This window comes from Hermetia illucens, chromosome 2, assembly GCF_905115235.1.
Source record: "Hermetia illucens chromosome 2, iHerIll2.2.curated.20191125, whole genome shotgun sequence".
NCBI classification, from domain to species: Eukaryota; Metazoa; Arthropoda; class Insecta; order Diptera; family Stratiomyidae; genus Hermetia; species Hermetia illucens.
This window is the reverse complement of record NC_051850.1, coordinates 133,008,106-133,296,463: the sequence shown is the minus strand read 5'-3', so window position 1 is coordinate 133,296,463 and position 288,358 is coordinate 133,008,106. Positions and strand designations below refer to the sequence as shown.

Here is a 288,358-nt window from a genome sequence, read left to right as displayed (position 1 = left end):
TTTTATAAGCTCGGGTGGCGACCACGCCGTCCGGGCGGTTAGATGTTGTACCTGCCTCCGCCGTTATTTCGTAGTAGGAGGGGATGATGAAGAGGTTCATTTCTTCAGTCCATTTCATCCGCTTCCTACGCGAACCTGCTGAAGTGGTCGCCACAGATTGTGCCGAAACAGCTGCAGCAGGCGGAGCTGTGCTCCTGGTCGTCGTGGCGCCTAGACGTCGAACCGCTCCACGACTAGCGGTTTCGACGCCATCCTGTCCATTACGAGAGCTCGACCCAGTCACCAAGTCAGACGACTCCCGCCGGTTATCCGTACCGGAGCTCAAATTTCTCCTTCTTCTCATTTTTGGTGGTGCATTTTATCCCTAGCTGCCAGGTATTGGGATAGCTTCCTTAGTGAGTAATCTGCAAAACTGCAAAGTTCCTGCACTTTCCTCACCTACCCCCTGAGACGCTGCGGTGGCGTACAGCCATTCAGACTGAAGCTATCCATCCCTCCTCCTTTCACAACCGGGCTTGGGACCGGCTTGGGACCGGCTTCGGCGGAGTTGTTATTATTATGAAAAACGAAATGGACAGAAAGAATTATTTTGCCATAAATAACTACGGGAAATATTAAATGACGGGGTGTAGTTGGTACTTTCCGAAACTAATCGTATTCAGATCTGATCTCTTTCCAGTCTTAGGGTTGATCAAACACTGCTTTTGCAGTGCTTTACCTACACTGGCAATTTTTGACCATTAATAGAAGATCCCTTGGAGTATTGTACTATTGTCTAATCTTCGTTGCTTTTTTATTTTCTTGATGAAAAGATTCATTTGATTGTATGCGGCATTCCTCTCAACCTGCTACATGGCATTTTTATCGGTTTAGTGCATCTCACCCCGACCGCACTATATTAAAACTTGACGTTCCATAAATATTTATTTTATTAAATGATCATATTAATTTTCATCTGACAACAACAAAACAAAAACAAACAAATCAAACCCCAAATCAACGCGTTTGCTAGCGGGCAGTTATATTCCTTTTGACTAACGAATCAGTGCGGGCAATAGTGAAATTTACATGCAAGGCTGTAAAGCTGCGAATGTTTGTTATTTTGCGCAGGTGATGCAGTTCCGGATGATTGATCGAGTCAGCGAATAATCGGATTTTGGCTCTTTTGTTTCCAATGACCAGTTCCTCGCCTGATCAGTGAAAGGGAAATTTTTCGAACTTTGTAGTGAGATTTAAAAGAAAACAGGGAATTTATATGTTAGCGAATAATTTAAGGGAGATTGATGACTGACCGAAAATTAAATGTATTGGAAAGCCTCATAATTTATGGAATACCTGGGAAAAAGAGTGGCTCAGTGGGTAGAGCGCTAGACTATCTTAGCAGAAGGTAGCGGTTTAAATCTTACTGGTGACAGGGAACCTGTATTGTGACTGCATGTCGGATCCGATACCATTCGACCCAGCTATGAAGGAGTACCGAAGTCAAATTAGGCTAGTATTCACTGGCGAGCGCAATTCTCACCACATTGCCTTCTATAATGCCCTGCAGTACGACGATCTTGAATGGAGTGCTTAAAATACTCCAAGGCCTTGATGCAGTTGAATTTTCGCGCCCGTGATTATTATTATTGCCTTCTCCAGGTAATTCAACAACCTTTGAAACGCGGGCACGCGAATACTTATCGCGAACTCTGTCGCACCAACCAACAAGATGAAGCATATGTAGTACATATAAAAACGATGCTCATCTTGCCGAGATAAGAAGGGAAATCTGTTTTCCGTTCCGATCATATAGGCATACTGGAATCATTTTGTTTAAGAATCGAGGGATTCCTAAATCCGCCATCCACTTCATGGCAACATGCTTTCACTGTTGTGGTCCACGGAACCCTCATTCTTGGGCAAACACCCAAGTTGCAAAATTTATGACTTGCGCTTTCGTCCAGGGCAGAGGCAACTCATCAGACGCTGCCTCACCTCTGCATATCGCTTTCCAACTGGTCTGTTCCCATTTATGGTTGCATTTGATTCCACAACTTCCGGAAGAGCCGCATCAGTATCCACTGGCGATCGGCCTCTAGGTTTCCAAGAATTAAAGATTTATTTAAAATAATTGATAATGTGTTAAATAGATTGACAGAAGGCTTTGATCATCAAGTTTGAGAAAACAGTAACATATTACAAGCTTTCGAAAGTAAACATTGAACAGCAAAAACGAGTTAAAAATGTTCGGAATTGTGATGTGTGGAAGTGTGATCTTGTAGTGTTTACGGGATTAAATTATTTTTCAGATGTCTATGACGTATAGCACTGATAAAGGGAACAAGTGGTTATCGGAATATCGTTATACGCGAATAAAACAAATTACGCTAGCAGAAAAGCAAAAGCTGTCTAATTATTTCAAATTTTTGATTTGATTACTTGAAAAAATAACAAAAAGCTTCAAAAAACGTCTCCATTCTGTAATCAGCACAACTCATGATTGCTTTTTCCGAAATTGGAAAACCAAAAAGATTTCTCTAGTACATAAATTTATCTTAGATTTGAAGGATGGAATTAAAAAAATATTCTTTTTTGGATTTCTGATAAAACAAAAAACAATTTTTGCCAAAAAAGTTCTTTTTAAGAAACCTTATTAAAATCGGTTTACGGTCTGTCTGTCTGTCATATGAATTTTTCTCGGAAACAATTGTAGCGATTGACACCAAATTTAGCGGAACTGTGAACGCTCACGGGTACAGTGAGTTAGACCATTATACGTGGAATTTAAGGAGAGTCCCCATGCATGCAAAAGTGGGGTGTATATTTTTGTTTACCAAACACAGACATGCGCAGTATCAAATGAAATGTCTCGGTTAGTCCTTTTCGAAGTCGGACTTAATTTCGACACACGGTTGTGTGATCTTTCACGGACCCATTTTCAGAAATTACCGAACCAAACATCTAAAAACATCTAAAAATCAAGAGGGTGCCACTATATGATACCTGGCTCCGAAATAACCTCCATACCGATATCTATTCAAGTAGTGGGAAACAAAACTCCTTAAGTTCATTCTAGGATCAAGAAATTTTGCAACAATATAGGCTAACATATGATACATGATCGTAACAAGGTTGGTGGAAATCGCACTATTGCTAACAAAGTTGTAATAGTTCGAATTTGCCACCTCTGTGAAAATTCCAGACTTTGAATGTCAGTATCACGCACATAATATATGCTTATATTACGTGCTAGGTACTAATGGGACAAATGCCCACTCAAATGTTTTTATTAAAGAAATACACTAAGCGTCCAGCTTCCGATTTCCGGACTTGTTTTCATGGAAAAATAATTATAATTGGAAATTTATTATACAAAATAAGTGTGCGAAGCGAAATTGGTTTAAAAGTTTTGGGGAAGTCTCGATTACAAAGTAAAACAGTTTATAGAAAAACGCGATTAAGATTTGATAAATGAATAAAATGGAAAACCTTTTTTTAAATTTACATAAAATTGTCGATTCCTGCACCATAAAGCAACTGTATAATTCAAAGCATCCTTTTACTTCTCTCATTCTCTCCTTTTTGAGTGCAAACTGGGTTTTGCATGCTCCAAGTGCGATTCTCGTCTTCTTAATAACGGGCACCCGGAAATTTAATTGTCTGTTTCCCCCTTAAATAACTCATATATTGAATTACTCCGCAGAGAATTAATATTCGAAATATAAAGAAGAAATGCTCCTCAATCTTTATGAAGGTGGATCTGATTCCAAGGCGAGCGCAATTTCAGGGTTGAATTCGGAAACCGCCTTGATTTTCAAGAAACTCGGCGCTTCATATGTAAAGGTTTTGTGTTCATGTTATGTAAGCAATTCTCTATGAACTTTTTTCCATTCATACATACATACAAGAGAGTTGCCAAACAAAATACGCATATGTACACACATATTAAAGGCATAAATATTGTGCAGAAAGCTGATCTAAACCATCTTCACGCAGTTCCACTTCAGTTCCTCTTCCTCTTTTTCTTCAGCCTTTGTCCCGTTCACAAGCGGGGTCGGTTCGTCGTGGTCGGCTTCGCCATTTGGCTCTATCGAATGCCTGATCTGGGTGCAATCTCGAGGCTTTCAAATCCCCATCCAGCGTATCAAGCCACCGTTGCTTAGATCTGCCTTTTGGTCGTTTACCATCGACTTCGATGTTCAGACCAATCTTGGCAAGTGAATTCTCGTTTGCACGAATTGCGTGACCATACCATCGAAGACGCCTCTCTCGCAACTTTTCCACGATCGGTGTGACCCCATAACGATCGAGGATATCCTCATTTCGGATGTGATCTAAACGTGTGACGCCACTAGTCCAACGTAACATCTTCGTCTCCATTACCGCAAGACGCCGTTCATTGTCTTTTATGGTCAGCCAACACTCAGAACCATAGAGAGCGACTGGACGGACGATATTGCGGTAAATTTTAGATTTGAAACGTTCGTTGATACGTCGATCACAAAGGACACCAGTTGTGGAACGTCACTCCATCCAGGTTGCGTTAATGCGTGAAGCAATTTCATAACGCAGTTCTCCATTGGCTGATAGCGTTGACCCGAGGTATTTAAATCGCTCAGTTCTGGGCAGATCACTGCCGCTCACAGTGATTGTGCCTGTTTCATGGGGATCGGTCGTCAAAAATTCAGTTTTGTTTAAATTTAATCTGAAACCGTGTTGCATGAAGCGATCATTCCATTTTTGAACAAGTTGCTCGAGATAATTTTTGCTATCAGATGCTAGGAAAACATCATCTGCATAAAGCAGTGTGTAGGGCGCTGGACGTTGGATATCCCGTGTGACGGTGTCCATAAGAAGGACAAAGAGGAGTGGTGAGAGGGCACTTCCTTGATGAACTCCAACAGAGACACGAAGCGGTTTTGATACACCCGCCATACTTCGAACTTTACTTTTCGGATCGTGGTAGAGCAATTGAACCCAGCGCACGAGTTCTTCTAGCACGAAGTGTTGTCGTAAAGCATACCAGATGAGTTCGTGTGGTACACGGTCAAACGCTTTCTCTAGATCCAGAAAGGCAATGTAAAGAGGGCGATGCTTCTCACGTGTTTCTCCATGAGTAACCGCGCAGCGTGTATTGCGTCAGTAGTTCCGCAGTTCTTGGCAAATCACGGTTATTTCAACGATTTCGCGAATACGGTTGTGAAGAATGCGTTCAAAAATCTTCATGGTATGGGAAAGTAACCGGATCGGACGGTAATTTGAACATTCTGCTGGGCTACCTTTCTTTTTCCATATTGGAACAGTGGTACTTTCTTGCCAGTCAGATGGTGTTCTTCCTTCCTGAATAACCCGGTTAAAGAATTCACTGAGCCTCTGTGTTGGGTCCCAGCTCTTCGCTTTCCAGAGCTCAGATGCGATGTCGTCAGGTCCTGTTGCTTTCCCCGATTTCATTTGTTTTATTGCCTCCTCGACTCCTGACTCCTGACTGGTGGAACTGCTCCAAATGTCGGCAATGATTGTGGAAGTGGAGGATGAGCAAATTCTTCAGTTGAAATCTGCTCGAAGTATTCTCGCCATCTATCCGTTGCAAAGTACCGTTCTTGTCATTAGTACAACAGAAGTGTTCGATATCCTGTGTGCGTTCATCACGGCTTTTAGCAAGTCGATACAGATCTCTCTCGCCATCCCGAGTCTCCAGTTTATCGTAAAGATTTTTGGAATGGTTCGCTCGGGTGACAGCGACCGCTTTCTTTGCTTCCTGGTTGGCATTCTTATAAATTTGCCAATTAGCAGGCGTTTTATCGCCGAGAAATTTTGGGAGAAGCGTTTCTTCTCACGGACCTTCATTTCAACATCATCATTCCAAAGCCAAGTATCTCGGTTGATGTACCGCTTACCAGGCTTGGTGACCCCGAGGGTTGCAGAGGCCGCTTTGTGGATCGTGTCTTTCATTTGGTTCCATGATTCTTCCACATTCGTAATGGTTGGCAATCGTATGAGTGAGACCGTTTCTTCTTTCTTCTCACCAAATCGCCACCATTTAATGCGCGGCGGGCCAGTGCGTTCCTCACGCTGTTTTATCGGTGGCTTAATTCGCAGGACAGCAATCAACGGCCGATGTTGAGGTGCGATGGTCTCATAGGGAACGACTTTGCAATCAGTGACAGTGGTAAAATGTTGGCGTCTTATGAGAATATAGTCGATTTGCGTTTTACTGTTCCCACTATAAAATGTGGGAAGATGAGACAATCGTTTGATGAACCATGTATTCATAAGTACAAGGTCATGGGTGTCCGCAAAATCGATTATACGCTCGCCACCTTCATTGCGCGCTCCGAACCTCTTTCCCCCATGGCACCTGTTACCGTCTGCCTTTTCCCCCACATGACTATTAAGGTCGTCGGCAATGATTATGTAATCGTCAGCAAGCACGTGACAAGTCTTTTCATCGAGAAGTTACCAGAAGGCATCTTTCTCGGCATAAGGTCGACCTGTCTGTGGGGCATACGCGGTGAAGAAGTGAATAGTGCGATCAGCTGATATAATGGTGAGCTTCATCAGCCGATCATCAAATCGTTCGACTTCTTTAATGGCATCACGGAAACCCTCTGAGATGGCAATGCTAACACCATATTGAGTGTGTGGGTTACCAAAATGGAGAAGTTTGTAGCCATTTTTACCGCGTTCGCGTTCAATGTCGCAGCTTTTGGCACCAGACCATCGCGTTTCTTGCAGAGCGCAGATGTCAATGCACCTTTTCCGAAGGGCTCTTGCGAGTTCCTCCGTCTTTCCAGTTAGGGTACCAACATTTAGCGTGCAGACACGTATTTGTTTTGTTCGTTATGTGCGGACTAACTTGCTTACGTCCTGACGCCGTCCATGCGTCAAGAACCCTTGCCCATTTCTCGACAGGACCGGTGCCCGTCCTGGCGCGTCGACTGAGGTGGACGCCCTAGCATTTTGTAACGACATTCTATGCATTTTCTTGGTCGACCTATCGCGGGGCCTGTCACCAAGAGAGATCAGGTAGGATTTAGCATAGTAGGATAACTCCAACTATACTCTATTTATCTCTTTCCCTGATCTCAGCATTTTATTTTTGTTTCACTGAGGATAGTACAGAGTACGTTGCCTCAAATCCTCCTCCTTTACCTGGGCTTGGGACCAGCATACTATGTTAATAGCATGGCGGAGTTCGGCGCAGTTCCACTTTACTCTGTGCATGAAAGTATACATACGTACACACACGTCCATCTGATTGAACATTACCCGCAAAGTTCATTAGCATATACGTATACACACACATGTCTGTCTCCAGTAATTGATACTGATATTCAAATAATTAAAAAAACCTAAAAAAGTGCTTCCATGGACCCCGCCTTTCATATAAGTTCACTTTACCATATATATATGACGATGATGTCATACACGTCATAGAATACAATGAATTTACATGAAATGCAATACTTTGACTTCCCATAACTTTGTTAGTAATAGTTGGATTGCGTTCAAACTTTCCAGAATTATATCCTATATCATCAGCTATACTGTTGCCATTTGTACTTCTGCGATAAACTTAAGAGGGGTTTTCCGGTAAATTACTAAAACATGACAATATACTATTATCAACTGTATGATGATGCAACACTGTGATTTCTTTTCAGATTTTTTGGTTGAATAGGTTCTGAGAACGAGACCTGTTTCACTTTTTGGGGTATACATTTTGAACCCTCACTCCCCTATGGTTCATCTGTTCAAACTATGTTTGCTTCAAACTCAACACAAAATGGCGCCACTGCATTTAAAGGGACACACGGGGCACACGTTCTCATCAAATTTTGTTATAATCGGTTCAGCCCTCTCCGAGTATATCGGGTGCGACATACAGACAGAGGGACAGACGGACAAACGGAACCAATTTTAATAAGGTTTTATTTCACACAAACGCATCTAGACAGAAGAGTTAGAAAATACCTCCCATAATCCAGGCTGTTATGCAAACTATGTCCATTGAATGGTTTGCAGCCGGAGGTAACTGATTGTATTCGAATGGAGCCTCACTGATACCTGGTCATCTCAGTGAAAAAGCTTGATTTTACCATGCTGCGAGCAGCTATCGCACGCAGATTTTCTAACCCCCATGCTCATGAGAATCACATGAGTACCCGTACAGAAATATCTAAAAAACCAACTAACAAGCAGGACTCGTGCCGCAAACAAACTGACTCATCAGGCGGAGGAACATTTGCACAACATTGACAACCAGGTAACTACAATTTAGAAGCAAGAAGTTGGAAAGTCAAACAATGGAGCCAAGGTTAACATTGGCCAACATCAGTAAGGAGGCACGCTTCAGTGGCTCTCTCTACTTGAAGGAAGGCCCTTAAGAAAGCTCAGAACAAACCTAAGCCTTCAGCATCGGAGCCAAGAAAGCGGGGCGCAGCGGAGATAAGCCCACAAGAGGATAATGCTCATAAACCTAAACCCGGGCCTAAGAGAAAAGAAGTCCCGGGCGATCAGGGGTGATGCCATTAGCCAAAAGGCTCGCCGTTAGCTATGTTAATGTGGAAAAAGCATTCGACTGGCCAGACTACCGAAAATATTTCCGGAGCAAAAACTCACTCGTGAGAAACAGGAAATAATTGAAAACTTCATCGTCATTGAGATGCGTGAGGGACGAAATAACGTCTCCACCGGCATAGGCTTATTTATACTGATAGGCTGTGCAACAATGAACATGTGTTGGGGATGATATACCAGGTGTACACATGGCAACGGTCTTCCTTCTCGAAGCTGCACCGATTGAAATGCCTCCTCACCACTCATTTGCCAGCATACCTGTACAGGTGCACTGGGGAGAAACCAAGGGAAGATATTTTGGAGGACGCACTGATGGAAAGCCTAGGCCGAGACTTGAGCCCCTAAGTCGAACAGCGAAAAGCAAGGTGATGGTCCAAGAACCCTGGAACTGGTGGAGATTCTCGGTTTACAAGGCGGAAGTATCCAGGTAATTTGGGTCCTTATGTGAAAAAACAAAAACTTGCATCATTCTCAAACGAAAGTTATAATATACATATATCTCTTTCAGAATTTCTAACTGGACATCTCGTGAGTAACCAAGTCTCACTGAAAGCCGGGGGAAAAACTCGAGAGGCAGTCGTGGCATCAGGATACTTCCCAGAAGGCAACGCCCGGATCCCACCGGAATTGATCGTTAGACTGGCAGAGCTCTGGAAGTGGAAGGCGCTACCATTCGTCTTCAGCCGTGATGCCAGCGCCCACCATGGGATCCGGAGAAACAGCGGCATTAAATACAGGTGTGAGTACCTTCTTGAATTCATCCACAGTAATTAGTTAGAAATATATAACCTAGGGGAGACGCCAACATTTGTTATCAGCACCAGACAAGATGTATTAACTACAACTGATGAACTCTTGGTTAAGAATTGGAGGCATTGGATGAGTCCTCTATGTCGGATCACAGAGAAATCAGATTCGAGATTGAGGACAACTGGAAAGTAGAATTATAAGGAATCCCTGGAGAACTATCCAAGAGACTTGAGTGACAACGTGGCTCATCTGTAGGTCTGATATAGAGCTGAAAATATTAGTATAAGGCCTGAACAGAGTTATGATTAATACGTATAAGGATAGCTTTCCGGGTAAGGTAATCAAACCATGAAGGGACGTATTCTGTTAGAACAACGGGGACTGGCAGGGGTATAAAAGTGCACTGACGAGGTGTAGCAAAACGAAATAGCTTCAGGGAATTCTGCGAAAGGATAGATAGAGCAAACCACAAAAGCATACAGGCTATACAAAGCTATAACCAAAGCCAATATATTTTGCCTCCTCATTCTCGGTAAATGTCCCATATATTTAGGCTCTGGTTAGAGCCTTTCAGAAAAATGATCAGTCAGTTTTTAAACACGCCGTAAAAAAAAGTGGATCAGATACATCTGATTAGATATGAATAAAAATAAGCACATTTCAATGTACTGATGTTTCCAACCAAGAAGAACTCACTTACCGGGGTCCTACCCCACGGCGGAAGGGAACAGCATTCTTCTCGACACGCCTAACGAGAAACAGTAGATGAATTGGATAGCGAAAGGGGTACGCACAGAAGCTAGAGTAAGATCGTCTGAAGATCTCTCCCAACAGTGATAAGGGCAACATAGCCTCGGGATATATACCAATAGCATGGAGGTGGGTAAGAGAATCCTTTTTTCCGAAAGCTTGTCCCTTTCATCTTTAACCTTTCAGATAAATCTGCCTGATATCATTCCTACAATTATCTCGGTTTATATGAAAAATATAAACAAGACAAGTCGGGAAACCGGAAGCTGGCCGCTTCAGGTATCAAAGGTTTTCTTTGCTTCTTCTGTGAGTATATTTGAGTGTAGAACTATCCCATTTGTATGTAGCCCGTTATGTTTATACATTTAGCATGTCTGACTACCAGTACCAGACTGCAGTAAATTTTCAGGGTAAAGTCAAGTTGTAACTTTGTTAGTAATAGTATGATTTTGATCAAACTAGGGGATAATGTGCTTCATGCTATATCTTATACTACTACCAACTTTTATAAATCTGGGATAAACTTAAGGGGGGTTCTACTCAATTTCCCCAAAAATATGGTAATATAATATTAGTAACCAAATTTGAACAGATACCGATATGCATTTTGAGGCCTGGGCACCATATAAAGGCAACTTCATGAATTTTTTCAGATTTTTCGGTTGGGTAGTTTCTGAGAGTGGATCCGTTTAAGAAATCTACCCTTCCCACTGGCCGCCTTTTGAACAAATCTCAAAACTAAGACCAGCTTCGAAAAGTACTAATTAAGACCTTTCATTTGATACCCCACATATTCGGTGAAAAAAATGTTTACACCCCGCTTTTACATGTATGGTGACCCCTCCTAAATCACAACGTAGGAGGATATTACTCACTGCATGTCTGGGTGTTCACAGTTCCCACCTTCTCAGCAAATTTCGTGTCAATCGGTATAGCCGTTTCTGAGAAAAGTGCTTGTGACTGACAGACAGACATACAGGAGAAAAGCGCGGTCACGTACGCCGCGTATAAAAGAAAGGTGATTAAGCTAGAATTAGCTGACTCCGCCCCGTGATGTAATACCTTAAGGTGGTTCCGCAGGGGGTGGTTTTAGTGGAAAAAAAACCCACACACTGCCCAGATCAGTGTTTTCTAAAAAGTTTCCACCTGGATGGTGCTTACCTGTATTGAGATGCAACTCCTTCCCCATCTTTCACTTTACCCTAAAGTGAACATCACTAAGCTGCTATCAGTTCCCATTACCAGTGATGTAACTTTAACTGAAGTAACTAAAAGTATTGTGGCTTGCGAAGGTAATTTTTCATAAGTCATACTGTACAAGTACTTTGATGCGATTTGCTCCTCACCTTCGAGTACAGCCTCGGCAGTATGTTTGCGTCAAATGAAACGCGCAATGCTAAGAACAATAGCAAAATAAATTTACTGCCTTTTAACACAGCAAGATAGCTTGTAGTTGTTGTCCATTCAGGTATTTGCCGCACTAAATTTCACTATAAAAGTTGTTGGCGGCGATGGTGGCTGTCCGCGGCGGCTGCGGCGGCATTTATGTTTGGTGTATCTACATTTTAACTAGACATAAATATTATGAAAACTGCAACAAGTGTATCATAATTTTAAAACCTGTTGAAAGATGGGCTTGTGCGCACGAATGTAGCAGAAAAAAGTCAGCTAGCAACAAATCACATGGTACCTGCAGGTTGGAGTGCTCAGCGCAAGGAATGCCTCAAGACGGATAGGGTTCTTTACGACTAGGCGAAATGACTCTTGGTTTTTCTCAAAATATACGAGTATGAAAACTGAGAAGCATTTCTAGTCAGAAGCAAAGTGTCACAATCTAAAAGTTAAGATGCGACGGAAAATTGGACATGGTTGCCTTTTCCCCATTAGCTCTCTAAGTCCTTGCTACCCGGGATTGCACCGTGGTAGTATTTGATGGCTCAATACGTTTCATAATTGACCGTCATTACAATAAAGTATGAATAGGGCTTGCGAAAAGAGCTAGCGTCATACCATTAGAATTTGCTATCGGACACCTTATTACCCACACTCGCCGGCTTGGCTGGCAGGAACAAAGTGTAGAACCATGTTCTCCTCACTACATTAATTCACCCCAGTAATTGTAATGGAAGTTGGAGTACACGTTGGAGTAATTTCATCGTCGATAATATTAACACCTGAACAGATTAAATTCCTTCGTTTTGATAGTGCTGGGCGTTAAAGCTAATTGCACTTGCTTCGAAGCGGCCTAATGGCATATTAACAATAAATCTAAGATACTCCACCGCCACCATTCTTCTCTCCTTTAAGAACGATACTGATGAAAAATGCTGCCTCGTGTTTAGGGAGAGTGGTGTTGTTGGTACTATCGAGATTTCTTGGAAGTTCGAAGTCGTCCACACCACGGGCAAATGAAAGGTTTACTTACCTTGAGCATCTGTTATGAAAGCAAGGAAAGCTCTCCTCCATTATACTCGAAGGTAACATTTACCGCCAATGATCCGATACGTTCGTTTCGATTATGCTCGTCCCTATCCCGATTTTCAGTTCACTCTCTACTGTCCTTCGGCGGGAGCAGCATTCAGTACGTGTGAAGGTTGGCCACGTGAAAGTTCAATTTTATGATGGTCTCTTGTGTTTGCAGGCATGCAATCCACTGGGCTCCCTGAAATTTCTTGGTTAATGATATTCGCGCAATTTGCCGAGCATCGTATTGCATCGCAATACACCAACACTAGATAGTAGTGCATAAGGTGCAAATGCCAAAGTCAGCGATGTGCATCGTAAATTAGTTCCGAATAAGGTAAGACCGAGAAATTACTTGAAACGCGGCAATGAGCTGTTAAGACCTTAATTCCAGAGATATATCACGAGGGCAAGGTTGCTCCACAATAAGTGTTCGGCTAGACAACACCTGCTTAAGTCGATCTGCTTCTGCTCCGGCTTCCTTGCTGGTAAACGAAATATACATGAGCAATACGATGAGGGAATAGCGAAAAATGATGCGACTCATTAGCAAATAGAGCTAGAAAATTATGATGTCACCTGGAACGTTTTTGAAATAAATGTGTAAAATATACAGCATAATTGCTGCATCATATTGAAATTGCGTTAGTTAAAATGGACTCGTTTATGCACGGAAAAGAAATTAATGATTGGGGTGACTGTATTTCCAATTAGCATCCTATAAACTATTCAAGCGGACAGGGCTACTGTTCTGCGCTAAGTGCCCTTGGAGCGACCCATTCGTCGGCCATTTTGAAAGAGCGGATTCCACTGCACGGCATACCCAGCAATGAAATTGTCGCCCCACATTAAGGGGGAGAGTCTGATTTAGAAGCCCGATTTTTCTGAAGTGGAAGTTAATGAGAATTGAGAGTAATTTTGTGAACATATTGTACTGTATTTTAGTTTTTAACAAACATTTTTTGTTAAATTCCTTAGTTTATGATAATTTTGCGGAAGCGCCTGATCATGCAATGCGCCTGAAATTGTAGAGACAATCTTTTTTTTTAATTTTTATAAGTTTTTCTCTATATAAGCTAAGAAAATACCGAAAAAGTTGTCAAATTCCAAAGTTTTTCAAAGTTTGAAAAAAAAATTAACTTTTTAGGGTATTGTGTAAAACAAAACCTTATTAAAACCGGTTTACTGTCTGTCTGTCTGTCCGTTAACAGAAAAATCCCAAAAAAGTCAGTAGGTTTGCCACTATATGGTACCTAGACTCCGAAATACCTTCCATACCTATATCCTTGAAAGGAAAGTAAGTAATTATAGTATATTACTATAATTATATATTACTATAATTTTTTGTAATTGGCTGCAAATCTCCCCTTAAGCTCATCCTATTATCGCGAAATGCAGTAATGCAAGCTATAACATAGAGCATGATTCTACTAAGTTTAGTGGAAATCGCACTATTACTAACAAAGTTATAATAGATCAAAGTTGTCATTTCCTTGCAAATTCAAGACTATAAAATCAATATCAGCCGAAAGTGGATACTCTCACATAATATATGCATATATTACGTTCTACGTACCAATGGGGCAAATGTACGCTCAAATGTCTTTATATAAGAGATACTAGATTGTTCAATAAGTTTTGCGGTTCCATAAGAGAGAATTTTGATTTTTGGGAGATGTAAAAGCAAAGAAAATTTAGTGTAGCGTAGGACTCTTCGCCTTCGATTAGTGAAATAGAAAATTGGGTAGCTGAATGAAAACTTGAAAACGACCCCCGTCAAGGACGTCCAAAAATAGCAACAACACCAGAAATCGTAGAAAAAATCCAGGATATCGTATTGGAAAATCGTCGAGTGACTGAAAGAAATTTAGTAGAAGCCCTAGGCACCTCATTAGGCAGTGTAAGCAATATTTTGATTGAAGTATTGGGTTTCAGAAAGCTGTGTGCACAATGGGTGCCGCATTCGTTAGCAATGGAACAAAAACACATTCGAATGCGATTTTCTCAGCAACATTTGGAGCGTTTTCGAAAGGATAAAGTGGATTATGTGGGCCAATTCATCACTATGAATGAGGCTTGGGTCTATCACCATGATCCTGAATCAAAACAAGAGGCTAAAGAGAATATCCAGCTTATATTTAAGTGTAATCTTGCGATGTTTCTAGCGATTAAACTATTTAAAATAATTAGACGTTTTTTGCTTTTTCGCTTTTGGTATATACTTGATTTGCATATACCAATATTTTGCGAACCAATTGTTCCCTTCATCAGCGCTACCATTATCGAAATCATAGTCCACTTTCGACAGCCAAAGTTCGTAGCCGTAAGGTCAGCCCGAGGCGTTGTTGACGTTTCTTTAGCAATAAAGTTTCAAAATTTGCTAGTTATAGCAAATTAGCCCATAGTCCATATATTTCTATTTCTTTTTGGGCGCCCCTTATGACAAGCAGAGAAGACTTTGAGTGTATTCTTAAGCCCCAACTCACAGAACATCATTTAATATAAATAGTAACCAGTGCTAAGTGGTGAAATCCAATATGTAAAAAGCTAAAACTGAGACAAAATATGAACTCTATGAACTCTATATCTCTCACTTATTTCGTATTCGGAATGTGGAATGAGAGTTAAGTGTCACCGACTCATTGATTATCAATGCGCAATCGGATGAAAACTGCGTAATTACATGAAAGTCGTGGAAGACGTTTAGTTAAACGTGTAGGACGAACATGGTAACACGCAATTAGTAGATGTACTAACTCGTTGCCATAGCTTGCAATCCTACACAAATGAGAAAATTGAGAATGGATCTTGACGGAGATCTTCCAGTAATACATGTGTCTGGTGAATATCTGTGTGTGAAAACAGGTTTAGCTTGAAACCCTTCCACTTGTCCAGTTTTACGCTTTAAAGTAGGTAAGATAACAAAGGATCTCGATCAGAGATACGTCGAGAAAAGGTTAAATAGAAGATGATAGAAGAGAAAAGATCTCGGTCGAATAGAAACGACGCGTGCACGAAACATTTGAATTAAAGAAAAACTGACGGACTTCTTTTGTGTTTTCATATTAGTGAATTTAAGTACTTTACAACCAGTATTGATGCTTCAATTGGCCACAACCATTTGGTGCCTTGATTTTATTAGAACGGCACTAAATGACTACCATATATCTAATTATACTGTTTTAACAGGCTTGTATTTAGTAAGAAAAACCAAAATAAAAACGCAAAATTTTCCTGAAATGCCAAATAAGAATTTGTATTTCTCATATGCCGATATTTTTAGGACAACCTCAAAAAACAAAAAACTGGTAAAACTGGAGTCCTGCCCGCCAATGTGTGTGAAATTGGTGCCTGAGAAAAAAATCGGAATACGAGTAGAAAATATTGCGGGCGCGCTTAGTGTTGCTTACTGTCTCTGCTCCAAACTGCGAGAAAATGCTGAGCCCAGGATATTATCCCCCTTCACTTTGCCTAAGAACAAACCTGCTTCTTCATGAAAGTGAAGTCGACAAAAAATTTAGAAAAAAAGCCCACAGCGAATTGAGTTGAGAAGAAGTATTTACCTCCGGGTCAGGGGTTTTCCTGGGGTGGGAGCGGTAGGTGGCGTAGGGACTCAAGTCAATGGAAGCCCACATAATTCTCACTAAGAAGCTGGATCCTCCGCGAACCAGCTTGCCCGAAGAACACAGGCATTTGACGAAATATCTGCAACGGGATGGAGACTTTGAATTCTTGATGATGAAGTTTAGAATGCGGAAAGATGGGTCTCTGTTAGAAGACTCTTCAAGATATGGGCCCTCAAACATGGCATGTCTCAGTCTGGTTCAGGTGAACGAAAAGTCTGTACGCAAATTGAGTTGGAGGAAACTTTGCAACTGAGTTGATAGTGGCCATTAGATGGGAAGGAAAAGTCCTAGCAGGATAGCCAGTAACTATCATTACCTCCCCCTTTACCTACGTTATCTTGGTGAGGGAACTTAGTGACGAAGATCTTCTAGGGAACCAGAGGTGACAGCTGAGACTACACGGCAATCAAACTCCCAAACCAAAGTGTGCCTACCATATCGCGCATCGTATTATCACCGGTAAAACAAACGCTATGACAACCAACTATGACAAACCTAAAAACTCAAAACTCAAAATTAAAGCATAAATTAAATTTCGGTCATGACAATCCTTGTAAGTAATTGTGATCAATTTTTGCTTACTGGTAAGCACCTGGAATTGAAGGTCACAACTAACACAAGAGAAACTTTCAAAAAGAGCTGTAAACTCAAGACGCCATAGAAGGGTAGAACACCATGATGGAACTTAGATTTGGTGAAACAGAGGAGAATGGCAAGGGTGCTTCTCAACCGATTTGCTCGGACTAGCTTATTTACATCCTGACGTCATCCATGCCCACTTTCCGACTGAGGTGATCGTCCTAGCATTTGTTCGGGGATTATGATTCTACGCGATCACTTTGTTTTTAAAGACATTGGATGCATTTTCTTGGTCGGGCTGTCGCGGGACGAACAAGCATCAGCTAGGGTTTAGCATAGTGGAATAACTCCAAATATACTTTATTTATCTTTTTCCCTGATCTCAGTATTTCATTTTTGCTATACTAAGGATAGTACAAAGTACGTTGCCTCACACCTCTCTCCTGTACCTGTTCTTGGAACCAGTATGCTATGTAAATAACATGGCGGACGGTTATCTCTGAGTGCTTCGCAGGTTTCCGCCTTATTGGTGATCTCGTCAAGATCTTAGCACTGTATTACAACAAATGGCCAATTTGCGGACGGTAGCTTGCTCGCGAGTGTAACCTCGATGTTCTTTTGTAAAGTCGTCGTTCTTCTTCCTTCCACATTGTTGCCTAGCTCCTTAAGTGCAGAATCTGCTTTTACCCCGCCCTCTTTGGGTGTTACCATCAGCCCTTCTGAGGGGTTTCGTTTCCTAATTATCCTATCGGCTTCGCCTGCCTCCTTTTTAGATTTCCCTAATCAGTGTCTAGTTTCGGGTCGAACCCCTTTGGTTATTAGCTCTGGCACTGGCTAGTGCGTTGGCGGGGGATCTTTTTTTTTCTTTTGAGAATGTTGATGTAAAATTGGATCGTCAAACGCTTCTCTCACGTGCTTTTGTGTTTCCTGTCTTGGCTGTGGCGAGACCTTTTGAAGGCAGCTCTCGACTGTTTAGGTTGCTTTTTCCATCGTCATTTCCTTGGGCAGTGTTGCAACCCTTGCTAAATTCTTCGTGGGCTTTATTATAAAAACCTCTGATGGTGGGCACCGAGTTTCTTAAGGCGTGGTACACATTGTTTCTAGCATAATCCATCAACTGCTAATTATAGCAAGCCCAGCCTGGTAAACTCCTCGATTTTATTCATACGTCTGTCTGTCTGTCTGTTACATCGCTATAATTTTGCTGCCCGCTTTCGAGTTTTGGATATTCCAATTTGAAATTTCAAATTTGCACCGTCAAGCTTAGGCCATGGGAAGGAAAATTTATCGTTGTGTTTGTCCTCCTTCTCTTTGCCGCGCAATATGGCGTGGGAATAGTTACTGGCGGGGGAACGGGAACGAGGAAAAGTGTTCGTGGTTTGTGGCAAGCGTTGAAAGGACATTTTCTCAGGCCGGTTTTCGTCAAAGTGAAAAGTGCAACCTTTTTTCTGAAAGTGACAACGTCGACGGCTTCATTGTGGATGCTGCGGCCCTGCTTGTAATTTGCCGTAGGCTCAGTCATGCGACGTGGGCCAGAAAAGTGTTGAAGAGATTTTTACCTATGCCTGTTTCGCGGAACAGCTAGCGATTTCCACATGAGAAATTCGTTCTTTTGGGACAATGACAGTTTTGTGAGCGACTGAGTGTTTTGCGATGACAAGTACCAAGCAAACACGATTTCAGATCGCCAGATTTCTCGCTGCCCTACGAATCAAATTGGTCCTGAAAAAAAAAACATTGAAAATTGAAGCAACGACACTATTTGAAATTATTTCATCCAGTGTTTCATCAAGCAAAAATTGGTATGATAATCAAGGATAGGAATTCAGGATTCTTTCATCGCACATTCTGTGGGATAGCATCGTCGGATACTAATTTTCGTTGGCATTCGTGGTTTTTATAACAAGGCACCGACCCTTCTACTAACTTCTTCTTTGTAATAGTTATATGCTTTCTATTTTATTTTTGACGAGATCAAACAAATGGTATTATGACTGTTAAAAAGCGAAGTTTAATTGATTCGCAATTCCAATTTTATTTACGCTTACTTGTCCGAAACCTTCAGAAATGCACTTTTGTTCGCCACACCGACTATCATAAAACCCGAAAAAAATCTGCACACAATCTGGTGATTGTTTCCTTTGTAAATGATCAGTGAAGTAATTTCAAATGACACAATGGTGCCAATTTTCGCATTATGATGAGATAAGTAATCTGCCTGCAATCAGATTGCACTTTGCATAATATTCTACCTTTGCAGAACACCTTTCTTCAACCTTTTCTGGTTGGAATCGTATCCAAAACTAACGGTCCATTCTATTCACTCACCATTCATCATATCGATGCCACAGATTACCCTGATAACTTTTCTCCTGCAAACGAAACCCTTTGCTCCGACTGATACCTTTAGTGAACTTATACTCGTATATCTTCATATGGAACTTATATGTATATGCAGTTGCTAACTTACCTGCAGAGTATCCTGTCGAATTTTCCTTTTTTCCGGCAGTGGACCAAGTGCACAAGTCATCTTCATCTACATATCATAAATATTGGCGATGAAGAAGTTTGACTACACTATCGGAAAAAGACGCAGATACACTTCTTGTCTTGTGAAATTGAAGAGATTGTTGAAAAACAATAGGAGAATGGTCCTTTCTCCAAAGCTCCCTAACCCAATCTCATCACAATCTGAAGGTACAGGTTAAATCTACACAATTTGTCAAAGATAGCGAGCCTGTTGCAAAGCAGTTGTTTTCCAAAAAAAACCAATAAATGCTTCAAATTTCTATCGAGTCCCCTTGGAATCGAATATTTCAGCTTATCTTTTATCGTATGTTACTAGATTATCAGATAAATATCATGGCCTTTCTTTCCAAATATTGAAATTTAGATATAGCTGTTGGTTAGTTTATTTGTTTTGTTTTAAATTGCCTGAATCTATAGCAAATAGATAAAGTCAATTATTAAAACGCGACAGTTGATTCCAATCAGTTAACATTTAGCAGTTTTAACGAGCGAATAATTAATAGGTGGGCAAAGCAACCAACAAGACCATAAAATGAAGTATGTTAATTTTTAAAGGAGGTGTAAGTTTATTTTATGGATTTTGGGCCTTGGCCCATCCCGTTACTTTATGGCGGAGAAAGTGTAATAACAAATGCAAAAAGATGCATAGTCAAAACCGCTGGAGTTCGATTTTTGTTAGTCATGTTCATTCAGGCTGTCAATAATTAGTTGTTGATATTTCAAATGGATTAACGTAGGAGCTCTCTCTAAAACTCTCAATCTTGCTAAATTCATTCGAAATGCAAATATATTTTTTCATGGGTACAAAATGACGCACAAACACAGATTAAAGCTGCAAAAAGAGTTTGTGATGGTCCTGGATGCATGGCAGAAACTTGACCTTTGTCAACCACGGGAATGGAACTATCCCTTAAGTCGGAATAGGGATGACGAATAATCAGGTTACAGGTCTGCCCGCATCTAAGTTCAGCTCCACAGAAGGGTCTGTCAAATGTTCCATTGTGCTAGTTGTGAGGAATGTGGAAAAGCTGGAATGGAAGTCGCGGTAGTGTTACGCTACTTACGCCTACAATTGTTGAGCTTCCGGGATCTATTGGGATCAAGGCGAACATGCACCAAGCATGGTTCTGGAAAACTGATCGCGGGAGCATGACAAAGAATTCAAAGAGAGCCCTAAAATAATCCTTAAGCGATAACACAATCAACACAGGTATACTAACAGCTGCTAACCCCCGATCTTGAATACTACACGTCAGCAGTATCCAGAGGAACCAAAAAGGGAGATCTGATGCTGAATCAAAGCGGGAGTTTTCCGCAACCAAGTCATAAATTTAGTTGGCTAGAAGGCTGCAGTGCCTGATAAAATCTTTCTAGTACAAGGATTTAGACAAGGTCACTTCTAAGGCAGAAATCTGGACTGTCTTAGCAGAGCACTTTAAGCTGCATAAATCATGCATTTATCTACTGGAAACTTCAGAACATTGTATGTTTGGAGCCACACAAACGGCGAACATTGGGAAGGTTTATATTGAATGAGTTGTATGTCGCCAGACCTCTCTGAAGGGATGCTTCACCTTAGAGCTTGCAAACTTTCTGGTCAACAATTCTCGCGCAGACCTACATATGTTTCCATTAAACGCTTTGCGGAAAATAACAGATTACTCCCTATTGTACAGAGTCTAAGAGGTTTATTCGACCCTCAATTCCAGTTCTGTAAAGGGAAGTCTTAGTAAGTATTGCGCATTGATTACCCTTGATATGTACTGATACTTCCTGCAAAACACCACACGGATGTGAAGTTGTATTCATTTGAGGCAACCACTGTTATAAAGGAGGGAATACATATTTCGAACTCGTGGTAAACGTAGGCAGTATTTATCACGAAGAATCGTGCGAAAACTACTGCTCCCATCAAAATGGGGAACCACACCATTACTACAATACTGGCAATCAAATGCCTTGGACTGATGATAGGTCGAAAGCTAAACTTTGTTTTCAACATGCTTGCATTAAGACGTGCTGTGGCTTCAAAATCCCTTCAGACTAGGTAGTTTACGCGTCGATGAGCGAGGGGATAAGCAAGAGATATGCCCTCCTAACGATGTACTGCTTTGCGGTGATTCCGCGAGCAAGAAGGCAAGAGTCAAGTGGTGGTTTTAACGGCTAAAAATCTGACCAGTTTCTTTTGAACATTTTCACTTCTAAAAAAACAGACAAACAGATCGATTTTAGTAAGATTTTGTTTCAGGAACTCAGGCTTATGCACTGGCGCTTATATCTAAGGTTGCCATCCACCCCTTGGTGGCGTTAATGACGATGAAAGAAGAATCAAAAATATCACTGTGTGTGTGTGTGTGTGTGTATGGTGGGGAGAAGCTACAGCTTCTGAGCACTCAGGCCGTGTTGGCCCATTGTACTCGCGTCCCCCGTCTAACGGAATATTCCGGATTCGTTAACGTATCGTAGGATTTCCGTTAGTGGATGTGATGCTACCCGTCGTAATTGGAGAACATCGGCACCAAAGATTTGATGCCTGATGCGTCCATAGGCGAGGCATTCACATAGCAAATACTCCGTGGATTCCGCTTCCTCATTAGAGGAGGGACACGTATCATCTTGAGTAATTCCTATTCTGAGCATATGCCCAGCTAGCGAATTATGGCCTGTCAGAATGTCCCGACGAAATTAATAAGACTGACTAGGCTGACCCTGACCAATGTGCGAGGCCAGATAAAAGCAGCAGGATCACTCTCAAGACCATTCGACATCAACAACGGTCTACGACAAGGGGATGCGCTATCATGCGTCCTCTTTAACCTGGCCCTCGAGAAGGTGATCCGTGATGCTGAGGTGAATGCAAGAGGTACGATCCTCTTCAAGTCCACCCAACTACTGGCCTATGCTGACGATATCGACATCATGGGAAGAACCACCCGAGACGTTCAAACTGCCTTCATCCAGATCGAGCAGGCGGCGCGAGATCTTGGGCTGCACATCAATGAAGGCAAGACAAAATACATGGTGGCAACGTCAGCACCGAAGACGAATCAACCAACAACATCAAACCGCACTGGTCAAACACGAACAAGAATAAGGATAGGGGAATACAACTTTGAGACCGTTGACAATTTCTCCTATCTAGGGTCGAAAATCACAACCGATAACAACTACGATGATGAAATCCGCGCACGGTTGTTGTCAGCCAACAGAGCCTACTTCAGCTTACAAAGACTGTTCTGCTCGAAACGTCTCACCATAGGGTCAAAGCTCTTACTGTACAAGACTATGATCTTGCCAGTCCTCATGTATTCCTCGGAAACTTGGGTTCTTAGCAAGAAAAATTGCGAACTCTTGGCCGCGTTCGAGAGAAGAATCCTCCGAAGAATTTTTGGCCCCCTACATGAGGATGGACGATTCCGTAGCCTACACAATGACGAAATCTATGAGCGATACCATGACCGTCCGGTTGTGGATAAAATCCGGCTCAATAGGTTACGGTGGGCGGGTCACTTAATCCGTATGGATGAGGATGATCCCACCCGGAAAGTCTATAAGGGCAATATCTATGGTAGGAAAAGAAGACGAGGCAGACCCTGCCTAAGATGGAGCGATGGCGTGGGCCAGGACGCCAGACAGCTTTTAGGGATATCGAATTGGTGGACCTCGGCGCAAAACCGGGATGTCTGGAGTTCCTTATTAAGGCAGGCCTAGACCGGATACCGGTTGTTGCGCCGTTGATGATGATGAGAATGTCCACAATACACCTGCAAGTCCTCCTGCTTTTCGACAGGGAAAACTTTGCGGTACGTATGTTGGGTTCTGGCAGGAAAAGTTTGGTGTGTCGAGCAGCATTTAGGCTCTGCCACCTGTCATTATGGGAAACTTGTTCCCAGTTTTTGAAAACAGATTTAGCCAATGCTACTGATACCCCAATTGCTGGCTCCGGTCCCGGCATAGGGGAGATTGACCCCTCTTTCGCTAAAGCGTCCGAGATTTCATTTCCCTCTATGCCACAGTGACCAGGTACCCAGAGTAGTTCCACCGTATTGAATCTAGACATAGAGTTCAAACGGTTTCTGCATTCCTGAACGATTTTCGAGGTGATCAAAGGACTGCTCAATGCCCTCAGTGCAGCTTGACTGTCACTGCAGATTACGATGCGCCTGCCCTTCAACCGCTCGTCAATCTCCCAGTTTGCCACCCTTAGGATCGCATAAACTTCGGCTTGAAAAACCGTTGCATATTGTCCCAAAGGAAAAGCCCACTTCTCGTTTTTATTCGAGAGGTAGACTCCGGCTCCAGAACCCTCCTCTGTTTTTGAACCATCGGTGTAAAAGACTTCCGTATATCCCTCCACGCATTCTTCTGGGTCTTCCCAGTCCTCTCTACGCTTCAAGGTAACTACATATCTTCTACCAAACAGATGTATGGGGACACGAGAATCGGAAGGCATTGTAAGAACTTGATTCAGTCCTCCCAGTAACTCTTCCAATGCTCTGTGCCCCCCACATCCGTTGTTTTCCCATAGATCTAATCGAATTAGCCTATGAGCTGCTCTCATTGCAGTGCTTTGAATAAATATATCCAGGGGCTGCAAATTGAGTAGTGCATTCAGAGCTGCGCCGGATGTCGTGCTCATGGCACCAGTGATACCCAGACAAACAGTTCTTTGCAGTGCAGCTAGTTTACGGTGAAAACCTTTTTGTCTCACCTTAACCCACCACACTACGGATGCATATACGAACATCGGCCTAATGATGGCAACGTATATCCACATTACCACATGAGGCCTGAGTCCCCATGTCGAGGCAAAGGTTCGTCTGCACAGCCCATAAGCTGTGAGAGCTCGTTTCATCTAATCATATCACTGATAACAAAAAGAAATAATATCGGCAACAAAATGCAATCCTGGCGAACTCCGCCTTGGAATTCAAAATCCTCCAAGATTTTACCTCGGTGCAGCAGCATTGTATCCTTGATAGTGGCTATCAGTTTCCCTAGAATGCCCTCCTGCGGAAAGCACTCCAGACTCACTCTCTGTTCACTCTATCGAAAGAACCTCCCCGGATGCGACACGGTTAAGAACTATCGTCAAATGTTCTTTCCATCCCTTCAGTTGCTAATCATTCTCGATGAGAAATCTACCGTTAACGTCTTTCGCGGGGCCATCAAAAGATCTGCAGATAAATACAAGTTCTTCCGTGATGCGGTATACACTTCTGAAATCATTGTACTCTACAGCATCTTCTAGTTCCCTGACTAGTGCAATAGCAAATTCTCTCTTGTCCTGACGCACAATATGCCGAATTGCTCGGGTATTTCACTCTGTATTTGAGTTTGGGCGCGTCACGAAACCCCATAACTCGCAGCTATCAAGAGGATATTCTACCACTTGATTCTGCAGTTAGCCAGATCTTATGACGACACTTCGGCGCGTGGCCGACCACTTGTGTAGCACCCGAGAAAAAATCATTTTTGATTTTTGTTGATTTTACTCATCGATACTCTCAGGTGGGTTACTCGGTAGATCTGCATGCAATCGGCAAGATAGCTCTTCCACTGTCGATTGACCGCTGGATCATACAAGCGGCCGGTGTTGAACTTGATGCTCCCAGGTTCCCAACCCTGCGAGAAGTGGTGGACGCAACACGCAAGCGAACGTAAGTGACCATCATATGGTAATCCCTTTCCAGGCCGATGTCAGCGCCTCTCTTGTTATGCGCATCCAGGAGACAGCTCCTAAATCTACTGCTGATCGCAAATGCGGTCGATGTGATTGCTATTACGATGTTGGCCAGTTGAAACCCTTATGGGAAGCTCTGTGCTCGAACAAAGTACCACACAAAATCCACAAACCTCCCATCATGGTCGTTGCAGTCGCGAGGATCGCGTTTCCCCATCACGTGTCCGAGCAAGGTATTGCCAGAGCCAATCTTGTCATTCAGATCACCCATCACGACCACAATGTCACCATTAGAAAGCGTCCCCTGAACTGCGTGTAGCTGCTCGTAGAAAGTATCCTTTGGTGCATAGCATTGTACGATTTTGATACTCCTTAACCTGGGCCGGAATCTTCCAGTTAGAAGTACGCCAGAAACCGGCTCTCAGGTCAAGAGAGCGCACTTTGCGGTAGCCATCAGAGACATCTGACACCGGTTCGCGTCTGCTACCACCTGGCTTTCCAGATTCCAAAAGCACATTCCCTTTCGTGTGGCAAAAGGGAGAGGAGTACTCTTCAGAGTCCCACCATCTTAGTTCGATTAGGCCCAGCATGTTCACCTTATATCGGTGGAATTCCTTCTCGAGTTGGAATATTCTGATAAACCTCACAACCGTGGTCGAGGAGTGTGGCCACATTCCGGAAACCAAATTTTGCACACATATTTCTATCCCTTTTAGTCGCCTCTTACGGCAAGCAGGGTAGGCTTTGAGTTATTCTCAAGGCGGAACTGACAAAGCACAGGCTGATGCTTAGCCACCCAGAATGGAAGTTTAAAAATTGGTTTGTTAATTTCGCTTTTCAATATACAATATATCTAAAAGCGATTTATAAAAGACTTCAACAATACTAAAAACGAAACAAGTCGGAATACCGGAAGCTCGTGCTTCGGGTATAAAGGTTTTGTGTTCATCTTATCAACGCACATTTTTCTACCCGTATACAGCGACAAAATTACGAGACATACGTACTTATTACAGCCGTAAATGTTACGCTCACCCTAAACAAACAAACTGCCTATTTTCGAATACTGTACATACGTGCATGTGTATATAAATTGATCGTACCCATATTTCCGATTTACTTCTTATATCTATCTGAATTAGGCTCTACCCGCAAAGTTCATTAGCACGCATATACTATATACCTACATACAAACATGTCTGTTTGGAGTAATTGATATATGCAAATGACTAAAAAACTAAAACAAAATAATTCTTTGCGACCCCATTCTTAAGAACTCATTTCGTTGTGGTATTGACGAATTGATATGTAATGATGACGTCATTCAGGTTAGGTGTAGAGTGCATGAAATTCACGAAACATGGTAAAGTTTTACCCCCTATAACTTTGTTAATAATAGTTTGATTTTCTTCAAACTTGACCAAATTGTGCACTATATTCTTCATTATACCCATGCCAAATTTTGTGCTTCTGGGATGAACATAAAGGGGGTGTCGGGTAAATTTCTAAAATGTGGAAATATACTATTATTAACTTTATTTGTACAGATATCGGCACCGGATATATTTTGAGGCCTAGATTTCGTAGAGATGCACTATTGAGATTTTTTTCAGATTTTTCGGTTGGATAGGTTCTGAGAACGAGACCTGTTACACTTTTTGGGGGTCATATTTTGAGCCCTCACTCTCCTATGTTTCACCCCATATCAAATATTGAGCCAGTTTCGAAAAGTACTAATTGAGACCTTTCATTTGATACCCCACATGGCCACATTTTATAAAAAAAAATTTTGAACCCTCCTTTCACATGTATGGGGAGCCCCCCTTAAACTTAACACAAAATGGCGTCAGTCGCTGCATGTAAAGGGTACGGCAGATTACATACTCCTACCAATTTTCGTGACAATCGGTTCAGCCGTTTCCGAATAAATCGGCTGTGACAGACAGACAGACAGACAGACAGACAGACGGACAGACAGACAGACAGACAGACAGACAGACAGACAGACAGACAGACAGACAGACGGACAGACAGACATCGAATCGATTCTAATAAGGTTTTGTTTCACACAAAACCTTAAAAATGGTTGGTGAATCATCAGCGAGATCATCAACTACCCAGTGTGTTGGTCCCACGTGCTACAACTGAAAGCACTTCCCTTTCCAACTGAACTTTCCATATAAGAACCGCTTTCACATTACTTCGGCGTAGCTCTACTTTTTGGCCTACCATACTTTTGCTTATTAATTGGATTAATTGGGTTGGGGTTGGACCCCTGTGTAGGCTGTCGCCTGCTGTCAAAATTTTTAAGACTTGGGTGAAATTCTCGGTTTCAATTTCCTTGTGCGAAGCCCTGGCTTAGTTGATTTGGTATTCGTGAGGTTTCATCAAGGCATTATTTGTTCTTCTGATCTTCAATCAATCTTGGTATGATTTTGTAGTGCTTTTCAGTTTGGTTCATCTTTCCAACAACGTTATTAAAATCATAGGCCTAATTCCCCACCCGAGAATCGTTTTAGTATCTTTCGCAGTCGAAGTTCATGCTGAACACTCATGATCTACTCCCGCTTTAGCAAAAACACTACTCGGATGCTTTGCATTGAAAATATTTGAGAAAATACCTATGTCCGCACAAAAATTGCATCAGGTAGAAACTTTGCGTATTTTCTTCCAGTGGAGATGGGTTGGGCAATTTACCTGCTTTTGCTATTTCTCCAGTATTTCTCCTGTCATTTCTCTCCTCTCGTGTAGGCAATTGCCTAACTTCAACCCAGAAATTTAGCCTATGGTCAGGCATTATGCCTAGATGTTTGGCAAGGTTCAAACCACCCATGATTGAGTCTTTTGAATTACCTGGTTCAATTATCACTTAGCATCTTCCATATTTGCCTAGTCAGTAACGGAAGAAGAACACATCACATACTGTTACAAGTTCTTCCCTTAGCGGTTCATGAACTCTTTTCACAGCCCGACAACTTGAGAAATTTTCTTTTCAGCTGTGTAATTACGCTCTTGTATCCTAATCCCCGAAGCAGTAGCGTTCAAATCTTTGCGGAGTTTGCCTTTTCACTTTTGAATATAGTCAACTTCAAGTCCTTGTTTCAACCCTTCTCCGTTGCTATCTTTTATGTCTTCCTGATAACGTTGACCTTTACAGATTCGTATCATTGAATTTTAATTTTCGGATTGTTTAAGGTATCGACGTAGTTGTGTATTTTCGATAGTTGAATAAGCACGGTTTTTGTCTACTATCTCTCCTACCCCTTGTTTGCCTTCTCCTCTTTTGTTCCCTACATCACCTCTGAGGTTTTTAATGATTTTCCATTGCTTCCCTCTCCTTCTTCAAAGGGTTTGTCTTTTCGGATGCGCAATAGTTTTTTCTCTATGATCTCCGCATTGAGTATTGGAGCAACCGTAACAGCTAGCCTGTTACTTTGAATTGCCGCCTTTCTATTTTGCATCACAATTTTCAGCAAGAGTAAACGACTTAAACAACTTTTCAAGATTGAGGGTACCTCCTTTGTCGCCATTACCAGCTGGAGTCTCGGCCTTGAGTAGACTAATGGCGAATGTTCGGGGCACTCTATCTACCAGGAGATGTCTTATGCGAGCAACGCGGTCCGTTCTGCTAATGCCATTGATATGGAGATCCATCATAAGCGCCTTGTTTAAGTGCAGAGGCGGGGAGCTTTGCGAGTGGCGTTTGCTTATCGCACTGTCTCAGAACCGGCCGTGATAGTGATCATGGGAGTGATCCTCGTTCCCCTCCTTGCCAAGAAAAGAGGTAGTTGCACGTGAAGAACGTCAACGCACTCTTATCGAGTGGCAACTCTTTGGCAAAATGAGCCAAGAGCAGATGGACTGCGCGACTTATCGACAATTTAGATCCGTGGCCGAAGCGAATGCATGGTGTGATTAGTTACTTCCTTACCCAAATTCACTTAGGGCACAAGGTTAGGAAGGTGCAATCTTCTGATTGTAAGTTCTGCAATAGAGTTGTGGACGACGCTGAACACACCTTTTTCTCTGATAAAAGGTGGGATAGTTCTCGTCAGCAGCTTTATGTAGATACAGGGGAGATTTCTTCAGACAACATTGTCAGAGAGATGCTGAAATGCATTGGCAGCAGGAGTCGTCTTGCGCGTTCGGGCTTTTGTTATTGCGAAGAAGATTCAACTCGACCGGAGAAGGGAGCGGATGGCAAAGGGTTCTCTGAACTAATAACTCCCTTCCTCCCTTCCCCTCCCCTCCTGTTGGTGAAGAGCACTCCTTGACTTGAAGGCTCGCAAAGCCAGGAGAGGGGGTGGGCTAGTCCAAAGTAATATGTCAAAACGGTTTGAAGCTAGTTATCTGATGACTAGGAGGGGTTTAGTTGTATCCAACGCTCTGTGCGTAAACGCATTCGTCTACCCTACTAAAAAATTGCCTTTATTTTATGTAAGATTTGTCGGTATTTAAGCAACGGGTTGTCTTCCTTAGTCCGTAATTCAATCTATACTTGTCGTGGAAAACGTCTCACTTCTGGCATTTCTTGCCTTTGTTGTGGGTGGCTTGGCGTCACCAAGCCATCGGTCGTGACTATTTGCAATGTATGCAATGTTACTTCTACTGGTAATCTTTGTCTCTTGTTGAACGCACTGACACCATATTCTGCCTCCATAGCATTGTTCAAATCAGCAGCTTCTTTATTTACATTTTCATATAAACACGGCGTCCTTACTGAGATAAACCAAGAAAAAGGAATGAACACCACAAGCTTAAACTTTTGTATTCTTACTTTATACTTTAAACTTACTTAAAAACTATTTATTTTTAAAGATTTTAGGGAAAGAAGACATCGTTAAAAGTCAGTTCACTGCCTGTCTGTATGAGAAACGATCAATAGTTATTGACACGAAATTCTGTGACGAATTTCGGACTTAAAGCCCCTCGCATGCGCCTTGTAGTAGATTTTAACTTTGTCATTAGTTGCGAAGAGGACAGAATTAGGGGGTTAGAAAGTGACCACTTAGGTCGCAAGCCTGTTCCCAGAAACCACCTAACGAAGGTTGAAAAGTACTTTCCATACCGATTTTAGCTCAAATAAAGTTAAGAATAGTATTTTACTGTATTTCGTAAGTTTACCATGAACCCCTCTTAACTATATCCAATAATACAGGCCATATTGGAAAGATGGGTGGAAATCCTACACTTTGTTCCTGCTAAAAGCTAATAATACACAATACATGTATTTTCTATATATATAATTTGTTTCTACATTTCTTTTATTATATTTCTTTTATATAGTCCAGTAAGCCCCGCCAGCTTTGAAAGTAAGAAAGTAATAATTGGGTATATTGAAACTAAACTCATCCCCTCGACCAAAACTATTACCAAAACAAATCGAGGAACCGGAAGCTGGCCGCTTCAGGTATGAAAGGTTTTGTTTCTGAAATAATAAAAAGTTGTTGTTTCTTTTCCGTTAATGTGAATATTTGCAAACTTGTTAGCATTGATGAAGGGAACAAGTGGTTCCCGAAATATCGGTATTTGCAAGAATAAATATCCACACCAACGAAAAAGAAACAATAAATTTTTATTATTTCAGATAATTAATTTTTCACCGCATAATTTCACTCAGGTTTTGTGTATTTCTTTTATATTTTATTGAACGTTTGTGACATCTGTATCTAGATTGCAATGTTTATCAATTCATGGTTGCTTCCTGAATTTTCGGTTGAGTATTTTCTGAGAATGGTGCCTTAAAAAAATGCTCACTTTCCAGGTGAAGCCTATTTCTTCCAAAATGTTGGCCAATTTTTGACAATACAATGTAGTGTCCCTTCTCATTTCGTTGCAATCATACACCCCTTATCAACTGTCCTACACGATGTAGATTAGGTGGATTAGCTCATCGGACATCGCAGAATAGCGCATTTAACAACTTCGCATGCCAGTAATGAAACCCTGTGTCTGCATGTGTGAAATAGGATATAGGCATAGCCTCTGAGCACTCAGACCGTGGTGGTCCATTTCATCCGACTCCCCCGTCAAACGATCCCTGATACGTTTATGTCTTCCAGGATTTCCGTTAGTGGATGTGGTACTACCCACCCCAGCTGTCCCACATCAGTACCAAAAACTTGAAGTCCGATGCGTCCATAGGTGGGACACTCTCATAGAAAATGTTCCTCGGATTCCGTTTCCTCATTACAGGATGAACTCGTATCATCTTGGACATATGTTCAGAATAGGAATTGTACACCCCTCAGTATGTGAAGCTGATTCATAGTTTTTGATTAAGGTTTTGTGTAAAACAAAACCTTACTAAAATCGATTCAATGTCTGTCTGTCTGTCTGTCTGTCACTCGCACTTTCCTCCAAAACGGCTAAATCGATCTGAACGAAATTTGGTCGGATATGGTCGTGTAGGGAAATAAAAAGGAAAGGTCTCGATTAGTACTTTCCGCAACTGATATTAGTTTAGTCGTGAATTGCAAAGTGCGCGAGTGAGAAGCCAAAATGTAGTCACCTAAAGTGAGAGAGGACTCATTTTCGGAAACTACCCAGCCTAAAAATCCGAAAAAAATCAGGGTGTTGCGCTTAGATGAAATCTATGCCTCAAAATATGTCCCATTTCATGGAAATCTGGCCATTAACGCCAAACTTATAGTAGTTCAAACTTAGCAATTTCACGCGATTTAACTGCTTGCAAAGCCATGCAAATAAGATGCTGACGTCATAATCAACGGGAATAATTGACATTCGCCTGAAACATTAAAGTCGCATTTATGAAGAATCTACTTCTCTGCAGCCCTTTTTAAGGTTTGTGTAAAACACTTATGTGAAATCTAATCCTCGATCATCTTTCGGTTTCCCGACTTGTTTCATATTTGATGTAGGTTAAATTCTTGGCATTTGCTAATAATATTAAACTCAGAGTGTGAAGCGTATTCGGTTGACTATTATCAATACAGTAGTTTCCATTAAATGATTTATTTAAATCGCTTTCTAAAAAATGGGGGGCAATGGAATTTTTAGCTGTGTGACACGGAGCTGTCGTGCACTCGTCGCTCCTGACATTTTGACTTCGATGTTCAAACCAATATTGATAATTAAATTCCCGTTAGCGTGAATTACATGACCACACCATCGAAAAAGCCTCTCTCGCAGTTTTCCCGCGATCGGTGTAATTCCATATCGATCGAGGATATTCTCATTTCGGACGTGGTCAAAACGTGTCACGCCACCGGTGCAATGCAACATCTTCCTCTCCATTACCGCAACACGCCGATCATTGTCTTTTATAATCGGACAACACTCAGAACCATTGAGAGCAGCAGACGAACGACATTGCAGTAAATTTTAGATTTAAGGCGTGCGCTGATACGTCGATCACAAAGAGCACCAGTTGTGAAATGCCACTTCATCCAGGTTGCGTTAATGTGTGAAGTAATTTCATTACGCAGTTCTCCTTTGGCTGATAACATTGACTTGAAATATTTAAATTGCTCAATTATGGCAATGGCAGTAACCTGCCCAGAACTGAGCGGTTTGAATATCTCGGGTCAATAATTTCAGCCAATGGATAACTGCGTTATGGTCCTCACATAGGGAAACACAACACCGTTTATACCTGTCCAGTTTCCTGACTTGTTGTAACGTCAGCTGATGCTACTTATACTCCAGTTGCTAGTTTCGATCCTGGCATTTGTAAATTGAACCCTATTCTGCTAAGGCAACGCATTGACCAGGTACCCAGAGTAGTTCCACCATATTGAATCTAGAAATAGATTTCAGTCGGCTCCCATATTCCTGGATGATTTCCGAGGTGACCGAAGGATTACTCAACACCCTCAGTGCAGCTTGACTATGGCTACAAATGCTCCGTTTCGACCGCCCGTCAATCAATCAGGATTGCTGCCTTTAGGATCGCATACGCTTCAGTCTGAAAGACCGTTGTATATTTGTACTTGAAAGACAGACTTCTGCCCCAGAATCCTGTTCTGTTTCTGAACCTTCGATCTAGTAGACCGCAATGTATTCCGCTACGCATTCTTCTGGGTCATCCCAATTTTCTCCATGTTTGAGGATAACTTCACATCTTCTACCAAGATCCCCATGCGCAAATCAGAAGACATTAGAAAAACTGGATTCAGTTCTTCCAATAATTCTTCGATGTTCAATGTTCTGTACTCAAAGTCTACGAATTTCCACGTGATAGAAGATGACAACGCTTTCCAGAGGTTTGTAAAAATTGGAACCCAGCTCAATTTTTGCAAGTACTAAATACACGATGATGGGTCGAACATGGTCAATCATGGAGTCTGGTAACGTTTCTTTTTTTGATGAACATAATAAATAGAGACATTGCAGAAAATTATTTTGAGTTAATACTTCTAATATGAAGCCATCAACTACCGCAGAAAACAACCACAAATATTAGATGGCAGACTACCTAAAAACTTTCGCTCATAGTAGAAGACTTAGAATACTGCATATTGAATCTGTGTCACTTATTGCCGGGATGATATCAAACCAGATAGTTAGTACCTATAACATGGCATAATATCTCATTATTGATGGAATTTCCCTGCCATCATAAATTGTTTTTATCTGCATTCCCCCGACTGTAAATCGCTTGCAGGCCGACTAAACCATTTGGTCTCCGTTTGATTCACGTAGCTCCGCCAGTGCCTAGTGTGGACATTGGACACTGGACGTGTTACGCTCGAGGGTGTTTTGAACACCGTGTGCCGAAAAAAAGGAATCCAAAACGGGTCATGCACAAGCCAAACATCTTTTGAAATTCTTTTTCTTGCTATCGTCAGAAGCCAAAGTTGCATTGAACTGGCGCTTTTTATGCCACTTGTTGCGTGCAAAAACAAGTGTCCAGGGAAAATATTCATCACTATCGAAAGTTATGGAAGAACGACTCGAGCAAATGGATCGTGCACCGGAGCAAGCAAGACTAAAACAAATTTTTATGGCAAAGTTGCTTGGATGTTTGTGTGTGAAGCGGAGTTACCGTCAGCATACATATTCTGAAAGTGATACCTTCTAAAAAAGGGAGCCGACATACTTCTGTAACAAGTAAATATGTTCCATTTAATAATATCTTCTTATTATGACTCTAGCGCCAAGTGGATAGGAATTCATCTTAGAAAAATTGATTATAACTACGTCCATCTTGAAGTAACTAGATATTACAGTCAGTCGGTCACAGAATGGGTGCTTGTGTGGCGCTCTTGGACGGTTAAACGATTGACTATTCACTAAGTAAGTCACTAATGCGAGCTAAACCACCCGAGAACCATGTCCCAACTTATTCAGGATTCGCCCTGTTTATTACATATGATTGCATTCCTGATAAGATTATGACACAATGGCATCCACATATTGGTTTTTTCACATGAATACAGTGGAAGCGCAAATTGAGCTCTACACTTCAAATGCCTCAATCTCGGGAGCACGTCCTTTATTTGATTCACTTTGGCAGTGTAGTGATTTGTTATCAAGGCTCGTTTTCATTGAAAGAAAGCTTTTAACTACGGATGGCAATACAGACTTAAGCGTAAACTAACTAACAACCTTAACTAACACCCTTGGGTCTACAGAACCAATCTTTAACTTCCAGGATGATCAGCAATCCTCTATACCATAAATGTTAACAATAACTTTCTTCTCCATATACTAACTCAGCTGACTGTACTACTCACATAGGATGTCGCTAAATTAATCGACAGATCCAATCCAAGGAAAGTCCTGCAATATACACCTTTATCATTTATACCTACCCGAAAGAAAATGTTTGCCGTCAAGCCCGCTTGAATTTAAATTCGGACGAGCTTTATTGGTATTTGACCCAGTTTGAACTTACCTTCAATCCCTAGAGCTCCCCGAATTCAAAAAATTCGGTGTCTTCCAATGTTAAAAAGCTATTCCTGGAATCAATGTACATATGCCATCTACACAGACGTCACTGTTACCTCTAACTTATCGAACTATTCTCACATCAATAACGTTTTAAACCGTGCAAATAAGGTCTTCAGATCTTTGTACTTTACACAGAAGACAGAAAGACTCCACTCCACTGAAGGTTTTCCACAAACTTTTAATTAGACCACTCATCACTTTGGCTTTCATCTGGGAAACAGATAATTCCCTACTACAAAAGGAGAAACCTCACTGCTGCCCATTCTAATTAGATATACGGTGAAATTCTGTTGCGTTGTAGGCCACCTGAAAGCATTTCTGGAAATGATGAGGAAAGGAAAATCTCTCAAGCGATCATCCTTTGCAGTAATGATAGTCGGCTGTTCTACAGTGACAGTATGTAGAGTAGTACTCTACATCGGTTATAATTTCCAGGCCCAATATGTCAAATCATCCAAGCATGCCATGCCATATCATCATAATCCACCTTATCAACCCCAATCTCTGCTCTATCTTTCGCCCTTCAACTCCTTTCTAAACTACTTTTTCGCTTAGTTAACATGAGAAAACTATTGGTTTATCACTGTTTTATGGCAGGCGAAACCTTAGTCATTATGTCTGTCTATCTGTCTTTCGCACACAACCTTTTCCAGAAACGGTTGTACCTGTTAACAAGACATCCGATGCAAAGGTTGAAACTATGAATTTCACGTATGCAAGCGTGTAAAGTGTCATATGAATGTATGTTAGATCCCTTCGAAGGAAATATCAGTTTAACATGAGTACCGACTTTGGAAATTAGTCACTTATTTTAAGAGCCTCCCCAAATAAAAAATCTGAAAAAAAACAGTGGTGCCGCTATAAGACACAATTCCCCTTTAAATTCATCGGAGAAATAACATAGGCCATGATAATGAGAAGTTTCGTGGACACCCTACTATTATCAACAAAGTTATAATACTCTTAAGGGGGTCATGCCGTGTGAAGGCCGTCTTTTGGGCTTTTTTTAGAAAGTTTTTGTGTAGAACAGGATAAAGATACAAATTTTTCACCATAGATATAATGACATCTTGAGCGTGCCTAGTAATTTTTCGAACCCGATCGCATAGTTCGTTATTGAAATATAGAGCAATTTATACACCCATCTCCAAATAAGGTGTTTTTCTGCTGCTACGCTAGAGGGCGCTGCGATTATCTTAAAGAAGACAAGTAAGCGGCATTTTAACGTACAGACTTAACTACAGTCCGCAAACTAGGATTATTAAAAAATATTCAAAACTAAATTTTTGGTGCCTTGTTAAAATTTTTTTTATGAATTTTCGTGTTTTCTCACGGCTTCTTCAATGAATAAAAAAACTATTGAATGAATCCCAATTATCCTAGTTTGCGGACCGTAGAAATATGTTCTGAATAAGTCGTGAAAATTTCAAAGAATTTTGTTGGATAGATTTTGGGCTATGGTGGCAGCCAATTTTCAACATGAAGTTTCAATAAAAACGCATTTAAAAAGTAGAATCCGATTTTTAGCCATAAAACATTGACTGACCATTAATCTGCTATCCATATCCATAAACCTTAGGGGTCTTCAAGAAACATCTGTGCAGCCTTGACTTCAATTCTTGTCCTTTTAGCGAAGTCATTCGAACATAATTCGGACCGATAAATATGAGCTTTATTACGGCGGTCGGCATAAATCTGGCATGAGACTTATCACGTGTTTAACACTATAATTTCGGAACGACTCCGAATATCGAAAAATCACTTTGCCCATATATTCTACACTATATCTAGATACAAGCGATACCAAAAAAAGTCGATTCCGCGGATCCAACACTCGGGATGACCCCCTTAAGTCAAAATTGGTTGTCACGAGTGAAATTGCAGCGCCTTGGGAAATAAAATGTCAGTAAACTGAATAATTGAACATACTCAGCGCATTCACATTACCACCTGTGAAAAATGGAATCATCGAGCACCCAAATATTATCACATAAGAAATACACAAAAATCATACTTGAAACGTCTAGCTTTTGCTTTGCGTCATAACTTTAACTTTAATTGAAATCAGCTGTTAACCTTGATTTAACGACGAAATCTATGAGAAATACTGTGATTGTCTACTTGTGGATAAGATCTGGCTCAATAGGTTGCGATGAGCAGGTCATTTAATCCATGTCGGTGAGAATGATCCCTTCCGAAAAATGTACAAGGGCAATCGAAGTAGACCTGCCTCAGATGGAGCGACGGCGTAAGTCAGGATGGCGGGCAGATTATAGGAAAATTGAATTCGTGGATCTTGGTGCAAAACCGGGATGTCTGGAGTTTCTTATTAAGGCAGACCTATACCAGATACAGATTGTTAATATTTTTAGGTCACCATTTATTAATAAAAATGTTTGACCAGAATCTGTTTTCAGGTTTCCCACTTACAAGTTATTCCGTAATTCTATGATTGAAAAATAGACGACTTGCGGTTTCATCCAAGTCTGAGACAACTCATAAGACATTGCCTCTCCTCTGCCCTGGGAGGAGTGTGACCAAAGTGGTTGCAATTTTTCATAACACAACAGAAGTTTGTTAAAGTACGGAGGGTGTAATACTTACCCTGTAAGTTGGGACTTGGGAAAATACACTCAAAGTCTTCCCTACTTGTCGTAAAAGGCGACTAAAAGAGATAGAAATTTGTAGTCCAACAACCTACAAATTCCGAAACTTCACTACTACCGAAGCATTAGCAACGCCTCCTATAGAAACAGACCACACGGCTACAACCTTTAGACCTGAACAGTCGAGGGCCTCCACAATGTTCCCTTTCTCCAACTCTAACGAGAACTCCAACGATATAAACCAGTTATTCTGGGTTCAAGAGAAGTGAGATGATGGAACTCAGCAAACTACTTCTCTGCTCTTTGCGGTGATGTGTTTGTCCACTGTGCAAAATCAAGTGGTCGCAGAAGTGAATCAGATGTCGGACTGTTGCTGACGGCTACTGCAAGGCGCACTCTCTTGACCTGGGAGCCAATTCATGACAGGATCCTGACTGCAAAATTCCGGTCCAAGTCAAGGAGCGTTACAGTTGTGATTTCCAACATGGCGGGGAAGGATAGTTTCAATGGGCAATTATATGCAGTTTGGAAGACGTGACATAGTGATTGTAACGGGTGGTCTGGATGTCAAGGTGAGTTCTAGCAATACCTTGCTCAAACATCAGTCGGTCAGTTAGGTTTACACTTGCTTGCTGATGCGAAGGCAGGTACCCTGAGTAATCGGCTTGAAAATATCAAAGAATATTTTGCCGCCATCAAAACTTCTCTTTGCACAGTATCTACGTAGTTCGTCGACCACCTTCGAAAGGGCCTTACAATGTCTGGCTTATTGCAGAATCGTGGAAGCGGATCAGTGAACGGAAGGGGTTGAGGATTCCATTGACCGCTGCGAGTAACGGCGAGCGTGATGCATTCAACCTGCGGTGCCATGCGAAATTTTGGGAACTTAAATTCAGCCTGTTGTAACAAAATTGATTTTGTTATTGAGCTGGCCAAGGAAGCAAAAGCTGCCGCGGATAGCAATGATTTCAAAGCTATATACCAAATTATGCATGTCGTCACAAACCTTTCGATTGACCTGTAAGGTATTTTAACGGTCAACTCCACACCCACGATGACCCGAATCTGAGGAGGCAGTAGGGACACTACCCCACGGTTTCAAGTGGCATTATATCTGGTGAATCTCTACCCCTCCAAGCAGAGAAGAAATCATCTCATCAACTTATACTCAAGCGGTCTCCCAGTATATTTACTAATCGCGCCACCTGCAGTTTCTACCCTTCATCAGTGCTAACAAGTTGTTGTTGTTGTTGTAACAACTTGTTAGCACTGATGAAGGGAACAAGTGGTGGTTGTTGTTGTTGTTGTAACAACTTGTTAGCACTGGTGAAGGGAACAAGTGGTTCCGAAATATCGGTATTTGCAAGAATAAATATTCACACCAACGAAAAAGAAATAACAAGTTTTTATTATTTCAAATAATTAATCGTTGGAAACACCGCATAATTTCACTCAGACCTTTCAGAAAGACCGGAGGAAAGGGATGAACGTTAAGATTGTAAATTAGAGCACCAGTCATGAGTGCAACAATGGGATAGGTATCCGTGTGCTCCCTGCCGTCGCAAAGATAATAGCTTAAATAATCCCGGAACGTATCAAGGAATATCTTCAAGAGATAATCAGCAGAGAAGAGGCTGGTTTCCGGTGCTCATCCTCCTGCACTGACCACGTCAACACTCTGCGGATCATTTTAGGACAGTGAATGGAGTTTAGATCTTTGCTTCACCTGCTCTTCATCGATTTCGAGAACGTTCCCGCCAGCGTAAACTGGGAGTGTATCTGGTGTATTCTATGCGAGGAGAGCAGTCCTGAGGAGTTAATAATTGTTATCAGAGCAACATATGATGCAGAATGCGCAACATATCACGTGCTGCATCGAGGTAAAATCTCAGAAAAATGGATGCCCAAAGCGGAGCCCATCACTGTTGAATCTTGTCATTGATATTATTCCTTCTTGCTATTCGTAAAATTCTTCATGCTGGACCTGGAAGAGCGCAATGGACGATGACATCTTAGATAAAACCCCCGTCTAAGCTGATGGCATCTATGATATTTGCTCTCTCAACGGTCTAGATTTGGGAAAAGAGACAGAGATAGAGTCGAAATAAACATAAACACTAACGAAACCAAGGTTCTCAGTTTGACGTGTCATCGCATTCTACCTATCTGTATTAAGGGCAAAGTATCGAAAATTTCGAACAGTGACACCGAACTAGTTGTAACCCAATAAAATAAAAGCACTATATCCGTTTTCGCTACTTTGTTTAAAATATGGGAATACATTTGTCCAAAACCAAGATCAAGTTGAGACTGTTCTCTGTTAATATTCTTTCTGTGCTGCTAGACCAAGGAAAACCACCACTATTACTCAAGAGCTCCAAGCCTTCGTCAACACCTCCGACGATAAGTCGGAATAAGCTAGTCTGATATTATTTCAAACGAAGAACTTTGTCGCACAGACCAGTTACCAAGGGAACACTCATTCAGAAAGCTGGGGGATTGGTGAAAGACGAGTGTTTAAGTGGATACGGAAATATTTGGTAGGATAGACAAACTGGATTGCAGTTTCCCCGACTTTGTGTGACTTTGATTTGCAACTTTTGTATATCAGCTAAGATGTTGAGAGTATATGTGGCTATACCTCGAAAGACGATAGCTTCATACTTATTGAGGTATAAAAGGAGTCTCCAAACATGTAGGAGTCTGTTAATCAGGTCCAGTGGAATAGGGAATGAGGTACAGCGGTGAGTTGTATTTATTATATGGGCAGATTATACCATTATACCATCATCAGAATTCCGAAACAGACAGGAGGACAACTCAAGATACACGCGGCTCGGTTTCCGAAATTAGAGAACGTGGTCGCTGGACCAACAACAATGGATACACCGACTTCGGGAAACCAAGGATCGACACCGGACTGTAGCGCCATCGAAGGACTAGGAAATTGTTGACGGGTTGGGGATAGTTTGGTTTAATCGAGCTCGTGTAGCTTGTGTATTCCGGGGTGTAGTGTGATAAATCAGACCGTCATCATCTTGAACGGTTTTAACGGCGCAGGGGATTTCGATTGGTTGCTGACAAGACTAAGACTGGATATATTGTATATTATCCCTTCGTGCCAAACAGAATCCTAGGCCTTCTAAATATCAAGGAGGCAGGCAGTGATTGGGATGGTGTTGTTAAGACGAATATGCTCCTTTTAAGTTTGAGGGAGGCGTGGAAGTGGGAGATGATTATTATTATTCTATTAAGGGAAATTCACACCGCGTCCTTGAAGAACTATTGTGCCCGTCCGCGTAGATGAAAGAGAGGATGATGTCGTGTTCGAAAACGTTGGTGATTATGTTGAAGAAAGAAATTGAGCAATAGCTACTCGAGAATGAGGAGGGTTGTCGTTACATTCAAATGGAAAATTGTTTTCAAGTTTTTAATCGGCTCCTTATACATAATCATAATCACTGCGCGAGTGTGAATTATATTTAGTATAAAAACAATCTAGTAAATTCAGGCCTAGGCGAGGCGAAGTAGAACTAAAATAGCCCGTTTGCAAATTCTTAACCCTGCAATGTAATCTTCGTCATACCTTTCTGGAAACCTTATTCGCGATTAAAACCCTCCTAAAAGTAGTAGAAGGCGCTGTTAATAGTCTTTCAAGTTCGTTGAAGAAAGGGTAGGGCAGAAATCTAAAGTCCATGTATCGCTCCACATTGATCCGAAATATGTTAATGTGGCCAATATAGGGAGATCCATAGCGGAAGCCATCGTACTCTTTATCGATTAGAGATTTTACGTGTTCCCTTATGCATTCCTAAATTATTATAAATATCATTTTTCCGACAGCAAGGACCACGCAAATGGTTATTCGAATTTCAAGTCGCCCAGTCAAGTTAGATGATACCAAGTGACACATTCCTCAATTGGTTTCCAAGCAAGGTGTGATCTGGTAACACCATAGACCTTAAAGACGGCCTAGGTATTAGATAGCCTTCACATCCATCATGAATATCTAGTATGCACTTAACACAAACCGATGGTTCCACCTTGAGATAAGGAAATTCCCATTCCAATATTTGGCTCTTTTGCGGCTAGTGAAGTGAAGCCACTTGAGTGAAGACTTACCAAATGACCTCTTCATTCTGCGCAGTGCCGTTGTTAAATGGCTTCATCTACCCGCCACTAGATCTTTCTTACTATGGGATTTTATTTTTAATGTATGAGAAAGGTTCTGTCGATTCTTCCTTTGATTTTCAGACAACACTTCCTTTGCTTTTATGTGGGAAATAACTTCCACATATTGAACTGGTATGATGTTAAGTTCAAGAAAAGCCTCAGATGCGATTGTTCCTGCGAGGACAACTTCTGCAAAGGAAACAACACTGCTTTTCGGATATTGGGACGCTCGGTCTTTTTGACGCTGCTGCAGGAAGTATCTTGTTGTTCAATGCTATTCAAGATTAAGCTTTTTCCTCGTCGATAATAGTAACTAAATAAAATTCTAGGAATTGAGCTGAACTCCAGCCCAGCTCAACAGCAAATTTTCTAAACTTGTCCTGAAAATTTGAAATATCCTAGAAATACTTTACAGCTGGCGGGAAAGCATCATACATATGTTAAATGTCCAAAAAAGATGACCACCCATGTTGGGAAAACCACCACTGTGGTGGGACAAACTTTTCCAATGGAACCAAGGTACAAACAGGAGGTGGACTTATTCCCAAAAATTGAAGAGCCCAGCGAGTAAAATACCAAGCAAGTCAAAAATTACTTTACATAAATGTCAAAAATCTCCCTGCATGAGTCTATACAAAAACAAGTCGGGAAACCGAAAGCTAGACACTTTAAGTATGAAAGCTTTTGTGTATTTCTTTTCTAAAGACATTTTAGTGTGTGAATTTGCCCCATTAGTACGTAACGCGTAATATACGCATATATTATGTAAGAATATCCACTTTCGGGTAATATTAACATTCAAAATCATTCATTTCAAAATTTCCAAAGAAGTGACAAATTTAACCTGTTATAACTTTGTTAGTAATAGTGCGATTTCCATCTAAATTGGTACGATCAAGTTCTATGTAAAATAAACTTAAGGGGGTTCAGCAGCCAATTATAGCAATATATTAGTATTAATTTAATTTGGAAGGATATCGATGTGGAGGGTATTTCGGATTGGGATTCGGGTTCAGATTTTTCGGCTGGGCAATTTCTGAGAATGGCCTGTTAAATAAATGATCACTTTTGGCCCCCGAACTTTGCGCCTTTCCAACAAATGTCCAGCTTCGGAAAGTACTAATCGAAACCTTTCATTTGATATACCACATGAATACATTTGGTGAAAAAAAAACATTAAACCCCTTTCCGCATGACACCTCCCCTTAAATTCGACGTAAAAGGAAGTAAATCATTGTATGCGTGAGCGTTCATAGTTCCCACCTTTTCACCAATCGCTGCTACAGTCTCCGAGAAAAATGAGTGTAACGGACAGACAGTAACTGTACTGTACTGGGTACCCATACTGGTGGATGCAAGACCTACTTAAATCTCTACCGAACAGTACGGGACCCGTGTTGAAACGCAACAGCACGCCGAGGCCCGAAAATCTCTGTTTGCTCGAACGTAACCATAGCTCCATCGAGCTCCCGCTAGGGTATCAAGCGACACCTGGACCATACAAGCGATCAATGCTGAACTTGGACCGTCGCAGCTCTCTAACTCTACGAGAAGTGGCGAAAGCAATGCACAAACGAAAGTATGCAATCATCAGATGGTAACCCGTTTCGAGACCGATATCAGTTCGCTAAATCCTTCATCTACTGATGATCGCGAAGTGGTCAATTTCAATGCTCCTATGGTGTCGGTCAGTTAAAACCCAACTGATATGGTAAACTCTGCCTTCGGGCAATGTATCACCAACGACGCGGAGGTGGAAGTTAAAGAATTTCACAAGCCTCCCACCATTATCATTACGGTCGCCGAAACCGAGCTCGTCCATCACATATCCGAGCGAAGTGTTATCAAAGACCACCTTTGCATTAAGACCACCTACAATGATCACAATGTCACCTTTAGGAAGTCACCTATGAACGGCGTGTAATTGTTCGTAGAAAGCATTCTTCTCCTCTACATCGGAAGTCTCAATTGCTGGAGAGCACTGTACAAACGTGATCCTTCTTAACCGGAATCTAGTGATCAGACTTCTGTCAGAAACCGGCTCGCAGGTCAAAGGAGCCCCGTTTAGGAAAGCTAATTGCCGAAAGAGGAAGTGGAATAGTCTCCAGAGTTCCACCATCTTACTTCACTTGGGTCCAGTTTGTATCTTTGGAATTCTCACTCTATTTTGTGAAGGTGAACATTCTGGGGAACCTCAACCCTGGATAGTGTTGTCAAAGAGTATGCGCACATTCCAGAAACCAGTCATAGTTTGATTTCGGTAGACAAAGACATTCGGCTTGAGGTCAATCCTCATTCTCATCCTTACCTTAGGAGTATAATTTCGAAATTTGTAGGTTGTTAACACACAACTTTTTAACCTTTTTAGTCGCCTTTTACGACAAGCAGGGAAGACTTTTAGTGTATTCTTAAGGCCCAATTCATAGGGTGGTATAATACCATGCTGTCTAACAATTTTGATTCCTGGTGTGCCGTGTTTGTAATTATTGACTTGCTCACTTACTGCTGTAAAAACACCTGACCTGAACAGGAGCGTACGTTCCAGGTTTCGAATCAATATTTCGCAGCGCGTTCGCTGCAGAAGTTGTCGTTGCAGTTTAGTCCATGGACAGTTTGTCCGCATATGTCATTGTACAATTAATAGCATCCCCATTATTCGTTTAGTACGTTGGAGTCTTTGATTTGAGGCAGTTGGTTTTGAATTACTCAGTGATATTCATTTATATTTCAACCAGAGAACACTCCAGTCTTGATTGTTGAAAGTCTTGGAAGGAGTCGACTCACAGAACTTGCTATCATACTTCTCTCGGTGAATGACGAGCTAAACTAAGAGGACGACTTTCCTAATTGCCCATTTGTCCTTGCGGATCCTTACATCAACACTATACTCACATAATTAGTCCACGTAGTAGAATATAAGCATAGTCAGTCGGCGGTTTACTAGCTCAAACACTAAACTGCAACAGAAAATCTCGAATGCTGAACTTAAGATGAGTCAACGAAATCGATGACTTCTTTAATTTTGCGAATAGATTGCATTTCAACCCTCCGATCCCATTCCGAAACACGATGGAAGTGATTGTTAATTTGAACTAAATCAACCAGGACTAATACCCCAGAAATACACATGTTCACCGTAAAAGTGCTGAGCGATGAGTTATTTAGTGCCACGATAACTTATCCGATGGAAACGCCTTACTACGCAACTGTCCTCATCGCGTGGCCAACTTAACAAACTGCCATATGAAAGTAACTACATACAATGAAGATTTTTCTTTCTCTTCTTTTCCCATTGCCAGATTAAAACTTCTGCTAAAAGCGAAGGATTCAAATATTGTGGCCACGACTTTTCTCAAAAATATCAGCATTATCACTGCAAAAACACTCAACATCTTAATCAGAATATAAAGTTCATAAATTATTTCCAAATACGTAAACCCTTTGCATAAGTTACGAAAGTGGTTAGCGATCAGGATGGAGAAGGGAAAAAGCAAAATAACGAGATCGAAGCAGATCAAGTCCCATTCATGGTTCAAACAATGGCTAAGGTGCCACGCTCAAAAGAAGCCGACCTCATGAGAATTGAACTTGCAACAGGCGGGGACCCGTTCTGGTCACTGAGCCCCTTGTGACTCGTCATTCGACCCAATTTCAAATTTCTTCCTCGGACCGTGCTGGAAGATTCTCTTCTATCCTCCTCAGGTCGTGCTGATGGGATCTCTTCCTCATTCATTTCACAAATTTACACACAAACACCGTGGACCAGGATGCTGTTGCTGACGATGTGAAACGGGCAAACTGAAAATAAATTCGATCGAATTCAGGTGATTGCATTGTAATTTCCACCGTGGGCATGGGCGGCCAGGTAAGTTGGACGTTGCGCGGCGATATCACGTTGTCTTTTCATTGGGTGGGCTGCCACTGCAATTGTTCTGCTAATCGATATCCGAATCCGAGATTAATTGCCTCAAACGAGCTGATGCCACAGCTACAAGATCGCGATGTTCGGCTTCCAACCGGGCTCTTGACCCAGAACCAATTTTCACGGTTATCTGGATTGCAATCGATGTAGTCGATCATTTTTTCATATGAAAGTATATTGTATAATATCCTGAACCTGCGTCGGGAACTCATCAGGCGGCCGCACCTTCGTTTTTTGGTGTATATTATGATATCCATATATGTGTGTCATAAGAACATTTTATATTAGCTTAATCAGTAGCAGCTCCTTATGCACAGTAAAACGGGGTTCTGACATGGGACAGGCAGCCAGAAAATGAGAAGTCAACACAAAACCTACCTATTATTAGTTGAGACTAGGTGGATGGCTAGAAAAAAGGCCCATTCAGGAAAGGGGGTTCGCATTTAATTGAGAGAGTTTTAATGGCTTTTGGAACAAAAACAATTCGGCAAACGGGAAGCTGGATGCTTCAGGTATGAAATGTTTTGCCTATTTTTTTAAAAAGCATTTAAGTGTGCATTTGCCCCATTAGCACCTAGCACGTAATATATGCATATATTACGTGAGAGTATCCACTTACGCGTGATATTGACATTCAAAGTTTATTATAACTTCGTTAGCAATTGCACGATTTTCACCAAACTTGGTAGACTCATGCTTTGTGTTATAGCCTATATTGCTGCTTTCGTGGTTTTAGGATGAACTTTAGGGGGTTTTACAGTCAATTACTAAAAGTTAAAGTAATATACTATTGTAAACTTTATTTGAACATATACATAGTGGCGACCTCTTGATTTCGTTTCAGATTTTTCGGTTAGATAGTTTCTGAGAATGGATCCGTGAAAGAAATGATCACTTTTGACCCCCGCACTCCCCACCTTTCCAACAAATGTCAAACCTAAGACCGACTTCGGAAATCACTAACCGATACCTTTCGTTTGATACCACATATGACTATATTCTGTAAAAAAAAATTTCCCCACCCCCTTTTGCATGTATGAACCTCCCCTTAAATTGGACGTAGGATCATTTAACTTACTGTATGCGTGTGTGTTCAAGTTCCCTCCTCTGTACTAAATTTGGTCCCAATTGCTGTTAATACCTTCGAGAAAAATGCGTGTTACAGACAAGCGAAGATCTACGGAAAACAATCGAAATGTCACTAAGCAAAGCTGCGGCCATCAAAATGAGCAGATATTCGATGCTAGAATGCAAGCAAGGGGTACGCTGATACACAGATAGCGTCTATAAGTCTTCCTATCGAAGCAGAAAAAGGCGATTGCAGCGGGCAAAGTACATATTGGATGGGTGGTTTGCCGGATACAAGAATAAAGGCAAGTGCATAAATATTTTAAATGCTGGCAGTTCGGCCACATTGCGAAAGCCTGTACCATCTCACAAGACAGATCTAGTCTGTGCCGTAAGTGCGGAAAACATGGACATTCTGCGAAGCATTGCAACAGGAAGCCCAAATGCGTGTTCGGTGTCGAAATCCAAAATAGCGAAGGCGCTCACATTGCAGGAAACAGTAAATGTCCAGTGGTCAGAAAGGCGTTCATAAATAAGTTCAAATGAAGTTTATGCAACTAAATCTAAATCACTATCGAGCGGCCCTAGACCTACTTTCCCAAAGAGTATTCGAAAGCAATGTCGATGTTGCTATTGTATCCGAGCAATACGAGAATCTGCATGACGGAGTATGAATAGCAGATAAAAGCAGTAAGGCGGCGATATGAAGCTGCGGAAGTCAAACTTTAAAAGATGCGAAAAAACTTGAGAAAACGATATGCGAGAAATCATTGCAGACTCGAACTAACCGACGTACAACATGGCCAAGTGGTTAATTAATGAATGCCCGACCCTTGGGACGACGAATAGTAAGTATTTAGTAGCTAACTCCCATGAACTAATACAAAAGCTACAACGCATTGAGAGGATGGGTAAAGACGAGGTGGTTGTGTCGTTCGATGTGAAGGCATTGTTTCCCAACACGCCAGTGAAAGAGTTAATTTTCGAACTCGAGGGATGGCTGAGCCAGTTTGGATCTGCCCCGGAATGGAGAATAAAAGTTCGTATCAATGCAATGCAAACCTTGTCAGGCTCTGCATGAACGAAAACTTTACGGGATAGATTCAACAAAACTACGTCGGGGGTAGCGATGGGGAACTCCCTCCCGCCGTTACTCACTGAAATGTTCATGTCATCAATCGAAGAAGAAATTGAATCGTGGGGAATAATGCCTACAGTATGGTTTAGGTATGTAGACGACTTATTTGCGATTGTTAGAAGAGACGATATCGACATTATCATCCCCTCTATAAACAAGATTCATCATAATATCGAGTTTACACTAGAGGTAGAAAAGATGGGCCTCTACCGTTCCTAGATTTAAATATCGTCAACTCTAGTGGGAAGCTTAAGTTCGACATAGACCGTAAGCCTACAGCAACGCAGAGAACGATACCATCAACTTCACACCATACATTTTCCCAAAAAATGGCTGCCTATAATTGCGTGATTCACCGACTGATCACATACCCTCTTTTGGAATACGCTTTCAATAAGGAACGACAGTATATTATAGACCCCGCTATTAAGTATGGGCATAATCCTCAGACTATTGAGAAACTGATCTAAAGGAAAATCAAGCAACACAATAGCCTACACAACACTATTCCCATAGCATAAAGAGACAACCGCGAGACGGATAAGTATCCCATATTCCTGCCTATTTAACAACATCAGGATTTGGATAAAAACGTTACAACTAGTAGTCGTAGGTTCGAGTCGATCGTCCACCCTGCAGAATTTACTGGGAAGCGTCATCGATCCTATCGCAGCGGAGGAAAAAAGCGGCATCTGCCGAATAATGTCTAGCGACTGTAATAAGGTGATGAGAGAATTCGATATCCCGACGAAACTGATAAGACTGACTAGGCTGACCCTGATCAAAGTGCGAGGCTAGATAAAAGCGGCAGGATCACTCTCAAGACCATTCGACATCAACAAAGGTCTACGACAAGGGGATGCCCTATCATGCATCCTCTTTAACCTGGCCCTCAAGAAAGTGATCCGTGATGCTGAGGTAAATTCAAGAGGTACTATCCTCTTTAAGTCCACCCAACTACTGCCCTATGCAGACGATATCGACATCATGGGAAGAACCACCCGATACGTACAAACTGCCTTCATCCAGATGGAGCAGCCGGCGCGAGATCTTGGGCTGCACATCAATGAAGGCAAGACAAAGTATATGGTGGCAACATCAGCACCAAAAGCCAACCAATCAACAACATCAAATCGCGCTGGTCAAACGGGAAGAAGGAGATAGGAGACTACAACTTTGAGACCGTTGATAATTTCTCTATCTAGGGTCGAAAATCACAACCGATAACAGCTACGATGATGAAATCCCCGCACGATTGTTGGCAGCCAGTAGAGCCTATTTCAGCTTACAAAAACTGTTCCGCTCGAATCGTCTCACCATAGGGTCAAAGCTCTTATTGTACAAGACAATGATCTCACCAGTCCTCATGTATTCCTCGGAAACTTGGAGTCTTAACAAGAAAAATTGCGAAATCTAGGCCACGTTCGAGAGAAGCATCCTCCGAAGAATTTTTGGCCCCCTACATGAGAATGGACGATTCCGTAGCTTACATGATGACGAAATCTATGAGCGATACCAGAACAGTTAACATGTGGATAAAATCCGGTTCAATAGGTTACGGTGGGCGGGTCACTTAATCCGTATGGATGAGGATGATCCACCCGGAAAAGTGTATAAGGTCAATATCTATGGTTGAAAAAGAAGACGAGGCAGACCCTGCCTGAGGTGGAGCGATGGCGTAGGTCAGGACGCTTGACAACTTTTAGGGATATCCAATTGGTGGACCTCAGCGCAAAACCGGGATGTCACTCCCCACCTTCTCACCACTTATCTCGAGTTGTTGAAGAATATAAGCACTGTACATGTAAATCCCGACGAAGTTTCGGTAGTGGTAAATGAGGAGCTTCCAGACGTAGCGAAAAGATTCACCGAAAAGAAGACCCCAGGTCCGGATGAAATCCCTAATAGTGCCCAGAAAGTAGCCGTCAGATATGTTTGCCGAAGTTTTCACAACATGCCTTAGAGAGAAAGAGAGTTTCCCGTGCAATGGAAGCTACAAAAGCTCATACTCACTCCGAAGGTGGGTAAACCATTGGGTAACTCTTCATATAGACCGATATGTATGGTCAATACAATTGGCAAACTATTTAAGGGAGTCATATGCAATAGTCTGCTCGCTGTTGCACTTCAAGGCTCTGATCCATTCATTTTCATTCATTTGTTACATACTTGGGAGTAATGATTGACAGAATGCTCAACTTCAAAAAAACACATTGACTGCGCCGCAGCTAAAGCGTCTTCCATCGCTGCAACGATTTCGGGGATACTACCGAACCTTAGGGCGCTAAGACAAAGTCGACGTCGTCTGCTTTTTAGGATAGTCAACTCCGTGCTCCCCTATGCAGCACCAATTTGGGCAATTGTTTTGGATAACAAAGTAAACTGCAGAAAACTGCAATTGACGTATCGACTAAATGCAATTCGGGTATGCAGTGCGTATCGGACAACATCAGGAGAAGCATCATATATACTAGCATGGATACTCCCCATAGACATCTTGGCGAATGAAGTCCGGCGCCTCTATGACAAAACAAATGGAGAGTCTAGTGTATTTCCACGGCAGCTGACATCGTGGAATCTATCGCAAAGTGGCAAAAAGAGATGGGCCGAGTCACAAACTGGTCGTTTCATATACCGTATCATTCCAGACGTTTGTAGATGGTTTGATCGAAGCCGCGGGAAACTAAGCTACGAGTTAACACAATTCTTAAGTGGACATGGGAGTTATCGTCCTTATTCACACTCGATTTGGTCACGACGTGCCCGAGAACGCAAAGCATGCCATATTTGATTGACGCAGGTTTACCGTGCACCGAGCAAGAATTGAAGTGATCGCAGAATTTAGAATCTCGTGACTTTCATACACTTTTTAAAACAATAGTACGAAAGAAGTTTTATAGTACAATAACAGCATCATAAAAAAAAGTCGGGAAACCGGAAGCTAAACGTTTCAGGTATGAAAGTAGAACAGGCATCGGTATGAAAGGTATTTCGCAGCCTAGACTAGTGGCAGCCTCCTAGTTTTTTTTCAGATTTTTCGGTTGAGTAGTTTCTGAGAATGGGTTCGTTAAAGAAATGATCACTTTCAATCCCCCGCACTCCCCATCTTTCCAACAAATGTCAAAACTACCGAACCGCTTTCGAAAAGTACTAACCGACTATATTTGATGAAAAAAAAATGTACACCCCCCTTTTGCATGTATGGGGACCTCCACTTAAATTCGACGTAAAAGGATGAAACTCACTATATGCGCGAGTGTTCCCACCTTTCCACCAAATTTGGTGTCTATTGCTACAACCGTCTCCGAGAAAAATGCGTGTGACGGACAGATAGACAGTTAGACAGACAGTAAATCAATTTTAATAAGGTTTTGTGTTTTGAGCTGCTACAGTCTTTGTGGCTGCAGTGGCTCCCAGAGAGCACACAGGCCATCCTGACATGTGTGAATTCCAGGTTTCTGAAGACGTTAGCCGCCACCGCTGATAAAATTCATGAGTTCCACGTGCGACCCATGGATAGCACAATGTCTCGAGACAGCTCAAGGCTGGTGGGGAAGTGGCACTTCATCAAGATCAAGATCCGCCTCCCGAAATGGGTGATCGAATACTAGGTCGGCGGAACTTTCGGCAAGTACTGGAGTATGCTGGTACCATCGTAAGTTAGCTGAAAAGACTAATAAATGTACCAACCATTGCAATTTATCACTAAAGAAGGCGGATTCGTCGGGGGTTTTGACGGCTGCTACCTGGAATGCAGCACCACGTTGCCTCACAATCTATGCTCCTTTGAACAGGCCCAACTACCTGGTCGATACAGACGCTGAAGTTTCATTTCTTCCCATATCCCAGCATAATAATTTAATACTGCAATCGCTGAAACTCGCGGCAGCAAATTTTTTGTCAATCCGCACAAGTGGCTACAGCTTTCGCATCTTAGGCGTGAATTTTCTGTACCACTATGGATTGCTAAAGAATCTACATAACAAGTCCCATTGACTCCACAACTTTCCTTAGGTCATCAGCAAAAATCTCATCCTGCTCACCCACCACTCTTTCTATCGTTTTTGAAAACATTGTCGACTCAAGTATTCGCCCACTTCTTCAAAAATATTGCAACATTACTACCGACAGTAGTCTCTCTGAGACCGTTAACCATGATGTTCAGTGCAGTTTTAAAGTGCATCCATTACTCCCGCAAAAGCTCACAGTTACGTGCAAAAATTTCGAAGAACTTCTTAAACAGGGTATTTGCATACCTTCAAACGGTTGCTGGTCTTCGCTACTCCACATGTCCCTAACCCCAATGACAAATGCAGACCTTGTGGCGACTACAGACGTCTAAATGTTCAGATGATTCCAGGCTGATACCCCATCCCACTCATCCACGATTACGATTTTTCGTGTATTTTCTCGACCTTAGACTTAGTCAAGGCATATTGTCAAATCTCCCAGAAGACTCTCGAAGACATTCCGAAAACGGCAATATGCACACCTTTCGGGATGACTTTTGGACTGTGCAACGCGACGCAAACCTTTCAGAAATTCATCCACTCTATGGAGCGAAACCTCCACTTCTGTTTCGTTTATTTGAATGATGTTGTGGTCGTGTCTTCCTCTGACTCCGAGCATTTAGAGCACCTCGAGCAATCGAAATGCAACTCAATTCGAGCTTCCCGCTTTCAAAAACTGTTGAGGATCTTAGAAAGTTCTGGGGCATGTTAAACTTCTATCGTCGTTTCTTGCTGAAGGCCACCCACCACCAATCGATCCTTAACGCTTTCTTGTCTACGCTGAAAACCAACGACCCCTCCTGCTTGTGGCTGTCCAGGAATTTGAGACTATCAAACAACAGTTGGTGGATGCTATACTTCTGGGATTCCCTCGGCAAGAGGCACTCCTGTTTGTGTTCGTTGATGAATCAGACATTTTCGTGGGTGCTGCTCTTCACCGAAAAGTGAATCAAATCTAGCAGCCATTGAGCTTCTTCTCCAAACACCTGAATCACGTTCAACGAAACTACAGTACCTGTGATGGTGAGCCGCATGCCTCGCAATTAAATACTTCCGGTATTCCCTTCAAGGCAGGCCGTTCACCGTGTGTAAGCCAGATGTAGACAAGGAGGGCAATATTCAGAATGGCCGGTAGTATGAGTGAGACGGGAAGCTGCCTAAATCGAAGGAACATTAATATTCTTTCTAGGCGGTATCCCGAATTACTGATACCAAGGGATAACAAGACAACGAGGTTTCACTTCGATAAGAAGTTTGAAACACGTTGGAGTAACAAGGCAAACCGGGAGAGCGTGGCTGCGACATACGGCTTAAACCAGCAATTGATTACTTGGTACACTAACGGATTCCTCACAGAAGAGGGAGCGGGTGCCGGTGACATTGGTACAAGGAAAATTTACTTTGAGTCAATGGACAGGTACACTAGCATATTCCAGGCGGAAATATACGCCATAGACAAATGTGCGTCCTTTAATCTGCAAAGAAACTTCAGGGGCAGAGCATAGCTATTCTCACCGACAGCCAAGCAGCGATCAAGGCAATTAGGTCCAGCCAGGTGAACTCTAAACTGGTATGGGAATGCCTTGAGAGACTGAATACACTCAGCTCGTCCAACAAGGTCTGGATATTTTGGGTTCCTGGCTATGCAGGGTTGGAAGGCAACGAGGCAGCGGACGCACTAGCCAAGAAGGGAGCAGGGACGCCTTTAAACGGGCCAGAACTGAAGAGGAAATGAAGAGGAACGGTTGAGGGAACTATACCGGGCGGGCCTACCAGGGATGGAGCAGTCCAAGGTGCTTATTGGGGGATACGAACCCATACGTACAAAGGATTGCTTAAACCTCACCAAAAAGAACCTCCAAATCATAGTGGGAATTCTTACTGGTCATTGTCGACTGAACTATCACCTAGGGAAGCTAGGGACATCTACGGACACTGCCTGCAGGTTTTGTGAGGAGTATGACGAAACCTCTATACACGTCCTGGGACAGTATCCGGCACTTGTGCAAAGTAGGTCGAGATATCTGGGAGAACACTTAATACCAGATGCAAAGCTGAAAGATCTGGAAGTAGGAAACATACTAAAGTTCCTGACGGTTATAGGCCTGCTTGAGGTACTATGATCAATAAGTGCACTATAACCAGTAAAAGGGACACAATAGTCCTTTTAGGATGCAGTGCGACTTTATCTTAAGAGAATAATAATAATACATAGTTGCAAATAAAGCCCAAATTGTTATATCAAAAGGTTAATAAGAATATTATTGTTACCTTTCCGTGTAAAGGACCACCGAAAAGAACAGCATTGACGAAATGGCCCATCTACAGTTGAGTAAGTTATCTGGAGAAGTAAGTATAAAATAAAAAGTGTCTGTAAGATTCTTTATAATAGAAAGCAGCCTCTTTCTAATTATATATTTATGAAATTACTTACTATTTTTGCTGCTCGACAGGATCGGTCACTTTTTATTTCACCTGAGTAACTGAACAAAATTAAACTTTCACTAGAATTGCCTCCAATTATCAGGTAAGGTGATCCGGGAGCTACTGATAATTATTCCTTATTCGCTTGTGTCATCATCAGTCTAAACATAGAACAGACTTTCAAATGGCAATTAATTAACAATAATCCCGAAGAAATTGGATAAACTCTTCACGGTAGACCTTTCATAGATACAGCAACTTGTTCAGTACGAAATTAACATAACATGTATCTCCGATTTGATCATGATATTCACCCAACCAGTAACGTTTTCGAGTATGTCAAGCTATAACCTGAAAGGTACCTAACTAGAATACAGTATGACCACAAAACGACCGGTGACATTTCAACTACACTCCAGGGAGTTAGGATTTGCACATCGGCTCAACAAGTATCTTCAAGATTGCAAATTTCTTCGGCCTTCAACTCGGTCGTATTTATGAATGGTTAGCAAACTGCTTATGCACCAAATTTATTCATAAAATAATGTCAATCCAGCGCGGATAGACAAAAAAAAAATAATTATCAAACCATGAGAGAAAGAAATTTGGAGCGAAAATAAAGCATCATTTATTGACGAAAGTCACAGAGGAGACACCCTAACATAAAAAACTCATTCGGGTGTCCTTCAGATATAATAGAGGGTAATCTTATGAATAAACTAATGATAAAATAAATAACTTCATGGCCAACCACTGGGTATGATAATTTTCGAGTCGCATGGTTCTTACTATATTTGCGGTATGGGTCTGAAACGTATAAAAGATGATGAACGGGTCACGGTTTCCTTCAGTTTAGTAAATCTATCAGTTGCGATAACGTGAAACTGTACAAAATGATGCTTAAAGTGGTGAGTTGAGTTCGAAAAATAAGTTTTTCCACTAATTGGAAAGGAAATTAAGTTAATTTTTAGAAAGTGCAATAATAGGAAGAGTTATTTTCTTTAATTTTATGGCTTATACTTAAAAGATTTTCCCTACTCCATTGGTTTTTAGTGTTAGCTTAACCTTTCCTATTTTCTTTTAAGTTCTTCTTGATTGCTTTACTGACCTTCGCTGCTGGCACCACCGAGGAAGAAAACCAACAACAACATACCTACACTGGCGAACTTAAGGATGCCCCCCTTGTAACTGCTCTTAACGCCCAAAATGATGCTTCAACCACATATGGGTCAGGTGGCCAACCAGCTGCTGCTGGCAGCATATCCACGTAGTCATAGTAGCCAATTTGTTGTAAGATGTTAAAAATGGAGAACCTGTTGAGTTTTTTTCAAAAAAGAACTGAATGTGAATGGATTTGATATATAAAATAATTAAAGTGAAAGTGAACTAAAATTAAAATGTGGAAATCTGGAGAACAGTCCCAAAAAGTGGGTCGAGTATTGTTATTGCCCTCCAGTTCCAACCCATTATTTTTCTCTCGCTTCCATTCCCTTCACCTATGTGGTATTTACGAATACTCACGAAACGTAATTACCCGCAAAGATACTTTCGTTTCTCTACATTTGAAAGACGGAGTGAACATGGATATATATTATTTGCCCAGATATCCCTTTCCTGAAGTTACTTTCACTGAATGTTAACTAGAAAGTATTATGAAATTGCATAGTTTCATAAACCTTGAAAAATCGACGTAAGTCAGCTCCACCAACGATATCCTGAGATCCAACAGAAAAAATTAAAAGATAAAATATCCATCTAACGCGGAACAGTTCATTTTAATTGTCTTTCAACTTTCAAGCTATGAATCGCTGCTTGGTACTCTCTCCTCTCACACACTAAATGGTGGTGTGGGTTAAAGTGCAATCTGTAAACAAAGAAATCTGTTCACTTAGGAAAGTCACATGTACCTTAGATACTAATTGTATTTTCCGAATGGAATGAGAATTCAGAAGATTGAATAATTTACCTCTCCGCATTACTACATTATTGTATTCAAGGAAGCAGAATCAGATTCGATATACAACCCGGGATTGGGGCTGTGACTTTCTGACCAACATCAGTGAGGCTGCGACCTTTTTGTTAGAAATGACGAATCATATGCCAAGACCAGTTTAGTTACAGGAAATAGCATAGGTACTCTTCCTGATATTCGTCAGTCTCTAATATTTGATGCCAGTTTAAAATTATAATTCTTCAACAATTGTGGGTGACGACCGCTGCCATTTTTTCTACTACAGCGCTGATTGCATATAACGTTGCAACTCTGAGATATTTCGCACCCACAACCGGCTATAATGTCGACGTAATCCGCTGACGTGGTCTCCTCTGGAATCGGTAGATTGAGTTCACCAACGTGCATGATATTCGACAAAAGTGGAAGGACACCCTTGAAGACAACGTACTATTGGGACCTGTCATCAGTGTCACACTAAAGCATTCTTCCCCCTAAGTAACTCTCGACAATAGCAGTGAAATAGTTGTTAATATAATTATCGTTGGCAAAGACTTCCGTATATGGCCGAACTGAATGCACAATGCAGTGTTGGCTGGTACTATTGTTCCCGTGATTCACACTTTTAGCCAAGCTAGTAACAAATTTGATGGCATCATTGGTTGGTTTGACTTTACCGCTGCAATATTTTCCTCATAATGTCTGAAAGATATATAGGCCCATGAGAGAAGGGGTCGCCAGGACAAACACCAAACTCTGCTACCTACACGATGGGAGAAATTCATATGCGGATATGTACGCTTTGCTCACCTAAACTTCCCTGTGAGGCTAGCAACCATATCCGGTATGCCGTGCAGGCCCGAAGTTTTTTTGTCCACTCTTCAAGCGCAGATTTCCAGTAGCTGGTTTCTTCGTTCATGTGTCTGTTTTTAAGGTTTTTTGAAAAACAAAACCTTATTAAAATTAGTTTACTATCTGTCAGTGTTTCTCCGCGCTCTCCCCGCGAGACCAACGTTTTGGTATTGCTTTGCAGGACTGTTCAGTTGATAACTATTCCCTCTAGATGAATTAGCTGCTATCACTTTGGGCAGTTTAAATTGCAGTAGCTTCCCCTCCTTTCACCGTTGCGGCTATGGCGTTCCCCGCTATTCGATTCCACCACCAGATTTTCCACCGTTTAATAAGCCCCTAGCTAAGCTTCCTCTTGAGTTTTCGAATTTTGGGCAGGTAGAGAAAACGTGCTCTGCAGTTTAGGCTTCACTTTTAGACGTAGAACAATCAAGTGATTCATTCAAACCGAACCTATAGAGGTACCGTCAAATCATAGCCCAATCATAACGATAACCCCTCTTGTATCCATCGACGATTCTTCGCCTGATCCCATTCAATTTGTTACGCAGCCAATGACCTCGCTCGTTCAGTTTGTTTATCATACGTAAGTTCGCTTCCTGCTTCTCACACAAACAGCTTGCGTCATCAGCTGAAAAACCACTGAGATTATCTCCGCAATTTCGCACGTTACTTCATGTTCTGCAGTAGGTGAAGCATATTCGGAGAAGGTTTAGCCGATGCAGTCTGAAGCGGCCTGTGACTTTCCAAGATGTTTGTTGCTAAGGCACCGGTGCCGTATACAAGAGAACAGAGCTGATCACTCACGATAGAAGTAATTGTCGTCTATGGCTCTCTTTGCTAGCATCCTTGTTAATGTTGGGCTGATGGTCGCTGCTTTTCTACCCAATAAGTTTTAAATCGGAGACGTTGTTCATACTGTTTTGTTCAAAGGACATGGAGGAATTCAATGGACGATGACATCTTTCCTCAAACACTTCGACAACATTTATGACATCTTTTTGCTCTCTTACCGTTCTCACCGCGTCTTGGACCTTGGCCAAATGACTTTGGATTTTTAAAGAGAGGCATGTAGAGTTAGACTGAAGATAAACACCAACAAAATCAAGGTTCTCAGTCTGACCGCTCATCACACTCTTCCAATCTGCATCCATGTTCAGAGCATCGAAAGCGTTGATCAATTTGTATATTTAGGGAGGGTGGTATCTTCCGACAGTAGCACAAAACTGGATGTTGTCCGACAGGGCTAGCCAAGCTGGACATTCTTCCCGGACTACTCGTGGGACCAAGGCATGGATTCAATTATTAAAAAACCAACAAACCGACGATAGAAGAAGAACGGAGGACGAATTGCTGGTATCCTGCCTGGAAACAGTAGCTGCCGAGGGCAGCAGACTTGGTGTCAGCCCTACCACCGCTGTGTTGCAACCAACCGTCAAGCTGGATGTAGCGGAACCCTCGACGTCGGAGGATTCATCAAAAGTGAATACCGACAAGAACGTCGGTCACCGGAAACCGGCTAAGAAGCGCATATTCTCAGCAAGATTTCTAAAAATATGGAGTCCGGTACGTCTTGCAGAGAAGAAGCGAAGCCCACTAATCGCACGCAATTGATTTCAAGACGGCGTCGAACAAGATCATAAGCGCGCGGCAAACTAGCGCCGCAGGTGTGGACTAGCGTTGAGGCCAGACTATCAGATATAGTCATTGAGCATCCCCCTGGACGCCAAAGGGAATCACACGGGATCCATCCTCTGTTATACGTTATAGCATGGATCGTCACGATCAGCGACGCCTGAGAGGCTCAAAGTCATCCCCAACGACAAGATTCCCGGGAGACCGGTCGAAGATTCGCATGGAGAAGAACAAGCTGGTCCAATACCTGCGCCTTCGAAACCCCCGTATTCCCATGGACGACGGGGTTGTTATCAAGGAGGAGGATCCCCAGGCAAACAGCCAAACTTTTTTGCTCCGTATAAACGCCTGGAAGAACTGGAAAAAGTTGACTATAAAGTGCGGTTCAGAGTCAAGAACAGAGTTGGAGCATGTATCCTCGTGAAAAAGGGTCTACATGCTTTTCTGTGTCCCGACCTGACTTCTAGCGACCTAGTCGTAGTCAAACTGGAACAGACGGAGGTGGAGAAGACGTATATTTCTTCGGCTTACATCACTCAGCTCCGCCAGAAGAACTACAGCATCTGACGAACACCATAGCAACAAAGAAAGCCAACCTGTTGATAGGCTGCGACGCCAATGCAAGGCATACGCATTGTGGCAGCTCGGAAATCAACGAGAGAGGTGAGTCATGCTTTCACTTTATTATTACTAAAAACCTATCGGTGTGGAGCAGTCCACCAACCTCCCATTTCCCCAGCTCGGAAAACTGTGACGGTTAAAGGGAGGTCCTTGATATTACCCTACTAACCGACAATAGAATTCTTAGGGTGGAGAACTAGAAAGTGTCTGAACAGAGATCCTTCTCAGATCACAGATGGATACTTTTCAGTCTAGATCTCCCCGCAGAGGTCCCCTAACCTTTTAGAGACCCCAGAAAGATCCACTGGAGAAAGTTTGGTCAAGCAATTAAGAGCAAACTGTCCGTGGCGCAAATTAGCGAGATTGCACAACAGATGAACTGGAGTTAAAGGTCGGGGCTCTGGAGAAGGCATTCGATACCGCCTTTAAAATCTCGTGCCCTGCTAAATACAGTAAGAAGACACTGCCACTGTGGTGGAATGTAGATCTCTTCAGCCTCAAGAAGCTGACCAGAGAAATGTTCAACATCTCCTGTAGGCGCTCCTCTGGGTTCCCGGACATCGGAACTTAGAGTGGAATGAGCGTGCTGACGGACTGGCCAGACCAGCCTCTGCTCTGGGCAGTCCTTCGGCGGGTACAGTTGGTGTCTCGCTGACGATTGTCAAGGGCGGAATCTACTCGCAAAATTTAGAAGCCGCGGGCCTTAGATGCCGAAAGCTTGCCACCTGTGCCAAGTCAAGGAGGATATGACGCGCTTTTAACAAAACCCGACCACGAGACCTCCTGTGGCAGACGCGTGTAAATGCATAAAAGATTCCGGCGGTCACTGGCCCATAGGGGACTATGCCGCCAGGCTTGGCATACCCTACAATTCGCATTGCCGAGGCCGGCCGTCTTAGAGTGCGATAAATTCACGTGAAATACTAAATTTCGACCTAATTTTGTTATTAGTAGTTAGATGTTTTTTTAACTTACTAAAATTATCCTCTATATTATTACTTATAACTGCACCGATTTTGTATTTCTATCATGAGCTTAAATTAAATTTCAAAAATAAGATTATACCCTCCCCCCGCTTTCGCATGTATTAGGAGCCCTCTCAACATAAAATGGAGCCACTTGCTATATGTAAAAGGATTTACAGACCACACCTCCGCCCCAAATTTCGTAACAATTGGTCGAACCCATTCGGAGTAAATCGAGTGTAACAGACAAACAGACGAACGGACAGAAATCGAATTGATTCTAATTAGGTTTTGTTTTCCAGTGTGAACGCATCATGCTCTGCAAACAAGTGAACAGAAGAGATACCTTTTAATTCTAATGTAAGGACCACATTAATCAGTTTTAAATAATATTTTCTTTTGCATTTGTGGTGTTTTATTTGATGTATATTTATCTTTTTCCTTTTTATTCATTTTTATGTCTGATTTAGATCTAGACCTGCTAGATGTGACATAATATGGTTGAAATTTGCAAAAAATATATTTTATTCAAATCAATCTTGTTACGACTGTTTGCAAAAATCGCTTCAAAAATTTTGATTTGAACCATTTAATGGTTGATTTATGTAGCAAACATCTGGTTCGGTTTCCATATTCCTAATAATGGCACCATGATAATATCGATATTCGATACTCAGCACAATCAAAAATAATGTTATAATTTTCAAAAGGTAAAACAGAATCCTGACAGCAGGAAGGGACCCCCTAAGAGCTCAAAAGAAGATATCGAATTATTTTACTATTCATCCAGTCAAATAAATTTGCTTTTACAGTAAATACCATTTGGAAGTGTCAAATATCTCGGCTGCGCCTCGACGGCAAACAAAAATCTATCGGAAGATACAACTCTCTGTTCGATCTCAGATTGATTCCAGCAGGGATTCACACGGATCTTCAAATGTAGATCCACTTGAAAGAGCGACTAACTAACCAACTGGCATAGGTCCAGCAAACAATCAGCATCTTCTCAGTTACCTTTAATAACTCAATCGACATGATCCACACTTCACCGTTCCTCCTAAATCAAAACTGGTCACCCAAAACCCGAATTTTCCTTTGGCGGTTACTGCCTTCGTAGCATTTCCCACAAGGTCGCTAACGTTAGCAGGTCGAGCGTGTTGAAAAAATATATTTTGATATTGATTAAATATGGAAATTATGCATAAAATTTGATAGTGACGAATATCTTGCTTGACCGGAGATTTGATAAATTAGAATCTCAATTTATTGCTATCACATATTGCAGAGGTAACGAGAGTGATTTGGTTATCATCAACACCATCGCAGGTGATTCGATCTGGGCTGACCATATCGTTTTCTAGTCACTTTCGAGCCATGTGTAAGACATCAATATTTCAATAGCTCCAATTCCCAGAGGAAAAATTTGGACCACATAGATTGCTCCGTCTGCAATTTAATACCAAATAGGAGGAGGAATTGAACCATTTCGAAGAACGAAGAAGATCATCCGATTTTATCTAAAACTTATTCATTTTGCGTATCACAGATAAAGTTGCAACATTGGATCGTTTTTATGTTTTCATTAGTTTGGGTGGTCATTGAATGCGGATACAATTTATTGCACCCTCTATTTGTCAAGATGGTCCTTATCGCGTGCAATCATGGAATATTTCTTAGTAGTTTTCATGAGGATTTATAACCCTCCAGACATTGGCTTAAGTTTTGATTTCGTCATCGAGAGTTTTCGTTCGGTATTCTGCCTTGCAAGGTAATTTCAGGATGGACTTGCTTCAATTGCCTGAACGCAGATCAACAGTAATTTTCGAAAATGCCTCCTCTCAATTAAATAGTTACTTGAAACGGTTATGAATATCGATGCAATAAAAACCCCAAATAATATAGCAGTCACCCGCCGTTTTGCCCATGGTTTTCAGATCTTGGAAACGAGTCAAGTTGAATACAATAAATGTAGGTGCAGATGGTGGATCGGATATTGAAAGAAGGCATTTGGCCCCAAGGTATTCGAGTATTGGGCGTTTAATCGTTACTGGCGAAGTAGCAAGTGGCCTTGTACCTTGACGCAAGGAAAAGGAGCAGTTGCGCACTTATCTCGGATATGCCCACTTAGGTCCATTCATGAAACTCCATCTCAGGTTGATTCTTTCAGTAATTGATTGTTGTTGGCGTATCATTTTCTTGCCGAAGATTAATATCAAAATGCATGGTCGAGCAAACGGACGTTATCATCTCAGTACATAATTTACCTACCATCATCATTATCGTTTGCATTGAAGCAACCCAGCAGAGGTTTTTGCGTGGTTCCGATCAGACAAATCGGTTGTAAAGTGTTGTATTACGATATGAAAGGTAGTGGAATTTAAGCTTCTCAGGAAGAGGATGTAAAGTTTCATTATTCCTAGCGACATTTCTAGATGAAACCTTAATTTAGTATTAAATTAAATAAAATTTTATTAAGGTTAGCGTAGGCAGCGGATGAATTGAACTGATCCGCTCCTACTACGAAATAATGGCCCCTTGTTGCACCATAGATTCGTCGAGCGTTTCCCGTAATTCGCACACGTGACGGTGCGACGACCAGCAGACCGGTACCGCTTTATTACTCGCAGCGACACAATCCTGGCCATCATCAGGAAACTTGTTTGACTTGAGGTCATAGCGAAAACTGATGACCAATAGTCGATGTGCGCAGAGGAGGCGGCATCAACAGCACCACACCGCACTGCAGGCAACAGTTTCAGTTCTCGCCGAAGCACTCTTCTCCTACTTCCAGCCGAATTCTCCGGTAAGGTTCGAGACGAATTCCAAAGAGCGTGTATAGAATTCTCGGAAATGGATCCTTTGCATAGAGCAGATATTCCCAGGCTCTGCTAAGATTGGTCTCAACATCGAAGTCGATGGTGAACGACCAAAAGGCAGGCCGAAACAACGGTGGCTTGATACGCTGGATGGGGATTTAAAAGCCTCGAGATTGCACTCAGATCAAGCATTCGATAGAGCCAAATGGCGAAACCGATGACGATGAGCCGAGAATTCTACCTCAAAACAATGACAAGATTGCATCTCGGCTATGTGCTGATATGTCGCTGCAGGAACTACAGGGTGCGACAGCATAACTTCCTTTTTTCAAAACTCAATAAAAACTATTGTATGCATCGGAAAATTTGTATTTATTTTTTATAATGTAAGGTGCAAGTCTAAAGTTTTTATTTACATTGTTTTGAAGATCAAATCTGTTAGGTGATGTCCCCCATTCTCCATAAATTGCGAAAACCGATTTCTGGCGTTTGTCATGACTCTTGTTAGCATAGCAGGTGTTATGTTGGCAATTTCTTCTTGGATGTTGGTCTTCAAATCTTGTAGGATTCTTGGACGCTTCACATAAACACGGGATTTCAAAAAACCCCATAGAAAAAAATCACAAGGGGACAGATCGGGAGAGCGTGCCGGCCATTCCAAATCGCCTCTAATTGAGATAAGGCGCTCTGGAAAGTGTTCCCTGAAAACAACCATCGATGCTCTTGAAGTGTGTGCGGTTGCACCGTCTTGTTGGAACCAAGTGTCCCCCACGTCCAAATTTTCTAGCCGTGGGAAAAAAAAATTATGTAGCATGTTCACATACCAGTCCGAATTCACTGGAAATGCACACCACACTGTGACTTTGGGTGAATGCAAGGCTTTTGATGCAATTCTCGAGGGTTGGTGTCAGCCCAATAGCGCATGTTTTGTTTGTTAATCGACCCACACAAATGAAAATGGGCTTCATCGCTCAAAGAAACAATAGCACCCTCGGGAACGACATCAAGAAGAAGCTCATACGCGTTCATCCGAGAATTGAAGTCACATTCTGAAAGTTCCTGCACTGTCGCCATCTTATAGGGATGAAAATGAAGATCATCACGAAGAATTCTTCTCACAGAACGATCGGATAGTCCAAGGGCAGATGCGTGTTTGCGCGCAGAACGCCGTGGCGATCGCAACATTCACGCTCTCACTGCTTCAATGTTCTCAGGTGATCTAACTGGCCGAGGGACTCCAGTTCTTCCTTTTATCGCACTTGCAGTTTTTCTGAATGTAGTGACCCATGTAACAATTGATTTGCGGTCTGGGACGGGAGCCAACGGGCCTAAATTAAAGCGATTCCGAAATGCACGCTGTGTTGCAATAACCAAACATCCGCTTGAAAAGTAAACCTCAACGGCAAAGGCACGCTCCTCACTATTCCAACGCATGATGTTGACCGGACCATGTCGGGACAACACTTTACAGTATCCCCTTTTGAACGAGACCACTAGCGCTCCGCTATGACATCAACTAACTGATTGGCGCGCATTTTAAAAAAGGAAGTTATGCTGCCGCACCCTGTACAATCATTAGGTCAGAAGATTCGTTTTCGTGTTATTGGTTTGAGTGACCGAGGAGATTCACCATGAAAAATTCGTCTGAAACTTCGGTGGGATTCACTAAGTCAGGACATGACTAGACTGGTTCAGATCAGCACTGGCAATGCCAGCGTACGGGTGACAAATAAAGTGCAGAGGTTTTACGGGACTGTACCATCCCCAGTAAAACAGTACAGACAATACAGTTCTCAGTGACGGAAGCGAAAGAATATTGGGGTGGACTTTGGGGGTTACCTGGCCAGCACGCTGAGCATGCTGAGTGGAGCACCGCCGAATGTACCTGCGAATAATACCGAAGAGGAGGTTCGATGAGCCATAAACAGCTCGAAGAACTAGAGGTTCCCAGGTCTGGACCGGGTTCAGAATTTCTGGTATAAGGAATTTACCAGTATACACAGCCTGCTGGCAGCATAAATCAGGTCGTTAATCGGCCGGAGGAATTTCTCCACTGCGGAAATCACCTACCTTATCCCAAAAAAGGACACAGTGCTGGACCTCGCAGGCACAGGACCAATTACTTGCCTACCAACCCTCTAAAAATTTATAACGTCCATTATTAGTGGAAGGGTCAATGCGCATCTCAAGATCAACAACATCCTGTCCGAGGAGCAGAACGGCTGCCAAGTTGGGTCAAGGGGTTGCAAAGAGCAACTCATTATGCACTCGGTAGTTTTAAGACAAGCAACTAGAGGCCAACGAAATCTCTTTAGTTGATATATTGATTATGCCAAGGCTTTCGTCAGTGTACCACATACCTGGCTAATCGATGTCTTACATCTGTATTGCATTGATCATAAACTAATCAAGTTTTTCACGATCACCTTAGAAGTATACTGCGAATAGTTGATATGTTTAGCCGTGATATTCGGATGGAATTTAGAAAAGTTATCACGAACCACATGGCGAACATAGGATTGGTGACCTCCATATCGAAGCTATGATCTGGACAGAATTCTACAATTATGCAGGAATTCTGGATGCTCAAGTTAGAGATCTGAAGGATGCTCTGTTGTTCGAATTCCTGTGACGAGTAAAGCTGATGCTGAAATCGCATCTCTCGGAGAAGAATAAAATAGGGGCACTGAACACATTCCCTATCCCTTCACTGGCTTATGCGGTCGAAATATTGCCGTGGACGAAGACCGATCTGGAAAACGTCCAGCGGCGGATGCCCAAATTCTGATTGCATCATCCAAACTCTGCCGTGGAACAGATGAACCTGCCTCATGACATCGGAGACAGGAATGACGTGGCGCCACAACATCGTCGTCGAGTCAAATCGCTGCGCGCTTATTTTTACAGCAAAGAGCAGACGAGTCCCTTGCATGCGGCTGTCTCTAAGGCAGACTGTGGCCTGATCTTAACTTGAAGGATTCATCTTTGAATCCTCTGAGTGGGGTGAAGTCGGACCAAAAGCGGATCGATGAATGGAAGTCGAAGGCAATGCACGGTAAACACGTGAATTGTTTTTGGCAGCCATTTGTCGATTTGCATTTCTCGAACACATGGCTGTGTGCGGGGGAGCTCTTTGCTGAAACGGAGTGATTCATGTATGCCATTGAGTATGGCGTGGTCGCCACCCGAGCTTATGGAAAGGTCATCATGAAAGAACGGGTGGAGAACGATCAGTGCAGAATGTGTGGTTTGGCGTTAGAGACGTTGGACCATCTCATTTTTGGCTGCACTGTAATGGCACCGGTGCATTGCACGAACAGGCATAATGCTGTATGTAAGGTGATCCGATATGAGGCGTATGCAGTACTTGATAGTTCTGCTTACAGCATGTATTGGGACCGGCAAGTTCTACCTGACCGCCATATTCCACCGAACAAACCTGACATGCCGTTAGCTGACAAGACGGGTCGGTCCGCGTATGCTATCCTCCATAATAGCAACATTGAACGGAAATAAGTACAGAAGAAGGTGAACTATAAGCCACTGGCTCGGGATATCAAAGAAATTTGGCATCTCGAGTGGGGGTTATAGTTCCCATAATATTGCCAGCTACAAGTATTTTATCTATCCCTCACGGCTACCCTTGATGTCCTACTACTCTCACACAGTCTGGTTCAAACTATGTAGAAGCACACCATTCTGCATACGTGCTCGATGTTGGAGGAAGTTCTCGGCGAATTCTCCCATTAATCTACCACCGGCCATCACCATCAGCGCACCTTTATCTTTTAAATAGGTAGGATCGTCCGAGCTTAAATGCTTGGTACTTACTATAGTGCTAGTGTTAGGTAAAATTCGGCATCCGCCAAGATGGTGACAACTCGGAAATATAAAAATATATAATATTAGAATTTATAACAACTTTACGAAAATAATGCAATATAATTTAAAACTTAATTTAAAACATTCAATTTGTTATTTTTTTCCGACAAATGTTCACAAAAAAAATCGTCTTGTGAGCATGGCGGTGGTTGAGCACTCGGATCGGGGGTGGAACCCGTAACGAGGAGGACTCAGATCTCTAAAGAGGGAAAGTAAGGAAAGTCTATATTGAAAGAAGAAATGGCGAGCTGGTGAAGACACTACAAGATTCAAAAAGTCAAATATCAATATTGATAAAGCATAACGGAAAGCTTACGGAGCAAATAAAGGCCGGGGAGGCGGGCCCAGCGACTCCAAAAGCAGCCAGGGAAAAAGTGAAGCGCTCTTCGAATACTTCCGCAGTCATGGAGGAGTCGAGCTGCTGTAAGGAAGTGCAAATTTCAGGCGTCGAATCTGTCTGTATGAAGGGTAAAGAAAACCATCAAGGCGACAGTACGCTCCAGGTATGAAAGGTTTTGTTTGCTTCTTCTGTGAATATATTTGAATGCAGAACTATCTCATTTGTATGTAGTCCGTTATGTACATGCATTTAGCATGTTAGATTTAGCACTTCGGGTTGACGAAGACAAATTCGAGCCACTGTAACTTTGTTACTAATGGTATGATTTTGATCAAACTTGGCAATAATATGCTTCATATTATATTTTATACTACTCCCAACTTTTATAACTCTGGGATAAACTTAAGGGGGTGTTACTCAATTTTCCCAAAAATATAGTAATATACTATTACTAACTTAATTTGAACGGATATCAATATGGAGAGTATTTTGAGGCCTGAGCACCATATAGAGGCAGCTTCATGATTTTTTTCAGGTTTTTCGGTTTAGTAGTTTCTGAAAATGGGTCCGTTAAGGAAATCATCACTTTCCACCCCTCCTACTCCCCGCCTTTCTAATAAATCTCAAAACTAAGACCGGTTTCGAAAAGTATCAATCGAGACCTTTTATTTGATACCCCACAGGACTATATTCGGTGAAAAAAATTGTACACCCCCCTTTTACATATGTGGGTACCCTCCCCCCTTAAATCTTAACGTAGAAGGATATCACTCACTGCATGGGGGTCCACAGTTCCCACCTTCTCACCAAATTTCGTGTCAATCGGTATAGCCGTTTCTGAAAAAAGTGCTTGTGACAGATAGACAGACAGACAGACATTGCAAACAAAACCTTAAAAATGAAGAAAAAACATCAATTAAAATGGAGAAAAGGGGGAGGGTGCGTCTCGTTAATGAATATGAATTAGGTGGTAGAGATTTAGCCACATTACTCAATGCGAGCGTGGGGCTGTCGAATGTTATAATCAAAAAGACAGACGCTGAGAATGTCCAAACAGAATATAAACAAATATCGGATTTCAAGAAAGGAAGGCCTTCGAGCAACTAAAGGTTGCACTTGACCTATACTCCAAAGGAAGAGAAGGTGCAAACCTTCCTTCTGGAAGGTTTGGATGCAGAAGAGGAGCCTGATGAGGGGTTTTGGAAAAACGATTTCTCCCATACTTCATGCAGGTAAGTCTGGAAATTCGGAGAGGCAATTCGTTTTGAGTGCCAGCTGAGGGACGAATTTACCCAGTACTGAAGAAGCCAGCTCTATAGTCATTCGGCTGTGAATTGCCAAATGACCTTGCGATGTGTAAAGCGCAGAAACCGATATGCCCTGCCGAATTTTTGGCTGACTGAAGCAGAAGGCCTACTCTGTTAACTGTGGCTTCGTACTGCGGATATCATGTATACCGCAGTACTAGGGTCACATGCTGAGATCGGCACAAAGGACGAAAGTATGAGCGGTGTTGAACGATGCTGTCCCTTCGGCACCAATTGTCCCGCTAGGTCTGTCGTCACAGCGGTACCACTGAATGTCTTCGGATCACGAGATTAATGTGAATTCCATCGTAGGAATCCACCGAAGAACGGAGCTCTTTTATTTCAATGCCAGACAACACCCTGACATTGTCTGGATTTCAGAAACCCACCTCAGTCTGAGACGATTTGATAACATTCAAGAATTTCGACTTCCTGAGGAATGATAGATGATTAGGTGGTACCGGAATAACTATACCATTATCGCATAATTAATAAGCCTCAATTTGAAACCTTTGAATGTATGGAAATCTCTTGTATTCTATTTTCCTAGAGGAGGGAATTTATATATTCTATCAGTCTCTGCAATGGAAGACAATCGAACCAAGTTCAAAAAGGAGTTCCGCTCCCTCTTTACGATACTTGAAGTGAACACGCTTCATAATTATTATATTATAGTCGGCGATTCGAATGCTATCCATACCTTGTGGCTAAACACCACAAACATTCGCAGAATGGTATTCCTCAAATCTTGAATAGAGCAATACCAGATATAAATGTGAATTACCCGGATCAGATAGTCCAACCTATCTGGATTTGTGCATTGCTGAGGCGCGCCTGAACTTTAATTTTAGGAATCCTCAAGGGAAACTACAGACTCTTCTTTACGGTATTAACGCCATTCTTGTGGAGGTCGAGCTTGATGGGCAGTAAAAATGTTATTCCGGAAGAAGTGACGAGTAATTGTGTCGGGATTCAAAGTCGGTAATAGCGAACTACAACACCCTATTGACTCAGGTATGTTATAGACACTAATTTTGTAACTGCAAATGTTCTGAAACTCGAATTTATGGGAGAGCACTTTGAGTCGGTCAATCGGCCAAGAACAAGACCAATACGACTTTCGGAAATCGTAGAACAAGATGTCCATAATTTCAAAAGCTGATCTCATATCGACTGATCATTTGCTTGATTAGTTTGTCTCTTGTGGGGAATTAACGTCCATATTTAGACGGGTAACTAATAAGAGATCATGGATGGATGCCATTTTTAAAGTTATTCCCGGTCATTTACCGGACATTGCCATTCAGACTTAATCCATCCTGTTCAATAACCTATTGAATAATTTCTTCTATTGAGGACAGTGACAGAAAGCCGGAATGTTTCCGATCTTGAATAAAGGGAAGGATTCGTCCATTTTTAAGAGCTACCGTCCAATTAAAAAGGTGCAAGGTGAAAGCCTTGAACGATATCGAGAGGAAGGAATTATTGTTGATTGCGCAATTTGCACAATTCGGATTTCTATCTGGACATTCAACAATGCATTCAATAACGAAGGTAACTTTTGATATTTGCTAGCCTAGCCTTATAGCCATGGAAGAGGTCTTTCGTTGATTTTCAGACTTCTTCGTTCCCGGGTTTCCCAACCATCTCGTAACGATGATGTGTTCGGTAAATGCTTTGTCATCACTACTAATAGAGAATTTCATGTTCTGAATGGATCGCAGGAAGGAACAGTGATAGCACTTACCCTTTTTGCAGTATCTGCCAGTGAATTACCTGACTTATTTAAGTTTAATAAATCTCCAAAAAGGTCGTTGGTTACATTCGCCGACGATCTGATAGCCTACATGGCACATAAGAAGGTAACTGAGATGCACACTGAACTTCAGAAGATATTCAATGATATTAAGTGCTTCACGAACAGCTAGTGGATGTCATCAATGCACAGAAGTGTGAAACGATTCTGTTTCTTGGCGTACGCCAGTCGAACCTTAAAAAAGTAATTGGAGGAATCTATACATTGTTGCGAACGAGGATGTATCTGAGCGCATCCTTCATAAGAAGTGCGTTAAATACTTGGGTGTGGATCTTGATAAACGTCTCCAGTTTAACGAGCACGTTAAATTTCCACTAGAAAGCACTCGCAAAACATGCAAGTTGTAATGTTGTAGTCCTCTGAGCACTTCGATCTCTCAACGTGTCATTGCCAAGATTCACATATGCGGACCCACGCACCGGATCCTGCAAAAAATCAAACATGGGGTTTCGCGCGAGGCTAACGAAGTATCCAACACGCGGATGAAACCTGGAAATAATAGAAATAAAAAGGAAACGGCTCGACCGCGCGTGGAGACGTGAAACTCTAGACCCGAGTTCCCCGATCGAAAAGAAGGATCCACGACGAATCATATCCTCGATCCATGTCTCCTCTGCTTTAGATGTTTTGCGAGGCGTTCCCTCTGAGTTTCCCCCCTTTCTTGAAATCCTCAGGCCATGACTTTGGAGGATGTCCCTATTTAAAGAGAGTTCTACGGAGATAAGTGGGAGAAGGGAAGAAAGGAGGCCCCAGATTGAACAAAGCACTATTTCCAGTTCATGATTATATCTTATGTTCATAATAAAATAATAAACGAATCCAGTCAAATAAAGAAAAATGGAAGAATAAACTAAAAATAAATAAAACATAGAGCAAACTGATACGAAAAAAAACAAAGAAAGGAAAAGAAAATATTAAAACAAAACGACAAAGAGAAAAAAATAAATAATCATATCCAATGGAACAAAGCACATATAATAAAGCAACCAAAAAGGAGTTAAATAAAAAAACCTCACGGATAGCTCTGCGCGATTACATATGTGTTGATATAAAATAATTTCCTAAACTAATTTGTTTTTTTTTACTTTGAACAGAAATTCCTCCAAATATTGTTGATTTCGAATTTCTAACACGTGCTTGCAGTTTTTGCGGAATTTTTCGTTTTTTCCGTAACTCCTTCTGATGATTCTCGAAAAAAATGAAATTGCCTCTTGCCAGGTTTCTCCCTTATTTTTTTTTTATATATATGAATTATTTTTATCCCAAATAATATATTTCTCGATCAAAATCTGTATATCCTTCCTTATAAAAATGAATACCTGCCTTTGTTAACTTTTAATTGTTTTCCGCTCCTTCGATTTAACTAGCATATTCACTTTAAGTTAACGAATTTGTTATTAAATTTATTCCACATCCATTGAAATTCTTGCTCAAACTCCTCCCCTTCCTTCATTCCTTCATTTTGAAACCGCTTGAAATTAAACACCGGATTTCATCTCCACAATTTCTGAAACGTCTCACTCTTTCTGCAAGACACCCCACCGACTCCCCTTTTCGCGACCAATCTCCTCCTTCAGAAAAAAAACGTTTTTTCCTCCCATTTTCCGCTCATCAGCTGTCTCCTCGGTCAGCCGGTCCCCGATTCCGTTAAGTTTTTATTTTATTTTTTATTCTGCCAACGCTGACCTTGAACTTCAAATTCAAGTTGGCTCAGTGGAAGCGTGGCTAAGTGCATGCATATTCATTCTAGCCCAGGTAAACCTATATGCATTGAACAATACGTAACCAGGACTAGTTAAAATACCAACAACAAGTCGGGAAACCGGAAGCTCAGCGCTTCAGGTATGAAAGGTTTTGTGTATTTCCTTTATAAAGAGATTTGAGTGTGCATTTGTGCCATTAGCATGTAGCATGTAAAATATGCATATATTATGTGAAAATTTCCACTTTCAAGTAATATTTACATTCATGGTCTTGAATTTGCAGAGAAGCGACAGTTTTGACCTAGTATAACTTTGTTAATAATAGTTTGATTTTCACCAAATTTGGCATCATGCTCTACGCTGTAGCCTACATTGCTGCAAAATTTTGTGATTCTAGAGTGAACTTAAGGGGGGTTTCCTGTCAATCACTAAAAATTCTAGTAATGCGCTAACAGGTATCGGTATGGAGGGTATTTCGGAGCCTAGGCACCATATAGTGGTAGCCCCCTGATTTTTTTCAGATTTTTCGGTTGGGTAGTTTCTGAAAATGGGTTCGTTAAAAAAAAGACCACTTTCAACCCCCCGCACTCCCCACTTTTTCAATAAATGTCAAAACTAAGACCAGCTTCGTAAAGTACTAACCGAGACCTTTAATTTGATACCCCACATGATTATATTTGACGAAAAAAAATTTACACCCCCCTTTTGCATGTATGGGGACCCCCCCTTAAATTCGACGTAAAAGGATGTAATTCACTATATGTGTGAGCGTTCACAGTTCCCACCTTTCTACCAAATTTGAATCCAATCACTATAACCATCTCCGAGAAAAATGCGTGTGACGGACAGACAGACAGACAGACAGACGGACAGACAGACAGACGGACAGACAGACAGACAGTAAACCGATTTTAATAAGGTTTTGTGTTCATTTTCCCCGGTCAATGTTCGATGTCAGTCAAGAATTGTTTGTAAATGCAAATTGAAATTTGTTCAAATGAGATGGAATTTTTTAAAGTTAGGGGAAGGACACCAGTTGTTAAGTTTTTTCTAAAAAATAATTAAAATTAAGTATTCTACAAGGTAAATGTTGGATCCAAAGGAAGGTCAGGATAGGAATTATGCAATTGAGAGGAGTAATTGGGAAAATTAAGGAGATTTATAATGAAGAATAAAAAAAACAAAAAATGAAAGATTACATATTATTGAATGCACCCGCTCCCATCCAATGAAAGCTGGGAAAGGCTACCATATTGCAAAGCCGCGGATACTTCAATTACCCTTCTAAAACTCTTTTATACTCCATATCTCAGCCGAAAAATCATTTGCTACCGAGAGTTCTCTCAAGTGATGGATATTTCGAGAAAACTCCCACGACAGGCTTCATTCCTCCCGAAGCGTGCATGTATCTGAATAGCAACAGTTTATTTTTTGATTCTGTCAGTAACTCGGTTATGTGTCATATACATATATAGATGGGTCGCCGACGAAAAGATAAAATATCCCTGGAATTCGATTGCAGGGGCTCCGGGATTCGACTAGAGATACTCCAGAGCGAGTGAAATTAATGTTAAAAGGGCTTCCCATAGTCAGCATTTTTTTTTCTAAAATTTTTTTATTTACTAATTTGAGAGAATATAATTTCAAGTCGAAACTCGTCAACATTTTGTTTTGTATTTTTTTTTTGTGAAGATAAGGCAAGAAATTTCATACAAGTCACTACTAACAAGAAGACATAATACATCACATTTTTCATATAAATTATATTGTCATGCCACGTTCTTTTCCAGATACTTTTTGAGATTGCTCGACCATGTATTATTCGATTTGCTTGATTTTTTTCATTTTATTTAATTTTCTAGATTTGTCTTTAAAAAAATGCATTTAAACTTGTGTTTTCTGTTCACTTTTTGGTGGAATATAGGGTATCCACACAGTCAGATTGTACTTCAGTTTCACTATCACGACACTTAATCGCTGTGCAAGAAATAAGCACACAGCAGCGAGACAAACACAAAACGAACACAGGCACCCATGATGACTGGAATCCGAACCTAGCAATGAGATTAGGGGGCTGACGCTCTACCTCCTCAACCATCGCGCCGTAATTTAAACTTAACAAGATTTTTTGTTTCCAATGGTCACAAACAACGTCAAATTTAATAATTTTTTTATTCAAATAATCGCAACACTCTTCATTGTGGCCCGCACTAGAATTTCCGAGATAAGTTGACATTAGGTTCATTTTTCGGATGTTTAATTTAAAATAGGCGCAACAACCGGTATCCGGTCAAGGCCTGCCTTAATAAGAAACTCTAGACATCCCGGTTTTGCGCCGATATATTAAGTGCTATGTATTAATGCGACAAATGAACACTCAAATGTCTTTATAAAACAAATGCACCAAACCTTTCATATCTGAAACGTCCAGCTTCCGATTTCCCGACTTGTTTGTATCTGTTTTTAGTAAACTCCTTCATATCTGCTAATAATGTTGAACTCCTTGAGCAAAGCGTATGGAATTAGCTATACTCGATAGAGTACTTTGTAGGGCAAATTATTTATGTAAATAGTTGCTGACGCAGTTGAATTTTATATTATTATGCAAGTGCAACTGCGATGCATTCAAAGTTCCTCGCATAGGAAAACAAAAAATCTTTTATACCTGAAGCGCCCAGCTTCCGGTTTCCCGTTTAAGATTTAAGGTACAGAATTGGGTTAGGATATTTCTTTCTTACTTTTATTTATTTTCTTTTTTTTCGTCAACAAGACAGAGTTAACTTTGTTGGGTTTTTGACAATTTCTTGACAATTTACATATTATTTTCCAATTTAGTGAATTTTTTTGGAGGGACCACATTGGCCATAATGTTTAGTCCACTTTTTGTATTAGATTATAAAATTATTTTTTCATTCATTTTTCTTTTCAACGTATTATTACTGTGCGTTATTTGTTCTGAATGAAAATTACTTTGATTTACTCCAATTTTATCAAAACATGTGGGTTCTTATTTCACATTAAAATATCACATTATTTTCTCTAAAAACTATTGCATCGGCAACAGATAAATTACGTAAATAATCAGCTAATTTTTGTTCTCATGCTTTATTTAGGAATTTTCAATGCGGCAATCCATCTCATGCGACCTTATCGTATTCGCGCGAATGAAACCTGAAGGTTTCGAAATTCATAAGAAAATGTCATTCAGATTTGAAATTATCACCTCGGCCGACTAGAAAAGGCGTCGCATATTTCAAAATTGTTCGCCTTTTACCTTTACTAGCAAAATAAATAATATTTTACTGGTAGTTTTCCTTTTGACAACAGCCTCCCACCTGCCCACTACTTCTGCGGCTATATAAGTACGAATCTATAGAATTCAATGTTCTTTTTACTTTGCTGGAGATAAGGCTAATATCACCTCCATACGACACTAAGCCACCAAAGCCACTTAACCAGCTTCAATAACTCAAAAATTTGTCTGGTGCAAGAATGCGCCGACAGATTGCCCCGTCTTAATAAATCAATGAGAGGTGGTTTCATTTTCATAGACAGTGGTACAAAATCTTACGATTGGAGCGAACACCGGAGCCAGAAGTCAGCGACAAATGAAGCGCATTAGGTCACATAATTAAGAAATAGGGGACAGTATCAAACTTAATTCAATTTAAAATTCAGTATAAACAGGAAAACTCTCTAGACCGTTAATAGTCAAATACTGTTCCAAAAATTCAATCAAACAAGGGGTCCACTGCAACTTGAATCTGGTTGACCTGTTTAAATACGTAAAGACCACACAGTCTAAAAAAAGTAAACAAACAACAGCCTGGGAGTTTCAACATTTGATTCACCAAGCTTACTTTGACCAAGTCACCTGCTTCTAAGGTTTTAGGTTTTGTGTAAATAAGAGTCTCCATCTGTCTGCCTGTCCGCTATCTTCTTCTTTCCAGTCTTTCAAATTAGCCCCAACTGCCCCGGTACAATGTGTGTCCTCCAGTTTCTTACCATTAATAGCCATTCACCGCCGGCGTTGATCGGGTTTTCCCATTTTTCTATAGATTTTCAACTGACATCTTAGCTTCAATTTTCCTTTTGGCTATCAAAAACGGACTATGAGTGCTTTCCAAAATGTTCCCAGGCTCCTCGACAAGGGTAACATGACTCCACAAAATGCTCGCTTCCTCCAACTTGAGGGAGAATTCCAACGATATAAGATGGACGGGTAGGACCTGAATGAAGTAAGACGGTGGGACTCTCCCGGCAATATGCAGTGGTAGCTAACGGAAACCCTCTTGGCAAGAGGTCCGCCATCTTGCAGACTTCTGACTACAAATTTTCCCAATTTACGGCAAGGCAGTTAAAGCGGATCTGGCGCTGTTAATGCGGTGGACAACATTCAGTTTAGTGCCATTGTTTGCAGAAATCACGCTTCCATGATATGCAAATTGGTTGACGGCGTCGATGCTCTGTTCATTAATGCAGGTAGGGAAAGCGCGATGACCCGTCAAAGCAAACAGATGCCATCAAAACCGTCAATGTATTTTATGAAAGATGTCATAGTTCATTGACATCCTCCAAGTCCTCCGGGCATGAAGAACGCCACCGATGACAAGAAGCAACATAGACGGACTCTTCCTTCGACCTCAAAATCATCTCACATTTTGCCGCGGTGCGCCCATGACATTTTGCGTCATCATATGTCGCTCTGATAATAGCCATTAGTTTCTACGGAATGCCCCTCCTGCGTACAATAAACCTTTTGTTCTCTGTCCAGACCATCGGAACTTTTGTAGCTATTCCTATTGCGACGATAGGTAGCAACCAGATAACCCTCTAATTGCCATACTCAAAACAGGCATCGTTCTTTGGAATCTTAGCGGTCATCCCCTTCTTCCACTATCTGGGAAATATCTAGGATTCCCAGGATTTCCGTACGAGTGGAGATAACAAATCTGCGGGAACTGCAGGTATAGCAGTAAATAACTTTGCGGGGAGATTATCAAGTCCAGCGGCTTCTTAAAAAAACAGGTTGTATCGGTATGCAACGGTGACCAACCATTTCATTTACAAGAGGAAGAAAATTACCGGACTTGATACGGTTAAGACCCGTGGTGAAATGTTCATTCAACCTTTTTAGTTGCTTGTCACGGATGGGAAATCGATTTTCGCGAAGTTGAAACTCAACTGACCTTATGGCAGGCTCTGTACTTGAACAGTGTCCCACCAATGACGAGGCGGTGGAAATTGCAGAAATCCACGAACCGGCTACCATTATCGTTACGGTCCAATCACAAGTTTGAGGAAGGTATTTTTAGAGCCTACCTTGGTATTCAGATCATCCAGCACTGTACAATTGTGATGATCGTTAACCTGGATCGAAATTTTGCACTCAGAAGTCTGCAAGAAGGCGGATCTGTTGTCAAGAGGGTTTCCGTTAGCGACCACTGCATATTGCCGGGAGAGTCCCACCGTCTTACTTCACTCAGGTCCTACCTGTCCATCTTATATCGTTGGAATTCTCCCTCGAGTTGGAAGAAGCGAGCATTTTGTGGAGTCATATTACAGTATTCAATGATTTTAAAATAATAATTCGATTTTATTTTTCATTTTCCGCTTTTTTCTGCAAAACCTTTTAACTTTCCACAAAACCCTAAAAACCCTAAAAAAAGAACACAACATGACTACGAATTATATTAACCGCAAATTCGCCCATACTACTTGGCCATAGCTGAAACTATTCTTTTTGAGAATTGCGGGGTCCTAAGTCCGCGTCAACTTGCTGCCGGATTAGACCAAATGGGGAGTCGCTTACGTCACACTACTCCCAAGGCAGAGGTGAGGCTGCGTCTGACAATTTCCCTCTGCTCTGGTAACAATCCCCGTCATCACCTAATATTTTTAAAGTTTGGGTGCTAAGCCCTAAACGAGGGATCCATGGACCACAAAAAGAGGGAGTAAGTTGCTTCCCATTTGGTTTTGTGCGGTATCAAGTTGATGCGGACTTATGACCCCGCAATTTTCAAAAAAAAGCACTTATGTTGCTTAAATGACGAGATTGAACAGACGACAGGAATATTTCCAGCAGGTTTGAATGGAAGAATTTGCTGGTGCTAGGCTTTCGGAGCAATTTCATCTATCATTGCCACTGAAGTCGCGCAGCAATCAAACAAATGAAATTGGGGAAAGTGATGACGTCGCAGCTGAGTTCTGGAAAACGAAGAACTCCTTCCTGCTCTTGTTGTGGATACTATCACACGAGGCATCCAACGTCTAGCACCCTTCGCAGATGATTCCTAGCGTCTCATAAGAAAGCTGATCTCGAGCAAATTATCAAAAAGCAAAATGATCGCCTTATGCAGTTCAAATACTGCACTGAATCTGAATAAAACAGAATTCTTGACGATCAACCCCAACCATCACTATAAGTATCAGTAGCAGCGATTTGCCTAGCACTGAGCGATCAATGTTATAAGCCAATGGCGAAATATATTATGAAATTTATTCACGCATTAGTGTTGCACAACGAAAGTGTTTTTGTGATCGAAGCATCAAACAACGTCTGAACTCCAATATTTACCGCAGTAGCGTCCGCCCTGTCACCCTCTGTAGTTCCGTCGGTAAAGTAAAATAAACGCGGTAGAGAAGATATAGATGTTGCGTCTGATCAGCGGAGTAACAGGCCATGTTGATGCCGAAATGACGATGAGATGCGTCTTTGATAATATGGACATATAACTCGCGCTAAAGGGAACCTAGCCAAAATAAGTCCGCACATTGAGGTCGATGGGAAAATACCGAAAGGCTGGCCGAAAAAACAATGGCTTGATATACTAGATTATTACTTGGAGTCCATTCCAAACAGGTTTGGGTTATGACCGTTTTTGTATGAAACAAAGCTTGAAGAAAAAGAATTTAGCCCTTTCCGGCAGCAGAGAATACTATCCATTTTTTCTTAAGCCCCTGCTCATAAGAAAATCACTACTTTAATATAATATATGGCTGTCATTCATACACAACACAACAGCAAGCGCCTGAAAAATCACCAGAAAGGGAAACCTACTGCCTTCAAGCGGAATCAATCTCAGGATGAGGTCAAACAATGGAACAAAAGGAGTAAGGGTAAGAGCTCGGACGCCAAGTAACTTCTACACTGAAACAGCAAGTTTACATGGCTCACAACCGATCAGCTCCACCAGAAACAGTTGAGAAGAAGAGACGCCAATGGTCACTTTAAAGCATCCTCTGAAATCAACGAAAGAGGTGAATCTCTTTCTGTTAAGAAAACCTATCGATGTGTAACAGGGGCAGTACAACAACCTTCCATTTCCCCAGCCCCGAGAAAGTTGGAAAAAGTTTGACCTAGTTATCAAAAACAAAGTCTCCGGTGCATCAAATTGTAACATTGGCACTGCAGACGAACAGGAATCTGCGGACGGAGCTCTAGAGAATGCATCTGAAACCGCCTTCAAAGTCTTATGGCCTGCAAGACACAGCGAAAGACATCAGAGTACGTACGAGGGAGGCACAAATATTGGCAACCATACAAACACTACTCGAAGAGGCACAAGTCGGCCTGTTAGACTCCTAGGAAGTTGCTATGGCTGGACTATTATCAGAACATTGAAAACACCAGTCAGCAAAACTTATTAGGATTCTGGCCAAGGAGCATAGGAGCCCATTTTTTCTTCAAAAACGAGAAGACTCCAGGATTGAATAAAGTCATTTTGGCCGACAGCCTAGCGGCCATTAAGGTTTGGTGGCGTCATCCTCCAGTATGGTAGGACAGAACGAGAAAGCACTGAACTCTGTGGGTGGCACGCTCACAGCCACTCCTGGGTTCCCGGTCATAGGAACAGAGAGGCGACCAAACAAATTGATAGACTGACCGGGTATGGCTCCGCTGACGACTGCCAAGGGTGGAATCTACCCCTGTTGATTGTTAACACTGCATTATTGAAATGTTTCTGGTCCTGGAACAGAATCTCACAGTTAGTGTCCTGTCCGAAACTGGCTACTAAGTAATGAGGACGTGCCTTCTGGATGCCATAAGGGTTACTCCGAAAAAAGATGTCCGCCTAGTTCGTTCACTTTGTAATGCTGGAACTTTCGCTCACGGTCCAGAAAACAAACATTCTGGGGCCCATGCTACTGTTGCCGGGGAGTGTGCATATATTCTGCAAACCACCTCGTGACCTAGTAGGGTAGCCAAAGGTCATAACCACTTTTATATATATAGAGTTTCATTAGCAAAAAATACATACAGAAAATACATACTCTTTAGCTCTTCCATCTTTTTTCTTAAATGGGCTTCGCTCTGCTGTAACTGAAAGTTTGAAATTGAAAAAAGACTTCCAAATCGGAAATTATCCTGTTTACCTTCGACCAAGACTGATGAAATTTCAATTTAATAAAACTTACCCACGAAGATATAACAAAATATACTCGTAGTTCACTTATGAAAAAAGCCAAAATTATAAGGAAAGGAAACATTTAAGTTCTTAGCAATAGAAAGCTTTCTGGATAGTTGAACGTTACCATCGCCACCTTATTGTCCCGTGTTCGAAGCTAGTTCCTCTGCTGTCGGCTTATCATTTGCTCAGCATTAATTATAATGATAATGAAACTGAAGCAGAGTCTCTTTAAAAATAAATTAAGGAAAATTATACCGAAAAAAATTATTTACTCAATGAATTTGATGCAGGTTGTTATAGAAATAAAGCTACGACTTGTCTGATGTCTGCAAGTTATATGTAAAAACAAGAAAGGCTTGGCAATCCATTGTTGATAAATTGAAGGTCACTCTTTCACAATCATGACTTAGATGAGTAGATGAGTTTGGAAAGATATTTCCCACTAACCATTTGAGCGGTGCTCTGAGGTGGCGGGGAAGAAGACGGGGCGGCAACCCTGTCAGCTGAACCAAAACCAAGTGGCCGAGGAGAACCTCCACGTGGTGGTACCGGAAACCGGTGTATAGCATTGGCTTGCCGGCCGTGATGCAATAGGCGAACGCTCCAAGGCCTAGCAAGGGCGATCAGACCCGAGTCTGCACAGGGACTCATCTGAAGTGGCTTCGGTCACGAAACCTTACCAGGGTTATACTGGTACCATGGGAACCGAGGTAGCCCCTGGACTCTTATATTCAGGAGAATTCCTGTCATATCTGAGTACAGCTCGGTTGGTTGCGGTTGGCCCCCTTGTGGGAGTTTCATGGTGGCTGTGGTTGTACTCAAGCGAGAAGAGACCTTCGGGTCTCGACGTGGTGTTGCGTATCAACACGGGTGCCGTACTCCATAGTTCGGTAGAGATTTAGGTAATTCTTGCATCCACCAGTATGAATGCTAAGCCATGCACTTGATATAGACTGGTACCGTTGCGCTTGTCTCAGCGGGGCTCTGATTGTAGCCTGAAGAGGGCCGTCGGATTAAGTCTCAAGACAGGTACCTACGTTAAACACCGAGGACTTCACTAACTATTTGAACAAATAGAAATTATGGACACCAAGTTTCAATGACTTCTTTCTCCCTTGCCGGCATTGTTGGCAGTTTTATAAACGAACAAAACGAAAGATTTAAGCCAGAAACTCGAAAATTAAAATGTCATCCAGTTTCAATAACAAACAATAGTGAGAACATTTTTTCGTGATAAAACGTTTTCGTATCACTGTCCCAAACGCGTGGTTACCCTGAACAAATGCTGCAGTCTTCCACGCATTTCGCGCGCACCCACGCAAGTGTCTGGGGTTCGTAATAATTTTTCGCTCAAAGAAAGATCGCAAATAACGATGCAAAATTGAGAAGCAATAAAGCAATAAAAACACAATAAAATACAAATAAGCGAATGGCGAAAAAATTGGTTTGTTGTCACCGACAGCTGAAATTTATGGCGGAACATGCGAAGGACTTCTACTGGTCGCGCAGTTTTTCACGCGCGCTGGACGCAAGCCCAACACTCCGCATACAAGTCATGTAAAATGCAAAACGACAAAGACAATTCTCTCGGCAAGTCCAATTCCAATTCCTTCGATATCATTCCACCTTTGATATGAGCAACGTGCCGACAATTAACAGGTAGACCTACGTGTAGTTTATCATCGGCAGGTTGTTGTTACAGCCACGCTACAAGAACGCTACAACGCCGCCATGACACTGCGATCAATTGGTCATCGGCGCGCAACTTGCCCGCTACAACGCCACTACGCCGCGTTTCTCGCACACTCCGTTCCCATTGACATATTAAGTGACATGTGGGCAGCGGTACAGAACAAACTAATTATCGGAGGTGTCGTCCATGTCTCGTGAAATCGAGATCAAAAATATTAATTTCAAGGATGATAGGTCGCAAAATTATGTGCGGAGGTATCTTATTTCAATACGCCGTACAAAGCTCCATAATAAGTGCAATATAACGTTTTGTGCAATTCCGTATCAATGTGGGATCCATTCGCTTCAACAATGTGTAAGGGAGGCCCGAAACTCCAATTCTTTGATCCCGAAAGTATTGAAAAGCATCTTTTTTAACTGGTCCCTCAGCTTCACTCACTGAATTGCCCCTGCAAAGGAATCAGAAACTTTCCTAACAAATTGCTTTCCGTAAGTCGTCATATAAAATTTTAATAGCCAAGATCATGCGAATATACTCTTTAGATGGATATAATGTTTCAATTTCTTAGTCTGATGTAAAATACAGCAGCTTTAAGGTTTCTGTTTCACGTCAACTGGTCCCGCAATAGCACGAAACTCCGTCTCTAAACCATAAAATTTCACAAATATGATGTAGGTATGGGAAGTGACCTTAACGTCAACCGAAAGAGCGACAGCCCCGTTTACTAGATAGTGATATAAAAACCCTTTGAGCTCATCTGGACCAAAGGTATATTCAAAAAAAAATGGCAAATCTGATCTAAATGAGCCGGACCCGTAACTGGGTCCTGGAAGCCCTGGATAGATATTGACACGGCGGTGCTGATTGTACCGTGGATAGAAACTGTAGAAACTGTAAGTCTAGGGCTACTAGGAGTCTCAGTCGGCCCGACTATTTGGCTTCTTCCGGAATAACAATAATTGAGAATTGCCCAACTCGAAAAGGATTTCCACCATTTTAGATGCTTCCATGGTGCAGGGTCATCGGAGAGCAAGTGATTGTTGGGTGGCCAACTTATACCCGCGGCGCAGTGGCTCCTTATTAATATCGTTCCCTTGCTCCTCCAGCAATGCAGTTTTTGCCTATGAATTACGTAATGGATACCCTTATCCAAGATTCTGTACGTCAATCTGAAACCTCATATGCTAGCACTTAATGTGTTATATACCAGCAGCAGGCAACATCCCGAAATAAGGTCTTCTTTTAAACGCTGAAACATCGCAAGCTACTGTGGTAAGGCTTATCGTTGAATCCACCAAAGATTCACTGACGGTTCTTTTATTCGCATCGTGATCTTATCGTCCCTTTACTCCATTTGAGCTACCTTCCAAAAAAGTACTCATGATAATTTTCCAACGCTTCATCTAGTAGATATTTACTTTACCCGAGAACCTTGAACAGAGTTATCCGCCACCGCGAAGGAAATGTACTGGCCATGTAATCCTCTAGTACCCTCCGTCGTTTCTGTGCTGCTGCTAAGGGCTCCTTGGTAAAAGTTATGTTGGAAATAATGCCATCGAAATTAGGGCATCGCAATGTCCGAATGTAACTATATTTAAGAAAGTTAGTCCCATCCTAGTGGTTATTTATAAAGCTTGCATTTTCCCACGGGACTCCCCTTCTGTACTTCGGATTGGAGTTTCCAAGGTGCCGAGATTTTCTTAAAGATTAGGTTCACACGGTGTGAGTTAAACATTGTTACGTTGGTCCACACGCAGGAACACGAGCCATGTTTTCCGTTTGTACCCCACCCCTGGCTTCCTTACGACTAGCAAATCTTGGTCTTATGTCCCGACTTGCCATATTTGTAACAACAAGTATTTCTAACCTACCCCTTGTACACTATGTTATAACCTCACTTTCCGTACCGCCGATAGATGATGATGCCATCAACAGGTTGCTTCTTTCTTTCTTCGGAACGCTGGCTATAATAGAGTTTTGCGCTCAACTTCAGGTTGATTGCTCTCAAGCCGATAAACCAAAATATAGCTCGAAGAAAAAACCTTTAACCTTTTAAATAGCAGAATTTATGTGTACAGCAGATATTTTCCGTTCCAAATGTAAATTATTATCTCTTTCCATCTTTTCTGGCGGATATGTCTCTGTCACTCTGTTTTTTTCCAGTTTCCTTCCTTCTTTCGTCAACTGCTTTTGCAGAACAACCTAACTTGCTCCTCCTACTACTGGGCTATGTAAGTCCCCAGTCGCCTGACTTGCTCTTCAAGTTGAAGACGATTACTTGGTGATCGCTGCGGAAGTAGTATTCCCTGACATTGAGGAACATATCGCAAACTAGTGCGACTAACAAAAGTCAGGTTTACAACCGCCGCATATCCTTTTTTGCAATATTTTATTAGCTAACCATTATCAGCCAATATGATTTTTAACTAAGCAAAAGTCTCCACAGAAAACGCCCCCATGTATTCATCAATGATGATCCCCGTTCTGTCACTCATACGTTAAAATCGTGTGTAATGACTTTTAGTCTGCCTCCTTTCATGTTTGAGGCCAACTTACCCGATAAGTCCTGAAAATCAGTCGGTGTAGGACTTGAAAAAACGCAACAACTGTAGATGTATATACCGTTGAGGTTGAATTGATTCAACCTTTACTTCCCATTGCAGTTATCAACTTTTGAACTGCCTATTATTCAGACCCTGTTTTCTACCGCGCAGCATGCATTTTGGGGTCCACGCACATTACTGGACAATGCAATTTTTTTCCTCGCATTTTCTGCTTTGCTCCGGCCGGACCTTTGCAGCTGCAGGATGAGATCCCGGTTTTACGCCGTCCGAAACAATATTATCATCCAAGGCGCCACAACTAGTACCCCCTTCAGACAACCCAACCCAACCCAAGCAATGTCAGCGCCATCTTATTTTTCTACCATAAATATTGTAGGATTGTGTGAAAAAAAGACTAAATTTTGTTTTCTAAATGACGAAATTTTTATTGCTCATGTCCCGGTATTTCGAGTACCAGTTGTCCCCTTCCACAGTGACTTTTTGTCTTGGATTGTCTGGGATGTTCCCTGCAGCTTATTGATTCAGATTTTACCCACAGCAAGACGGTCTTGCTATGGTTTGTAAATTTCATCATGACTACTTCTTATTAAGGATCCAAGCTTCCGATGAAAACACGAGGGCAATATTTCTAAACTGAAATGGGCTTCGCTGACTGCCATTGGTTCTGATTTTCAACCCTAGATAGGAGAATTTAACAATGATTTCGAGATTGTATTCTCCTGTATTTATTGTTCTCAGCTGGCCATCGGTATTGGATGTTGTTATTTCTTACGTTTTTGGTGTTAAAGTTTCCATCACCTATTTCGTCTTGTCTTCATTAATGTGCACCTCAAGATCTCGCCTTGCCTGTTCGCTATAATCTTATGGATTATCTTGAACCAGTATTTAAGAAAACCTATGAGTACCAAAATACACTCAAAGTTTTCCCTACTTCTCGTAGGAGGCTACTAAAAGGAATAGAAATAGAAGTTTTGAAACTTTATTGCTATCGAAACGTCAACAATGCCTCTCGGATAGGGGCTGAACTCTCGGCTACAACCTTTGCCTATCAAAAACAGACTATGATTGGTTTTTGGAATGTACACATGCTACTCGACAACGGTAGTGAGGGTCCTCAGAACGCTCGTTTCCTCCAACTCGAGCAGAAATTCCAATAATGTCAGTTAGACATTTTCGGCCTCTGGGAAGTTAGATGACAGGACCCTGGAGAGTACTCCTCTACCGCTTGCCCTCACTAATGGCAATGCGCTTTTATACTCTGGAAAGTCGAGTGATAACAGAAGCAAATCAGGTGTCGGGTTGTTCTTGACGGCAACTACAAGTTGCGTTCTTTTCCCCTCCTATTGAGTTTCTGACCGACTTCTGACTGGAAGATTCCGGTCCAGTATAAGGTGCATCACAATTGTTCAGTGCACCAACGGAGACTTCCATTATAGTAGAGAAAGATGCTTTTTACAACCAATTATGCACAACTCAGCGAAGGTTGCCTGACATTGTCTTCGTGATGGGTAATCTAAATGCCAAAGTGGGATCTGACAACACCTTGCTCGGACATGTGACGGGGAATCACCATTTTAATGACCGAAACCATCATAGTAGGCGAGTTGTGGAATTCAACAGCTTCCAGTGCCTCGTCATTGATGTTATATTGTTTGAGCACAGAGCTTGCCATAAGGTCGGTTGGGTTTCAAGTAACCGACACCATACAAGCGATCACATCAACCACTTTGTGATAGAAGTTGTCTCCTGGGTGTACATAACAAGAAAGGCGCTCACGCCCACCTTGCAAGGGATCACCATCACTTACGTTGGTTTGCGTATTGAATTCGCCACTTCTCACGGGGTTGAAGATCTATGACGACTATGATGAGCGTAATGCGCTCGAATTCCAATACAGAACGACATCTCGGGAAGTTCGACTCAGTGCGTCATAATAACAATGAATTAGCTATTCCACTGGTCAGGAAGGCGGAAGATTGCGTAGAACGCAGTGATTTCAGAAAAGTATACCTCACATGTGGTCGAAAATCTTTCGATGATCCTGAGGACGTCAACGGTCGAAATCGCATCCACGATGACGTGAAGAGGTGGAAAGAATACTTCACCACGGTTCTTAACCTTATCACATCTGATGAGGTTCCTTCTCTTATGGATGAAATGGCTAGTCACCGTGACATGCGAATACGGAAAGTTCCTTCAAGCAGAAGAGAAATCATTTCGGCCATCAATGCATTCAAACGGAGTAAAGCCACTGAACTTGGCGGTCTCCGTGCAGAGTTATTCATCACTACACCTGCAGTTACTGCTGATCTGCTGCTTCCACGGAAATCTTGAGAATCCGAGACCTTCCCAGAGAGTGGAAGAAGAGAATGGTTGTTAAGATTCTAAAAAAGGGACACATTTTGACTGTGATAATTGGAAGAGTATCTGCGTGCTCCCGACCGTCGCAAAGATATTAGCTAAAATAATCCTGGAACGATCTTCACTGCGCCTGCTCTTCATCCTTTTTGCTTCCGATAGCGTAAACAGGGAGTATATCTGTAGTGCTCTACACAGGTGGAGTACCGCGAAGGACCTTACAGCCATTATCAGAGCGACATATGATGGCACTAAATGTCACGTGCTGCACCGAGGGAGATTTCAGTCTCAAAGGATTTTGAGGTGCTAAGGAAAGTTCATCAGGGTTGCATCATGTTACCGATATTATTTCTTCTTATTATCGGTGATGTCCTGCATGCTATTTTGTCCGGAGAACATGGAAGAATTCAATGGACTATGACATTTTTCCTTAAGATAGTCATCCCGTGTGAAGGCCGCTTCATTCATATTTTTCTGAATGTCTTGAGCATACGCAACAATTTTTTTCACAGCGATATCATCGCTCATTATTGAAGTAAAAAGGGACGTGTGCCACCTTAAGGGGCACTTTGTTTATCTTAGAGAAAACAGATAAACGGCGTGTCACGGTTGGCAAACTAGGATTATAAAAAAATATTGAAAGGTAAATTTCTAGTACCTTTTGTTGTAAATTTAGATCTTTTTTCTCGCATTCTGTTGTGTATAAACAAGTCGGGAAACCGGAAGCTCGGCGCTTCAGGTATGAAGGGTTTTGTTTGCTCCTTCTGTAAGTATATTTGAGAGAAGAACTATCCGATTTATACGTAGCCCGTTATGTATATGCATTTAACATGTCAGACTAGAGTGAGAAGCACTTTAGTGTGATATTGATATCCAGTACTTTGGGTTGCAGTAAATTTACCCGCTAAAAGCAAGTTTGAGTTACCAAACCTATCTTAGAAATAGTCTGATTCCGATGAAACTTGAGGATAACATGCTTCATACTATAATCTATATTTTCTAGAATGAATTTAAGGCGGGTTTCTACTCAATTTCCCCGAAAATATATTAATATACTATTATTAACTTAATTTGAGCAACTATCGATATGGAGAGTATTTGGAGTCCTTGACACCATATAGAGGCAGCTTCCTGATTTTTTAAGTTTTTCTGGTTGGAAAGTTTCTGAGAATGGGTCCGTTAAATAAATCACCACTTTCGACCCTCCCACTCCCCCCTTTCCAATAAATATCAAAACTAAGACCGGCATCGAAAAGTAATAATCAAGATCTTTCATTTGATATGTAAAATGAATATATTCGGTGAGATAAAATTTTACACCCCCCTTTTTACATATGCGACCCCTCCCCCTCCGCGTTAATATCAACCTACAGATATGTTACGCCCTGCATGTCTGGGCGTTCACAGTTCCCACCTTCTCACCGAATTTCGTGTCAATCGGTATAACTGTTTCTGAGGAAAGTGCGTGTGACAGACAGACATTGAACCGATGAAAAAATGTCAGTCGATGACGGATTTGCGGTTTCTTACAAGGGCAGAGGCAAATCGTCAGACGCTGCCTCATCCCTGCCCTGGGAGCAGCGTGACTGAAGCGCAGATGTTGAGTGTTCCTTTATATAATTCGCAAATCACGACATGACCCCTTAGAAACCGACTAGGCTGACGGGATCTGTTTGTTCACTCACCGGATTGGATGAATGGCTATAGATTTAAAAAGAAAGGTAAGAAGAGTTGAAAATAAACACCAACAAAACAAGGTTCACAGTCTGACTGAGGTGGAATCGTACTCCACCTATCTGTATTAATCGGCGACATTGAAAGCGTTGATCAATTTGTATACCTAGGAAGCGTGGTTTTTCCTAACGGTGGCACCAAACTGGATGCTGTCCGACGCATTAATAGCACTAGATTCGTTTTCACTGCCTTGTCTAAAATCTGGAAGTACAGTTATCTCACCACCAAAAACAAATTGAGACTGTTCTGTACTAGTGTTCTTTCTGTATTGCTATATGCGAGTAGCACATGGAAACACCTGTCTGTATGATCGGAGACCGCTGCCCTGAAAATACAATAAACGAAGAACTTTGTCGGGGCCGAAATCTGGCACCCGTGCGCAATTTGATCGGAGAAGGCGGAAGTGGCAGTGATTAGGCCGCATATTTAGGAATAGCGGCACACATTAAGTAGGTGGTACTTGGATCAGAACAGCTGAAGCGTATTTCAGGTACCGCAAACGATGACACGAAAGTGTGGTTGACGCGCTTTACTCTATCATATATATATATGATGAGAATATCCATGGCCTGATTGAAAATGTTGCATGATAGAACATCGTCTGGTTTCAGGCCGCTGTTGATGGTGAAATTTCTCAAGAGCGAAGCTGCTTTCATTTAGCCTTGCATATTGATCAGGTCCAAATGCTATTCATATTTCCCTTTAAGTCTTTAAAATAAAAAAAAATTCACCCTTCTTGCACCCATCTGCGTAGAACATACTCCCGGTGCTAGAAATTATAATAGCCTCCCAATTGTTTCTACCTTCTTTGACGTTTTCTGACTCAACTTTTCAGTCCAACTGTCACGTTTTCAGCACTATTTTCCAACCTTCTGAGATTTTTGTCCTCTTTAACTAAGGGGGCAACAGGCTTTTTTGTATTCCTTTTTTTGCATCTTCTCGTTCGTTCTCATTTTCTCGACCCATTTTATTTCTCGCCAAATCTACGAATAGACAGCTAGGTGTCCTTCGTATTGACTATGTTATGTTACCGTCAAAGGAGTAGCTTTAAAACTTTCCTTTCGATTCTTTTTCAACCCCCACCTCTCACCCCGATTCATTATACAGGATCCTGATGGTTCCCAGCCATATTCTTGACTGCTTGTTCCTGTTTTCCGACTTGCTTCTCTTGGCACGTGTTACCTTTCACACACCCCGTGACCATTGATTGAAAAGACCAAGAACTTTTTCAAGTTTTTACGCTGCACTCGAACTTTACAAACAGTGTCGCGGAATGCCTTAATGGACATTCTGCGTACATGGCTCTATGCCCTCTTGATTATCGGTCTGCGTCTACGCTTTCTTCAAATATGGTTAGCCATGAGTAGATTTTTTAATCCTTTGTCATCTTCGAACTATTCTAATGTTTCCTAGCTATCTACAAAGCCAATGTACCCATCGTTATCGAACTTCGTTGATTTACAGGATTTCATCTCTTCCATCATTGCCATCACTATCTCTATCACCTCATCACTTCTATAATAGTTGGCTTTAAATTCGTGTTTAGCCCCAAATATATATCACAATCATGAATACTTTGAAGAGTGAGCATAAATCATCAATAGACAAACAACATATTGCATTTTAAATGTTTTCATGTATTTAAATATAATCATTTCGCTTAACAATCAAATATAGTCGTCATATTTTAGTCATAATTACAATATGCTAGTTTGGGGAAAAATTTAATTTAAATTCAATATCATGTAAAGGTTTTCGAGTATTGCTTGAAGGAGTTTAGTAGATACTATGAAAAATTTGTAAAATTGTTGTAGCACGCGTTTGCTTTGGCAAGAAGAAAAAATACATTTCAGATATTATACTATTTAAGATGTTTCGTTGTAGTTTGTTATATAATATAATTGAGAAAAGTCTCATTGGAACCCTGAATTTATAAATATTAGATCATGTGAGATTTTTTGTTTCGAGTAGAAGAAATCTTATCATTTAAAGCTTTTCATTCATCAAAAAGAATTTTGCATCCCGCAAAAATTCCCTCATTCATATCTCGTCAAAATTATCTATTCAGACGAAACATTTCAGCTAATCGAATAAATTAAGCAAAACTCAACATAATTTACATTCACGAAGACAATACTGACTGGAGAATAAATTTTATAACAACCTAAATCTGTCGATACAATATAAATTTTAACAATTTAACAACATTTTCACAACCGCATAATTTAACATAAATCAGTTCGAATGATAAAAAATTTGTTATATATGTACATATGCTACAATAATTAGAAAATATTACGTGTGGGTATTATTCATTGTATGCATACAAAACTTTGAAATCTCAATAAAAATCATTGAACCGGTCCCAGACATAATAACACACATTTTCCAATTCATACTGACATTCATACACTCATGTCTGCTATGGAAGCATTAGTTAAGTAAAATCTTTGATTTTTTATTGCTTAAGTTTCGAATTGAATTCTGTTAATTATGGAAGATTGAGTTGGTCGCTATTTACACTATGAGCAGTTATTATTACAATAATCTTATTTAAGGCACTTTAAAGTGACGGAAATATCTTTTATTGCTTATCGAATTTATTCTATTCTGGATACGACTTACAGTTTTGGGCCGCGGTAGAATACAACCCAAAAAACATAATTCATTGTCTCAGTTCCAGTAAAGCCTTTCATTCTATTTATAAACCAGCCCTTCATGAATATTTTGCGAATTTCAACGTACTGTCATTTTGAAAGCAAATCAAAGATTCCATGCAGCTTTAAAGGGGTGTTGTTAAACATTGAAGTAATATTCAGCTAAACAGAAACTGTCCCAAGGTCGAACGGAAAAGAAGCGGCGGTAAGTCACAAAAATCTAGATGCCTGAAAAACACATACATAACAACAAAGAGCAATTGATGCCCAGAAAGGTAGATACTTGTTACCAACAGTAAGCGTCAGGCCTTTCCCAGAGTCCGGAGCTTCCTCCCCTGGACAGAGACTAATAAAATTAGATAGATATTTTATATAGAGGGAAACCCTATTCACCCTCGGTGCGAGTTTTCCTTTTAAGGCCCTATATCAATACTTCACGAAAGCATATAGGTTTGGCAAGTCTATTTTAGAATTCCCCAAATCAATTCGAAATTTTCCAAACCAGTTTCAGAAATGTTTAGTTTAGACAAACAAACTTTTCCAAGTCAATTTCAAAATTGTTCATTTCAAATTCGGACTTTTCTATTTCCAATTCAGATTTTTACCAATATTCTACTATCAAGTTTTATATAAACTTTTTGCCACTGGATAAGGATGGGGCTGGGGTTCTTTGGAAAAATCTAAACAGCTCAAGGATTATCAACATAACATAATCCTATCAATCTTCTACTTTTTTCATGACCTCTAGACCTAAAATTGTGTACTTGTTACTGCATTAATTCCGCGGTTTCCTGTGGAATTTCATTAATATCCACTAATAACCCAGAGGGCTTCCCAAATGTTCAGAAGTTTAAATTGGGACGCAACTATTACCTCCAGACACTTTCCCATCCTAGAGGACGAAATTGAACCATTATATTCTCACACTTGTTTAGTAAAGCAAATATTGATAGAAAATTGATGAGCAGTCCAAATTTTTATTCAAAGAATCCCAGCTCCATCTTTATCCATCATCATCATCAACGGCGCAACAACCGGTATCTGGTCTAGGCCGGCCTTAATAAGGAACTCCAGACATCCCGGTTTTGCACTGAAGTCCACCAATTCAATATTCCTAAAAGCTGTCTGGCATCCTGACCTACGCCATCTCAGGCAGCGTCTACCTCGCCTTCATTTTCTTCCACAGATACTGCCCTTATAGACTTTCCGGGATGGATGATTCTCATCCATACAGATTAAGTAACCCGCCCACCGTAACATATTGAGCCGGACTTTATCCACAACCTGACGGTCATGGTATCGCTCATAGATTTCATCGTTATGTAGGCTACGGAATCGTCCATTCTCATGTAGGGGGCCAGAAATTCTTCGGAGGATTCTTCTCTCGAACGCGGCCAAGATTTCGCAATTTTTCTTGCTAAGAACCCAAGTTTCCGAGGAATACATGAGGACTGACAATATCATAGTCTTGTGCAGTAAGAGCTTTGACCCTATGGTGAGACGTTTCGAGCGGAACAGTTTTTGTAGGCTGAAATAGGCTCTGTTGGCTGACAACAATCGTGCGCGGATTTCATCATCGCAGCTGCTATCGCTTGTGATTTTCGACCCGAGATAGGAGAAATTATCAACGGTCTCAAAGTTGTAGTCTCCTATCCTTACTCTTCCTATTTGACCAGTACGGTTTGATGTTGTTGGTTGGTTGGTTTTCGATGCTGACGTTGCCACCATATATTTTGTCTCGCTTTCATTAATGCGCAGCCCAAGATCTTGCACCAATCGCCGCCTACTCGATCTGGATGAAGGCAGTTTGAATGTCTCGGGTGGTTCTTCACATGATGTCGATATCGTCAGCATAGGCCAGTAGTTGGGTGGACTTAAACAGGATCGTACCTCTTGCATTTACCTCAACATCACGGATCACTCTCTCGCGGGTCAGGTTAAAGAGGACGCATGATAGGGCATCCTCTTGTCGTAGACCGTTGTTGATATCGAATGGTGTTGAGAGTCATCCTGCTGCTTTTATCTGGTCTCGCACATTGGTCAGGGTCAGTTTAGTCAGTCTTATCAATTTCGTCAGGATATCGAATTCTCTCATGGCCATGTGCAGTTTTACCCTGGTTATGCTATCATAGGCGTCTTTAAAGTCGATGAATAGATGGTGGAACTGGTGTCCATATTCCAACAGTTTTTCAACCGATGGTACACAGCAACGTGGTACCTCTATAATTGCTGCACTGTGTGATATCTCCCTTGTTATGTATAAGACAGATAATGCCTCGTTGCCAATCGTCGAGCATTGATTTACTGTCCCACACCTTAAGCGCAAGTTGATGAACCACTTGGTGTAATTGGTCGCCTCCATAGTTAACCAATTCCGTTGTAATTCCATCAGCTCCTGGAGACTTATGATTTTTAAGCCAATGCATTGCACGGGCTGTTTCCTCATACTTGGTGGTGGCAGTATTTGTCCACCGTCTTCATTTGGCGAGATGTTCAACTCGCCGATGTTCTGGTTGTTTAGTAGTTCATCAAAGTACTCAATCCATCGCTCTAATGTGCCTGTTCTGTTGGAAATCAGATTTCCCTCTTTGCCTCGGCAGGATGACCATTGAGGTATGTAAGGCTTCATCCTGTTGACTTGTTGGTAAAACAAGCGCGCCTGGTGCGGTTGCTCCCTGTACTTTTCGAGTTCACAGACCTGTTGGTTCTCCCAGGCTTCCTTTTCCGTTTGTGAAGCCACTTCTCCGCTCGCCGGAGTTCGTGATAAGTCTCTGCGCGTGCCCGCGTTCTTCCCTCTTATTGGTGTTGCGGAGGGTTGTGTTGTGGATGGCTTCAGTATTCACTCTCACATGATTGTCAGAGGGGATTCCGGGTGGTGTTGTTATTCGAGCTCGGAGCACCACGCCAACGAAATTGTGATCCTAGCCTATATTGCCTCCCCCCCCTATATGTTCTGACATTCATCAAGGGTGAGAGGTGGCGGCGTTCGATCAACACGTGATCAATTTGGTTGAAATTGGTTCCGTCTGGAGAGGCCCACGTATGTTTGTGGACCGCTTTCCGCGCAAACCAGGTACTTCCAACAACCATTTCGTTATCATTTGTATTTTAGTGTAAGCTATGGGAGCCAACATATCGCCTGAATACGGGCTCCTTCCCTACTTGGCTGTTAAAATCCCCAAGTACGATTTTGATATCATATCTGGGACAGGCGTCGAGGGTTCGTTCTACTGCCGCGTAGGAGGTATCTTTCTCCGACTCTGCATTATTATTATATTATTATTAAGAAAGCTACTCCGAGCACATGGTTTACTGGATGGCCACTATAATATATGGTGTAGCGACTCTTCTCCAGGAAGCTGGTCCCTGTCAAACGCATCTCCTGTAACGCTGTTACATCAGCCCTATATTGGGACAGGTTATCGGCTAGCTACTCAGCACCTTCATCTCTGTACAGGAAGCGCACGTTCCATAAGAAAATGCGCAAATCGTTATTCCGTTGTCGTTACCGGGTACGTCGTTGTGTTATCCGTCCAGTTCGAGGCTCCTGTTGTGGGTTCGTAACAAGTTGCTTTCCGTGTAGGGTTGTCAGCCCTACCCAACCCCCAACCTGGAGGACCAGTTGGTACAATTTATCCCGTTTTTAAACGCGCCATCCTTATCCAGTGGTAAAAAAATTTTATTTAACTTGATAGTAGAATATTGAAGAAATTCTGAATTAGAAATCAAAAATTCTGAAATTGACTGATCTGAATCTGAAGTTAGTTTAGAAAATTCCGATTTGGTTTGGAAAATTCAGAATTTGACCTGGAAAACCTATAGTATAAACCAGCCAATTCAACGCAAAATTAGTGCTGATAAAGGGCACAAGGAATGCGACACGACCTCAAATCTATTCTGTTCGAAGGAAAGGAGGGCTTGTATAATAAAGCCACATTTTTAATAGCCCCAAATACCCAAAATGAGATGTGAATTCGAACTCGAATGAAAATAAAGTTCGTTTGACTTGAATTTCTAAGACGTTATTTAAAGTTTGCGTTCTTTCGAAGTGAACTCTGCAAGAATCTTGACATTGATTATGGACTAGAGTCGTGAAACAATTCGGGATCACAAGGACGAATCCTATGTTAGCTATGGTAGGTGGTCGCTGTGCTCCTCTATATATAAATTTGACAGGGATCAAAGGCATGCTTCGGCAGCTAGCTCTTGAACACCTATGATCCTTAATAACCAGCAGAAACCTGATCATAGTGCGGGCCAACGAAAGTAATATAAAGTACTACTGAAAACGAAGGCTATATCCAGTTGTGGGACCGACATTTATTAGCCCTGGGCTGGTCCATAACATATTTTAACACAGCGAAAATGAAGCAGTTTAATTCCAGCTAGAGAGTGAGCCATTAGGAAACCTATAAAGCCAAAACTGAGCAGACTGTCAAGCAGCCCATGGAAAGTTTTGTTGAAGAGTAAACTCTTGTAGATGAAGTATTAATTCAGGTGCACTCACAAAGAGGACTTTCTACAGAATAAAATGCGATCCAACTTTGAGGACTTGAGAACTGTCCAATTTTCGCACAGGTCGGCATTGAGGTGAACAATTGCCAAAAGGGCGAAAGATAAAACTGAAGAAGAAGAAACAAGCCTAAAAAGAAGCCTAAACAAACTTCAAGATAGTGAATTAGCAAAATAAGGGAGGCTAAGAGACGAATAAGACTCGAAAACCATATGAGGAATTACGTGAAACCACCCGAGTAAGATACTTAGGAGGGAAAGAAAACCAAGCAAGGTCTTTAAGCAAAACCGCGCATGTTGGTACCGTGCGAAATTTTGGGAAGTTCAATATGGTATCTACCATTACAAAAGCGTTGGTCAGAGAGAGGCAGAAGCTGCTGCTAAAATCAATGAATTCTCACTCTCTACGAAATCCGCAAACCTTTCGATGAGCTTGTAGGGGTCGTTAACGTTCGACTCCATATTCACGATGATGAGCGACTGAAGAGGTGGAAAAGCTTATCGCTGCAGTTTTCAACAGTATCACATCCGGTGAAGTTGTAGTTAAATTGGCAAGTCAAAAAAAATCATCTAGGCCATCAATGCGCTTTAACGGAGTAAGGCCGCCGGGCTTGAGGGTTTCCCCACTGATTTGTTACTTCCACTTATACGGGAATTCTGGGAATCCGAGACCTTTGCCAAAAGAATGGAAGAATGTGATGATCGTTAAGATTTTGCGTGTTCCTACAGTAGCAAAGATACATAATTATTAAAATCATCCTGGAGTGCAATAAGAACAATCGCGAAGGTTTGATCGATAGATTACAGGCTGGTTTCCGCTCCAGATCCTCCTGCACCGACCACGTCACCCCCATACGGACCATTTTGGAACAATGTACGGAATTCAAGCTATTATGAGAATGCTTTTAAAAGCATGAACAGGGAGTGATGCAGGCCTAGACCGGATACCGGTTGTTGCGCCGTTGATGATGATGATGAACAGGGAGTGTTTCTGGAGTGTCCTAAATAGAAGAGGCATTGCGGAGAAATTAGTAGCTGTTATCAAAGTGACATTTAATGGTGCAAAATGCCACGTATTAAGTAAAATCTCAAAAAAAATTGAGGTTCAAAGCGGAATCCATCATTGTTTCATCTTGACCCTCCAGGCTTGACAAGAGGGGACTGGCCCGGCATATTCACGCTGAATTTTCTCTCTAAAATCCTGCTGATCAGCTGTGGAAATACATACAGTCGCCTCGCCTATTCCAAAAGGGGCAGATCGTTCTTGACCGACTGGGGCATGTTGTTCTAAAACACTAATGGCATCTGTCATGTCTGACACAGGCACAATTATGCAGCAACTCCGAATGATAAAGCTTTATTATCGCAGTGGCTACCTGTTACAGCAATCGTTACGTTTGTTGCGCCCATTTTATGGCCCTTCAAAGTCGACGCTCCAAAATTTGACAAGGAAATTCGAGGTGAATGGTTTAACAGTCAGTCAGTCAACACCTATAGGTAGAAAAAAGGCCAATATCCGAGAAAAATCAATCAATCAATCCCTTTGACGAGTTTTACGTCGTAATTTAATCCCGTGCAATTGAACCGCAAGTGACTATAGACAACATCGTTTTTCCGCTGGTGGGCTTTGGACATTTCGGGACGACTCCAATTTGGGCCGAAAAATTGAGGCTATGTATGTTAGCAAAATTATTATTTGGAGAAGACCAACCCACACGAGGTTCACCAAGTAGCAATGCATCCCAAAGTACGGATTTCGGGCCGACGGCGGCAATGGCCCGTACTGTTTTGAACAGGACTTCAGTCAGACCACCACCATTAACGGTGAAAGCTACAGATGATAACGATTTTCATTTGGCCAAAACTGAACGGCATTACATGAGAAGTGAGGGAGCGAACGCAGCGATGTGCAGTCTTCATGGACGATTTGAGGATCATTCGGAGAGGTAATATGAGTTGGTCAAAAAGACAGTGCCATTTGACCCCGCTAGACTTCTTGTAAGGTTTTCTTAAGGCGTATGTTTATGCCAACAAGCAGTGATCCGTGGAAGAAAATGCATACGACAGAGTCATTCAGAAATCATTCCTGGATCCGTACAACCATACCGCGGTTATTTGATGGTTATTTGAAGGATTGCATATACTGTCCACATTGGTATATATATGCCTGTGTGGAGTTGCCAAATCTCCCATCAGGCGCGTCCCTTCGTGCGGATAAGGGAATGCTCGGCGAATGTGTCATGGCCATGCACATGCACGCATCCGGAGATGTGCGTGTATGGGCATGTTTATGCGCAGGCCGGGTAGGTGGGAAGTAAACGCCCACCCGTGGATAAAAATTGGCTATGGGAAGGATACCCAGAAATAAAACCAAACATGGAGGAGCAGAAGAAGAATGAAGTTACGGTGCAGGGCTTCGGAAACCCAGTGCCGGCGGTTTTTGGGAGTGAGCAAGCGGGCTCCCGGCCGTCGATATCCAACGACCGCAGTGCCTCAGTAGTGGGAACCTTGGCTACTGTGGCATCTAATGTTACAAGCGTACGGGAGGAACTTGAACTGGCTCCAGTGATGGATCCGTTCAGAAGGAGCTCGATTTTTCGCAGATCCCCTCCCACACGGGCACAAGCCCCCACGATCGCTACCCCCAGTGGGAAGCGTATAGCGGGAGTCTTCGATGAGGAAGAATCGCTGACGCCGATTCACCCGGGCGATGTTTTGGGCAATGATCAGTCTGGAGCTGCCTTTACTGCCCTCGGTAAAAAGATCATGGAGCTGTGTGAGTTCATAAAGGAGCGCAGGAACATTCACCAAAATATAAGGGCCATGATAAGAGGCATCCGTTTGACGTACGGCAAGGCCCAGGATGAACGAGTAGGGAAATCGCCGATTGGAAAAGTGAACCAGGCAACTCAAGTAACGCCGGTTCAAAACACAAAAGGGGAGAAACCGGGGAAGAGGCTGCGCGAGAAGCTGAATGACTCAACAGGCCAGCAAACCCCGAAAAGAAGAAAGGACTCAACTCCCAAAAAGGCGGAGTTCATGAAAATTATGTCTGAAGCTACCAGGGAAAATACTGCAGTGGATACCTCGAGAAAAGGGATCGAACCTTCAAAGGCGGATGCGGAAGCTTGGAGGAAGGTAGAACCGCGGAAAAGAAACTATCGGAGGAAGATTAGACCGGAGGTGATTTTCATTTCCAAACGAGGCGAAGGGTCATACGCCGACATACTCAGGAAAGTGAAGGCAGACCCCGAACTCACCAATTTGGGAGACAACGTCAGCCGTATTAGGCGGTCGCAGAAGGGAGATCTTATGTTAGAACTTAAGAAATCCAAGGATGTAACCGCGGAAAAATTCTTAAGCCAAATCGGGAAGACCTTAGGGCAGGAAGCCGACATAAGAGCTAGCAGGCCGGAGATCACTATAATCTGCAAAGATATAGATGAAATCACGACGAAGGAGGAGGTTCGCGAAGCGTTGGAGAAACAGTTCGATCTTGCCGGACTACAAGAGTCAGCCGTAAAAACTCTAAGGAAAGCCTATGGGGGAACACAAACCGCCATCATCAGCCTACCAGTGGAGAACGCACTCAAACTGTTAGCAGCAGGGAGAGTGAGAATAGGCTGGGTTATGTGTCGCCTTAGGGAACAGGTGGCGTTAAAACGGTGCTTTAGATGCCTCGGCTTTGGTCACATTGCGAAGTCATGCACTAACCCAAATGACAGGTCAAAGCAATGCAGGAGATGCGGAGTGGAGGGCCACATCAGCAAGGACTGCAGAGCTGACCCAAATTGTCTACTGTGCAAAGGAAAGGAGGGTGTGGACCATCGGCACATTGCAGGCAGCAGAAGGTGCCCGGAATACAGGAGAGCCCTTAGCACAAATCGCAGATGAGGTTGATACAAATCAACCTCAACCACTGCGAGGCGGCGCAGGATCTACTCGCGCAAACCATCCGCGAGAAAAACATCGACGTGGCCATACTAAGTGAACCATACCGAAACCGCGGTGGTAGCGTTTGGGTCAGGGACCAAACGGGCCAAGCAGCGCTGTGGGCTTGTGGAGAACAAGCCTTCCAGGAAATAATGGAGCACCCGGAGGAGGGCTTCATCAGAGCGAAGGTGAAGGGCATCCACATCTACAGCTGCTATGCTCCACCCAGCGCTACACTCGTCGAGTATGAGCGGATGCTTGCTGCTCTTGTTTTGGATGCAAGAGGACGTTGGCCGATCATAATAGGAAGCGATTTCAATGCGTGGGCTCTTGAATGGGGCAGCCGGATAACTAATGTGAGGGGACGTGTTCTCCTCGAAGCATTCGCGGAGCTGGACGTGGTACTGGCGAATGTTGGGTCTTCGTACACTTTCCGGGGAAGGGGCCTGGGGTCTATAGTGGACCTGACATACGTGAGTGCCACTTTAGCCAGTAGAATCGCTTGGCATGTCAGTGAGGACTATACTCACAGCGACCACCAGGCAATCTGCATAGAGATCAAGGGCGGATCGAGTTCGAAAAAGAGTTTTCGCAAAATGCCGGGTGGTATGCTTGGCTGGACAGTGAAAGCGTTCGAGGGGGACACGTTTTCCGCGGTGCTCAAATCCGACATATCCCTGAATGGTACGGCTGGAGAGAAAGCCACCCAGATCACTCGATGGGTGACGGAAGCATGCGATGCTACTATGCCCAGAAGGCGATTGCTCCCCAGTAGGCAACCCAACTACTGGTGGAACAATGAAATCGCAAGTTTGCGAGCCGCATGTTTTCGGGCAAGGAGGCTTTGCCAGAGGCTCAGGGGAAAACCCGGCGGCGACGGTCGAGAGGAGGCACACAAGCAATTGCGTGGCCGCCTAAAGGAAGCCATTCGGAGGAGCAAAAAGAACTGCTTCAAACAGTTGTGCGACCATGCCGACATAAACCCTTGGGGCGAAGCTTACAGAGTGGTGATGAAAAGGCTGCGGAAATCACCCCAGGTGACCTGTCCGCGCCTCCTGAAACAGATTGTTACCACTCTGTTCCCTCACCACGAAAATAGGGGAAAGCAAGTTTTTGTCCAGCCAAATGGTGGCATAATACCGCCTGTAACTGTGGAGGAGCTGCGGGAAATATGTGGTAGGTTCGGTGACAACAAGGCCCCAGGTTTGGATGGCATCCCCAACCGAGCTTTGAAACTGGCAGTGAAGACTAGGCCCGACCTTTTTGCCAACACCTTCGAGGCGTGCCTAAAAGAAGGAATATTCCCTGCCCAGTGGAAAAAGCAAAAGTTGGTGTTGTTTCCGAAGCCTGGCAAGCAACCTGGAAACCCAGCGTCGTATCGTCCTATCTGCCTGTTGAATACAATGGGGAAGATGATGGAGAGAGTCATCTACAACAGACTCCTGCCCATCGTCGAAGCCAACAATGGTTTGTCGGAACGCCAGTTTGATTTCCGACGCGCCCACTCTACGGTGGACGCAATTGGCATGGTGGTAAACCTGGCAAAAGGTGCACTGATTTCTGGCGGCTGCTGTGCCGTGGTGGCGTTGGATGTCAAAAACGCATTCAACTCGGCCAACTGGAATAGAATTAAAGGGGCGTTGGCTGACATAGGTGTCCCCGGATACTTAGCGAATTTGGTGGAAAACTACCTCTCAGAGAGGACTCTCTGGTACGGGACGGATGAGGGCCCCAAAGAGTACATTGTCACAGCCGGGGTACCACAGGGATCGGTACTTGGTCCCCTGTTGTGGAATATCATGTATAATGGGGTGCTTGCTCTTCCCGTCCCAGAGGGGACTACGATTGTCGGCTTTGCTGATGACCTAGCTGTGGTTGTTGCAGCAAAACACCCAGAAGATGTGGAGGTTTACGCAACGGAAACAGTGAGAGCGGTAAAGTCCTGGCTAGAAAAGGCCGGGCTGACCTTGGCGGACGCGAAAACGGAAGCGGTCTTGATAACGAAACGCAGGAAAAATAATACTGTAAAAGTGGAGGTCGGTGGACATACGGTCGTATCAAAGCCGGCTATCAAATACCTGGGGGTAATAATTGACACCAAATTGAGTTTTAGGGACCACCTAGAGTATGCATGCCAAAAGGCAGCCAGTGCCACCACGGCACTTGCAAAAATGTTGCCAAATATTGGTGGGCCAAAACATTGCCGGAGGTTGGTGCTAGCCGGAGTGGTGCGCTCCATCCTGCTCTACTCGTCGCCTGTGTGGGCGGAGGCGCTTGCAAACTCTCAGAGACGGAAGCAGGTGAACTCGGTTTACCGGCGGATGGCTTTGAGGGTTTGCAGTGCTTTTAGAACCACATCAGATGAGGCAGTGTTGGTGGTGGCAGGCATGATCCCGGTTGACATTCTGGCCAAAGAAATGAGTGTCCTGTACAATGCAAGACGTATGGAGGGGCATGCACAGCGTAGAAATGCGGCAAGGTCAGAGTCGCTTGATCTCTGGCAACGCAGATGGGACGAGTCTGCGAAAGGTCGGTGGACGCACAGGCTCATTCCCAACATTAGGGTGTGGCTTGAGCGAAAACATGGGGAGACCAACTACCACATTACCCAGTTCCTCACGGGACACGGTGGTTGCTACAGGCAGTATCTGCACCGCTTTGGGTTGGATGATTCTCCGAACTGTCCCAGATGCGATGGCATACCGGAGGATGCAGAGCATGTGATGTTTCACTGCCCACGATTTGCGATGGAGAGAAGGAGCTTAAACCAGGTGCTGGGCAGGAGCGGGACCCCGGAGAGCTTAGTTACTGAGATGCTGGAGTCCGAGGAGAAGTGGCTTGCGGTTAGCTCCGCAATCATCCAAATGCAGGAGGAGTTGCTGAAAGAACAAAGAAGGAGGAAAGCTGCAAATAGGAGAAGGATGAGTGCCTAAGAGCAAACCTACCCTGCGAAGTAATACCTCAATGGTGGTCCCGCGGGGCTGGGGCTGGAGAGACCGGGGGTGGTTTTTAGTGGGTGTGAATCCCACACACGCCCGTTGTTGTTCCGCCGTTCGGGCGGCGGAGCTGCGGCGGACGTGTCTTTCTAAGATTTTCCACCTCCGTGTACGCACAAAAAAAAAAAAAAAAAAAAAAATATATATGTATATATACACATCACGTCACGTGTCATTTCTTAGGTAACTGCTACGATTTTTCAGTTTTAGTTTGTATCCTTCTGTTAAAATGCGCTAGTGCAATATAGGCACGCCGCGTCACGGCAGTTGTGCTGAATGTAGTGTAGCGTCGCGTAGTGTATATGGGGTCGTGCCTTTAGTTTAAAAGGGCAATTAGAGTTTGCTTGCCAAACAGCAGCTGACTTACCAGTTGCAAAAATGCTGCCAAATCTTAACGGAGGGGTGTCATGAATTGTTCAGAGATTGCTTATAGCTTAAGTAGTGTAATTTCTTTTGCTATATACGTCGCCAGTGTCGGCGGAAATACACAAAGGGAAGTGAATGAGTTCGGCCTCATGGATCTGAATGTCTGCAGCGTTTTAAAATCCACATTAAGTTAAGTATTCCTGGTAGTGAAAGGCATATCCCAGTACGCATTTTCGTACGTACTGTACCACACAATATTCTCCACATTGAGCTGACTCCAGTCAAGCCGTTGGGAAATGCCCTCCCCACGTACTCGAGGATGGCGATCAGACCCGAATCTGTAAGGGGGGCGCCAATGCCAATGAGGGTTTTATTACAAAGCTTTAACGGAAGTCATCTGGTACCGTTGGAACCGGAATGCCACTCGGAGAGCATATGCTCCAGGAGAATTCTTAGAGGTTATTTGTGGTTGGCCTCGTTGTGGGAGTTTCATAATGGTTATGGATGCGCGCATACCGCCAGCAAAACAATCCCTGTGTGTTCACGCATGGAGTTGCGCTGTACATCTCGAACGCCGTACCCTTAAGTTGCTGCGAGGTGTTAGATAGGCTCCGCATCCACTGGTATGAATGCTAGACCTACACTCAGTATAAACCAATACTGCGATGTTAGTCACGAAGAGGTTCTGATTGTAGTCGCCAAATCAATCAGTGTCTGAAGAGAATGGTGGGATTATGGTATACTTCCACGTGAGGCGTTTACGATAAACCCCCAGGAGCTTCATGTACCACCGAAGATGTACGCATATGGGTCAAGCCTTTGAAGGATTAGTTGGCGCAGCTCAACTTTAAAATTAAAGGATGATTTGAGTGGGGATTCCAACTATCATATAACCTAGTCCTTCACACGACAAGGTGATTGCTACAGGCAGTATTCGCACCAATATGAATTGGATATATTATTACCGTTTACACTCAAATCGGGCACAATGCGATAATCATGCACACATGCCTGATAAGTTTCCGTACAATATCGGTAAACTACCTTCAGGACTTCCTCAGTTTAAAATTGAATGTTTCCCCGAATTTTTTTGGATTCGGTAGTATAAGTATGAGAGTGTAAAGGCAAACTGGGAAGTAATACCTAAATATTAGTCTTGCGGAATTTGAGCTGGGTTTCTAGTAGGCTCATATCATATGCTCCAACTCGAGCTATGACGTTCACACGGCTGGGCTCAAGCAAACTTGCCTTTATAAGTTTTTGACAGTTGCGAGTAGAAAGAAACAGTCGCTTCCAGTAATTAACAACGCACTGGGTACTATTGGCGAATAGAAAGGCCATACTGGATACTGGAAATTTCCAGAGAATGTCATATGGCTCCGACACGAACGAATCATATGATTTGAAAAATCTGTGATAATCACCGAAAACGAACTATTTTCCCCAAGCGACACCAAAAAAATGGTGATCGTATGCGGCAATTAGCATTGGAAAATGCCTATAGCAAAACTGGTGCTTTCACACCATTCAAGTTTGATCCAACAACCAAGCGCCATTATTGGCACTAAATAACTATATCATATCAAACCTGCTGGAATGTAGTAACGACAAAATGTTGATTAAACTCAGTACACAGAAAGAGAGGTCCTTCGTGTGGCTTAGGCTTTGGGAATCTGAATAAACGTACCAAAGGTTAGTATAATGATATTGTCCTATTCTGGTAACGTTGAAAGCCAATTATTTAACTTTTTAGCAAACTTGACAGTAATTTTAGCGCACTTATAATCATTAACATAAGACATTAAAAATATTAGTTAAATCACTAAAATATTAACCGAGAACAACCAGTCTTAAATATATGGAAGCCCAAATCTTAAATGTCAAGCAAATGCATTTAATGCTTTCAAAAAGACGCCATTCGTTAACCAACACTTCTTTCTCAGGAGATTCATGGCTCCTGCTCTGTTCGACTGCATAAAAACTATGCAGAGGGCGAGGAAGGACACTACTTCCGGAAATGGATACATCTGACGCACTATGTATACAGCAATATACGTCCATACGTACCAACCCTAGTATGCACATCTACATAGTACCAGGATTGCATTTGCGGCAAACCAATGCAAAAATAATTGTACCCACGATGACGACAACATAACGGTGTCGCATTGTTAACTGCATACAGAAGACATGGTGTAAAGCGATGCCAAATCACAACTTTGTCAGCGACACAATGCAATTGGTCACTATGACAATAATTTATGAGGTGATACAGCATTTTGACACACAAACCGAGTCCAGAACGACCACGAACTAGCTCTGCATATCAGATAAAATCTCTCACTCCACACTCGAGCTGATTCCCGGTCATACGAGTCTCAGGTTCAGCATTGAAACTTAATTCAACACGGCTGATTGCGTTAAGTCGTAAACGTCAACCCCCCGGGGCCTGTCCAAAATAAACTAATCCTGACAGAATGGGCCATTCGCCAAAAACGCTTAAATTCGAACCTCACAGCAACTGCAGCGACAACATCGCCTTCGGGATTTACCGCCACACTAGGCGGTAGTGAATCCTCATGCATAAAGGACATTGGAACGTAGACAGACAACAAAGCTGCAGCGGCACATAAACTCTCCGCAAGAGGATACAGCACGGCAGGGAAAAAAGAGGAAACTTTCCAAAACTTCCACCCACTTCGACCTTCAGTAACGCCAACTCCTTGGAGTTTTCCTGCCTCATTCGCTCTTAGGTTATTGCAACTGCAATGGAGCCATCGCATTCGAAGTGCCCCGAAGGACATGGTAGTCGATGGGTGGGTGGTGCATTGCAGGTTGCGGCTAATGTTTGACCCTGTTTTCGAGACTCGTATGTGCAACAGCATTGTTACCGCCGCCGCTTGTTATTCATGGATGCCACTGCGGAATCCGTGCAGCTCCTTTAATTCACATATTCACCGTGGGCTTTAATGCACGTCATGAAGGCTATGCATGTCCAACATATATGGTATCGGAGCAAATAAGGTGGAGGTCCTCGATACAAAGATGGAAAATATTGCAACATTCCAGTTGATGGGCAAATAAAGAAACACTCAGGTATGATGACATGGCATGACATGAAACTGAACAGTATCCTTAATTTTTCATGAATATATAAAAAGCTCATTTTTGACAAGGACAAAACAACGAAATTCTCACTGCATTCACTGGAATCGGTCAGAAGCCCTTTCGATATTTGATATTCAACATTCAATCCTATCGAATGTCTTTCCAGTTTGTGAGGGTGAATATGTGACGGTCGCATCCCCCAAGCATAACAATGTATAGCTGGCATGGGATATGAAATCCTGTACTTACTGCATTCTGCAGAAGATGCAACTCGGCTAAGTTATAGCCGTTTGCTGGTTGCAAGAGTAAGCGGAGCTGCACTGGATATTGCAAGCAGGAGCAATTGATTTGCATACGGTGGTTACCCGCTTTGGATGAGACAATTCACCCTTTAATGCAGGCATTTTTTTGTTGTCCATTTAATACCACGTTTCCAACGGTTAATTAGGTTAAACTGGTAGACATTCATTTCATTGGTTAATGAGGTTGTTATTATTGTTTGAAATAAATTATCGGCCAGGAACATGTCAGGAAAAAGCCCATGAGTGAAAGTTTCCGGGGGGTTGGTTGCAACATTGTAATTCAAATTATGGGTGGATATGGTAAGAGCAGGGAAAATAATGGAAGTTTCAGTTCACTTCTGCGATATACGAACGAATGTGTAAACATTTCCAAGTGGCAATTTCTTCTGGATTTGGTAACCTTAAAAATTTATTTAATGACAACTGCAATAGCGACAGCAATAATAACAATACAATCGGCTATAATTAAAATTTTTAAAAGGAACGGCAATATACCGCCTTCACGCCTTCCTCGAAACTAAAGAGGAATGAGTAAACTTACGGTACAGAAGCTCGAAAAACTAGTACCTGCGACTTTTGGAAGTGGGCAAGCGGGTTCCCAATCGTCGTACCCTCGACCGCAGTGCTTCGGTGGTGGACAACTTCGCCACCGTGGCATCTTAGCTACGAGTAATTTAGATTTGGAGAAACAAATGTTCAAACGTGGCACAATGCTACCGAGAACCCTAGAAACCAGACCGAACCAAGATGAGAGGAAAGTAGTTCGCTGGACGGCAAAAATGGTATCAACACCCATCGCAATTAGAAAAGAGGGGCGACAGCAGGAGATAATACAGGACCAAGAAAAGGTCCCAGTCGTGAGAATTTCGTCAACTTTGACATCTCCAATCTCCATCTCCAATCCCAAATACCCCAAAGGACAAAGTACAGGGAAGGTCAATAAATTCCAAAGGTGAAGGAGTATATAAAAGTGGCCACCCCGTCGGGTCTCATACAGAGCAGAGCTGCGGAGGAATTACCTTCCATCCAGTTCCGGGCAAATATATTTGAGTGGCCCGAGTTCATCAAAGAGCCAAAGTTATAAAGAATATGGTGGGGGCTATTAAAATCCTTTATAACAGATCGTAATAAGAGGAAAAGAATTCTAATTAGACAATAAGACCTGCTGTCCCAGCAGTGTCACAGGCCATCCAAATGGCACCTGACCGTACTGCCATCGAATTACGGTCAAATAAAACAGTACAAGAAAGAGAAAGAGAGAGATTCAACCCCCTAAGAGGAAAAAGTTTGGAAAAGCGGAACTAAAAGTACAGAATAAGGAAAGCATATGACTAAAGTACGGGCGTGGGCGTTCGTAGTGGACCTCCAGAAGTATGAAAATAATGAATGTATAAAGGAAACCAACAAAAAAGCGGAAAGGAAAATGCAAATGCACCCAAAAGCGAGCTCCAGCAAAGCAAATCTGTCGTACGTGGAGATTCTCAAGAAGGTCGAAGCTGATCTCGACCCAAAGGATTTGAGCACAAATGTCAACAGAATCCGAAGAACGTCAAAGGGGGATCTCATGTTCGAGCTGATAAGATACGACGTGAGCAACCATCATGGCTTAAAAACTAGTTTAGGAAAAATACCGCAATGTGTGCCCAAAAACATGCGGTTTACAAGAATGTTGACAAAGTATTTTCGGAAGGACTGACTTAAAAGAACAATTCATGTTGGGGAAACTTGCAGAGGAGACTATTGTGCCAAGAATTTAGTAAGACGCTGAGAACAATGAGGAAATAAGTTTTATTCAAATAAATCTCAATCAATGCAAGGTCGCTCAGGATTTACTTGAGTTGACTGCCTATGAGCCTGAGATGGAAAGTGCCATCTTCAGCGAACCATACAGATTACAGATTCGACTGGTGGAAAGAAGATATGGGTTTGCGGTCGGCAAGCCATTTAATGTATTATGAGTCAGTCAGCCAGTGGCTTTGTGTGGGCGGAAGTAAGTGGTGTATTTATGTACAGCTATTAAGACTCGGCAAGTCCGACACAGTCTAGATGTAAGGGGCCCTAGTCTAAAGGTCGTTGCCGGTGACTTCAACGATTGGGCCATTGACTGTGATTATTATTGCGAATCAGAAGGGATCGGACAGTAATGGGTTCCCTGAACTAACAACTCCCTTCCTCCTATGCATAGAATGCACAGAAACTTTGCGGAATTGGATACGGCCCCTTTCCAACGAAGGTGATATGAACACCTTTCGGAAAGGGGGATGTGCCTCAATCGTAGGACTAGCCTTTGCCATCTCTGAATTGATGCATGAAGTGAGAGCTTCATCCATCATGGTTTCAAGGCAATCTTCTTTGAACTGTAGGTGGAACCACAGAACGGAGCAGGAGCATCCTCGAAACCGAGTAAGACTTCAGGCTGTTATGCAAATGTTTTGGATGATCACACCTTCTTAGAAGTTTGATTAGACCAACCTAATGAAGCAGACGCTTCAATAGAAAGGGCCGTCCATGTGGTAAAATGTATCACCAAAGCATATGAGGCCTACATGCCTAGGAGATACTCATTCGCGAGTCGAAAGCCTGACTACTGGTTAAATAGTCTACTGGCCAGACTTGGATCAGCCTACCACCGGATCAGACGAATGGCTCGAAGGCCGATAAGTTGGATCGATAAATACGAAAAGAGCATACAAAGCCGTAAAAAGCCTACAAAACCCGTAAGTTCGCCATCCAATGAACCAAGGAGGAATGCTTTAAGAAGCTCTGTTCGGAAGCAGACGTAAACCGTTGGGGTAACACCTATAGAATAATGATGGGACAAATAAAATTAGAGTGACTCTACAAACTCTAGAGAGAAAAAAGTGCCCATACTCACTGCCACAAAAAAAAACAGAGAAGCAACTTCTCGATTTTACTATTGTGCTTTTCGTTTTATATGGCCTGGGTTTTGTTAAAAACTGACTAATTTTTCCGTTGTTTCCGACAATATTCGTTATCGATTGTTCAAGAACCAGTAGTCCTATTCCGCTATGAATTTTAGTCTATTGATTCTCAGTTGATTAAAATCCACTGCAAAAAGGTCCATGGAATATCGATATTCAGGCCTGACGAAAGATGCTGGACAGGGGCCTAAAATAAAAATTTCAATTAAATAATGGGCAATTTCACCTCGGTTCCTGTTTTTCGGCATAATTTTCACTGCGAGCCTGGAGTTTTCCTATACGGTCCTGCCGATATTTCATCAGTAAAAAATTAACTGAAAGTCATTAAGCTAAGGTTCACTAAAGAAAAGAATGCAACAACCGAGAAGGATAAGATGCCTGGAATCCCGTGCTCGTTGAGAAGGAATAGCCTTTTATGCGTTTACTTCAGACCGGCCACCTATGCCTGCTTTTGAAGAACAGTTCAGCGCATTAGAGGACGAGATCTGAAATATGAAAAGGGGAATCGCAGTTGCAAGTGACTTTAGCGCTATAGCCTTTGTGTGGGGCATACCTCAGCCAAATTGTCAGGCAATGAACGTCTTAGAAATGGTCCCTAGTACGGGATTCATTGTCTTAAATATCGTAGCATTCCAACATCCCGATGTTTTGATTACGATGGCACTATCCCTGGCGTGACCTTTAGGAAATCGCAGGAGTACTTGTAGACAGCTAAAATTGCCGAATTCTGAAAATATTACCTTAAGCTTCGGCGAAACGTACAGGACGCGACAGACCAAGTTACGACAACCTTTAGTTTCGTAGAATACAGAACCGCGAAGGAGGAGTTCTGATGCGCCCTCTGTTGTAAGAAGATACTGAGTGACATTGACAGTAATCTACGGAATCCCAGGTCACCTAAAAACTCTAAGTCTACCGAGTTTGCTGTTCTGGTGAAGTAGCAATCGTTCAACCACTTTCTCGCATTGCGTGCTAACGAGCACGATTCAGTTAATTCTTCTCTGAAGTGCGGACTGGACCCCTAGTACCATCAGTAGTCACACCGCATCGAAGGGTACCCCCTTTGTGAGTAGAGCCCGCCTACCTCACTGTTTCGAAGACAGAAGTGTTAATAATAACAGGAGGAGTTCCGATCGGTCTGTACGCTGCAGAGTGGATATGGATACATAGCATTAGCATTTTTTCGTGAGACAGGAGCTCACACTTTCACTGTACAAACCGTCAGAAACGTATTTAAGCCGATATTCTGTCTCAAAGTAGAAATGCAACACTCTGTCCGTCCCCTTGTCAAAATATTGTGCCTCCCTTAAATAAGCAGCGAATAGCATGGACTTACCCTGGATACATCGAGTAATACAAAATTTTCAAGAAAAGGGAGGACGAATAAGTTTCCTTTGAACCGATTCAATTGTATGGAGATCACAATTATGGTAAAGGGACCATATTACGGAAGCATATTCAAGAATATTCCGAATAAAGGCCAGCAATCCGAGGAATTATGATAGGTTTTTTCGGGTATCGTAACAAACAACATTGATTCAGATTCAGTGTCAACTTATTCCGAGTGCAACGGGGTGATAGTGTGTCGAGCTTTAATTGAGGCAGCTTTGCACGGAAAATAGTTTTGGATAGTTTGGATATTAAAGGCCGAGACAAGGAAATAAGGTAGAAAAGTCATTTACGAAAAAGGAAAACAAAAAACAAAACAAGCCCTAGCTGACACATGATGATGGAAAAAAATGGGTCAAGGCACAACAATTCTACTCCTTAGTAAGAACCATATTCAGGAGAGAACAGCTGATGGAAAGCCATTCGAGCGGAGTTTGTTGCGAAGTAAGGAGTGATCAGCGGTTGATGGTAGTATAAACTGTACGGACACCATTCCTGTTGTTAAGAAACCCAAGTAGGGATAGGTAGGTATGTGTCAGCAACCGCTCCGAGGTGCCCAATTAACACTGCGATGCGCCGTTTTGGTGCCATAAACTCTTAACGCCATGACTGTTGTGGTAACAGCAAGGGGGTATTTGCAATGAAAACCAGCTCTCTCACCCAGCAAATCTCGCTGAGGTTCTCAAAGAATGATTTACCTATTTCTTCCTCTGCTCCGCAGCTCCGGCATTGCAAGTTGTCGGGTATGCCGAGTCTGGCGGCATGGTCTCCTACAGGTCAGTGCCCCGTATAGACTGCTGCGGTCTAGTATGCATTTGCTCGCGTCTGGCACAAGGGTTCCTGCGATCGGGTCTTATTATATGCGGGCCAAATCGTCCCATCCCAATCTCAACTAACTTGGTAAACTCTAATAAGTGACAATCAATCACCTCCTTTGAAACCTATGTCACTCATAACCAATGAGTTGCCAAAACAAGACGGAAGGCAATATTTATTGAATCAATCGAGGACTTTATGTATCGAAAACGATTAACTTAGATGAGTCCATATTTTTTAACTGGCCTCGTTCAAGATAAGATACTGAAATGTACAGTCTCCTTCTCGAGAGGATGTACTTCGGAAAAGGAATAACTCAAGAGGGAAGTTGCAACCCCGGATGCCATACGATCATTACTAGCCGCAAAAAGCAGAGCAGCAAAGAAGCAGGTATCACATTTGTGATAATAGAACCAAACATGGTGAACGAATTTCCTGAATTGACATCAAGATGAAGTACATAAACTTCCATGCGCCACAAAAGTGAAAAACAATGTCCTTCTAGACGAATTTTATGCCTGATAAAGGAGTACACTTAGGAGGTTACCGTCCATTGACATCAAGATTTTATTCACAACAAATCTGAAAGTTAAAGTTAGTAATAAATCATTTCACATAACTGGAGGGTACAGCCTACACGACGAACATCAATGGTTAAAAGTTCATTGATTTCGCCAACAGTTAAAACTAAGCGCCATCCATCGGAACACACTGAAAGCTTTCGAAGCGGCGCCCAACTTGCGGAAGTGCAGCTATCTCAACACCCAAGTTAAGTTGAGATTACTCCGTGCCGATGTTCTCTCTGTGTTATTTTGTAGGAGAAGGGCACCACGATTACTTGAGCTCCTGTTACCAGGTACACATGATTGAGACAACTACATTTTGGCCTATGTGGCGTTATATGGTAACCATCAACTTTTTGGGGTTTTGGGGTTTAAGAATGCACTCAAAGTCTTCCCTGTTTGTCTTAAAAAGTGATAACAATTTGTGGGCTAGCAACCTGCAAACTTCCAAACTTCACTGCTACGGTAACGTCAACAACACCTCGGATAGGGACTCAGCTCATGGCTACCAAATTTGGCTATCGAAAAAGGACTATGATTGGTTTCTAATGCGCACACTCTTCGACAACGGTATTGAGGGTCTCTAGAATGCTAGCTTTCTCCAACTTGAGCAAGCATTCCAAGCTGGACATTCTCGCCCAGGCGAAGTAAGATGGTGGGACTTTTTAGGGTACAGCTATCGCACTCTCTCTTGACCTGGAAGCAGGTTTCTAACAGACTTCTAATTGCAGATTCCGGGTCCAGGTTAAGGAGCATCGCAACTGTACAGTGCTGTGCATCAACTGAGACCTCCAATAAGGTGAAGAAGAATGCTTCCTATGGGTAATTACACATATTTCTAACAAAACTTTGCTCAGGCATGTGATCTTGTGGGTTTCAAAAAGCCGACACCGTACGAGAAATCAAATCGACTAATTCGCGATTAGCAATAGATTTAGAAGTTGTCTTCTGGATATGCGTAACAAGAGAAGCGCTGACATCTGCCTCGAAAGGGTCGCATACCCCTCGGTTCCATCACTTCTCGCAGGGTTGGGGAACTGTAATCCCACAAGTTCAACATCGATCGCTTATTAGATCCAGCTGTCGCTTGACAGTGAGAGAACTATATTGCTGTTCAGACGGAAAATACACTGAGTAACTCGCCTCACAATATTGTAGAGCATTGGGCCGCCAAAAAATGCACTTCTCTTGGATGCTACACAGGTCGTCAATCAAGTCCCGAAGGGGTGGCATTAGATCTGGTTGAAATTCAGCGTAGTGGACGCCGTGACAAAAGGAAATTTGTCATTGCTCTGGTAAGGGAAGCGGGAGATGCCACAGAAGGCAATGATTTCAGAAGTGTATATCGTATCACGAAAGACCTTGCATGTGGCCGCAAATTTTTCAATGGCCCAATGAAGAGCATGAATGATCGACTTCTCAGCCATATCGTATCCGGTGAGGTTCCTATTCTTGCGAATGAAATGGCTCGTGGATATGGAGTGTTTCTTCAAGCAGAAGAGAAATCATTTCGGCCATTAAAGCACTCAAACGGAGTAAAGCCGCTTGGTTTGACGGTCTATCCGCAGAATCATCTATCGCTGCACCTGTCTTCGTCAAAACCTATCTGCGTCGTATCATCGGAGTACGTTAGCCTGACACAATCTTAAACGAAAACTCGGTCGTCGTGCACATTTTGGGGTTTTGATCCTCTCTTCCTTATTCTAATCCTGGATTCATCATTACTTTCATTTGTTGTTTTTGCTCATACTACTTTCTTTTTAAGGCTAAGTGTGGCAGGGCCTTGTCGAGAAATTAGCAAGGGTTCTTGATGTATAGATGGCGTCAGGGTCAAAGGAAATAAGTTTGAGGCAACAAATATGTGTCTTCATCTTTAATGTTTGTACCCTCAATGAAATTATGGAAGAACTCGGAAAAAGTCCATTGTTATTTGCAGTGTACATAAAATTGTAATGTGGTAAAACTGGCTATAAAGTTCTGTATTTTGGTAGCACACGCATGCAGTATGGTGCCGGCATGATGGGTTTCCATGATGCCATTAAAGAAGTTAAGCGATTCAATTACTGGCTGATCAAGTACACACCACAGAAAAGTCGTCCGATTACTTCTGGGAACTATTTGACATAAAGATTGGTAACGTGCCTGCTGACGACTATATTGTCATTTCGGGTGATTTTAGTGGTCATATGGATGAAAAGGCGAACTACAGCAGGTGGCATGCGGGAAAATGGCTTCGAACGCGTAATGAGGGCGACCAGTGCATAGTCAACTTTGCAGACACTCACGACATTATCAGTGTACGGTCTACTAAACGATTGTTTCATGTTCCAACATTTTATAGCGGGAAGAGTAAAACCCAAATTTACTATATTCCCGGAAGACGTAGGCATTTTATTACCATCACTAACTACAAAGTCGTTCCATATGAGATCAACATACCTCAGCATTGACCAATGCTGTATTGTGAAAATATCTTCAAGAATCCCCTGGCGCCAAGCCTGATAAGCGGTTCAGCAACCATAATACCGGACTTTGGAATGCCGATGTATAAATAAGGGTCCATGAAAAGAAACGCCTTAAACATAAGTTTCTCATCGATAAAACACTGGCTAATAGGCAGGTACAAGAATGCCAACCGGAAACCACATTCCAGAACGAACAAATGAAATCAAAGAAATTAATAGAACCTGACGCCGTAGTAACTAAGCGCTGGAAAAACTGGGACCCAAGACTGTGGCTCAATGAGTTCTTCAATGGAATTATTGAGGAAGGTAGAAGGTGACCGTTCCAATATGGGAAAGGAAAGGCATTCCAGCGGAATGTTCAAATTACCGCGTCAAGGTTTTTAAACACATTTTTGACCACAGTATTTGCGGGATGCTTAACCGTGAACTAAGCTGGGTTTGTCAGGAACTATGGAGTTACTAATGCAATTCATGCTGCGTGCTTACTCATGTGAAAACGTAAGAAACGTAAGAAACGTCGCCCTCTCTACATTGTGTATCTAGATCTAAAAAGGACGTTTGATCATAATAATAATAATCGTTGACGCAACAATCCATGTTGGATCAGGGCCTTGGAGTATGTTAGAGCACTTCATTCAAGACCGTAACGGTACACTAGGAGGCAATGTGGTCACCATTGCGCTCGCCCGAGATTATTACCCTGATTTGACTCAGGTACTCATTCACAGCTGAGTCGACTGGTGTCTGACGTCAAATCACGATACAAATTCCACTGCCACCAGTGACATTTGAACCGCGACCTTCCGTACGACAGCCTTGCGCTCTAACCACTCAGCTATCCGGAGCACGTTTGATCATATGCCACAAAAATTCATCTGGTATGCTTTGCGGTAATACCTACTAATAGAAAACTCGTCCTCAAGGTTAAATTACTCTACCGCGATTCGAAAAGTAAAGTCCGAAGTGTGGCAGGTATATCAAACCGCTTCATGTCTCTGTCGGTGTTCATCAAAGAAGCGCCCTCTGCTTCAATTCTTTTTGTTCTTGCTATGAACATTGTCACACGGAACATATCCAGCGTCCTACATACAGATGATGTTTTCCTGGTATCTCATAGCAAAACTGATGTCGAGCAACTTGTTCAAAAGTGGAATGATCGCCTCATGCAACACGGTCTGAGACTAAATCTGAATAATATTTGGCGACCGACCCGAATGAAACAGACGCTATCATTGTCAGTGGCAGCAACTTGCCGAGAACTGAGCGATTTAGATATCTTGGATGAATGGTTTATAGCAATGGTGAAGTGCAGTCATGCATCAACGCAACAATGATGGGGTGGTATTCAACAGCTGACGTTCTTTGTGATCATCGCATCAATGAACGTTTCAAATCCAAAACTTACTGCAGTGTCGTCCACCTGCCGCTTTTTCTGTATGGTTCTGAAAGTTGGACGACTACAAAAGACAACGAACGGCGTCTCGCAGTAATGGAGACGAAGATGTTGCGTTGAACCAGTGTCATAACAAACATCGGATATGAGTACATATGGGATCGATATGGGATTGCACCGATCGTGTGAAAATTGCGAAAAGGGCGTCATTGATGACAATTTACTTGCTAGGACTGATTTGAACATTGAAGTAGATGGGCAACAAGAAAAAGTCGACCAAAACAACGATGACTTATAATATGCTGGATAATAATTTGAGTGCCTCTCAAATTGCATCGAGGACAGGCCTATGACTGAACAAAATGGCGCAGGCGATTAAGACGAGCAGCCCCCGATTTCAAAATCGGACTGAAGAAGAAAAATCTTCGAGAAAAAAATGTACATTGTTTTTTGCATCTATGTGGACTACTTCCTATTACTTTCTGTTTCTAGCTTAGCCTCTTTATTATGAGTGTTTAGACTTTCACTATATTGCTGGCTCCTTTTATTACCGGATGGAAATTAAGTCTCTCTCTTTGGTCTGATTTTTGTTGAGGACTTGCAAATTCACTGATTCATACCGCTGCGTCTAGCCATGCTCGATTGCACGTGGGGGTGATTAACAGTGGCTCATTACAGACCTGGTGTCACATTTATCTAAATTCTAGAGCACTCTAATGGAGTAGCAAAATTTTAACCTTAGTGGATGATTTCAGTAACAATTCCAACGCTTTCAGACATGTGATTTTATAAGTGGCCACCTTCTAGAACTGGCTAACAAAGATGCAAACACGCGTCTGCTGACGGGTGCGTTTCTGGAGCTGCACTTAGACGCAGGCAAGCCTGAACGATCAAATTTCATCACGATTTCAGTTTGTAGGATAGCTCTGCCCAATCGCCATGATCATTACACCTCGCAATTGACAATCGTTCACTTAGATGATTATGTGATTATCTACTAATCTGTTCGTTTAGACATGGTACATAACGACATGGTCCCCAGAACTCTATATAGTTAAATATTAAGTCAACTGTAGCGTTGGAAACACCGCATCATTTACAAACCTAACAATAAGATAAAATAAGCAAAAAAAGGAGAAAAAAACAGAAACTTTTTTTTAAGAAAAAATCAAAATTTAATTCTTTAACCGCAAAAAAAAATTTGACATGTTTTTCATATAATTTAAAAACAGAAATACATATAAATTAGGAAAACTTAAAAACAATGATTCTCACACAAAACATAAATAAATTAGGGAATACATAATAATAATTAATAAAGTAATAATTATTCGACATAACTAAGGAAATTAAATTAAATTCTATCTAATAGAGACACAGAAAGTATTCTACTGGAACTGTTTTCACAAAAATATCCTAAATTTACGGTTCGAACGTTCGCTTTCGACATTTTCTTGAAATTATTTCAAGGCAATATTTTCTTTGTTTTCCGTTCATTAAATGAACAAATATCATAAAAATTGTCAGTTTTCGTATCTAACCTAAATTGGAACTTTTTCTTGATTTTTTTAAAAATTTTATTCCGTTCGTTTTGACGAAAATTACTAGTGGACACTCTTTTTTCAGATGATCATCTTTTTTTGTTTGTCTTTTGAATTATTTATTCTAATTAATCGAATCGTTAAATATTTATGTAGAAAAAACTTAAAATAAAATAAGAAAAATGCTAATTCTAGGCTAAGTTCACAACCTTTTGATCAGATAAGAGAGACAAAAATAGATAAAAATACATTTAAGGAATATCTTAAGTAGCTGGGATTAATTAGGTGTCGATCCGGCAAACTAATACAATACAAATTCAGGCATGAGAAAATTCATGTCAGAGAAATTAAATATTTTCTACTCCAAATTGAAAAGGGTCAGCTTAAATTGATTTATAAAATCTTCTCCTCGCTTGCCGGAGTCGACGAGGAATGGATGGGGTCATGTGTATGAGTAAGGGATCAAACTGATTTCAAATGATTGTAATCTACGCAACTACTAAACGCTTAAAACTTAATACTAGAAACAGAAATCATGTTCTCAGTCTTCACAGAGATTACTCATAAAATAACTTAATGCCGCATGAGATACATTAATTGAACGCATACTTTGCATACTTGCAGCTCGTCCTTAAGCGCTTTCAGTTTTCACAATCATCGGCATCCGTGCATCCCCCAGGAGTGGTGATTTGAGGGAGTCAGGGACATTCTCGTTCTTCACCAGCAACGGAAGTTTCATCTCGGATAGGATCCCGGACTTACCGTCAACCAAGCTGCCTGTACGTTGGGCCTCGTAGCGCGTATGGGTTCGCATGTGACGCGTGATCATGTCACGCCTGCATGCAGCGTAAGGACATTGCGGACACTTGTAGGGTTTCTCCCCTGTGTGCGTTCGCTGATGTGTGGACAAATGATCCGATCGTGAAAACACTTGACCGCATACTTTACACGTGTATGGCTTGACGCCAGTGTGCAGTCGCATGTGACGCGTGAGCATATCCGAGCGTGCGAACGAACGGTTGCATACCTCACAAACGTAGGCCTTGGCTATGTCGGAGGAAGGATTTCGACTCTTGTGACGCGAGGCCATATGCTTGGCAAGACGGTCGTGTAACGAAAACATTTGTCCACAAACAGGACACACGTAGGCTACATCGGATCCGGGTGGCATCTCCTCCACAACCGGGGATACATCTAGGTTGTAACGCCAAGCGACTGACTCCTTAGTGGTCGGCGACGCTACATCGCCCTTTATAACTGGCACTCCTACTGGACCATGATGGTGAGGCAATATATTTGGCAATGCATCGCGCTTACACATCCTAGGATCGAAGTTTATGGATGCAGGCGGCATTTTGCGCGCTCGCACTGACAGATCTAGAGGCTGATCTTGCGGGGGTGGCATAATGTTGAGTTGTGGATGAGGGTGGATTTGCGGGTGTTGATGATTTTGATAGTGATTGTAATGAACTGTTGGCGAATGCTGTGATGGGGACGGCCGCTGGTCATGTTGAAGCTGGCGACTGGGCGACTGATCGTGCTGCTGTGGCTGACTCTGCTGATTCTGACTTGAGAGTTGAGTGGCACCCGGAGGAGAAGCGTAGAAATCATTTGTTCTTCGACACAATTCCGTGAAATATTTATTTCGTAGATATCCAAACAGAGGCGATGCGATGGGGAAGTACCTATCATACGGACTAGGCAATTCAGTCTTTATGTCTACTCGCAGTTGATTGTCAATTGCTTCATTTGTCTGAAACGGACTAACACTAACTCTGGGACTGTCTCCTGAATTGGACAATTCCTCGGACTCTTCGCCACTACTTGATCTGCCTCCGGGGTATGTACAAGGAATTTTATAACTGCTCTCCCCTTGGTTGTTGTTGTGGATTGCGACATTGTTGTTTGCTAGTTTGTCTACGACGGCTGACAGTCTTTTTCGTTTTCGTTGCTTCCACGGCATGTTGTTGTTGGTAACATACGGATGATTGTTGTTGACTGGATGCGAATGACCATAATGATGAGCTTGATGATGCGGCGGTTGACTGTTATGATGCCCCATAGGGTCAGTACTTTCTGCCATAGTCATGAGGTCGAAGTGTTTTGGCGGCAATTTTGGCACAATGTCAAACGGAAATGGAGAGAAGTTTGACAGTGCACTGGGTACAATGAGGGTAGCGATGATGACTTTTAGATGACAACGTCGGAAGAATCTGTAAGAAATAAAAGAATTCGAGGTTAATAACTCCATCGGTGAGTTGTTTAAAATGTATTATTCAATTTTTATTAAAAAAGTTTTGTCATAGTTGAATTGAAAAAAGTCTTCCATCAACGTTAAGTTATTCAAAATACGTGAATGTTCCAACAGGACTATAAAATTTCTTCTTTTCGGTCATAATTTATTCTCCCAAGGCATTTTCTAACCAACTCCAATCCCCATGCATCTGCATACATTCAATTTTTTATCAAATTCCCAGAGAGAAAATTGTTTTCCCACGGTGTGTCCTAAATGGGCATCAATATATGTATAAGAGAAGACAAGTGGCACGTGATTTGCAATGCGACGATTAGTGCCAAATAGAAGTCTACTTCACAACGAGGACATGTAGTAACTAGATTGTAAAGTAATGCAGTAGGATACACCATTTCCCTCTGTGAAATCGCCCTTGTTATGCTACACTGTTCCCATAAAACAGAATTTATTCCTTGACCTCACCACAGACTCGTCGTCCACCGTCGCCACCACCAACACCATCACCACCAGGACAACCATATGTGGTATACCCTGAGTCCCAATTTTTACTTCACCCTGCAGGACTGTACATACTATTGCAGTGGCAAGCTGTCGCACATACATTGCAATGACTTTAGTCTGATTTTATTGCGTTGGGGGTTCTTGTCGGGAAAAAAGATACGAAAAATGTTTAGCAAAAGATAAAGAAAAAAATAATACAAATAGAAAGTTTTTTGTCATTCTGGTGCCACTACATTGCACGGGTGGCATTTCGTGCTGCTGCATTGCGATTTTGAGATTGCCTTTATCTTAGAACGACCTCGAACTTCACCCGATTTGCCCCCGAAATGAATCGTGCTCAGGGATATCATGCAATGGTAGGATGGAGACGATTGTATGAACGCCTTGTTAAAATTGTTTGCAATGTAATTACGTACATTGAGAACATTTCTATGTTGTCGTCAATTTATTCACCCGCATAATCGGATTCATTGCAGCGCAGAAGTAAATTTATGTAGCTAAATTGATCTGCAGTGGGATTTAAGATGTTTACTTATGTCCTAGAATTTAGCAAGATAAGTCGGATGTTGAGGAAGCAAATGTGGAAATGAATTCCCTGATTCTGAAGAAATGCCTTTGACGGGCCACGCAATCTATCCTTTTCAATATCTTCAGAAGGACATAGCACGACAACCGCTTAAAAGTAAGGTAAGCGTCGGAAGTGATAGTAAAAAAAATTTACTTTTTCCAAAAAACAAATGCCCTAAATATTAGTTCCTTTGACTCTATAACTCTTCCTAGTTTCAAGTGTAGAATGAGTTACAGTTAATTGCATTGTAGGCTATGCCATGCGATAGAATCCACTCTCCAAAGATGGCCGACGGGTGGGTCACCCGAAGGGCACTTGGCAGTAGAGGAAGAGTGCGAGCGTCTCGGGAAGTCGTGGCGGGAGCTGAAGCGCATTTCAAGTAACCGCGCGCGATGGCGCGTGGATGTGGTGGACGCGCTATACCCCACCAAAGGGTGAAGGGCAACTATATATATATATTATCAGATCCAGTCTTCTATTTGGATATATAAAAAAAACAAGAAAAGAAAATTGGCAAAATTTTAAACCGAACGAAACTTGCTATTTTTTTAGTCCATGTACGCCATAATTCGAAATCTACTGTACCAATCGTTTTGAAATTTTATCCAATTCTTCTTCTCATAATTCTCTAAGCATCCCTTCTTTGGTTTTTAAAATATTTATTAATTTCAACTTTGTTTAAATTAGCCGGTTGTTTTTGATTTTTGCAAAGTTTGTGGCTTCCTTTTAGGCTGTTCCAATATGAGCGCGAATATTTTGAGCGAGCCCTGATATTTTCATTGCATTGCAAAGGAAAGATATTTCGCATAAGTACGTATTAAAATATGCGACAATTTGTTTCCGGGGCTCTGATCCGAAGCCATTGCTCCTCATGATAAAGACATGGCTCTATTTCACCAATTACTCCTAGGAACTCGGCTTTCAACTCAGTACATAGTTATTTCTCATATATTAGAGATTTCACATAAGATCACGGAAAAACATTGCTGGTGGTCAACCGACAGTGGAATTTCAGGAGGTGAATCAATTTGGAAATGATTGCTTCAATAAATCGATTGTTTCATGAGCGATGGGGCAGGCGACACCATTTTGCTGAAACCACATGCCATCCAGATCTGTACGACAAAGTCGAGACCACAAGAGCTCCGTTACCATAACCTTGCAACGAATTTCATTCACAGTTACTGCATCTCTGGTGTCATTTTCAAAGAAATGTGGCCCGATCATTCCGCCTGGCCAAAATCCTTTACCGACTTCCAAAGCAGCAAATTCGGCAATTTCGTTTTTGCACGAACCCATTCAGATGAAAATGCGTGTCATTAGAGATAATTTCTTTCGAAAACCCGGTAATGCTCTCGTTTACCAGGACGCACAAGGGTATTAACGTCCATAATCGAACCACTTTCCACAAATTTTCTAACCACTCCTTAAGTTTGACACATTAGTTACATTTTCACGAAAAAAAAACTCCGTAAAGCTGCCAACAAGACACCTTGTTTGGGTGTTTTCCTGTATCTCGTATGGTTTCCTCCCGCGCCATATAGGTACTGTGGAGGGTTCTCCTGATTTGTAGATAGTCTGGCGAGTTATGACATTCAGGATCAGAAGAGGCATACCATTATTGCAAAGAGATATAGTTAGTGATTTTCAGAACCGGTGACTTCGGGTTAAAAAGCTGTTAATCGAGAGTCTGACACTGAATAGAAGAAACAACAGTAGTAAAGGTCGTGCCACTTATAAATACGCCAAATGTATTTTTCTCCAAGGGAGCTCTATTTTCAACGGTAATGATGAAATGCACTTCTTCTTAGACATAGTAGCCTCAATATTTTCAGTTCCTGATGTGTTATGTGCAGGACGACTCATAGAACTGGTTACATATCCTTCCGGAATAGTCTAGCATTAGCAATATGGACCAATAAGAGGTAGTTTCGATGTAGAGCGCAGTTAAAACCGAATGAATTTGTTGGGCGATATGGCTTCTTAGCTGCATTACAATGGGAGAATGACAAATATAGGTAGTCGATCGCGGTTGGGTAGGTAGGTAGGTATCAGTGGCCGCTCCGAGGAGCCCAATTAGCGCTTTGGTGCGCCGTTTTGATGCCACAAACTCCTAAGACCGTGACTGTTGTTATAGGAACAGGGAAGCGGAGTCCAGCTGGCTCGGATCTTCAGAGCCAGCCCGTAGCATTCACGAAGGAAAGCAGCTCTCCGACCCTGTAACTAGAAATCTCACTGAGGTCCCCAAAGAATGGTTTACCCAGTGTCCGCAGCCTGACTCGAGCCAGAGCCGGGCAATCGCAGAGAAAGTGCATGAGGGTTTCCCTTCCTTCTCCGCAGCTTCGACAATGCGAGTTGTAGGGTAAGCCGAGCCTAGCGGCATGGTCCCCTATGGGCCAGTGCCCCGTGCAGACCGCCGTAATCTTGAATGCATTTGCACGCGTCTGGCACAGGAGCTCTCGTGATCGGGCTATGTTATAAGCGGGCCAAATTCTCCTTGATTTGGCACAGCTTGTAAGCCTTCGCCATCTCAGGCCCGCGGCTGCTAGGTAGTGCGAGTAGACTCGGCCCCCGACAGCCGCCAGCGGAACACCGACTGTGTTCCCCGAGGGACTGCCAAGAGCAGAGCCTTGCCTGGCCAATCCGTCAGCCCGCTCATTCCCTTCTATGTTCCTATGCCCGGGAACCCAGAGGAGAGTGATCTTGAGCGTGCCGCCCAGATGGTTGAGCGTGTCTCTGCACTGCCCCACCAACCGGGAAGATGTCGTCGTTGAGTACAAGGCCTTGATGGCCGCTTGGCTGTCGGGCAGAATGGCTATGTTACGCTTGGGACTCGAATCACGCTCCAGCCATCGACAGACTTCCAATATCGCCAGTACTTCCGCCTGGAATACACTGGCGAAACCTGGGAGACCATACGACTTGGATACACCGTGTGTATTCGAGAAAACCCCCGCGCCGACTCCATAGGCCATCTTTGATCCGTCCGTAAAGAATACCGTGTCATAGTCTTGCAACACGCCGCCGGTCTTCCACTTTGCCCTGGTTGGAAGGTCCACAGCAAAGTTTCTCGTGAAGTTCAGCTTGCGTGTGACATAGTCCGTGGGGGATGCCCAGATTTCTCAAGGTATTTCATTTAGAATGTTGCTGTGGCCGTAGGACTTCGCTGCCCAGCATCCGGACTCACGCAGTCTTACGGCACTGCACGCTGCAACATATTTGATGTGGAGGTCAAGGGGGAGGAGATGCAGGAGTACATTGAGAGCATCTGCCGGGCAAGACTGCAGAGCCCCCGTAGTACCTGCACACGCGGTTCTTTGAATCCTATTAAGCTTCGTTCTATTGTATTTCTTCTTCAAAGCCTGCCACCATACAATAGATCCGTACGTCAGGATCCGACGCGGTTGATTTGATTTGTTTTCTGTTACTATTGCCAGGAGTTTTTAATACTACCCTGTGCGCAAAATGACGTATCACTGGTGTAAAGTTCTGGTTGCACTTCTTTGTATTGTATCGATTACAGTAAAGCCATTTATGAGTGTCTTCACGGTTGGGAAAATATTTTGACATATGTAAATCTATGCAACCATGAAAATGTGAGAGGTTAAATAACTGGAAAACTTCTACTCGAAAATTTTACGAAAGGCGCCCAACGTGGGGCCCCAACAAGCATCCCCCTTGAATTGTCCAATAGAAATGGCGATAAGCTTTTCAAAATTTATACCACATTTGGCGTCAAACACTCTCCAATAAGGTTGGTAGTCGATATGTGGGTTTTCGTCTAGCGAAACTTAATGTATGTTCATTACAGTTTTTTTGAACAGCTTTTTTAACAGTGCTGAAACTGTATACTACCCAATTTCGGCCATGTCTTTTTTGTTGATCTCCAATTGACGCTTGCTAACCATATAATAAGAAATAGTCTAAAATTGATGGAAGTAGTCGGAGATATTTGCGACGGGCATAGAGTGGATGCTAGGATATCTCAGAACTGGTATAAAGACGGCAATCTTAATCTGTACGAAACTTCTCCCTCTAGGCGACTTTTCGATTTCGAAGATCATTTTAAGTTAAGATAGTCACCAAATAGCACGATAATAGGCAGAAGGGATGGATTGTGTCTTTAAGACCACCACTAGCAACCTTAACTTCATGAGCTTTGCTCAAAAGCTTGGAACTTGAGTGTCACACAATTTGAGTGGTCTGAACAAGGGAGTTTGTCGTGAAAAGGCCGCTTACAATCTTGCCCCTACATCGCGCAGCACGCAATCACAAGCAACGATGTCTTTATCGAAGGAGCAACTGGTGCCTTTACTTCAAGATGAAGTAGAGGATAGAATCGGCGGTACTAGGAGATCCAGCGGCTAGAGCAAAGCAGCATTTCACTGAAAGAATGCATTATCTGCGTCTGGTTGAATGGGAAGGTATGATCTACTAGTACACGCTGGAAAAGGACTCACCAGACTCACCAAGAAATGCTTCGTCCAGATTAATTGAATGAAAGACGGAATTTGATACAGAAAGTGGCCAAGTCATCCATTTTCATGACAATCTATTTATCTATTTATTAGCTGTCAATCCAAATTAAGGGCGGTAGCTTTACCGATGATAGCGATCTCAAAAATAGACTTTTTCGGGACGTACTCCGGCGATTTTGGTGAAACGATATCAATCGACTAGTCGAGAGGAGATAGTAAGTAATGACGGGGAACATATAATTTCAGAATGCCTAATATTTGCGCACCTTTTTCAATTGAATTTTGAACATAAAATATAATAGCGTGGAAAACGTTTGCGAGATCATTGTTGGCGAATTCCCAAAAATTTCCAAAACGAATTGCTTGGAAACCAATAAGGACTTCGTAAAGGAAAACAATGCCTAGCTCCTTATTCATGCTCAGTCCCACTGAAATCTACACTAATAAAGCGCCAATATATTGCGAGTATGTAAGGTTAAAAGATAGCCCTCATCAGAAAAGACTGCACTTACTCTAAGGAAGATCTATACCAATCAAATCCGAATTTGTTCAGCAATCTGTAGGTAAGGCCATTTCTTCCAAAACGAACTAAAATCCGAAGAAGTTTGCACTGCGTGCTTTAAATGAAAATCTTAGATCCCAGGTATGTAGAAGCATCAGTATATTCGGCCCATTGCTTATCGTCAATTTTAAAGACATTCACTTGGCTCAAAACGGAGGGCCTCAATCGATTACCGTCGGTCAAGCTAGGTAAGTGTTTTGGGACTCTTTTCTATTTTCGATTTTATTTAATAGTAAAATCATCAACATAAAAATAACCCCAATAGGGATATGTAGCTATATTATACTAGTTGGGCTAAAAACTTCGTAGGCTAGCACACAGATGGCGCTACTAGTATTAAATTCATATGATTTTTAGTTAACCCTTACATCCAAAAGACACGTGTATAAATTTGACAGCTGTCGGACTATTAGTTTGTGGGATAGAACAGCAATCTTTGTTATTTTGAAGAAAATGGATAACAAGAGATTTCGTGTGTAAATAAAGCATTGCTTTTGGGCGGAAAAATGCTGTTGAAGCCAAGGCTTGGCTTGATAAACATTATTCGGACTTTGTACCGGGGAAATCAACCGTTGAGAAATGGTTTGCTAAGTTTAAAAGAGGCGAAATGAGCACCGAGGGCGATACACGCAACGGACGCCCCAAAGAGGCTGTTACTAACGAAAACATCAACTGAGTCCACAAAATAATTTTGGATGACTGCAAAGTAAAGTTTATTGAGATAGCTGAGGCTCTATAGATAGCAAAGGATGGATGGATGTTTGAGTATGCGAATGCTCTCTTCAACGTGAGTGCCCCGCGAGCTCACAACCGAACAAAAGCAGCAACGAGTTGACAATTCTGAGCAGACAATGGACGACACATGGCTCCATTATTTCACACCGTAATCAAAACCATCGTCATCTGAGTGGACTGCACGTAATGAACCGACTCCAAAATGCGCAAAGATGCAACAGTCGGCTGGTATTTTGTGATGCGCATGGTATAATATTCCTCGACTATCTTGAAAAGGGAAAACCATCAACAGCGACTATTATATAGCATTAGTGAGGCGTTTGAATGATGAAATCGCTGAAAAACGGCCCCATTTGAAGAAAGAGAAAGTGATATTTTATCAAGACAATGCACCGTGCCACAAATCAATGGAAATGATGGCAAAATTGTATGAATTGGGCTTTGAATGGCTTCTGCATCTACCGCCCCAGTGACTTTTTCCTGGGCTCCCCAAAAGAATGCTCGCTGGAAAAGAATTTAGCGCCGATGAAGAGGTAATCACTGATTGTATCACCCTCGATGGCAACCGTATTGAATAATACAACTGCATTGAATACTAAAACCAACAATATTTTTTTTTTGTATGTTAGCCTAACTATTCAGCCCAACTGTTATTACTAAGAAGTTCTGAGTGACATCCTCTGATTTCTCATAAGACGCTGAGAATGCTTGAGAACTAATCGAAACATATAATCCAATTATTAGCTTAGATTCACCGATCAAAAACAACTAGGCCAAAATCCTGTGCGAACAACAAGTTAACGCGCTAAAATAAACAAAGCAAAGTAAGGTATCCTACACTATTTATACATTTTCTCGTAATTTTCCTGGGGAACAATAATAGCTACACAGGAACCTCAACTTATATTTCGATCCATTGTCCGACGATTAAAACCAAATTTCATACCTTTCTCATCACCTCTAATCACAACTTATCAAATTCGAAAAGAAATGAAGCAAGTTCAAGGTGCCTCTGGTATTTCCTTGTAGGTACCCTGTCCATATACCATAAAATCCATTACTCCAGTTTTCTGATAAGCACCTCATGCGAGATGCATGTGTAAACAGTTAAGACATCTAAAAGACTCAACAAGTCTAAGGAAATGCTAATGCAAAAATATGAATTGTTTGGAAACCGAAAGTGTTTAATTCGTGACATGCCCCATAAACTATCACAAATCCTCTATGTACACAGAAATTTGTCTGCATCGGTGAACCTTAATTACATGAGGGGAAGCCATTCCTATTTTTCCATTTATTCCGTTTACAAAACTGGTAGCGTGCAGAAATGAAGGCGAAAAACCTCGATCTTACGGAAGGTGGTTGCATGCATTTCCAATCTAAAGCGTTGCACTTTCAAACTCCGAAAGATTTTATATGATTTTGACATGATCACCAATTGCAGAACGGTGATTCTGCCTGCTTAGTTCACCTACCTCCACCTAACCTTATTATCATAGTCCATCGAACAACACAGTCACTATCACATCTTCATAAACTGAGATTATATAATTTCTTGGACGGATAATATCTTCGAAAAATTCCACTTTCGCATGAACTAGATGATCTTGCAAGATCACTTTCAGTTTCTAGCCTGGACCATTTCGTTTGGCTTAAACGTGTTCCCGGAGCACTGATTACTTAAAAGATTGATCGTTAAGATTGTTTTCGTGACAAAAATCTCAACTAAAATTTCGCTCATATTTCATGGCGTACGTTATGGCACGATCGCCTCCCAATCAATTGTCCGACCAATGGGCGATCTGTTGGGGACCTCATTTCTATGGTTCAGTAGCAACAAGTGCCCCACTCGTATCAATCATAACAGGCGCCCGTAGGTCACGAGGCGGATTGATCACAATAGCGATCGTGGGATGACATGCGCAAACCCCAACAAAATGGTGGCGTCCACCTACACTGTAAAGCTCAGCTGCTGGGTGGCAGCCAATAGGCAATAAGCAAATGTTGACAAGCGTCTCTAGTGCGTTTACTTTGGCTTAAGTTGCCTGGTACGACTTGGTATCAAGATCGGCACGATCATTTCGCCGTAATTTCCATGTTGGGGCAATGGTTCACAAGCTTTTTTCCACTGGAGAAGTACTAAGTCTATTTCATAGTGCTCTTTTCGCTCCAATTTTCCCCTTTTTTGTAGGTCTCTTCGAGCTGAAACAAAAAACGATCGCGCGGATACACTGTTATGTGACGCGTCCCTCACACATGTGCAAGAGATCATGGATCAGGCAAGTACGCACGCTTTGACGCTTACATGAATTGTGTATGGCAATTTGATTGTAGACTAGGCAGGTGCAATTATTTATAATAAATTTTAATATTCAAACCTAGAGCGAGACAGAGTGGAGCAACTGCATCGGGGGGAAGCAGCGAAGAAGCAAACATGACTGACTTGGGATTAGTCGATCGTTGGTGGCGTCGGTGGTAATTGGCGCTCGAAATGGCGGGAGAAGCTTCTGCTGCGCAGCGGGATATGACCGTTGCGCTTTTTTTTTTCTCAAGAAAAGCGAAATCATGCATGGCGGCGCCCAGATAGCGGGTGTTTTTTGCACCAATTAGATGAGACTGAAATCAATTGGAAATTAGCATGCAGGTGTGAAAAGTCATATTGGTAATGTTCCTTGTATGTATGTAGATGGATAAATGTCAACAGCTTTAGTTCGTTTAGAGAATATTCAATGAGGTGGATGCCAAATCTTGGAATCAGGTAAGAGAAAAAAATATATTTAATTTTTGTAGTTTGACTTGTTTTTTTAGGTAGTCGGATGTTTGGGGTTCCTTTGACGAAAATTAGCAAAAAAATTTTGACGGTCTATGAACGAAAAATAGATACATCTGGACGTTGAGAAGATTTTTCATCGACTAACTGCGCTTTTGTTTGGATTGCTGCGCTGGAAAAGGCGACAAGTAGTCACCGAAATATGCATATTGACAACGAAATAAAAAATGATTAGTAAAGCAAGAGGAAATAGTTTTGAATGTTTACTTTTTACCCTACTTCCTCCCAATTTCGCCGCCTGTATGAAGGGATTGTATTCATATTTGCTTCAGAAAAGGAAATTTATTCTGTCTTTTCCAGAATAATAAGATAACACCTTCCAAACATATTTCCCCCAAATCCATATTCTAAAGCTCAATTTGCAGTCACAACTTCTTCATCAACCTGTTTGTAGTCAATTATTATCTGCGATTCACAGTAAACAAAGGTTTTTTAGTTTACAAGCTATTTCGAGCATGAAGTGTGGGTGAACCCAATTCACACATAGATACCAAAATTTGACTATATCATTTTGCTAATTATTTAAAATTCCATTTGGACATTATTTGGAGTCACGACGCGAAGCTTCTGCGTTTTAGTTACAAGATATTATATTATAGTTGCGAAATTTGTGTCTGTTATCACTATGATCTGTAAGAACAAGGTGACCGATCACACAAAAGTGGAAAATTTTCAGAGATATTGCATTTAGTGTTTAATGATTATCAATCTTCGCTGGACTAAACGCAATCCAGCATTAGCCCCTTCAGATAGTGAATTTGTGTCCACTTGTAGTAGTAACTAGTAGCTTGAATAATTTTTTAATTTATGATTCGAATAATGTTGTTTGCTTTCACCATCATCATCAACAGCGCAACCACCGTCTAGGCCTGCCTTAATAAGGATCTTCAGACATCCCGATTTTGCGCCTTGATCCACCAATTCAATATCCCTAAAAGCTGTCTGGCGTCCTGGTCTCCGCCATCATTCCATCTCAAGGGTCTGCCCAGTCTTCTTTTTCTACCATAGATATTTTCCTTATCGACTTCAGGCTGAACGCTCATGGATTTTTCGTTATATAGGCTAAGAAATCGTTCATCCTCATGTAGCGGGCCATGTTTGCTTTAAGGGGGGGGTAGGGTATTTATTTTTTTTTTTTTTCATTTTTTTTTTATTTTCGAAATTCAATCCGTAATATCTGAAGAATATTGTGTTAAATTTTCAAGTCAATTGGAGCAAAATTGACGAAGTTATGAGTATTTTTATACTTGCCGGATTTTTGTACCTATACCCGAACCAACCCCAACGCCCCGAGCTGAAGCTGAACGACAAACCAAAAAAGGCAGGATTCTTCGTAGGCAGGAGCAAAAAGATGCATTAGACATCATCGATGATAGCAACATGCTCTATGGACCTGGCATTGATGACTCAGTGTGAGGTATGTCGATAAAATTCGCTTATAAACGTTTTAACTAGATTTTTTTGTGATTAAAACTTTAAAGCGTTTTTCCCACAACTCACGTTTTCAAAGTCGGTGCCCCTCATAACTCCAAAACTACTGCACCGATCCTTTTGAAATTTTAAACACTATTTCTGTACATCATTTACGAGGTAACGCTGTCGAGTTTTTTTTTTTTTATTCATAATTTTGATTTTGCAATAACAAATTAGCCGATTTTTTTCCACAAAATTGTGTTTTTTACTTTAAAGTGTTCGAAAAAATTAAAAAAAATTGGGAAAAAAAAAAAACTCGACAGCGTTACCTGGGGAAAACTATTATCTAACGAATGAACTTTGATTTTTTGATTTCAAATGATCCAGCACCAAGTTATGAGGGGCACCGCAATTCAACTTTTTTTCGAGACACGTCCGAACAATTGCTGCCATTGCCGTATTTTTTAATATTTCTTTGTAAAAATTTGATGAAACATTCTTCGAATGTCATACTTTAATGTACCATTGGTTGAGTAAATAAATTTTAACTGTGTCGTTAGAAAAAAAATCACAAAAACATGGCTTTTTTTGTACGATTTGACCTTACCCCCCCCTTAAGGAACGAAAGGAGGAATTATGCCCAACAACAATTTTTGACTCCAACTTATTAGGAGTATAAAGCCTTTTTCCCATGCGATGAGATCTACGAGCTATAGGTTGTGGCAAATTCCAAACTCCCGTACTGCTAGACTTTTCTGGACTCAATAAGATTGCTCTTTTCAGGCTACTCCACGTAAACTATCTATCGACCTTGTCCACAATTGAAACCGAATTATAGGTAACTATAAGAAAAATTCTCTTTGTTTTGTCGACCGAATGTAAATATAAACAGTGAGACATACAATTGCAGTTACCACAAATAAAACAACCACCAAATTTGTATAGTCCCACTATCCTTACTTCCAACTCGATCTGAATTTTTCTTATGCAACTGTATTTGAAAACTAGACGAAGAGACTTTGTAGACCAGGCATCATTATTTGGAACTGTTGGGTAAAAATTCATATTTCCGCAGATAATATACTTCGAGCATCACACTTTTTCAGTTAAAAATCTAGAAATGGGCCAATAAAATTTATTCAGCATTGTCAGCTATTATCTTAAGGTGTTATTGTGGTGTTAAATGTAACTGAGTATACTTTTGAAAACGTTATAAAAATAAAACTATAAAAGCTACCCACTTAAAATTTTACATGTTTCTTTACTGAGTCCTTGAAATTAAATTTTCATGATTACAAAAAATAAAAATAAAAACAAAATGGCGGCCGTAGAGATGCACTACTGCGATTTTTTTCAGATTTTTCGGTTGGATAGGTTCTGAGAACGAGACCTATTACATTTTTTGATGGTCATATTTTGAGCCCTCACTCCCCTATGTTTCACCTAATATCAAATATTGAACCAGTTTCGAAAAGTACTAATTGAGGCCTTTCATTTGATACCCCACATGGCTACATTCTGTGAAAAAAAATGTTGCACCCTACTTTCACATGTATGGGGAGCCCCCCCCCCACTAAACTTAACACAAAATGGCGTCAGTTGTTGCATGTAAAGGAAACACAAAACCTTAAAAATCAATTGCCCCTTGAGGCAAGGAAGGAACATACATATGACAAGATTGACAAGTTGTTCGCCGTGTGGACGATAGTCTTGGCTTGTCGTGCAGACAATGTTTTAAACCTAGCCATATTTTATACGGATGAGTATTCAGTTCACTATATAAAATCCAGTAGAGTGCCAAGAGTAACTGAATGCTTCCGAGCAGAGCATGGGTGAAATCACTGTACCACTTCTCTAATTCATTTGACCTTTTTGGTGCTGAATCCTCTTCTTTAATTCATTTGATCTCTTTGGTGTTGAATCCTCTTCGTATCATTGAATCAGTCTCTGTTATTCTAAATGGATTTCCCCAGTATACAATTGATTGCCGTTCAGGAACGGAAAAACTTTGAATTGTAAACGAAAACCACGATACACTACAATGACAGAATGGGAATTCGAAAAATACGGTTCAACAAAAAATCGGCAATCTCCGCAAGACTACCAACGGTCCCCCTTCACCATATCAACTCTCACTATCATCAATCACCGCCGCTGCAGCGCATCTCCGAATTCTCCATGACAGCTGATTAGCACCAGTGTGCCAGATTGGCACCGAAAGCAATCACTTTGGTAATCTGTCATGACAAAATGAGATTTGTGTGATCAAGAAGGGAATTCTAATTCAAAAACCTAAAAAGAAAAGAATTTTAGGATAATTAATCGTGATGGTCTGCCCGCAAACACTGAAGCTCCTTAGAAGTGTTCGGTCGACACGCGCTTACTTGCCTATTTGCTAGCCAGGCTTGAGGATGTGGGGGAGGAAATTCTTTGAACACTTTGATCCCTCACGTGTCATTACAAATGGCGTCCAACGTGGGGCCAAACATTTCCTAGGCTCATGGCGCAATTCATATTTTATCATTTCCAATCATAGTAGTAAAGTTTCAAAAAAAATTCCAAATCATAAACTGTGCCAGTTTAATTATATCGCGTAAGGAAGGTAAAATTTCTTTGGAGCCACGCATGATTGTTGCCCAGGCCAAAACTAGCAGAAAAGGGACAACACCCCTAGACTCAATATACCATTTGACAATGACCGAAAGTTATTTTTTAAGGTTTTGTGTAAACACAAAACCTTATTAGAATCGATTCGATGTCTGTCTGTCCGTCTGTCTGTCTGTCTGTCTGTCTGTCTGTCTGTCTGTCTGTCTGTCTGTCCGTCTGTCTGTCTGTCTGTCTGTCTGTCTGTCACAGCCGATTTATTCAGAAACGGCTGCACCGATTGTCACAAAAATTGGTAGGAGTATGTGATCTGCCGTTCCCTTTACATGCAGCAACTGACGCCATTTTGTGTTAAGTTTAAGGGGGGGCTCCCCATACATGTGAAAGGAGGGTGCAAAATTTTTTTTCATAAAATGTGGCCATGTGGGGTATCAAATGAAAGGTCTCAATTAGTACTTTTCGAAACTGGCTCAATATTTGATATGGGGTGAAACATAGGAGAGTGAGGGCTCAAAATATGACCCCCAAAAAGTGTAACAGGTCTCGTTCTCAGAACCTATCCAACCGAAAAATCTGAAAAAAATCTCAGTAGTGCATCTCTACGAAATCTAGGCCTCAAAATATATCCGGTTCCGATATCTGCACAAATAAAGTTAATAATAGTATATTTCCACATTTTAGAAATTTACTCGGCACCCCCCTCATGTTCATCCCAGAAGTACAAAATTTGGCATACGTATAATGAAGAATATAATGCACAATTTGGTCAAGTTTGAAGAAAATCTAACTATTATTAACAAAGTTATAGGGGGTAAAACTTTACAATTTTTTGTGAATTTCGTGCACTCTACAACCTGCATGACGTCATCATCACATATCAATTTGTCAATACCACAACGAAGTAAGTTCGTATGAATTGGGTGGAAAAGAATTATTTTGTTTTAGTTCTTTAATCATTTGTATATGAATATCAATTATTCCAACGAGACATGTGTGTATGTAGGTATATAGTATATGCGTGCTAATGAACTTTGCGGGTAGAGCCTAATTCAGATAGATATAAGAAGTAAATCGGAAATATGGGTACGATCAATTTATATACGTGCCTATATGTGTACAGTATTCGAAAATAGGCAGTTTGTTTGTTTAGGGTGAGCGTAATATCTACGGCTGTAATATGTACGTATGTCTCGTCATTTTGTAGCTGTATACGGGTAGAAAAATATGCGTTGAAATTTCTTAGATAAGATGAACACAAAACCTTTATACCCGAAGCACGAGCTTCCGGTATTCCGACTTGTTTAATTTTATGGTGGAATATACTTTTCTTAATATTTTTATAAAATTGAATTGAAAAAACTTGAAAATATGAATTAAGTTAAAAAAAAAAGAAATCTGAAAAAAAAAAAAAAATAAATGACAAATAATTGTTCTAAAGAGAACCCGCAAAAGTACAACCGCTCATAGTCGTAGGTTTCAAAACAACATTCTGGCAGCTTTTAAGGGATTATATTTTAAATTGCACTAATTTTTTACCTGAAACATCGAAAAAATGGCTATTTATGTCAACGAATCACAGAATGTTTTTTTACATTTACGCTTGTAAAAACAAGGGAACGAGTATGAATAGTCAGTATTGGATACGGTTCTCCAAATTTCAAAACCCAACCCTTATCCTGAAAATAACACTTAAATCATGGTCGAGGTGTGGACTAGATTTGCTAGCCAATATTTTAAAATATATAAAATAAAAATAGAATAAATAATTCATTTATTCCTGCTTCTCAAAAATGTATTTTCGTTTCTGATACCTGAAGTACTTTTCCATTCATAAGAACCACAAAGACTTCTTTGAACTAGATTTCCAATGAATTCAAATTTTAGTTTGAAATCTCCAAGTTTCTATCAAAGTAAATTAATATCGCAACTTTTGATATTATTTAACTGTTGATAATCTGACAAGTAATTATGCTCATAAATTACTTTGTTAATTAATTCTGAGTAAAGTGATTTTTACGATAATTATTTAGTTCTGGTTCTGGATTATTGACATGGAATCATAATGGCTTCAATTATATATAATTTTCAATAAAAAAAACATTCAAAGAATTCGAAGAAATTATCACTTTTATAGGTTTGTTTAATGATCTTCCACCACTAATTAATGAACTGATTCAGAAAATAATTTGGATACTGTAATTGGGTTGAATTGAAGGTTATCATCTTTGTGGTAGGGTGAAGAAACCTTGATCATAATCAAGACTTGAAAATAGTAATCAAATCAAAACTGAAAATAACAATATCAAAACTTAATTTGTAGCAATAAAATCGAAATCTTCCAATTAAATATGCATTAATCAAGAGCTTATTTAAATATGATATACATAGTGCCTCTTGTTCTCGTTTATGAGGAAATGAAAGGAAGAATGAGGCCACCATCTGGCGACCATCTATCTAGTATCTTTCATTGCCATTTTTATACAAATACTGGTTTCACTATCCAAATTTACGGTAAGGTGCCTTCATATACCTTCATTGCACTTATTAAATCACAGGATTTTTCAACTTCTTTTGCAGGTGATTTGATAAATCAAATCGTTCCTACTCCAAATTTTCAAATCAGAAGAACTCACTATTCAAGCAGGAACATGAATGAATCGCTTTAGATCCATGTTGGTGAAAAAGTGCTAAGAAATCACATCGAATTGACTTTTATCAATCTTCATGTCATACTATGGAAAGTGGCCGAGCGGATCCGCCTGCATCTGAATACAAGTCCACAAATATGTCCGCCGATAGATGTTTGCGGTTTGTTAAGTTATCTAGTTTGGAAATAGGAACAAAGCCGTTGATGCTTTTGCCATTCAAAGTTATTGTTGCGAAAAATGGACCTGAGGAAACCCAAAATAGCCGAATCCATGTTAAACGTTAACTGCTACACCAAAAGACGAGAAGTTGCCAATGTTGGACCAACAATTGTCATGAGACGCGAATTTGTGACTCCCATCCCATCTGGCATATATAGGCCGAGTTAATATTGATGTGGCCATTTGTGCTACGCTAAAAAGGACGAGTAGAAGGTCCTCAAATCAAAGACAAAACCTAGCCTAAACAATTTACTTTCTATCAAGATAGCTAAGCAGAGCTATAATATAAACGTCAAGTCAAGAGTAAGACCAAAAAGAAAAGCTTAAACAACATCTGAATACAGGTAAAAGGAAAAAAATCAAAGAAAAGAAGAAGAAAATCAAAAAAAGAGAATTGCTAAGAAAATAACTCTATCATTAATTCTTCTTCTTTTAACCCTCCAACTTGAGGTTATTTTTTTGTTTCAAATGGAATCACCGACTCAAAAAGATAATGTAAGGCTTGTGGATGACACAGCAAAGTAAAAGAGCATCGCAACTGCTGGACGTTATAACCCTTGGTAGTCAGTATGCTAACACAGATCAGACACTCCCCGTCACCGTATTTCGTAAACTGAAAGTGGTATTTGTCCTTCACCACATGTTCTCTGGAGTCAGATAATCCATGTTGCGAAGGCAATATATTAAAGGTTCTTTCCTCCCCTAGTTTGGTGGCATCTTACAACAATGAGGGCCCCTTAAATAACTTTTCGCAGACACATTACTCTCTGACATGTATTCATTGCCCAGGTAAATGTTGGTTGTTGATTTCTGCTGGTATCCAAACATTCCAAACCTCTGTAATTACTTATTTCATTTTCTATTATTATATCCTATATATTTCAGCCTTATTAATTGCAAGGGGGGTTTCTAATACATACGAAAGGGGGTAGTAACATTTTTTTCACAAAATATGTCAAATGAAAGAGTACTTTTCGAAACTGATCTTGTTTCTGATAAAAGTATAACAGGTCTGGCTTGCCGAAAATCTGAAAAAATTCACAATGGTGCACCTGTTCAAAATCTAAGCCTCAAAATGCATCCTACTCTAATATCTGCTGAAATAAAATTAATAGTAGCATATTACCATTCATCCTAGAAGTACAAAGTACCGTTATAAGTAATGTATAGCACATAATTTTGGAAACTTTGAAGGAAATCCAACTATTGTTAACTAAATTATAGCAGGCCAAAATTTTGCATTTCACGAGAATTTATCGTAATCTAAGACTTTTATAACGTCATCATCATATATGTAATATACATCAAGAAATATTTTGAATTTTTAGCTATGTACGATTAGAAATTTCTCAACCAAGATGACAACAAAACCTTTATATCGGAAACGTCCATCTTCCGATGTTCCGACTTGTTTACTTAGCAATAGACCAGTAATTTCTTTTATGCAAAAACTAATAAACAATAAAGTAAGATACACATACACAGAGGACATTTACTGAGTGGGTGAACATAGTTGTCCGACTAGACTTTGAGCAGAAGATATCATATATTAAGCTTGTCTGATATTTTTGCCTTCATTTGCTTCATTTTGATGAATAATACTTGTTTATTAGGTATTAGATAAAATCTATTGTATAAATCTGCATGTTTTTTTTAAATTCATCAAAAATGACGTTCTTACAGTGTCTTCTGATTAAACAGTTTTATTGACTCGTCACACACACAGTATTCAGTGCGAGATCTTCCCCGGTTTTTTCCTGCCAAAAAGACGGTGGTCATTTTTGAAAATCGTATTTGGGGTGGGCTATATTAGTTAAATAATTTCTGAGATGAGGACACTAGCTTTCAAACAAAAATATATATTTGAAAAAAAAACTTGTTAGGAAAAAATAGAGAAAATCAACACATTCTTTCAAAAAAACCATCGCCTGTCACCTCCATATTTTAACTATTGCCTTTACATGGCCGTGAAGAAACCTAACAATCCAATGATTCGTGAATAAGCAACCGGAACAGCAAATGACGGCGGAACTCGTGGTGGTGCGGAAAAAGGATTTGTTCTTCGCTCAGCATATTTTAAAGTTGATGAGCCACTATTTGCTACTACACAAAAAATTGTCAAACTATTTCATTTTGAGGTTGCAGATATGAATGTGATGATGAAGATTTATTTTACCCAAACAAAAAAAAATTGTTACGATTTTATCATAGTTAAAATAATTAAAAGATGTGTTAGAATGTGCCGTAACTCATATAATAAACACATTTGACAGCCAAACCATCGATCTATTTTATTCTATTGTTTTGGTATGACTTTTAAAATTGAGCCAATGTCTGCATCGAATATCCACAACCTTCGAAAATCCTATCTTAATAATAATAATACTCGAAGGCAGTGTGTTCGATTCTCTACTATACTTTCTATACACGACAGACTTACGGGGGGAACCCAAATCTAGCTGGATTGAGAATGTGCTACCATTCCTAGACGTAGTAGAAAGTTCTGCCGTTAGATGCAACTAGGAAAGACATTCACGCAACAATCGACCGCGCGGCATCAAGTGTGTTTTTCTCAATTCTATCGTGTTCCACCTCCGAGACCGTTATGGAGATTTTTTTACTTGGAAAATCGGTAAGGAAAGCTTACCAAATGAGAGGTTTTCAAGGAATTTGCGACTCATTTGCACAGTTTAAAAATGGTGAGAAGGCTAAGCTGGGTGTAGCTGCCTCGAAAAAATCCGACAAAAAATCAACGAGAGTTGTTGTTTCACAATCGACAAAATTTGAGAAGAGATAGCCATGAGCAGCTCATACCAGCGGATTTTAGCTACACGCCAGTGGAAAACTCGAAACTTCCCAAAAACCAACAAGTTGGGAAATCCGCAGCTAAGCGCTTCAGGTATGAAAGGTTTTGTGAATTTCATATATAAGCATATTTAAGTGAGCAATTATCCCGTTGGTGCCTAGCTCGTCTTTAGTCGAGTGACAACTTTGATCTATTATAATTCTGTTGGTATTAGTGCGACTTCTACCAAACTTGGTAGTATCATGCTCAACAGTATAGTCTATAATATATTACTGCAAAAGTTGATGATTCCAGGATAAAGTTAAGGGGAGTTCCCAGTCAATTTCTAGAAAATATACTTATAACAAATATAGTTACATACTATTATTAACTTTATTTAAACAGCATCGGCACGGAGAGTATTTTGAGGCATAGGCATGTGCATGAAGCATGAATCAAAAGTAAAGTTGACAATCATTGCCATTTTTAATGGTCGTGGAATTGTGCATCGGGAATTTGTTCCCCTGTGCAACAATGTCAAGCAGCATTTTTATTTGGAAGCTTTAACACGTCTTCGAGAGGACGCCCGAAACTTTGGCAATCCTGTTTGGCTTTCCCTCTACTTCCATATTCGTCAGACGTAGTCCCGTGCGACTTTTCCCTTTTTCTGAGAAACAAGAAAACGAAACAAAACATTACAATATAAAGTGCGGATATATGGATAACTAATGCGCCATTTTGGATCATGAAAAACATTGATTCGACCCCGAATATTGGCTTCTTTAGAGGTGAAGTTCTAAGGTTAAAAAATATGTACATGTAAAACGTTATTTCGCATCCAAATCAACTGGTGTAAATGGGAATTTCAATTTACATAAAATTTAGAAGCCGTTTTGAATCAAATTGATATTAAAAGCGATAATGCTAAATATATTTAAGTAAATCCGCCACTTTTTTGAGAATTCAGTTTTTTTTTCTACAAAAAATATATATTTTACTTTAAAAGAAAACTAAAGAGATGTCGTAGCATTCGAAAGGCGAGGATATGCAGTAAAATTGATTTTGGAGAAAATGCAATCAATAGTGCTCTCTAGTGTCTTACCGAGTAGGACAAACTGGACCCTTTTAAACTCCATCCGCCATAAAAATGAAAAAAAATGGTTGTGCGTTCATTGCTCTCTTTTCCTAAAAACTATTCCGTGCGCTTCCAATGCATCGCTCTGATTATCTATGGTTGTTGTAGTCACGCCTGCTTTCTAATGGTATCACTCGTCTTACACTAATAATCGGAGGTGGTATCTTCTGTTTACAACTGAAACATCTTTCTACTTTCTGTTACGTAATTGCCCTCATATTCCCAATTATTTAACAACTAACTACATATCTTTTATCTACCAGTGCTAATTACACCTGAAAGCAAACTACAGAAGAGCAAGAACCCAGGCCACCGGGAGATCAAATTCATAATATAAAATATCTGCTAAACAGATCATTGAGCCCATCCCCGCGATATTAACACCATTTAACTACACAACCGCAACAACTGAACAACATTTGCCACATTTGTTCTCTTCTAAGCCTACTCATATACCTTTCCCCATTAGCTTGATTTCTTGCTTTAATCCCTCTTAGAAAATATTAATTAAATCCCTTCGTCTTCAGCTTGCGAACGGCTTGTAATTGATTCAGATGCTGCGATCTATCGCCAATCTATAATCTACATTTTGCCTGATGTTAGGACGTGCCAGCACCAAAGTTAAAGATCTAGAATCGATGGAACATATGTATGAATGGTTTATACCTGAGCCTCTGACCGCAAATGTTGTTAACTTTAATATCTTGTCGATATTGACAATATCCGCTAGGAAAACTTGAAGATTTTACTTAACTTTGTGATATTTTGCATGTTAAGGGGGACTGGTCTGATGTGAGTGGGAAACTACATCTTAAGTTGTTGAACATTCAATTAAGCAACAGGAGATTGTCGTCAAAATTCTATGGGAAGGCCATCTTTATAGCAATGCAACTAGTCAGGTTCTAAGAAGAGGAGCCCCGGATTACTTCAAAGAAAGTAGCATTCTTCAGCTTCATAATTTAGACAGTTCTTGTTCTCTGGCTCCTTATACAACCAGGCTCCCCTTAGCCCCTTATCTAACTCGACTATCTGCAAAAATCTAATTAAATTTTCAACCAAATCATCCCAAGAAAGATGTTCCGCTAAATTCCTCTAGAGTCACCTCAAACTAACATGTATCTGAAGATAATCTTGTATACTTTACTGGTACATCAATTTGCTCATGTCTGGTGTATGTTAAATGTTCCCTGGGCTCTCCAGCATTCATAAAGAATGGAGTAATCATATTCGACTCGATCGTAAAACTTGACAACGAGAGGGTGTCACTATCACACGCTCTAAGTACTATTATATTTATTTGTGTAATAATTAATTTTTATGATATTGCCGGGAAATAGCGAGCAGAGGAAAATTTATCGAGTTTTCAGTGTGAATATCCGTAATTCGAGAAAATTGTGGTAGACCACAAAGTTATTGGAAATAGTATCCAAGGATGGAGGTGCAAAGAGGATCACGTCTGAGAATCAGTCGTAAGCAGCCTGCGCACCAACAGGTTAAGGTGCTTTGAAGGCGGTGGAGGTGGTGATCTTGATCAGAAGTCAGTGATCTGTAACGGTGTAATTTATTTGTGGAGTTTATAGGCTCGGGATGGTAGATTAGTGGAGTGGAAGTAAGCGCTTTCGATTTCGAATTGAATGGTGTATCTTCTGTCGATCTACCATCTTTAATACATGAAGATGCGGCTTACCACTTATATGGTGTCTTTATAAATATCTTTATCTGCCGATTTATCTCAAACAGATTCTATTTAGAGGGAACTTCAGTACACGAAACTTTTATTCATTTGTTAAATATGGATATTGTTAGTTTCTACTCAAATACAGAATAGAGAAACGTCACCAAAACCAGGATGTGAACTCGCGAATATGAGATACAAAGACCTAAAATGATCATCGAACTAGACTCGGGGTGCCACTATAAAATTGACTAGACTATCCCATTATAGCGCATTAAAAGACAAGTTACCTTATCTCACTTCGCCTCAAAGCCATCCAAACGACCACAATTTGAAAATTACTGGAAGAGAATTTTTCCGGAATAGTGCAAGTAGCGTTGTACGATTAGGTTACGCTATTGGTTTGTGGCTTTAATTTTTATGGTTAACGACAGGTTTCTAAAGAATCAAGAGTGTGGGAACACGATAAATTTCGCAGATATTTTACAATGTTTCACAGCATGATTTCATCGTAAAATTACCATGGACAAAACCAATGAAGCATAGTGTCAGTGGCAGTGGCAATGTAACACCTCATAGAAAAACCACTCATCTATTTACACCTCCTTTGGGCTTAAGACTTGCATAGTTTTCCCAACCGGGGGAGCACGAAATAAAGCCATGAAACGATGATACCTAAACCATTATTATATTGTGGTCACCAGCAGACAGAGTTGATAAGAGTTTTTTCCTCATAATTTCCGTTAGATTTAAAGTGTTACAATGTTTCAGGCTAAGAAAATTTCCTTCAATTTTCAAGAAAAACCAATTTGTAAATTACTATGAAAGTTCCAATCAAAAATACATCGATTTTTCGTAGCTAATTATCGATGATCAGCAAAAATTCAGGTAAAATCAGTAATAAATGGAAAATTTTGTTGGTTAGACTGATAAGCAATGTTATCTACTTCAAATCTGAGCGTTATCAAAAAATGCACACTGATTACCGTGGGTGAATCAGTGGCACAAATGCATGTTGAATGAAGCGATTAATATTATCTCCTGCAAAAGCACACCATGTATCTAAGATAGTATTTATTTACGGTTGTTGACCGCTCGTTGGAATTGCTCGTGATTGATCCCGAGGACTATTGATTCCCATATTCAACGTTTAAAAATATAGTCTTGAGTGACACAATTCATTCTCAGAAACTACCCAACCAAAAACTCTGGAAAATTCACGGCGAAATCTAATCCTCGAAACGCATCTGTAGTCCTTGTCCATTTGATGGGGTCCGCGCATATAGATCCGGTTAACGACTCCTCCCGATGATAAACTTCGAGCGGATCTAACGCATCAAGTCATGACTTTCGGTTGGGGTTTGAATTGCTTCCTATTCACTAGGATATTCAGGTCTATGTAGCTTATTACTATATTTAGGTAAATCAATGAAAACCGCCCTTAAGTTTATCCTAGAGTCAGGGTAATTTAGACAACCACAATAGTGGAAAGTTAGGTGGAAATCGAAGTTTTACCAACAATGATGATGATGAAGCAATATATGTACATATCGATGCCGCTCCTGCCAAAACAAAGAGGGCATGATTAATTAAAACTATGCGTTGAGAATTTTGATGAAATCATCATCATCAGAAATAATAATAGCAAGTTGAGAATCCTGCCAACTGAAGACGACGGACAAATGTAAGAAACGGTCCGTGAAATTGCCGGAAACCGACTGAATTACAGCCTCCCGCCAACCAGCTGGAGACCAACTACACTAAGCAGTGACATAACTTATTTTTAAGGTTTAGAGCGAATCAATCCCTGATGATTGATAATGAGGCATTATATGACCCATACGTAAGAAAGAAGATATTACTCAGTGCGGTAATTTTAGAGGTTAACGTTGCTGAGCACCATCTAAGACTTCGGGTTCTTAGGAAGGAAAATTGCGCTGGGCTGATTTTGAGGGGGAATCCTGTCAAAAACTTTCGGCCCAATGGATGGACGATTCTATAACTTATATAACGAAGAAATTTGTGGGCGATTTTACGACCGGTTGGTTGCGGATAAAATCTGGCGCAATAGATTGGGGCAAGCGAATTGTACAACCCGTATGAATGCAGATGATCCAACGCAGAAAATTTACAGTGCCAGTATCTGTCGTAGAAAAAAAGACGTGGCAGACTATTTCAGAGGAGGTCAGCTGCTAGGTGAAGCCGGTACATAATGGAGATATTGGAGTTGATACTTAAGGCGGAGCTAGACCGGAGATCGATTGGTTGCGTGCGATGTTGATGATGGACAATAGTCTAACATACAATATTGTTCTTGGATGACTTGCTTCTTACAAGACAATGCAAAACCGGCTTTCGCCACCCATAGTTTTTAATGCTAAGCGTCCGATTGCCAGTGTGCTATATGTATTAATTCCTATGTGTATGAATTCCTTGTGAAATTTCATAGTTCTCGCGAGTAATCCGCACTTAGTTTTAAAATGATTCCTTAAGTGCATGTTTATATCAAGCTCTTTGCAATTTCACAGGCGTCAGCTTACAAACTGGTCCCAAGCAAGTATTTTGTCGTATTTTGGTATTCTGAATTTCACTTATTTTAATTTTAATCAAATTGTTCGGGGGTTAGTGGTCCTAAATATTGATTCGATTGTTGTTCCAGGTACTATTGCTACACCATGAATTGGGAAATTCATATTCTTGTCGTTGTATTTCACAAAATAGGAACAAAAACATCCGAACGGTTGAAGCAAACTAAATAGCCTGAGACAGCATTGCCAAGATCTGCCTTACCAAGAATCATGAACGGGCCAAACAATGTGGCTGGTACAGAGGGTTGGCGAATGAGCGGCTTCCTTCACATTTGAAGAACCTCTTTTTATCAATATTTCGATAACATTTGCGCAGGCGACGTCCTTAACAGTCTGTCCGGGAGATATAAACTCTTAATGGGCATCATCTTTCGAAAAGGCAACTAGCACTGTTTGTTTGCCTATTTGGATTCTTTTGTTCATTGAAGTATGTCTTTTGACACTCTGACGCGCTGTCTCCGAATGAACTTGATATCCATATTGTATTCCGTTACTTTTGCCGATTATTGATATCCCGAGCCATTTGGCGGAAGCCCAAGTGTTTGAAAAAATATGTCATTGTCCACTAGAGGCTGCAACGTCCTCCGACCGATACAGTAGAATCGAGTTTGATGTGTAGTTCAGTACTCAAAGTGGGCGTTTCCCTTGAGCAAAGCAATATTAGTGAATCTCAAGAGCAGTCACTGGGAATGGAGGAAAGGATGAAATATTTGAAGTTCCCAGCAAGCAAATGAAAGCTACGAAGATCAACGTATATAAAAATGAAACACAGGATATTGCAGTCATTAACTTGACTTGAGAGACTTAATATCAGATATGGAATACTTATATATATACGCACAAAAAAACTACGCTTAATCAAAAAAACTTACCACAAATATGTGCGAGGATGTTTTTTTAAGCCCAGAATCACATCGCATAAACGGCAGATAAGTGATAGGCCGTTACTGTGCCCAGTAAGCGGCTTCGACTTTCCCATATGGCACACTCAACCAATATCGACCTGGCTTCCTCGACTAATCCTCTCGTCGAGTATAGATTACATTCTACAAGCCCTCTATGATTCCTACTGCTGGTCGGCTACCAATGGCAATGAACGCCGCATCGCAGCAAGCAATCATTCTGAGTTGGATCAGTGACATAACATGTTATGACCATGCCCGAAATGAGGACCTACGCTGAGAACAACATTCATCATGAATAAGGTGCGAAGGAAATATCTTGTTATTTGCTAACTACTCGGAAACGGAATGCCGATTGATACGCTGGATTGAGCCAAAGGCTCTAGCTGCCTAACCTACGACCGAGAAAATCAACGGATCTGATCTAGACGAGCCGACTCAGCTACTGAACGGAAAACTACTATAGAAAAAGAAGATTCGTTCTATACAAGTAGAATAGAACAATGCTACCGAAGTTCGTGGAAGGGTTAACCAAGTGTATCGCAGAAACTCATAAATGACGGTGTTATGGGTGAATGTTTAAAGATGATGATGTGTACGCCGAATAGGAGAAACGGCGGAAGTTTGTCATTACAAGGGTCCTCATTCAACGAGGTGAATCAGCTAAAGAAAATCAAAAATTCACTATAAGTGCTTTGTCTCTGAGATTTTCGGAAGTTCCGGCATCTAGGACGATTTTGATTTCATTACAAATCAATCAAGCTACAAAAAATAACGTTGCACTCAGATGTGCTGAAAACTATGGAATTTGTGGAGACGATATGAGAAAAAACGCACGCAAGCTGTTTTCCGATCGCTATGTCAATGAAAAACAAGATTTTCTTACCGGCAATGCGACGTGGTCTTGCTTTGACGCACCCAAAGAAAAAGACATTCGCTGTAGATGATTGGGTTCAAATTTACCACAAAAACCAAAAAGGACTACTGTTTATGGAGTCCATGCAGCTGAGGATTTGAATTCTTCTTATTCGAGGTCGGACGGATGTAATGATTACTAACTAAAGAAAAAGGTCGAAAGTGACTAAGCCTGATGGGCAACTCCTGAAGATTATCAGGATTTTTGATTTGATTATCCCAAAAGCAGTAATTGTGCTGCCTGAAAAAGACTAGGTAAGATTGCTGCATATTATCGATGTAGCTATAAGACTAAAGAAGTTGAAGTTGTCACGATTCCAATCGTATCTGGCAAAAATGCTACCCCCAACTATTGCGAAAGGCTATCAGGGGACTCTTATAATAGCCCAGCATCTTGGTTTTCGTCAGAACTCTGGGTTTTGCAGGAGAACATACTTAGCGTAATTGACCTAATTCAAAGTACGTCAAAAGATGCATTGGGTCGGCGCCTAAAACTTTTTTTCTAAGAGTTGAGTTAATATTATCCTGAAAAATGTTTAATTCGTTAGCCCGTTGGCAATCTACCAAATATTATGTCCTCGAGGACTTGCTCAACATGCTGATCTTATTTTTTCACTTGTCATTATCCATTTTAAGTGCCCTTATCCGACCAAACAACAATCAACTGAAAAGTATAATTTACTTGCTTCAAACTTCCATTACAAAGTAGCCAAGCACAAAGCCTCTCAACGATCAACTGCTCATTTCTTAAGGAAACATGCAGACCGAATGCCCACACCATAATTTCGATTCACCCAATTGATCCTTATCATGAAGTTCAGTTGTGCAGACAACATACAAATTTCGCCCAAGAGACGGAAGAAACTAATTGTAAATTGGCATCTTAGCAAGAATTTCGCCTACAACATCAAGATCAAATGATCGCCTTCTGTGCAAGTACATACGTATATACTCGTATGTATGTTTGGGAAGGCCTGATCCCGTGGCTGGCGCAACAGTGATCCCGTCATAGCATACGCAGATACATAGGCGCATTTTGGCAAACCCCAGAATTAAGAGAATGAAAGATCATGTTGTTGGTGATCGTGGCGCTGATCATTCCTTCAGCGATGACGGCCGACTTTCGGAGAATTCGAGATCACGACAGGATGATAAGTAAAATGCCAAAAATATCGAAAGGAGAAATGTTTCAAAGTCTAAATTTTATATGTGAGATTTTCAATAATTTAGTGATCGTAAATAAAGTTTTAATCAGTGAATATCCAGAAAATATCGGCGATAGTAAGCATCAGGAGAATGCGGGTTTTGATACAACTTGAAAAAACTTCAAACCTCCAAACCAAACGAACCGAGAAAAAAAAGTACAATCTATAAAATAATTACCTTCCCTGTAAGGCGGAACGATAAGCTATCATCACTGGAAATATGATCTTTTTTCATCACCACCATTTTCTGGAGACACATTTTCAACACGTTGTCTAGTTTTCCCATCAAAGGCACGCATAATTTTCAATTTGAATTATGACCGATAATGAACGAGGAAGGCGTTGATCACGCAATTGATCGTGCCTATTCAAAGTACCTATCTTTTCTCGTATAGAGATACATATATGCACTATAGTTTGCGAATTCGTTATCTGCGATGCATGCACGAATAAAGATTCTATCTCTACAGGTATCTATCTGTCTTGGCGTTGTTCGTACCTGTTGCACATACTGTTCACGCTTATCAGTGGCGACTTTAACCCTATGCATTAATAATTAACCTCCTCCACGCCAACCAGTGGTGTGTTTTTTCAATAGTAGTAACAGAGTAACCAGTAGATGACAGTTTCTACCGTTGAATGCGGTTTAATCACGCAACATTGTTACTGGGTAAGGCGTGTAAGATACCACAGGATACAAATGTATTTCGTACCCTGCATCGATGTGAAGATAATGAATTTATCGAGGATAGCATTTTATATTTGGAAAATTGCATCTGAGTAAATTATTTAAACCCCTATTGAAGTGCGAATGTTTCCTGCAAGATAAAAAAGTCCCACCATAAATTAAAATGAATCCCTTTTATTAGAAGCATATTACAAAGGTCATGGTAAAAGACAAAATATCGTATAAACCAACAATGCATTTGATTAATTCATAGTAAATCCACGCATTTACTTCAGATAAGCTAGGGTTAAGCATCCACTGAAAAATCCCTAACAGTTCTTCCGTGTCCATCGATAGATACGACAATTTCAATGCAATTTCTTACAAATGAATCAACACTCCTTTGCAATTTAATTCGAACGATTCAAAGATCATGTCAATAGGCGTTGATCGCAAGATACTTGGCTTCGTCCACCAAAAAAAAGTCGCATGACGACGTGATCATGAAATTACACCTGCACGCAAATTAATTCGACTTTCTCTGTTACAACAGCGAGCATTAAAGTCTTTTTTTCGTAGATGGGTTCTGTATCTTTTTTCTTTTTCTCCTTTTATAATTAAATGCTCACGGGATCGCTAATTGAAGTATCATGTTAATATGGGTCAGATACAACACGCTATATCGAGCCAGAGAAGGAATGGATATCGATGATCATTTGGAATATCTAAAATCAATGTTGAAGGCTTTCTGAATGTGGGGTACGCATTCTATATACACTGTCGAGACATTCAAATACATGAGGCATGACTCCGTATACGTAATCATGCCGATCACAAATCATCAAATAGTTTTTGCACATGTCCCAATCCGGACAAAAAAAGATATTTTCGGAGCAGTAATGAAAAGTGGTTTGGACAGGCAATGCCAATTTTTTTCGCTGTCGAAGGAAAGTACATAAAAGTAACACTGAAAAAACCGAAACAGTAAAATCTTTGAAAATAACGCATAGGAGATAACTTTTTAAAATACTTTGTCTGTAAAGTGGAAAATGTACATGTGGAATGCCTTGGATGCATGGAGCTGGTGTATATGATTGAAATTCATCTCCAAATATGGAAACATTTTCCAGCCGACATTACCGACAACTAAGGCTGCATACTCCTATGAAACATTGTTGGATTGCAGTGATCTATGTCCATTTTCAATAGATCTAATCAAACTCTATGTTGATTTGATTGAAATTAAGGGAGATTTGTCAGCTATCGGAAGATTAGATTCGATTTGAAATTGAAAGTCGTTTAATTGGAAAACCCTAAATACTCCAATTATAGTTAATAGTCAGCATTTATTGATGTCCAAGGGTGATAAGGAAAACTTGCTATCTCGGGTCTCTTATTTTCCGTTTAAGTCCTTAATAGTAAGTTGCTTATGACCAAAATGTGGATGATAAACTAATTTTCTAATTGGCTGTTCTAGAAAGTCCCCCGTTTTCAGGTAGCAAACATTAAAGTCACTTAAAGAACTGACATAATTTCTAAGAGATATTCTGTTACAGACAACAATAGGCATATCGCAGCAGCCATTTCTCGACCAAGTCTGCATTTTACGCTGGAATGTACGGTATCTTTACAACTTTGTTGGTCCTACTCAAAATTTTAAATGCCAAAACAGCTGAAATGTCCTATTATTTGTGGGGTACCGGCACCTTCTTATAGATACTACTGTTTCCTACAGAGCATTATAATAATAGCAGCCACAATTCTGGTAGATAGAAGGCCCTTCCGTTGCTATTTCGAAAGTTTTGGACAGAACTTGTTATCCTGCTTTAGTCAAACTCTGCACTTTAAGCCTGGACCCGCCACTTTGTAAATAATTCGGTTATTGCTTTAATAGGGTTGAACAATTTAAGAACCGATTTCAGTTTTAGTTTTTATCTAGTATTGTTGCTTGCTCAGAGAAGTACTTCTAAGTATTACATAAAGAACTAGTAGACGCTAAGTAAGAAAACAAAGATTTTTCCTGTTTTGGTTAAAAAGTTATTTTCCTTCTTCCATGTTTCCTCAGAATAGAACTATTCAGGAGAAATAGTGTCAATGATATCAGAAGACGAATTCTCGTAAGAGAGCGTAAGATGCGTTAGCTTTAGCAAATTCTAACAGCGCACCAAGGCAGCATAGCTTAATAACAAATATTTGTGGGTTAAATATGACGATAAACCTAGTAAATACGTTTTTTTGCAAAGGGGTTTTCCCTTCTCATTGCAATTATTTCAAAACAATAAAACGGAATTTTGTGATATTTGGTCATGATCTCTTGCCGATTTTACGAAAGCTACTAAAAGCTCTGCTGATATAGCGTCTGGCATACCACGTTGTTACCAACAGCAACCTTGAATTTTTGGTGCAACTCAGCACTGTAGTAGGCTACGGGAAGAAACTGATACTGTTATAAATGCCCAGACAACTTTGCAAAATGTAGTAGCCCGCACAAATCATCCACAAGTTGGGAAGTTTCGTCGAACTATCATTCAATCCGATGAAAGAACAAGCCATTCCATTTATACATGTGGACATTGGAGTACACGAGTATCTTACATTGACGGTCAAATGTACACAATTCTCGGAGTAAATAAAGCCATTCGAAGTTCGAATTGATGCACAATCTACGTTGGAAGGTATATTCAAAATGTCATCATCAAAAGTCAAAGCGAACTAATTCAGGATTGTGAAGAAGAAGAAATCATTATACGAGCTTTTCGTATATCGTCTGTCATTATGCTTTATATATCAAAGACAGAGATAAATGTCGAACTTTAGATGATTCACATCCCGAAACATGTTTGGAATAAATGGGACTGTTATATTATGCCATAGAACAAAATATCTAATCCTTTTTCACTGAATGTTAAGGAGGAAAATGCAATCTCAACCTTTAGGTAACACTCAATTTGCTCAGCATTGGTTGCACAGAAAAATTGGAAAACATGAAGTCCTACCAATTCAAAAATGTTCACACAGAAGCGCTATCGACCAGTAAAGTTCTCAGATGGATTGAGCTAAATTTGGGAATGTAAGATGACGTCTTCATCTAAATTAGCAGATCTTCATTCGAAGCAGTTAGAGATTGAAGGAACGGATTGCCGAGAGGATGGCACCATGCTAAATCCAAAATGAGCTTTTCTTGTGCCGAGTCCTACAGCAGGCAGACGACAAAAACACATTTAATAAATCTCATCAGAAATTAATTAAAAAAAATTAATATAGGCGAAACCATCTCAGGGTCAAGACGACAGACAAGATCCACTCCTATTACCGAGAATGTAAGGGCGATGCTGGGGCTTTGAATAGCAAATCGAATTCTAATATTCACAAATAAATAACCTCATTGTGAACCAGAAATTCCCAACGTATCAGGCGTCTTCAATAAATTCTAGGGAAGACTTTATTTTACAAGGTTCATTGAATTTATAAAGCACCCTATTCGAGGCACTCTCCAACTAATATAATGCACTTTCCCTATCTTCATTTCCATTTTTTATAAGATTCCTGGGATTGTAAAGATGGACTTGTAAAATCAGGATTATTCACCAGTAAAAAATCCTTTAAGTAAACCAAAAGTTCAAACGAAATTTTTCCATCTGGTTAAGCGTTCTACTCTGCTCAGCTTTTAGTTAGGAGTCAGAGTTTTCTAACGATTTTTGTACACATTTATCTTATTGTCAAATGCGTAAGAATCATGTATACAGATAGTTCTTCAAAGCTCAATTAATCAGCAACTATTCGAATAGTAAATAAATTATTCATTCATATTCATTCGTCAAAAGTGGCTGTACACGTTCGATGTTTTCACCAGGAGATTGACGGTCTTCCCGATATTGCATTTTTCTTGTAATTTACGGAAGAGGAGCTGGGAAGTAAAATGTCGTTATTTTCTTCACGGGGCGGAAAATTGAAAAAAGTATCACTGATAAGTTCGGCAAGCAAATGAAATCAGGCAGTTGGAGGTCTTGACCATAAGGACTTGTTATTAATCGAATGAAGACAACAAACCATGAGAAATGGAAGATTCGACGAAGATAATCCCAAAAGTGTGGTCTGACTTTTTAGCAATACAAAAAACCATTCATTATTTATCATAATTGCAAGATGTTAAATAGTCATATTTTCATTACAATTCCAGTCTACGTATTCTGGCAGGTATTGTTGCTGTTTTTGTATGTCATTACCTCTGTGTTCTACTTATTTGGATCAGCCTACCCACGTGTGCAAAAGTGTTGAATACTGTCTTTCCCTAAATTGTCAAAAGTAAAACGTCTTCCTAACAAATGTTCTTTTACTTTAGGAAGCAGCTAGGAGTCAGGGAATACCAAATTTAGACTATATGGTGGACAGCTAGTGATGAGCCGTTCAAACTTTTGCAGAAGAGTGGCAATTTGATGAGTTATCTTTCATATCCTCGTCGAAGATGAAGCATATTTAGGCGAAATGCAAGAAAATTAGCAAGAAAAATGAACTTGTTACTTGGGAATACTTGCCCATATTACAAGGTTTCCATTAAAACCCAGGCTAATTCACTGATCTACACACATGATTTGCATAACTTTCGCAAGTGCTTCATCGGAAGTTGGCAGTCTCCTAGTCCTTTCTTCGTCATTCATATCAGGAAGATCGACTATAAACCCTTTACACGACACTATTGACATTCAGGTATAACCCAACGCACACTTTTATGAATAGCCGATCAATCTCAATCGAATTAATGTCTTTGGGTTTCAAAAATGTTATAGCTGTACGAACTTCGCGTTTGGAGGTAACGAAAAAGCCATGTATGTCGTCAAGCCATGACTGAACATCGCAGGGAGACGAGTTAATACTTGTTTGGGGACGAAGGAAGCAAGAATCATAAGAGTGAAGACAAAAGCCATGTGAACAATTTTCCACACTCAACTCCACTTTACCCGGATAATCGACGATTTTGTCTCTCAAGAGGTATCTAGCGAATAATGAAGGAAGAGTGCAAGCTTCGGGCGGGTAGATGTGGATGGTTCTCTAAGATCACATTAGATGTGAACGCTGTTCCATTCCGAAAATCTCTGAGATCTTACTTTTGGAACTTGAAAATGATAATTTAACATTAATACTACATAATACCCAATTATATCAACTTTATCTTCTTCATATTACTTTACAGACATGCAAATTGCTAAAGAACAAACTCCACTTTCATTACGATGTTTGACTGCGCGTTGATTGAAAGGTTAGCGCAATGGCCCCTCGATCTCATTGCCTTGGGTTTGAATCTTGCTGATGTTACAATGTGCCTCGTCCGCAAAAAGACTGTGCAATTAATCGCTCATATAAGGTGGATATTACTTCCTGCCGCTCCTAACCTAAAGTCCAAACCACTTGTTGAAAATTTGGTAGCATCAATGATTTTATCCAAGGCAGAGGCAATTCCTCATCTCTGTCCTGAGAGCAGCGGGGTCGTAAATAGTAGATCTATTCGCTAGTGTTGGTTTATATTTCGCACCAAGTTTTTGGACTTGTTAGCACTGATGAAGGGAACAAGTGGTTCCCGAAATATCGGTGTTTAAAAAATATAAATCAACACTAGGGAATGGGAAAAACAAGTTTTTATTCTTTTAAATTATTACCGCGGAATTACACTTAGAGTAGAATTTTATTCAGTCATAATCTGCCAATTTTCGGCATAAGGTGACGCAAACAGTTGTTGTTGAGTGAGGGGGTCTTTAGTTCGAAACCAATTGATGACAAACCGACCCAATTAGAGAAAATGATTGACTACGTAGAAGAAGGCGAGAACAAGTCGGGAAACCGGAAGCTTGACGATTCAAGTAAGAAAGATTTTGTTGATGATTCATGTAATAATATTGGGGACACGATGGTTTCATTTATATGTAGCTCGTAGTTTATATACGTTGGATGTACCTCATATTCAATTCGATGCGATGCTGACATTTTTTCTCTTAGGGAGTAACAATTTGACACAAAAGAGTTAACTTTGACTTACTGTAACTTTGTTAATAATTTCCAGCAAACTTTTCAATATTAAGGCCTATATGAACGCACGTGGTTGGGATGACTTTAAAGTGGTAAATTTAGAAAATATATTAATATACTGATATTCACTTTATGGTAACATCGGTATTTCGAAGCCTTGACGCCATATAGAGGCATGATCATGGTTTTTTTTCAAATTTTTCTGGTGGATAGTTTGTCAGAAAGGCCCCTTAATTGAAGTGAGCTATTTATTTCTTCGTTTCGGAATTGGCTTCAAAACTAAGACCTGATTTGGTAAGCACCCGAGACCTTTCATTTAATATCCCATATGATTGTATTCAGTAAAAAAAGAATTTTCACCCCTCTTAAGTTCCACATGTGGCCACAGTTCCCACCTTCCCACCAAATTTGGTGTCAATCGATACAACCGCTTCTGAAAAAAGTGCATGTGATAGACATACAGACAATCAACCGATTTGATTAAGGATTTATTTTCAACAAAACCTTAAAAAAGGAGAAAAGCAAATCAAAACTAAACTGATTTACCTTCGATAACTAATTGTGGATAATGAAATTTCTGCAAAGAATCCAAGTGTATGGAAATAAACGAAAGGCCACCCTGGGTTAACTACCACAGCAGAGAGTTACGACACTTCTACCTTTCAACGTCAATTTAATATAAAATCACGTATTTGCCCGTGGTCTTTCGACGAGATGAGCTTCGATAATATTTTATAAAGAAGAAAAATGAGCGTCTCGATCGTAAAAGTGGAAATGAACTATTTCAGAAACCAGACAACGCGATCAAAACTAAAGTCAGTAGAAAAACGCTCGAGAAATTTTCACATGTAATGAGGAATGTCCTCTATACTCCCATCTTTTTTGAAATTGTTGTCTCCACTTGAAGTTAGGAGCAGGAGGAGAGGGTCTCCAATTTAAACGATAACCTATCTATACAGATTCCTACTCATTAAAAGCAACTAGTCATATTTCAAAAACAAAAAAAAGAAGAAAAACAAGGATTTATCCCAGAAGCGACCACTGTGCATTTTGCAAGAAATACGTATTCAAAAATCCAGTTTTCAATGCTTCTTCCGAAATCACACAGAATTCGATGTGAATTTATCAACATGAACAACATCTTGTATTTGAAAATGAGAAGGCGATGAGGATGGTATTCCCTTTCTATCTATGACTCCTGTTCACTCCTATCTACTCCAGTATAGGACGTCCAGACAGTCACTTTTTTGCATTATTATTTTCTTCTATCTTCATTTTCAATGATAGTGTGGTTTAGTGTCCATAAGCCTACAACTGCGGAAGAACACAAGGACGATCATAAACGACAATGACGCCGACGTTCAACTAACTTAGATATCGTATCGTATTTCTTTTGGATTCCAGGGTTTATGCGACGTTAGATATTACGGCAGCTCTTGTATGTTTGAAAGGCGGTGCCATGGTGTTAATTCCCCCTTGATAGGGTTTTTCAATTACATCTGCATCAATAGAATTGTCGGATAAGTAATATTTTAGAATATTTTCTATTTCTGAATTCCTATACTTTACATTCAACTCGTCACTTGACATTTCTAGGCCAGAAGCTGCAATATTCATGAACCAGTTATGGACAATTTCCATAAGTCCCTCTTCGAAAAAAAGCTCAATATTGCGGTGCCGCACGAATTGTCCCAAAAAATCTAATGGGTAGTGTTTCCACCCGTAACTTCTTGGTCAAAAATCATCAAATCGAACCATTTATGAAGCGGATGGTGACTGGCGACTAGGAATGGCTCCATACGAGAATGAACAGCCCCAAACAGTGGGCGAAGCAGAATTGACGATCAGAAAGTTTTTGTTTTCTTTTTTATAGGATTGTAAGTCGCTGCCCAATGACCAAACACGCAATTCGGATATCTACTGAATCTATCTACAAAATTAGATAATAGAAAAGACATAGTGTTCCAGCAGGACAATTTCAATCCACATACATCTACGAAGACCCGCCAAAGGCTCCGGGAGTCTGAATTGGAGGTTCCTATGCATCCACCTTATAGTCCCGATTTGATGTTAAGTGATTATCAACCTTGCCCAGGTCAAAAACTAAGTCATGTCAAACCGACTTCGAATGAATATTGTGAAAACTTACTCTTTCAGGGACAAGTCTTCCTGGAAAGCTGTATCACAAAGTAAGCGTCAAAACGGATGATTTTAACCTTGTGAAACAAAGCTATGAAATAAACATAAAAATAATTGATTTATTTTTCCTCAATCTTATAATTAAACATTAAATAATAAATTGTGATGAAGAGAGGAGCAAGTTTTGTAACATGATGAAGAGATTGAAAATATACTGGTTAGCCAGCGGAATATAAGTATTAGAAACTGTTCACATATACCCTCTCCTCTCTTGCCTTCTATTACAGTTTCCTGATTTTAAAAAGAGAAATTCAAATGGAGAGTGAATTTCGAATTTCTTTTAAAACTTAACGTTTAAAAATTAATAACAGTGGCAAGTACTGATATGGCCTAACCGTGTCTTTGAATTAATCCCTCATTACTCTGAGCAAAACGAGTCATTTGTTTTCCAAATTAAACTTATTTTCTGTCTTTGACTTCAAAAGATTTCGAATCTGTAAATTACCGCAACATTCCGTCCTCAAATGTTCTATGTGTTATGGAACTGTGCTCCTAAAATAATGTTTAGGAAATGACGCAGAAAACCCAAATTGAGGTTTCCTTCGGCTATCCGTTAAGTGAATATTATCACAAAAATGAGATGGAGTCTTTTATATTCTCTATAACGAAAGCTGACCACCGATAGGCCAATCTTCCTTACTAAACCAAATTCTTAGTCCACCTTAAAGCTTAACAATGCGGTTAGCGCGTGTGGCTGTTGATAGTTCTCCCGTGATCTTATATTGATTGGAACGACGTCAACACCATCTAAAACGCACCAGATTCATACCCGTGGTCAGGGATAGATACTTGATGCACTTATTTATACACCACCTTAGATTACACACCATTCTCTTTCGCTACAATCACAATGCAATTGGCGATCAACAGCAGGTATTTGTTTACCTTTAGGCAAACCACCTATAAGAGGTTATCGATAATTTGATTCCATATTATGGCGATACCACTGACTGACTAGATCGTTGGCGCGTTCTCCTTAAGTGTTGCAGATCAGATGATGATCTTGGCCTGAGAGTAGTGCATGCTGCGTCCAGTATTGCATACTGATTGCATGTTGCCTAGTTACTACTTGGATGAGGTCTTTTCACCTTTTATTGTGATATTATTAGTCACCAATTAGTTTTGATGGTTTTTGAGCTCTGTAAGCAAATTGATAATGATGGCTGATTAGCGTGAATATGCACAGCGTGTAGTGCATATGTTTGCTGTTATTGGTAATCAGTCTACGGTCTGGAACCGATAAAATCTGTGATACAGTTACAATCATCTATGGTCGTTATCATGTGGATCGCGCACGGCAGTGTAGACAGCAAAATGGAGCCTCGGAGCAGGAGATACGGCAATAATTCCAGATGTAATTTGTGCTTATATTCCAGTTGGGTGTGCATTGTAGACTAGGTGTTATGTTTATGGCTCAAGATCAACAAAAACGATGAGGATCAGTACCAGTAGCCTTACAACTTCATTTTTTTGCAGATGCATCCAATGACGCTAACTAGCTAGAAAATCAAGTTGTTTTTATACCCCCACATCAAGGAGCCAGTATTGGGCATGGATCATTAGATCTTGAAAGTAATTTAGTCTTTGGGAGCATCGTTTTCTGCGCCTTGGAGCGAGTGAGCATTACATCGGATGACTTTTCGTTGCATATTCAATAAAAATACTATCAAAATCTGACTAATTTCTGAATCTGTGATTAACCATCACACGTGATCATTTTTCTATTGACCATGAATTCCATGGATTGTCTGCTAAGAATCTTTGTGTTTTGCTGCATAATTTTCCTTCAATTAGTCAAACCTTGTGGACCATCCACTTATCAGTATGATCTTGTAGCTGATCATCTACCTTCATTACTACGACAACCATCATAAGTAGGTAATACCAGTGCTGAGATTGATGATGAAACATGATCAGATTAGTCGTGATTTAAGGATTAGGGATTTCCACTAATCGCATATTTGTAATAATCACACCAATGACGACCGTGGTGTCACTGGCGAATAACTGTTAATCTTTCCTTTTTTGTTTTTTTTTATTTTATTTTATGGTAGAAGCTTCAAAATGTTATAAACTTCGAAATTCTGAATAGGCTTGATATCATGTGTGTTACTGACGGCTTCTTTCCATCTCAGCAATCACGGGATTTATTGAAGGCAAAAAAAATATCTTATAAATTGATGATCAAAGCTTCCAACTCACATTTAAGCATGTATAGGGACTTGTTTTGTAAATATCTATGTATCTATAGGAGTGCGCCTGCGTTAAACAAACTTTGATACACACATGGATTCATGATTCGTTTTCGGGGTCTCATGTTGCGGTATAAAACCTCGCGACAGTGACACTGTTGATTTATTACAGAAACTAAATTTATTCGGATTTATGATGATTGTAAATTATTTTTTGTCAGTGTGTAGAACAAGTTAAGATTTCGATATCTATCAGGGAGATTCAGATGATGGGAAATAGTGCTGAGACATATAGACAATATCTTTATGCCCACTCACAATAAATTTCTCAATGTTTGGTTTTTTGCCGTTTGTGCTCTAAATACTTCTTTATTTATATCGAACTTTTTTGTTAGTTTGCTTCTCAGAACATCGATTACTCTGATCTGCCATTTATTATACATCAGAGCGGCGACGTTGAAATATCGAATGAATAATGTTTATGGGAAGATTTTTAGTGGAATTTTGAAAGTTTGATATTTGTAATTTTCCCAGGTGGGTAGATTTTGCATTAAAGTTATTTTTGGAAAACTTTATAAAATAATGGCGAACATGTTTTATGTACATGGATTGTCATTCGTACAAGTTAGGCATGTGAGCTCCCTTTTTCGCAGCTATTTACATATTTCTCGAATAAATTCTGAATTGGTTTGGATTTGAACGGAACTTCAAAAATTTAAATGAATGAGGTGGATATACGATATTTTCAACAGGATCCAAATTAATTCAAATTATTAGTTCATAGTTCTAATGAAATATGATTACTGGTTTTATTGCATATAAATTAGCAGATTTCGATATCAGCAATAGATAGAAGTTCCAAACTATTAAAATTAGGAGTCGTAAATTAAATTTAGGTGATGATGACAAATTAGTCATCAAGGTAGAGAATACCTTGGGAGTGATATTACATTACACAAGCGGAAGCAGTAAAATTCAAACCAAATATATAGTTACTGCTTCTAGAAGAATTTCTAAACGGGTCATTGGCCTAGTATAAATGATTCCGGAGCTACATTTCTAATGGATGATCAAAAATGGATTAAATTTCAACAATTTACCACCTTATGCAACAACGCTATCTTAATTGCCCATGGGTGACTACGCTCGAACTATAATTTCCAATAAGATATGTCTATTATATGCACTCAATAACGGAAGCCCTTAATACATTTCTATCTAATTTAATACAAAATTAAGCTAAATCTAGCAGCTTCGTTATCCATTTACACCACTTACATTTTAAAGAAAATCATCCAAAAAATTTTTTTTTAAGCAAGAACAACAGAAAAGAAATAATGACGCGATTTAACCATCAATAAACTTATCTGATTTATATTATTAATAGAAATCCATTTGTTTGAGAAAAATGTTGTCATGCTTTTCGGCACAAGCTTTGAACAAAACTTAATCCGAATAATTTACCACCTTATCAAGATCACATCATTGCCACATGAATATTCAAAAATTATAAAGAAAAAAAAATATTGTTTTAAATTGGTTGTTCATACATGAAGACTATACAGTGTTAGTTATGTTGCATTTCACTCTATTTGGTTGACGCGTATTTCAGTATGCCGAAAGGGTAATAATTTCTATTGATGGAATTCCACTTAATGGAAGATACGTTCCCAAACTAATTGACTTTTTCTAGCAATTAAGGCACTAATTTGAAATCTTATAGGCTATTTAGATGACAAAAAAAAAAAAACAATTTTTTTGTTTAATTTTAACACGTCATGCTGTGAATTTTTGCGCTATGACTTTGGTGAAGTTCTCTTAAATACATTATTTTTCCTGATTAGATTGTAAATCGCCCTATTTATGCCACAAGCAAAATAAAAGGCGACCGGTTAATTAATGTGAAATCTAGTATCAATATTCATGATCCTCGAAATAATAAGCCAAATGTGATCTCTGTTCCATGGATGTTTGATGCTAATTTTACGGAAATCCACGTAAATTAACAATTAAGCCAATGAAATACTATTTTAATGACACTAATCTCTTTCTTTTCAGTTATACGGTGTTTTACAAGAGGTTTTTCTTACTTTAGTTGCTTTCACATTAATTTTAATTTTCAAATTTGGATTTTCTTTCGTTTTTTTCGTTTATAAACACGAAATGCAGACAGAAGTATGCTAGCAAGGATTACAAGTCAATATGTGATGCTCAATAAAATGAAGCATTTCATTTGAACCATAAACATTATGCAATGAAACCTCATTAAAATACCCAATGATTCTGGTTGTGTGAGCAATCTTTATGTCACTAGGCTACCCCCTCTTATTGATGACAATTAGATGTCGCCTATAACGAGAAAGGAGCACTCCACAAGATAAGACTAACATCTTAATTGACATTTTAGCAGGTAAGAGCTCAGAATAAAATGAAGAAAGTTGCATTTTTTTTAATTTAACAAATATAATTCACTTGTTTAGACTTTCTTTTTTAATTTAATTTTTGTTGTTTTCCTTCAATTATAATTTTCATTTTTACATTTCAAGTTTTATTTTTTGAACTCTTTTTCTGTTTTAATATTTTACCTTTATGATTAGGCAAAATATTTACATTTTTTAGTTTTTGTCCCCTTTACATTTTTCTAATTTTTTTAATTTTGTTGAAAATTAAACTTTCAGGGTTTAAATCTGATATTAACTCTCACACAAAACTTCCAAAAATTAAACAGAATATAAATTGTTTCTGTTTTTCCATCAACTAACGTAACCAGGAAAATAAAAAGAAAATAATTTCATAGAACTTGTGCGGAAGGCATCAGATCTAGACAACCTAACCATAAAAATGTTATTTGATAGTCCGACGAAAATAAACAGCTTAAAATATTAGAAACAAGTACACCTCACGCTAGGAGAGTATCGGATTCTTTGATTTCGATGTTGCTTCATGATACAAAGAGCACAGAGTACGATCAGCAAGCCAGTTTTACAAAGCTTTATGCGTCAAAATGTGGCCTCCTGGAAAAGCGCAACGGTCCCATCTAGTATGCACAGTGGCTACCATATAAAAATTCGAAAATGACGCTTAAAATATCTAAACAAAATTTGTTGCCAACGTCTGGCAAGTATATATCGGTGGAAGGTCGCCTTTCAGGATGGACTTACACCATGCTAAAGTTCACCATTAGTAAGTTCCTGCATAATTTCATGTTTTATCATAGATTGTTATTCTGTACTGTCAGTTCCTTCTTGTGATTGAAAAAGGTCGAAAATCAGGTTTGTAGGCAGCCCATAATATATACGCATTTAGTATGTCAGACTATTCACTTTAGTCTGATATTGAAATTCACTCCCTTCAGTAAATTTACACAAACGAGACAAATTTGACTTACTATAACTTTGTTAATTATAGCAGGATTCCCACGAAACTTTTTAGTGTTCTATCTACAACTATGACTTACATTGTTATAATAATAATTCTATGATTCTAATATGAGTAATATACAACAACTTCATTGACACGCAGTGCATTTAGAAGCCTAAATGTCATGCATCGGCATCACAATGGCTTTTTTGAAATTTTTCGTTTGGGTAGTTTCTTCTGAGAACGTAGGGGATGCGCTTTTTGACCAACTCAGTTTCACCTGGGCACGACACTGTTCCTAGGTCAGAGGTGAGGCAGTCTCTGATGGTTGTCCTACTCAAGACAAAATCAACAGTCCTCATTTTTTCAAAAAAAAAAAAAAAAAAAAAAAAAACCGAATGATTTGCCCAAAACGAGAGCCCCCTGGATCAAAAATGTGAAAAATAGTTCTTTCTAATTGTATGAAACAGATCTGCACTCAGGATTCATTCAATCCTACAAAAAATTATCTTTACTTGGGCCCCGCTTAGGCATATGCTAGGCAGTTTTCTCCTAAATGTGACTCGTACAGGTGTCGCGTTCGTGGATCTATATAAGAGAGAGAAAAACAAATGAGAAAAACCTTTGGTTACTCTGATCCTAGGGCAGAGGTGAAGCCGCTTCTGATGAGTTGCTTCTGCTTCAAACGAAATTGGTAGTCCTCATTTTTGACTTGCTGATTGTCTAATATGTTAATTGTGGAGGATAATCGATTAGTTGAGTGCCTTGAGGTTTCAAGAAGCAGTGTAACCACCTTTACACTGCATTTTGCATTTGCTACCAACTGAACAAAAACACAATCAAATTGAACTTTTTCCTCAATATTTGGGGCGTTTTAGAATTAATAAAGAGAATTTTTCGCATCGTTTTATAATGGTACGGTAAGGCAAAATGAACTCAAATCCAAAGAAAATACCAGCGAATGATGCGGCACTAGTATTTCTGTCCCGAAGTGAAATCGGCCAAAAATGTATTAGCGTAACTTTTTTTGGGGCACAAAAGGAATTTTGTTCGTAGATGACCTCCAAACTGGTTAAATAGTAAACTCAGTTTATTATGGTCACCTTCTAGACCAAATGGATGCAAAAAATCCTGAGAAAACAAAATTTACACGAGAAAGAAATCTTTTCCATCAAAATAAATATGAATTAAAGTATTGATTGTTGCAGCATCAACCCTCGACAGATTTAGCTCACTTTGCCTGGCCATCCTGGTATCTCACAAAATTCATGCCTAAGAAACGATTTTCATCGAAGGAATTGGCTCTCATGGAGGCCCATTTTGACCGTTTTTTGGGATGGGATCCATAATTTAAAAGACCAAATTCACTGAGCTATAAAACGTATTTGAAACCATAAAATAGTGTTTTTCTTAGCGAATGAAAAACCCTTACTATCATTTTTACAGATCATTCGATTAAAGGATGAAAATGACATTACAAACTGGCTTGGCAAAATTGACCAGGAAAGTTCACCAGCACCTAATCTATCTCCCTCTCTTCTGCCTTCTGGTGATAATGAAGCGCGTAGATAATGAGTACCTTCCCTATATTCGGCCCATTCTATTTGAAAATGCCATTTTAAATATCGTTCCTACTCAATGTTAGAAGGAAAATGAAAAAGAGATCCTCAAATTAATAACCAATGAAATCGGTACAATTATAAGCAATTGATAAAAAGAAAGAAAATATATTTGGCAACCGCTGTTTTATGAATAATTCACTCGTATATGACCAGATAGAGATGGCGAATGGTACAATCAGAGTGAGCGGAACTGAAGAAATTAGTTTTCCTTGCCTCCAACTTATTCACAATGATTTATAATGTCACTGCTTTGGTTTTAATTCAAGTTTATCCTCTGTTAAGGGAAAGTTTATCCTCACTTGTTGAGATCCTGATTTCCATTTCCTACTCTAGCGATTAGGCAATTGCAAGGTCGCCTGGGACAAAAGAACAATCGCTAACATTGTTTTGCATCATAGATGATTCCATTCCGTGAAGGCATTGAGCATTTACGTGCAACAAAGAACAGGGAAATTGCTGCATGCAACAACAATTTCAGGTGCGCATACACAAAAAATTGTCCACTGTCGGTATCAAAGCACTGGGTAAAAATGCCCACGATTGGATACTAGCAAGTCGAAGTACATAGCATGACATTTTTCATTTCCAAAAAAGTGTAATTGTATAATTTTTAAGGTTGGGAAGAATTTTAAGGATAATGCTTTTTGTATAAAAATTTTAAAGGAAACTTAAAATGATTTGAAATGATTTAAGATATCGGGAAATAGGATGATAGAGGAAGATTCCATATAGGAGGAAAACGGAAAAATGCAATAAAATTGATTGCACTAGGGACTCGGCACCAGGAAATAAAAGAAGACTGCATGCCGTTAAACCGCTGATATAACAGGGGAGTTGAGATTTCGATACCCGCTCGAGGCGGTTGAAGACCAATAAACATCTAGTTACTACAAAACAGCATTAATGTACTAAACCGAATTGAAAACATTTAGAAAATTAGAAAAAAGGTGTTGGAAGTAATAGTAGGTGGTTTCAAGAAGTAATAACAACAATCTCTTCAAAATTGTTTCCAGCAGAAGTGGCAAGTCGTTCTTAACTTCTCCGATAACTCTTGGTATTGAAAATATTAAAAATAATGGAAATATCAGTGAAAGTAGGGCTTAAAAGAGTTTGCATTGTTTTGCAGTTAGCCGTAATGAAAGTATGTTTAAATTAGGAAAACCATAGCGGTACTTCAAAATTCGACCCCACTCTTTGTCGCATAAAAATGGAGAAAACTTTTAGTAATAGAGTTTTGGAATAATTAAACAAAAATATTCAAAGCATCATATCGTTTGCGATATTCCAATTTCCTTATTTCTAACTATACGAAGATTTTCAAAAGGCTACCTGAAAACACCATGGAAAAACTTGGCCTGCTTTTGGAGAGCCTAGATCTACTAATAGCCAGTTTTTGCTAGGATTTGCTATGGACTTAAATGAAACCTGTAATTTCTTCGAAAATCGGCAAATCAAAAATCATCAACATTTCACACCCAACAACCACCCAAACGAAAAACCTCTCCCATTTTGTAATTTTACAATTTTCTCACAATTCACAGACAATTTGAATATCATTCAAAAAATTGGGTCGAATTATAGCCAATTAAATCCTCATCACATTGATTTGCGTTACTACCGCGAATGTAAACCTAGATGCAGACATACCCATCCCAGTAACTTTCAAAAACCATTACATGGAATAATCGTTAACTAAACACTTGAAAGGAAAAAGAAATAGCAATGGAAATTGCTTTATCACCTTTTCGCCTACGTTCCCATAAGGCTCTTTTCGACCTGTCTCCCAACCAACCGACCAGACTTCAAAAAAATATTTTCGTTAATTTGACTGTTCCCAAATCTAGGAATGATAGAATTACCTTAACGGAATTCACACATTTTGAAGAATGAACTCTTTGGAAAAAATCTGAGTATCATGTATATCATGCAACCTCAACATATTCTACCATTCGCTTGAATAATAGCAATAAAATTTAAAATAGATGGTCCCTATTTAATTTTTTCTTTTTTCTCTTACTTTATTCAAATATTGTATAGAGACTGATACTAACCAGCATTCGGCAGTTGATTATTGCATTTGTTATGCCAATCTGTCACAGTTCATTCGATCTATCTGAAAATAAAAGGAAAAAGATTGCGTTAGAAATGAAAGAAGGCCAACATGTAAGAAAATAATGATATAATCAAATGAGAAAGATAAATTCAAAGCAATATTCATTATTTCTGAAAACCAATAACTAAATTAGAAAACAAAAACATTAAGAGGAAAGAAAATCGACACCGTTAAAGCCGCCAACTTCTAAAAAACTTCAAAAAGTCAAACAGAATTTCCATGGGAAATACCGAAAACAGAAGAAAGGCTCGAATATCAAGAGCAATTCCAAACTACACTCAATCGGATGCAATAGCAAAAAATAAAGTTGAAATTTTACGAACAGAAAATTGGCCTATTGGAATCGTATGCTAATTACCGCGAAAATTAGCATTTAAACGATTAGAATAGCCAACAAACCGACAACCAAGCACTATTTCAAATTAATTCATTGGTGAAGTGTGATGGCTGCCCGGAATTTTCCTAAATGCAGGTGAAACTGTTCATGTTGAACAAAAAGTTAATTTTTTTTACACGGTACCGTGTTTAATGATTTTTTTTCTTATTTTTGACTTCAATGAAATCTGAATGAAACATCTGTAGATGCAATGATTCAAGTAATCGTAAAAAAATTAGTGGCGTAATATAATTTCTTAAGATTTTAATAAATCATTACTTTGCTCGAAAGATTTCAATGTTACGAGGTTAAAAATTCAGATGAGTTAGCCTTTTCTAAAATTTTCTATCTACGAGTGTGTTCTATCTTAAAATAGCTTTTTGCCAACTTTGCCGAAAAGTTTGAGATTTTGATTGAGCTTAAGTGGACAGAAAAGCAAAAAATATATTGGATCCTTATCCTACCTACCGTTGAGCAATTCAAATTGACAGTTTCAAAATATTTGAATCTACCGGTAAAACCAGGAATTATGTAAATCAAGCATCATATTATCAGTCTATTTAATTTTTATATAATACTTAAGTCTATAAAACTGTTGTGTTTTGTTTTGTCTTCCGTCAAAATGTTAATGTGAATCGTAGAATTAAGGAATTTAGTTCTTTCACATTTACCCCAGCCACCTTTACGGAGCATATATATAATTTCTTGACTCTACCGGCATAACTCCATCCATAATCGGATTGCGTATTTCTTGTCAATTTTCCAGTATCAATTTTGATAATTATGATCGTTCCAGTTTCCTTTTATGCGTTGCATTATGTGAAATGATTACCAAACGTACCAAACATGCCAAGGAATATAAAAACGGATTTATTAACAATAAACAACGCAATTAACGAAATATAGTGGCGTGAACCAGAAAAAAAATAAAAGGCAAAATCAATTGAAAACAGATAAAAACTATCAATTCGTTCCGATAATTCCAGCTTGAATCGAAGAACCAAGCCAAAGTGTAATGAAAAATGTTCTTTTTAAATGCATTTGGTGTTGTGCGCGTTGATGCACTTTATTGCGTACAACAGTGATCAATTATTTTGCAATGAAACCCTATGATAATATACTTTTTTATTTATTGGCTGCGATTGCAATCTTGTAATTACCATGTCATAATTTTTCAATAAACGACTTCACACAAGAAATAACATCGTCCATTTAATTGGACCTTGTGGTGCACCACTGCGTGCCAATATGGCAAAAAATAGTTAGACTGATGATTAACCCTAGAATAAGGATTTTACCAGTTAAATTCGGAATAATCGATGCTTTTATCTTAAATTATCATTAATAGAGGATCATGGACTTCAGGCGGTGAAACAAATAGAAAATCAAATCAACGAATTGATCAACACTCCTAAGTTACTTATTTCAAAAACCAATAGTTCCCCGTTTAGAGCAATCAGGATTAAAATATCATTTTTAGAAACCACGTTTAATTGTAAATTATTATGTTTTTTCGAAAGATATTATCACATATCGTTTGACAGTTTCATTAAATTGGCCAGTTTGGTTGAGTTTTAGAAATTTCAAAATAGGTCAAAAATGGAAGACTAAACTGTGCATTTTAGCCATATTGTACTCTTTTGGGAAAGGGAACTACGCAAGTAAAGCTCGTCAAAAGTCGTTTACGCTAGAAATGCTTCGGAAAAATTTCAGTGGCGAAAATGCTTTAAGAAATTCATTGCTGGAAATTTTGATATTAAAGACGCTCTTCGGTCAGGACAAAATTTTGCCAGTGATCAAATGAAACCCATGTTACACGATATGAGACATTGCAGACACATTAATAAGCTGACCTCGTCGTCAGCCTTCCACTTGTTTCGCTCTCTTCAAAACTCTGTGAATGAAGTAACCTTAAATTCAAATGACGTGGTAAATAAGCCCTCCCCTCAGTTTTTCGCCGATGAAGGCAGGTCCTTCTACGAACGATCGAATTTCGAAGCTCACCGGAAAACCATCGAACAAAACCGAATATAAATCATTGATTGGTCTTTTGAAATAAATGACAAAAAAAACACAATGATTTTTATTCACACCAATATTTGATATTTGAAATAATAAAAAGTTTGTTGTTTCTTTTTCGCTGGTGTAGATATTTATTCTTGCAAATTCCGATATTTCGGGAACCACTTGTTTCCTTCATCAGTGCTAACAAGTGATGAAAGGAAAAAGTGGTTCCCGAAATATATATTTGCAAGAATAAATATCTACACCACCAAAAAGAAACAACAAATTTTTTATTATTTCAAATAATTAATCGTTGGAAACACCGCATAATTACACTCAAATATTTGGCATTCAAACATTTTGAAATTTGTACCTTTTATAACGCATTTTGCGTAAAAACCGGAAAATTCGGCAGTTTGGGTGTTTCTGGTTCTGAATTCATTTTCAGCAAACGGTCAGTTATGGCTTAAAAAGTTTACTGCTGGCGATTGCAACCTATCGAAAGAGCCACGTGCCCGACTTGAGACGTAAGTGAATATTGATCCAGGAAAGGTCCGCATCAGTTATCACTGGTGTTTGATTCCCTTCCTTTTCAACGTTTACTCTGTTCAGTAGCGGAATCAGCTCGTCTTGTTCGATTCTGCCATTTTACTTGGTGATATATCTTAACTGGATGGGGTCGAAAGGCTCTAAAATTACCATCTACCATCTACGTATCCAGCAAATATTATTTCGACAAGCCTTCTTGAAGCTAAAAATCATGCATCTTCTGGCGGAAATGGCCGAGGTGAAAAGCTGAGCAAATGGGTGCCTCACGAATTAATCTATTGACAGAAACAAACACAACTCGACCTGTGCTTTTTACTCCACAATCGCCAAAAACTAAACCATTTTTGAATCGAATTGTTATGTGTGATGGAAAATGGATCATCACAAGAAAGTCGAGAACTGCCGGAACCAGTTAACCTACCTTTCTTTTCTACAGAAGTGATGTTCTCACTAAAGTGACCTAATTCAACGATTGGGTAGAGGAGGCAATCGACAGAAAAAGGAGTCGACTCAAAGCCACCGCATTGTGCTGGCATATCACGTGGCCACCCAAAATGGTGACTCAGAGTTCACCAGAAGAACGATGATGCCGGGACAGACTAACATGCCTACAGAGCTGAGGAAAACCGCAATCGAAATTTGGTTCATAAAGCCATGCTTTGTGTGGTGTAACATAACAGATCCACATTAGCAATATATGCAAGTCGTATCAGCGCACAGCTACCGATATATAGGTTTTTCCGCGTTCCGAACACCAAGTGCAATATAAAAAATGACGATATCAGGTAACCACGCAGGAACTGCAAGGTTTGGTCATGCGATCAACAGATGCAAGCAGTGACCTCAATATCTCAGCAATCATTTGTAGAATGCACGTCGCAAAATGTATCTGCAAGTAATGCCGCTATCTGGAGATTGATAAACAGTGTTTTTGCGTCAATGATCAACTTGCCTATAAGTAGCATTGATCGGCTCAAACTTCCTTATGCGGTGGCCGACAGCATCGAAGGGAATCCGGTCCGGGAGAGACATTCCAAAGATGGATCTAGTTCCCGTTCAACAAACCCAAATTCAGCAAAAGATTAAATTTCGTTTTGGTTACTAGATAGGACTTCAATGACTCTGCAATCTATCAGCAATCCAATATTGATAATACCACAAATCCACAGCTGGCGTTACAAAATGGCCAACTGAATCCTGTGTTGTGTTGGGTTTAAATGCATACGCAAAAATCTACTCGGTGTCGTAATGATCCTTGGATTCCACACACTAGTTTAACACAACTGAGACAATTCAAATTCGAAAGCTTTTTCAAATTCATCTAGCATATGAGCGTTCCTAGAAATATTGAACTTCACCTTTTTATTGAATAGACAACTTCGGTGAACTGGTAGAACCTTCGATCAATATCAACGGGTTTGCAGTGTGTTCGACCTTTAAGAAAAGTCCCTTTTTGAGGCGTAAACTGGAAGTCTTTTAGACTGCTCTCTTCTATCAAGCACTACCTAATGTTCATCAATGAATGAATGGACTCACTTAATACGCATACGTTGTCCCTTAAAGTTATTTGAAGACTTTATTTGGGAACGCGATCAGCTGCACTCATTTAGGCCGAAAAGCCATTGCTTGCAGGAAAAGTTTTTACCACTGTGTTTAGAGACTTCAAAAGCATTGTTTTAAATGAAGTAAATTCTAAATATTACTATCAATTGCTTGAAAAACAGAAGATAAAAGTTATATAACGTAACAAAAAGCAGCGTCTCCCAGTCAGAAGCATCATCTTCACTCACCAATCAGTAAGACGTCATGGAATTGGAGAATTCAACATTGGATCCTTGATAGACTTCTCAATTATCGACTCCATTCATTGTCCTCGACTTTGCCTACTATTTCTAAAGAATATGGTAACGAATCCTCTTTCATCCCATTTCTTTCTTGTTTGGTCACCATATTCTGCCCTGCTCATAATGACCAGCACATTGCCTTTGTTGGTGTGTAAGGGGTATTTCAGTTTTTATTGAGCCTTTAAGTTCATCAATTAAAATTCATACTTAACAATTATGATTACCGTACAAAGTTTCAATAACGTTGAAGCATTTGAATCCCTTTTGCGCAACCGATTAAAACGTTTGATTCAACTTTTTAAAATGACGGGAACAAGGGAAAGATCAGCTCCGTGTTCCCATGTATTTTTTTTTTATCTATTGCATCTATTTCTATATCTTGCTCGAAGTTCTCATTAAACTTTTGTTTCATATGAAATATGAATGTTCGCAATTTCTGTAATACTCTACGTAGCAGCCAGCTTATGCATCCTCCTAATTTACGAGACACTGACATTTCACTGTTAATTATCATCAATTAGTTGTCCAGCACGAATTGGTTAAGGCATCTAGCTTCATTGTTAACTACAGATGGATAGGTGATTTATGTAATATCACAAAGTAGATATCACCTTAAAGTACAATATCACATTATCAAAATCAAATATCAAGAAACATTATTAAAAATCATAACATGATTAAACATCACCAAATCTCTGCACCCTAGTAGGGAAATAACGATGATATTACTTTTGTGATTCTAGTGATAAAGTACGAAAGCACTGTAAGCATCTCTATTGGGAAAAGATTGTAGGGTTTCTCATAAATGCCGGAATTTGTGACAAGCTAGTACTCGTCTGACTTGATAGTAAGAGGATCGAAAAAGCAGTCAGTCGTAATCAGGCTCGCAGTAAGACTTTGCTTCAAGAAACGCATGCTTCCTAATGTACTGCTCCTTCTCTGAAAACACTCATTATCACGTGAATTGGTAATCACACATGTTCTGAGAAATTCAACGTTGAATAGGAAAGTCGTGAAAACTAACTATACATGAAAGTTTAATGAGAATTTCTGCTATATGTGCATAATAACATTGTCCACTTTGGACCGCGCTACCAGACTATACCAGAACACATAAAAATCGTCAATGTATGGTATACCCGCCCACGTTTTACTGTAAATTGCTCGATAAAACTAATAGTTCATCTCTGATATTTTATCTCGTTTACATAAAATCATATGTACGTACTTCCATTCATGGCAGGTGTGTTTGGACTAAATAGATCGCAAAATTAAGAAAACTCCTCCAACTAAAAACCAAATTCTACCCACGAAAAAATTACCAAATAACCGCTCTAGGGTTAAAATACGGTAAAGTTACGTTATAAAGAAGCAATCGACTTTAATTCTACTTAGAGAATCACCGTCCTGTTGTTTACTTTCCTCTAAGCTCCTTTCAGCAAAAACAGGAATTCCTTGGAGCAAAGCTCAGATGCAGTGACGACAGTAGAGATAAATACCGAATTTCACCCGCAAAAAGTTGACTCTTTACGAAAAGTCATTGATCGATTCCCAGGTGTTACTCAATATTCAAATGTAAATCCACCGCAAAGCTAATAAAAACAAAACTTATTTATAAACCTCTCTCAATAAAGAGAAGAAGAAATGTCGGTTATTTGGAACGACACCATAACGTTCAGCTAATTCTAAGTGGTCAGGTAGATCAGCTGTATCTTTTTCATAACCTGAAAGGCCTCAGCGCATATCAATAGCAAAAGAGCTAATTTTTTTCAGGCATCAATTCATGATTGTTTAAAATGTACCTGTATCTGAAACACGCAAATGGATCCAGATACAAGCATCTGATTTGCGTAGATCGCTTAGAATACATATAATAAGTCTGCTGAATGCCTTTTGTTTCTTATTAAAGAGTGTCACAAGCGAATCGAAACGATTCAATTAATTGAAATTAAGAATTAAGACACGTGCTTAATGCTTTTGTTGCAAAAATTAACAACATAAAGATTTAATGGGATTTGATAAAGCAGAAGAGTAGGATGTGGTCACAACAATTTCAGGTTTTCATCGAAGTCGATTGGAAGTTGATGAACAATGAATGCTAAGAATTGAAGGGGGGGGGGGGGGGGGGCTGGGGAATTTGCATTATACGGGAGGTGGGAAAAGGGAAGCAAAATGGAATAAATTTGAAATATCTATTCAATGTTTTCAGATTTTAGACCGTTTTCTATATTTAATAAGTTGGCAAGATACGAACATTCGCTCTTTATGATTTTTTTTCGGGAATGATTTTACTTACCAATTGAATTATGGACTATAGTCAGCCTGGTTGCTATAATTTACCAATTTTAAGTTGTTCTTGTAATTTTGACTGAATCTAGAAAAACATTTATGAGCACAAAAATATGAAGATATTTTCAGGAAGACAAAAATGGTAACAATAGCTGGATTAGGACGTAGTAACTCGCAAAATATTGGCGGAAGAGCGAATCCATATGGTTCGTTCAGCAATAAAGGATTGCACCATTGATAGGAATTAATATAAGAATTGAGCTATAGACCGAATCCGGATGAAAGTTATGTAGGCCTTCCTTTATTCATCAGTTTATCTGTTTTCTGAATCTGAAAGGAATTAGCACTAGCCTACCTTTCCTTTCCTTATCATCGGACTTGGTTAGGACTAGAGATGCGCGAAACATCGCCTTAGTAAATAATGTGATATCACATCGACAAGGACGTTGTGAAACATTACTTTTCATAAAAGTAATATCATCATCACATCTCTACCTGGCAATGATGCGGTGATGTTGTGATGATAAAAGGTAATGTTGTGACGTTAAGTTGTATTGTGATTTTTATAACGCATTAAGATGGTAATAGGGTATTATACTTCTGTTCTGTTATGACATTACATATATCACCCATCCATCTCCAACCGACACTAGATAATCTGTGCAAATTATACGAGAAAACTGTGTAAATCGTGAAACTAAAATACGTGATGGCGCTTTACCAATACGAAGGGCTATTTAAAGTAAAGGTTTTCTTGTTTCTTGTCGATATATGTCTTCCAGGGGTTTGTAGCCATTTTCAATAATATGCTTATGTAGTTCGGGGTGATGGGATTAGTCAGAACATCGAATTCGTTGGGAAAAGCAGAATCACTGAAGGAGCAAGAATTCCAGAAGTATTTTCAATGCTGGAAGAAGCGCAAGCGGACGTCTACAGTGTTTGAGGAAAATTATTATGATTATTAGAATCAGCACTCAAATATGCCACAGAGAAAAGAACAAATAGCGTAATTCAAAGGATCACTTCAAAAGTGCAGTGGTAAAATGAACGAAAGCGTTGGAAGTGTAAGCGTTCCTAGATGGAACAATAGGTTTCTACAAATATAGCAATAACTACAAATCTAATTCCAACATTTGAAGAGTCGTTTCGCAGTCAACTTTTTTGTTTTCAAGGATGACTCCGAACCAGACTAACGTCCTAAATTGGTAAGTTATATTTGAAATCGGTTGTGGTTAATGTGATGTGTTATTTATTTATAAATTTATAAATTCCATAAATTGTTAAATATGGCTTCCACTGTTATCTACAATATTCCTGATTTTACCTTTCTCCAGTTCACCAAAATTATGTTAAAAGCTACAGGAAAGGCACATTGCATGATCGGCAATATCTGAAATCACCTGGACAACATGCCTATCTTCCTAGGCCTTCTCTATTCAAATTTAGCCCTAAATTATAAAATGAGAAGGAAGTTTCCTCTGGTTGGGCATAGTCTCTTGATCATATTATTTCCTATTTGTCATGAAAAATTACCGAAGAAGAAATTGAAAAATTGCCTTGAAAATATTACAACCTTAAATTATTTTTTGCTGTTGACAGAATAGGTATGAATTAAGACTTTCGCTCTAGGGGAGCAACTCATGATAGATGATTCCCTTTCAATCCTACTAAAAACAGAACAAAACTTTCCTGAATATCAATCCTGATCTGGTCACCGCTTGACCGCAATTGTACTACGACTGTTGCCGCTTATTGTTGGAATAAGTAATCCACTTTCCATCACCAATAATCACCGTTCTAGAAATGGGTTATTTTTTTTGCGATTCAGCACCGTTTTGTAAATGGAAATTCGGCATTCGAGCTCGTGCGATATCCATACGTCGAGCTTACTTTTGAATTCAAAAATTTTGAAATAGTTTCAAACAGTTTCTTGTGAAAGCATTTAACTTCCGGGGAAACGAAACAGTCCGTACATGATGGTTGAATACGAGGATTTCCAGAATTTTATCGACATTTTCGACAATTGACCTTCCAAAGCGTGGCCCATCTTTTACAACCAGATTACTGGACCGGAATCTATGCAACCAAAATTGCACATAATTGGCTGTCATAATATTACGATGAAGAAAAATTGTAAAACATAGCGTATTTTTCTCTTTGTTCGTGTCCATCTTTGACGCGGGTTCAAACAACATTTTGTCTTTGTTGGTGTCTATCTTTCACATGCGTTCAAACATATCTGAATCCACCAATCATGAAACTGTCACAAGAGTCGAAGTAGTAGAAATAACATCTTTCCGCTTACTGTAACTCGATCGGACTTATATACCGGGATTACTTAAGTCATCTATTGGAAAAACAACAACATCAGAAACAATATGCAAGTCGAAGGTTGGAATATGGTCCACAGTATATAATGCTATCAGCGATTCAAGAACGGCAAAAGGCAGATTGATCAGCTAAGGCAGATACCAAAGCCTTACGCATGCTGTAGAAGCTAATCCATTAGCCAGCAATCTCGGACTTTCCGCTGAAATTGATATTCCTCAACCGTAAATTATCTTTAGAACATCAAGGGTGTGGCGGAGAAATGCCTAATGAGTTGACAGAAAAGCAAACTCAAAATTGTCCGGACAGGTGCTGAAAATTGCTGGACAATCCAGCAGCAATCCAGGTCGGCCAACTCTAACCGACAATAATTTTCCCGTATTTGTGTTGTGGTCGATCCATGGACCAACAGTCTCAGATTTCCCGCGCTACTGGAAAGATTCAAAAATGGCGAAGATTAACGATTTCGCCAATCCATTGACCACCAGTTTCGTACTTTTCGCTGAACTCGGCGTTCCTCAAAAGCCAATTATCCGTAGTCTTGGAAAAATTAAGAATTCTGTAGAATTAAGAATACTGAGTAGTACCTAATAACCTGACAGAAAAGCAAACTCAAAATTGTTTCAATGCATGCCAAAAATTGCTGGACAATCCACGTGAAACCCACTTTATTCGGTCTGAGTGTAATTATGCCGTATTTCTAGCGATTAAATTATTTGAAATAGTTAAAATTTGCTTTTTCTATTCGCTAGTGATATTTATTGATCTTGCAAAGTCTCTCCGACTTGTTAGCACTGATGAAGGGAACAAGTGGTCCCCGAAATATCGGTATCTGCAAGACCAATAAATAACACTAGCGAATGGAAAAAACAAGTTTTAAACCAAACCAAGGAAAAGATGGGAAATCTTCAAGGCAAATTCTTCATTAACGTGAGCTTTTGGATGGGAGTCAGCTGTAATAAAGGGAAAACTGTGATACGCTGAATCGAACAATTACGCATAAAAAGTCATTCCTTGAACTCATCTCTAAGGAAAGAAAATGCTTTTATATTCTAGGTATTCTCTGTTCGTCGTAATGATACCGTGACCTACCAGAGCTAAATCTAAACATCCTGAGTTAGACGTATTGCAAAAAATGTCCATCATTCCCGAAACAAATTCGACAAATTCAGTGCCTCGTGTCGAAACTCACCTTTACCCTAACTGATAGTTTGAACAATTTAAAATTTTACTTTATTTCTCATCGTTTGTGACGTGACTGATTATGGTCAAGCATAAGGTTGAAATCTGAATGTATCTTGCACGCTTAAAACTTCGAAATTCTTCTCCTTCATAGGTGGTTCGTGCTAGTAACCAACTCTAGCAAATCCAATCCCTCACCGTGCAATCTCGACGGTAATACCTATCATCTTGACAAAGTTATCATCCGTCAATGTTCATTAAAAGAAGATGTTCAAGACAATCCAAATGTATGTTGTACATATATAAATTCATTGTTCTTACCTAGCTTTTGACCAGCACTCTCTTAAAGAACAATGGTCCCTCTTTCCTTGGATAATTCTTATCCTATTTGAAGCGTCTTACCTGAAGCACGTCGTTGTCGGTATAACAACGTCTCTCTCACATATGCCGTATAATCAACAATAAATCATATTCGACTATCGACGGTGTGGGATAATTTATGATAAGTATACAAGTCGTAACAAATTGCTCCTTTCTTGATTATGTGTTTGAATTCAATCGAATTGAACATTAATAATAATTGATGAAAGATGATCTTTCGTCGCGGGTTTTTTGTATTTATGAGTAGAGATGGTTCTGGTTGCGTCTACCATGGTTTGAGGGTGCCTTTTCAAAAAGTTTTATTACAAATATTAGAGGTAAGCAGAACGAATCCATAAATAACTTTTTTAGGTCGGATGAATGCGCTCATTTGCAATTTGAAAGTGCAACCAACTTGTATATGATTAGGTTCAAATCGCAAATTATTGATGAGCAAATTTGAAAGTTACTGAAACTAGAGACTACGGTAAAGTCGAGATAGTGTATCGAAAACGTACTTTATTCACAGTGAGGTATACTCGAGACGATTGGTTGGAGAATAGCAAAATGTGCCAAGTCTGTCTAAAGAACTTATCGTCAGCCATAAATTAGCATATGACAATAAATCATATTCATCTGAAACAAAGTAAGATCGTGCGTCCTTGACACATGGCCTTTAAACTTTTCACTGATTGCAATGAATCAAATCTGGAAAATCCATGAGCTGGCGAAACCTTCAGATCAGTGCCTTATTTAAGCCATGCCATAAACATTAGAAAGCATTAAATATACAGAAGTTACCACTGACGTGAACAGCTAGGCACATACCATGCATCCAGCCACACATTGTTCTGTCAATCTCATCTATCGACAATTCACGTATCGCATTACCTTCCATTTCAACTTGACGACAATTTAAACAGCCGCCAACATAATATCATTTTCCAATAACCATCCATTTTATTCTAAATGAATTTAATAATAATAAAAATTCCAGACCATTGTTTGCTTTATTTTGCGCTCACTCCACAAAACGTAAAGCAGCATAAAAATAAAAACATCTTTTTCTTCAAAAGCAACGACAGCGAAAAAATTTAATATCAATAAATCTTCCACAACACGAGCTTTCGTGCATAAAAAAGGAACATTTTTGAGATATCGTCAACCTTTTAATACACAGAAAAAAAATCCGTTCTACCGTTTTCCCTATTAGAATCACAAAAGGAGTTTCAGGTGCCTTTTAAGCCCATTTTAACGCTCTAAAGAATGACTCCGAATTGAACACAAAAGATACGATAAACTATTTAAACCGTCATGCACACAAATATCAACAATGGTTCTCGTGAAATCAAACTACTGAAAAACACAAATAAATAAATCTATAGAGTAAAAAGATATTTAAGCTGAAATGCTCTTTCATTAAAAAATTTATAGCCAACACTTTAATCAAGTCTATCTCAATAAGGTCGCTTACATAAAAATCGTTTGTTCTGACAAATATTCTACTACTTTAGATATTACAGCTTGAGTGGGACATTGTTGGTATGAATCTATTTTTTTCTCATCTGCTTTTGTAAACTTTAAGATAGATTCGCTGAAGAGAAAAAACTTAAAAGAATAATCGATGCTTTTGTGCGCAAGAATACAAATGACAGATTTTTCGGATTCTGGAGAGAAGAAAAAAGTCCAAAAAATCAGAATAGAAAGAAAAATGCTTCATGCTCGAAATGAAATTGGAAGGGATTCGTTCCGTGTAGCGGTTGAATAAGAATTTATAATGATATTTTGATAGTCAACACTTTCCCGTAAAAGGTCTACACAAGATCGATAGACGCCATGCAGAAGATTATTGATGACGAAAGACGGAATCAAATCGTGGTTGATGTTGTAAGAGTCAGGGGTTGAGAAGCGTGAAGTAATACATTGAAACATTGTATTATTGTTTGAAGAAACCACCCGTTGAATATACATTTTTGAGTCGCCCATGGTTAACGATGCTTCGTTTAGGCGCGACCAAAGCAGAAAGCTCGGCTGGATTAAGTAAGGATATTTGGATGCGCGATGGTTCTATTTGTGTATTGTTCGTAGCATATATATATGAATACGTCCGACTATTCACTTTAATGTGATTCTGACACTTTACATATGACATCTAACGGAGTAGTATCTTTGCGCGGAGTTCTAACTTGGTTAATAGCAATAAGATTTCAACCAAACTTTCCAGTATGGGACCCAATACTATGGGGAATATTCTCAAAATTTTATGATTCTAGGATGAATTAAAATTTTTTTCATCAAATTCTGTGCCAAAGTGCGTATTACAGAATTAAAATGGTTAAAAAATATGCACCCGGTTTTTTTCTCCAAGAGCGATGAACAATTTAATCAAAGTAAATTGAAAATTTCAGTGGGGGAATGGAAAACTTGTGTAATATGCCGAAGAAATCGAGATATCAATGATATGCCTGAAAGATTGTGGCAACCGCTTTTCGAGATGACTTTTGAACTTTATTGGTACATTATCTGAAGTTTAGGACATGGAACTTTTCCAAAAGTTTCATATCAAGAAACGCCGAATGCTTGACTATTTTCTCATGGGAATTCACATAACCATTCTAAATTTACGTAATAATAATAATAATCGTTGGCGTAACAATCCATATTTGATCAGGGCCTTGAAGTGTGTTAGAGCACTTTATTCAAGACCGTAACGGTACACTACAGGATGAGAGTACCCTATAGAAGGCAATGTGGTCAGTATTGCGCTCGCCCGAGATTATTATCCTGATTTGAGTCAGGTACTCATTCACATCCGACGTCAAATCACGATACAAATCCCACTGCCACCAGTGAGATTAGAATTTATGTAGCCAATCTCAAAATAACGATTTCGGACACCATTCAGAGATTCAAAGAACTTTTATTCCCTGGTGCCGGTATCAGACAAGGAAAAAACCATATTTTCAATACTCACTGGACAAGCAAGTTGACCAAATCCAAATATATGGCCAACTTGAGCATTAGCATGGTCTGCAATGAGAGGCCATCCCCACAGACGGGAAATTATTTACCATGGAGCAAGCGCACAATTACCAAAATGACAGTATCTGGTTTGCTTACCCCTTTGTCACAGTTAAATACCACTAAAACTCGCGAAGAATCATGGCATGTTGCAGAATTTGAGGACTTTGTTTCCGTTGATTAAAGAGTCAAAACCAATCAACAAGTATAACACCAGGATATTCTTGAGGCCCTGTTACAATAACACTTTTCCAGCGACAATGTAGCGATCTGGAATGAGCATTTAAGAAGTATTCAGAGCCAACTTATAAAGCAAAGGACTCATAACAGTGACGTCGAGTCTTTTTTTTAGTTTCTTCATGTCTGATACTCTAATCACATTTCTATCCTATAGACTACAAGGTATTGTTGATTTTTGGAGTCCAATGCCTACACTTAATGTCACAGAAGTTTGGAATCGCATAAGTAACGATCACTTAAAAACTCGAACGGATTGCCGCTAAAAGAGTTGTCATTTGTAGCTGCAAATTCTAAGCCCTGATTGAAGCTCCACATTACAACTGCCTTTGAAAAGTGGGCCGGGGCAAAAGGTTGAGGCACTTTCATATTCGAATTTACTTGAATGTAAAGACGAAACTTTTTCGGTATCTTTGGTATAACATTAATAAAGAAATCAAATGAAATTAAAAATCATTGTTCTGATTTCTTTTATACGTCGCGGATGCAGTACGAAAAAAGGAATAATTCCTCAATAAAGAACCAAAAACGCTTCGAAGCGTACTTTCTGATCAAAAGTCGAACCAAAGCTAATGTCCTCAAAATGTCATATTGTTTTTGAAAAAGATACCCTAGTGGAAAGTGCTGTGTCTGCATTTTTGAATTGAAAAAGAATTGGCTGGTGGTCCATAAAAGTGGCTTGAAGAAATCTGACTTTCAGGGATACATGCAAAAAAAGACTGATCTGGGCCCCACCGAGGTCACCAGGATTTTATACTTTCCATCCATGAACCGATTCTTATTTTTTTTTTGTAAAGAGTAACAACCATTTAGGTCACATTTAAACTTCAGACTACATCCAAAAATCAACATATTTTCCGAAGGAAACGAACGTGAGAGGAATACCTTTTCATTTACCAAATAACCTCAAATTTGATTTTTTCCTTTAATTTTCCGAATCTACTGTTGCATGCAGTTATCAAAAAACACGTGTGATAGACGGATAGACAGTAAACCTATTTTAATAATAAAAACGCTTATAGCTAGCCTTCTACTTAAATGCAAAAATTTCGCCTGAGAAAAAGGAAATTTGCTTACCAGCATTCAAGTTAGAGCTACGTAACTCAGAACGGTCAAGGAGAAATGTACGCTTCTGGAAAGATCTTAATGAGAGTTGGGTCATATTATCAGTGGGCGATGAGCGGCGAGTAAACGTAGCTGGCAAATTGTATTCTACCCAGAGGTCCATAGCAACCATATATGAATGCCTACATATAGTATATGTATTAAAGTTTCTTTATGTAACGAATAACAACTAATAAAACTGCAGGAAGACTTGTCGGGAAAATCTGAAACCAACGAAATGAAATCAAAAATCTACCAAAAGGAAGAACAGAGGTCTACTATTCCTGCTATTATAATACTTATAATACCACCACACCATACCTTATCAAGCTACACCAGAACTAAAACGACTCCTATATCTGATGACCAGCTTATTTGGACAAGGTGAAAAAGTGCTGAAGAAGCTGGAAATGGCGACAAGAAATGAGTACTAAAATTAACCGACAATTGACAGTTTCGGTAACATATTTTAGCAGCAAGCAATCGTTTTTAATCATTGATGATGATAGTCTTTAAGGAATTTACCAAATAGTTTTGGAAAACTTAATAGTGTAAAAAAACAGATAGAAAAACCTAAATCCAAGATCCTAGGACAAACAAAGTTTTGCTGTTTGTAGTGCTCTGAAAATGAGATCTCCAAGCAGAAATTCAAAACTTATCAACTACTTATTACTAAAATACAAGGGGTGACCGAGGTTGAAGAAATCACACTCAAAAGTACAAGGTTGTCAGCCAAGGCACTTCAAGACAGTAAAAAACTAAGTTACAGGAAACGTGTAAACTCCAAAATAAGAGACCAGTTTACTTTCTTGTCTTGGCAGCTAGAATTCTCCCAGAGTAGAACGAAAATTCATCATTTATCATCATCATTAACGGCGCAACAACCGGTATCCGGTCTAGGCGTGCCTTACTTAATAAGGAACTCCATACATCCCGGTTTTGCGCCGAGGTCCACCAATTCGATATCCCTAAAAGCTGTCTGGCGTCCTGGCCTACACCATCGCTCCATCTTAGGCAGGGTCTGCCTCGTCTTCTTTTTCTACCATAGATATTGCCCTTATAGACTTTCCGGGTGGGATCATCCTCATCCATACGGATTAAGTGATCCACCCACTGTAACCTATTGAGCCGGATTTTATACACAACGGGACGGTCATGATATTGCTCATTGATTTCGTCATTGTGTAGGCTACGGAGTTGTCGATCCTCATGTAGAGGGCCAAAAATCCTTTTCTTGCTAAAAACCCAAGTTTCCGAGGAATACATGAGGACTGGCAATATCATAGTCTTGTACAGTAAGAGCTTTCACGCTATGGTGAGACATTTCGCGCGGAACAGTCTTTGTAAGCTGAATGAGGCTCTGTTGGCTAACAACAACCGTGCGCGGATTTCATCATCGTAGCTGTTATCGGTTGTGTCAACGGCAACCAGCGAATGTTAACAATTTCTCTAGATTAAACTCGAATCCAAGCGGAGCCAAAACCAGTGTATACCGGAGGCCGCAAATTGTAACTCTCACGAACAAGCATTCCTTAAGCTTAACCTTAAATCGAAACTGATAAGATGTTCTCAACCAAGGGAATTTGAACTATTTTTTCAAATTTTGAAAATCAGCGATAGAAAGCCAGGGTGAAATCTAAGAAAGAATAAACGGATTGCAACCATCAATACATCAACGGAGGTTGTGCTTATTCGCTTTCTGTAGAAAGGGTGAAAGTAAGCATCAATGAAGCGAGACATGGTTGTGACTTGCAGAATGTGATTATTTTGCCAGAAAACTTAGTAGCGATGTAACTATCTAATCATGCATACTATCTAATGCCACATTTATCAAAGCGGGAATGTTAGGCAATTGGTGAACTATCAACTAGTCTTTATCCAGTTCAACACAGCAGCTACAAATACTAACGGTGACAACATTCTTCTCGACTGAGCCTCTTTCTCTAGTGATTTTAGTATCCAGTCAAGGGGCAGCAAGCCAATGAACACCAGCGCACTTGACTATTTTGAGGTAAATTCCTAAAACATGAGTGATATGAATAGGTATGCTAAACTCCAAGGATCCCAAGCATTAAAGAATAAGAAATATCCTTAAAACATCAACATTCTTTGAGGAAGACACACACCTCTTGCACTTTCTCTGCAATTGCTCAGCTCTGGCTGAAGTTAGGCTGCGGACACTGAGTAAACCATTCTTTGGGGACCTTCGAGAGGTTTGTAGCTGCAGGGTGGGAGAGTTGCTTTCTTTCGTAAATGCTACTGAAGAACTCGAGCCGGCTGGATTCTGTCTCCCTGCTCCCATAACAATAGTCACGGTCTTAGGAGTTTGTGGCATCAAAACGGCGCACCAAAGCGCTAATTGGACTCCTCGGCCACTACCTTCCTACCCTATTTCTGAGAATAGCTAGACCATCTTTCAATGTGACAAAAATATAGCCTAAACTAAATGACACAAGATGATTTTATAGTGCAAGAATATATCAAATTTCAAAGTTATGATTATGTTGTTCAGAACAAAAGGCCAAGAGAATATTCAGCAAGAACGAAGCGTACACTAAGTCAGTAAGAAAACGGGTTGCTCAATGTGGTGCCGAAAATGCAATCCGAGTCCCGATAATTTGAATGATTGTTGGCTTTTTTGTAATCATAAAAAATTTATCCTAAAAATTACCCTCAAAATGTTGACTCCTTTTGAAACGCAAGAACAAGCAGTATCACCAAAAAGCTTTCGAGCCCCTGACCATAAATCCCACGTTACCGAAACAAAGACAATTCTCAAACATAGCGGCATAGCGTGCATCCAGCAACTTGAAAAATCTATTCTTGATATGATTAATTGGTGTCAATTATTCTCAACATGAGAATTTATGAGTGATTTCCTAATAATTGAGACACGTCTCGTAACACTTGGACATAATTCAGCTACGAATAATGTTTATAGCAGGTACCCACCAGAGGGTGGCCTGAGGGCAACACCACTCACTCACTTATCCACTGATATTTTTATGTACTTGAAAGAGATTCTAACTACAATCAATGGGAAGTTGAAGTCTGAGCGCCGTCTAATGATCACTATGATTCGTTGCTGATTAATTGATTAGCGCACTTAGATAAGACGACGACTAACTCCGAGTCCAAGTCCAGCTTACTCAGTACAAAATTAAGAGGCTGTGCGGTGGCCTAGGACAGGCAAATTGAAAAAATAAACAAATGCCAAAACGATATTAATTCTTGTTATTCCTTGATATCCAGGTGAGTGATTGATTGATTGATTGCTCGTTGGGTGGTTTCTAACGCAAAAATTTTTCAGTGTGAGGTGGACTTGGTTTTTTCTTTCTTGGTTACTGGGAGTTGATTCGATCAAATTATGCCAATATGCACGGTATTTATGCTGCATGGTAGAGTTATGGTTTGGAATAGTTTAGAATTTTAATAAGACGTAAAAAAAAAAAATAAACGAAAATTTGCAAAGTTGGCGGAATTTGTTTAAAATTTATAGTCCCAGCACCGTTTGCTCGTTTTTTTGCTACTCAGTTATGCTATCGATTGCCTCGTTTCGGCCTAAGATCTTATCTCAATCTATGCAACACATTAGGCACTGTATCTAGACGCCGATCTTCCACTTGAATATTTTTCAACCCCCACATCCTGTCAAGACAAAGTCTATAAAATCAAAACCAAGCAGAAAAATGTCGGGACCATAAAAATTCAAATATTCCAAGCTCCAAGCTCCGATTCTCCCAAAATTTCAAGTATCTGAATATCACCAAAAGAATCCACATATCTGGAAAAAAACGTGCAAAATAAATGGACCAAACGCTCTAAATTCCTTGCATTAAAAAATTTATTGCTCACGTTGAAAATTTTGCAAAAAAACTTGGAAGCTAACTCACAAATGTATCTAATCAGAACGAAACATGATGCACCAGCGGTTAAGTGTGGTCCAGGTTTTGATTTTTTTTTGTCATTTTTCACAAGATGTCTTCTACGTTTTTTGTAGTTCTTCAAACAGATAGCTTAGAAAATCAGGTCATCTAAAGATGATCTGAAGCATCTCTTCGAACGACATTGATGAACTATGAACATTTCTTCGTTTGCGTCCTCCTTGACGGTAGGTAAGGTAGCAGCACTAGCAGCTATAAGTTACTGTTGCCATATCAGCCAGCAACCTGGCCCAAGCGCTTACTGAACCCGGAATACTAAAAGTTTCATAAATATGCGAATACCAGAGCGAAAAACTTTCCCACGTTCGCCAAATGTCCATTTTTATGTGTGGTGCTTGTCTTGTAGCCGCTATAAGAGATTTGTGGTTAAAGACACATCAATTTCAAATGCACATAGTATTATTTAGAAAAAGAGGAGAAACAACGATGATTTGTTTTGTGTTTTGGTTTTTACATTTTGGATGATTTTTTGTTTGGATCGGAGATATAAAAAGCTATGGACGGTACAGGTGTACCCTCACCCGCGCTCATGTGATTCCCAATCGATGTCTTGATGATGATGATCAATTTCTTATCGTGTGGCTTGGCCTTTTTAAGATGCCGCGCAGCATTAGGAGTTGGAGTTTTAGTAGAAAAGGCCTAGATGCGGAGACAGATTTTTATTGTGAGATAGAGAACGATATATTATATTCATAAGCTAAGATTTATGCAAATGGGCCATTTATTCAACCGGTTTAAATACAACAGATACATTCATTTTGAGTGCAGGACACTGGATGACAGTCTTGAATTGCCGAGTAAAATCATTAAACTCTAATTTTCAAAAACTCACAGTATTGAGGCGGATGCAATAGAAATTCCAAGTTAAGAGATCTAAATCAACGCGAAAGGACCGGAAATTTGAAAGAGGAGACGCCTATCAATGACCCCTTACTTTGAAGTAAAAATATTGCTCTGCGGTACGTATATAGAAAACAGAGAAACGAATTTCGATGAAGTAAGAAATAACACAGTTGTCGAGAGATTAGACAATCTTTGTAATATAAGTGATTGCAATTATCTCATTTGCACTCATAAATCTGCAACTCACAATTAAGATAACATTTCACACCTAAGTTTCTGTTCTGTGCGAAATTATATGGAGACAAACGAAAGAAAGGTATGTTTGCCAAGAATCCTCTTAGTTTCTCAAGTATTTGGTCTATTTTGTTTAGCTTCAGATGTTAGTTCGCCCGACATTTTCAAATTTCCCTTTAGTTTTCAATCCTGTCTGCCTTAGTTTATTGCTGGCAGTGAATAGTTATTCAAATGTAATCACTGTTTAAGGGGGTCATCCCGTGTGTCGGATCCGTGGGATCGATTTTTTTTTTGCATCAATTGTATCTAGATATAGTGTAGAATATATGGGTAAAGTGATTTTTTGATATTCGGAGTCGTTCGGAAATTATAGTGTTAAACACGTGATAAGCCACATGCCAGATTTATGTCGATCGCCGTAATAAAGCTCGTATTTATCGGTCCGAATGACGTTCGAATGACTTCGCTAAAAGGACGAGAATTGAAGCCAAGGCTGTACCTGTGTGTCTTGAAGAAACCAAAGGTTTATGGGCTAGGTATAGCAAATTAACGGTCAGTTATGGTCTTATGGCTAAAAATCGCATTCTACTTTTTAAATGCGTTTTTCTCGAAACTGCATGTTGAAAATTGGCTGACACCATAGCCCAAAATCCATCAGACGAAATTCTTTGTAATTTTCACGACTTATTCAAAACATATTCCTACGGTCCACAAACTAGGATAATTGCGATTCATTCAGTAGTTTTTTATTCATTGAAGAAACCGTGAAAAAAACACAAAAAAAAATTAACACGGCACCAAAAATTTAGCTTTTAATATGTTTTAATAATTCTAGTTTGCGGACTGTAGTTAAATCTGTACGTTAAAATGCCGTTTACTTTTTCTTTCTTTAAGATGATCGCAGCGTCCTCTAGCGTGGCAGCATAAAAACACCTTTTTTGAAAATGGGTGTTGCTCTGTATTTCAATAACGAACTATGCGATCGGGCTGGAAAAATTACTGTGAACGCTCAAGATATTAAAAAATCTATGGTGAAAAATTCGTATTTGTATCTTTATTCAGTTCTTCACAAAAAATTTCTAAAAACATCCAAAAAAAGAGCTTGACATGGGATGCCCGTTAAGGTTCACCACTATACCCCAATCTTTCTAGTGGAACTTTCCTTTAACTTCCTTTAATCGAAAAGTATACCATTAGAAAAGGGAAACATAGAGCTTTAAAACGAAAAAAAAAAATAAAATGGCCGTCGCTAGCAGCTATACAGGCCCGAAGTTTGTAAAGCCATGCATCGATCGTTTTACGCAAGGTATGAAGCAGCATTTCTCGAGCTGCACGCACGATGCTGGCCTGCAAACTCTCCAAATCGGTGTAAGTTCGATCGCAGGCAGTCTCCTCTAACTTAACCCAAAGGCTGTAATCCAGAGGATTCAAATCTGACCTGCCTGAGGCCCATTCATCTGCGGTTCTAAAGTCAGGAACATGCGCTGCTAATCACTGCTGAATTATCTTGGCTTTGTGAGCGGGTGCCGAGTCCTGCTGGAAGCACCACGGCCTTCCAACGAACAGAGTTCCACTCAATGACTCGACTACATCCTCTTATATCTTTTTGTACACGCTCGCATTGGTTTTTACGCCGGCCTCGCAGAAATGAATATTAGTTACTCCGTGAGATGGGACTCGCGACCATATCATGACAGAAGTCGGATGGTGAAGACGTTGCACTCGCTAAGCATTTTCTTTGGTTTCATAACAATTAGGAGCATATACTCGATCATTTTTTCGGTTGAATGTTTCCTCGATGGTAAAAATAGAATTTTGCGATATTTTTTACCGGGAAATCGTTGCAGAAGAGCAGCACACCGAGGTCGCTTCAGTTTTCGCGTTAACATATGGCTAACGCACCGCCGGTACGCACCGAGACCGAGATCTTCTCGTAAAATACGACTCATACCTCGAGTTGAAACGCCCATTTCCGGCGACATTCGCTTCTGATTGTGGAGAGGATTGTGACGAACACGCTCACGCATAGCATGCATGACAGTCGGGCTACGTACGAAGCCCGCGCGCCCCTCCCGCGGCCTGTCAACCACATCAGCTGCTTCGCGGTATCGAACTAATGTCCTAAAAACGAATCGTTCCTTTTCCGGTAGCTTTTTTAACAAACTATGAATATTTTTCGGCGCTTTCCCATATTGGTGCAATGCAATAATCGCGATTCTTTCTTCGTAGTTACCAAACTTCATCGTGGTTCACGCACTACTGTCGTTCGGAACCTGAAAGTCCGACGGGATAGGTACTCTCCGTGCGCAGTGTTACCAGTTTCTGCGGCCTAACATTTACCACTATACGCATCGGCTGACAGAACTTACTACTATGTATACATATATATAGCACTGTCACCCACGATCAGTGTTAGAAAATAGAGCAGAAAATGATAGATTACACCGGGCAAAATAGATATTGGACGGTGTAGGTTGGTAAGTATCAGCTGCCATTTCGAGGAGCCCAATTAGCGCTGTGAAACGCTACAATCTCCTAAGATCACAACTGCTGTAATAAGAGTAAGAAGCGCAGAGTCCATTCGGCTCAGATCTACAGAGCTAGCCTGTTGTATTCACGAAGAAAAGCAACTCTCGCTAGAAATTCCTGAGGGTTTCTCGTTCCTTTCCACGGAATCGTCAATGCGAATTGTAGAGTCCTATAGGTTAGTGTCTCGTGCAGACTACCGCAATGCATGCATTTGCACTGGCGCAAGAGCGACCCGGTGTTGCTATAGGGGCTCCAAATTTTTCTTAACTTGGCGCAGGTGTTGAGCCTTCACTCTCTAAAGTCCAATGGGGGTGACTTTTGCCAGAGAATACAAAACATTAATGGTCTTGGTTGTCGGCTAGAATGGCTGTGTTACATTTGGAGCTCGAATCATGCTCAAACCATCGAGAGACTTTCAATATCGCCAGTATTTCCGCTTTAAATACACTAGCAAATCTTGAGAGACTGCCCGACTAGGCTAGGTGTGCATTCGAGAAAATTCCCGTACCGACTCCACAGACCATCTTTGATCCGTCGGTGAAAAATACTGTGCGAAGTAACATCAAATATTTTATCTAAAGGCATGATGATACGAGCATCCTTTCACCTGTCCGGAAGGATATCCTGGACAAAGGCCTCATACTAAATGTTTTCAATTCTAGAGAGGGGAGAAATTACATTTCACACTATCATGAAATTTCGGAATGTGATTTAAGTGTCCTCCAATAGTGCCGTTGGTAGACCAAAAAAGGTACCCAATAGATGAATCCTCCCATGTTACTGGTTGAAACCACATATATATTCGCAATTGTTAAATTTCTTAAAGTTACAAATTCAATATATCTAGAATGAATAAGCTTTAAAAATATCGACAAAAATGTCAAAAAAATTCTTCTCTACCAATCTAAAATTACCAACGGGCATCGAAGTGAAAAAAAGGCAAAACATGTGGAATCAAAAAACTCAAATAAAATCTCATTTTACCAGTTACAGTTAGGAAAATTTTCAGGGAGCTTTTGGAGCGCAAGGCAGTTATGCAATGTCAACATGGTTTGTGAAATTTCGCAATGGAAGACAACTCCCACAAAGCAATATATACAGTCAAGTTATCCCATTGACGGGTGCTAGGTCCAACCATCGAAAAAATGGGTACACGCCTAGGATTTGCACTGAAGTTGTAAGAGTCAGCCGCGCATTAATTGAATTGAGCTGAGAAGTGGGCTAAATTCAGTAGCCATGCAGAAATGAAAATATATACAACCCTGCCTCATATATGGGAAAATCCCTTCTTCATGGTAAAAGATAGTTCTATGCATAGCATATCGCGGAATATTTAGGGGCTGACAAATACGGAAAATTCTTCATCTCTAGACACGGTTGTTAACAAAATATTCCATGTTTCCAGTCTAGTCAAATACTCCCTGGGTGAAGTCAGCAACGTGACAACATGATATATGCTGGATGGGGATATAAAGTGGAGGGGAATGAATTGATTCGACTCGCCAGAGGTGAATATGTCTGAGCAACACGTTTTCATAAAATTTTAAACGCGAGAGGACGAGTGGCATTTGAAGAAGCGGCACTCCGGGCGGAACAAATACCGAACTGGCTGCTAAAATATCTTACTACGATTTCCTGTGATCGCGGAGGCACATTTTCCATTGCTTTCCTTCATGACGGATGCACTTACTGCATGGAGGACTTACTGCTGCACATTACTGCCAACAGAATGATGGAGTGAAACCGGCCTATCAACGAAAAAGGCTGGACATACCTATTCGATTCATTAACACAAACAAATTGGGCAACATTTATTGGAATACACATCAACAGCTGCCCTACAGTTACGATCTGTCGCCATGTGACTACCAATATTTGGGTTATTCAAAGGACTGAAAGGTCATCACTTTGACGACAACGAAAGTATAAAAGAGCGAAACTGAACACAATGCCAAAAATGCTTGCTAGTCATTTTATTGATTATAATATACAAGGTTGGGTTCCAATATGTCCGGGATTGAGCGGAGAGGGAAGAGGCGTTCACCTCTCCAACCCCACTTGCAAGACACGGCGATAAATGCTTTACCAATAAACTTATTAATAATATAAAAGTAGCTCCTTTCATGGCGCTATAGCACGGTTCTAGAAAGGAAGGACTCTCCTCTTCTTCCTGCATACCGTCCTTAACCCATCCCTCTCCGGTCTTTTTTCTGATGCTTCACAACTTTTTAAGAAGGCGTGACTACTGTGATTTTTCACCGGGTTTGGCGAAAAAGGAGCTTTCGCTTCTCATTTCTTCCCCTCCAAACTAAACCTCAACACTATGACATCAAATACCCTCCTTTTCCCCACCATCCTCTTAGGGGGAAGGATTGAAAAGCCAACGCCATTATCCTTAAAGGGAGATGACGATAAGAGTTTTCATCCGGGTTCCCTCTCCTCTTCTAAAATTCACCCTATACCGAACAAAATTAACATTTCAAAAATAACCAGGCATATCCCTAAATGTCGAAATTTACTACTTTGCCATACTAGGATGAAACTATTTAGATACAGTGGTTGCTTTTATAGACGTTAATAGTAGAGCATGTATCTATTAAACTTCTTTCTTTCAATAAAATCAAATATGATATAATCAGAAACCGATTAGTGGAGGACGTAACATTCATCTAATGCGCTACGAATAGGCCTCGAAATGAAACTCGTTGTTCAAAAAGATTGATAATGAGCACCGAGGAATATATTTTTTGCAGCAATCGAAAGAGGCCGAGGAGATATATGATTGCGAAAAGTATGCTCATATAAGACAAGAGCATGTAAAAAGATACTGTAGGCTTGAAAGCTAACAAAATTTTATTATTGCTGAAAAGACATTGAAGCAAATTTGCGACATTTTAAAATTGATTTTGGACCAATTGTATATCAGCTTAATTTGAATATACCGAAAACTACCTCAAATATATTTCTCACATCATAAATGAGTTAATGAAGAGATGAGGTCTTTCAAACACAGTAGCGAAGTCTGGTACCTTCTTTGTGTAACGCGCGCCCTAATGTCAAATCTGGTCACTTTGCCAGCCCCGATTTCATCTAGCCTCACTACTCGGAATGAAGGGCAAACTGCGAAACAAATCAAAAGTAAGACAATCTGAAGGGCCCGCAGGTGACTAAGCCGAACAATATCTTCCATTTGAATTCAAATGTGTAATTAACCCTCATTCCACATTTCAACGGTACCCTTCGAATATAAATTGGTTCTCACGCCTACCTGCTGTGTCACATAGCTCTGAAGGCATTAAACATTCTCCAAAAATCGTTGAAAAACAGTAATAACAAATCATCACAACCAAATCTATCTAACAAGCTTTCAATTCAAGCTCAATCTTTGATTGTAATTTTTCCCGTTTTCATAATGCAAGATGCGCACTGAACGATCTTCACCCTCTTCGGTCTTAACGTCTGTCAGCCGCTTATATATCTAATTATCATAATAATATTGGATTTACATTTTAATTCATGTTATTTATTATCATATACCCTCACCGAGAAACCACAACTATCTAGATATTTTCTTCTAAATAATACACACGCTCATCGTCACATCAGACCAAAAAATAAGCTCAAGATATATGATGGAATTCTGATAATCGACAGAGAGATGAAAGAGAAACTTGCGGCAAAATGTTTTGGGATAAATTGAATGGCAAAATCTAGATACATTCATAGGTACAGGCGTATTTATCTTTATTTTTTTGTCCTAAGCCAGTCAGAAGCTTCTCTGAAGAGAAAAATGGAACAACAACAAAAACTGCTTAAGAAAAACCACGAGACTCTAAAATCTAAGTTGATGGAATTCATATTTGTGTAGAAGGTGGATGCAAATTGAATGAATTATGATAATATTTAGTATCGACGGCATTTGTGCAAAGCATGTTTTCAGAATGGCTCTTTTTTTGTGACAATAGCATTAGAGCAGAGGATTAAATCTATTTTTGTTTATGGCGAAAAATCTGAAATAGAACGGCACGACCATAAATAAGAGTACAAGGAGGGTTGCTGAGAAACTAATCACGGATGAATAGATTTTCGCGGAATTGATAGACGAATTGATTATGAATCGATACTGAATTGCTGGGTCAAACAGCATATGTTGTACCGTAAAAGTATGCATGAGGGACGAGCGAGGCATGCATATTTATCAAGCCATTTATCATTTTATCCAGAACCGTCTTTCTCCCCTGGCAAATAAATTACTTGCGATATCATGAGAATTCCATGGAGAGACTAATAAATTAAAACAATATTTTCATATGTCCCGGGACCATTTGAATTGTGATTGAAACTAAAAAGCCTAAAGATATATTCTCCCATCTGTAATTTTTCGCCTAGCATACTCACTTATTCATCCTGACGCTAATCTAACCAAGCGAGCGGGCTAGGCTCCTTCGCGCAAGCTCTTAAAATGGTCCATTGAATGATCACTACTGGTCAGGTCAAATGTTATAATGGAGAAACACATAACATGGCTGGCGGAACAGTAGGACTGCGAAACATCGTCATTCGCTTAGACCGAACAATCTAAAATATGCATTTTACGAGTCAAGTTATGGTAGGAGGGAATTTGTATGGTACCGAGGATACGTAATAAAATATCAAGTTACAACCGTACAAGGATCATTATGTGGTTTTTGCAACTGTTCGGACCGGGAAGACCCCGGTCGGCTATCAGTTTAGTTCTATCATCTTTCCAAGTGCTACTAGCACTTAGCAGTATACCAGCGGCATCGTCCAGTAGTAGTTACATCAAACGGAGTAGGTATGCACGTTTGGCGGAACGATTATCTCCCAGCGTAACATACGAAACTTGGAGCCAGCAAGCATCAAAGATACTTTTGGTTCGACTGACTTCTGGTTTCATTTTAAAAAGAAATTAAGCGTCAAAATAGATGTGTGAAAAGATCGTAAATTTTCAAGCGCTGAAATGCGATACAGCCACTATCGTACATAGTAGTCTGCGTTTCGCTAACATTCAAACGTCAGGAGAGCTAGAACATTGAATAGGGAATAGACTGAGAACTAAGTAACAGAACGCAGCATAAAATTTGTTTCAAAAGTTTATTATGTTGGATCAGTTTCTTGGAGAGTATATTACACGCGCATGGGGTCTTACTGGTCTTTAGATAGTGAAACTTATGGCGTGGACAAGGAAGGTGTTGTTATTTATGACATTTTCGACGAGCTCTTTTTAATATAAATTTGTGAAGTTGATTACGTTAAAGACATACTAAATGTGATTTAGAACATATCGTGTGAATGGCAAATTTAATGGAAAAGCTAAGTTAGTAATTTAACTGGCCACTAAGAGCCTTTGTTTTCATTGTTTGACTAAGATAAAAAGGAGGAAGAACGGTCGTTTTACGGATATTTAAACTGAGTATCAATAGTTACATTCTAAATTATGGTTAACAAAAGACAGGCAAATGAGAAATGAATTGAAAAAGAAGCCCGAAAATGTCATAAAACATCCTAAGAGCTCCTTTGTTCAAGAAGATTGCCGACATTGCAATTAGCCGACAATATATCCTAATTTCATACGCGGCAAGTTAACCAAAAGTGAGGAACCAGGTTTCGGAGTCCAATCCTTTATAATACAGACGACGCATGTAGCAAGAAAGCACAAAGCACATTAAATACGTACTGACGAATGCCATTATAAAGTATTCAAAATGTTGGGAGGTATTTGCAGAGAATGTGTCGTATAAAAGACATAATATAGAGCCTTGAGGAACTTGTCCCGTGAAATGTGTCTCACAGAAGTTCATACGCCTCGAACTCGAGCTGATCGAATTCTCGTAAAAGCATGAAATCTTGGATCATCATGACTCTATCAATCGCATTGATCCTAGAAAGGGCCTAACGCAACCTACATCGCCGATCTGACAAACCATCGACTTCATTGATGAGTAGAAGGAGCCTATTGCACATATACCACTCTCTCAAACAGATTTTGCATGGCATCTAAAAAACAGCTAAAGCCATATATATAGATAAAGCATATATTGAGTGTTTTTTGGAATTTTGATAGTAAGGCCATCGTTTGTCTTTTCTACTGGTTGAAAAACACTTTCTCTACCAAGCACGAATCAAAAGTCCTGGTGAATTAATTGGGCTCGGTCTTAGCAGCTGAATTGAGAGACCTGTTTGGAATTTTCCTCAATCCTGGGGGCTTGATGTCTCTAATACATTCGCAGAGCTTCTGCAGTTGAAGGTATGGAGATGATATTGCATTGAACTATAGCTCCAGATTCACTTCCTCATTCTGCAGAAAAATATTATTTTGAATAAAAGCCATAGACAATTCGCTTGTGATGCTTCCTGTCCTCATATCTTGATAATGTCTTCCTCAATGAATTCCTGCTTGTTTCACCCTTGCTCCCCCTTAAGGCTTCGCTAATATTCCAGTATTCTTATTCCTGCACCTAGTGATTTGGTCATAAGTTGAGTTACTTGTGCTGAAGTCTCGATATCCTTCCTCTGGACAACTATTTCGCCTTCCCTATCGTCGTTCTTTTCGAGTGGTTTTTCCTTCTCGAAAGCCCCGGTTTGCCAGACAAACATCACGCATGGCTTATTACATATTCGTCTCCAAAGTTGAGGGATCACCTGGAGTATAGTGTTCACTAGCCCACCTGGCGAAAAGTACGGATAGAATAAATGAGCTCTCGGGTGAAAGGAAACTGGTTAAAGGGAAAACGTTTCTTTAACGGAGAAAGCTGGCTGGATGAAAACACCCGCGAAAGCTATTAAAATATGGACGCTAGCTCCAATGCGGGTGGGAACGTGAGAATCCAGTGACTGCCATCAAGATCAGAGAAATGGAGAAATATCAAAAACAACACAAAACAACATTATCAAAAAGGGTATCTCCTTATCCTTAGCAAATTTAGGGCTAATTCAGAGACTTAAATAAAGTCAGTGGAACAATAATGCATATTTTCCGCGGTGAAAATGAAGAGGTGTCAGGAAGCTGAAGTAAGAAAAAGCAACAGAAAGCCATAGAATGCAAGGAGCTAGACACGGTTACCTTGCGACAGACAGAAAAGCAATTCTGCCATAATGATCCAGAGCATCTAGGTCGAGAAAGTGCAGGAAGTGTCCAGAAGAGAAAAATCTCATCAAGGATTACACCAAAAAAGCCATGATATCTGCATTTCCTATAAAAACAAGAAGTTGTGAATGACCGGCATGTTGCAGAAAGCGGCAAATTTCTGATATGTAAGAGGGCAACGAGCCATGCCATAAATTTTCACAAATTAGCTTCGCAAATGGAACACATTATTTACAGTTAGATATATGGCTACTCGGGAAGAAACTGAAGCACATTGCCATAAACTGACATCGGTGACAAATAAGAGTGGTTGACGCAGTACGCCCCCACATAGGTGTCATTTGCAGCCATATATACATAATAATAATAATAATAATCGTTGGCGCAACAATCCATATTGGATCAAGGCCTTGAAGTGTGTTAGAGCACTTCATTCAAGACCGTAACGGTACACCACAGTACACTGTGGGAGGCAATGTGGTCAGCATTGCGCTCGCCCGAGATTATTACCCTGATTTGACTCAGGTACTCATTCACAGCTGAGTCGACTGGTGTCCGACATCCAATCACGATAACAAATTCCTCTGCCCCCAGCGAGATTTGAACCGCGACCTTCCGCTACGATAGCCCAGCGCTCTAACCACTTGAGCCATCCGGACACTAACCAGGTACTGACAGCCATAATAACAGTAGCACAAAACTGAAGGACGGAAAACTGGTCAAAGCAAATATAAACGCTAAAGCACTGCAGCCTTCCTTGGAACATACCTGGATATACAAAGCAATATTAACTGCACTAATTGGCGAGACTTTCCACGACTGAAATGTATAAGTAAGATGCTCTCCCTTTCTCTTAAGAACGGAAGAGCATTTAGAAGATAACACGAGTGGGAGTTCACTTTTTTATACCATATTCACAGAATTCAAGAGACCATTCAACATACATGTTCCGGACTGTGGTAGCTCTTTATCCACTGACTGCCTCACCTCTATGACCGAAACCGAATAGACATTTTATTCGCTCCATAAATATCGAGCGACACTGACGACTTTGTTAGATCTTTAGTCCCTATCTACTCAATGGCGGACTTTACCAGTTCGGGAGAAGCTACTGTAGAGCGTATATCAGCTGTTTGTAAGCAAAGCGAAGATTTTAAAAAAGTAGGTGACGACGACCAGGCAAAAGTGATTTGTTTGCATGATTGAGGGAGCTCTGATCGATTTGGTGTCCAATCGCACGAAATCAGGAGAAAGTGCTCCCCTTGTTGGTGTCAGGACACCTAAATTATAGAAAGTGCGCTAAAAGCGATCTGTAGTTTCGTTCAGGATAAAATCAATCCTTTGAGTCCAACCCTAAATACCTAAACCATGGCGATAAAGAAGGAATTGCCGCACCAGCCCAAATATCACTGAGTCTCCTACCTGATCCATATAATTCGCAATTTCTCATGTCTCTTAGCTTTAGATGTCAAGTGGTGCATAAGGGTCTCATCACCTTCACTGCAGTTTCGACAGTACATATTATTGGGTGGCAGTCCATTATAGTTTCGACAGTACTTATTAAAGGGCTATCCATTCTATTTCTCTATCTGTGAGCATTCGTTAATTTCTGGCTTGTAAGCTTTTGTGTTCGAGTTTTACTGTAAAAGGCCTCGCCTCGATTTAAACTGAGCGGTGAATGTGCACTATCTGGAATCATCAACTGACAAATAGCGCGAGTAGATTCCCTCGTTAGTACAACTAATGGCACTCAGAGTGCGCCCAATGGCAAGCAATCAACTCCTTCTAGCCAGTTCGTTCTCTACAATATTTCTGTATCCAGGAACCCAGAACAGAGAGCCTTTCAGCAAACCACACAGACTATTAGGCCTATCCCTGCACTGACTTACCAGCTTCACCGCCAATTTTGAAACTTTGATGAAGAGTCGACTGTTAGTTAAAATAGTTATATTTCGCTTATGAGTCGGATCTCATCCGCCAACGAATCACCTGTCTTGGTTATATTGGTACTTCGTATTGTCACCAAAGATGAGAATCTCTGTGGTAACATAAAGAAAAAAGGGAGTTATTTTACAAAACAAGGATATGAGTTTATAGGTTTGGTAATAGTGGTGTATGGCGCAATGTTCGAGATGATCCACAGGGTTCGCATAAACCTCCCAATTATTGTTATCCCTTTTCTTGCATTAACTATTACTCTAACATCAAATTATGTTAATCTTCTGATAGCCCGATTTGACAGAAAGTAATATAAAGTCAAAGTTATAGCTCACAAATCTTCTGTAAAACTCATTTGTTAAATTTTATGTGCGTTTCTATTCCAATTTAACATAAATGCATATTCGATTTTTTTTCGCAATGCATCTCAAAATTGACTGCAAAATTAACATTTGGTTAAAGATATCTGCGGTGTAAATTTTTTATTTTATCTTCAGTTTAAGTGACAAAAAAAAATTAAGATACACCAGATGCGAGATTCAAGATTGGGCAAAATCGACAACTTTTTTACTCCTTTTTTAGTAACGTTTGTCGATAAATAGGCGCCATTTAAACTTTATTATCGATAAATAAATGCATCAAATTTGCGAGAAATTTTCGACAAAGTTTGAATTTTTATTTGATTATATTTGTCACAACGTTATTTTTAAATTTAACGAGTATTTTGTATCTCTCTTCTTCACTTCTCTTGTGAAGTATAGGCAATCTGCACAGTTTCAAGTTTCAATGAGACTGCTTCAGTTTGATTTTCATCACTCCAAATGCAATTAGCCTACATCAGCGGGACAGTACGAATGCAAACACAAACATCCAAGACGGGGTTTCAACCCGTGGTAACGAAATTGCGAGGCTGACGTGCAACCATCTCGACCATCGCACCCGCCAATTGGCCAGAAGAAATTGCTTACCAGCGATATGTATTGTCCTTATTCTCCCCTTTTACCAGAACCTTTCTTATGATCTTTACCCGAAAATCTTAGTACCTTTTTCCCATACATCTATCATAACTAAAATTAATATTTTTTTCAAAATTTAGTTTAACAATTATTTCTAAAAACGTTCCCAGTAACTAATTCAGCATTCTAACAGAATGATTTATTTAAATGTGATTCTTTTGACTATTATTGTTATGCTATTGCTGACATAGTGACCATTGTGACCATAGTGACCCACCAAACGTAGATCTAGTTTTAGGAATTGAGTAGCAATGGAATTATTTTGTGTGTTCGGCAGGCAAAAAGCTACAAACAGCTAGCCTTGTATGAGGACGACTATCAGCTAACCGGTTGAAAAGGAAGAAGAAATCGGAAAAAAAATCGATTGTATTCCATTCTGTGGATCGTGGGAAAGTGAAAATTCGTAGGGGTGGAGGGTAGAGGGCAGAAGAAGAATCTTCGATGAAGATGGAGGAGGATTGAATTTTTGTGAAGAAGATTTTCAGCACCTCGCAAGAATTCAAACAAGAAAATTTATAGGGGGATGTTAGTAAAGTCGATAGTGCATTTTTGTATATTACGCGAAAATAGTCAAAAAAGAAATAAACGAAATAGCGATCGTGAGCAGGAGTGAAGTGGTTAATACAGAACTATTTTCCTATTTTCCAAACCAGCTCGGTTGACTAAACTAGAACGATATGCGACTGGGACACTAACTAGAGTAGAATTTCTATTCAACAGAATTCGCAGTTAATTCATGAATTTAATTAAAGTGCTAACATGCCGCAACGGTGTCAGTGTGTACCAAATATAGCTTTACGTCAAAAACTATATTTTTAGATATGTTTTGTGGAAATGAAATGAAAGAATTCACTCACCGAAAGGCATGCCTGAAGCGTTTGCGTAATAAAATTTTAGACCTTTTTTGAAAGAGCTGCTCTTTTGAGAAATCAGTTTTGGTAGCGGCCACGAAAGGGACCAGTTTCCCCCATTTAATTCTATATTGGTAAACTGTCTGTCTAGGTAGGATTATTTCTTCCGGCTCTCTCTGAAGCAAGGAACTCCGGAGGTATAGGAAAGTGAATGCATCCTTGGGTGGGTATAACTTGCAGTTGCTCCAAGGCAAAAGACTACGGCAAATATGGTAAAATGCCTTTTTTTTCTAGCTGATTTCAAGTTCAAGTTTTGCTTAATTTTGCGGTAAATTCTCAAAATTTCAGGCTAGATTCTTAGATACTGTCTATCATTTAATTTTTATTAGTGGGACTAGAGGCTATAGAAAATTTATCACATGTGCTATACCAATGATTTCATTTTAGTTATAAACTAATTAAAACTAGATCCTGAAATTCCAGATTTTGTATATAAATCTCTTTTGGTATCCCATATCACGCTGTTCGTAAGATACCAAGGCAGTGTAGCACCCTATGAATCAGAAATGTATTAGATGAAGATGCAATCTATCGTGTATGTGGACGAAAAAATATTGTAAACCATATGAATTCATAGCACCCAGTTTTGAGGATTTCCAAAAAGACAAATGTAACAGAAATTGTTTAATTTTTCCAGATGAAACGGAATTAAAGGTCGAGGTTGAATGAGATATAACCACAACCGTATGAGACCTTGCAGGGAAGTTTGAGTACACTCACAAGTTGTTACCTCAAGAAAATAATAAAATTTAAAAAATTCAGAAATTGCCTTCCACAATGCTTGTAGGATAATGCGGAAGTCCATAATTCAAAAAGGGCGATTCAAAAAATGTCAGTTAATGAGAATAAGAAATTCATGCAAACCCAGTTGATTCACTAGGACTTTCACTTTCATTTCTTCTTATTTAGGAGCCTGGTCGATCATTTACCAAATCGGTGCTTTACCGAACGAGACCCTCTACTTTCGGCATTGAAAGAGATTCTTAGGTCATTAAGACTACGAACTTTTCAAAAACAGGGCGTTTGATGATTCATATGCAGCAACCGTGAAAGTGAAGATACCAACGAAAGGGTTAAATCCTTCAGTGTTCCAAGTCAAGCCAAGGGATTTTTCATAATTGCCATCACCACAAACTCAGTCTTTATATTCATCAACAGGCTGCAATGTTGACTTTCAAAAGTATGTGTATTGGGCCTGCAGTTAGTAACACTTGAATCCCTCAACAATGCCAAATTAGGTTAGGTCAACGAAGGCTCGTATTTAAGAGCCAATGTGCTATCCCCTGAAATTTATATTAAGGCCGTTTCCTGCCTGTAATGCTTTTAGATTTTTCCGGATCTTAGAAGTGGGGAGCGCTCAGATTTTTGAAGAAAACCTCTTTCGTCTCACGTCTGAGAAAGCTGGGCAACTGCATATAAAGTGCAAAAATAGTCGAACTCCCCAGGATTTTTTCCAAATTCCAATGCAGTCTGATTCACTAATAAACAAACGGAACACACGTTGTGGGTAAAGCTCATTCTCAGAATTCCTCTTTGCCGAGCTGCAACTTCTAAATCATATCTCTAATACTTGGAGAGCAATGATCCTTGCGAACGAGCAGCTGCCTCAATTTATGTGGTGAACTTCTGTGCTAAGGGCGGTGCAGGATGCACCAAAGGCATTGGATCAATACTCGGTGATGATATGCGATTATTATCACTTCTCTACTGGCAGTGATGTGATGTTTGATGATATTTGGATCCATGGATGGACGGATATCACATTTGAAGTGATATTGCTTTTGTGATGTAACAAACATCACCTACCCATCTCTAGTAAGGAGCAGAGTACAGTGCAGCCCCTTGAGCTACCATTCCATCAGTTGTCAATTACATCTGAAGGGCTTGGAAACTGAAGGAATCACAGAAACTTCCATAATTTACTGCAATGTTTATCTTTATAATAGTAGTAGTAGTAACTTAGTCCCGAAAAAAAGAAATCACAATAAAGCATACCACCGCCCTAATGAAATCAACCACTATCACACAGGTTGTTATAGGGTGGAATCAGTTGAGACAATGTCAAAACCAGCTTTATCACTGAGAGGCTTACAGAATCCATTCACGCCACCATTCCTGTGCGATTCCAATTAATAAAAGTCAAAATGAACTCAAAGAAGAGACTACAAAACACCTTCAACCAGGAGGTAATCCCATAAAAACTCATTCCGGAAAAGCTAACTATAAGTTGTCTAACATCAGCACATCGAAACCCTCATCCAACTCAGGACTGGACATTAAAACTCCCAACAAATTCACACGACACCGTACTCAAAGCCATACAAAATCATGCCGCACGTGTTATATTTATGGGGTAATTAGTACACCAAAACACGAATCAACTCCATTCAATTCGAATCCATTACGCACGAACAAAACAGAATGTTGGTTAGTTCGCGTTATTCCTCCATTTCCATTTCATTCTACGGTTGCTACTCCTTCCGTTTGCTGCCGCAAAACACAATATAACTTCTCGACCTTTTTCCTCCGAGCTTCTGGGTAATTTTTCTTATTTCACTGCATCCACACTGTACAAGTTATGACCGTATGTTGACCATTGGTACATGCATTTTTCCTCGTAAGATATTGTGATCCCAAAAGAGCATTTTCAGCATGAACTTGTGCACATGCTTTTTCACTGGAGGTAGCACTTGTGCTAGTTAACTCCCGCCAGGTACCATGTCTGCTATTACAATGCATTTCCTCCCTGGTTGCGTTTTCATGATCGCAAGGCAACTCCCCCGTGCTGTTCTCATCTTTTCCATGTCATTAACGAAATTATAATAATTACAGATTGGTTGAAGGCCGAAAAAAAACGCCAACCACTACCGAAGCTCCGGCGGCCGCTGCTGCTGGTGCCGCCACCGCCGCAATATTAAGTATATCCTTCCTTCCATTCTTCTCTGAGTCGTTGTACCCTGGCCCGTTTTTTCTTGGAGTACGCATCGGCGTTTAAACATTACCCATGTTCTTGGTGATTATGCACTTCTTTAATGTACACTATCATTTGCTCAGAGATTGCACTTTCCTTACTTCCTTCCTTTTGATTTTTTAGCCTATCTGCGTTACGAGATGCAGCACACGATCTTCTCCATCTCCTCCGATTGATGGTCATTGTAGTGGATGCATGGTAATTAGCCATCTGCTGCAGGTTCTCTCGAATGAGGTTCCCATTGTGATGGTTTCTGGACGACAAAAGTGCGATGTAGGGCAAGATGGGAATTGATTGGTTCAGCAAGACAACTTTTAATACCACAGTCAAACACTACTTTCTATCCTTTCTGAACGAAAGTAGGTGAAGGTAACTGATTCCTTACATTCGTTGGTTTTATCATAAATACAATATAATCCCAAAAAGGACTCTAAAGCCCCCGGTAATTTATGAATATTGGACAATTTCACCACCTCATCACCTTTACTTCCTTTAACGCCTCACGAATGTTCGTTTGGCTCCCTACTTAGAAGGATAGCTCCGAACAACCCCTAAAGCGCACGGTAAACTACAATCAAACTCATTCCATTTGAAATTTCGATTTGTTGACTCTGCAGTCTCTGTACGGCATTCACTCATCTTCTTCCTCTGCACAATTCCAATCCGCTGCACTCATGCAAACACACAGGTAAACATTACCTGGAGCCAGAGTCAAAGAAGTCAAGGTATGAGGCTCGCGTGATAAGGCATAACTTTGGCGTCATCAGGTAAACTCGGAGGCAGCGGCATGGCAGCACCAACAACAGCAGAAGCAACTGGTGGTTAGGTGTCTTCTGCACCACAAAGCCGAACGGAGGAAACCAGTAACAAAACAGAATAAAAAAAGTCCCAACAACATCCACAACACGCTCCATCAGACCTTGTTGTAAACATCGCGTTTCTTCGCTGCACCGCATCACATTCTTAAGTGGATTTGGAAGACATGAATGGAGGAGGAAGGTAGCGAGCATCGGCAAGAGCCACCAGCGCAACAGGTAGACCAAGAAGAAGTTCACCAACAGGTGTTTGGGTAATTATATTCACAGACAGAGCGAGCGCACAGCATTGTGCGAGGTGCGCGACGACTACGACGACGCACGTTATGATAGTGCAATGCAGTGTGGTGGCGGATCAACCGCCGGATTTATTATTGGATGCTGGAAGCTGATGTGAGGAGATGAAGTAAGACCTCGACAGATTAAAGGTGGATTTTATTCAAATTGAATTTCAGCAAATGATCCAATGAATGGTAGCAATAACAATAAGGAGCATTTACAACAGTACGGACGATGTGAGGATTTACCGTGTATGTACGTAGGTGCTAGTTTTATTGTCGGGAAAGTTAAGCGGATCATTTTCATTGGAAACTTGAAATTGAAAGAGTTACTCATATTATATAAGTTTATAATTTTTGTCGAAAGAAGTTGAGCGGACTTAGTCAATTGTAGGCGAGAAGGCATTCATTGAAATGTGGGATTTGAATGGATTCGTCAGTAACAACAATCCTTTAGCAGGAAATGATTGATCCAGAACTTTGAATAAAGGGAATGATGTAATCATCCTGTTTAGTGACCTTCAGATGAAGTGTCGATGCAACCGGAGGTTTCATTTGATACTGGACACAACACTCATTAAGCGAAAACCTTGATTTTGATGAAATACAATGTCGGTTAGCGTGAGCTCAGCATGCGAAATCGTAGTTGCAAGTACAACGGCATTGTACTCCTACCGCACTTTTCCAGCCCCTTCGTTGTTTCTCTAACAGGCTATTACTAATATAAGGATGTTTCCTAAACACAATATACAAATTCTTTGCTGAAGACCTTTCAGGCTTGAGGGAGGTGGACAACTTGATATTAAAGCAAGGTCGTTCTCTCTGCATCGACTACGAAATAGCCGACTCCACCATCCCGATTTGCTGAAAATGATTGGGTTCGCTAAGAGCTTCCACTAGCATTTTCATATCCCCTTCCTTGAAGTACAGTAAGAATATCTCGTAATCGGCCTCAAGTCTGTTCACAAAGATTTTGGACTTCCAGTAAGAGTGCAAATTATCTTCAATAAATCTTTGTGATCTCGTCTTTAATAAGAGACTTCACAGTGCATCGATACTGGTTCAATCTATCTGACATTTCAATCTATCAAATTCTTTATTAGCGATTATGCTGGTGTACGAGTTGATGCGGGACCTGCTGAGTTTATATGCGGCAATTTTAACCTCTAGTTTGCTCTTCTCATTTTTTCCAGTTTAATTTGGTTACGCCCTTTCTACAAAGAACGGGCTTATATTAGGATCCAAGATGTGACAAAGGGACCGGATGGATTGAAGTGACTACACATTCATTTGGAAATGACTAAGAGCCCGCCCCGGGGGATCCAGCAACAACCGGTTGAAATCAAAGAGTGGACGTAACAAGGACTTCCATTCTTATGGATGGAATTAGCGAATCGCTGAAGTAACAACGGATTGCCTCCTCTTAATAATTCAAAAAGGGATACGAACTTCCCTGCCAACCTTACCTGGGTGGTGGCCTTACAAGACAGTAAACGTTTTGCAAATAGGATAAGAGGCACGCAGACGCCTAGTATAGGTAACTCATCACAAAATAAAGCAGTCTCATTTATAGATATGAAATTAATTTTCTTATGCTCTGAACTGGATTTTATTATACTTGCGTTTTTCATCGCTTGCTTGACTATGGCATAAATGCTTATTCTACCGCAGTTCTCCCTGTTTTGAACCCCCTTTCATTTTGTCGTGTTAGATTTTCGTAGTACCGTGGCTTTTATTAGGATCTACTATCTTAAATGCTGCTCGACTGAATATAGCAGAAATGCGCTTCTTTAGTTATCGCACGCCAAGCTATTGCTCCTCGTGAATATTGACCAAATAAATCCTTTCCGATGTAATTTCTTTTACTCGCAGGTTTGCGATGAATTGATAGTGAAGTTCACTGAAGAATGTGGGCTGACGAGATAAGACAGTTACTCGATAACCCGCGCAATTACTTTTTTTCTCATTGTCTTCGAGCTAGCGCGGTTCTATGGGCACATACTCAGATCGAAAAAACCAGGCAGTAGTACAACGGACAATGTCAAGAATTTAGAACAAACAACTGTCAAGAAGAGTTAGAGTTCACCACGAATCAGAGCACAGAATACCTCGACGAAACAAATCACAATGGAGGTAGATGCAAAGATTAAACATATATAGCAACTCAAAAAATAATATAATATATCCATGAGGGCATTCTACAACTTATAGAACAGAAAGGTTATGGCTCTGCCGTCGTAATTGACAATAGCTAACTAGGATGACCATTTCCAATAATCCCCCATAAGGCTACCTAAACTTCTCTATTGCTTGTACGATTTTGATGTGTGATTTTGTGCAGAATTCAAGAGTTGATGGAAATATCACACAGACCTTTCGCCAAGGCAAAGGAAGGATTTCCTAGCCATATAAGCTACGGCAAAATTTATGAGCAATATCACCGTCTTCACGGGAGTTTGCTTAAAATTTCGATCCGACTGAGATATGAAACTTTAAGGTTATTGTCCGTCATCTTTTCGTTTAGCTTCATACCCATGACGTTATTCAATCAATAGGCTAGATTTCAAGTTTTTGTGCACCAATTTGTGAGGTGAGATGAACAAATAATGTTAAAAAGTACTCAGGGTCTAGACATAGTAGCAAGATGAACGCAAAGGCAAATAAAAGCTTGATAGAACGAATATTAACCCTATTTATTTCTACCCGTATACAGCTCCTTAGACCTTCTCTACCAGGAAAAGAGCTTAACTTAATTTCAGACTAATTTTAATAACACGCTGGATAAACACTGGAACTGACGGCAAAAAAATAACATGTTATTTTTAATGGTTTTCAAATCAGAAGTGTTTCTATTCCAATCTTTTTTAATATTTTGTTTTTCTTTTCTCAGCAATAAACTTTTCTACTATAGTGACCCCGCACATCCGCCTTATTCTCCGGAAGGATTTTTATCTATGTTCAACCCTAAAGAGAATCTCCGGGTAAACTGAAGATTTTACGAGAACCAAATAAACTGCTTGAACAAAAAATTCATAGAGAATGTTTGAGAAGCCAAATTTTACCGAAAACATCATTCCACATACTTATTGCGTAACCTGTTACCGTAAAATTATGCACATAAATTCAGTGCCGAATAAGGATCCATCAGCACTAATTTCTGCGTTACAATGAAGGATCAGCACAAAGAGGCAGTTAAGGCACAAGCACGGCCTGATTTACTATGCTATATAGGTACATTGTCAAAAAAGATAGACACGGCTTTCATGATATAGGATGGAACTCACTTTAACAGCAAAATAGGAAAATAGACCTGGACTTTGCAATGGAATCCACTTCGCGAATTAATAATTTCCGGGACTTTGCAATGGAACCCACTATGTGAACTCATTAAAAGACATACGTGGCAACGAAGGGCTCATTGGTCCATCTAGGGCAACGGTATATTTATTTGTTAGTCAAAATCTAATTTAAGCATATCATAGCAAACCTTTTTAACGCGAAGTATTTAACAGGAGGACCGCCCGAAGTGTGGATTGTGGCTTCATTATCGTCTTAGGTGATCCGGTCATGCGGTAGTCAAAGCAAAGGCAATCGATATTTTTGACCGCATGTCTGGATGAGACATTCAGTAAGACAGTTGCACCAGAAAGCCTAATTAGGGAAATGCTTGCGTGACAGAAGAACTTGAATGTAATTGACCATACGGATCCACTGTAGCCCAAGCGATGCACAGGAAGCGACAAAGAGGAGGTATCTAAATAACCCAGCAATGGACTACTTCGCAGTGGTTTTACAGAAAAGAAAACAGGAGTTGAGGGTGATTTTAGTGAGTAAATATCCCACCAACTGGAACATATTTGCCAGTGTCTTTTAAAGGTTTAAACCGCCGGAGAAAATAGACAGACATACGATCAGATGAGAAATTTATAAACGACTCCCTACGCCGAACCCCGCATAATCAGGGGTAAAAATTCTACGGGTCTTGCAAAATTGCACAATCAACGTAATTTTCCTAAAATTTCTCCATATGAGACCCACGAAGAGTCATCACCTTCCTCCCCCTCCGTCCATCGACAAGTCTGTATATTCCAAACCAACAGCATACCAATTTGCAACTGCTGGTGTGCTGAAAGCCATTATACTGCATAGTTCCCATAGCTTCCACCCCCTTAACTGTGCCATCTATGCTAACAATGAACTGAATAATATAGAAAAGCTAAGCGAAGCAAGTAACACATTCTCTATTCTGGGATGAAATACAAATTGAAAAAAAAAGCCAACAGTGGCGATCTAACCTTAAAAATTCTACTGAAATATAGGACAACCGTTTTCATTTCCCACCGCACACATAAAAACCGACTCACTCCTACTATCTTTAAAATATCTGCGCAAATATCAGAAGGCCTACCAACGAAATATTTGAAGATTTGGTAGCAAACATGTGAATTTGCATTATTTCAAGTGACTATGCCATAATATTCAAAACTGGTCCATCAAATTGCTTTTTAGTACCAACAAACACCAAACATCTGGATAATTTCAAGCCAGACCTGACTAAATACGACATTCTAACGACAAATACATTGTCAATAAATTATCGAAAGTCATACACTATGAAAACCTCTACGGACCAGATTATCATAACAAATTATACGTTCAGAGAACCTCGAGGCAAAAGGAGAACCTACCAAATAAATTTCGCATATTACATACATAGACAAAATCAAACTGAACGACCTCAATAAGGTGAACAACATTTCAATTTGCCACCTGCACCTTAGTCACCTCTATTACGCGCACATGATACTTTCGCCCCTCCGTGTGTGATCTAATCCATGCTACTGCTCACCTGAACACAATGCCTAGAGTTCCACACGGACATTCCTTTCACAGAATCCCATGTCCATATGTTTCCAGTACATTTTCAATTCCATCCACTGAAAATCCGTTTATGCAAATTTTTGAAGAATTTTCAATGTTTCATGATAGCTTCCATAGCGTGTGGCTTTGATGAGTTGTCTATGAATCTGATGAGCAATTATAAGAGGAAGCAGGATTACTCGAAATGAGGTTTCCAAAGAATTTCCAATCTAGTGACTCCCACGATAGTGCAAATGCCGCAGGTTGACCGCAAGCAATAGTTAACACGTTCACTGTGTCTTAATGGACGCTGGCATGCCAGTATCTCCATCGCCGCTTACTCGCTTCACTGGCCGGTCTTATGGGCTGAGATAATGTGACCCGAATCGGGTGATCAAGATTCTTGCTCACTGGATTCTTTGAAGGGCAATGTATATTCTAAGAAGAGATACTGTAGTTTTTCCGGGCAAACTATAAAAGTAGGACAAATACTTGTCTTTCCGTTGTTTTTGTATAGGGACCCCAGGCTCGTTACTGCCCCCAACTATTTGATTTCAGTGATGGTCACAAGAGATAAAAACGAGTAGATATTATGCCGAAAAAAGAGATTTAGCTTGGAATCAATCGAACCACACTTACAGGGTATCTATTTCTAGCACTCGGCTCAAAACACCCTATGCATAAATGCTGAAAAACGCTCGGTCATTGTGGCCAGCGGCAAGGCGATCGTAAAGATATTATACTTCAACTTAAGTTCTCGTCATCGTCATCGAGACAACAACTCAAAACACTTGTTACTAAAGCCGGCCAATTCTCTCACGGTGTGTTTACATTCCATTTCGGTAGTGGCAAGTCAAACAGCATAGATCCAGTCGGACCCTGCTTTACGACCAAATAAACTCTGTAAAGCTGAAACGGTTGTCAAGACCAAAGTGGCCAGGCCACCACATCCGTTCTTGATAGTCGATCTGCACTCGGAATACATAGCACCAGTTGACGAGCCTGGGCCCTCAGGGGCATAACTTTAACGCAACATATACTGCAAAAAACACCAGGTCCAAGTGAGGAAAGAGACATCAAGTTTAGACATTAACTACTTTATCCGGCCCCGGTAGCCAGGGTATTTGGAAAGTATCTATTCGCGAGAAAAAATCAATCTGATTTTCGACTATGCGCATAGCTTTTGGGCAAGCAGCTGCCCTGCACTCGCGGCATAAATGAACTGTTGAAGAAAATGTTATCGGACTGGATTGTATGCACGATCAAGAAATAGCTCGAGTATCACGTCATTAACACATACGGTACCGAGCGGGTATGTCTATCGAGATTTTCATACTTCCGAAATGAAAAACCGGAACAAAATTTGATAAGAAGTCGCTGCCAGGAAATGCAGGATTTGTTACAATTGACTAGAATAACAAAGCTCAAAGGGGTAATCAATCTTGCAACTCACTTCCAAGAAACAGAACAGATTTTTGTCTATAAATAGCAAAATGCATCTGAGTGCTTCTATGAGTAATCTGATTTTCGGGAAGTATTAAATGATTCATTCAGATTGGCTGTTGGTGTGTTAAAATGCAAAATATATAACGTTCAGATGAAACAAAAGGCCAGAAAAAAAATCTACTCTTACTCAATACACCACCCAGTACTATGGACCCAATGTGAAAATCACTTATAGAGGTTGTGAAGCACAGGTCCATTTCATCTTAGAAGTGATTTAAGATGATTTCGTAGATGAGAAGATTTCAATCAATCAAATTGCGCTAACAATGTTTGAAAGGTAGACACACTACGTTCCAGAATCACAAGAAACAGAAGAGGGCCCAAGCGATCATTCGAAAGCCCAGACCATTCTTCACTTTAAGCTGTTGGGTGTTCCGATGCTTTCGACAGGTGCCTTTCGATTTCCTCAATCCACTTTGAACTCAGGCGAGGCTACAATAAAACATGAAAATAACCGCCGCTGTCCAAGATGCTTTGGTACATATTCGTTTAAGTTGGCGTATGCATCAGATTTGAAATCAATTTCGGTGAGAGGAAGGCTTGCCAGTTTCAATGAAGCAGCTTCAAAGGGATTTGACATTTAGGTTCGGTAGGTAGAGTTTTAAGATGTTTCAAAAACGGGATTGACACCTACTCTGATCTATCACGTTCATGACCGAATATACCTTCATAAAATCGGGAATTTTAATTCACAAGTTTTGAGCAAGCGCTGATAGTTCCCAGGAAGGAGTCCTGCTAGATAAATTGGCTTCCTCGACACCTAGTTCAATTCTGCGCTTTTGTTCCAAATTATCAGCACGGTCACCCCAATTACTGCTATAATGAATTCGTACATGTCCAGAAACCGCTTCAACAAGAAACGTCCATGCAGCGTACAAACATAGCAAATCAATCATCAGGAAAAAACTTAAAGAGATCTCCCCATCAAGCAAAAAACCTTTCTTCAAAGATACTCCTCTCAAGACCGAGCTTCCAAGACAAGATTGGACCTTGTAAAGAGATTGTTCATGTGCGTTTGAATGGTCCGTCATTTTTTGCGTGCACTCAGCAGCCGCAGCCGCAGCCGCACTCATAGACTGTTACTCCCCCACTGGTCAGCTATTTAAGATGATAGCATACCTACGTGACCGCAAAATCCATCTATCCAACTATCCACCCATGTGAGCCGCGTGGGTCCAAAAAAAATTAATATATATTGACCACTATTTCTAATTATGTTATTGTTATTAATTGTTATCTAACGAAATGTTGCTTGCTCAGGGAACCTCTCCCAAAATTGAACGGGCGAGGCAATAGTGTTTCGTGTTTCTGATGAATTCAATTCGATTTAGAAAACTGTTGTACCAACATACATGAAATTAGCCTACAAGGCCACCTTGTACCTGCGCTACGGCTATTTTGTAGATCACAATTATTATTGCGATAGTTAACAGATGGATAGATACAATAATGAGAATAAAGTGGGTGATGTTGAAACTTTTAATAGCCAACCGAAATTATTTCCATTTGTACCTGTCGATAATTGTTTTTGCTTTCGATTCGGTTTGATTTTTTTCTCTCTGTGGGTACACGATCTTCAAGTGAAACACTAGGTTATTCGGTAAGCATGTGTGAAGCTATTACGTACTGCGGTGCCGGAAGTTAAATTCTGCTCGCTGCTATTATTGCTTCCTAATTGGAAGTCAATTATCTCATCGAGGTGATTTGAGAGTGGCGGTCCAAGAAAAAAGTGAGTTACTTTGATAGCATATGGAGAGGTTTGAGACCATTTTCTCAGTCATATGACACACGGAACCTAAGAGAATTTATATGAATACAGAATTTGTGATGGATCTTGTATCTCATATCTATTGAAAAATATAAGATACTCTCGGATATGGTCAACCTAATAATGTTTATGCAATTCTGAGTAAAATGGTCTCGACGCTATGTTCTACCGATAGGTCTCCCCTGAACGATTCAACCTGAAAAAGGTAAAAGAACATGCAACGTATACGTAGATCTCGCTAAGTATACCTAAATTCTGGTCCCGGAAAATCCGGGCTGGAGACCGGCTGGTATTTAATGCGAATCTCCCGTTCCAACGCTAACGCTCATGCAGCTGAGCTAGTCATATGTCCTTCTAAGTGTTTTACATCTCTAGGTAGGAAAAAAAGAATATCAGATTCATTCATCAGCTCAGCATAATTTATCCACCCAAATCAAAAATCACTGGTCATTGGAGATCCTGCTCTAAAACTAATTCCCATTGACGTAGTCATCATTCAAAAAAACTGAATTATTCCCTAATGTTCTGTTCAGTAGACTGTGATTTTCTACCTCCCTTTATATACTTAGCTATGCAGAAATTAGTTCCTTTAGAAACAATAATGGCCATAAGCGCTTCAGCTATCGATTCCGTACGGAAATGAACCAAATTTTTGACAAACTGTCAGTTGACTTTTAAAAATACAGGTTTTGTTCCATAATACGACAATTCAAATTTTGATAGGAAAGTAATGAGGCGTCTATCAAAGCTATATTGCAGATGCATAGTTCGAGCTTTAACTCTTGTATGCAGCCTTTTTGCTCCATACTGTCACCACGTTGTTTCTTAGGTCAGAACAATGGAATTTCGAACAGCGTTAGGCCATTAGGTTATTTGATGAACTCGTGAATCCGCAAGTGTGATCTTGGAGAAGTTAGAACAAGAAAGTCAACTTCGTTTAAGGAGATCCTCAATGATGTTTTCGAAAACTAGTGAAAAAATAGAACGTGTACTAAGGGTTGACAAATTGGAATTGAACAGCTCCACGACGCATCAAATTTCAAGTGAAAATCTGCGTACGAGAAAGAACGTTTCCTAAGTGATATCGGAAAACATCACAATTGGACAAAAGGACAATCGAAAAATCGTGGGATCACAGTTGATAAATCAACGATTTTCAATAGTACCCAGAGACGAGGCGCTAAAAGTGACACACTGAGAGAATTCGTCGACCGCTCGAATAAGCTAACTCAGTTAATTTCTGATTTGCTTACTGGGGGCTAGGGATATTGTTTGCAAAGAATTTTCACCTCTAGACAAAACTGTCATGCCAAGAAACTCGGAAAAAAAGTTTCTTGTCTGCGATCAGACATTGCTGACACGTGGATGTTTTATTATGCCCATGACACTGTAGTTTGAACATAATCAGGAGTGAAAACGTTTCCTTTGAAATGCTCTGCATAAAGAGGCCGAATTATCGTTTGGCTTTTGTCACAGGAATACGTATTTCTCTATAAATGATCTGCACTCAAGACATTGTAAAACCACGTTTTTTACGAAGTATAAGTGGGTGAAACGCTTTTTTGGGCAGCAAATTTTGATGATTTGCCAATCCGTAGTTTGAAGCAAAAATGCCATTTAACCTTTCGCCATGATATCAAATTTTTTTGTCAGGAATATTTTGCGATATTTTCCTGCGATTTCTTCTCTTTATTAAGAATGTGATCTCTTGGCGCTATAGCCAACCCTACTTACTTTCAGGCTACCTTGTAAATTTACGAATTTATAGTCAACTCTGTTCCTACCGACATCCCATACTGAGGTCTACTAGTGAAGACGAATAAGGACTGTACTGACTAGTCGCATACCAACTATTTCCGTATATCGAACACTTCTCCCGCGTTAATGACAGATGTGATAGTAAAGGGCAGATGGCAATGGAAAAATTTTCCCACCCTCCAAAATCGCATACTGCGCCTGATACACAACGATTCCACCTGTCACCATCACAGAAGTCAAACATTCAAACGAACCAGGGTAGGAGTAATGGAATCTGACTTTTGAAAAGCAAGGAAATGGAAATCTACATTTTGACCATCTTTCTTTCTTTATCTCTCAACTGCATTATTGGAAAGGATCGAACACTTTTTGTGTGGCAAGCCAACGTAGGCGTCTGATTTGAAAGAGAAGGGCTGTCCTTAACAAGCCCCTTCACGGCATCCTTGGAATCGCTGTCAACCACAACATTCGTTTACTTATTGGGAAACATTGTAAAGAATGGATTTATGGCGCATGGCATGGTATGTAATAGCCAGAAAGATTTCTTTGATGTATCATATCTATATAATGTGACATTTAGTGGCAGAGGAGGTTATCTTCTTCATCATCATCAACGCCGTAACAGCCGGTATCCGGTCTAGGCGTGCCTTAATACGGAACTCCAGACATCCCGGTTTTGCGCCGAGGTCCATCAATTCGATATCCCTAAAAGCTATCTGGCATCCTGACCTACGCCATCGCTCCATCTTGGGCCGGGTCTGCTTCGTCTTCTCTTTCTTTCACAGATATTGCCCTTATAAACTTTCCGGACTGGATCATCCTCATCCATACGGATTAAGTGACCCGTCCACCGTAACCTATTGAGCCGGATTTTATCCACAAGCTGATGGTCATGGTATCGCTCATAGATTTCGTCGTTATGTAGGCTACGGAATCGTCCATCCTCATGTAGAGGGCGAAAAATGCTTTGGAGGATTCTTCTCTCGAACGCGGGTAAAAGTTCACAATTTTTCTTGCTAAGAACCCAAGTCTCCGAGGAATACATGAGGACTGGCAAGATCATTGTCTTGTACAGCAAGAGCTTTGATCCTATGGTGAGACATTTCGAGCGGAATAGTTTTTATAAGCTGAAATAGGCTCTATTGGCTGACAAAAACCGTGCGCGGATTTCATCATCGTAGTTGTTATCGATTGTGATTTTCGACCCTAGATAGAGAAATTATCAACGGTGTCAAAGTTGTAGTTTCCTCTCTTTATCTTTCCCGTTTGACCAGTGCGGTTTGATGTTGTTGGTTGGTTGGTTTTCGGTGCTGATGTTACCACCATATACTTTTTCTTGCCTTCATTGATGTGCAGCCTAAGGATCCCGCGCCGATAACCGCCTGCTCGGGTTGTTCTTCCCATGATGTCGATATCGTCAGCATAGGTCATTAGTTGTGTGGACTTAAAGAGGATCGTACCTCTTGCATTTACCTCAGCATCACGGATTACGCATGATAGGGCATCCCCTTGTCGTAGACCGTTGTTGATGTAGAACGGTCTTGAGAATGATCCTGCTGCTTTTATCTGGCCTCGCACATTAGTCAGGGTCAGCCTAGTCAATTTTATCAATTTCTTCAGGATACCGAATTCTCTCATGGCCATGTAAAGTTTTACCCCGGCTATGCTATCATAGGCGGCTTTAAAGTCGATGAACAGGTGCAACTGGTGTCCATATTATCTTCACTTGATTAAATTAGTCTGCCTCGACCGAAAGAGCAAGGTTCAAAATATAACCCGTTCATTTTTAGCCCTTTCTCAAGCGAAATGCCCAACGTAAATACTCTACGCAGAGGAATGCGGAGCATCTCTCTTAGAACCAAATTGGTTTCGCGCGTATTTGGAAAGATAGCCAGTGAGTCAACGGAACTACCGATGGCTAGACGTACAAAGCAATGACTTTAAAAGCGCTCATGTACACCAGAGCCATGCTTGCGACTCAGACGATCGAAATCCGTCAGCAAAAGGAAGAGTGCCTTAACAAACAAAGAGGTGTTTTTAGAGCACGGAAATTAACCTGATTCCGTTCTCTCTGCTAGGCTCCCGCCATTGCTCACAGAACAGTCGATTTCCCATGGCAAAATTCAAATTTGGCATGGACGATGGGATACTATGTAAGAACTCTAAAACTCATGCCAAAGATTAAATTTCGATATTGCCCACCTTGGGAAGCATCATTGCTTCTGCCATTTTATTCTCCTAAATAAGTGGTATAATGTCGGCAACATATTTAATACTTTGGAGGGTTCATTATTCATTGATTGTAGCTTTAAGAAATAGGAACGCGTGTTGAACTATAATAACTTGCCAGAATAGCCAACAATCGGAGGTGCTACTTAGCTTTGAAAATAATTCCTGAAACTTCCCTTCCGGAAAAAAATAATCCTTACAGAGCACTATCACGTACTACAGGGCTTTTTGCCCTTAAAGGAGCACAGGGCCTTCACACAGTTTCTGCTTCCTTTTCGTTCTTTTTTTTATTACTACTTCATTTCATAAGGATCTGCTTCAATTTCGTTATCATTATACTTAATTTCGAAAACATGCAAGAACAAAACAAACAAAACATCCAAATCAGGATTCGAACCCAGGACAGGATATTATACAATCTAATATTTACATGTAACCCACACTTGAAACTTAAGAAAATTGTCGAAGAATGAATTTTTGCATTTTACGGTTAAATAGCTTACTCTCGCGATAGCGAAAACGTAAATCCATGGATGTCTTACCTGCAATAGAAAGGGAAAAAAATGTTAATAATGTGTGAAAGAATATGACAGCAAAAAACTAGGTTTGAATGATTTTCACTAAAAAATATAAGTCGGCAAACCAGAAGCTGGACGCCGCTCGACCAGATTTTGTGTATTCCTTACAGAAAAACATTTGAATGGACATTGGATCCATTAGTACCTAGTGCATATATATTATATGCATACATTATATCAGAATATTCATTTTCGCGTGCCACTGTCATTCGAAGTCTTAGAATTGGCACTGGCGACAACTTTGATCAATTATAACTTTGCTAGTAATAGTGCGATTTACACCAAACTTTGTATGATCATGTTTCATTCTAGGAAGGATTTAAAGGGGTTTTGAAGCCAATTATTAAAAAATCCTGCTACTATTATTAAATTTATTCAAACAGATAACAATATGGAGGGTAGTTCAGAGCCTAGGCACCGTAGCAGCTTCGTGATTTTTCAAATTTTTCGTTGAGAATAGATCCGTGAAAAAAATGACCATTTTGTAGTCCGGCCCTCACCTGTTTATGCGTTAAATGACACAAATGCTTCATTTCATACTACACATGACCATATTCGGTGATAAACACACTCCCCCTTTGCATGTATGGAGACCCTCTTTCTAGAAAAATTGGTGTCGGTCGATATAACCGTTTTTGAGAAAAATGCGTGTAATACGCAGACAGACACTAAACCGATTTTAATAATATGGTGTAAAACAAAACCTTAAATTGAAGAATTTGTGTCTGGAACTACCGAATGCCATATTGGCAGTCACCAACGCTGCTTTATTCTATGATATTCTTTAATACTTTTTAGAGGAATTGGTAACAACCAGGAAGAAAAGATTACACAACAGTAACGTTAGTGTTGCGACCATTTAGCTCCGGAAATATAGGATATCACGGAGAGGACAAAAATTGATTTCGTAGTGTTATGTTTATTTTCTTCTTCTTTTTAAAAATCCAAGACTAAGGATCTATAAACAAACTAAAGATCATATAAACATATGTATATACACAAGGAAATACTAGCAACACCTTAAGCGTGGATGACGTGGAAATTCACGCAAATCCTGTTGCTATCTTGAAATCTACACGACTTAAAAAGGATACGGAGGTGACCTTCACTTCAGTCCGCTAGAGAGAGTGGGAGATTAGACCTGCAACCACTTTCAATCACGCTTGGCCCAGGGCATGTTGCTTCACCTGATGAGTCGTTTCTGCCCTTAAGAAACTATCAGTCAATCTTTTTAACAAGCTGGGATGTGTAGCTCGAAAAAAGTGAGGTCCGTAGACAAACATAAGCCAAAAAAAGTTTCTCCCCAATTGGTTTGGTGCGTCATCAAGCGGATGCGGGCTCAGGACTCCCTCAGTTCTCAGTATAAATTCGCCCCCACTACGGAAATCAATCCTACTAGACTTTTACTTGACAATATTTAGAACCTAAAGAAATACAAGGAAACGATGAATGAAATTTTGATTTCCATACTACCTGTTTTACATTGATACTGAAACAGTAGATACTTTGGCTAGGAGTATTCTATGCAGTAGGGATTCCCACAGAAACTAGTACCTGGTATCAGGAAGTTAAAACGGTGTCGAATTTCATATTCTGTATCGAAACTCCAAAGCAATTCAAAATTTAAAGTAGAGATTGTTACAGCTATCATGCTATTGACATTATTATTACTTTACTAAAGAGCATAGAGGTAAAAACTTATTTGGTGAAGTGACCCTAAGTCCTCATCTACTTGATGGCAGACCGCGTAAGTTTCGAGGAGCAACTGACTCCTATATACACAAAACCAGCAATTTTTTTATAAAAGAAGTTGGTGTTTACTCAAAAAGGGTGATGCACCAAAATATACCAGTCAATTGTTCTTGGAAATTAATGCGGCCCGCCATCAAGAAAGTGGGGAATTCGGGATCACTAGAGACCTCCAATAAAAAGGGCATTTTGTCTAGGCTTAAATTAGCCGACGGTGTGCCACTCAATATAATTCATACCCAGGTCAAATTTTTTAGTTAATATACGAATAACTGAAGCCAGCAGCACCAGTAGCCGGTTTAAAATAGTGCGAAGTTATTGATTGAATGAATGGCGCTTTATTTGAATGCCTCTTTGTCAATAGATACAGGGAACTACTGCCTTTCAGCTCATGTCTATAGCGTATTTTTATTCAATCCCAATGAAAAAAGTTAAAGTTCACCAACACTTCCACTAAATTCCTACAAGCAAATTTTCATTGAAAGTTCCGATTTCAACGATCAACATAATTTCATAATCGCTACAATTTAACAAATCAATTAACAGAAAACTTGGCGCAATTTAAGTTTTTCAACCTTATCTCCGTCGTCCGCATACACCCATTGCCCGGACCCATAGACCACAATTACACATCACTTTCCCACAATGAATGAACAGTCTATTCCCAGTGACGGTAAGTACCTGCCGGGCAGAATCACCAACAAAGAAGAACGCACCAGCAAAAGAACTGAATTAAAGACGCTCGAACCCCACTCGTAGCTAACGAAAGAAAAAAATTCTGAAAAACCAAAATTACCTTCTCACATTGATCAATGAGGCGAAGGAATCTGACGAAGCGCCAAACATCTCAGCACCTCACACCGGCACTATCTTAAACGTACCACCGAAAATTTCTCCCACGCTCCTCAATAAGTTTCATTCAGAAAAAATGGCCAACATCTTAACACTTCTTCAGCCTCTACGTAACGTGTGATGCCATCATATTCGCATTGAACCAAGATTAGAGGAGGAGGAGGCCATTTAGGGAGTTCAGTGACTGTGACTAAGACCTAACTCGAGACCCACAATCGTGCACATCTCACCGGAAATCTTTTTTCATTTCGGAATCGGATTTGGATGTAGCCGAAAAACTACACAAATCCCTGCTGCATGTTAACTGTTAATCGTTAAACCATTTACCAATTTCATCGCATTAAGACAAAACCAATTAATTTCACGTTACGTTTTACTCGTTGGGGAGCTAAAAGTCGGACAGGAGGATGTTTCCCTCCTGATGGACTATAGGGGCCTAATGGTGTGGAAGAGTAGGTAGGTGCTTTGTGATAATACCGCGGATGAGCTTAAGAGGTGGCGAGAGTGTCAGAAATCCCCCCGTCGACAATGGCCAATTCTTAGAAAATTATTGTTAGTTTTAGAAAATGGTCCAGCTAAGTAGACCTCGGAATATTGTCGAAAAAAGAGGAAGACGAAACAGGAAATAAAATCGATTATTGCATTCAGGCACTTACTATCTTATTGCCGAGGGATGTAGCGTGTGGATACCTACAGAAAGTCGCAGAAATAATTGGATGTATCTTTTGGAGGCACAACGATTTATGATTTTGGGTTCCTGGTATCCTCAAATTCTAGCTCGTATAATTTAGTAACGATAGGTTCCGGTACCCATTGTTACATGCCCTATTTGTCCCGAAATTTAAGCGTGTAAGAACATATCTGATGCTCGCTGTAAATAGATGATTGCCAAGGCTCCAACATGAACTGCGAAAATCGAAGAAAATGATGCGTAACCAAAACTGACAATCCATGAAAAACCTTTACTCGGATAAGACAAAAGCTTCACCGAAAATAAGTAAAACTACACGACGGAGACACCCCGGGACCGCGAGCTCCACACGGAGGTTTATTACAAGATGTACATCCAGCATAAATGCATTGAGGGAAAAAGTTGCGGGAGGGCGGATGGACGGCCGGGAAAAAGTGAAATTCCCAACGAAATTCAACAAAAGGCAATAAAAAGATTCACCGCCATGTAAGCGGTCGAGAGAAAAAAAAACCGAGACAAGTCTATGTGGAGATTGTGGCATAGATGCACCGGCAACAGCATCCCGCATCTTGAATCTTGCGATGCAGTCGCGCTGCATCTTAAGGAATCATCGCATTGCTGCAGCGGCCCCTTTTTTTGCCAAACGACTGAGCGAAGCCTTTGTTGGCTTTTTTTCCTTCTGTTGCAAGGCAAGATTGCCAACCAGTTGCGAAATGCATAGGAAAGTTTTTTGGGTTGATTTGGCTATCGCCTTCTGGTAGACGTCTGTCAGAACTGGTTTAACAAATTTTTCTCTTCCTCGTATCTAAGATGTGTACTTCTCCAGTGGTATGACACTTTGCCTGGACTATCGAGATTATGCTGGTTGATAGTGTTGCGATGCTGACGAGTTTGATTCCACGTTGTAAAAGATGAATTTTGAATGAGTGCGCAGTTGGTTGTCTGATTTGCCTGATAGGAAATTACAGGCCACAACTGTCTATGTTATTATGCAGATTCATGACTTAAACGTAAGGAAACACCATCTTGACGTTAAACAACTTTTTTCATGGACAACCTACTTCCTTACGCAAAGCTGGCAATCCCATTTATCAGCCACTACCCCAACCAGGAATGCTCCAACGCCCCATCGTTTGGATGTGCTGCCAGTACCAGTGAGCTACTTCTTCACTTCTTGATCATACCATTGGAATTCCTCGGTGCCAATTCCTCAGACTGACATGAACGAAAATATGTTGCGATTCTCCAGCAGCGCGAAAAAGTGAGATTTAATTCTTTTCTTCTTCGCTCAACTTGAGGATAAAATGACGATGACGATGATAACGACGAGTATGAACGAGGATGAGATACTTTTGTGCGGATGAATGGCGTTGATGCACATTTTAAGGGCGAAAAAACGTGAAGGAATTAAGAACGCATTAAAACGATAGAAATGGGAATTGAAAGAGAGTTTTTGTGGATGCAGACAGCATGTTTTCGAGCGTTGATTTCCATATTAAAGTGGTCGATTCGATTTGGTTCGTGTGGAAGGACTACTTTCGAGGAGTTTTCGCTTGCTCGGAAAAGTCTACCACGTCTAATGATTGAGCCCCCAAATGTAAATCGCCAGAGGCTCAATAAATCATACTATCTTGTTCAGATATTCTAAAAGCGCATACATCAGCTTCATAGCGCTTAGGTATCGTTTGATGATGTGACGATGTTGAAATATAAGACTCGCCATAAGACACCAAATACGGCAGTTAAACTATTGCTTATACATATTTCTCAATAAATCACTTTTTATTCGAATTTGCCGTATCGCTGCCGTTGCTGCTGCTGCAGATACAATTGCAAGCGCTGCCCAGATAGCTAGCTGGGGGCCATACTCAAGTAGGTGACTCGCCAGATCGCATACGTCTCACTCACGCCGCGCATACACATTGTCAATTGTCATCATCACAGCGCGAGGCTGAAGATCATCACTACCATTGTTGATGGTGATCTTCAGTAGCATCAAATGGTGCTTGCGAGTCTCTCAAATGTTACACCGCGCTAAGTAACTGTTGCACCAGTACTTCATTTGCCTCATTGATCGTTATTGTTGTTGCCGGTGCACTGCAGTTGCCCATGCAGTGCAGCAAGTGCACATTACCCAGACGACAACGATCATCAGCATCATATTGCTCTCCGCCGTGCGATGCAATGATCTTGGGGCGATAGACGAGCGATCGTTACGAGCTTCAACTATCGTCATTATCATCATCATCAGCATCACAGATCCCGGGCGATGCACCATCGCGTCGTATCTGCTTCAATGTAGGCAAACTATTTGTCATTCAGTGCACTTTAGTTGCACTTTTAGGTTCAGGAAACAAATTATGTACAAGAGCATTTGCCCGTCCGCCTCGTTTCATTTCGCGGGTGATCTTTTCCCGATCATATTGTGGTTGTGATCATCGCGAATGATATTATCTAATAACAACAGCATCTTGTTGTTATTATTATCGCTTAGATTACAACAATCACATGGCGTTTGTTTTTTAGTAGGTGAGAGGAAAAATGGTTATTACAACAATGGCTCCATGATGATGCTCGAAATTGCGATTTGCTTGTACTCTTGCAGTCAGTATTTGGGCCAGTCTTTAATCATACATCGGAAAGGCGTCTGTGTTAACAATTACCAGCTATGAAATGGAATTATTGAAATGAAAGTATGAATAAATGATTCAATTATGGGCGGCCTACAAACTCGACCGAAGAAAAAAGAATGGTGTAATGACTTGATTTGTTGGTTGTTCGGATTTCAGAAATTTAAGATTGATTAATTCTCTATGGGATTAATAGATGAGTTGGATTTCGCCGACAGTTGTAAGTAGAACGGTAGTGTACAAATTATTGAATAATTATTGCGGCAATCGAGGAAAATTCATGTAATTGTTTTTTGGTTTACCTAGTTAGGGGTTGGAGGCAGTGGTTTGCATCTGTAATATATGTTTGGAGTTACTAATAACGAATCAAGTTCGTGAGTAGTAAGTATAATTTGAATTTTAGTTACGGCATACATTTGAGTTGTCTGTTGTGCCATCTTTCAATTTTTGAGACCCCATTTCAAGCCTTCACTTCATTGTTTACACCTTTCAACAATTTCGTTTTTAAAATTTGATGCGTGGTTCTAGCATCCGTGCTTGTGGGTTTTTTTCGAAGTCAATTAACATTACTACCCTTATCGGAGGCGCCACAATACTAGTCTCCGACAAGTCCCTCAATACACTACTTTTACTACCCACTAATGCCATCAAATCCCTCGATGTAACAATCGCTTTAAGGGGGGGATAACGTTTTTAAACTTTTTTGCATCTTACTTCTGATTTTCAGATTTTTCGAATGGAGAATCCTTCAAGAAGATTGTGTGAGATGAATCGGAGGAAAACTAAGGATGATATAACGGTTTAAGGGGGTCATCCCGTGTGAAGGCCGTTTTTTTTGGCTTTTTTTAGAAATTTATTCGTGAAGAACTGGATGAAAATACAAATATGAATTTTTCACGATATATTTACTAATATCTTGACCATGCGTAATAATTTTCAGCCCGATAGCATAGCTCATTATTGAAATACAGAGCAATTTATACACCCATCTTAAAAAAAGGCGTTTTTCTGCTCACGCTAGAGGGCGCTGCGATCATCTTAGAGAAAAAAGTAAACAGGATTTTAACGCACAGACTTAACTACAGTCCGCAAACTAGGATTATTAAAAAATATTAAAAGCTAAATTTTTGGAGCCGTGTGCAACTTTTTTTTGCGAATTTTGGTGTTTTTCACGGCTTCTTCAATGAATAAAAAAGAACTACTGAACGAATTGCAATTATCCTAGTTTGCGGACCGTAGCAATATGGTCTGAATAAGTCGTGAAAATTTCAAAGAATTTCGTTGGATAGATTTAGGGCTATGGTGGCAGCTGATTTTCAGCATGCAGTCTCCAGAAAAACGCATTTAAAAAGTAGAATGTGATTTTTAACCATAAAATTTTAACTGATCATTAATTTGCTATACCTAGCCCATAAACTTTAGGTTTCACACATGTACAGCCTTGACTTCAATTCTTGTCCTTTTAGCGAAGTCATTCGAACGTCATTCGGACCGATAAATAGGCGATTTATTACGGCAATCGACATCAATCTGGCATGTGACTTATTACGTGTTTAACACAATAATTGCCGAATGACTCGAAATATCAAAAAATCACTTTGCCCATATACTCTACACTATATCTAGATACAATCGATGCCCAAAAAAAATTTTGATTTCACGGATCCGACACATGGGATGACCCACTTAAGCAACTACCGTCTCATACATGACAGCACGAAATCGTGGTTCGATTGGCAGAAAACTGCAGCTGCTAATGCATTGGATCCGTTCAAACACACGTATAGTGCTTTTCCCAAGGATGTTTTGGATGCCATCAAGCCTATCTATAAAGATCTGAGCAGAGATTCTCTCCTAGAGCGATGTATCGGAGGTTTTACGCAGAACAACAATAAGAGTTCGAAACGAACTTATTTGGAAAATCTCACCAAAAAGAAATTGAGTGGAACCTATGCCATCGTTGAGATTACAGGTTATGTGGCATCCTGTGTTTTCAATTATGGTTCTTTGCTTTACTAACCTTCATGCAAGGCGTGAGAATCAGTAGTGGACCAAACACCCATGAATGGGCATAATAAGCCAGGCGGGGCCGGGAGCTGAAAAACAGACTAGAGAAGGCAGGATTCATCGTAGGAAGGAGCAAGAAGGTGCTTTAGACATCATAGATGATAGCTACATCTTTCATGGACCTAGCGTCGATAATTCAATGTGAGCTACGCCAATAACTATGAATGCTTTATTCCAAATTTTTTTAGTCCTCAAAATTTCAAAACGTTTTTCCCACAACTCACGTTTTAAAAGTCGGTGCTCCCCATAAGAATTACTTTTTAAATTTTGAACACTATTTCTGTACATTATTTACGAGGTAACACTAGAGAGCTTTTCAAATTTGTTAATATTTTTTATTTTACAATAATAAATTAGACGTTTTTTCTTCCGCAAAAACCGCCTTTTCACATGAAAGTACTCCCAAAAAGTGAAAAAATTGAAATTTCAGATGATCCAGCACCGAGGAGGATCGCAGTTCTACTTTTTTCGGAGGCTCGGAAGCGCCTCCTAATTGCGCTCATTGCTTTATTTTTTAATCTTTCTTCAAGAAAATTTTACACAATATTCTTCCGAGGTCATAGCTTAAAATAACATGGGCACTAAGAAATAGATTTTACATGTGTCATTAAAAAAAATCACGAAATTTCGCTCAAATCACCGTTAGATTTTGATTTCCTCAAAACCGCATGGACACTGAAGAATTTTATGAAGATGTGACGAACTTTTACGAAGATGCAGCCTCGAATAACCGAAACCTCATCTTACTTCCTGACCCAAAGCACACCTCCTACAAAAAAACCCTATGGCTGAAATTACCTAAAAACATGCCAGAAGAATATCCCTCGGTTATTGGATCTATATGTTATAATATTTGAAAAAGGCTTTAGCAGACATTGAGATTGAATTATAGTTGGGGAAAATCAGTACCCCAAAAATCATTGTTCACTGAACGTCTACCTCCCCATAAGCTGAAATAATGCAGGATAAATCATATTATTCCGTAAAAATTTTCTCAACCTCCACGAAAACCTCAAACAGGCTATCAAATCAATCATTGATTAGTACCACTATAGAAACAATTCTATCCGAAACTTCCAAGTCACCCAAATTCTTTGAAGTTTTTCAGCCTTTGTCCCATTCAGAAGTGGGGTCGGCTCGTCGTGATCAGTTTCGCTATTTTGCTGGGGCAAAGGCCTAGCTGAATGGAGTTACGCCATCCAGCGTATCAAACCATCGTTGTTTGGGCCGGCCATTAGGTGGTTTCTCATTGACCTCGATGTTCAGACAATCTTTACTAGTGAGTTGAACAGCCACTTCTTATCCATAATATCGATATCATATTATTAATTTATAGCAGGACCAACCATAGCTTGTCCCTATAGTATAGGAAAAACTTTCGACAATGTATGACGCTACGGCCTTCTCAGCTAACTGCAACACAGCCTTGACTGTCACTCGCTCCCTAGATATTCGGCAATCCCAAATTAAAACTCAGCAACAGTTGATTTCGCCATATTAATTCCTATCGGAACCCTGAAAAGCTCTGTCTCTTATACAACCTTCTTTTTGTAATTTATAACGGATATTTCCGAACCCGCTTACAACCAGAACTCAATCAAAATCCTTTAATACACCAACGACTTCATCGTCTACATCGATATTAAATTGTCTGCGGTCAGTCATCTGAATTTAGATTTGGAAGAATCTTATTGGTACTACACAAAGTGGTAACTAGCCCTCAATTTAGACAGTCACATCGCAACCCTTTGAAGGCTTAATTACATCTACCGAGTAATTTCGATGAGTATTCGGCCCAGTTACTTCGATGGGGCGAGTAGATGATTCCATTTGTGCCGGGTAAGGACGAAGCAGTCGTGTCGAGTGTTCCGCGTTGTGAAAGGCACTGCGAAGTAAGAGGAATATTATTGTAATATGCTCATACCTGCATTATTGGAGAAAATTGAACAGGATATTGTCAGTGGAGGAAAGATCACGACAATTGAGAAGAGACACGAAGAAAGAAGCTGCAACTGTTTTGAATGAATTTGAAACCGAAGAAAAAAAGCGCGAATGATAGGCGCACTCTCCCGTCATTTTACTTGGTTGATTACACTAGCCGAGTGGATATCAAGTGCGCGGATAAGTAGTGGAGGATCCCAACTCCGCCGAGAAAATAGAACATGGTTCTATTCACTGACTCGCTCAAAATCACTGGCCCCTTACTAGGCACAGTACTGTCTGGGCTGATTACTCGGCCGAATGGGCTGTGTTGGCCGAGCACTTGGTATGTGTAATTAGGGTTTAATCATGTTTTATGGAGAAAAAAATCATCGACAAGAACCGATTCCCGCAACTCTTCGTCCCCTACACCAGTGATAACCGTCTATTCGACAGGGCTCTAGCTTCCCTGGCCTCTAGACAGCTGGGCATTCTCATATCTAATTTGTCTCTCCATCCACACACAATGACCCACGCGTCGCTCCTCATCTTAAATCATTCTCTTCCATCCGCCTTCTGTCTGCCGCCTCTCTCATACACTCAAAATTATTCGAAAGGCCGGAGTTTTTTTTCAGATCCTTCAGAGATGTGAAGTACCTGGACGTCCTCTGCTATAAAATTCAATTATAATAGTTTAAACCCCATACGTACCACCCTAGATTGAAGGTTAGGCTGAGTATGTTTGAAATGTGATGTCCACTATTTATTAATGAAATGTTGTTCTGCGAAAAATGAATGGCTACCACCATTACGACCCGAGTGTTCAAGGGCTGTTGTTTAGAACCGGGTTCATCTTAGTTCACCATGCGAGGCAATTCGGGTGAGATTTTTGACAATTCGTTCTAGAAAAAAATCACGATCTTTACGCCATTCTCTTTCGTTTCCGCGACAAGATTGGGCTGAATATCGCAAAGTTGCATTAATCACGATTAGATCCTTGTGGGATGCAGACCGCCGTCTCCGCTGCCGAATGGGTGAAAGGCTAAAAACGTAAATCCTCGTAAGATAAAAAGAAAGATGCCTGAACAGAGCCGAACTACTCAGAGAACACAGAAGATGTGACCGGTTTTAGAGAAACCTGCATAGTAAATTGCATTATGGTATCTCTTCTGGTGTTATCTATTATTCAGATTCCCGTATCTGATCCTGCACATTTCCATGCAGGAATAAAATCAAAAAAATTCGAGAATTCGAATTGTAACTTTTCTGTTGCGTCTCCTGTGCTAAAACTCGAGCCATTCAGTCGGCGCAAAAGACTATAAACCATGGTATCCCTGATTGCTCCAAATGTCCTCGTGTAAAACAAATTGATTATTATTAATCGCCTTCGTTTCAAGGCAATCCTATTGTATGAAACAGGTAGCGTTACTGCCTTCTGACTGACGAGAAGAACTAACTGCAATTTTAAAAACACCTCATCAGACGCTCAACCTATTATACTGACATAGGAGTAACGTAACTGCGAACATAGTCAGATACAGGTTACATTCTTTTAAGCAATTGTCAACGACATCATGACCGTGAATGATATTGGAGGAACTGCCTTTTGGGGGTTTCAGCTGGCACAAGCAAATTCATTCCTTTTTATTAAGAAGGGAGTCGTCCTGAGTACGCCGCATTGAAATGTCAGGTGTTTTGCCCAAAGCGAATATTAACACTTCAAGAGAACTCTCTTGCTTCCATTAATTAATTTTGAAATGAGCCAAGCCATGATTAATTTATTCGAATAATATCACCATATGTCGAGGTAAATCTCAAAGGAACTTGGTTCAGCCTTAGAAGCCGATTCACGGGTTTGAACTTTGTAATCTCGAATATATCTTATCCAAATGCACTGGGATCTGTCCCCGTGAATCTGCATGTGATTGCCCCATGCTACGAATATCTAGAAAATTCCTATCTGAATTCTGCAACTTATTTTGCATGATAAATTGGCGTTTCTCCACCATTCCAACATGCTCCTGCAAATACATCACTTTGTCTTTTGTGCCGTAAACTTTTTCGTCGAAAATAAACTACCCAAATGAATAAAATACAAAAACTATCATCGATTCAGGAAAATTATGTAAACAAAACACAAAATTACCATCGTCTAATGCAAATTGAATTCCAATAAAACTTTAAGGAAACTGACTCGTTGAACAAGCTCGAAACGCTAACCACACCAGCTACCAGCCAATCTATCCACTTGTCCAGACTATCGATAAACTATCAATGCATAGTTAAATAGAGGTCGAGATATCACCAATAATTCCACAAAGCATATGGTCATCTCATCTTTATTTTTTCTCTGAACGCGCAGTTACCTTACCTGGTTACTAGGATAGTGATGTCTTTCAGAAACTCCTCGACGATACAGACATACCGTCTATGGTTAAATGGCATACACAAAAACTTTGTAGTAATAACAAAAACAAAACGCTTGACTGAAGAAAAAAAAACCTGATCCATCTCGCATGAATAATTAATTAATTGCAATCGCATGCGACCAGATAAACTTTAAAAGATCACAAGCATCTTTTTCTTGACTCCAAGCGCGATTCGCTGTACATAGTAGGGAGGAAAGCGGCTCTAGCGCGAAAATGATGCAGATGACGATAAGTACGAATGCGAGTAGAATGAAAAGATACAATTGGCAATTCTAAGTAAGATACTTAGTTTGTTCAGACCAACGACAATTTTGAATCTTTAGCATGAATAAAAGCAAGTCACTGGGTAGACATAAATAGCTGCTTGGGTGCTACTTGTTCACTCTCGATTTTGTGCCGAATGAGTAGATTGTTTTCAAAACTTCTAAGTTTTGGAAGTACCTGACGGTAATTGCTGGTTGTTATGCATGATCGGTTCGCAAACCCACTTAGAAATGTACTTCAGTACTTTTGGATATGATCAAACTTAGATTTCACTCACTAAATGAATGATCAATGCAAATTGACAGTTGAGCAGGGAAACCATTAGTACGAAGTAAGTTCAAGTGTTGGTTTTCTCAAAAAAATTTGAATTTTACGAAACAAGAAAGAACGAAACTGTTTGCCTTGCTAACATGAAGCTAGATAGTGTAGCTATTGACAACGTGTCCCTGATCTGGTAACAAGGAGAGAATTTGAAGAGAAATACTGGAAGAACTAAGCTGGGAATGCTAGTTAATTGCTGCTTAATCTTTTGCCAGAATCTGGAGAATGGACCGGTGCCAAGTTCCCGATTCTGATTTTCAAAGTACAACATTTCCAAAATTTGAACAATCTATCACTAATATCAATGTTGTAACGAATAGCGAAGCCTGAACTAAGTCAGTTAACATTGTTGGACTGAATGGATACATCTTCCACAGGCTAAGAAACAGTACAAGAAATTAGTGGGTATGACCAAAAATAAGCAAGAGAAATTCGACTACTTTGTCAAATTCAAAGAAACAACAAATGTTACCAAATTAGTCTAAATCCGACACTTTCAATGTGCAATTTGACTGGGGCGAAATGACAGCTGTTAGTCAGTCTGAATAAGAAGGATTTCCAAGCGATCAAAATGAGCACCATTGACCACCAATGCCTCGTTGCATTTCGGTAAAAATAATTTTACGTACAATAAAGAAAGATTTGTACAAAGGCGTTTGGGGCAAAAGACTTTTGACCTTCCAATTTACGATATTTGAGCACAATGGACGATTACAATCCTTAGCGAACGAGAAAGTTTTGACTTCAAATACAACATACAGCGTACAACGCGCCAAAATTCCCCTAATGAGTAGACTTTCCAAGATCCATAAACCAAACTGTTTCAAAACGCCACTTGGGTCAATAATGAGAAAATCTTCGGAAGGGCTCTGCGAGCATATGGCAAACACTTTCAATCTTTTGGTAATCGACCCCAAATTTAACCTGAAAAGCAGAGGAACATTAAAACCTGTAACTGCTGTTGATGCTGAAATCTACATCACTAATTTCTACAGAAAATTAGCAGGAATAACCATTGATAGGAACTGGTCATTCTATAGAAGCTACATTTGGTCTTAGCACCAGATTGGTAGAAGCAACAGTAAAAATTACCAACCAACACTTCGATTGTAAAAGAGAAAATTTCGGAACTAGGACCAGGATCAATCTAACCACTTCTTCTGTCCGTGAAAAAATCAGCAAACAGCAACAGGTCTAGAGAATTTGAGGACATCGTACTTCAGAAAGGGCGTGAAATAGGAAAATCCTTACAATATGATGCGGTTACAATAAACTGCTAAGAAAGAAAGAAGAAAAATCACGAGGAATATGGGAGAATATGACGTCCTATATTATCAAAAAAATGCGATTTTGTAAAAGCCTCCAATCCGAGCCCTCAAGCAAGCTCTGAACCTAAGGGATCACCTCTTCATACCCCTTTCTGTCTGTACTGTCTGAATAAAGTTAGTAGAGGAAATGTAAAGATTTATGGCGTATTCTGCCGATGATGACTAGGGAAAAACCAACGCTTACATACGAGAGTGGATCAAATGAAATGAAAAAGAAAAAATTGGCCGGTTTCGTGGAAGATATTATTGGGGATGTCAGTTCCCTTATTTCTAAGAGAGAATGCCACCTTTCATTCAGCAACGATTGCTCATCACTGATTGCCCATGGGAGGGTGAAAACTGCTGACACTTTGCGAAGGATCCAAGTAGAGTTCAGAAGAACCAACGTTTGACGGTGGCGGAACTTACTACAAAAGTTGAAATCGTCTATTGATTGGTGTTTTCGCGTGTGGTGTTCCATAAATTCTCCCTGAGCAACCCAGCCAATAATGCCTGGAGGTTTGTCAAAGTCGATGTGTCTTTTATCAAAGCGAAAATATTTCCATGGAACCGTGGCTATAACAAGCTGGGATATGTTTCATACCCAAAAGTAAACAGACGGATATAGAATGAAGAAAAAAGAGAGAGAGAGAATGAAATTCACGTAAAAAAAAGAAGTTCTTTGCATCAAACCATGGCTACGACGAAAGAGGGAAAATAGCAAATAAAACAAAAGAAAACCAGCAAGTATCTCCATACTCGTTTCCAAGCTAAATTTATGTTTCTTATACATTTTCTTCCCCGAACTTTTGGGTGTTGCGAAATCCTGCATAACTTTCCGGATTTATTTTTCTTCACAACAATATAAGATCAAAAACTGTCTTCCAAACGGATGACACAATGGTCCATGATCATTAACGTATATGTCGTGTAAGCATGAACCAACAATGCTCTCTGAATATGGATTTTGTTTGTGGCTAACATGAGAGCCCAACTTCTCACATTGAGGCCAAAAGGAGCTCTATGGGCGATATAAGCTTAATCATAACAGCCATGACACTTCCACAACAGGGTCAGGTCAACCGCAAATATCCGGACCGAAGAATATGCTCTCGAAAACTATCCCCCTAAAGCATATGCTCTCAGAAAACTACCCCGGCTACCACATAACCTCCGGCGCGGTTTCGTAGCAAGAGCTACTTGAAATAAATCCCATCAGACTCGGGCTGATCACCATCCTCGAATAGGTTAGGACGGCATGCTTTTCAACCCATAAAAGACTCCAAGGTTTTTTCTTGTCAGTAACTGAATGAGCCTGCAACGCTCATTTGTCACCACCAGGGAGAAAAGGGTCTGAGATACAAAAAAGGCATTTAAATTATTAAGCCAGTGGTAATGGTGAGAACCGACTCACCCTAAAAAAAAGTTTCCATGCGGTAGTCAGGATAACTCATAATTGCTTCACTCGAAATTAAGAAACCAAAAAGATTTCTTTAGTACGTAAGTTGAACGAAGGAATAAACAAATAAATTTTTGAATTTTTGGTGAAGGCGCAAACAATTTAATTAAATTAATTAAAAAAAAAGTTGTAATTGGAGTAGTAAAAGTAAATCCTTCATTCAGAATCGAGTATTTAGTATGTAAAATAAGTGTTCAAAGTTTAAGTGAAATCGATCCGCACGTTTTCGAGAAATTTTGACTCCGGACTAAAAAAAGTTTGGAGGAAAACATGATTTAAGTTTGATCCATGATTTTTTTTTTTTTTAAATATATAAGAAAGTCGATTACAGCTCGATAAAACAGCTTGCCTGCAGCTGCTACATGCTCCTACGACCTACAACCTAGGACGGATTCTCTCATTTTTGAGTAGCAGCCCGGGTCTTGCGTTCTGTTTTCCATTTGCATTTTGCTCCTAACGACGTCAAATTTTTTGACAATATTTCTTCAAGTTACAGTATCAGAAAATTAAAAAAAAATGATCTTGCGACCTTTTTGTCTCTTAAACAAGAGCTAACAGGTCACTATTTCGAGGTTGCCCTGACCAATTCCAACTACTTGATTAGATTTTCATCACAAATCGCATTTATACTGTTAGAGAATGTTTTCAAGGGAATTTCGATTTGTTAAACTAAGCACGAATGTATCAAGGCATACCAGGATTGGGAGAAGCAGATTCCGAATAAAGGAAACAATTCAAATTTACAGCCAGAAGAAAAATATAGATTGTAGGTAGGTATTGTAGTAAAGAATGCCTCTACCCCGGAAAATTTAAAACCCATTTCGACCTACAAAAGCGACTGATACACTGATTCATTCTTCTGGAAAATTATTCAAATATCAAAAATATTAGGATTGCAACAATGGTACTCTGGTATGGGGTGCAGTTCAATGGGTACAAGTTATACGAGACTTCTTTGCAATTTCACGTGAAAAGAAAGTTAATTTCTCTGGAAAATTCACCTCAATTTCCAATTTAGTTCGACCTATTTTATGATCTAAATGTTCAATTACATTCCTTGTCAATAAAACATCTTGAAATAATGTTGTTTTCCTCGTCTTTCAGTTTGAAGGGAAAATTTTGAATCTCAACCAAGTCCAACATACCAATCTTAGTTTGAGAAATATTTTCAAGCTTACTACATCCTACGAGGGTTTTAGACGTATTGACAAACTTCAAGTCCCTTCCAAGATTCTCTTCTTTACATGTTCAAACCACTTGGTTTCACCGTTGAAAAATTATTACTGATCCTTTTCTTTTAGTGGCCCCAATTTCTAGTAAGGATAGCGAAAATGAAGCTCTTTCCAATACGAATAATCCCCGTCGAGGAGGAGTTTAATGCGTTTGTCAGGTGTGGAAGTTACGCGCTTAGATATTTTCGATGGTTATCAAAATTTCTGTCTGCTTCATGCTTCCCTTTGTATTATGCTCAAAACCTGGTTCTCTGTTTCAATCGTGACTCATCCGGGGTATAAGGGAGTCACAAATTTCACGGGTGGTGAATAATGTCGCTCTTTTTTCCCTGTACTAATGAAGACACTCCTTAAATTATAAGCACCAAGCATAGGCAAAATTGAGATTGGCGCAATGATTAAACTACTTACCAAGCAATGAAAAATTCCTGAAATCATTTTGGAAAAGCTGTCATCTATTTAGAGAGACCTTTACCCAGGAAAAAGCATTGTTTACATGTGGCACAATCTTTTGAAGGAGGCTTGATATTTTCTGAGAGACTATCCCAGGCCAGCACATATAGGGGAGGCTACCATTAAAAACATTCAAAACTTAATATTGACAGATGTCCCTTTGAAGAAGAAACAGCTTCCAGAAATGATTACGCTATCGCCTACACTCATTTTCATAATCCTGAATGGCCATCTTAGCATGTCTAACCTCTGCGCAACTAGCCACCAGTTTTTGCCTGTCTGAGGGCTTATGATTTTAATAGAATGTCAAGTCTACAAGTATGAGGGGAACATTGCCTAATATTGTATGCTATCAATTGTTTCAGGTTATAGCTAACAAATACGTCATAATCCACTGCTTAGCATTTATCAACGTTCACTTTTTCGCTAAAAAAATAGGACAGATGTCTATGAAAATAAACACGCGCCCGAATGTAATATGATACCTAGCAAAAAGCCCCTTTTCAATTGTTTTCGGCCGCTTTGTCTCTCCAATCATTCAAAATCCAACCTAAACAAATCTGACCAATTGATTGAAACTCACCTTCAATTGCATCCACCGAGAAAAAACCATACCCTGAACTGGACATGCCATTCATTCATAATCTGATCGTTATTATCTTTTGAAATTGATCTACCCAACTTGTTGGTAACTTTTCTCCAGTACAACCTGTCTCTCCCGGTCAATTGATCGATCATTCATTCAGGCCCCCAAGAAAGAAGGCGATTTCGCAACAATCAAAAATTGCAAACCACCCACTAAACTACAAAAGTTTCTCATTCAATTCGCCTTGAAATCAGTTGCAATTTTCTTCATGACCACCGCGAAAATATAATATCAGCCAATGTCCATTCCCAACAACAAAACATAAAAGAAAAAAAATCGCATACATAATACAAATCTATATATGACAAGATAGAAAAAAATAACTGGGTTACTAGTGACTGTATAAAAAAAATTGCCAAGATCACACGTAAAAAACCAGCGATAAAGGCTTTAATTAGTGCAATTGATTGCATTGAAAGCAACAGCTTAGCTAAGCTACTGTCTATGGTTCAACCATAGGCACTCACTTTCAGATACTCGGCACGAATAGATCTTTTTTTCTGCTGAGCGTGTCATCAAATCGCGCAACGCAACAAAAACCGGTAATTAACCAAAATAAAAGCACACTGACTTGCTCAGACAAAACCATATTAATAATAAAACCAACAACAGTAATAAATTAGTGAGGCCTTTAGAATAGATATGGGGAGAACCACATTGATCGGGTGCCAAACTGAAATTTAATTGAGACAATTTTCTTGATTTGCGAGCTCCAATAGAATTGGCAACATGAAGAGATCAAAAAGCTGTGAGAAAGTGCCTGCACAAGTTAAGATGGTTTGATTCTATTTGTGGAAGCGATGATGTAGGTGATGAGCTCCTGGAGGGGATCTTTATGGGCTTTAAGATAAGTGGACCCGGTTTTGTGGTGTTTTTCGGAAATTCGAGATTTTTTTGCTAAGTTGCTCCTTTTAATTGATTGGTCCCAACATAGTAGAGCTAATCGAATTAATGTCATTCTTGAACCCCCTGTCTCAAAGATTAATATTCAAGTTTAGCGGAGTCGGCTGTTCAAACCCATTCTGCTTGCCTTGGAACAGAAAAAACAATCTATATCGCCAAAACGCAGATAAAAGACCGTATCTACTTTAAAACCGCTAAATCTGAAGACATAATCGCAGAAAAAACCGAGGGTCTTTTCTCCGTAAACCAGGAAAATAATTGAACCCAACCCACAATCCATTCATCCGATAATCAAAGCATTAAAACAAAAATTCTATAAATAGGCGACCTTCCCCTGTACACATGCAACCGTACCGATCGCACCATGATAGCGAACGCCACCAGACCACCCTCACAAGCCTGTCACGTAATCACGCGTACTGATTTTTGATTGTCAAGTTTGACGTCAAAGTGGCATCGAGATATCTCTACTCTGTCGTCTTGGTATCTCCTCTTACTCGTAGATGATACCAGCTAATGGGGGCTTGCGTATTTTCGTTATATGCATATATGGTTACATCTACGTACGTTTATTTCCGTTGAACGCTGCTCTGAAACGATCAAGGCGTTGGGGTCAAAGTGTTCGCAAAGAGAGAATCTTGTACACATGTTGTTGATGTGAAATTTTTAAATATTACTATCCATTTTTGACGTCATATGTGCAAGTAAAATGTGCTAATAAATGTATATTTTCCAACAATGTACACACCATGTACTTACTTTATGTACATATATTAGTAAACAAAGTTGCTTTCAAGTTGGCCATGCCTTGATCGATGCGAGTACACGCGTACGATTTTAGTTCAAAATATTTTTTGAAGAATCGGCAAATCAAGCGTTTAATTGTCCCAATGCCCTGTTTTGATGCGGGCGAGGGTCAAACCTTTCAGTGTTTTTTATTGCGACATATACACAGATGTAGGGGAGGTTGAACTTCATCAGAAACAGAAGTGTATGAGCTGAATTTGCAAGCTCATGGGATTTCTTACTCCCTGTAATCTGAAGCTGAACTCGAGACAAAACCTATATAATACTAACTAGGATCGTTTGTCAAATACTACAAAGTGCAAATTCACCGCCAAATACTCCATACGATTAACGTCATTCCTGGTGCTTCACCAACGTAAAAATACAAGGGACTATCAACCTCTGTACCGTAAAATACTTCCTCTTGATCCCAATAGCCACCATGTCATCCTTGCGTACCCAAGTCGAATTTTCGATAACCTCGCTTGTCTACTTACAGCCGTTAAAGTACTGAATGAGGGGAAGTGGATACTAATTAAATCTTTAAGTAATTTTAATTGAGTAAGCTGGTTTACATTCTTTTGCGATACTTCTCACATTCTCCAAAGATAGATAGACCGTAAATGTGATATCAAAGTATCGAATCGGTGGACCTTGGCGAAAAACCCGGGTATTTATTCATTTTTAAGGCAACTTCATTGATACTACTGATTCTATTGATCACTCCTTACTTATCAGAAAACCGACAGTGAGATTGTACAAATGGACTAAAAGGGCTATTCGTATAATCTTTCACTGCCGGTTTCCTTATAACTTTAGTCCCATTAATACTGGGAGTAATCAATGCTGCCTCTTAGTTTTCTTTTGTTGGTAGGTTACTTCCCTGGTGAACAAGACTACTTTATATTACCCGGTTTCCAGGTACAATGAGGACTGCTTGCTTAGTGAATCAACCAGCAATTCAGCATGGTATTGGCAGCAAAAACAGCAGGCAACGGTAAGAATACCAACTTTTGTTGCCAAAGGTTTCAAACGTTTTCTCATCCGAACTTTCTGGAACTATCTTTTCTCTTTAATTTTTTTTTTCTTTAGGATATTAGGAACCCTGAGTCCACCATCCATTTGATGGCGGTTTCGCACCAAATTTTCAAAAAGATAGACGACTTGCGATTTCATTCAGAACAGAGGCAACTCATCAGACGTCAGACGAGAGAAAGTTTCTCCCCAATTGGTTCGGTCGGACTTCAAAAGGATTATACACTCAGGGCTCCTCATATCCTAAGCAACCAAAAAAAAATAGAATTGATAGACCAGTAACTCCAAACTACCATTTTTATTTTTCAGTGTAGATATATATTTCGGGAGGAACTTACCCCTTCATCAGCATAAAGCTACTAAATAGCTAAAAATTGTAGTCTGGAGGAAGCTACTGGTCTATTAATTTTAGGCTAGACTATAAATAGCAGACAATATCTAATCTTTTCAAAAAAATTAGGTTAGCGTCGGCCAACCTGAATTCACTAGGCGGTTTTTGCATTAAATATAATTCATATTCAAATAACAACACCCGGTAACCATTGCGGTCATGGTGCTCTCAGAGCGAGCCAAGGGAGCCTGTGATGAGTTGCCTCTACTCTGGACGACTGGATGAAAACGCAAGCAGTCTATATCTTTCTCATATTGATATTCACTATTATTCAATTTTGGTAGTTTTTCTTCTTTTTTTGCCGATCGAACTTCTTTAAGTATTGATGGAACCACACTAGTAGCCGATTATTACTGCTCGTTTTCATTCGGAGTGCTCGATCTTCATCCTGTATTTAGGGTTGAAACGGGGATGAGTTCACGCCAACATTGTCCTTCTTAGTTTTTCATGTGTTTTCTTTCACACCAAGGCGAAGTTTAACTCTTAAAGGATTCAAAAAAGCAAGCGATGGTGGCTTTACGGTTTCTTACCAGGGCAGAGGCAAATCGTCAGACGCTGCTTCACCTCTGCCCTGGGAGCAGCGTGACCGTAGCGGCTCGTAGATGTTGAGTGCTCCTTTATATAGGGCAGAGGTGAGGTAGCGTCTGACGATTTGCCTCTGCCCTGGTAAGAAACCGTAAAGCCGCCATCGCTTGCTTTTTTGAAAAGTTTGGGTGCAAGCCCTAAGCGAGGGGTCCGTGGACCAGGAAAGAGGAAGTAAGTTGCTCCGCATTTGGTCCGGTCCAGCGTTAAGTTGATGCGGACTTAGGACTCCATCATTCTCGAAACGAATCTTAAAGGATTACTTCAAGAAACAATTGCGAGACAGTGGTATATCCACCACACATAATTTATCATAGACATCAGCCGCTAAGAGCCGCTGAAGTGGATGGACCATGTATATGTTTCGTGCGCACAGTTTTGCAGCTCCAGTAAGATCTGAATGTGTACTAAGAAAATTCAGCAGCTGATTCCAATTTGGGTATTTCGTTTTGTCCGACTTTTTTAGTGAGAAAAACCAAAATGAAAAGGCTAAATTTTCCATAAAATTCCGATTAAGAATTTATATTTCTCATATACCGATATTTCGAAAACCAATTGTTCTCTTCCTTAGTGAGTTTTAGTCTTAATCAAGACTGCTTGCTCTACCTTATAAGGGAGTTAGTTTTCAGGTAATAGCTTCAGCTTCCACACGTTAACGAAAAGAAGACCTCTAGGAGTACGGCTGACTGAATCAGAAAATAATAGGAAAGCTGAGGTTTCGATCACAAAGATTTACTTTTTTGTACACAATGTGGACCATACCTTCAACTGACTAGTGCAATGCCAGAAAGCATGATTGACAGAACGACGGTAACCACTTTCTAGAACTACTCAGTCGCAACTTGCAAATTTGACAAATGCCTGGCTGAAAGCGCTTTTTCCTTATGCCGGGACTACATCTAGAAACCAAATAACCAAATTAAACATCGCAATTTCTCCATTCTATGAAAAGAGTTCTCGTTATTGTTCATATATTCATAATCAGCTCCACATATTACCTAATCAGATCCGATGATCACCTTGGGATCAATTTTCGGAAGAAATCGAATGCTGTCAATTCTAAGGACTTCGCTGATGAGACTGAATAGATGGTCTTAGAATTGAGATATGCTCAGTTCATAATAAGTTCCTTCGTTCCGAATATTCGCAGCAAGTATAAACGGGAAACACAGAAGGAATTCTGTACCGGACTCGAATAATTAAGCAGAATGTTAGCTAATGGTAAGTAAGATTATAGAATCAAGTGGCTTTCACTCATTGTAATTCAGTCCTCTACAAACACCACCTTAGGGCATGAGATTGTAAGATCGTAATTATCTCCGCCTTTCCATTGACAATAATAAAAGAAGAGGAAACCAACAGCATGCTAGCAAGCAAGATTTGATTGTGTCATATTTTCCATTCCTACACTATAAAGCTATTCAGATTTCCACAAAGTCAGGGTTTTAACAAGATGGGTCTATTGACAACACCAGCTATATCTAGAAGGAATGATGTTAACTGGTCATTTTATAGACCGAGTGTTCCTTCAGTGGAATGTTTTCCAGGAAACCATTTTAAAAATGAATTTTTTACCAGTAGGATTTGGAAGTAAATATGTACTGAATGAATGATATCCACTCCAGATGGCAAGAATTAGAAATAGCGGGATTCGGAGGAGAATTGGAGCAACATCTCTTTGACTGTAAAATAAACAAAATCAGCAGCGACTGTATTTTCGACTTCGTTTTTCCTGATAATAGATATCGTCTACATGTTTCTTCCAAAACCTTGGCATTACAACGGCCGAAGCCATGTCCTCCATGAAGGTCTCGCTAATGAACGGGAAAATGAGAACATTCGCCATCATTAAGAAAAACGAAATCGAAAATACGCTGAGCTTACTCAGTATAGAATTTACGGTGAAGATGAGAAAGAAAGATCAGTTATATTTCTTCAATCTGTTGTTGAGTAAAAAGTAAAAAAAATTAGACGTGCAGATCAACAGAAAACCGATAAATACCAAACAAATTATCTTCAATACATTGAACCACGATCATCAGCCCAAAGTTGCTTCCATCAACCACATGATCTACCGGATGTTAACCCCTCCTATTTCCCCGGAAGGCGTGAAAGAGATGAAGCCCATTTTTTAGATCGCCAAACTGAATGTATACACCGGCCGAACAATCAATAGCTTGATCAGCAAACGAAAGAGGACGCTTCAACTGCAAGCGCTCACCTAGCTGACTCCAGATCAATAGCCCAGATGGAGTATAACTTTTTAAATCAACAAAATCTGCCTTTCGTTGAAACGAAAGCTAAGCAAACATGGTATGAACATAATTTACAGCAGCACAAACAGCCGGCTCAAAACCCTTCTAGGATCGACCAAGAATCCAATCGATCACATAGCCCAGTCCGAGATATTCGAAATTTCCTGCACAGGTGGCAGAAAAGTATACATTGGTCAAACCAGAAGGTGTGAAGAAACACGCTTTGGAGAGCATCTGAACGAAAGAAGAGTTGACAGAAAAAAGGGAGCGGCAGTCTACAGATCAAATTTAGCAGAACGTGATCAAGTACGTAAGAAATGCAAGGAAGTTAGATGAGGTCGGAAGTTTAGAAATTTATAGAACCTCCAAACAGGCACTTCTTAACAGGAAAGTAATGGATACTTCTGGCTTTCAAATTGATCAAGAGAGGCACTCATGAGGGCAATTATTATATAATATCCATTCCTCCAGAAAGGCAAGTAATGTTAGCTTAAAATTAATCGCTAATATAAGTTCTTCTGTTATTTATGTCGTTTTATCCGGCTTATTTTTAGGGAGGAAAAAAAAAATAGAAAAAAAATACTAAATTGCTTTTTGAATGCGGAACAATTTTTTTTTTGACTAAAACTCACTGACGGAAAGGACAACTGGTCCTCCAAATACCGGTATGTGGCCAATATTAGTTTATCTAAATTAATATTTTTCCAGTCTCCCATTCGGGCGTTAACTCTCCGCTAAAAACCGAGTGACAAGATCGCTTAGAACTCCAACATCAACCTATAGCCAACAATCACTTCGTACTGGAGTAGAGTTCAGTTGTGCTCAAATAACTCCTTTTGCATACGGTCGAGTAGTTCACCCCCACGCGTGCGATCGAGCTGTTTATTTACCGCCTTACTTTGGGTTCCCGCGGTCTAACTGATCCTATCTATTGGGAGTTCGATTGTTTTTGGATCCTGTTTTTCAGTTTACAGGAATAAGGGATATGGTGGGACAAACGCAAGCATCCATAGCCAGACACTCCTCAAGAGCTGCACGGTCAATGTTCACCAGTTTCGGAATATGAAATATAGCTTTGCGATGGAGGTTAACTCGCGATTTTTTTGCCATTCCCATGTTTCTAGGTTCGTTACGCTAATGATAATGCTGAGGATTTGATATAAATAACAATCAAGTTGCAGCTAACAGAAGCCTATGAACAAGGACTTAGTCATTGAAATGGCGATTTTAGGTGTTCTGACAGCTGACAGCATATACATTTTTGAGAAAAATACTGAGCCGAATCCATGAACTATCAGTGCACCTTCGAGCTCTTCTTTGGTTTACCCACTGCCTCGGGTTCACGATAATCTAATTGTCCCTGGTCAACAGGAGTAACTGTAAGTTCTGGACATGGAGTTTGGAAACCTCAAAATCTCTTTTAACCCGACTAAAGCAGAAAAATTCTTTCCCATGATTGAATTGACTTCACCAGATAACAAATAAACAAGAAATTATCTTAATCTGAAAGGAAAGTCGTTGATCCTAGCATTACCAGGAAGGACCTGACTGCATTCAACTGATTGTATTTGCAGGATGAACCCAAACCAATGGTATATTAACGTCTGGTGGTCATTTCTCTACGGTAGATAGGACAAATATACATCGTGATCACGGTCGATTGAAAGAGTAACTAGATTTTGAAATTGTTTTCTTTCCCATTGACACAAAAAAGCTTCAATTTAGAGTTTCATATGACACCACAACTTACGTGTCTAATACATTTCCACATCATATGCTGTCCATAAAAGCTTTTAGACGAAAGAATTGTTCGCCTCCCTACATACAAAATTATGTAATTTACCACTTTTGCCGGGGATTACTTCTTAAACTTTCATCTTGATCAGCCGAGGTTGGCTATATAGCTAAGACAACTGTTTGTCAACTATCTTCAAAGAATCTTCTTCAATTAAGAATTGACCTTCACGAAACTTATTTAGATTCCTAAAAGGTTGCAAAAAATACAAGTAGGAAAGTGGAAGGGCATAGTACAGCGTGTTGTGACTTCTAGTCAATATGATTCCTGGTAACACTTTTACGTACCCTAGTCTAACGAGAGAGGTGGGTGGAAAGGGGGGATTTCGCCGAGCTCACAGTTTCTCGGGTCCGCAATAGAAGTTTCACTAAAAAAAAACAGATTTGATAGGGACACCAGCACAATTTTCACTTTGGGACGAATTTTCTGAATACTTGTTACCCCGAGTTCGGTTTTTCTATTTACAGCTCCGTGCCTGCCTACCTACATTTTGTTAGCATTCACACCCCAACATTTTTCCAAAAAGAAAATACAAAACTCCAATTCTATTTAAGTGACATTGACCTAAATTCCCCATCACTCTCCTATATTTCATATAAATGTGTTATTATTTTCACTTGACCGAACCAATTTAGCGCGTCATTCAATCTGACCAAATAACGTCAATTAATTTGCGTACGTATCTGCTAGCGATTGAAAGCGCGCGAGCAGGTCATACGAATTTATTTTTGATCACCCCCTAACTGTCCCACTCAAGGGGACATGGCGGTGCGGGGTGTTAATTGCTTCGAGCGACTAACTAGTCTTTAATGTAAATAATAGTCTAGAATGCACATTTATTTCTAACTGTTGAAGATAGAATAACATCAGATATATTTACATGCATACATACATCTCGACTGATGTAATTTTATATTTAGATTAAATGACAACTTTTATTATTTATGTTTTCATAATACTGAATATCGTTGACACCATCAATTGTTTCACTTGTTACAAGAGTCTTAATGGTGATAAGTGAAACTTGTAATCAGGGTGAAATCAGTTGACTCGTAAATCACTTTATTGTCTCGTAATTTTCAGGTGTTTGAACTTCGATAAGACTTGATTAGCTTCTGATGTAATCAGTCGTTGATCTTTATGGGGTGAATTGATGATAGATAGTAGGAGATGATCTGATATGTTGGTGTTATATTTGTTGCTATAAAAATGAGTTTGAAAGAGAATAAGAAGTCATTGTTATGCAGGAAAAACGGAAGACTTCCAACTGCGTATGAAAGGAAATGGTTTGAAATGTCAAATGACTAAATGGTGAGCTACATTTTTCACAAGACTATTAATGCGAAGACCTGCACAACGAAAAAAGTCGAATGGCCAAAGTGTATTATATGCCTCATATCGGCATACATTGCCGACACTCCCATAAAGGAGCAACCTACTATTGAAATTTCCGACATTCCGGCATTATTTGTCAGAATATTTGGATACACGATGATTCTATTTGTGCGTAGTTCGTAGTGTATATACGTTGAATACACCCGATTTTCAATTCGACGTAATACTGACATCTAATCTCTTGAGGAGTAATTTCACGCGAAACTGGCAATTTCTGCTTACTATAACTTTGTTAATGATATTAGGCCTTCCACCAGACTTTTCAGAATGATACTTCATCACTTACATTACTGTAAAATTTTATCGACCCTTGAAGTAATTGACCCTTTTCAGACCCCTTCACTCGTCCCCATTGCCACCAATGTGAAAACTAATACCAGCCTCTGAAACTATTTCTCAAGACTTTTCATTTAATATCCCGCATGGCTACATTCGGTGAAAAAACTGCACCCCTCTTTTAGGTGTATGGAGACTTCGACCATTGCTGCATGTTGAACTTAACCTGCAGCAATATAATTCACCGCATTCGTAGGAGTTCACAGTGCCAATCTTTCTACAGAATTTTGTGTTAGAAGCTGTAACCGTTTCTGAGAAAAGTGCGTGTGACAGACAGATTTTCAATGTTCGAGGAGATACTGCTGCACGAGGCGATGTCGGTGGGAAACGGAGATCGGGAGATATCATAGCACTCTCTTCCGACTGTCCAGATAAATCGCGATGGAAGCCTGGAGGTAACCACTCAAGAAGTCCTGGAAGCCGCGAAAATGATTATCAAAAATAAGGCCCCAGGCTGAGAAAGCATTCCGAATAAGCCGTCAAAAACGTTCCAAGGTAATTCGCTGAAGCATTTACGACATGCCTCAAAGTAGGAATCTTCACGGAAAAGTGGCGGAAACAGAAGTTTATACTAATCCCGAAGCGAAATAAACCTTTGGGTGATCCTTCGTCTTATAGCCTATTAAACGGCATCGGCAAACTTTTCGAACTTTAGCCAAATTAGACGCTCCCAAATACCCGATAGTCATAGAATTCCTCCGAGGGAGAATATAGTGATCGAATTCAGGCGATGGACCTAAGACGAATTTTGAAGTTACAACTACGTGATGACGATATCGGAGCGACTATCGTGGTACAAGATATTGTGCAGATCAAGGACCTCACAAACGAGGCAAAAACCAAGGCAGTGTTGATCACCAAGCAAAGGAAGCAAACGTCAATAAAGATCAGAAGTGGCGCGTACGTTCGCAACAAACACTTAAATTGCTAGGCGTCATGATGAATGTTACCGAATATAGGTGGCCCTACACAATCAGATGCAATCGGCGAGTCCTGTACTCTTCCTCGCCGATTAACACGGAGTTTGTTTTAATTATTTTTCTTTGTTAATGATCAATTTCAATGATCAATGATTTGTAGAAAATGAAACGCGCATTAAGTAATCAAATCTTAAAACTAGAGTTCTTAAAATGTCCATTTCCAAAGATCGAGGTATATATGATTGTTAGAAGCCAGTAGCTAGTTCTCACCAAATACTAATATTATTGGATCCCCCAATACTAATATTATTGGATCCTTCGTTTAAATGTTTGGAGTGTTTTAAGTCGTTGAGTTTTGGTCTTTCACAATAGATCCTTTGCCAATTTTTTGAGATGAGTTGTCGCAAATACATGTGTACATGTATTTGCTGGTATAGGCTGAAATCTCACGCAAGACTGTGGATATCTAAAGATTTCTATGAAGTTGGTTATTTTTCACAAACCAAGGTGCCCCTGACACAAGATCCTGAATTAAGCGCGTTGCAATAGCTCTATATTAGATATTCTCATAGAACCCCATAACTGGATCCTATATGTTCAGAGAGGCTTCACATTACTGCCTTGTACAAAAGGACTTTATACTCCAATTTAAGCAAAGAACGCTTGTCTGCAAGCCAGCATAGATGCCTTGCTTTAATGATCATATGTTGCTTCTAGACTTCAATATGCCTTTCTCAGGTAAGTTGTCTGTCCAAGTGCAATCCTAGGTATTTGGCACTGCTAGATTCGGGAACTGGAGGGCAGGTTTTTCCGACGGAACATTAATGTTATATGAGTGCATTTCGGCTCATTGAAGTTGATCTTCCAGGCGGTCAACCATTCTTCGATCCGATTCAAATGCCTCTGTAGGACGCAAGAGACTAATTGGGATTAGACATGGGTGGGCAGAAACGAAGGATCATCCGCAAATATAGATGTGACTATATTACTGCTGTTTAACATGTCTGATGTGTAGATACATCAGTCCTAGCACGTTTCCTTGCGGTACGTCAGGTATTGATGTTGTGATCATGAGCCGTAAAACTTTTGTACCAAATTCTAAAGCTCTACCCAATTAGATAAGATTCAAAAATCTAGCGAATATCAACGGGAAACAGTTACTTAATTTTGTACATCAGACCTTCGTTCCATACTCTTTCAAATGTCTGTGCTACGTTCAAGAACATTGCAGAACAATACTTCTTTTCCTCCAATACTCGGCTTATTTCCGCCACAATTCTATAAACTTGTTCCGTCGTTCTAACCCTTTTGCGAGGAGGAAGATCTCAAAGAGCTTCGACAATATGTATGGTACCATTTTGACAATTTTGCCGGTAATGTTGTTAAGGCCAGGAGTCTTCTTCGGATTGACTTTCCGCAGTACGCAATTGACGACTTCTTCCGAACTTAGGTAAAACCGGCTTACTGGGCTAGCAGGGGGCAATCTGGTTCGAAGTGAATCACCGCCCGAGGAAGGGTTTTTCAACCAAATGAAAAACACCTTGCAGATAAGTCGCAAACACGGCTCCTTCATCGGTATCGCTCCTCGCCCAGTTTACATTAGCAACCCTTAATGGTGGCTCAGTCTGTATCGGTTGCTTCAGCTTTCTAGATGCCTTAGCACAAAGTGAAGCTATTTAGGGGTGGCAAAAAAGAGGGGATAATGCACCTAAAGGATGCTGCGCTCACAGGGTTATTCCAGATATCTCGAAATGAATCAAACGAAACCAGTTCACTACGACCTAACTCAATTCCTAAGTGAACTTGTAAGTGCATACTTTTAGCGCTTCGGGCGGGACAACTCCCCAAATTACCCGACATACAAGATGATTCCAGAGGATGCGAAGCACTTTGTTTTTAACTGCTTGAATCGCACATAGAGTGGAGGCACTAATTGGCATGCTAGTCCCTGAAACAACTTGTAGGCGGTGAACAATTAAGGAAGGTGATCCATAATCTGCTGAGGAAAGAGAAGCTTTGGAGGAAAGTTGCAAATAACGACACGAGCCGCAGTTCGTAACTGATCCTGCCCGCGAAGTAATACCGAAGCAGCAGTCCCGCGGGATAAACGAAATAGAACGTGGTGGTTTTAAAAAGTTTTCCACCTTCCAACGCCAAAAAAAGGAATTCGGATAGACAGACAGTAAACCGAATTTAATAAGATCAAAAGTGTACCAAACCTCGAAAAATCCATATTTTTGTCTAAACTGATGCTCATGCAACAGTTGATACTTAAAACTAATAGAAATATTTTGATTTCCGATTCATATTTTTGGCTGGATTTTGTAAAGCGGATACGTATCTTATGTTTCGGCAACCAGTGATGCAGCACCGTACAAATGCGGCCACCATTTTGTTTTTTTTTATTATGTCTGACCATTAAAATCAAATATTTCCATTTTTCCATGACGATTTGAAGAAAACCCTCCATCTGAGCGCTTTAATAGCAGGTAAATAAAAGATAAAATACAAGAAGAAGATATGTTACTTTCTACCCCACTTTGCACGTGGTAGCTTAAAATCTTCATATCAACTTGCCTGCAACGTTTATTTAAATAAGGCCTCCTTTCTTTGAAAGTTTAGCATGTGGCCTTAGGCAGCCTTACCTAGAAAATAAAAAAAAAATTTCATTAATTTTCATAGTTCAAAATAATCCTTAGTTTTAATTTATTACTATTAGTGACGCTCAAATAAGTTTCAAAAAACAAATTAATTTGTAACAAATGAGTCATGAATTTATCATCTATTTTTTAACTACCTTGCAAGAATCTAACCTACTTTCCAAGAAATCTGTTATTTGCCCCCTGATTTTTATTGACTGTCTTTTCACACGATGTACGTATTTACAAGTTATTTATAGCACCTTCAAAACTGTTGCATCCGAATTGATTAATGATTAATTTCCTTAACATATATTCTAATGTTTTCGTAAAACTTTATCTGGAATAACAAATTTCAATCTTGGATCGTACGATACTGATCAACTTCCAATCTAACTCCAGTCCAGGTCATAGTTTGTGCCCTTTTTGCTCTAAGCCAAAAAATGCAAATTTAAAATAAAAGATAATAAAAATCCCAAAAAAGATACAGATTCATCTCATTCAATTCTTTTTCAAAGAGAATACACAAAGTTGGAGAAAATGGCTTCATGTTTATATTCAAGATGGCAAGTTTATTGATTTGTTTGTCTTTATTAATGCGGAACGGGACATTTTTTATGTTCACTACTGAAGATATGGTGACCATGTAGCCAGAAGCAATGGATATTTTGCCTACGGTGAATAGTGGATGGACAACAAGACATCCTAAATACACACTTTTACGCACTTTCAATAGGATCTAAACGATGACGTGATATTAACTTAAAAACGAAATAAAAAGTTGTAAAATTTCAAAAAAGTAGAGATGAATGGCGAGCAGGTTTCCCTACGGGCGGCTTCAAACAGACCACTATTTGCATAATACTATTAATGCTGGTACAGGTTCAGAGAACCGTTGACATGATGAACCATTCAAAGGTAGCCTTAAAAAGAAGTTAAATTTATTGAGACCTTGCTCGGATAGCAGAGCAGGTGGCAGACGGAAAAACTGTTACTAAGCTTGTCTGCTTCATTGTTGTGAGGATGATATGTTTAAAAAAAACTATTGAAATCGATATAAACATGATTATAGCTCCGATTGTAAATCGCTGAAAAATCAAGTCAATCTAAAATTCAGCTTCCTAACTATTGGCACACGCTGTGAGTTACAGTCCCCACAGCGGTGATAACGTACTCAACAAAACGAATACAATAAGTCATCTCCAATAAATCGTTGAGCACAAGTATTTTAGGCAAAAAAATTAATACTATACGTTACAAAAAAAATTTAAATGAAAATTATAAAGAGGTATCGAAACATACGTGACTAATGAAGTGTCATAAAGCCCGTAGCAATTTTTATTACAAAAATTTCGGATAATCCCATTCTTTTCGAAAATCAACCGGAAAAAAGTGCCTTTCATCTTTCCACCATTCAAATCTGTAAAAACGTCGTTGTCGTTGAGTTTGGACACACACACAAAAAAAAATCCAAAAGCCCCAAAAATCTCAGCAGGAGGTACAGTATGCCACTTTACGTATTTCACTGGACAACCTGGAAATATAGCCGCAGCACGATTTCATTCACCGGCCTCCCTAAAAAATGTTTAGGCCCTGTTTGATTACAACGGATTAACGATGATCTCTTCGCGCACATTAAAAAAACCAAGAAAAGGAGATGAAATTCGATAAAAGTTTTATGTATAAATGAACACAAAGCAAAATGGTACTAATAGAAAGCCAAGTTCAGACGCATTGAAAATGTCTAAATATTTCATTAAAAAATGTTTTTTCCCCTCTGTCGATTTTCTTTTTTCTTATTTTCACAATTTAATATGCGAAAAATTAACATTTTATGAAATAAAAGATATAGATCGATTGTGACGATAATGAATGCCTCGGACGATGATTTTGGATGTGTGACGCGATCTGTTTAAGGTGAAAATTATGTCAGCTCCGACAGCAATAAGGTAACACGTGCCTTTTTTGTTTCATCTTTTGGTGGTTTGGTGGATTTTGGTGGTATTTCAAAGATTAGTGAAGTTCAAGTACAAGGAAAACCGCCGGCATGATCAGAAAATGACTGTCTACATATAGCTCGTCGGACACTCAGCGATTTGTTTAATAACATTGGACAGGTTACGAAGCAAGTTTGGACGCTTCAAATGTTCATATGTGAATCAACAATTTTATTACTGGTTTGAATAAATGCAGACGTATTGGCTGCCTTTTGACTAAAGATTCCAAAAATTCACGATTAACCATATGAGCTTATTCATCGAGTTTTTGTACGTAAACCACATCGCCTTCAATGTCCGACACCATTTCATGAAATTACATTTTTATCACTTCATTTTCAAAAAATGTTGCCATCATCTCATCGAATTTCAAGATCATACCGCGCGATAGGACAATTTATTTCCACATCTCACCTAATTATTAAAAATTACTTATCCGACGCTAATAAACATCAACAAAATATGACACCAATGAAATTTAAAAGCTCCAATCCTTTTAGGAGCTCACAAAAATCTGCGAAATTTACGATAATAACTCTTTCAATCCCACACTCGCCAGAATAAAGATCCAAGTTCTGGACCATCTCCCGAACATTGTCGGAGATTCTGAATTGCCAATTAGTTCCAAACATTCGAATTGTCATCAACTGAAAATATTCTGGATGGATCATAAAACTTACGGTGAATTTCTCTTTATCAGTTCAGGTGAGATTAAGATCAGGTAAGATGATCATACCATAATGAAGCGCAATCTTCAATTATCATCTCTCTGTACTGTCAATGTCAAATTTCCCATTCAATTACTCTTCTCGGCTGCATTCTTTAGCCCTGGGATTCGTTCTGGAAGAAGACGTACCGAAAACAAGCATAAACCACTCGCAATATTATTAATTAGGGATGACAGATCGCACCGTTTTCAGTATTCAGTATTAACTGCGTTCCCATGGCTTTCGATAGTTTAGTACGTGATTATGCACAGCGGGGGATGCCTTTTGTTTAGGATATTCCATGAAATTATACAAGAAGGAAACAAACACTTGTGCATATTTATTTTTTTACATATAAAATAATTCTTGGTGATTGTCATGGTCGTGATAGCATCATTTGCGTTTTATTCCAATATGAATTGCTGGAAATGATAATTTATAACTTATTTAAGATTGTTTTTTGTTCATTTTATTGTTAACAGAATCTTTTAATTTTCGGTCTCCATTTTGTATTCGATTCTTCATTGATTTAGGATTATGTTGTTAAGGATCTGAATAGACCAATCAACGCATTTGACAAACATCAAGCGCTAAACAACATAATAAATTTTGAAACATCACAACAAACAAATTAGCCGTTTTTTAAAAACGCTCAAAATGCAAATGTTATTAAAATATTTGATTCTAAAAAAGTACCACGTATAATCATATATTATCGACAGAGGACCTAATTCTAATCTAGGATTTAAGATTTCACGCCTAAATTGTGTATTTGGTTTTTGGCATGGCTGTTTATGCACCAAAATCAAAAAAAAAAAAAACTAGCATAAAAGTCCTCTAACCAACTAGCGGAATGACAGTTTTTGCTCCACTAAGGCACAGAAATACTTGATTTAACTCCTGCTAGATGCTAGTAATATCCGCAGCAAAGTGATCTCACATCAAGACAACATCGTCAAATATCACCGCGTAATACATCACATCATTCTTCCTACTGCAAGTGGCGGTGGCGATTGCGGAATGCGGATGTTATAATTCGGGTGTACATATGTTTGATAAATTCGTAATTTTGGGGATTGATTTATTAATTTATCAAACCAATAGAAAGAACATACATATACTTCCAAGTGAATAAGTAACGTTTAGGAATGTCGAGCTGCATTCAGCATTACGAATGTAAGGTCACTACGTGGGGAGAATTGTGATTTTGACCACATGTATTGTAAGGACGAAGTTTCAATGACGACTAACGAGAACATATCACGCGAAGCAGAGCATGTCTCAGAAATTCGACGTTGATAAATTTAGAGACAGGCGAATAATGGCTTCATAACTACAGAGCTATCCAACTACTCCAATAGTACATCGCTAACCGAATTTGACGTCGAAGAAACATAGTCAAAGCTAAAAGATGAAATAAAAACATACGTAGAAAAGACAATCGGCTTCCAAACCAAACCCACCAGTAGTGATTGGTTCGACAAGGAACGTCGTGATGCGATCAGCAAAAAGAACGAAGCTTACCGTAAATACATAGAACGACCCACAAGAGTGACTATAGGTCACAGATATGTCTCTGTAAGAATGACCAAGGAAACATCCTAGGTAACCCCGACGATATCAAGAAAAAATGGATGGAATACTTTAAGAAGCTACTCAACCGAGTGGAAGTGCTAGCGAGAAGTACAGCTTTGACCAACCTGGAAGGTATGAACAACACACCAGTCGAATCTCCTTCTGTGTTATTGAAGAGCAGAAAGCAAGTCTACTTCCTTCAAGCGAAGAGGTACTAATCGTATCATGCGCCGATTACATCCACCAGAAAACTGGTATGGATGACCGAACTGACGATGGATAAGACTAAATCCCATGTAAAGGTGCTTGGCGAGCTAATGCAATGCTTCGAAAATAATGTGGATTAAAGCAGATGGACTCGCCCATGCTTTTTAACCTAATCCTTAAATATGTTATCCACAAACTGGAGTTAGGTACCACGGGAACATTGCTCTACAAATCTTCTCAAATAGTGGGATTCGCTGATGACATAAACATCATGGCACGTTCAATTCCAGATGTCAAGAAAATATTCCTACAACTAAATGAAGCAGCTCAAGAAGACCGACTTTAATGAAAAGAAAACAACATTCATGGCCGAATCAACAAGAGAAGCGCCAATATACTGTGCAAGTGATAAGCTCACAGCAGCGAGACAATCAGAAAATGAACACGGATATCCATGAAAACTGGGATTCGAATTTAAGGCAGCGAGATTGGGAGGCGAGCGTTCTACCCTCAACCATCGCGCCGTCAAATGGACCGACAAAACATGGAGCTGACTGGGAAATTAGATCCAATCATGAGTGGTACCAGCTCTACAACGACGCAGTTGCATTGGTGGTGGCAAAACTACGAAAATTGCAGTTGGCTGGTCACGTAGAATGGATGGACAACAAACGAATACCTAACAGGCACACCCGAAGGACGCCGCCAAGTGAGAAAACCACGCAAACGGTGGGAGGTCTCAGTGGACGAGGCCTGTAAAAATCACCTGAAATTTTCCAACTAGAAGACACAATGGAAGCATTAAGATGGTTGGAGGAAGTCCATCCTGGAGGAGGGCCGATTTGGTCTGTCGTGCCATTGAAGAAGAAGGAACGTCGCTGCTGGTGAGATATTGTATCGCAAAACATGACCAAACATCACAGGATAATATTTGTAATGGGTTCGATACATCCCACCATCATTAGTACAAAACAAGTACACTACACAAACTCAAGTGGCTGACCGTTCACAAGAACCATGATTCCCTATTCTTTTAATTTTTCTTATCTTGCGTAAAAGTTCATTCCTGATTCGTTACTTACATACCTGGCACCGACGTATATTTCACGCTATGAATGTGATAAACGCTTTCTTCTCTTTTGCCCCATACCGACTTTAACTAGTTGCGCCTCACATGCATTTCATCAAGTACAACACTTAACACAACCCCGGATCATCGTTCTTGATGAATAAGAGTATGTAATAAATTGTTGAGATTTGAGGAGTATATCGCGAGTGCTGAATTTGAGTAAAATGTGGGTGGGTGGATTCGAAAAATACAAAGGACAAACAGTAACGCGGACCCTAGATAATGTCACAGAACACCTCAGGAATCCAAGAGTCGTCAAACGAAGAAATTTCACAAAATTCGACAACCTACGAAAAGCTGTTGGGGCCATCGCTAGGGCAGTGGTGAACAATCCAATATCGTAATGTCAAAAATCAAATGGATAACTCACCAATACTCGATGAAGCGAATTATTGAAAACAGCCACAATTGACATGGAAGCAGGCAGTACTCAATACAAGGCCCCAATATTGACAACAATTTCTAGTAGACGACCGAAGTCTATGAGAGTTAATATGGAATCATGAGACCTAACTGATTAGAAAGCAGGACCAATGTGATAAGCTGTACATGGTGAACGCGAGAATGATTCCAAGAAAATCTTGTGTTCGAATTGTCCTTGCACCCAACCTATCGAGAAAAACAACCTGGCTTAGGTACAATTTCCACCTGTGCGGAAGTCACTATAGTAATATAGAATATAGAAAGTCACATCTGCCACAAAGAGAAATCCCAATGCGAAGCAAAAGGTGCTAATCTCAGTTTAACGCGACGTGCATTTTGTGATCAGTTATTCCCCACGGCACCCGCAAAAACCCGGGACTACAAATTTTTCCCATTCCATCACGGGTAGTTTGATGTTGGACGCACTTGCCTTGAATTTACATTTTACCAAATGTCATAAATACCAGAATATTCTCGAGAATGCGTCAAATCAAATTACAAGATTGGTCAATCTATCCAAAACAATTGAGATGCACATATCTAAATTTCAAAATGTAATTAACATTTCCCATACAACCATCTTCGTTGTTCCGAAGTCTTGCAGTTCTGAAGTAAGGACCTCTCCAACCTTTATAGAACTGTCATGGGATAGAGTGAAATTAGTTTCAGGCAACGGCCGCATTTTTATTCAAGGTTGACTTCCCTCTTTCTCTATTAATGGAACGAATTTACTGGAGCATTTTTGAATTCGAATCTTTTGTGTCACCCAATGATACGTCGTCAAAGTATATCACAACAACGGGTTGTCCTGTCCACCTGGTTCGACAGCGGACCTGCTGGCCGTTTCAGGACAACCTGTTTTTATGGGATCATTAGATACTTGAGACGAGAAATGTTCATTTGAAGTTGTATGTTAATCCACTTGAACCAAAATTGTTGCTTTCGCGATTAGAAGAGTCCATCGTCATAGGTGATACCAGAATAAGGTAGCTGCGAAGTTTATTTGCCACGGATTTGTTATTTCTTATGCAGTTTCGGACCTTTGTCTTTTGTGAAAACTAACTGGGCCATATTAAGATGTCCGTGTGTGTGAACTATCCCTCAATCTATACCGCAAACTTGTCACTCGGGATGCCAAGAGAGATCTGTATCAACTTGTCAAAAGCCTACACAAACGTACACAGGTTTAATAGATTGCGAGAATATTTCGAGCATACCATACCATGATAATTGTTGAACGCATTCTTGGCAATCATATTCGCGAAATTGTTCAAATAACCGTGAATCAAGCCGGATTTGTCAGGAACTGCGGAACTACTGAGGCAATACCCAGTGCGCGGTTACCCATGGAGAAAGACCGTGAGAAAAATCGCCCTCTCTACATTGCATTTCTGGATCTGGAGAAAGCGTTTGACCGTGTGCCACATGAATTCATCTGGTATGCTCTACAACAACACCTAGGACCAGAGGAACTCGTGCCTTGAGTTCAAATTCTCTACAACGATTCCAAAAGTAAAGTTCGAAGTGTGGCGGGTGTATCAAAACCGCTTCGTGTCTCTATTGGTGTTCATCAAGGAAGCGCTCTCTCACCACTATTCCTTGCTCTTTTCATGGTCACTGTTACATGAGTCATCCAAAGTCCAGCGCCCTACAGACTGCTTTATGCAGATTGATGTTTTCCTGGCTTCTCATACCAAAAATGTTCTCGATCAACTTGCCCAAAAATTTAATAACTGCCTCATGCAACATGGTCTCAGATTGAATCTGAATAAATCAGAATTTTTGACGACTGAAACAGGAACAATCACTGTCAATTGCATAAACTGAGCAATGTAAACATCTTGGGTCAATTCTATCAGCCAATGGAGAACTGCGTTATGAAATTGCTTCACCCATTAGCGCAACTTGGATGAAGTGGCATTCCACAACCGGCGTTGTTTGTAATTGACGTATTGTGGCGGCGCGGCGCATTCGCCTCCGCCGTTGCATTCAATGGCCGCAGAGAACAGTTGATGGCCTGACGCGAGACTGAACAAATGTCAGGAAGACAAATGTCAAGAACGATCTCTCAACTCTAAAATTTACCGGGATATCGTCCGCCCTATCGTTCTGAGTGTTGGCCGACTATAAAAGGCAACGAGCTTCTTCTTGCGGTATGGAAATGAGGATGTTGCGTTGGACTAGTGGCGTGACACACCTTGATCACATCCGTAATGAGAATATCCGCAGTCGATATGGGATTGCGCCGATCGATAGAACGGTCATGCATTTCACGCTAGGGAGAACTCACTTGCCAAGATTGGCCTGAACATCGATGCCGATAATTAGCGACTAGGAGGCCGGCCGAAACAACGGTGGCTTGATACGATGAACGGCGATTTGAAGGCCTCGCGACTAGATCCAAATCAGGCCTTGGATAAAACAAAGTGACGCAACGGATCATGGCGAGCCGACCCTACTTGTGAACGGGACAGAGGTTAGGAAAAAAGAAAAAAAATCAAGGATTCGATCTTGAACTCAATGCGGTTTGTGAATCTTTCTTTCATGTGATGCTTCGATTGTATTAAAAAAAAATCGAATTACACTCTTATTTTGATGTTGAAATAAAAATACAGAAGTCAGCAGAAGAGGATAAATTAGAATAGAAGATGAATATGAAAGTTCTGCTATTATCCTTAATGTCCTAAACAGATCCCGAAAGTATAATGATATGAACAATGTGTCAATCTTTCAATTTGGATCATCAAGTTTAACACAGTGTTATTTGGAGGGAACCATGTTTACCACACAAGCCATAAAATTCACCACTTGAGCCCAACCGCTCATTCACAATATCCTCACAGGTCACAATATCTCGACCTTAGATCGCCCAATCAATATATTCCATCCAAAAAATTTCAGCACCAAATCCAATTAGGCTGCTCAAGATCATCGAGTCAAAATTGAAACTGGCCTTAGTGGAGACCATTAAGTGTCCAACTAACCAACGAACCATCTAACCAACATCAATTAGCTACTTCACTTTTAAATATGTAATCTCTAATCATCCCTCATCATCATTATCATTATCATCACCATCGGCATCGTATCGACGAAACCACCATTCTTCCTCGTACCCATCTCAGCGAAGTCATCAATCTGATGGCATCACAACATTACAAAAATAGTCCAAAACGATCAAAAAACGCTGGTACTGAATGAAGAACCGATTAAAGACGACGCTCGAGATGAATCTGAAAAAAGTATGAATGTAGCTTATACATGAGAGGATGATAAGATGCTTAAGAGATGAAAACGAAGAAACCGAGTGACGACGCTGAAGTGGAGGAAGAAGTCTAAAACGGTCAAGCAAAAACCGCATCCTCCCAAGAAACGACAAAAAAAGCCGGAGGAGCCCCCAAGAGTGGTGAATAGTAGGCAGAGGCGAGTGAGCCAGCCGAGCAGGGCAGGCAAACCAGTAAAGTAAGTCGATAGTCGGAAACTAACTTTGGTTCCCACGTTTCTGGTATTGAAGGTGGATATAATTTTTTTATCATCATTTCTCGATTTTTTCTCCTTTCATTCTTTATTTTTATTTATTCCATTTCTGATGTTTTATAGCAAACACACATTGACTGCAGTGCAGTAAGGCATACATTATAGGCGGCTAGCGAGCTCGATCGAGCAAATCTTCTTCATCGGCATCGGGTACTCTTTCCAACATTGTTGTTGCTGTTGCGGCTGGTCCACATACAAGATTACATACCGCCACATGTGAGACAAGAAGTCAAATCTTTAAAATACCAGTTGAGATTTTTTGTTGAAAGTTTCAAGTAAATACAGAAAAAAAAAGAACTAAAGATCAAACTAAAACTCTTCTTAGTAAATTCCGACCGTAAGATCATTATTAGGAGTAGATATGTAGGTACTACTACACACCCACGAAACACCTGTCGATCGGTCAACTACCAAACAAACGATCTTCAAGCACATATCACCTGTTCAGAATCACTCCGGTATGTTTGATAGAAGCCTGAAACGGAGGTAAGACAAAGAGGCCACATCTCCGATGGAGGCTGAATGTGTTTGGATGTGCTGCGACTTAGCGGCAATTCCCTTGTTTTCGGCCTAAACTGTCGATCATATTAGCGATCGATGCCGTAATGAGTGTTTAATTTCTCTCGTGATGATGGTCATTGAGGGATCATTATCATTTGTTGGTTACACGTTTGTATTATTGTCGGATTTCGTAAGAGGGCTCAACGGAAGAGTTGGATCATGATCATGCCAATAGTTGGTAGAGTCACCAGCAAGAAGTTATATATACCTGAATGGGCTAAACTTATCGGAAGACGAGCTTGTCTATGAAGTTTCCTCTGTGAGATCAGTAGGCTATAATGCGATCAATCTATAGAACTCCCTTCTAAGTTCCCAAAATCCGCCCCTGAAATTCCTTAAAACACTGACTCTTACAACTCTCCCAATTTCCAAATTTCAATATTAAGATCATACATAATGATAAAATATAGTGTCAATGCCAGTGCAATGACATTCAAGTGAATATACATATTACAATCGTGATGATCACGTCCACTCTATTTCGTCCACTTCGTCTACTCCGGATTATCGGCCGATAATGATGATTAGCTGCTCGCAATCGACTGACCAGACGGCGCTCTTTCAATAATACAAAGTGGATAAAGTGGTCGTACCCAATCCTGAACCCTGTTCCGTGAAAAGTGTTTGTCATGTTACCGGGATTTAGGAGTCATCAAGCGATACAATGTTACTCTTGAGAAGTAGCGGCGATCACTTTGTATTCAAACGGTGGTGGTGTCTTACTTTATTGGTCTTTTAGTTACGATAAAATATCGTCAAGCGATTAGGGAACACAACAAGTTGATAGTGGATGATCATTTCATTATCATTATTTTTTTGCTTAAATTCAAATAATAACAATTGTATGTAGGTGAAGGGAACGGGGTGTCGATTTTTGTGGGTAGATTTTTTTCGTTGTAAGGCTGAGAGGGCATATTGGTGTTATTACAATTTCCAACTTGGTAACTTGATCAAAGTTATCAATATTCCGCTAGATTTACTATGTAATGTCTCGTTTGTTTGCAGCAACAGGGAAGGCTACTACGATGAAAAGTTTCTAAAGCCGCTACTGGAGTGGTATTAAAATTTAAATGTCATATATAGGAAGATGCATGTAACATACATTGATAGTCCCTCTCAAATACAAGCCGATTTGCAACCTTAACAGTAAGCTGACATGTAAGACCACAGCAATATTAGTTTCTACTAAGTCCAGACTTATCATACATACCACTAGATACCAGGACTACCAAGCATCACTATCCTAAATAACGGATACTCAAAAAGGGCAATTCTACATGCTATATAAGCATAAATAATTGTAGAAGTTCCACAAAAGAATCCGAAGCTAAGTATGAGCTCCTCTGAATATAAGGCCTCATTCGCTGATGCAGTGGTCATTAACCACTACAAACCAATCTTTTGCAGACCCAGATTTGAGCTCCTTCTTGCAGAATGTTACGTGGGCATGGCATGCGTCAAAGATTTCACCGACATTTACATTTTAATGTCTAATGTCTAGTCTTGAATTTTTATGTCTTTCGGCAGGCTCTTTCTAGAGTATACAACACCTAGTTCTGCAACAAAGGTGCTTCAAAAACAAACTGTCCAAATAGCTATAAACCATTTTCTCTCGTAAATATCCGCATTGTCAATTTCATCTTAGAGTTCACTACGGGTTCAACCGCTAAAAATATAGGATTTCGTCAAAGGAGACACCTGGAATATTTTGAATTATTCCAAAGATCAGTGCAAAGCCACCAACAATCATATTAATATATTCTCCTAGCAGCAATTAACATTTCGATCTTCCTATTCTTATGCAAATTCGAAGAACATAAAACACAAAACATTTGACACTTTATCCATGTAAATTATGATACCAGACTGTATTTCAGAACATAAGTGTCAATTTAATTAAACTAGAGAATTTTTTCTTGGCACCGGTACGATGAATAAACGTGATCAAATATTTCAGAAAAACAATGAATGTCAATCGTCTAATTTGAATTGGATTTTGTATAAAAATTCAGTCAAAATCAAGTAAAACAAAAATTGTGTGCTCAGCATTTTCTATCTATTCATTCAAAAAGATATTCGGCTTCTTCAAAATCTCCAAATTGGAGCGCTTCCATAATGTTATGTAGGCAAATTCTTATTCAATTTCGTAGGCGTAACTAACGACATATTTCGACTCTGGAAATATTTATTAACCGCATCGTCCGGAAACGGTAAATAAATAACAAAATTCGAAATATTTTCATGTCTGACACTTGTCTGGGAGGACAGGAGGATCACGATCACGATCACCTCCTTCATATTCAAAATCACTCAGTTTGGGATGTGGGTAGGGTGGTGGATCAAATTTTATGTAGCTCAGATTTTATTTTAATTGTTTTGATCGTGTTTTAAAGGACTCATGGTTTTGGTGTATTCAACATTAGCTGAATAGGTAAAACCCCCCTTTAGGTTCGTCAAGTCGGTGAGAACTTCATTATGGTAGGTTTATGAGGTCTCCAACTTTTCCCTATCGAGATAGGCATGTTGGCGTTAAATCGCGCCTACAATGAAATTAGAGATTTGATGGAACTGATTTCTGTTGTTTTTCTTGTAAATTGTAAATTTTATCTCGATCCAGATAGATTATTGAAAGATTTATGATCACCAGACAGAACGATCCCATATATTTAGAGATGAAGTTTTTAATGTCCACATTCGGGAAAAGGTGAAAAGTGATGCTTCAAGATTGGAAGAGATTAAGATATTTTTTGGAAGTAAAATGAGGTTATAAAAGTTTGTAACTGATAAAACTTTAAAAGTTTGAAAATGATAATGACGTAGTGGGTTATATTTTTAGAAACGCCGTATATAGATCTTTGGAATTTTTAGACACTGTCGGCTTTCCGAAAAAATAGAATCACGAACCGCTGTGATCTGATGTTCAAAAATTAGTGAAACCACATTTCGTCGAATGTGATAATACAACCAGGATTAATTTCAAAGAAGTCTAAACGTTTTTGGCTTATCCTGAATTAAATACGCCTTTATCTGCTATGAATCAATTAGCTTTTCTTATCCCCAAAACGGAATGCGAAAAAAACGAACAGCGGCGGAGAGGAAATATTCAGCCTGTTTTGAAAATCAGTTATCAGTTAAAAAGTTTTTGCCAGTCGATTTCATGCGGCAACATCAATGCAATGTTGAGTCCTACTCGATCTTGCTTTTCATACTGACAGCAACTAATGAATTGTTCCCAATAATGCTGGAAACCGCATACCCAAAGAAGGTCTTTCATATAAACAAAGTGTTTTCAGTAGTATGCCAAGAATCAAACTCCCGCAGTAAATGAGAATGTTTGATATCTCGGAAACCTTAGAATTATCAGAGAAGAAGCGGTCACACATAATTCTAATTCGTCTCCATAGATGTCCTGAGAAGAGTCTATCAACTCCATTTAAAAACGAATCTGGTTATTTCTTGATTGCATGGACCAAATTTTTGTTATTATTTTGATTCCAAAACTTCATTCGCTCGCTTCGATATCTACAAGATAGATTATCGCGTGTCCAAGCGACTTGGCGCACTGCGAAGACTGATAAGGATCTCTACGAAGACAATACTCCTATGTATTGCGTAGATAAAAACCACCGAACAACGTTAAAAGGTTGAGTCGGTTGATCGTCATCCTCTCGATCTCATTGTCCCGAATTTGGACACCAGTCATCACGAATGGTTGGGTTCTTTTTTACTTGCACCACATTTAGTCTAATGATAATGAAACTGAAGAACAATCTAATTGAAAGTAAAATGGAGCAAAAATAACAATAAAAACGAAAAACAGTATGGGTGCCCTACACTCGCAAAAGGGAATAAACAGGAGACATAAATGCATACAACACTAAAAGGAAATGTCAACGAATCGAACACTCCACCTCCAAATAGACACGCTATTGGCGATTCGAGCACAGCAAGGGACGCTGCTACTTCGGAAAAATGTTAAGTAAGTAACTGCGAAGACGAGCGTATGGCGCCTCACTTGCTAACTTGGTTCATTTTGGTACATTTGGACGACCTATTTGTAAGAATTACACCCACCATATATAGAAACCCGAAGAAAGGGCTCGGATCGGATCGCGTACCATAAATAACGACTTTGGATACGAAACATGGTCAACGAAATTGGCACCTAGAATGTAAAAACATAAAAAGGAAGAACATAAAAACCATAGCCTCCATGATACTACCAAGGGTGACAGACAAGGACTCATCAATGTTGAATGTACAAAAAGTATGATTGCCTCAACTTGTTTCCCTCAACGAAACATATGTAGAAAAATATAGTCTCCAGATTGTAGAACGCGCAGTCAATTTGATCACGTGCCATTAAAAGAGAGAAGCTTCTAGCATCCTTCAGCTATGTTCATATTGTAGTGCAAATTGAATTGCGCGGATATCAATTCAAATAATGAGCAAAGTAGTTAGCAACCAACAGTCAGATTCAATAGGTCCAATACGAGAGAATATAATTGCCTAGGGCATCCGACGATTCGGTCTTCCATTCTGTTACAGCTTTTTCATTTGATTTTCAATAAGTTTGCAAATTGGACATCTCTATAAGCAAAAGTTGAAGATCCATCTGCATGTTTCAACCTGGAAATATATTTGGTAAAGATGCAGTAGAAGACCTCCTGGGAAACATGACGCAACAAAAATACAAATAGACGCAATCCTTTGATGAACTTATTGGCTTCATAATAGCCACAAAAGGTGACTATATTACCAACTCCCTTAAAACCCTCTCTACACTATAGGAAATTCGCAATACACTACAATAGTGCGATTGCTTAGATTGTTTTGACGCCATGACAATTTGACGACCTCCCTGGGCGCAAGTTCGAATCCCGGCCACAGGGACCGATAATTCTGATTGCCTTAAGTGGATAGATGTATAGTATGGTCTTAGTAAAGATCTGAGCGCTGGAACTGTTATGCAAACAGATAATAAATACAAATCTTTAAAACATGAGATCGCTGCTAATAGTAAAGAAAGAAGTCCTAAGAGTAGTACTTCTAGAGCTCCTGAATTGTATCTGGGTAAATAAATTCACTTTTGAGAACAAAAAAGGTGAAAAACTGTACTGCAAAAGCAATAGGCGGAATTCAGCGCTGTGCACAGTAACCGTTCACCACGGGTCCTGAGAAATGATGAAATTAAAACGAGGACAACAATTATGTAGGCCTCCGAGAACTTGAAACAGGCATATTGCCGGAAGGTACTGTATAGAATATTGCTTAATTTTATAGCCCCAGCTAGGCACCTTAAATTCACAAATGCTACAAGGCGATCTGGGCTTGAACGCAGGTGAGAGATGGGAGGTTAAATGTCAAGTATTATAATAGATTATCAATATGAACAAAGGGATGAACTGTTTCAACCGGTACGATGAATGCTGCAGAGCATAAAATGCGAAATACATTGGAGAATTCTCTCAGACTGAAAGGAGGTGCAGGACTGAAACCGTCAAAAGCTTAGTATTTAGCCAATAATGAGATCCGACTGTCATATTTGCTAAAGTGACATTAATAGAACATATTTCATTTTTGAAATAAAGCCCACGAACGCAGTAATGAAAATTAAAAAAATACTCAGTCAGCTTACCCATTTCCAAATCCAGTTGTGAAAAAAGAAATGAGAAGCTTCAATATGAATAAATAAACATCACGGACATTCCTTAGAAGACTATTGACGTCTCACACATTATTCACTGGAGAAACTCACACATTACATGATCTGCAGTAACACATGGAATAAACACTCCAGTCAATAAGAAATAAAGGGTTTGTTAGGCCCAGGTTGAATAATCATCAAAATTCGTTCAGCGCTTGACTAACAATTTTATGGTAGAAAACGCAGTTTGAAAACAGCCAGGTGTAAATGGAACAGCACAGCATTTTTCACAACTATAACGAACTATGGTCTGGATACTTTGGGTTCCAGGGCATGCTGGGTTGGAAGGCAACGAGGCAGCGGACGAACTAGCCAAGAAGGGAGCAGGGACGTCTTTACAACGGGCCAGAACCCTTCTGTGGAATCGGAAACGGTTTCATGGCTATGAATCTAAGAAATGAAGAGAAACGGTTGAGGGAGCTATACTGGGCGGGCCTACCAGGGATGGAGCAGTCCAGGGTGCTTATTGGGGGATACGAACCCGTGCGCACAAAGCTTAAATCTCACCAAAAAGAACCTCCGAACCATAGGGAAGCTAGGGATGTACACGGACACTGCCTGCAGGTTTTGTGAGGAGTGTGACGAAACCTCTATACACGTCCTGGGACAGTGTCCGGCACTTCTACCACTTAATACCAAAGAAAGTTAAAAGTTGAAAGATCTGGAAGTAGGGAACATACTAAAGTTCCTAACGGTTATAGGCTTGCTTGTGATACTATGATCAATAGGTACACTATAACCAGTAAAAGGGGCACAATAGTTCTTTAAGGACGCGGTGCGACTTTCCCTTAACAGAATAATAATATGGTCCTTTTCGCGGCTGTTCCATCAGATATTCTCGAGACACTTTCCTGAAGTTCGCGGATTCAGCGATTTTTCTCTATTGTTAAGTCGCGAACAAGTGTCAAACTTAAGGATTAAAACGTGACTCTTAACCCGCCAGATTTTAGTGGAAATTTGTCGAAATTTTCTGCAGTTTCATCGGAAATTTTGGATTTTTTGGCTTTGGGGAGCAATACCAGAGTAGTAACAGAGACCAAACAAGATATTTGTGTCATAATTCTGACCTGAAAAAGTAAATTAAAATTATGTTCCGTGTTCTTTCTCTCTCTAAGTATCCTTGTTTTTGCTTTTTTTTTTAATTTGGACCAGAAAATTTCTTATGACATACACAACATATTCCCCAATTTTTTTTTTTATTTAATGTTTTTTTTAATTTTTCAGAAAACTTTCCGAAATAACTTTCGTTTCTTATTATCGAATCAACAGTGTCCTACGACACTCTAAAAACATCAAAACGAGGCTTTTCGAAAGAAGGATAGTTTTTCGGGATTTAGTCAATTTTGCTCAGGAGGAAACCTTGAAAGATATTCTCATTACTCAATGAAAAATTTATTTCGAAAGTTCTTTGTTTAATCTGTTAAGCCCTGGCCATTCCGGCGGGCGTTTAAGTCTTTTTCCATCGACTACGATGTTCGGGCCAATCTTAACTAGCAAGTTGTCATGAGTGGTTGATCACCGGCAATTAGGCCACCAATCTAGCATAAAATCTGTCACCATAACAGCAAGGCGATGTCCTTTGTTCTGATCATCATCGAGCAATTATACCTGGAGTGATGAACAGAACAGTTCGGAAGTAATAATTAATTCACCTTTGGTTTAGGTAACATGAGGCTATGCAATATAAGAGCATTACCTAGAAAGTGGCTGCCACTATCACCAGAAACTTTTATTCAAATATTTCATCATATACATATTTGACAAGTACTTTGTGAAATTTTTTTAACAAATTTTTAAAATTCAGTCGTTGGGACTTCCTCCTGTCACCCTTCAAAAAAAAATTCTCTCCGGGTAGGCAGGATAACTCATGACAGCTTCATATAAAACTAAAAAACCAAAAATTTTTTGTTAGTAGATGCTTATAACTCGTGCTTGAATAAAGTAAAAAAATAATTTTAAATTAGCATTTTTGACGGAGTCCTGAATGAAAAGTACTTTTTTAAGGTTTTCTGTAAGACCTTATTAAAATCGGTTCACTGTCTGTCTGCCACTCACACGCGTTTTTCTCGGAGGCGGTTATAGCGGTTGATATCAAATTTGGTGGAGAAGTGAGAACTATGAACGCTCGCGCATACAGTGAGTTACATCCTACGTCGGATTTGAGGAAGGATCCCCATACATGCAAAAGGGAGATGTAAATTTTTTTTCAATAAATATAGTCAATGCCGTTCTTAGTTTTGCCAATTGTTGGAAAGGCGGGGAGTACGGGGGGTCGAAAGTGATAATTTATTTCACGGACCCATGCTCAGAAACTACTCAACCCAAGAATCTGAAAAAAATCAGGAAAGTGCCACTATATGGTGCTTAAGCTCCGAAATACCCTCCATACCGATATCTGTTCAAATGAAGTATCTTACGATAATTTTTAGTAATTGGCTGCAGAACCCCCCTTAAGTTCATGATTCTATCACCAATGCAGCAATATAGGCTATAATATAAAGCATGATTCTGCCAAATTTGGTGGAAATCGTACTATTACTAACAAAATTATAATATGTCAAAATTTCTGTTTCTGCGCAAATTCAAGACTTTGAATGTCAATATCACACGAAAGTACATATTCTCAGATAATATATGCATATTTTACATGATAGGTTGTAATCGGACAAATGTCCAGTCATATGTTTTTATAAAAGAAATACACAAAGCCTTCCATACCTGAAGCGTCCAGCTTCCAGTTTCCCGACTTGTTTTAATAAAATTTGCACCCTGTATGGCCTTTACTTAAAACGAAAAAAAATCCGGACCGTTTTTGGGAAATACTCTAGACATGCATAGCACATAGTTGGATAGTTGCATAGTTGCATGCATAGTTGAATAAGCAAAAAAAAGAAAAATTGATTTTTTGAAATTTTTAAACCCACCTAATCCCTGAAAACTATATGGAATAAGAGGAGGAATATCAATTGTGAATTCAATGGGAATGAATGAAAGGCTACGACTAGGACTTTTCGAAATGGTTGTTACTTTTGACGTCAGTTGTAAGGAGTGAAAGTGCGGATACTAGAAAATGACTACTTTTTCACGAACTCATTTTCAAAAACTATTCAACCAAAACACCTAAAAAAAATCACGAAGTTGTCCTCATGCGACATCTAGTCCTTAATCCCCCCCCCATAATAATATCTTGGCTCCCCCCTAAATTCATCCTGGAAGTATAGATTGTTGCAGTAGGCTGGACTATATGGCACAATACTACAGACTTTGTTTCAATTGCTTATCCAAATTGAATAAAATTGTGAAGGAAATAAAATTTCATTTTATGATTAGAACGACCGTGAAAAATTGTTCAAAACCCTATTATAGAGAAACTCCTCAAATTATTATTAGATTTTTTACTACTGAGAAAATATACCTTTTATCTATGGGAAAATTGACAACTGGGAAAGTTAAAATGAAAAAAATGTGTGATCTATGCCGCAAATCTTTTCAGTTAATAAAGCTACAATAATATATAGGCATGTATCTGTCTCTACCTTTTAAGGGAAAAACTCATTTCGATAATCTTCCCACAACTTGTCGCCGTACTTTATCCATGGTTCGATTTATTCTCCTTTTTTTGTTTTTAATACATATTTATGTTTATGTTACTATAAAACAATTTTCCACAAATCTATCCCGCATTAAATAGATCGGAAATTTTTAAAATGTTTGTATGGAAATAAAATATGGGACATTTTTATTAGTATTTGGGAGCTTCATTGGAACAAGTTCCCACCTTTCTAATGCAAATTTGACTCTAAATTTTTTCTTATTGAAATTTAATAGAGAGCACTAATAACTGTGACATTTATATGTGCAAATAAAAGCTGCTACTCAAAAGACTTGCATGTTGTAGGAAAATTTTTATTGCTTAAACTTTGGAGAAATGAGAAATCGGTAATCTTTGACTGCAAATGGTTTCATGTTTGAATTTAACGATCTTTTGGTTCCGAAAAATTTTGTTTAATTTTTCAATATTTTTTTTCCGTGAGCAGAGACGTTTGCGAGGAAGAATGCATTTTCAGAATTTAAATAGTTCACATTTCTTTAGCAATTAATTTTGTGTTTTTAGAATTAATAGGTAAATAATTAATTTATAAAAGAAGAAAATGATAATATTCTTTGTGAATTTGTTCTAATTTTTACGACTGCGGTTAACGTTGTTAGTAAAGCTATATAAGATTTGCAATAGTCATTTCCATTTTAATTAATTGACCGATTCTTAAGATATCTATATTTTTTGGTGTTTTTCTCGGTCCTAATTTTTATTAGTTGTTTATCTAAGATTATTTAAATATCATAAATTCTTCAATTTTACAACCATTCCTACACAGTGACGAGAAACCACTACAACGGTTTCAAAATTGCACTTGTTACTGGATTTATTCATAATTTTATTGCAAAATTATATATTTTTCTTAATGATTGACCACGAAAACAGAGAGGGCAAGAAAAATGACAATAAAAACTGCAATTTTATGAGTGTTTGCTTGTTTAAGGTTAAAATTTGAATCACGAAGGTTGTAAATTATAATCATTGGTCATTTGTCGTGTTTATGTGCAAATGTATCTGAAAGCCAAATCCGACCGTATCTATTATATATCGATTTACCAAATGAATAAATCATTATATTGCATTCATGCTCATTTGATGTATTGTTTATAACAAGTGTGAACTGTCGACAGTATTGTACTAGAAATTATTCCTAGGAATTTGTTGAGTAACCTTCAAGTTCTTTTTTAATGAGGATGGATAACATGATGCAATGTTTTATTCACCGCACGGTCTTGTTGTTTTATTTCTATTCTGTTTCTTACTGAATAACTATTTTTTTCCTCGTGGAAGATTCTATTTTCTTCCGAGCAATTAGCGCGGATCAATCAAATTCTTACGATAGGTGTGCTTTAGCTTGTTGCTTTAATAATGAGTCTGTCGCCTTCTCCTCGAGAGCAATGCTGACTTCCATGGCTCTTAAGCAGTTGGGTCACGGTGGCAATTTCAATCCAACGTTTGTTGTTTTTCCGGAATGAATGCCGTAATAACTTAACAATGACAAACTCAAAGGATTATGATGGGGAAAATATCTAAATACTTTTATCTTCACTTTGGGGCACTTCCCCTCTGTCCGATGAATGCGAATATACGGAAAACTTCAGACGTGTTTTTCTCAAAACTGATGGACATATCGGAAAAATCTTATGTATTGCTCTAGCTATATATGCATGTTATCGAGAAAAACTTCTGTGTTCACCATAAATTAAAAGTTGTAGGTGAAATTCGTTCGACCGAAAGAAGCGACAGATTGCAGATGAAAAACAAAGCAGCTTATGACAGTTCCCTCCACGGCAGAGGCGGCTATCAGACTGGCTTAAATATAGTCTGGGAGCAGCCTGACCGAAAGTGGTTCTCGAATGCTGATCGCTCCCTTGTATACATTTGCAAATACAGCATGAGCGCGAATTATATCCAGAGCGCAAACCAGCTTGTTCAGGCCTAAGCTTTGACAAAGTAAGTTTTTACGTTTAGGAATTAAGAGGATCCTTAGTCTGAATCCACTTGAAGGCAGACTGGATGACCAATTAGAGCGAAATTTTCTCGTCTTTGGTCTATAGGCCCTTCCTTTTGGGCTAAGAACTTACTGTTAAAAACGATTTCATCCTTGGTATGCTATGTCAGGGAAAATACGTATTTTGTACGAAATATATTTCATTTAATTTGTTCATATAATTTAATCGATTTTTCTTTGAAGGTTTCTTTGAAGTTATTGTCAGCAGAGTTATTCTGACCTACAAAAACTTAAGAAGATGCCTGAAATCACATTTCGATGCCGTCAAACGCAAAATTACGGGAGGTAAACAGCCCTTTCGTTCATTCACTTATTCATATATGCTGTCCTACTGACTCGTGACGGCTCAGGCTCTATTCGTCCTAACCGAAATACTCCATCAGTGAATTCATTTTGACGTACGATTGGCTTCCATCCATGAAGGAACTGTATTCTGGTAAACATCCTGACTTATTTGCATGTTCCGACAAAACAAATATTTTGGCCCTCAGCTTAGAGAGAGCTTTTTCTTCTTTTCTTTGCAGCCCTTTTCGGCCTTTCAATCTTCGAAGATATATCTATATAGTATATTACATAGTCTTATTTTGTCTTTCGAACACTTCTAATTACTCAGAATTTTAGGTCTTCTTCCACGCTATTTTTCCACTTTTCTCGAAGTCCGCCAGTACGTCGTTCTTCAATTATGGTCTCATGTAGTATTTTCCTAAAGGCTCTGTCCACGACTACGTAAAATACTGAACCAGTCCAAGAAATTCATTACGTTTTCACCCTGTAGTTCGACTGAAATGAACCTAGTGGTTTATTTTGTATCAGGACCTCTGATTTTTTTGCACTTAGCTCGTCTAAAGTAATCAAGATGTCATATCTTAGTATTCTGAAGCAAGCGTTTGTCTGCCGCTCTCTGGACAATATCCACTCCTTTAGTCTACACATACAGGGACTCAATTGCAATGTCAAAAACTTCCTTTTTGGACGTACTTTCCATGTAGTGTCGTATATGCACGCAGACACTATTACTGAGTCTTTTGTTCAAAGAAAATCCTATTCGCTCCTGATTTTGCCCCCACTGTAAGTACAAGTATTCAGTATTCCTTTTTACCCTACTCCTTTTATTCCTTCCCCACTGTAAGTACAAGTATTCAGTATTCCTTTTTACCCATTCCTTTCATTTTGATCTAGTCTCCTCGAAAGCTATTTAACAGCATTAGCTCATCAACAACTTCCGTTATTCTTCCTACTTGCAGGAGTCTATGACATTTCAAGAACAGTAAGCAAAATCGAACCGCCACCTCCCTATGCTGCCTATTAGTGGGCACTGACGAAGTGCGAAGGATGTAGTCCTGTCGCCGACTAGAGAAGAGTTAAAACTCCTTTTGCCACTATGATATTAATGAAAAAATAAATAAAGAAAAATGAAGAAATAATTTTGACAGCGTCATATGCAGCAATAATGGCTATTTTGCGGCTAACAAAACGGAGCAAGCTCACAAAGCAGTTAAAAGGAAAAGACTATAACCAAATATAAATATTGGACGACCTGTTCAACGTGTCCGCAAACAACACAAAGGGTGAGTTACCAAACTAGTTCGCGAACAACAGGAAACTCATGTATCCATAAAAGTCCTGAAAACAAATAAAGCGTCGGAGATCGATGACAAATGGTACCTGTAGAACCCTTAAAACGCAAAAAAGGACATGCTTATCTAGCAAGGAAGAGGACGAAATCTCGACAAAATGATAATAAAGAATCATCATCTACAAGAATAGTGACAAAATAAGCTGCGATAACTACAACGCTCATCCTCTTCCCAGGAAATTATAGGAAATCAAGCAACTAAGTCAGCTCCTTAAACCCATCTTAATTACTGGACGCAAAATTCCAAAGAACTTTAGTGACTGATTCTGACGTTACAAATATTGATGGAGCCAAAGTTCCGTCTGCTGTTCTTTTGGGCACTGCAAAGAACTACCCTACCAATCCTACTAAATGTAGGGTTAGCATAAATCCCTGTTGAAGACGTAACGCTTACACTACAATTAGATACCACTATTACCGATTTGGCAATATGCTTCAATAATATTTCGGAATATACCCCTAATATGGCTTGCGCAAATTAGGTTCGTTCCTGATTGCAATAGTTTTCCAAGTATTCTGTTCCCAAGAAAAGACAACTGCACTTTTGATAGCATCATAGATGCGTCGATACCTGAATACCTAGTCATTGTGATTAAGAAGAAATATCTAAATTTTCGAAGCAAGGAACAGTTCGACAGGGATATTCAGAATCTCTGCCATCCGCATAGTAAAAAATTGAAAAAATAGACCACCCTGCGATGCAGTGTGGTCGAAAACGAAACTTTTTTGCTATGCTTTTATTATAAAAACGTTAAATATATCGGTGATTTTATGTGCATCTAGTTTGCTGTTATTATGTATCTGTAGCTTGCCGACTTAACATCCTGGCCGTTCATGATGAAGGCTTCGACTACCAGGTCCTGCATATCTAACCATCAGGCTTTTCTTTCCCGGATGTGTTCTGGGAACCTCATTATTGTTAGCCCTTTTTGTGTGCTACATATACCTTATGACATTCCGAACATGTAACCGTGTAGACCTCCCTTTTTTACGTTACGGTTTTTATACTTCTACGATTGGAGGAGGTTCTTCTGTTCGGTGACCAACTGGTGTTACTGGTGATTTTGGCGTTAATTTTCCCGAACTGCTGGATCATTATTGCGGCGAAGTCAGAATCTATGATCAATACTCTTCTTTTGTTAATTTTTCATTGTGGTGAGCTGTTTCCTTCTCAATTTATGGTTTTTCTTTTTTTGTAATCCCCTTAATTCGTTCTCCTTACAACCGTCTCCTCTTCGCTATGGTTAAAATAAACTGTTTTTCTATTGCCTATCTTAGGTCGGTCAACTAGGTCGTAACTAAGCCTAAAAATAAAGCAGTTTTCAATGAAGCCCTTCCTGGCATTTTTTTCTTCCATCCATTGCTGTATTCTGTTTTGTTCTTGATCCGTTTCTCTCACCTTCTTAGGACTTCTTTCCTCAAGTGCTCGAGAAATAAGCCTGTGTTGAACACATTCATATCCGGTCCAATCTCCTCAGAAAAGACGCTGGTCTTCTGTAGTTAGGCTAGATTAAAAGAACGGTAATTCCAAGTACTCAGGCCACAATAAGCTCAATACCTAGCGCGTCTATTAAAGCAGTTTCCTATCCACGTCTGTTTTTGGGTTCTAAAGACGTATGAAAGGCAGAGAATGCTTGGATTCTTTGTAGAAGATCTCGCCCTTCGGGTTTTCCAAATTTAAGAACTTCTTCTAAGGGCAGAGTTCGTGCAAAACTTTCGCTGAAGAGGACTGTACTAAGGTATTTATGTCTTAAGTCTGAGAAAATCCACCAGTTGCATATATAACGTGAGGCGTCTCTTCCTCTTCCTCGAATTGGTCATGGGGGGAAGTCGAATCGATCGTCCCTATTTTTGGAAGTGACAGTTTAAGAAGGACGTTGTACATACTTATATCTAGAGTGAATGTTGTTTTAGGGGCCTTAGGTTCCTTGACCAACCCTGTTGCTGCTGACAGAAGTTGGGATTAGCTCTTACTGCTACGTCAACTTCTCTGTTCAGTAAATATTCGTTCATCATTTATTCCTGGACTTCGATATTGATATTAGAACAATATTATAGTAAAAACGGAAATATCAGAAACCATTCTGGAAAAGGGTAAGCTGGCATTTTTCAACTTAAAGAAGTGTGTCAACTATAATCACAAGGAATTCCTGCCATAATTTTTAATGAGGTTAGTGTCAGATGATGGTGCCAACTCCTGGCATTCTGCTCTCCACTCCTGTGGCGAGTTCCAAATTGTGTGGAGAGCGCCGGTGGCGACATCCGACCGCTCGCATTCGCAACATTCGAAATAAATTTCGAATGCCGCGAATCCTACCGACCTACGACCTACGACCCTTACATATTGTTTGAAGTGTAGGCGAGAAAAGGAATTGCAGACAAATTCAATGAAAGATTATTTAGAAAAATTTGATTTGTGGGAAAAATTTACCAGTGATATTAGTGGTTTGACCAAATAATCAAACTCAACCTGAACCTCAAACTTAAGGATTACTATGGGCGAAATTTTGGAAATTGGATTTTAAGGACATTTTAGATCTTAAATTTGTTCCAGATGACAGAGCCATAGGCGATAACCACGATAAACATCGCGTATATGATGTACTGGACATATGATTGCTAACAGCTTAAGATGACTAAAATTTGATTTAGACGCAAGGCCTTCTTAGAAAACCTAGTATTCCAACAATGAAGAAAAGGTTTAAAATATGGTAATGACAGTAACATTGGATTCAGTTCCTTATTGCCACTAAATAAGCCCAAATTAAAGAAAAAGTTGGAAGGCTTGGGACCAGTGGGAATGAAGTAAATATGATGACTGAAGGGACAAAATTAGAGCCTGCTACATTAAATGCACTTCTAGAATTAACAAGCAAAAAGTAAATTTTCTCAGCAACGAAGCTACACTCAGGTATTCCCATCTGAAACTTCAGAAATCACAATAAAATAACAAAGAGAAATTGTTACCAAACGGGGATTCCCCAAATAAGTGTTCGGAAAAGAAATAAAGGCAGACTAGTCGATAAACGGAGGAAACGTAAAAAGTAGGTTGTATACAGCTTGATTTGAGAAATTCCGAAAGAGGGCACTGCCCTGAGAGATCAACGGAAGTTTGTTTTTAGATCGTAGGGAGACAATCTGAAATTGCCAAATTATTCGAAGGCAAACTAACTAAATAGTCGAGGAAACGTTGTAAATAAGTTCCATTTCGCACGAAGTAGCGATATAACTCAGTTGTTATTCAATGAGTTACCCCTAAGCATCTCAGGTGAGTAGTGTGAACTATTTAGCCAAACCTGCAACACAATTGTGTGAACTCTGCGACGTTTGGAACCACCTTAACAGCTGTCACCGAGGCCACCCCTGGATGGGGTTTTGCGATACGCCGACAACCCATCCATGTAGAAACTACTCCATGTCAAGAAACCTGGGACACTTGGATTGGACGGATACACGACGGCGACCAAGCAAACGTCTAACGGACTTTTCTTTCGAATCCTGGAATGTACGCTCCCGGAACAAGCCAGGGCCCGTCAAGGTCCGCTTTCAACAAGGCGAGATTTACAAATTGAGCATGATTGCAGTCCAGGAAAATCTGGATTGGATCGGATTGGTAGCGAAGTAAGCGATATGATTTCGCACACAATTTTCAAAAATGGGAAACCATCAAATCACAAGTTGAAATTGCATTTATAGTGAAAAAACAGCTCAAGCCGCACGTAACCGCCTTCAAACCTATCAACCAATGGTTGTGTGCGATCCGCATCAGGACTCGGTTTTCAAACCTCTAGCTCATCAAAGTGCACGTCCCGACTGTCAAGGAAAATGCAGTGAAAGACGAGTTTTATGCACGGCTGGAAACACCGTTTGACTAGAAATCCTGTCGTAAGCTCCACATGCTTCCCACACCCGCGTATTCACAAACAGACCTGGAAATCACCAGACGCATATATCGTCAACCGAATTGACCGCGTCCTCATTGGTAAAAGATAAGCGTCCAGTGTATTGGATGCGATACGATCCTTTCGAGAAGCGATTCAGATAATCACTTGGTGAAGGCAACATATCGGCGCAGAATCTCCTTCGTGCACTAATCGGGAATCAGCCCTTCCAAAATCTTCGCGGCTGATTATGCCCTGAGCGATACTGCGGCGCAGGCATAAAAGGCCGCACTGGAGGAAAAACTATCAAACTATGCTACACGACATCAGCAATGCAGATGTACACGGGTTCTGGTGAAAGCTTAAAGGCACCATCAAGCATGTTGTGGGATAGAAATCCCAGCGAACGCGATTTGACTGGTTTGACAATGAATCTAGAATATCATTCGACGTAAAGAACGAAGCCTACAGGCAATATATCGAACGTGCAAAAAAGAAAAGTATGAAGAGCTACAGCGAATTTTGAATAAAATAATTAGACGTAAGAAACGGAAATATTTTGACGAGCCATTTGTGAAGATTATAGACTAGTGACTACAATTAAAAACGGTTATCAATCTCATACTGGCCTCTGTAAGGACAAAGATCGAAATATCATCACCGATGCCAACAGCATCAACGAACGCTGGGCGTCCTGTTTTGAGCAGCTTCTGAATTCGACACCTGAATCCAATGGCGGTATTGGTGATCCCTGCCCCCAATACACATCCCCAGATAGCAGAAGAAGTTAATTTCGTCGTGCGGTCACTGAAATCAAGCAAAGCACCAGGCGCAGACGAGATTCCAGCCGAGCTATTAGAATCTGGTGGAATAGGTCTTCTAAATGCGATACACCAAATACTGCTGCGAATCTGGAAGGAAAAGGAAATCCCAGACGACCGGCGCAGGAACATCATCTGTCCCATCCACAAAATGGAGGTAGATTGCGTTGTAAAAACTACAGAGGCATTTCACTAGTCTATTCGTCCTATAAAATACTGACTAAAATTCTGGAGAATAGAATAAGACCGTACGCCTAACCACTCATTGGCGCGTGCCAAGGCGATTTCAGGTAGTTTTTTACCATTAAAATAAAGCTGCAAACGTACTGGGAATATAACGTTGGCATGTTCAAATTTTTGTCGACTTCAAGCAGGCATACAACAGTATAGATCTTGGAGTACTGTACAACATAATGCCACAATTTGGCATACCAGCTAAACTAGTACGACTGACGAAGATCACTATGACCAATTTCATTTGACAGGTCAGGATTCAGAACAGATTGACTGATTCAAAGCAGGGCAGCGAACTGGCGCCGACGCCCTTCAACCTAGCACTCGAATACGCTATCCGAGCAATGGATACTAACGCCAGCGGAACGCTACTCATTAAGTCGACACAATTGTTAGCGTACGCAGATGATATCAACATCATGTCCCGAAAACTGACCGACCCAGAGGAACTTCTGAAAACTCTTGACACTGCTGCGAAAGATATTGGACTACGCATCAGCGAGGATAAAACGAAAATAATGATGAAATCAAGAAGTAGGACGCCAGCTCATTCGAGCATCAACGTAGGGGACCTCAACATCGAATTCGTAGACAGCTTTATATATCTGGGTGGCAGCCTGCCAAAGGACGTCAATGAGATTGACGAGGTTAAGCGACGGATACAGTTAGCGAATCAGACTTTCTTCTCAGTCTTTCCCATAATTAAGTGGAAGCATGTGCACAGAAACACGAAGCTCCGCGTATACAAAACCATTATCCGACTAGTACCATGCTATGAGTGCGAAACCTAGACCCTAACCCAAGCCTCCGAATATTTGCTAAACACATTCGAAAGGAAATCCTTCGCCGAATTTTCGGAGCAGTTCGCGACTACGGGGAAGACCAAGAGCACGGTGGGAGAATACAACATATACGGACGACGAGCAACTACTGGACTTCCAAGATTGGAGGACGCGGTCACATGACGCGATAATTGGAGGACAACGATCCAGGCTTCCAGGGCCCGACGTGGCGCTGTAGTACCACGACTATGATGATGAAATCCGCCCAAAGACCGAAGCTTGGCTGAAGCTGGGAATTTCTTTTTAGAGATTGAGGAGTTCTTCTTCTGCATTCACTTAATGTTGGACGGAAAAAATGGAGAGCAACTTATTTCCACTCTTTTGGTCCTGATGATGTGTTTTGTGAATTATAAAAAGAAGCGCATAACACCTGCGAACCGCTTCGGCCACGCTGCCCCCAGGCCAGAGGTGAGGCAGCATCTGGTGAGTTGCTCCAACCCTGGTACGAAGTTTTTCACGCAAGATTGATAACGCCTGCATAAGTATTGAAGTAAAAAATAATGAGAGGCTAATCAAAGATCCGAAGAAACTCGTTAAGAGTCAGTTGTTATCTTATTGTTACCAGTCAGTAGCAATGGCTATAAAGATCCATTGGGAGGTGTTGAAATAATTAATTTACTACTCAGAATGAACTGAAGAAGGACAGAATGAAGTAAATGTCTGCCTTTATTTTAGAAATTCAATCTTTTATTTCCAGAATCAGGCAAACAAGGCGTTCAAAAAGACTAGTTTTCGGCTAGTTATAAAATTTTGTTGGCCTGTGTTGTCTTTGTCAAGTATTGATTTTTGTCTTTAATGATAAGGGAAGCACAAAATGTAAAATTAAATCAAGAAGTAACCAACACCAAAACGAAGCCAAAAATCGAAAGCTAGCAAACAGAATCATTAAACTCACAAAACTGGGGGTAAGACATTCGAAAGGTTAAGACCTTACGTTAACAACAATTTTTCGGGGGGTAATATAGAAAGGGCAGATCATTTTATAGCCAAGAGAACTCATCGAAGGCAGCAAATTTCAAACGGCCAAAATCCTTAATAGACCTTTCCGGGACAGTTTCATACAACTAAAACCCCGAATGATTTCAATACATACCTTTTTTCAGCAAATTATCTCCTGAAATTCACTCCAAAGGTGTCGATATTCGAAAAATATGATTTTGTTTCACACAAATATCTAATTTTGAAACTAAATCCACAAATTAGCACAAATTAACACCAAAAGGAATTCCGTATTCAATTTCATAAAAATTGTTTAAAAGCACTTTCATGGATTTTTTTCAGGAAATACAGTTCCCGTAGCACTAGGGAAAATTTTCTTGGTTTAAATTTCACTTAATTCATTCGATTCGCTATTTTCTTCTATTTTTTTTAATATTTTAATATTCGAAAATATCACACACTTGTTCATAAGAATATTTGTATTAAATTTTTTTCATGCGTATGCTAAGCGATTTTTTAAAAATTGTTTGAGAACTTCAAAAGTGTTTTGTTTTTATTATTAAAGTTTGTAAAAAATTATTCGTTAGTTAATATCATATTTATCATTTCTTACACGCGTAATAGTTTCACACTTCCTTATATCCTTTTAAGACACATTTGTTTCGTTGTTTTATTTTTAAGGTTTAAGGCTGAAGTAGAATATCTTTAGGTTATTCGAGAGTTATTAAATAGGAGAATCTTATTTAAGCTTTTGTCATACTTTAAGTGTAAATTTAAGACGATTTGAGCATTCCAAGCGTAAGTTTCGAGCGCATTCACTTATTGTTATTATTAATTCGTTAAAAATGTGGAAAGGTACGCGGAAGAGAGGAAAATGTAGACTGTTGGATTGTAGACGTTTTAAAGTTTGCGAAAACTGGCGGCGGACTGGATATTTAAGATTGTTGAGAATTCAGAAGCATTCCGTGGTAGTAGCGTTAGTTTGGTTTGAAAATACACCGTGTTCGGGGTACACCAGAAAATTAGTAAGTTTGAAGACAGTCTCCTGTTGGACTTCCTTTAGATGGTTAGCGACCAGTTTGCTTCGAACTAAGATCCCTGGTTCCCGTCGTGAGCCTTGTCTTTGCCTTTCGAACCTTTACCAAGTCGCGTTCAGTGCAGTTTCGCTGAATATCAGTAATGCGGCGTGTATTCGATAAAAACGATTCACATAAACACTTTTACGAAATTCAACAACTTATCAAACACAACACCAACGAGAACTCATTTAGTTACCAAACAACATCGAAAACAGTAAATAAACTTTACATAAATTTAGAACATGGAAGCAAACAGAAAATAACTAAATCGAAATAAAGTTAGACTGGAACGTGATAAAATTGCCCAAAAATGATAACGGGCACAATAACAAACTTTACACTCGATCGAAAAACGCACTCCCAACGAACTCCGACGTTTTACCGCCACTACGACCTACGAAACACTGACCGGGAGGGCACTGCCGCGATTCGCGTCACCAAACAAATCTGACGTCTCGCCTTGTGCTTGTGCGACGGTTCGCATTCGCTGCCCACGGCCGACAAAAGAAAGGAAATCCCAAGTGCGCCTCGGCCACCGCCGCCGCCACAGTGTTAAAAATTGCTCAACGGCAGCCACAGAGCCCAGGAACGGTAGATGTTGCGTCGCATCTCGCACACCATCGTGGCTTGAGATTCCCGCACACAAGCACATGCTCGCCCTCCCCCAACGCGTGTGAGTCGCGGAAACACGTTTTGCGGCGAATTCCCCCGCTCAGAGGTTCATGGATGTTGAGACGCTTCCAACAAGTCTCCTGGTTTGCGTTATTCCCGAACACTCCCAAGAATTTGATTTTCTCAACATCCAAACTAACCAGAGCAACCCGAAGGCGAGATTCATAAATTCCCATGAGCCTAATTCGCCGCTTCTTACCTGAGAACACCTGGAAACGCTCTCTTGAAAACCGTCCGCTATGTTTACAAACATCTCTTCAACGATGCAAGCCGGCTTTCGCGCACACCAGTTCACTGGATAAAGTTTATCCGTACATCAACACGCAGCGACCATTTCAATGTGTAAAGCAAAAGAGAATCCGCTGAACTCACATGCTCTCTCTTCGCCCGAAAAAATACAGCGAATCCAAAAAGAATATTTGGGTGAGAAAAACTGTTGATTAGGTGCGAGTGAATAGCTCGCAATACCTCCGTCAAGGAAAAAGGGAGATGGAGGGTGGTGGGATAAAATCTCCGGTGTGATAGGCTGTGGGGGTGGGGTCGCATGTTATCCAAAAACAAATAAGCACGCGATGCCGGTAAGAAATTGGCCGAGAGTGGGAGAACGAGGGTGGGTGCAATTAGGCATTTCCGTGTTTGTTTGTTTTTGCTGGGAAATTAGAAAATGGTGTTTTTGGGTGGTTCAATTTGGGAATAAAATGTGGCTACATCTGAATATCTGAAGGAAGTTCGTCAATTTTTGAATAAGAATTCATGGAGAGTGGATTGTCACACCATCTGAGCCAAAATAGCGCCTTCATCAGGGGCATTACAAATGGGAAATGGGCGGGTGGTTTTCGGGGATTCCCCGCAATGTTTTTGTTAGAAATCGGATCGTTGAAGTAATTCAGAAATTGGTTGCACTTTGAATGTGAAAACGAGTTTATAAGAAAGGTCGAAGCATCTTTGTGTAAATGCGTTTCTTGATCAAATGTGAATGTGTGAATTCCAATTATGAAAACTAAGCAATGCAAAGAGGTCGATGCCTTTCATGGTGTTTACCCGCGTCCCTGATCTGACACGCCAAACGTACCACTGCCCAAATATTAATCGACAGCCTGAAAGCAGACTTCTACTGGGTTTCAGAAACCAGGCTAAATAGTAGGCATAACGTGCAATTCACCGGGTATAATATTATCCGGAATGACCACAACACTGGCGCTGCCATTTTAGTCCGAAAAGACTACCAATTTGAGGAAGTCGCTATAGAAAACCTGCTGACCTGAACCACTAATGGTAGACGGATTTTGGTAGTTTCCGTCTACATCAAATGCAACTCACTAACTGAGCAACTGGGACAAGAAATTAAGATCTTGGGCAATCTCCAGTTAAAATACAAGTACGTCATTTTCGGTGGCGACTTCAACTCGAGGCACACCTCCTGGGGTGATACGGCAGTCAACAGAAATGGGGAAACCCTGCTTAAATGGATCCAAGACCCTTACTCGCCAGCCTATGTCGATTTGGTCTTGCCAGATTCGCCGACAAGACCCAATAGTCAGTCAACCATTGACTACTTTCTCCTATCGGAGGAGACTTGGCCACAGATGCTACACACAGAAACACGAGGCTTATCAAAGTCGACGAGTTACAATATAACTCAGTCTCTCACGATATCATCCTCCACATGAAAGTCAAGCAAATTTGACGTAGGAAACTCAAACGGATTTTCCACAAATACGGAAATAAAGTTAATGCTGAGTTTAAAGCATTGCTTTCCCGGATTAATGGTCTGAGTACAATAATTCGGCAAAGAGTGGCGATTTTCCGCAACAAAGAATTGACAAGGAAACTGGCAGATGTTAAGCCCGGGCCGGATATGTTTCAGCATATCAACAGGCTAACCGGCAAACATAAATCCCGTAATATCGCTCTTTTCAAGAACGGGGAGCACATCTGCAGTGATACCAAGAAAGAGCAAGTTCTCGCGGAATCTTTGAGACTCAGCTCAATTCCCCTCCATCTCAAAACAACCAATACCTCAGTCAAGCCATCGGACTCGCAACATTTTCTGAGTTTAACGACTTAACCAAAAACCTTAACGGTAAAAGGTCAGCCGGGGCTGATGAAATCCCGAACTTTATAATAAAGAGCCTCCCCTGAGCCACATTGAAATTTTTATTAGCAGTTTTCAACAACTGCATTAATAATGGCTACTTTCCACCTACATGGAAAGTTGCAAAAATTATTGCGATCCGGAAAAAAAGCACCTCCAGCGAGCCAAGCAATTTCAGGCCCATTTCCTTATTATCCAACCTTGGCAAACTGTTTGAGAATGCATGGACAATTGGGCTAGTCCAGCATTGCAACCTCAACCAAATTATCCCTGACCACCAGTTCGGATTCCGCTCTAAACACGGAATCTAGCACGCCCTGAGCTACCTACACGACAGAGTCGTTTCAAGACTTAACGTCAACAACAAACCTACAGTGGCATGTGCGTTAGATTTAGAAAAGGCCTTTGACTCCGTCTGGGTAAACGGACTTATATACAAATTAATTGATAATGAATTCCCAGTCCCGATAATTAGAATTGCGTTAAGTTTCTTTGAAGATAGGCACTTTTTTGTCAGCCTGGGGAATGAATTCACCGATCTCTTGCCGGTAACGTCGGGAGTACCGCAAGGATCCATTTCTGGGTGAACTTTCAACAATATCTTCACGGCTGACGTTCCGATCCTCGATGATGGCATTGACCTGATTCAATTCGCCGATGACACGCTTATCTTCGCTTCGAACCTCCACCCCAACAGGGCAGCCAAAGCAGTTGAGAACTACATTGTAAATCTCTGCAGGTACTACCGTAGTAGGGGAATTAAGATAAATGAGGGAAAAACGCAAATCTGCACCTTTAGGAAAAAATCTAGAAACTTAGGTTTTAGAGGCATCCACAGGAAAGCTAAACGCTTGAAAATGAGAATCGGCAACCCCGCAGTGAGCAGATCTAGCACGATCAAATACTTGGGAGTAACATTGAATGCCATATTATACTCCGAGCTCCCCGAAGGGTACTCCACTTTCCGTTGTGACAGGGACCGGGATGCTTCTCGTAAGTCCACTGGCGGTGGAGTCCTAATTGCTATAAAAGATTCACTCCCCGCTGAACTCGTCTTCTCCTCCTCTGGCTTTCCTTTTGATTGTGTTGCTCTTCGTGTCTCCCCGCCCAACTTCCTCCCGTTCATTGTTTTTTGTGTTTATGTCCCCTGTGCTAGCCCTTCTCACCTGTATGAAGAATTGTTTGACAGTTTGTCTGAACTCCTTACCGTCAGATTCCCTTCCCTCCCTTTCTTCCTTTGTGGAGATTTCAACCTCCCCATGCTCAACTGGCCTAATCATCCTAGTCTTCCAATTCCTTCCAACAACCTCTCCCATTCTTCCCTCCCACTTTCTTCCTTTATGTATACTTGCTCTACCCTGAATTTCAACACCACCAAAAACTCCTTGGGCCGCACTCTCGATCTCTTCCTTTCCAACCTCCCCGAGCGCCACCTCTCTTTATTTCCTGGCACATCCCCGTATGTAAAAACCGACGCTCACCATCCGGCGGTTGAATTTGAAGCGGAGCTCCCTCGTTCAAAACCCAAAACCAAGCGTAAACCCACTAAGTTCAACTTCCGCAAAGCCAATTTTGACGGTCTGAACTCAGCTTTAGCGTCTTTCAACTGGGTTCATATATTAAGTAATTCATCGTGTGATCAAGCTCTTAACACCTTCTACAATATCCTCTCTGATCTCCTCTCCTGTTATGTCCCTTCTTCCCCTCCCTGCCTACGTTCTTTCCCAACTTGGTTCGCAACGGAACTTCATATTAACATGCGCTTGAAACATACACTGAGGAAGAAGTTTCGGGCTTCTAAAAATGACGCCGACCTTGCTCACTTTAAAGCTATACGATCTACTGTGAAGTCAATGGTCAGAAAGGCGCGTAAAAGGTACCTATTGAGCGTTGAAGCCGCCCTTGCCCGCGGTAACTTAAAACTCTTTTGGTCTCACGCTCGCAACTCTCGTAATCCAACTCATTCTGTCCCTTCTTCTATCAGCTTCGCTGACTCCACTGCCAACTCCCCACAACAATCCTGCGACCTTCTCTGCACCTACTTCTCTTCAGCGTTTTCTCCCTCGAGCCCTTCACCCTCTACACTTTTCATAACCACAGACTCCTCCGAATCACTAGCCATTCCTCTCCTTACGCCTTCCTTGGTTGAGTTCCTCATTGGTAACCTTGACCCCAATGTCGGACCTGGCCCCGATGGGCTTCCTAATCTCTTCCTCCTTAACTGTAGAAAACACATTTCCCTCCCCATGTGTATAATCTACAACAAAAGTCTAGACGAATCCTACTTTCCCCGTCTCTGGAAAGAGGCCCTTATCATTCCTATCCTCAAGAGCGGAGACCCTTCCCTTGCTGTGAACTACCGCCCCATTTCCCTTCTCTCCTCTTGCTCCAAAATCCTAGAAAGATACGTCAACGACTGGTTGACCGCGCACTTCGGTCACCTCATTGTCAAAGAGCAGCATGGTTTCGTGAAACATAGATCAACGGCTTCAAATCTTCTGGTCTTTACCAACTTTGTTGCTAAACGCTTGAATTCACGACAGGAGGTACATGCTGTTTATACTGATTTCTCCAAAGCCTTTGACACCGTTGACCATAACATTCTCCTCTCTAAACTTTCTTCGCTAGAGTTCCCTCCCTCAGTCATCTCCTGGCTTTCCTCTCATCTCTCATACCGTTCCTGCAAAGTTTCTTTTCATGGTCACTCATCTCGTTCCTTCTCTCCTTCCTCTGGTGTTCCCCAAGGCTCTATACTCGGCCCGTTACTCTTCCTGTTTTTTATCAATGACCTCGCCCCCATCCTCACCTGTCCGTATTTGCTTTACGCAGACGACCTTAAACTGTTTGCCTCTGTTTCCTCTCCATTGGACTGTGCTCTCTTACAATCTAACCTTGATAATTTAGCCCGTTGGTGTTCGGTCAACAAGCTAACACTGAATGTCAACAAATGCCACTGGATGCGCTATTCCCTGAAACCCTCCCCATCATCCTTTTCCTATTCCCTCAGTGGTCAACCCCTTTCACTACTGACCTCCTTCAAAGACCTGGGTGTAATATTCGACGATAAACTTCGTTTCAATTCGCACTTCGTTGACATCATCAATAGAGCTTCCAAAATGTCTGGTTTTATCCTACGTTCCTCGTCCGACTTTACCTCAATCCAGCCCTCCTTAACACTCTTCAATTCCCTTGTCAAAAACATCCTTGAATACTGCTCTGTAGTCTGGTCCCCCTACCGCATCCGTGACGGCCGCGCTCTTGAAGCTGTACAACGCAAATTCACCCGGACCCTCTTTTACAAAAAGAACCTTCCACGGGTTGATTATCCGTCACGACTCCGCACCCTCAATCTCCCCTCCCTACAGCAACGCCGTATTTTCCTTGATATGTGTACTCTTTTCAAACTCTGCAATGGTCTGATGGACTGCTCCGCCAACTCGGATATTACTCTCCGTATCGCCTCGTCTCATGACACACGTAATGCGGACATTTTTGATGTGCCCTTCGCCGAGCTCGAGATTTACTTTCACTCTCCGATCCCGAGGTTTTGCCGGTCGTACAATGCCCTACAGCTTGGTTCATTTGACTCTATGTCCCTCTCTAGCTTTAAGCGCAAAATATGCCATTTACTTGCTCCTCCCTCTGAGGACAATATGTAATAAGAAATTTGCTTTCTGTGTATTGTCCTCATTAAATAAATAAATAAATAAACTCCTCAAGTTCAAACCTCATCTTTAGCTCGCTATCAGCAAGGAACGCGGTGCAGTCAGTGGCATCTACTATCTTCTTCGCAAGACAGTAGGTCTCAGCACCAAAACCAAACTTACTCTGTACAAGACTCTGATAACTCTGCTTGATCCACGGTTATTTGAACAATTTCGCCAATACAGTTGCCAAGAATGCGTTCAATACTCTCCATGGTATGGGAAAGTAACCAGATCGAACAGTAATTTGAATAGATGCGATGTGGTCAGGTCCTTTTGGTCCCTAAGACTCCATTCTTTTTATGGTTTTCTCGACTTCAGTTGTACTGACAGGTGGAACTGCTCCACATGTTGGCAATGCTTGTGGAAGTGAAGAATGAACCAATTTTTCTGTTGAAATCTCCTCAAAATATTCTCGCTACCTACCCGTCGCCGCTCGCCGGTCGGTAAGCAAAATGCTGTCCTTGCCATTAACGCCACAAGAGTCACTCTGCATCTGACTGCGTGGACAGCAGATGCTTGTTCCAGGCCCAAAGAAAGTGGACTGCCACCAACCTGCACCCATGCCTACAAATTCCTACCGTCGCTATCAACTGCCAGTTTTTAGGAGCAGAGATTTATATTGCCGCTAGACTGTCGTGGGCCGTTGTGACCGGCCAACCAAGTTTTAGGCACTCTGTACCGACTAATTTTCAAAATTAGGTTTCTTCTTTTTTCATAAACTAAGAAAACCTTTTTAAAAAATAGATTTTAGGAATTCCAGGTAAAGAGTTCGGAGAAAAGCGGCCCTAAGCGTCGCAAAACCGCAAACGACGCCCAGTGTATTAACGACGTTTCCGAGGATGACGTGGGACCGGAGTTACCCATGCCATCCGATGAGAATGACTTCCAAAAACAGCAACAAACCCTTACGGAGACCAGCGCGCTCGACAAAATGCGAGCTGAGTACGATAATGTGCTGCGATAAAATGAGAATCAGCGTACTCAAATCGAGCTACTGACGAAAGCGATCAGGGAACTTAGGGACACAGTGAAATCCCTACAATCTATGCTGGCGAAAGTTTTTCTCCCTATGAACGCGTGACAGCACGCTGCGGCCTGACCAAGCCAAAGGAGCAGCGACTTCGTCACCCCGTCCAACGCGGGAGGAGCCCGCAAGTAAGCCACAAAAAAGGGGGACCCGAAGGAGAAAAGATGTGCCTTGAGGTCATCGAAGAGGAGCAGCAAGAAGATCCTTTTAACTTCGTTTGTTGCGGAAAAAGCCAAAAACCAACAGGTGGGTACTAAAAGTGTAAGTGCTCACCAAGTGTCAAGTTTCAGTGCCTCCTCCGCTAGTGTATCAAAGCCCAAAAAGGAGAAAATTTCTTCAATTACGGCATACAATATTAATATCCTACAGCTATTGAAATCCCTAAAGGGTAAAGGCCTAAAGGCGACCCTAAAAAACATGAGCGGTAATAGATGCCTAATTTTTCCAGAGTGCACAGGAGACCATGGCAACATTTTTTAAGGAGCAGACTTAGTCCAACCACAAGAACTCCTCCATCCCCTTAGAACTCAGTCCATAATCATCCGTGGTCTCTATAGGGAAACTGACCCCGAAAAAATTATGGCTGAACTCACTTCTGAAAGTTCACTTGGTTGGAAATTTTGTGACCAAACAGGATAAGGCTTTTCTGAGTGTAATTATGCCGTGTTTCCAATGATTACTTATCTGAAATAATAAAAACTTGTTGTTTCTTTTTCGTTGGTGTAGATATTTATTCATGCAAATACCCGGTTCCCGAAATATCGGTATTTGCAAGAATAAATATCTACACCAACGAAAAAGAAACAACAAGTTTTTTATTATTTCAGGATAAGGCTCTCCGTATCAAATCTAAATCTGGTCTTTTTATAGCCAACTTTGAGTCCTCCCAAGAGCTAAGTGAAGTTTTTACGGTACGAAAAGGTCAAACCAGTGGGGGAAGTGCAGTGTTGCTGCCAAAACTTCGGGCCTATCGCCACAAATTGCTGGATAGTGCATAATTGCGTTAAATGCGCAAAGAGCCACGGCGTGAAGAATGCTCAAGACCCACGGCGGAAGTTCCGCATTGCTGCACCTACGCCCAAACTGGACACCCTGCAAGCTATTGTAGATGTCCAGCTTATAAGGGGATGGTAGCCAGACGAAAAGCTGCCGAAACTTGAAAGGTAACTGAGAAAGTCAAGTCAAGCAAACAGTGACTCAACTTTCACAGAGTTTGACCAGTCCAGACATGTCATACGCGCAAGCTGCTAAGAAATCTCTTCCCAAAGGAGGGAATCAAGCAAACGCCAAGCAATCAAACAAAGGTTTCCGAGAATTGGTTGAAAACGTCTTCCGTTGCGGCGGAAATAGTTAAAACTACTGATGATAGACAGATCCTGGTAGTCTCCGTCTACATCAAATGTAATTCTAAAATTGAACAACTGGGCCATGACTTATAAGTCTTGGGCAATCTCCAGTTAAAGTCTCAGTGCAATTCATCGGCTTGAAAATTATAAGCCGCCAGGAGACGAATTGATTAAAAATGAAGGCCACCAATTACACCAAGTGGTTAATCAAATTATACTCGAGATGTGGGATAGCGAATCAATGCCTGACGACTCGCAAAGAGGCATCATATGTCCCACATATTAAAAGGGAGATATCACGCAGTGCAGCAATTATAGAGGTATCACGTTGCTGAGTACCATCTATAAGATATTCTCCACTATCTTGCTAGGCCGGATAGCCCCATACAGCCCCATAACAGTTTTTCCATCGGTTGCCGCAGAGAGAAAATCTGATCTGTTGCTGATTTGCCTAGAATGAAGCCTCTTTGGCATGCGCTATCATTGGCGAGTTCTGAGCGTATGGCGCTATTTGACCTAGTAAGATATCGGAGAACATCTTACAGATGGTACTTAGCAACGTGATACCTCTATAATTGCTGTACTGCGTGATATTTCCCTTTTTATGCATGGGACAGATATTGTCACTTTTCCAGCCGTCACGCATTGATTTGCTGTCCTATACTTTAAGCATCAGTTGATAAACCGCTTGGCGTAATTGGCCGCCTCCATATTTAATCAATTTGGCTGTAATTCTATCGTCTCCTGGCGGCTTGTGTTTTTTAAGCCGCTGGATTGCACGGACTGTTTCTTCTATGATTGGTGGTGGCAGTATTTGTCCGTCGTCTTCAGTCGACAGGACCTCCAACTCGCCGATAGTTTGGTTGTTGAGCAGTTTATCAAAATATTCAACCCATCGCTACAATATGCCCATTCTGTCGGAAATCAGATTTACCTCGTCTGGGCAGGATGAACATCGAGGTGTATAAGGCTT

General features: G+C 40.2%; 1 protein-coding gene across 1 annotated transcript; it reads right to left on the bottom strand.

The window, feature by feature from the left end:
- Nucleotides 1-117,481: 117,481 nt before the first annotated feature.
- On the bottom strand, nt 117,482-279,049 carry LOC119649824 (early growth response protein 1-like). The gene is made up of 3 exons (XM_038052160.1): nt 277,614-279,049; nt 165,956-166,017; nt 117,482-120,039 (listed from the first exon to the last, which is right to left on the bottom strand). The coding sequence occupies exon 3, from the start codon at nt 119,913-119,915 to the stop codon at nt 118,458-118,460; it is 1,458 nt and encodes a 485-aa protein (XP_037908088.1). The 5' UTR covers nt 119,916-120,039; nt 165,956-166,017; nt 277,614-279,049; the 3' UTR covers nt 117,482-118,457.
- Between the last annotated feature and the right edge of the window lie 9,309 nt (nt 279,050-288,358).

Excerpts from the sequence above, each read along its gene's own strand:
- LOC119649824 (XM_038052160.1), bottom strand. The coding sequence starts at position 119,915 with ATGACTATGGCAGAAAGTACTGACCCTATGGGGCATCATAACAGTCAA.